Here is a 265,321-nt window from a genome sequence, read left to right as displayed (position 1 = left end):
GTTGCAGCCACTTGCTGCCCTGCTGTAAAACTCCATTCCTCCCACAAGAGGCAGTCAGTGAGCGATGTGAATGGGGTACTGACAGCAATCAGCCATTTACCAATGGTTTATTCGACATATTGTTTTAAGCCAGCTCCAATATCATGACTGCCACTGTCATCAACCGAACCTGACTCTCCAGCTGACTAAAAGTTTTAAAAAAAACACTTTTGGAAAAAACTATTTTTCTGTTTTGAGACAGTTTTCTGAACCTGCTTTACCTCGCATGACAAAGGTGAAGGAGACAAATAACAATCGCGTTAACGGATAACGGGTACCAGCTTGTAACTTTGCAAAGGGATTTCAAACGATGCTTTAAACCATGAGAGTGAAGCTTCAACAAGTTGGGTGTTCGAATCCCCCCAAGTCACGTTGCTGCCTAGCAATCCTTCCATTTCTCTGTAAGTAATCTATTTATACCATATCTAAAGTTTGATCCCTGACGTCTGCTGTTAACTGAGCTCAGTGAGAGCAGCGGGAGGGATATTTCAAAGTGGAAAGTTCCAGCCAGGGTTTCTGGAAGGTTCACTCTTAATATTTTTTTTCCCTCCCACCTTTTCTGAGGGTAGGGCATTTTTAGTCATGAGGGATCTCTGTTTCTGACCTCCTCGACGAACAGTTATAATTGTTGCGGGATCACTGATAAAAGTTCAGCCAGCTGAAAAGACACTGGATGGTAACACACTAGTCAGCATCTGTAATCAGCTCCAGTGCAAGCAGTTTTGAAATCCAGCCAAAAGTGGGTTGAAGTTGAGGGGAAATCCCGTCTCTGTTAAGATTATTGATGTTTGAAGTGTACGGCAAATCGTAATAAAATATAAAACCAGAGCAGGTGTCTGTCTGGCTGATTACTGTTCCCTTTGGTAATGAACACTGAAATGAAAAGGAGATTCTGAGGAGAGAGAGAAAAAAAATCTATGAAAGCATTTTTTTTGTTGTAAAAGTAAACGTATATTCTAGGAGAAATGTTATTGTTTATATACCCGAATTGTACAGACGTGAACACGTTAGTAGGGCTGTACAAACCTGACTGTTGTAATAAAATATTCTATCAATTTCAAAGGATTATTGAATATTTAATCTCTCAATTTGAATATTGCAAGTTGATAATGATCCAAGATCTCACTAGAGTTTGGTTAAAATTATGTTGCATTGAAAGGAGAGCATAGATAGGAGTTGGAGAGTTGAGTGTTTTATTTAAGCTTCATTGACATCTGACACTGTGCAATTTATGTAAATTCTCTTGAGACTCCTGTGATGCCGGTTTGAGTAAATCTGTGGTTAGAAAATGGGGAGAGTGCCTTAGATTTTGATTCTTACTGTTTTTTTGTTTCTTTTTAAAACTCCCTAAGAACCCTGATCATCTGAATCTCAGGTCAAGCAGAAAGATTTCTTCACTTCAAAAGTTGCGAACCTTTGGAACAGTCTACCCCGGCAAGTTTGGGATGTTCCCTGTTATATACTCAAAGGAAATAAGTAGATTAGATTACTTACAGTCTGGAAACAGGCCCTTGGGCCAACAAGTCCACACCGACCCACCGAAGTGCAACCTACCCAGACCCGTTCCCCAACATTTACCCCTGCCCCTAACACTACAGGCAATTTAGCATGGCCAATTCACCTAACCTGCACATTTTTGGACTGTGGGAGGAAACCGGAACACCTGGAGGAAACTCACACAGACACGGGGAGAATGTACAAACTCCACACAGTCAGTCGCCTGAGGCAGGAATTGAGCCCAGGTCTCTGGCGCTGTGAGGGCAGCAGTGCTAACCACTGTGCCGCCCACTGAATAGCAAGCAGGGAAAATGGGAGTTGAGGCGGTCAATCACCAATGATCCTATTTAATCGTGGAGTAGGCTTGAGAGGCAAAATAGGCCACCCCCTGCTCCTCTTTATGTTAAGATGATGATGCAATAAAAGGCCTACGATGTGTTTGTATTTCTCACCATGGAGCATCCTAAAACATTGAGCATTCACTGCTGTTTAGGCAGCTGCAATAGGCAAGTTGTGCACAGTAAAGTTCCATAGGCAGTAACAGGATGGATGACTTTCCCCGTTCTGTGGTGTTAGTCAAGGGATAAATGTTAGCCGGGGTACACGGTGGTTGGAGAAACTCTTGCTGCTCTTCGAGTATTTCTTCCATCCACAGCTGGCAGCAGCTGAGCCTTGGTTTTGTCTCTCCTCAGAATTGACCCAATGCCTTTCATTTTCATCTTCAGCAAAGAAGTTGCTAAGTTCCTGGTCTGGCTGAGCAATAGCTGCCAGTGGTTCTGCCATGGTTCTTGTAGAGGGCATTTTCCACAAACAAGCTATAATTAGATCCAGAGTTACTGGTGGCTGTCATTCTAATCCGCATGGCTGATCAAATTGATTTTTTTTAACCTAACCTACCTACTAGAGCCAAGAGTTGAATTTCACCTTGCCTTGAGGGTCCAGGTCTCTTCAGTGGTCCTAGCTATCTAAGCAACAACAAGGCTAAGAAATGATAATGGGCTAGATGAAGGAAAATTTAACAAACCTCCCATCCTTAGTAGCATCTGAGAAAAGAAGACAAGGCTTGCATTCATCTAACGCTTTTCACAGCATGTCACTAAGTAGCGTACTTGGTGTCAAAAAGTAGTCCATTTGTGATGCAGTCACTGGCAGAGGAAACGGGACAACCAATTTGCACACAAACAATCAAATCACAGACTTTGAATTTTATGTTTTGAAACGACTTTGTGCTAATGACTCAGTAATTTGTTTCTCATGATGCCAATTGAGGATTAAATGTTGACCAGGACACTGGAGAACTCCCCTGCCCTTTCCAAAACAGTACATATCAATCTCGGAATTAGAAACAGGAATTTCCACTCCTCCCCTTGGGTCTGCTTATTCAGTGTACTCATGGCCCATCTGATTATTCCACATTCCTACCTACCTCTGAAAATCTTTCACCCTCTTGTTTGTCAAAAATCTTATCTGTCTCTGTCTTAAGATTCAAACACACTCAACCCAGAAGAAAAATATATGTTCTCCTTCCCTAGTCTGAGATGAGCGAAGCCCTCCCCAATACAGAACCTCCCACAAGAGGAAACATCCTTTCGACATCCACCCTGCATAATCCGCAAGATCTGAAACAATTCAATCAAATTGCTTCTTATAAATTTAGCAATCGTATCTTCCATCCCTTCATCCACGCTATTTAGATAAATTATAAAAAGTTTTCTCTAGCAGTGATCTTGCAAACCGAAACGTTACCAATTTATACATGCCCTGTTTCCTGTTAGCAAGCCAATCCTCTCTCCGTGTCCATATGTTGTTTCCCACAGCATAAACTCTTATTTTCCACAATAACCATAGTGATAGCCAAGCAAAGGGTCAGGTGAATTGGCCATGCTAAATTGCCCATAGTGTTAGGTAAGGGATGTATGTAGGGGTATGGGTGGGTTGCGCTTCGGCGGGTCGGTGTGGACTTGTTGGGTCGAAGGGCCTGTTTCCACACTGTAAGTAATCTAATCTAATCAAATGCCCTTATGGAAGTCTAGGTACAATACCTCTACCATTCCCTCTTTCGCCCAGATGTAACATGTGCTGTAGCTAAAGTGCCACAGAATCTTTTACAACTACCCAACTAGATGGGGCCTCCATTTATCTGCTCGTCTGGGAGCTGCTACCTTTGACGGTGCATCACTCCGTCCTCCTACCCTGTGGTGTCAGCTTTGATTTATGAGCTCAAGCCCCAGAGTTGAACTCGAACCAGATACTTTGCATCTCAGCAACAGTGTTACACACACACACAGCTATGGCTAACGGTGTCAGTGGCATTACATTTGTTCAATCTTCTTTAATCATAGCAGTTTACCTCTCCCTCCAGCCAAAGTTGTAAGTTAAATAAAACAAAGAGCTGTGGGTGCTGGAGGTCTGAATCAAAAGTAGAAATTGTTGGAGAAACTCAGCAGGTCTGGCAGCATCAATGGAGAGAAAACAGAATTAACATTTGAGTCCAGTGAATTTAGAACCTGAATACAACAATCAGGTTATACTTTAGCTATTCAGGCATTAGTGTGACTGTGTCTCAAAGACTGTCTATGGTTCTGGTCACCTTATTTAAAGAAGAAGGGTCACTGGACCCTCAATGTTCACTCTGCTTTCTCTTCAGAGATGCTGCCGGACCTGCTGAGTTTCTCCAGCACTTTCTGTTCAAAACCACGAGGTAGTTCTTAGTTGGAGACAAGGAACTCCAATTGCAATCTGATGCAATGGTTAAACATTCAGTATTTGAAGGTTTATCAGTAATCTGTCATAGGTTACCCTGTTCATTCTGCAACTTCTCATTGAAACCTTTTTTTCCCCCATAAATCTGCTTTTTAACCTCTTGGATAGGTGTGAGTGAGCGACTTGGGTCTATAGGGCAGCGATAATGGAGCTTTTTTGTTCATGTGTTCCATGGGCTTTTTAATGGAATATAGCTAAAACTGAAAAGACTGGATGGGATTCTGATGTTGGCAACAGTGGAAGGTGAATGATCAGGGAAGGCCAGGCCAGGCCAGCTTGGAGAAGAATCGAGTGGGTGCACCTCAGAACCTGGACGAAGGGTGGAGCGAGAGTGGTGCCCAGAATTGCAGTGAACAGAAAGCGAAGCCTATTGTCCCCTTGTGATGGAAGGCTAATTCTAAAATAGTGACTGATGATCATAAGTAAGTAAGGAGCTTGACTGTTTGCCTTTCCAACCCCCTGCTGTTTTCTAGCTCTGTCTCAAAACACCACTCTCTGAAGTATTGACTGAAGTTAGCTGCATATGCAGGTTTTAAATCTGGGACTTCAATGCTAGGTACGGTTCAGTATCTAATCCACTAAGCCATCTCTTCCTCACACTTTTCTCTTCCTTCTTGTCCTTAAGTTACACAGTGAGTTATGTACAAATGAAGGACGACTGTTTAAGACAGCCAGCATGGACTAAAGATTAAGTTCCCTGAGCATTCATTTGAAACTCAAACTGTATAAGCTTGAATACAGTTATGGGCGGCACGGTGGCACAGTGGTTAGCACTGCTGCCTCACAGCGCCTGAAACCCGGGTTCGATTCCCGACTCAGGCGACTGACTGTATGGAGTTTGCACGTTCTCCCAGTGTCCTCCGGGTGCTCTGGTTTCTTCCCACAGTCCAAAGATGTGCGAGTCAGGTGAATTGGCCATGCTAAATTGCCCGTAGTGTTAGGTAAGGGGTAATGTAGGGGTATGGGTGGGTTGCGCTTCAGCGGGTCGGTGTGGACTTGTTGGGCCGAAGGGCCTGTTTCCACACTGTAAGTAATCTAAAAAAAACTTGGCCACTGATCTGGGCAGGTTCTGAGTTGTCTGAAGATCAATTTACAAATCAGGAGTACAATTACTGGGAACAATCCCTTCTGCTTCTCGGGTAACTGATTGATCAGGTGGATTAACCTTTTGTGCAGTGCATTGTTTGTGTTTGCCCAGCTTTAAAGGAAAGGCTGTTCAGCCCATCGAGCCTGCCCTAACCTTCAATGGAATCATGGCTGATTGAACACTTCAGTGCCTTTACTCTTCACCCCATATCTCTGTTTTCTGTTAATAATCAGAAATCTATCAATCTCTACCTGGAATATACTCCAGGACTGAGCTACCACTGCCCTCGGTGGTATAGGAAATCCAATGTTCCACACCCCCGCGTTTAAAACGAATCTTAAATCAAAACGACATCACCCTTATATTTATAAACTTGTCCCCCAACCAGAGGAAGTGTCTCATCTGTATCTACCCTGTTTATCTCTTTTGTAAGTCTCTAAGCTCACCTCTCACTCTTCAGGACTTGGGAGAAAGCAGGCAGAATCTCTTTGCCTGCCAACTGAGGAAGATGGCTGATGACCCTTTGTTGCACCCCCTTCCATGGTATAATAGCTCAGCAAAGATAGAGAGACCAAAACTGCACAAAGTGCTCCACATGCAATCAACCCTGTTTTAATCGACCTGGTTGGATATGTTATGACAGAGTCCTGGTACAGGTGGGTTTTGAACCCAGGTCTTCTGGTTGGATATGTTATGACAGAGTCCTGGTACAGGTGGGTTTTGAACCCAGGTCTTCTAGATCAAAGGTATGACGCTACTACTGCATCGCAAGAGCTCCTGCTGCATTATTTTTGCAGCTAATTGGGCTTAAGCCAAGTCTCCTAGCTCAGAGGTAAGTAAACTACCACTGCACCATACAATCCTTTCTAATTTAGCTCCTATATATAACTGACACAAACCAATGGCTTGTTACTAAGGCAGGTGAAACTTGAAGCTAGTGCTTCTGATGCAGACACTACCACTGCACCTCAGGACTGTTACAAACACTAATATGATATTGCATGAGGCCATTTGACTTATTGTGTCTGTGCCTCTATTAAGTAACTAACCAAATACTCCATTACCACGCTCTTTCCTCATAACCGTAATTCCACCCCCTTTTGAAAGTTATTATTGAAGTTGCTACCAAAAGTTGATTTGCTGAGGAGGACTGAAGGAGCACAGATGCTTCTTCTACAGCGCGATGGTTGCAATCTTGTGCCACTCTGTTCCAGCCAGCACACGTTTTAAAAGTACTTTAGAAGCAGGATCCCCAATTTGTCAATTGTGTTACAGCGGATTCGTGTTAATGAAACGTGCATTACAGTGGAACGACCGGAACTGTCATGTTGGAGATGCCATCTTTTAGGCAAGATGTTAATCTGAGGCCCTGTCTACTCTCATGATAGTCCTTGGTAGGCTTGAAATTTGGTAAAGTGTTCAGACTTGATGATTTCCCAATCTTTCAGACGTCCTAAAGCGTCCATAGGTGATGAATTCAAGTGGGAAGATGATAACCAATTTCGTGCAGTGAGATCCCTAATGGGTTAATTAGTGCATTTCTTTGAGAGTTAAGTGAATTGAATGATTTCCCTGCTGTCCCTTAGATATTACTACATCCACTTATAATTCAAAGTTTACATGTGACAGTCTGCCACTGCCTATATCGTACACTGAAATATTGGAGAGGTGTTGTGCAAAATCAATGGATTCATGACCTTGTGACTTAAAATTTGAAGATTTCCCAACTCCCAATTGCAGGAAAGGACTTCAGCAAGTGGTAAAGAATGAAGCAGGGTTCGGGGTATCAGAACTTTGTGGTGTTGAAAATGGGTTTGTTTGATATTACAGCATTAAGCCAAGTACTGAGATGTGTATAATTATCTAACTCAACCTGTTGTGATGTTACAACACACTTCTGGAGCAGGTTGAACTCGAACCTGGACACTGTCACTGCACCAGTATAAGAGCCTTAGGGCTTAGATCAATAAACTTTCTAATCAATCTGTTCAGAAATGTTGTGACTTGTCTTTGGAGCTGGTGGCTCTTGAACCTGGGCCTCCTGGCTCTGAGGTAGGGGCATTACCACCACACCATAACAGCCCCGGTGGGTGGGTGTGTGTGTGTATAATATATATATTATTTCTATAAAGAGGTAGTTGATGAAAGTAGGATGATAGGTAATTAGTCATTGTTCACAAATGGCCACAGGCAACTCTATCCAGCTGAAGGAGACAGTTGGTTGTATAGTTTGAGGGACTCTGTTCTCCTGCGTACGAAATCTGTAATCCATGAGTTATCACAATGTGGAAATTGAAATAAATTTGTAATCCATGAGATGAAAATTACAAGAACTTTATTTTACTTCTCTCTTTGCCCATTTCCCAACATTTTATTCATCCGTCCCCCTGTTATCCTTTTTACTTTTCCCTCTGTTTTCCCTCCTTTCTTCATCCCCCACTGCTGACTTCTCTGTCATAACGTTTTCCTTGGCCTGACTCACTTGTATTTGTATTGTGATGCATTGGATCGGAACGCCACAAACTGTCCGGGTTAAAGGATGGGTAACTTCTTTCATTTAACAGTTAGTAACAAAAACGTAAAATAAACTTGCAGGCAGCAGCACTTGGTACTTGATGCGAAATGATTGACGGTTAACAATTTATTTACCAACTCCCTTGTATTGGGGACTGAGTATGGATCAAGAATGTGGACAGTGCTAATGTATAAAGACATCATCTGTATTAAGAATCGTGACTGGGAGATGCTAGTGTTGGGCTGGGGTGGACAAAGTTAGAAATCCCACCACACCAGGTTATAGTCCAACAGGTTTATTTGGAAGCACTAGCTTCCGGAGCGCTGCTCCTTCATCAGGTGGCTGTATCAGATTCGAAACTGGAACTCTTTGCCACAGATACTGCCTGACCTCCTGAATTTCCTCAATGAAAACCAAAAGAATTGCGGACGCAAGAAATCAGCAACAAAAACAGAAAGTGCTCGAAAAACTCAACAGGTCAGGCAGCATCCGTGGAGAGAAACCACAGTTAAAGTTTCGGGTCCAGTGACCCTTCAGACTCCTTCTGAGGAAGAATCACTGGACCTGAACCATTAATTCTGATATCTCTCCACAGATCCTGTCAGCCCAGTTGAGCTTTTCCAGCAATTTCTGTTGCTGAATTTCTCCTTCCTGCATGCATTCCCAGGTCATTGGTGCTGTTCCTTGTACGGGACACCCAAAAGTACCCACGCTCTCATCCGCCTGTGTTTCCTGACAGACTAGTCCCTTGTGGTGTACTTTGAGCTTTTGCTTAGGGGTTGCCTTTATTCAGTAACACCAGTAGGATGTTAATTAATTGTGTTGTTCAGAGTCAAAGCATGAGAGAAATGAAATGCAGAATGAAGCCAGCTCTGCGAAGGATTTTAACTTGCAGTGGGGAGCGTCTGCTTCCTCTTCTACATCCCGTGTTTAAATAGTTTGGGGTTACTTTAACCGAGCTGCTGAAGGGTCAGCACCAAGGAGAGACCGGTGAATGTTCGAGAACTAGATTATATACATAGAATATAGAACAATTCAGCGCAGAACAGGCCCTTCGGCCCTCAATGTGGGGCCGACCTGTGAACTAATCTAAGCCTATTCCCCACACTATCCCATCGTCGAAGGGGACGGGGGAGGCCTTTTTCCTTTTACATTCTGTGGAACTCGTTTCTAGAGTGGGTGCTTTGAAGCGAGAGCTGTCCCGGTGTTAGAGGTGAGAATGAATGGGTGCATGAACAAAGGGATGCGGCAATTAAAATGGGCAAATGTGATCACGCTGCTGGCTAACACGGAGTAATATGGACTGATCGGGCCATGGTGCCTCCTTTTGGAAATGTACAATCACAAAAGCAAGACTGAATAAAGTAGAAAGCTGAGCAAAGGATTTACTAAGGAGCCATTTATAATCCCCGGGTGGGTAGAGTTCCCAAATGCATCGAGCTAATGGCCTGAATCTAGGTCAGAGCCGCTGCCAGGAGTGAGAGCCTTTAACTCTCAGGGAAAACTGAACAGGCTACTGCACTTTTATCCAACCGAGAGAAGGCCGAGGGGTGACTGAGTAAGGAGCTGTAAGTGATGACAGGCTTTAATGGTACTGATGGTGTCTCAGCATGTGGGGGGAACCAGGGGAATAAATAAGATAGGAAGGCATGTTTTTCTTTTGTTCAGGGTGAGGACCAGTTCAGTCAGTCAAAGGAGGGTGTCAGTGGAAGGGTACTGCTTGGTACGGCGGGAAAGGAAGAAGCGGAGGGCTTTTCCTGAAGAAGGGCTTATGCCCGAAACGTCGAATCTCCTGTTCCTTGGATGCTGCCTGACCTGCTGCGCTTTTCCAGCAACACATTTTCAGAATAAATAAGATAGTCATTAATAAACGTAATAAGGACTTTGGGGAAACTTAGTTACCTAGCAAGTAATCAGAATATGGAAAGGGGCTACCACATTGATGGGAAAGCCACCTCCTTAATGTTCTTGGCCTCGATGGGCTGATTGGCCTACTGCTCCAACATCTTATGGTCTTCAGTTTTCCTTCAGGACCCATGCCATCTGATTTTGGAAATATGTTACTGTTCGGTTGCTGTCCTGGGTTAAAATCCTGGAACTCCCTAACAGCACTGAGTTCCCCCACATGCTCCAAACTGCAACTGGCTGAGAGAGTTGGTTATGAACAAATGTCCATGGGTAATTCAGGAGAGGCAAAGGATAACACCCATATGCAGCTAAAAAGGGAGCTGCACTGAATAGCAATTAAGAGCAAGCTAGATGGTGGATGATAGGAGTAAAATCTATAATAATGTAGTTGGTTAGCTCAGTTGGCTCGATAACTGGTTTGCAATAAACAGTGACACCAACAGCATGGATTCAATTCCTGTACTGACAGTGAGGACTCTCCTCAACCTGTTCGTTCACTTGAGGCATAGTGACCCTCAAATTAAATCACCACCAGTCAAATCTCTCTCTCTCTCTCTCTCTCTCTCTAAGGTGTCTTTACCTTTGGTAATGGCATTGGATAAAGTAGATGGAAGTAGGAGGCTCACATGAAACATAGGCCTCGGGGGCGCTGGAATAGTGGTATTATCGCCAAAGTATTAATCCCGAGATTTAACTAATGTTCTGGGGACCCAGGTGCAAATCCCACCATGATAGGGGAATTTGAATTCCGTAAAGAATCTGGAATTAAGGATCTCACCAAAACATTGCTGGCCAGGAAAGCCCACCTGGATTCAGTAATGTCCCTAGAGTCATAGAGCTGTACAGCACAGAAACAACTCCTTCGGTCCAACTCGTCCAAAAGGAAATCTGCTTTCCTTGCCTGATCCTTACATGTGACTCCAGACCCATAGCAATGGGGCTAATTCTTAGCTGCCCTCTGGGCAATAAATGCTGGCCAGCCAGTGACACCCTCATCCCGTGAATGACTAAAAAAAGTATAGACAAGTTGGAACGATTAGCCTGCGTTGGTGATATAAAGTATGTACATTGAAGGTCTTTAAACAACATTAGTAACCATATTCAAATTAACTAAGAAGATTGAGTTTATGTATCATTCTAGTTAAACCACGTTTTTAGTACTACATGCAGTTGTGGACACTATTAAAGACAGGATATAAAGGCACACGGGGATGGGGCGGTTAGATGAGGGAGAGCGCCATGAAAATTTAGAAAGATGATACAAGATATCCCAAGATTTACATCAGGAAGGATTGAGAAGTTGGATTTGTTTTTATCTTTATCTTTCCTTCTTTTCTCTTGAAAAAAAGTGGCTGAGGGTGACCGAATAGAGATCTTTTAAAATTCTGAAAAGTTTTGAGTGAGTGTTTCAGTGGGTTAAGGATAGAGCTGGAAACCGTCGACAAGAAATCCACTGGGGAATTCAGAAAATACCGCCTTCTACCAGAGCACGGTTCGAGCGAGCGGGGGAATAACCAGTAGTTAGAGTGAACAGCCTGGACGTGTTTGTGGGGAAACTACAGAAATTGAGAACTATGATGATAGATTAGAGAAAGCTAGGGTGGACCATAAACTCTGGCATGGACTAGCCGTGCCAAATGGACTGTGTGTCAAATATACAAATGAAAATTACAGCCCATGTTTCCATCTTTCACCCACACACACTCTCATCCTAATTCTATCTGATGGCAGGGGCCAGCTGCTGGAGCTGGATCATTGGGGCAGTATTTTACAGGAAGCTGTCCTGTGCTGAGCCTGCCCATCTCTGCAGAAGAGAAGCAACAATGGTGGTCAATGTCAGCACAAGGAAATCAAAGTTCGACCACCAAACTTAATGAAAACCAGGGTACCCCAGCAATATCTCGCAGACCAGTCAATAGCTGTGGATAGAGAAGGGAAATTAGCATTCAGGATCAATGGGCAGCACTGTGGCTCAGTGGTTAGCACTGCTATCTCACAGTGCCAGGAACCCGGGTTCAATTCTATTCCTTGGGCGGCAGTCTGTATGAAACTTGCTTGTTCTCCCCATTTCTGTGTGTGTTTGCCCCTATAGCCCAAAGATGTGCAGGTTAGGTGGATTGGCCATGCTAAATTGCCTGTAGTGTCTAGGGATGTGCAGGAGAGGTGGATGGCCGTGGGAACTGACGAGTTATGGGGATGGGTCTGGGTGGGATGCTGGCCAGAGGGTGTGTGCAGACATGATGGACCGAATGGCCTGTTTTTCCACCGTAGGGATTCTGTGATGGCCTATCATCATAACCAAAGGAATAATGGTCTGAGGGTGTGACAAGTGAAGGGATTAAAGGGGGATCTTGAGCACTTTGACAAACATAAGGAAAGGAAGCTTGAAAAAATCCGATATGGAACATCAATCAGGTCTGCGTGGAGTTCTTACCCTGAGTGATAAAACTCATGCAAACCTGTCTGTGAGATACTTGCATAGAACATTTTTCTCTCTTTGTCAGGAAGGTGGTGAAGAGCTGCCAATCTGAACTGTTGACATTCCTGTGGGATAGATGTGTATACACACACACATGCACACACACCCCTGCTAGGGAGGGGGATTGACCCAATGATAGTGAAGAACAGCTGATCTAGTCCCACATTAAGCTGGTGTGTAACTTGGAGGAGGTGGTGTTCCTATGTATCTGCGAGTGTTGATTTTGATGGTAGAGGTTGCAGGTTTGGCAGATGTTGGTTGAGGAGCCTTGGTGTGTTGCTGCAATGCATCTTAAAAAGGACATGTTGCCATCTGTGATCTTCAGAGGTGAAGGGAGTGAGGGTTGAAGAACGGTGTTAGGATACCAATCCGGCAGACTGCTTTGTCCTGGATGGAGCCAAGTTTCTTAAGTCTTGATGGAATTGCATTTATCCAAGCAAGTCTTGTACCTTGTGGGCAAACTTCAGGGAGTGAGGAGGTGAGTTAATTGTCACGGGATTCCCAACCTCTTCCCTGCCCTGCAGCTACAGATTTCATAAGGCGGGTCCTCTTCAGTTTCTGGTTCATGGTATCCCAGGATGTTTTTAATGGGGGGATTCAGTGATGGTGATGCTATTGAATATCAAAGGGGGATGGTTGAGTTGTCTCTCAATGGGAGAAAGTGAGAGAAGTGAGATCAGAGTCAAAAAGTGTAGCACTGGAAAAGCACAGCAGGTCAGGCAGCATCCAAGGAGCAGGAGAGTCAATGTTTCGAGCATAAACTTATGCCTGATGAAGAGCTTATGCTTGAAACTTTGACTTTTTGACCCTCCCTTAGTGGTGATGATTATTGCCTAGCATTTTTACGGTTCTGGGTATGGAGAGAATTTCCTCTGAGGAGAGGTTGAGTATTTTGAGCCTATACTCATTGGAGTGTAGAAGAATGAGATCATCACTCTATGGATGATTGAGAATATACTGATGGGGCGGTAATCAGATTGGTGTTGTCCTGTTTTTTTGTATGCAGGACATACCTGGGCAATTTTCCACATTGTTAGGGAGAAGTCAGTGTTGTAACTGTACTGGAAGAGCTTGCTATGGGAGCAGCAAGTCCTGGAGCACATGTCTTCAAGATATCAATGTTCCTCATAGAGAAGGAGTAAAACTTGACCTCCTTTTGGGTAATAAGACAGGGCAAGTAACTGAAAGTGATAGTAGGGGAATACTATGGGTCTAATGATCATAATTCTATTTGTTTAAAATAGTTATGAAAAAGAATAAGCCTTACATAAAAATTAAAGTTTGTAATTGGAGTAAAGCAAATTTTAATGGCATGAGACAAGAACTTTCAAAAGTTGATTGGAGGAGATGGTTCACTGGTAAAGGGACAACTGATAAATGGGAGACTTTCAAAAGTGTGATAATGGGAGTTCAGCGACATTATGTTCCTGTTAGAGTGAAGGGGAAGGCTGGTAAGAGTAGGGATCGGTCACTGAACAAAGGTATTGAGGTTCCAGTCAAGAATAAAAAAAATTGATATTAGACAGCTGGGGTCAAATGAATCTCTTGAATTGTATAAAGAGTGTAGAGGCATTTTGAAGAGGGAGATTAGATTACTTACAGTGTGGAAACAGGCCCTTCGGCCCAACAAGTCCACACCGACCCGCAACCCACCCATACCCCTAACCTAACACTACGGGCAATTTAGCATGGCCAATTCACCTGACCCGCACATCTTTAGACTGTGGGAGGAAACCAGAGCACCCGGAGGAAACCCACGCAGACACGGGGAGAATGTGCAAACTCCACACAGACAGTTGCCTGAGGCAGGAATTGAACCTGGGTCTCTGGTGCTGTGAAGCAGCAGTGCTAACCACTGTGCCACCGGAAGGCAAAGAGAGAATATGAAATAACAATTGAGATGTATGGCAGAAAAGGCGAAGGATAATCCAAAGGGATTCTAGAAGCACATTAAGGGCAAGAGAGTGACTACAGAGAGTATGGGCCCCCTTAAAGATTAACAGGGCCATCTATGTGCTGAACCTCAGGAAATGGGAAAGACGTTAAATGAATATTTTGCATGAGTTCTTACTGTGGAGAAAGAAATAGAGGGTAGAGAACTCAGGAAAATATCGATGTTTTGAGAACAATTCACATTACTGAAGAGGAAGTGCTGCATGCCTTCGAAAATATAAATGTGGACAAATCTCTGGGACCCTGTTCTGGTGTAACCCAGGATGCTGTGGGAGGTGAGGGAGAAAATTGTGGGGCCTCTCGCAGAAATATTTGTTCACCTATCACCTGGGTGAAGTGCTGGAGGACTGGAGAATGGCTAATGCTATGCCTTTGTTTAAGAAGGGATGTAAGTAGAAGCCTGGAAACTGTTGACCGGTGAGTCTGACTTTGGTGGTGGGTACGTTATTGATGGTGATCCTGAAAGGTAGGATCTATATGCATTTGGAGAGGCAAGGAATGATTAGGCATAGTCAGCAATGGTTTCATGCGAGAGAAATCATGTCTCTCAAACTTGAGATTTTTGAGGAAGTAACCAAGGAGATTGATGTGGGCAGAGCAGGGGATGTTGTTGACTTAGACTTTTTAAAACCTTGGACGAGATTCTGCATGATAGACTAATTAGTAAAGTTAGATCACGTGGGAGGCGGGGTGAGCTGGCCAATAGGAGACAAAATTAGCTTAACGATAGAATGAGTGATGGTGGAGGGGTGTTTTTCAGACTGGAGAGAATTGAATTGGCTGGAGACTGGGGTATCTGTAATGTTGGGGACCACTGGAGGAGGCCAAGATGGATCATGCACTTGGCATTTCTTGCTGGAGATTGCTGTAAATGTCCGAGTTTAGCCTTTTGCACTGAAATGCAGGGCTCCCCCATCATTGAGGATGGGGATATTTGTGGAGCCTCCTCCTCCAGGGAGGAGTTTAATTTTTCACCACCATTCATGACTGGATGTGGCAGGACTGCAGGGATTAAATCTGATCTGTCGGTTTTGAAATCACTTAGCTCTGTCTATTACTTGCTGCTGTTTGGTAGCTTCACCAGACGGACCCATTATTTGCAGATATACCTGGTACTGCTCCTGGCATACCGTCCTGCACTGTCTGTTGAATTTCCAAGATCAAATGTAGACTCATAGAGATGTACAGCATGGAAACAGACCCTTGGGTCCAACCCGTCCATGCCAACCAGATATTCCAAACCAATCTAGTCCCACCTGCCAGCACCCGGCCCATATCCCTCTGCACCCTTCCTATTCATATTCCCATCCAAATGCCTTTTAAATTTTGCAATTGTACCAGCCTCTACCACATCCTCTGTCAGCTCATTCCATACACAGCTGAAAATGTGTTGCTGGAAAAGCACAGCAGGTCAAGCAGCATCCAAGGAACAGGAGATTCGACGTTTCAGGCATAAGCCCTTCTTCAGAAATCTTCAGGAATTCGAGGCTTCTCCTCTAAGATTTTAACCTACTGCGAATCCTCTTGCAAGGATGCCTTCCTTGAAGAAGCTCTTTCTCCCCATTCCATTCACATACCACCCTCTGCATGAAAAAGTTGCCCCTTAGGTCTCTTTTATATCTTTCCCCTCTCACCCTAAACCAAAGCCCTCTAGTTCTGGACTCCCCCACCCCAGGGAAAATACCTTGTCTATTTATCCTATCCATGCCCCTCATGATTTTATAAACCTCCATAAGGTCACCCCTCAGCCTCCGACGCTCCAGGGAAAACAGCCCCAGCCTGTTCAGCCTTTCCCAATAGCTCAAATCCTCCAACCCTGGCAACATCCTTGTAGATCTTTTCTGAACCCTTTCAAGTTTCACAACATCTCGGATGGAATGTGTGAAGAATTGTCCTCAGTCCTTCATCACTGCTACTGTCAAAAGTGATCATTTCTTGATGGCTGCGGTGATTAGCTCTCTATTTGACAGGTGATTTGTGACTGATCTGCTCGGGGCAGAGATGAGATTGGAGAACTAGTGGGTCTTATATTATTTTTATTGATCAAGCTAACAGCGCTGTTGAGAAAGATTGGATGTAATTGTCCACTTGATAATGCACTGGGACTTGTAACCAGCTCAGGGGCCATTTGTCTACAACTGCATTGACTGTTCTGTGCTTGAGTGTTATGGTATTGGACTCGGAGATGATCCTCGTGTTCTGCGTTTGTTATTATTTTAAAGAACCTTTCCAGCAAAGGAAGGTGAGGGCAGTGTTTTCTCGACAGGACGAGACTCGAGCCTTTTTCTCTCAGCTCTATTTGGAAGAAACATGAACTTTTTCGTCATTTGGAGTGGCTGTTGTCCCTGGCATAGTTTGGGATGGGGGGACCATGACACACGTGAAATTAGAGCAGGCCATTCAGTCCCTCAGACCTGCCCTGACATTCAGTAACCAGATGAGACAAGCTTCACTTGTCTCTTTGCCCTCCCATAGAAACAGAGAAAATCCAATTGGGGTAGGCCATTCTGCCCTTCAATATGACCATGGCTGATCATCTAACTCAGTACCCCATTCAATCGAAATAGGAGCAGGGGTAGGCCATTCGGCCCCTTGATATCAGCTGATATGATATTCCTCATGTCCATTTTCCTGCCTTTTCCCGGTAAATCTTGATTCCCAGGCAGATCAAGAATCTATCTCAGCCTTAAATATATACAAGGACTCTGCCCCTACACCTCTCCATGGCAAGGAGTTCCAAACACTCACTATCTTCTGAGAGAAAAGAAATACTCCTCCTCTCAGACTTAAACTGGTTCCCCTTTATTCTAAGACTTATACCCTCTGGTCCCAGAGTATCTCAGTGTTTGCCCTGTCAAGCCCCCGGAGAATTCTCTGTGTTTCAATGAGGTCACCTCTCATGTTGCTGAACTCCCTGTGAGTCGAGTCCCACTCTGTTTCTCTTTGCTTCCTCTATATTGGGGATCATCCTCCTGAACCTTCTCTGAACTGCCTCCAAATAAATAATATATTTTCTTCAATAAAGGGACCAAAACTGCCCACAGTCCTCTAGATATGAGCTCACCAGCACCCTGCACAGTTGCAGTAAGAGTCCCTTACGCTTTCAACTCCCTTGATATAACGACCAACATTCCATGACCCTTCCTGATTATCTGCTACCCCTCTGGGCTAGCTTTCTGTGTTTTGTGTACAAGTCACCCCCCCCTCCAAATCACATTGTGTTGCAACTTTCTGCAGCTTTTCTCCATTTAAATAATGTTCTGCTCTTTTGTTCTCTCTTTCAAAATGAACAACTGCACATTTTTCTCCCCATACTCTTTGATCCCTTTCTCCCTAGGAACTATATCTGTCCTGTTTAGATTGTGCTGGAGCCCACAAGGTAATTGGTGTAATTTGTGCAGGCAGGCTCCGAGCTACCAACCGGTTCATTCTAGAATCTGTTCACAAGTCAGTTTGTACCCAAGTCATAGAGACGTACAGCGCGGAAACAGACCCTTCGGTCCAACCCGTCCATGCCAACCAGATATCCCAATCCAATCTAGTCCCACCTGCCAGCACCCAGCCCATATCCTTCCAAACCCTTCCTATTCACATACCCATCCAGGTGCCTTTAAAATGTTACAATTGTACCAGCCTCCACCACTTCCTCTGACAACCCATTCCTTACACGCACCACCCTCTGCGTGAAAATGTTGCCCCTTAGGTCTCTTTTATATCTTTCCCCTCTCACCCTGAACCTAAGCCCTCTAGTTCTGGACTCCCCCATCCCAGGAAAAGACTTTGTCTATTTATCCTATCCATGCCTCTCATGATTTTGTAAACCTCTATAAGGTCATCCCTCAGTGTCCGATGGTCAAGGGAAAATAGCCCCAGCCTGTTCAGCCTCTCCCTGTAGCTCAAATCCTCCAACCCTGGCAACATTCCTGTAAATCTTTTCTGAACCCTTTCAAGTTTCACAACACCTTTCCAATAGGAAGGAGACAAGAATTGCACGCAATATTCCAACAGCGGCCTAATCAATGTCCTGTACAGCTGCAACATGACCTCCCAACTCCTGTACTCAATACTCTGACCAATAAAGGAAAGCATACCAAACGCTGCCTTCACTATCCTATCTATCTGCGACTCCACTTTCAAAATTCTATGAACCTGCAATCCCAAGATCTCATGGTTCAGCAACACTCCCTTAGACCTTACCATTAAGTGTATAATTCCTGCTAAGCTTTGCTTTCCCAAAATGCAGCACCTCACATTTATCTAAATTGAACTCCATCTGCCACTTCTCAGCCCATTGGCCCATTTGATCAAGATCCCATTATAATCTGAGGTAACCTTCATTGCTGTCCACTACATCTCCTGTATTCCAGGAGATCTAACCTTGCTAACCAGTCTCCCATGTGGAACCTTGATGAATGCCTTACTGAAGTCTACATAGATCACATCTACCACTCTGCCCTCCTCAATCCTCTTTGTTACTTCTTCAAAAAACTTAATCAAGTTTGAGAGTCGGAACTCAATGTAAGTACAGGAAACATTCATGTGTTTAAACTGGGTTAAAAAGGCATTTAGCAAGCTTGCCTTCATTGCTCAGTCCTTTGAGGATAGGAATTGGGATGTCATGTTGAGGTTGTCAAGGCTTCTTCTGGAGCACTGTGTCCAGTTCTGGTCGCCCTGTTATAAGAAGGATATTATTAAGCTGGAGAGGGTGCAGAAGAGCTTTACCAGGATGTTGCTGGGTATAGAAGGTTTGAGAGGCTGGATGGACTGGGACTTTTTTTTCACTGGATCGTAGGATGTTGAGGGGTGACCTTATAGAGGTTTATACAATCATGAGGGGTATAGATAGAGTTAATGATCATTGTTTTTTCCCTAGGGGAGAAAACCCCTAGGTTTTAAGGTAAGGGGAGAGAGATTTTTAAAAAAAAGGCATGAGGGGCAAATTTCTGGACACTGTGATTCACGTGTGGAATGAACCTCCTGAGACTGTGGTGGATATGGGTACAATTACAACGTTTATAAAACATTCAGATAAATACCTGAATAGGAAAGGTTTGCATGGATATGGGCTCGGAGCAGGCAGGCGGGGCTAGCCTAGTTATGTTTGGCATAAACTAGTTGGACCGAAGGTCCGTTTCCTTGCTGTATGACTCTATGACAGCACTGTATGGGATTGCCTTCATAAATACGAACATTTGTAAGTCAGACATCTGTAAATCAGGGAGCCCCTGTACTTACCCAATTCTGAAATGTGTTGGCCCCCTGTTTGTAAAGTTCCAATGCCTTTGATTCTCAAAGAGTGGTGGGTTGAATGTCTCTTGTTGGTGATGGTCTCCAGTGTAGCCTGTTTAACCTCTAGCAGCCTGGGCTTCACATCTCAAACTGCTGAGTCCTGGTTGTTTTCTTTACATTCTTAGGCACTGCGCCCTCCTGCTCATGCTGGAGATTCGGTTTGTAAAAACCGGGTCCCCCCCCCTACAAGTGCCAGACAGCTTATGAGCCAAGATGTCAGCACGTGTGTAAATGGTTATGGTGCCATGGCAACTCAGAATCCCCAGAAAGAGAAGCCAGTCAACGTTACAAATCAGACACTGGGGTGACGTGTCAATCCTGCTTCAACATGGAGCTCCAGCACGTCCATTTCCAAATGTTGTTATTTTACTGGTTGTCTCCCCGGGTCCTTGGTGACGATGGGGTCTTTTAATTCACTCGTGGGATGTTGACGCCATTGGCTGGGCCCAGCATTTATTCCTATCCCCCATTGCCCTTGAGAAGGTGAGGGTGAGCTGCCTTCTTCAGCCTCTGCACTCCCTGTGCTGTAGGTAGACCCACAATGCACTTAGGGAGGGGATGCCAGGATGTTTGACCCAGCAACAGTGAAGGAAACAGTGATATATTTCCAGGTCAGGATGGTGAGTGACTTGCAGGCGGTGGTGTTCCCTCGTATCTGCTGCCCTGTCCTTCTAGATGGGAGTGCTTGTGGGTTTGGGGAGTATTCCATCACACACCTGACTTGTACCTTGCAGATGATGGAGAGGCTCTGGGGTGTTAGGAGGTGAGTTACGTGCTGCAGTATTCCGAGTCTCTCACCTGCTTGTAACCATTATGTTTATCTGCTGAGTGCAATTCTGATCAATGATAACCACCATGATGTCAGTGATGGTAACACCATTGAATGTCAAGGGATGGTGGTTAGATTGTCTTTTAATTGATGATAACCATTGCCTGATATTTGATTATGGTTAGATTGGATTCCCTACAGTGTAGAAACAGGCCCTTCGGCCCAACGAGTCCACACTGACCCTCTGAAGAGCAACCCACCCAGACCCGTTCCCCTACATTTACCTCTGACTAATCCACCTAACACTATGGGCAATTTAGAATGGCCAATTCACCTAACCTGCACATCTTTGGACTGTGGGAGGAAACTGGAGCACCTAGAGGAAACCCACGCAGACACGGGGAGAATGTGTAAACTCCACACAGACAGTTGCCCAAGGCAGGAATTGAAGCTGGGTCCCTGGCGCTGTGAGGCAGCAGTGCTAACCACTGAGCACCGTGCCGCCTGTGTGTCATTTATGCTGTTTGCGATCTGTCAGCCCAAGCCTGGATATTGTCCAGACCTTGCTGCATTTGGTCATGGAGTTGTGAATGTTGCTGAACATTGTGCAAATATCCTCAATCGTGATGGAGGGAAGGTGGGTACAGGCCTGTGTGGATGAGGTTGGTACCAACAGCTGAGAATTGAACCCCTTCGGGCTGGGGGTGGATTCTGAACTTGCCCCTTTGCTCAGTCTGCGGAGGAGATTGTAGCGTTGAGGGTCAGACGTGCCTGTGGGCTGGAGAACTCACAAAAAACCAAAATCACGAGGGCAACTGGAGCTGCAGCCAAAACCTCCAGATTGTTTGCAGAGAGGCGTTAGCTGCTGTAGTCAACCTTTATTATAAATCACACAACACCAAATATAGTCCAAGTGGTTTATTTGCTCCTTTGTCAGGTGGGACAGTTCATAGGACACAGAATTTATTGTAGAAATTCAAAGTGTCATAGAACGGATGTGATGTATTGAACAAACCTAGATTGCCATTAAGTGTTTAATCACTGAGAATGGGGATGCAGGTTTCGATTGATCAGTATGTAAATCCCACAACTCCTTTCACGACTCGATCCCAAGACAACTTCAGGTTTTATCAGTATATTAAAAAAAGTGACACCTCAGTTTAAACAGGCTTGAGGTTAGAGCCTGTCTGTAAATGACATCCTCAATCAAGCTCCCCCTCCCAGTTAGGGGCAAACACGTGTGTACCCTCAGACACACAGGGTCGTACGGCATGGAAACAGACCCTTCGGCCCAACCAGTCCACGCCGACCACAATCCCGAACTAAACTAGTCCCACCGGCCTACTCCTGGCCCATGTCCCTCCAAACCTTTCCCATTCATATACTTACCCGAATGTGTTTTCAACATTGTAACTGTACTCTCGCCCACCACTCCCTCTGGATGTGCATTCCACACGCAGACCACACTCTGTATATATAAAAAAAATCCCCCTCATGTCTTTTTTAAATCTTTCTCCTCTCATCTTAAAAATATGCCCCCTACTTTGAACTCCCCCCACCCTGGGGAAAATACCCCTACCATTCACCTTAGCTATGCCCCTCATGATTTTATAAACCTCAATAAGGTGACCCCTCAACCTCTTACACTCCAGTGAAAAAAAGTCCCAGCCTATCCTTATAACGTAAACCCCCCAGACCCAGGAACATCTCAGTAAATTGTTTCTGATCCCTCTCCAATTTAAATACATCCTTTCTATAACAGGTGGGCCAGAATTGGACACAGTACTCTAGAAATAGCTTCAGCAGTGTCCTGTACAACCTTAACATAATGACCCAACTCCTATAGTCAAAGGTCTGAGTGATGAAGGCAAATGTGCTAAACGCTACCTTAACAGTCATTGGAGAGAGTGTGCGATATCAGCCTATGTAACACAAGACTGGAGGACTCCAGTTGCACGGTGGTAGCATCCCTACCTTTGAGCTACGAGTCTAAGGTTCAAAACCCACTTGCTCCTGATGTGTGTCATAACATCTCCAAACAGATTGCTTAGAAAAATATCTAACTTTCTAGAAAATATCGAGTTTGACATCCAGCACCCCACACTAAAGTAACTTTCATGTTTTTAAAAAAAGAATGTTTTCATAACTTCGCTTGTGATTTATCATTTAAGAAATAACTTAAATAGCACCTTTCATGATATTAAGATGTCCCAATGCACTTTACAATTTCTGAAGAGTAGTCCCCGTTGTAAGGTAACAGTAATCACATTCCATTGGATGGAAAGTGCTTTGGGGTATGTTGAAGTTGTGAAAGATGGGTTTTGGAATGTCCCTTTCAGCTTGTGAAAAGCAGATGGCATGCCCAACGTCACCAACATTAAACATGAGTAGCAGCAACAACTGACTAAGTCAATAAAAGTTTGTGCGAGAAAGATCTTGCATTTTTATAGCCCCTTTTACAACCTTGAACCATTTCCAATTGATGAAGTGCTTATTTAGAAGTACCATTGCCATGGCGACGTGGGAAACGTGACAGCCATTTTATGCGGAGCAAGCTCCCGCCGACAGCAACATGGCCGCCTGTTTTCAGGGTTGGCCAGGACACTGGAGGCACTTTTCCAAAATGCACTTTGCCCAAAAGAACATTCATTCACTCATGGGACATGAGCACCAGGGCAAGAATCTGTTACCCATCCCTTGAGAACAAGGACATAAGAAATAGGAGCAGGATTAGGCCACCTGGCCTCTCAAACGTGTTCCGACATTCAACAAGTGGCTGAGACAATGAGCTGTATCCCTTATAAGGAAAGACTGGATGGGCCAGGCCTCTAGAGTTTCAAAGGGTCAGAGGTGAGTTAATTGAAACATGTTAGATCCTGAGGGGACTTGACCTGGTGGTTGTTGAAGACAAACATGTTGAACTGGGAGGTCATTGTGTCAAACAAGGGTCACTCATTTAAACCATAGATGAGAAAGTGTTCTTTTCTCATTTGGTAAGCTTGCCTTTATTGGTCAGAGCATTGAATATAGGAATTGGGAGGTCATGTTGCAGTTGTACAGGACATTGGTGAGGTTACTTTTGGAATACTGCGTTCACTTCTGGTCTCCCTCCTATTGGAAAGATGTTGAAAGGGTTCAGAAAAGATTTACAAAGAGGTTGCCAGAGCTGGAGGGTTTGAGCTACAGGGAGAGGCTGAAATAGGCCGGGGCTGTTTTCCCTGGAGTGTCGGAGGCTGAGGGGTGACCTTATAGAGGTTTATAAAAACATGAGGGGCAAGGATAGGGTGAAAAGTTGAGGTCTTTTTCCCAGGGTTGGGGAATACAGAACTAGAGAGCATAGGTTTAAGGTGAGAGGGGAAAGATATAAAAGAGGCAACTTTTTCACACAGAGGATGGTGCATGTGTGGAATGAGCTGCCAGAGGAAGTGGTGGAGGCTGGTACAATTGCAACATTTAAAAAGCATCTAGATGGGTACGTGAATAAGAAGGGTTTAGAGGGATACGGGTGAACTGCTGGCAAATGGGACTGGATTGATTTAGAATATCTGGTTGACATGGATAAGTTGGACCGAATTTCTGTACTCTATATCTGTATGACTCTGAGGGTGAGTGTCTTTGGAATTCTCTTCCTCAAAAGGCTGTAGATGCAGAATCTTTAAATATTTTTCAGTTAGAGGTAGATAGATTCTTGATTACCGAGGGGATGAAAGATTATCGGGGATATGCAGGATTGTAAAATTGAGGTTAAAATTAACTCAGCTGTGATTAGATTCCCTACGTTATGGAAACAGGCCATTTAGCCCAACAAGTCCACACTGACCCTCCAAAGACCCACCCAGATCCATTCCCCCACCCCATATTTACCCCTGACTAATGTGCCTAACATTATGGGCAATTTAACAAGGCCAATTCACCTAACCTGCACATTGTTTGGATTGTAGGAGGAAACAAGAGCACCCGGAGGTAGCCCACACAGACACGGGGAGAATGTGCAAACTCCACACAGTCACCCGAAGTGGGAATCAAACCCGGGCCTCTGGTGCTGTGAGGCAGCAGTGCTAACCACTGACCCACCGTGCTACCCAATGATGTTACTGAATGGTGGAACAGGCTCAAAGGGCCAAGTGGCCTATTCTTGTTCCTTGTTCATAATAAGATGATAGCTGATTTTTCCCAGTGTTTAACTCCTCTTTCCTGACAGTTCCCCATAGCCCTTAACTTCTCAATATTTCAAAAACCTATCCACTTCCTCTTCAAATACTTTCAATGATTTAGCCTCCACAACTCTCTGGGACGGAGAATTCTGAGACATTCACTCCCCTCTGGAAGAAGAAATTCCTTCGTCCCAGTTTCAAATCAGTGTCCCCTTTATTCTGTAACTGTGTCCCCTCATTAGAGACTCTCCCACACCTTGTTCATCCCTCTCAGAATCTTGTACATTTCAATAAAATCACAGCTCCTTCTTCTCAATTCTACTGAACAAAGGCTTAACCTACTTAGCTGTTTGTGAATAGTCAATCCCTTCATCCCAGGAATAAGCCTAACGAATCGCTTTCAAACCGCCTTCAATGCCAACATATCCTTTCTTAAATCCAGGGTCCAAAACTGTACACAGTATTCCAGGTGGAGCCTCATCAACACACTGTATATTTTCCCTATTTTTATCCTGAGCAATAAAGATTAAAATTCCATTTGCCTTTTTAATTACCTGCTGCACCTCCATACCAACTCCAAGCAAAGTGCATGGTGTCACACTTCGCTACATTCATCCCCATCTGCAAAATTTTTGCCTGTTCATTCAATCTATCCATATCCCATTGCAAATTCCTAATGTTTGATTTGATTTGATTTGATTTATTGTTGTCACCTGTCCCTATGTACAGTGTAAAGTTTTATTTTGCAAGAAGTACAGGCAGACCATAACATACAACGACATAGAGATCATAGAGGGGTCAGACAGAGCAAGACCCACAGATTACACTGCACAGGAGGCACACAAAAGCAAACCCAGTCAGCAGTCTAATAACAGCGGGGAAGAAGCTGTTCTTGAACCTGGCAAAAGTGAACATCAGCTAGCCACAAAACGACACGACCAGCTATCCCTAGTAGCCATACACTCAGACAACCAGGAACATGAATTTGACTGGGAAAACACTACCATTATAGGACAAGCCAGACAGAGAACAGCCAGGGAATTCCTAGAGGCATGGCATTCATCCACAAACTCCATTAACAGACACATAGACCTGGACCCAATATACAAACCACTACAGCTGAAACTGACACCCGGAAACGGCAAAAAGATCCATCAACAGACACATCAACCTGGACCCCACATACAAACTACTACAGCTGAAACTGACACCCGGAAGCGGCAAGAACAAACCACTATAAATACCGTAAGAAACATCAAAGCAGCGCTTCTCAGGAGGCTCCAATAGCACTGATGATGTTCCCTAGCCAGGGAACGAAACGTTTGCAGCAAAAATTTCCAGCTCGGCGAACAGAACCACAACAACGGACACCTGAGCTACAAATCTTCAACCAGACTTTTGGCAAAAGTGAGGACTGCAGATGCTGGAGATTAGAGCCCAGATTAGAGTGGTCTGGAAAAGCACAGCAGGTCAGGCAGCATCCGAGGAGCAGGAAAATCGACATTTCGGGCAAAAGCCCTTCCTGTTGTGTTTCAGCCTCTGTTTCTTTTGCCTTGCTGAAGAGTTTGGCGGCGAGTATCACCAAGCTGGGAAGGGTCTTTGATGATAGTGTCTGCCTTTTCTCAGCAGTGAGAGGTGTAGGTGGAGTCCATGGATGGGAGGTTGGCTTGTGTAATCCCAACATTTCCACCCATCTATTTTTTTTGGATTAGATTCCCTACAGTGTGGAAACAGGCCGTTCATTAGATTAGATTACTTACAGTGTGGAAACAGGCCCTTCGGCCCAACAAGTCCACACCGACCCACCGAAGCGCAACCCACCCATACCCCTACATTTTCCCCTTACCTAACACAACAGGCAATTGAGCATGGCCAATTCACCTGACCTGCACATCTTTGGACTGTGGGAGGAAACCGGAGCACCCGGAGGAAACCCACGCAGACACGGGGAGAATGTGCAAACTCCACACAGTCAGTCGCCTGAGGCGGGAATCGAACCCGTGTCTCTGTGCCACCGTGCCACCGTTCAGCCCAATAAGTCCACACCGACCCTCTGAACAGTAACCCACCCAGACCCATTTCCCTCTAACTAATGCACCCAGTGCAATGGACAATTTAGTATGGCCAATTCCCCTAACCCGCACATCTTTGGGTTAGACACAGGGAGGATGTGCAAACTCCACACAGACAGTCCCCCGAGGCTGGAATTGAACCTGGGACCCTGGTGCTATGAGGCCACCCCAGAAGGTCATAGAATCCCTACAGTGCAGCTTGAGGTCATTCAGCCCATCAAGCCTGCACCAACACTCTGAAAAGCATCCCGCCCAGACTTCTCCCCTTGCATTTCCCACGGCTAACTGCACACTGTGGGATAATTTCCCGTGCTGAAAATGTGTTGCTGGTTAAAGCGCAGCAGGTCAGGCAGCATCCAAGGAACAGGTGAATCGACGTTTCGGGCAAAAGCCCTTCATCAGGAATGAGGAAAGTGTGTCCAGCAGGGTAAGATAAAAGATAGGGAGGAGGGACTTGGGGGAGGGGCGATGGAGATACGATAGGTGGAAGGAGGTCAAGGTGAGGGTGATAGGTTGGAGTGGGGTGGGGGCGGAGAGGTCAGGAAGAAGATTGCAGGTTAGGAGGGCGGTGCTGAGTTCGAGGGAATCGACTGAGACAAGGTGGGGGGAGGGGAAATGAGGAAACTGGAGAAATCTGAGTTCATCCCTGGGAACCCTCCAACCACAAGGGATGAACTCAGATTTCTCCAGTTTCCTCCCCCCACCTTGTCTCAGTCGATTCCCTCGAACTCAGCACCGCCCTCCTAACCTGCAATCTTCTTCCTGACCTCTCCGCCCCCACCCCACTCCGGCCTATCACCCTCACCTTGACCTCCTTCCACCTATCACATCTCCATCGCCCCTCCCCCAAGTCCCTCCTCCCTCCCTTTTATCTTACCCTGCTGGACACACTTTCCTCATTCCTGATGAAGGGCTTTTGCCCAAAATGTCGAATTTCCTGTTCCTTGGATGCTGCCTGACCTGCTGTGCTTTAACCAGCAACACATTTTCAGCTCTGATCTCCAGCATCTGCAGACCTCACTTTTTACTCGGATAATTTCCCGTGGCCAATCCACCCTGATCGGCACATCTTTGGATTGTGGGAGGAAACCAGAGCACCCGGAGAGACCTCACACAGACAGCCTAAGGCTGGAATCAAACCCAGCTCCTTGGTGCTCTGAGGCAGCAGTGCTAACCACTGAGCCACCATGCCACCCACATTCCTATTTTTGTATCATCAGCACCTTTAGACACATTACAGTTTTCCCCTTGCTCCAAGTTATGAATATTGAAAGAAAATAATTAAGGCTCGAGGGCTGACCCTTGTGGCACCCCTCCCAGTATCTGTTTCCAGCCGGAAAATGATCCATTCGTCTGCTGTGTGTTCACAAATCCTCAGTCCAGGTGAGTGCACGACCTGTCCATGTTGTGGGCTATCTCGGGTAATAATCTTTTCTATGGCACCTTATTGAATGGCCTCCAGAAATCGGACATCTGCTGACCCCCAGCAAGATGCCGATTCCTGATGTGCTCCATCTCCACATGCTATTCCAATGGTGCTGCACACAAAGGACTGCTCAGGCAGACTCAAACCACTGACTGGAGTCCAGAAGGGGGAGTGAAGTGGGGAGAGTGAAGGCGGGGGAGTGAAGGTGGGGGGAGTAAAGGTGGAGGGAGTGAAGGTGGAGGGTGTGAAGGCGGGGGAGTGAAGGTGGGGGAGTGAAGGTGGAGGGAGTGAAGATGGGGGTGAGAAGGTGGGGGAGTGAAGGCGGGAATGAGGTGGGGGAGTGAAGGTGGAGGAAGTGAAGGTGGGGGAGTGAAGGTGGGGGGGTGAGGTGGGGGAGTGAAGGTGGAGGGAGTGAAGGCGGGAGTGAGGTGGGGGGAGCGAAGGTGGGGGAGTGAAGGTGGAGGGAGTGAAGGCGGGAGTGAGGTGGGGGGAGCGAAGGTGGGGGAGTGAAGGTGGAGGGAGTGAAGGCGGGAGTGAGGTGGGGGAGTGAAGGTGGAGGGAGTGAAGGCGGGAGTGAGGTGGGGGAGTGAAGGTGGGGGAGTGAAGGTGGAGGGAGTGAAGGCGGGAGTGAGGTGGGGGGAGCGAAGGTGGGGGAGTGAAGGTGGGGGAGTGAAGGTGGAGGGAGTGAAGGCGGGAGTGAGGTGGGGGAGTGAAGGTGGAGGGAGTGAAGGCGGGAGTGAGGTGGGGGAGTGAAGGTGGAGGGAGTGAAGGCGGGAGTGAGGTGGGGGAGTGAAGGTGGGGGAGTGAAGGTGGGGGAGTGAAGGTGGAGGGAGTGAAGGTGGGGGAGTGAAGGTGAATGAAGTGAAGGCGGGAGTGAGGTGGGGGTAGTGGAGGTGATGGGAGAGAGGTGGGGGGTGAGGTGAAGTGATGGAGAGGCAGTGAATATAGAGAGAGAGAGCACAAAGGTGAATGGGGATGGGAGTGTGGGGATGAGTGAGGATGGGGGTTACGTGGGGACAGGAGGAGTAACGGGAGGGGTTGGGGAGGGTGAATTGGGGGGGTGGAGAGAGAATGGGGGAGTGAGGTCAGGGAGCATGAGAGTGGTGAATGAGAGCAGGGTAAGTGAGGACACGGGGTGGTGAGGGGTGGAGTATGATGACGCTCAGGTTGGAGGAGTGAGGGTGGGAAAGTGAGGATGGGAATCAACACTTCCCACCCCCTCCCCCAACCTGACCCTCACACCCCTTCTTGCCCCTTTCCCTCTGACTCGCTCCTTCCCCTTTGTACCTTGCTGATGTGACAGATTTGGGATGTTTGTACTGTCCTCACTGTGAAGGCCAATGAAAACATTAGTTTAAATTTCTTACTTAGTCCTTGCTATTAATTCTCCAATTGAATTCTTCAAGGGTCCCACATTTACTTTAGTTACAATCTCTCCCTCTCCACGTCTCTCTCTCCACGTCTCTCTCTCTCTCTCTCTCCACGTCTCTCTCTCTCTCTCTCTCTCTCACTCACACTCTCTCTATACCCATAGAAGCACTTGCTATTTGTTTGTGAATGTAATTTAGCAAAAAATCTCTCATCAAATCAGGATGTGGGGAGCTGCCTTCTCCCTGTGGTAGTACACATGTAGTGCTGTCAGGGGAGGGAGGTTAAAGATTTTGAACTCCTGAAACTGCAGCACTCCCTCAGATCTGCACTGCCTCATTAGCCTGGATTATCTGCTCAGATTATTGGAATGACTTCAGCCTAAGACCTTCTGACAAAGCTGCAGCAAGTTTGGTACAGTATCAAATCCATATCCCAGCACTTTATAGAATCCCTCAGTTTGGAAGCGGACCATTCAGCCCATCGAGTCCACACTGGCCCTCCAGAGAGCATCCCACACTGACCCACTCCATCTCTGTAACCATGCATTCCCCAAGGCTAACCCACCTAGCCTGCACACCGTGGGACAATTTAACACAGTCCATCCACCCAACCTGGGGGTGGCAACTGGAGGAAACCCACACAGACACACAAGGAGAATATACAAACTCCACCCAGGCAATCACCCGAGGGTGGGATTGAATCTGGGTCCCTGGTGCTGTAAGGCAGCAGTGCTAGTCCCTGTGCTACCTGGATGCATATAGACAGTTACCAATACCATATGAACTCATGTCACAGAGGACATGTGAAGCCTTAAACACAAACACAGTCTGAATTTGAGGAAAAATAATGGCGAGATACATTGAGTCAGGTTAATGGGTCATGGCTAGTACTCAGATCACACTGTATTCATTTAAAAGGATGTGCAGGAAATGGCACAAGACAGGACAGATATGATGGGCCAAATGGCCACCACCTGCGCTGTAAAAATTCGGTGATGTTTTCAAAATTGATCCGGGTGCCAGACACATGCAAAAATAACCAGAGGGTGACATATTCCAAGTGAGAACAATTCTTTGTCCTATTTCCAACACCAGTTCTCCCCTCACAGATAAATTTTCACTCGTGTTCTTGCAGGCTCCAGGGAAGCAGGGGGTTAAATCAGGACTGGTTGTCATTGAGAGTTCCCGGATGGAAGCTTAATAAGAAAAAAAAGAAGCAGGTTGCAGGATTAGTTTAGTGCTGAGGTTGGATTGGCAGAGAGGGGGAGCAGTGGATAGAGAGAGAGGAGAATAATGCTGGTACCAGGATCTTAAGACAACCTCCATCTCTTGCCTTGCCAACCCAAGGGTCTTGGGGGAGAGTAGGGGTGGGGGAGGTGGAGGCAGAGTGGGGTTTGGGGGTGGGGGGGTTGGGGGGGGTGGTGGGGGAAAGGAAGCAAGACATTGAACAAAAAAGGGAGGACAGTGGTCCCTCTTCAAATCTCACAAAAAAAATAAAACAAGACTGAGAGGAGGAAGGGGATAAAACGGACACGATGACAACATCCACAAAAGAAGGCGGCTGTGCACAGTATGTGGGACCATACCGTCTAGAGAAGACACTGGGAAAAGGGCAGACAGGTTTGGACCGATTTTTATTGAGTCTGTTTGATGCTCGGTGCCCACGATGATGCTGTTTCAATGCAGGATTGCACATAGTCCTGTCTAGGATGCATGGAGCCACAGGAGGGGGGAGTGGTGGGGGAGGATGGTAGAGGGAAAAATCGATGAATGCAATTTTATTTTTGAACAGAAAGCTCTTATTTTGTTGCTGCGTCGTAAGGTATTTTCCCGCACGCAGGGGCGGGTGGAGGGACTGCTAACTCGCGCGGTTGTGATGTATTCACTGTCTTTAATCCCTGGGAGTGATCACAAAAATGGAACAAAAAAAAAGAAGCCAGAGATTTTCGTTGTCACTCCCAGGGCTCGAACCTGCCTGTTTCTTTCCAAATGTGAGGTACCAGATGCTATGACAGTCTGTCCCCCCTCACACCTCAGCCCTTTGGGATAACATAAAGGGAAGATTTTACAGCATTCAGTTTTATTTTGGAGAAGTTTGAAAGGCTGTGATTAATTTTACGCTTGACGTGTTTTATTTTGGCGGGGGGGGGGGGTTGGGGGGAAGCAACATCTTCAAAGTATGAATTTGTGTGTAAAATATTGTGTCCAGCTTTTTTTAAAAAATGGTTTATAATTTCTTAACAGCAAAATAAATTCGATTCAGCCTTTCCTCTGGTTAGGGGGAGATTCAGATGTAAATGAAATACTGGAAATTAGACTGTAGTTTGTTGGGGTGGGAGAAGACGGGATATTCCTTTTAACCAAGTTAGTGCTGGGTGCTGGATGCCTGATTTTTCCTCTTTTTATTGAAAGCAGTTGTGCTTTTTTCTGTATGTGTGAGCCAGTTGGAATAGTATAGACTGCAACACTATTCAACACCCTCCTACTGGAGTGGGATAGCCTTGTGCTGTTGTGGCCTTGATTGGAGTGGCGAGAGAGCAGAGGGGGAAGCGGTGCTTCGATGTGCTGCATTGAACTGCAAAGAAATGGACACGGGGCAGGGCTGAGCCACTGGGGATAGTGGGGTGCAGCCCAAAGAAACCAGGGGGAGCTGCAGATCCCCTCAGGGGCAGGGGGTGAAATACCAGCCACTTCGAGACAATGTGTGGACTGCAGGGTCTGCCAACACGCCTATAAAACATACCACCCTTTATCAGTCAGTGGGGCACAGGGAATTATATACATTATACAATGTAACCTGCTGCCTTTGTCGGGGGAATATAGATTATAAACATACCCTGCTGTATCTCTTTGTAGAATATAAGGTATTGTGTAGACTATAAACATACCATGATGTCTCTGTCACTGGCATACAGAAGAATATAAATTTGTCTCTCTGATTGAGATATTTTTGTGTAATATACCATAATCACATACTGTTGTGTGTTTGTCAGTGGGATGTATGGTATTATACTTTATACCACACACTGTGGTGTAGCTATCCATGGGATACAGCTGCAAAATGTTGCCCCTTTGTCAAAAGCAAAAGATTTTAAAGCAAGCATGTATTTTTTTCCATCAAGGATATTTCTGTGTGGGCCCAATGATTTACAAAGAGATAAAAGCACCCTGACATTGAGGCGAACTTTATAATCCTCTTCATCTGAACTGACCAGCTTCCTCCCCCAGTAAGGATGATGTAAGCGGTGGTCAGTTTTCACACAGGTCTGTTGTGAGAGCAGGATAATCACTTGTCCCTAAGCAATGTTTACATGCATTATGACATGTGTTCATACAGAGAGAGCAAAATCTTCTACTTAGATGACAATGAGGTGAATATAAAATGTAGAGTGCACCTCCTTCATTGTAATATCCGATATTATATAGTTATACAAAACCAGAAATTGCTGGAAAAGCTCAGCAGGTCTGGCAGCATCGTGGAGAGAAATCAGAGTTAACGTTTCGAGTCCAATTATCCTTCCTCAGAACTGGATGCGAAACACTAACTCTGCTTTCTCTCCACGGATGCTGCCAGACCTGCTGAGCTTTTCCAGCAAATTTTGTTTTTGCTTCTGATTTCCAGCACCTGGAGTTCTTTTGGTTTTTATAGTGTTAGATGCAGACTGTGGGATATCAAGCAACAAGCAGTTATATTTTATAGAGTTAGTACTCGTCTCTCCCGTGTTTGGGGGGGGGTGGGGTGGGGGGGATCATGTGATAATTTCCAAGTTGCCCTTGGGTGTGGGTGAAATGGGGAAAAAAGAAATAAAGGTTGTTTAGAATGTGCAGCCAGATACTTACTCGGAAATGACTGGAGCCATAATGTCTGCCATCTCTTCAATGACCTGAAGAGAAAGAAGGGAGTGATGCTATTTCCATACTACCTTCCCCGACCTCCCAAAGCACTTTGCAGAGCCCATGATCTCCTTCTGAAGTGTCATCGTCCATTGTGATGAAGGCAACGTGCACAGCAAAATCCCAAGCAGCGATGTGATAATGGCCAGACAACCTGTTCGAGGGATGACCATTGGGCAGGGAGGACTCCTCAGGCCATCTATGAAATCGGTGACCGTGGGATGTCTCTCATTTGCCTGAGAGAGGCCTCCGTTTAATATCTCCCCTGAAAGGCGCACCCCTGACTTGAATTCACCCAGGTTTTGCCTAACTTCGGATAGATTAAACGTGGTTCGATTAGTCCAGATGCATAGTGCTACGTATTTCTGCTTTTACCAAGCAAAGCATCCCCTGATTTATCGTGAGCTGTGACACCAGACTTTGGCAGATATTTATGGAAACACTGGGAGAGCATTTATTCCAGTCTGAATGTTAAAAACACACAATTATACAGACAGGTGAGAAAGAGCAAACGGAGCATGAGAAAAGGAGATCTTGCTTTTAATACAGAGAAACCTTTTTCTTTGAACGATGTGGAATTTTCCTCAGTAGTGGAGGCTGGGACTTTATTCAAGGCTGAGTTAGTTTTTTTGAGAGAGTTAAAGTGAGAGGGAAGTGGAACTAAGACCACAGCCAGATCCAGCAGCAGGATTGAAGGGCCAAATGGCCCGTTCCTACTAGCTGCTGTGTTCCTAGATGTTCACTAGTGGGACGAGCTGGTGTGGATTTCAGGTCAGTTTTCAAATAGGTAATAGGTATCTGCAAACACGTTGGATCAGCCTCAGTGCATGAGCAGCCATAAGGCTCTAACTGAGCCCAGGGTTGCAGTCAGCTATAGGGGTTGTTGTGAGTCAGTGGGTACTGCTCTGGTCTCTAAATCACAAGGTTGCAGGTTCAAATCTCCCTGAGCAGGCCAATATTCTCGATGTAGTACTGAGGGGGTGCTGCACTGCCAGGATTTATTTTCTTTCATTCACAGGATGAGGACTAGGCCCAGCATTTATTGCCCATCCCTAACTGATAAGAGTCAGCCACGTTGGTGTTGGTCTGGAGTCACATGTAGGCCAGACCAAGGTAAGGAAGGCAGATTCCCTCCCTAAAGGACATTCAACATCCTGGTGAATCTCACCCTGCACTCTCTCAAGTACAATCACATCCTTCCTGTAGTGTGGTGACCAGAACTGCACACAATACTCCCTCCAGCTGTTGACTAACTAACATCAGATGCAACTTCCTCAGAAACTGCCTGCCCTTGGGTTCAGTGCTTTCACTAATAAAGGCAAGTAACCCATATGCCTTCTGAACCAGCATATCTATCCGTTCTGCTGTTTTCAAGGGTCTGTGGACATGTACAGCAAGATCCCTCTATACTGCCCAGGGTCCCACAATTCATCATGTATTCTCTCGCCTTGTTTGTCCTTCCAGAATGCCTCACCTCACATTAGTGAACCAGATGGTTTTTTTCCCCCAACAGTTGGTAATTCATGCTCATTATTAGACTCTTCACTTCAAATTTTTAAGTTCAAATTGCACCGTCTGCTGTGGGGGGATTCGAACCCAGGTCCCAGGGATGTTATCTGGGTCCCTTGGTTAACAGTCCAGCGATAATACCATTAGGCTATTGCCTCCCCTTGCAAGGAGTGTGATGCTGACCAGAATTTGGTGGCTGTGAACATAATTTCTAAACAAACACATGTCTGCCTTGTTGAAATACAATATTTTAGCAACCCCCGGATATATTTAAAGCATTCTGTGGAGCCAACTCTTCCTGTGACTATTGAACTGACCCCCTTCTCTGTCACACCTTATTCACAACCTGCCTGTTGTTATAAATAATCACTGTTACCAATCTAGAAAAAAAATTACATTTGTATAGCACCGTTCAGGGCATCTCAAAGCGCTGTACACCCAACTGAATTTTGTAACATCAGGAAATGTTGCACCTAGCTCCCACAGACAGTGATATGATCATCATCCTGCTATTCTGGTGATGTTGAGCAGAACTTGTTTGCTTTTCCTCTGTTTTATTGTGGAATCTCTTAACGTGCACTTGAAAAGGCAGTTGGGATATCAGACAGACAGAGCTGAGATAGAGACCATTCAGCCCATCATCAAGTGTCATCAAGCATTTATCTGTCCTCATCCCATTCCCAGAACCTGGCTCATTGCTGTGGCATGTCAAATGTTCATCTAAATACTTAGAGTTCAATATCTTGAGGATTCCTGCCTCTAGCACCCTTTCTGAGTGAATTCCATACACTCCCCACTCTCTGGGTGAGAAATATTTTCCTCAAATCTCTAAATTTCCTAATCAACCTTAAATCTGCGGCCCCTTGTTTTTGACCCCACTACTAAAGGGAAACGTTTCTCCCTATCTACCCTGTCTATGTTCCTCAGAACTTTGTAAACCTCAATCAGATCCATCCTCAGCTTGAAGGAACTCAGCCCAAACCTCTCCAGTCTCTCTGCATGAATGCCACCAGCCCAGGCAACATGCTGGTGAATCTCTCCCTGCACTCTCTCAAGTACAATCACATCCTTCCTGTAGTGTGGTGACCAGAACTGCACACAATACTCCCTCCAGCTGTTGACTAACTAACATCAGATACAACTTCCTCAGAAACTGCCTGCCCTTGGGTTCAGTGCTTTCACTAATAAAGGCAAGTAACCCATATGCCTTCTGAACCAGCTTATCTATCCGTTCTGCTGTTTTCAAGGGTCTGTGGACATGTACAGCAAGATCCCTCTATACTGCCCAGGGTCCCACAATTCATCATGTATTCTCTCGCCTTGTTTGTCCTTCCAGAATGCCTCACCTCACTCTTTTCAGGATGGAAGGTTGCCATTGTTCTGTCTGTCTGACCAGCCTGCCTATATCCTCCTGTAGTCTGGGGGAGGGAGGTTTCCTCCTCGGATCAGCTTTAAGTATGAGTTGAGAGAAAGCAATTCCAACATTGCAGCATTCCCTCAGTGCTCAGAGAAATCTGAAAACCCGGATTTTCTGCTCGTGCCTTGAAATGAGACTTGAACCTCTCTGAGGCATTTGAGTTCAACTGATTGAGCCCTGTCAGATGAGGATGGGTTTGGTACATTATTTGCAGAGTCCAGGTTCTACGTGTGATATTGGAATACACGCTCAGTGATAAAGTTACATCTTTTTGTCTTGCTGGCTCTCATTCTCTTTCTCACTCTTTCCACATCTCCTTTTCTCAGTGTCTGTATCTCTCTTCCCCCTTCTCATTCTTTCCCTTTATTTATCTCTTTTCCATTTCTTTCTTCCCTCTCTCTTACTCTCTTCACTCTCTCCTTCTTACTCCCGTCACTTATTGCACCTCTCACTCTCTTCTCTCTTTCCCTCTCTCTCCCTCTCCATTTCTTTTTCTTTCTCCCTTCTCTCTACCTTCCTTTCTCCTGTTACCCCTTTACCATGCTTTCTCCCTCTCTTTTCTTTCTCGCTCCATCTCTTTGCCACACGCAAGTAGATTGATCAATTTGTGTCTGTGTCGTTTGTCAAACCTAACACTTTGTAAATTATAACTAATGTTCTTTTGAATAAAAAAGGGAGAGCCAGTCATTGCCTGTTGTCTTCTCCTGACCTTCACAAACTTGGCCTGTCCTCAAGTGAAGGAGTCAAGTGGTTTATGTGATAGAGAACATTACTCTGCAATTACCCTCAGAATGTGGCTGTTTAGAACATTGTACACAATGAGCAATTAGACAGTGACTCGCTCATGAAATGTTGCAACCAAATGACAGTTTTAGTGGTTAGTGTCACAGCTGAGTGGCCAAATGAATACTTGGTTCGAGTTCCACACAAACCTGAGTTGAGTGAAAAGGGCGAGGGATCGGGAGGCTCCCACTGGTCACACATACAGAGTGGGGATCCAGCAATCTCGGCGTTGGCCGTAAGATAGTCGTAGGGACGTACAGCATGGAAACAGACCCTTCAGTCCAACCTGTCCATGCCGACCAGATATGCCAACCCAATCTAGTCCCACCTGCCAGCACCCGGCCCATATCCCTCCAAACCCTTCCTATTCATATACCCATCCAGATGCCTCTTAAATGTTGCAATTGTACCAGCCTCCACCATTTCCTCTGGCAGCTCATTCCATGCACGTACCACCCTCTGCGTGAAAAAGTTGCCCCTTAGGTCTCTTTTATATCTTCCCTCTCTCACCCTAAACCTATGCCCTCTAGTTCTGGACTCCTCAACCCCAGGGCTGAAAATGTGTTGCTGGTTAAAGCACAGCAGGTCAGGAAGCATCCAAGGAACAGGAAATTCAACGTTTCGGGCCAGATGAAGGGCTCTGGCCCGAAACGTCGAATTTCCTGTTCCTTGGATGCTGCCTGACCTGCTGCGCTTTAACCAGCAACACATTTTCAGCTCTGATCTCCAGCATCTGCAGACCTCACTTTTTACTCCTCAACCCCAGGGAAAAGACTTTGTTTATTTACCCTATCCATTCCCCTCATAATTTTGTAAACCTCTGTAAGGTCACCCCTCAGCCTCCAATGCTCCAGAGAAAACATCCCCAGCCTGTTCAGCCTCTCCCTATAGCTTAAAATCCTCCAACCCTGGCAACATCCTTGTAAATTTTTTTCTGAACCCTTTCAAGTTTCACAACATCTTTCCGATAGGAAGGAGACCAGAATTGCACGCAATATTCCAACAGTGGCCGAACCAACATCCTGTACAGCCGCAACATGACCTCCCAACTCCTGTACTCAATACTCTGACCAATAAAGGAAAGCATACCAAACGTCGTCTTCACTATCCTATCTACCTGTGACTCCACTTTCAAGGAGCTATGAACCTGCACTCCAAGGTCTCTTTTTGATATTCGCAAAAACATTCCAAACTGTTGGGAAGGCTTTAGGAATGACCTGGCTCAGGTTTGACTTGAGTCGGATTTCCTTTGCAAAAGATTGGAGTCTGGGATTCATAAAGGGATTGGGGAGGGTGAAGCATTTACAGGTTTGTTTCAGAGACAAGAACATGGTTAGAAAATATCACTGAGACTAGTTAAAGGAGTGCTTAAGAAATGAATTGAACGCCACATCAGAATATAAATGTTCGTTGGTAGTCACTGAAATATCGGAGGATCATCTAGTACAGAAACAGGCCATTCTGCCTGTCCTAGCTCTTTGAAAGATCTATCCAATTAGTCTCACCCCCTGTGCACTGTCCCTGTAACACTGCAAATTTCTGCTCTTCAAGGATTCCTTCAATTCCCTTCTGAACATGACCTTGCTTCCACTGACTTTGCAGGAAGTGTGTCCCAGATCTTTACAAACTGCTGCACGTTTTCAAAGAAACTTTATTTCAGCCCCCTGCAGACATTTTTCTGACAATTATGACTCCATGTCCTCTGGTTATCGATGACTCCTCGCATTTAGAAACGGTTTCTATTCTCTTGATGAGCTTCACTATTAAACTTCCCATTAACACTGTGTACCCAATGGAAAACAACCCCAGCTTCTGCAATCACTCCAAGTAACAGAAGCCCCTTGTTCCTTTTGTAAACATCCTTTGCATTCTCTCCAAGACTTTACTTTTTTCCCTGAAGTGTGGCACTTAGAGCTGGATCCTATATTCAAGTGCGTGGTAACCAGTGATTTATAAAAGTGTAGGATAATTTTTTTGCCTTTTTTGTATTGACGTGGGGGACCTGAGCGTTGCCGGCTGGCCAGCAGTCATTGCCCGTCCCTAGTTGTCCTTGAGAAAGTGGAGCTGAGCTGCCTTCTTGAACTGCTGCAGTCCCCGTACTCTATTACTGTATATTCATAGAGTCATAGAGATGTACAGCACAGAAATGGAACCTTTGGTTCAACTCATCCATGTTGACCAGATATCCCAACCTAGTCTAACCCTATTTGCCAGCACTTGGCCCATATCCCTCTGAATCCTTCCTATTCATATACCTATCTAGGTGCCTTTTTAATGTTATAATTGTACCAGCCTCCACCACTTCCTCTGGCAGCTCATTCCATTCACGTACCACCCTCTGCGTGAAAAAGTTGCCCCTTAGGTCCCTCTCACCTTAAACCTATGCCGTCTAGTTCTGAACTCACCCATTCCAGGGAAAAGACCTTGTCTGTTAACCCTATTCATGCGCTTCATGATTTTATAAACCCTATAAGATCATCCCTCAGCCTCCATCTCCAGGTTGCAAATTGAGAGGAATCCGTTGGGTGTTCAATTCCATGTGTTTTTAAGAAGCCAATTGAGGAAATGATTTGCGAAAGTGAAGACAATGCTGACAACTAGCTGGCATGGATAAGTAACTTGTAAGGAACTAGGAGGTAGAATTTGGATTTTTGGTTTAGAAAAGGATCTGTTAGGTTGATTGGCTGTCATGTGATAATTCCTAACTTGCTCTTTATGCACAAATGATTCTTGATTTGCTCTTCGATGTGATGAGGTGACATTTGCTGAACAATCCAAGTGTGTCGATAGCTACACCAACGATCAATTTCAGATAACCATTTGAGTTCATTTACTCTGTTAAAAGCGACATACGGTGGGTCCCACTGTCTGCAAATGAATGTTTAAGCCTTGCGCCATTCCTGCAGTCGGTGGGAGCTTTTAGAGTCAGTAACTCCTGTGGCTTTCCCCATGGCGATGTCTTGGCCAATCAGAGTCGACTTGCTGACCCATCGTCACCTGTGGTATAATTGTTGCGATTGTTTGAAAATGAGGCATTCTTGCAAGTGTCCTGATGGGTGCAAGACAGAAATCTTTAGAATTGTGTCTCTCTTTCCAGCAATATTCAGATATGGAGAGGGACATGTTCTAGGTTTGCAGCTGTGAGTGAGGCAGAGAACGGAAAGCGTGCACTGAGTATTAGCAGACACAATTTAACATAACAAGATTGAGAGATGGTGCAGGATGTCTGAATGGCAGCTGGCAATGCAGCTGAAGTGAAGAATTCACTTGGCGGATGGAATTTGGAAATCTCTAGGCCCAGGTTAGTGATGGCCATTGTGCAGGTGTAAAAGTGACTCAACAGAGGTGTCACGCTCCACTACAAGAAGCATACAATCTAAAGACAAAGATCTATCAATGCAGAGTTCTGGGTGGACTTTAACTGTTTTACATTTTTAGGTGCCTCAAGGAGGTGACACTGATCATGGAGTGGAGTCCATCAACAACTCCACTGAGGTTTCTCTTTCACCTTTCTTCATTCATGCATCTCTGGCCATTTATTGCCCCTCCCTGATTGTGCAGGGGGCAAGTTAAGACACAACCGCAGTGCTGTGACCCTGGAGGCTGGACCAGGTTCCTTTCCTAAAGGGCATTAATGAACCAGATGGGTTTTCCTCCAACAATTGCAATGGTTTCATGGTCATCTCTTAATTCCAGACTATTGTTTTAAATCGAATTCAAATTCCACCATCTGCTGAGGCGGGATTCGAACCCAGGTTCCAGAACGTTATCTGGGTCTCTGGATTACCAGTGCAGTAAAAATGCAACTCGTCTATCACCTCCCCCTTGTGAGATGTTACACATGAGAGAGGCCCAGTGAATTAGATTCTACAAAGATGAGGCGGTTAATAGCTAATTGTATTCGAATAATGCAGGCCAGGCGAGGGAGGGTGTGCCTCTTCCTTCAGTAGGGGACTCCAGGATCTGGGGGACGTTGTCTCATAATTAGAATCAAGACAATTCAAAGATATAATAAGGTCAGTCAGCTGGACCTCATAGAATATGAGTTCCCTGATTGGGACTGTTAATCTTGTCCAATCAGGGAGCCCGGGCTGACATATAATAAGGGGTGTGTCAGAGACACTGACATTTTGGTAGCTGGCTCTGACTGGGGCAGTACTAGAGTCAAGGATTGTTCATGTGCCTTGATCATGGGATACCAGCCTCTGTGGAGTTATTTCAAAAGGGAGTAGTCTACAAGGAATGTGGAATGTTTTGCTTTATAAGAAACATGAGCAGCAGAGGTGCTACTGGAAGGGTCAGTGTGAGAGAAAGAAATAAGGCTATGGGAAAGTGATCTTATCGGAGAGGATAGTCGGGAGGCCTCTGACCAGGTTCCTATTCACACAACACTCTGCCTTCCGGTCTGAAACCTATGGATGTACACACAGTTTGAGCATTAGCTGTAGGATGTCGAAGTACGTGCAAGCTCAGACTCTTTTGTTGCCTGTCTAGAAATGTGCACAAATCAACTGTTTCAGTGGCCCTCCGTTCTGATGAGTGATGTAGGCACGGACAGTTTATTGTTGCTCTGTACTTGTGGGTCTTTGAGGTAAAACAGAAAGTGAAAATACTCACATAGCAAAACATCCATGACACAACACCATATATCACACGGGTGCATTCCATTTATTGCCCCTCGGGCAGTTAAGATCTGCTTGTGGACCTGCAGTCACGTAGAGACCAGATCAGGTAAGGATAGCAGTTTCCTGGGTTTTTAAGAAACTGACAATGGTTACATGGTCATGGTTAGACCAGTTCTCCATTCCTGATCTTTCTGAATGTCCATTTTTGCCCTCTGCTATAATGGGTTTTGAACTCATGTCTCCAGAACTTTGACCTGGGACTTTGGATTAATAGTCCAGTGATAATACCGCTAGGCTGCTTCTTCATGATCCATGCGGATCACATCAATATATTTACGGCCTTAAGTATATCACGTATTCCTATTCTGATGTGAAAAGTTTAAAAATACAGAGTGCTGATTTTGTAAAGGCAAACTTTGCTCTTGACATCCATTTTGTAGCAAGTCTGTGTGACGTAGAGAAGTGAGGATATCTTATTGCTGTTGTACTGAACCTTGGTAAGCTCTACCTTGACCATGGTGCCCAACTTTGCTGTCCTTGTCCAAGGAAGGATAGACTGCTATCAAAATGTACAGCAAACATTCAACAGGCTGACCGCTGGGCTGGTGGAACTGGCCAGGGTGGAGAGATGAGGTGATTGGGTCTGTATTCTGTAGAGTTTAGAAGAATCATTGAAATGTGGAATGTTTTTACAAGAGCTTGACAGGGTGGGTGGATGATGGATGTATCCCCTATAGCTGGGAGTCTAGATCCTGAGAACGTTGTCTGAGAATAAGAGGTAGACTATTTGGAACTGAACTGAGGAAGAGTCCAGATTAGAGTGGTGCTGGAAAAGCACAGCAGTTCAGGCAGCTTCTGAGGAGCAGGAAAATTGATGTTTCTGGCAGAAGCACAAAACGTCGATTTTCCTGCTCCTCGGATGCTGCCTGACCTGCTGTGCTTTTCCAGCACCACTCTAATCTTGACTCTGATCACCAGCATCTGCAGTCCTCACTTTCACCTGCCTGAGCTGAGGAGGAACCTCTTCACTCACAGTGGGTTCTGTATTCCATGGAGTTAGGGAAGCTCAGTCATTGAGTAAGTTCAAGACAGAAAACCAATTAGATATTTTAAGTTACAGGGATAGTCCAGAAAATGGCCTGCGGTAGAACAGCCACGATCGATTTGAACTGTGAAGCAGATTTGAAGGGCTGAATGGTCTTCTTCCTATATACCCATGTTGCTAAGTTTTACTTTAAAATCAGCGGAAGATAACTGGGTTAAATTCACCATACCTTCACCAAGCCCTGTCCCGTGTGCATTCTCATTCCTTCTTTGATGTATCAGAGAGTTCTGCATTTCCAGTCTTGGGCCATGGGATTGAGGAACTGGATAGTTCAATGTGTTAGTTGTTGACCTTCAGCTGTCTACATTCCAATGATAAAGACTTCCTTTGGCTGGGTTACGAGCCCTCTGTGAAATGAGTTTGTTATAGCTTTCATGTAGATTTTAGGGGTGGGGGGGGCATCTTGGCCATCACTAAAACAAAGTTCTGCCCATTCCACAGCAACAAGGCAAGACTTCTGCAATTCCCTGGGTATTGTATTTGGACAGAGAGACCAAGGTGGTTCAGGTACCTATTTCTTTGAAGGCAGGGTGGTTAAGAAGATGCTGCTTCTTCATGATACATGCGGATCACATCAATATACTTATGGCCTTAAGTATATCACGTATTCCTGTTCTGATGTGAAAAGTTTAGAAATACCGAATGCCAGAAACATCGATCTTCCTGCTCCTCAGAAGCTGCCTGAACTGCTGTGCTTTTCCAGCACCACTCTAATCTTGACTCTTCCTCAGGTCAGTTCCAAATAGTCTACCTCTTATTCTCAGACAACGTTCTCTGGATCTAGACTCCCAGCTATAGGGGATACATAATCAAGTAGGCAGGGTGGTTAAGAAGATGCATAGTACACCTGCCTTCATTGCCCAGACCTTTGAGTATAGGAGTTGGGACATTATGTTGAGGTTGAACAGGACATTGGGGAGGCCCCTTCTGGAGTACTGTGTCCAGTTCTGGTCGCCCTGTTTATAAGAAGAATATTATTAAGCTGGAGAGGGTTCAGAAAAGATTTACCAGGATATTGCTGGGAATCGAGTGTTTGAACTGTAAGAATAGGCTGGGACTTTCTTCACTGGAGTGTAGGAGGTTGAGGGGTGACCTTATAGAGGTTTATCAAATCATGAGGGGCATAGATAAGGTGAATAGCAGATGTCTTTTCACTGTGATGGGAGATTTCAAGAGTAGGGGGTATGTTTTTAAGGTTGGAGGAAAAAGATTTTTAAAAAAATGAGTGGCAATTTTTTTTAGACAGATTGTGTGTAGAATGAACTCAGAGAACGTGGTGAATGCGAATACAGTTACAATATTTAAAAGACATTTAGATAAATAAGGAAGATTTGGAGGGATATGAGTCAAGGTACAGGCAGGTAGGACTTGTTCAGTTTGGAATTATGGTTGGCATGGACTGGTTGAACTGAAGGGTCTGTATTTATACTGTATGACTCTCTATGACAACTTGCATGATCACTGGCTGGCCCAGCATTTATTGCCCATTCCGAATTGCCCAGAGGGCAGTTAAGAGTCAGTCACATGACTGTGGATCTGTAGGCCAGACCAGGTAAGGATGACAGATTTCCTTCCTTAAAGGACATTAATGAAGCAGATGGGTTATACAAAGTTTATTGAATTGAAATTACACTACGTGCTATGGTGGGGGATTTGAACCCTGTGTCCCCAGAACATGGGATTACTAATCCACTATATCACCAGCACTATCCCTCAGTTGCTTTCATATGATAAAATGTCCCAAGGTTTTTGTAGTGTAGTATTTTATAATGAGTCACACATTGGGAGACTTCTAGTTCAGTGAGGTCAGTTTTTAGGATCATCTTCAAGGAGGAGGAGAGAGGGGATTAGGGGGTTTGGATGAATGAAGTAATAAACTGTGGGAGAGGGAATTTCAGAGCTAAAACTCTTGATAGTTGAAGGCATGGCTGCCGATGATGGAGCAGTTGGTTTGTTGAAGGTGGGCAAATTGAAGTAGGGGTATTTTGAGGGTTTTAGGGTTGGACTTGTTTGCTAGAAAAGGGGCGATGAGATGACAAAGGGATTTTTAAACAGATAGGAGCATTTTATAATTGAGGATTTCTGGTTGGAAACCAGTTTATTCCAGGGAGCACAGGTCAATGGATTTGATAGATTAGGCACAGGCGGTGGATGGGAGGTGGCTGTTACAGAATGTGAGTAAAACTTCCAAAAAAGGAAACATATTGAGGCTGTCCACCTGAAACTCATCAGGACAGAGCCACAAGAATGCCAAATCTCAAAGGGAACACCAATTTATACTGAACGAGAAACGTGTGATGATTGGTTGTTAAGTGGACTCTGATTGGTGGAGATGTTACCATGGAGAATGTACCAGGGAACACGAACTGGCAAGCACTAGTTTAAATTCAATCCAGGGAAGTTGACTCTGATTGCCATGGGGAATGCAGTCAGGAACGGCTGTCATGAAAGCTTCTCTTTTAGTCAAAAAGGGACAATGAATGCATTTGTTCCCTCTGTCTCCAAAGGAATATGACCTGCTTATGAATATGTGTAACTTCTAGCGTGCATAAGTGAGTCCACTTACTCAACAATTAGCACCTTCTTCTCATGCAGTATAAATTGTTGTTCCCTTTGAGATTTGGCATTCTTGCAATGCTGTACTGATCGCTGCAGGATGACAACCTTCAACAGCATGTCTTTATTTTTGTGGCAACACAGAGGTGAGGTTTGAAGGAGTCATGTTGGTACTGATGAGATACTGGCCACAAAAACATTGGAAATTAGGCCAGATCTAAAGTATCAACAATTCTCACAGTCCCCTAAATGCAACATTAAATGCCAGAATCTCACCTCGAGTTTCCCAGAGGGTCTGAGGGATGGAACATGTCATGACAACAAAGTGAAGAGTTACTCACCTGAGGGTGGAGGCTGAGAGACCCACTGTCTGAGGAGAGGAGTCTTTGTTCTGCATTGAGCTGTGCTGTACCTAACCTGAGAGTGGGCTTTGATACTTGACTGTCTGAAATAAATGAGCTCCACTCCTAGACAAGAATTTTCAAGCAAAATACTGGAAAGGAGCCAAATAAATAAAACAGCAAGGTCGCGACTGAGGTAGGAGTAGAAATTATGCAGAAATATCTAATGGGGAGACAGACAGAGGTAGGCCCGTAAGGAAGGCCCTTTTGTTTAATATTTCCCTATTCCCAATTTGGAGACGAGATGGCAGCAAATGCTGGCATTTATAATGCATTGTTCACAAACCAATAGTACCTTCTAGTCTCCATTAGCTAGAGTAGTTCTGAAATACATCTGCTTAAGACTTCACATTGAGACCCCATTCCCTGTCATCCACACTGTTCACCGTACTCTTCCCCCTTCCTCCCTTTCTCTCTCTTTGTCAACCTCCTACTTTCTCCTCTTCCTTTCTCTCTCTCTCTTGCTGCCCCATACCTCTCTCTATCTTTCCCTTCCTCCCTTTTGTCTTTTGCTCTTTCTCTCTCTCTTCCCTCCTCCCCTTCCCTCCTTTTCTTTCTTCCACTCCCTCTCTCTCTCTGTCTCTCCCTCTCTCTCCCCTTTCTCCTACTCCCTTTTTCTTTTTTCTCTCCCTCTCCTTGCTCTTGCTTTCCCCCCTCTCTCCTTCCCTTTCTCTCCCTCACTTCCTCTCTCCCTTCCTCTGTCTCCATTTCTGATTATTTTAAGAGACTTCTCAAACCCTACCTTCATCAGTTTTAGTATCTCCCTATTTGACTGGAATCAGGTTCTGTACCCTCTCAAAATCTGTCACTAACTTGCTCACAGTTCACCAGAACATAGAACGCAGTACAGGCCCTTCGGCCCTCAATGTTGTGCCGACCTGTGAAATTAATCTGGTGCCCATCTAACCTACACCGTTCCATTATGATCCATGTATATGTCCAATGCCCATTTAAATGCCCTTAACGTCGATGAGTTGCAGGCAGGCCGTTCCACGCCCCTACTACTCTCTGAATGAAGAAACTGCCCTTGATATCTGTCCTAAATCTATCACCCCTCAATTTAAAGCTATATCTCTTCATGTTAGCCTTCACCACCTGAGGGAAAAGGCTCTCACTGTCCACCCTATCTAACCCTCTGATTATATTATATGTCTCGATTAAGTCACCTCTTAACCTTCTTCTGCCCAATTAAAACAGCCTCCAGTTCTTCAGCCTTTCTTCGTAAGACCTTCCCTTCCATAACCAGGCAACATCCTAGTAAATCTCCTCTGAACCCTTTCCAAAGCTTCCACATTCTTCCTGTTATGCGGTGACCAGAACTATATGCAATTCTCCAGGTGCGGCCTTACCAGTGTCTTGTACAGCTGTGGCTCCGAAACTCAATCCCCCTACCAATAAACGCCAACACACCATGTAGCTTCTTGACAACCCTATCAACCTGGGTGGCAACTCTCAGAGATTGATGCATCTGGACACTGAGATCTCTCTGTTCATCCACACTGCCAAGAATTTTACCATTAGCCCAGTACTCTGCATTCTTGTTACTTCTTCCGAAGTGAACTACCTCACACTTTTCCGCATTAAACCCCATTTGCCACTTCTCTGCCCAGGTCTGTATCTTATCTATGCCCCTCTGTAACCCACAACATCCTTCGGCACTATCTACAACTCTGCCTACCTTAGTGTCATCCCCAAATTTACTAATCCATCCTTCTACACCCACATCCAGATCATTTATACAAATGACAAACAGCAGTGGTCCCAAAACAGATCCTTGCAGGGCACCACTGGTAACTGAGCTCCAGGATGAACATTTCCCATCAGCCACCACCCTCTGCCTTCTTTCAGCTAGCCAATTTCTGATCCAAACCACTAAACCACCTCCACCCCGAAACTCTACTTTGTGCAATAGCTTACCGTGTGGAACCTTATTAAATGCCTTACTGAAGTCCAGATACACCACATCAACTGCTTTACCTTCATCCACCTGTTCTGTCACCTTCTCGAAGAACTCAATAAGGTTTGTGAGGCACAACCTACCCTTCACAAAACCATGTTGACTATCCCTAATCAACTTTTTCCTTTCCAGATGACTATAAATCCTATCTCCTATAACCTTTTCCAACACCTTACCCACAACCGAAGTAAGGCTCGCTGGCCTATAATTACCAGGGTTGTCCTGAGTCCCCTTCTTAAACAAGGGAACAATATTTACTATCCTCCAGTCTTCTGGCACTGCTCCTGTCGACACTGACGACGTAAAGATCAAAGCCAAAGGCTCTGCAATCTCCTTCCTGGCTTCCCAGAGAATCTGAGGATAAATCCCATCCAGCCCAGGGATCTTATCTAATTTCAGATCTTCCAAAATTTCTAAAACCTCTTCTTTATCAACCATAATCCCATCTAATCGTGGAGCCTGTATCTCTGTATTCTCACTAACATTGCCCTTTTCCAATGTGAATACTGACAAAAAGTATTCATTAAGTGCTTCCCCGATGTCCTCAATTTCCCAATACTGTCTTTGATTGGCCCTAATCTTACTCTAGTCATTCTTTTGTTCTGGATAGACCTTCAGAAGGCCTTAGGGTTTTCCTTGGTCCTATCTGCCAACAACTTTTCAGTCCCTTCCTGGCTCTTCTTAGCTCTCTCCTTAGATCTTTGCTGGCTCACTTATTTCTCTCAAGCTCCCTAACTGAGCCTTCATGCCTCATCCTCCCATAAGCCTTCCTCTTCCTCTTGATAAGAGCTTCAACTTTAGTAAACCATGGCTCCCTCTCGACAACTACCTCCCTGCCCGATAGGTATATACTTATCAAGGACCTGCAATAGCTGTTCCTTGAATAATCTTCACATTTCAACTGTGTCCATTCCCTGCAGTTTCTTTCCCCATCCCCTAAACCTTGCCTAATCGTATCATAATTGCCTTTCCCCCAGTTATACCTCTTTCCCTAAAGTACATACCTATCACTGCCCATTGCTGTTGTAAACATAACTGAATTGTGGTCACTGTCACCAAAGTGCTCACCTACCTCCAAATCTAACACCTGGCCTGGTTCATTCCCCAGTACCAAATCCAATATGGCGTCACCCCTTGTTGGCCTGTCTACATACTGTGTCAGCAAACCCTCCTGCACACATTGAACAAAAACTGGCCCATCTAAACTACTTGAACTGTAGTATTTCCAATCAATGTTAGAGAAGTTAAAGTCCCCCATAACAACTACCCTGTTACTCTCGAGAATTCCTATTGAGAATCATCTTTGCCAACCTTTCTACTACATCCGTGGAATAATTTGGAAACCTATAGAAATAGGTGACCTCTCCTTTCCTGTTTCTAACCTCAGCCCAAACTACCTCACTGGATGAATCCTCAAATGTTCTATTAACTTCTGTAACACTACCCTTGATTAACAATACCGTACCCCTCTCCTCTTTTACCATCTTCTCTGATCTTGCTGAAACATCTAAATCCTGGAATCTGCAACAACCATTCCTGTCCCTCCTCTAGCCATGTCTCTGAAATGGCCACAACATCGAAGTCCCAGGTACCAACCCATGCTGCAAGGTCACCCACCTTATTCCGGATGCTCCTGGCATTGAAGTATACACATTTCAAACCAACATCCTGGTTGCCAGTGCCCTCTCGCAACCTTTTAAACCTATCCCTGACCTCACTACCCTCAACCTCCTGTACACTGGAACTACAGTTCAGATTCCCATCCCCCGCTACATTAGTTTAACCCACCCCGCCGAAGAGCATTAGCAAATTCCATCCCCCACCCCCCAGCTACTTTGCAGGATAACTGGTTCAGGTGAAGACCATCCTGTTGGTAGAGGTCCCACCTTCCCCAGAAAGAGCCCCAATTATCAAGAATCCAAATCCCTCCCTCCTGCACCATCCCTGCAGCCACATGATCAGCTCCACTCTCTCCCTGTTCCTCGCCTCGCTAGCACGTGGCATGGGCAATAAACCACAGATAACAACTCTGTTGGTTATCGCTCTAAGCTTCCACCCTAGCTCCCTGAATTTCTGCCTTAGATCCCCACCTTTCTTCCTACCTATGTCATCGGTGGATCACAACTTGGGGCTGCTCCCCCTCCAGGATCCCAAGATCACGAATCTTGGCATCTGGGAGGCAACACACCAACCATGAGTCTCTCTCATTCCCACAAAACCTCCTATCTATCCCTCTAACTATTGAGTCCCCAATGACTAAAGCTCTGCTCCTCTTCCCCCTTCCCCTCTGAGCAACAGGGACAGACCCTGTGCCAGAGACCTGTGCCCCATTGCTTACCCCTGGTAAGTCATTCCACCCCATTAGTTACCAAAATGGTTTACTCGTTGTATATCAGATTTCCACGGTTTCATATTAATTCTGTCACACTTATCTTCGTTAACAAAAACCATAAGGATTCTCAAACTAAGGGTGAGACTCGGTCAGTCAGGCCACTGGGGCTATCATACCCACAATGCCGAGTGGGAGTTGCTTCAGTTTCATCAACATCAACAGTTTTGTTGTCGTTCTTTATCTTATGGTGAACAGCCAGGCTCCTGAGTGTCCACCATTTGGCTGTGCAAGAGAGTTGGGCAGATACATACAGAGGGTGGCTCAGTGGTTAGCACTGCAACCTCACATTGCCAGGAACTTGCATTTGATTCCAGCCTCGGGTGACTGTCTGTGTGGAGTTTGTACATTCTCCCCACGTCTATGTGGGTTTCCTCCGGGTGCTCTGGTTTCATCCCACAGTCCAAGGATATGCAGGTTAGGGTGGATTGGCCGTGCTAAATTGCCCGTTGTGTCCAGAGATCTGCAGGCTGGGTGGATTAGCCGTGGTGAAAACCCCTTGTGGAGTTGGGATGAGTCTGGGTGGAATTCCCTTTGGAGGGTTGTTGTAGACTTGATGGGCCAAATGGTTCTACATCATAAGGGTTCTATGATTCTAAATCAACAACTGGTGTTTGGGCATTCTTACGTTCATGAAGCACCTTTTAACACCTCAGCTCATGACTAATTTGTTACAGTAACATTCATGGCATCAGAGCACCCGTACCGACTAGAATCTTCAATCTTCAGACATCCTCACAATCTTCAATATTGTCCTCTCACCCAGCAATCCCATCTCACCCCAGGCACCACCATTACCGTGTAGGACAGGAAGTGAAGTAGGTCATTCAGTCTGCTCTGCTGTTCTGTTTGCTTTACTCCATTCATAGGATATAGGCATTCCTGATAAGCCAGCGTTCACTTCCCATCCCTAATTGGAATAATTGGCTCACTGCTCAGCTGGTAGTTCAGAGTCAAACACATTGCTGTGGGTGTGTAGTCACATTTAAGGCCAGACCAGATAAGGATGGCAGTTTCCTTCTCTAAAGGATATTAGTGAACCAGATATGTTTTTTTTAATGATGAAAAGTAATGGTCCTTACTGGACGCAAAAGAGTCTAAAACCAGGAAACATAATCTCAGAATACGAGACAGGCCATTTAGGACTGAGATGAGGAGGAACTTGCATGGTCACCAAGGAATGAACCCTCTTTTTTGGATTTCAGATTTTATTGAAATCAAATTTCACCGTCCACCATGGGGATGTGATTCAAATTCACACCCCAGTGCATCAGCAGGGTCTCTAGATTACAAGGGTAAAAAATGAGGTCTGCAGATGCTGGAGATCACAGTTGAAAATGTGTTGCTGGTTAAAGCACAGCAGGTTAGGCAGCATCCAAGGAACAGGAAATTCGACGTTTCGGGCATAAGCCCTTCATTCCTGATGAAGGGCTTATGCCCGAAACGTCGAATTTCCTATTCCTTGGATGCTGCCTAACCTGCTGTGCTTTAACCAGCAACACATCTCTAGATTACAAACCCAGCATTAATATCAACATGATGGCACCTTCCCATAATTCGATCATGGCTGATGCCAATTTCCCACCACCATCTCACCATCTCCTTATCCCTTTACGTCAGGAAATCTCTCTGCTCCTGTTCACTGACTGACTCTTCACAGCCTTAAGAGGCAGCGAATTCTGAAGATTCATCACTCTCTGGAGAAGAAATTCCTCCTCATCTCAGTCCTCTCTTATTCTGAGATTATGTTTCCTGGATTTGGTCTCAGCAGTCAGGGGGAACATGTAACTTGTTTCCATCTTGTCACAGCGCAGTGAGGAGTTTGTAGGTTTCATTGAGCTCACCCCTCGATCTTTGGGACTACAGACCTAACCTCCTCAATCTGTCTTTGTGAGGAAATCGTCCCCTGCCAGGGTTAACCACCATGGCACTCCTTTTACGGTAAGTTAAATGGACCATCACTATAATCTTACCTGACCTCTTATTAGAGAGAGATGATTGGTACCCCTTTAACCTGTGGGTCACTATGCCTCAGGCAAAGGGAAGGAGAGTCCATCATAGTAACCTCAACTGGTGTGGGGATCGAACCATTCCTGTTAGCATCATTCTGTTTCGCAAAGATTTACAGGATGTTACTGAGACTGGAGGGTTTGAGTTTTCAGGAGAAGCTGGATAGGCTGGGTCATTTTTCTCTGGAATGTTGGAGGCTGATGAGAGATCTTATAGAGATTTATAAAATCATGAGGGGCATAGACGAGGTGAATAGCAAAGGTCTTCTTCCGAGGATACAGGAGTCCAAAACTACTTTTTCCAAGGATACAGAAGTCCCAAACATGTTACTTTGCAGCCTGTGAAATACTTCTGAAATGCATTTATGGCTGGTAGGTCATATTGTCAGATACATTTGGGACATTCAAGCAATTCTTGGATAGGCACATAGAAGATAGTATAATGAAGGGTATGTAGGTTTGTCTGATCTTAGAGTAGGATAAAGGGTCAGGACAACATCGAGGGCTGAAGGGCCTGTGCTGTCCTGTTCAATGTTCTATGTAAAGGGCATAGGTTAAAGGTGAGAGGGGAAAGATTTAAAAGGGACCTGAGGGGGCAACTTTATATTATTCATGCAAGCAATGAGGACGTCACTGGCTAGGCCAGTATTTATTGTCCATTCCCAATTATTAAGAGTGAACCGTGATGCTGTGGGTCTAGAATCCTATGTAACTTGCCTGAGAAAGCGGGAGCAGCAGGTAAAATTACGACATTTATAAGGTGTGTGGACATGTACATGAGTAGGAAAGGTTTCGAGAGATATGGGCCAAATGCAGATAAATGGGACTGGTTCAGTTTAGGAAACCGGGTTGGCATGGACAAGTTGGGCCAAAAAGTCTGCTTCTGTATGACGAACCAGCTGTTCAGCCAACTGAGCTATATGCAAGTACTGGATATCTCTTTTTAGATAAGGAGACCAACACTCTACACAATAACCGAGGTGCGGTTGTAATAAAATCTTGATAGAATACTGATGTCATCAGTCTGAAGTGACTGTAACAGAAGTGGCTGAAGGTTGAAGTATTTTTCCCTCTGGGTTTACATTGTAAAGAGTCTTAAGTCCCTGTGGGTTGTGCGATTACACTAAGGCTTGTTTACATTTGATTTCTACCATTACCACAAAATGCCACCAGTTAACTGCCACCTTTGATTCTGGTACATGCCAATAGGCACAGTGGTTAGCACTGCTGCCTCACAGCGCCAGGGACCTGGGTTCAATTCCCGCCTCAGGCGACTGACTGTGTGGAGTTTGCACATTCTCCCCGTGTCTGCGTGGGTTTCCTCCGGGTGCTCCGGTTTCCTCCCACAGTCCAAAGATGTGCAGGTTAGGTGAATTGGCCATGCTAAATTGTCCGTAGTGTTAGGTAAGGGGTATGGGTGGGTTGCGCTTCGGCGGGTCGGTGTGGACTTGTTGGGCCGAAGGGCCTGTTTCCACACCGTAAGTAATCTAATCTAATCTAAACACCAATTTTAATCAAAATTGATATGACAGCACTGCAACAGACCATTCAGTCCCCGTGTCCTTGTCTGTGTTCATATTCCAGACCCATCTGTACTGACCCTACACCACCTCTTCCTCTCAGCACCTTCACCTTCGACCTTTTGCTGTCGTATCCTTATCTAGCTTGCCCTTAAGTGCCTCAATGTGTTACTGTAAAATACTTCTGAAATACAATCATGGCAGGTCGGCCATATTGTCTGATAAAGAAGAGGAAGACTTGCATTTACATTGTAACTTTCACATCCTTGGGACATTCCAAAGTGATTTCCAGTGAATCCATCCACTTTCACCTACTCATGGTCTCCAATATCAGCTTGAAAGGCTTTTGCCCGAAACATCGATTTTCCTGCACCTCGGATGCTGCCTGACCTGCTGTGCTTTTCCAGCATGTTTTGTATTTCAAAAATATATTTTATTCATTAAATATTTTGATGATCTGTACAATTGGTCATGCCATACATACGTAAACATTCCATTTCTTTACATACAGAGATCAAGTAATCATTCGTCTACACAGGTCTGTACATTTACTATCCATACACTTAGCTGAGGCGTCAGCGGAGCCCCCTTACTGCGTGGGACTCCTGTGATAAGGCAGGCAGATGTTACACAGTGTCTTTCCCCAACGTGCCTTGGCGGCAGCTGCCCCAGGCTTCAGCGTGTTCCTTAACACGTAGTCCTGGACCTTGGAATGTGCCAGTCTGCAACACTCAGTCGGGGTCAACTCCTTCAGCGGAAGATCAACAGGTTTCGGACCGCCCAGAGAGCGTCTTTCACCGGGTTGATGGTCCTCCAGGCACAGTTGATGTTCGTCTCGATGTGCGTCCCGGGGAACAGACCGTAGAGCACGGAGTCCCACGTCACAGCGCTGCTCGGGACGAACCTCGACAAACACCACTGCATTCCTCTCCAGACTTCCTCTGCATAGGCACATTCCAGAAGGAGGTGTGTGACAGTCTCTTCCCCCCCGCAGCCGCTTCGAGGGCAGCGTGCGGTGCGGCTGAGAGTCCGGGCGTGCATAAAGGATCTCACAGGCAGAGCCCTTCTCACCACCAGCCAAGCCATGTCTTGGTGCTTGTTGGAAAGTTCTGGCGATGAGGCATTCTGCCAAATTACTTTGACAGTCTGCTCAGGGAACCACTCGCTAGGATCCACCCTCTCCTTTTCCCGAAGGGTCTCAAGGACACTACGTGCTGACAACTTCCTGATGGACTTGTGGTCAAAGGTGTTTTTCTTCATAAGCTTCTCCACGAAGGACAGGTGATACGGAACGGTCCAACTACTCGGAGCATTCCGCGGCAGTGAGGCCAGGCCCATCCTTCGCAACACCGGGGGCAGGTAGAACCTCAGTACGTAGTGATACTTGGTGTTTGCGTACCGGGGATCCACGCACAGCTTGATGCAGCCACACACAAAGGTAGCCATCAGGGTGAGGGTGGCATTGGGTGTGTTTTTTTCCCCCGTTGCCCAGATCTTTATACAGCGGGTCCCTTCGGACCCGGTCCATCTTTGAACTCCATATAAACTGGAAGATGGCCCAGGGTGACTGCAGCGGCACAGATTCTGGGAATAGGCCAGACCTGTGCCACGTATAACAGCAATGACAGTGCCTCACACCTGATGACCAGGTTTTTTCCCACGATGGAGAGTGACCGTAGCTTCCATCTGCCCAGTTTCTGCCTCACTTTGCTGATACGCTCCTCCCAAGACTTGGCACAAGCCCCAACCCCCCCGAACCAAATACCCAGCACCTTCAGGTGGACGGTCCTGACGGTGAAGGGGATCGAGGATTGGTCAGCCCAGTTCCCGAAGAGCATAGCCTCGCTCTTGCCTCGGTTTACCTTGGCCCCCGAGGCCCGTTCGAACTGGTCACATATCACATGAGTCTGTGCACGGACAGCGGATCCGAGCAGAAAACAGCGACGTCATCCATGTACAGGGAGGCCTTACCCTGCCGGCCCCCGTCTCCAGCATCTGCCTTTTCTCCTTCCCTGGCTAACTATTAACCACTCCTTTGTCCGCCTAACCTTCTCTCGCTCTCTCTGTCTCCACCAACTACTCACTCCCACCCCCTGTCATTGGTGTATATATCATCATTTTTACATACAGTTCTGAAGAAGTTCTAAAACATTAGCTCTCCTTTCTCTCCACAGATGGGGCCAGACCTGCTGTGTTTCTCCAGTAATTTCTGTTTTTGTTTAAGATTTGCAGCATCCACAATTCTTTTGTTTTATTACAGTCAATGAAGTACTTATTGAAGAGTATACATCATTCTAATATAGCAGGCAATTTGCTTCTAAGTATGATGGCCATCTCATTCATCAATGCTGATTGAGGGGTAAATAGAGCCCTGGATACTGAGTTAGTTGCTGGTGATATGCAGGAATGTACAGTTGAGGTTAAAATCAGATCAGCCATGATTTTATTGGATTGGCAGAGCACCCAGAGGTGAGGCCTAGTGATTGTCGCGAGATTATTAATCCAGAAACTCAGTGAATGTTCTCGGGACTTGAGTTCAAATCCTGTCATGGCAGGTGGTGGAATTTGAATTCAGTTTTTAAAAAAAAAATCTGGAATTAAAAATCTACTGATGATGATGAAACCATCTGTAATTGTCGGGGGGGGGAAACCCCAATCAAGATAACAACTAAGGTCCTTCAGGGAAGGAAACCGACCATCTTTACCCGGCCTAGCCTATATGTGACTCCAAACCGACAGTAAAATTAAGAATATAAGAACTAGGAGCAGGAGTAGGCCATCCGGCCCATCGAGCCTGCTCCCCCATTCAGTAAGATCATGGCTGATCTTTTTGAGGACTCAGCTCCACTTACCCGCCCTTTCACTGTAACCCTTAAATCCTTTACTGTTCAAAAATCTATCTTTGCCTTAAAAATATTCGAGCGTGCCCCTCAACTGGGCAGGGAATTCCATACATTCACAGCCCTTTGGGTGAAGAAGTTCCTCCTCAACTCGGACTTAACCTGTTCCCCCTTATTTTGAGGTTATGCCCCCTCGTTCTAGTTTCACCCACCAGTGGAAACAACCCCCCCCCCACCCCCCGCTTCTATCTTATCTATTCCCTTCATAATTTGATATATTTCTGTAAGATGCCCCCCTCATTCATCTGAATCCCAGTCTATTCAATCTCTCCTCATAAGCCAACCCTCTCAACTCCAGAATCAACCTAGTGAACCTCCTCTGTACCCCCTCCAGTGCCAGTACATCCTTTCTCAAGTAAGGAGACCAAAGCCCTATGCAGTTGACTTTCAACCACCCTCAGAAATGGCCTTGCAAACCACTCCATCCAAAGGCAACAAAGGATGGGCAAGAAATGCCGGCGACACCCATATCCCACAAGGGAATACAATCAAAGCTGGATGGTGTTATGGGTTAGGCCAGACCCCCTCAAAACATTTCAAGAAAGTAACCCAGACCCAAACTTTGGTTTAAACAGGTGTAACATGGATATTCCAGGAGGGATGCAGTTGGTCAAACCACGTAGTTACAAACAAAACGGAATTTATTTATAAGATTACCGAATGAAACACAAACAAAAGAGAACAGAATACAGAATAACGTAACCTATCTGAAAACCCAACAGACTACACTAACTTAGTGATGCTGTTCCAAATACCTGCGACAATCCCCACAAACACCCCTTGGCACAAAAGCTAAAATCAAAGCCAGGGTCTTACAGAGAGAGACTACCCCTGGACCTGCTTCTCTGGGTCCAGCAGCTTCTTCAACACTACTGCTAAAGCCCAAACCAAACCAGAGCAAAGCTGAGCTGGGAGAAATGGCCACTCCCCTTTATATTCTACAAGTGTTTTCACTTCAAAAACTTGAAAGCCTATTGCCTGAGTCAGTGTCTGTTAGCTGTAATCAGACTGGCTCTAAAACCCATCCAAGCCCAGACTTGTCAAAGGAGCAGCATCGTCACATAGGGCTGAGTGGCCTGCTCTTGTTCCTTACTCATATGTTCCTGTGCTCTTTCACGAAATGTCGATTTTTTTTATATCTAGCTGAAGGGAGGGGCAGGTTTATTGATTCACCTGAAAAGACGACACCCCTGACAGTGCAGCACTCCCACACCACTGCAGTGGAGTTAGCCTGGATTTCATATGTTCAAGCCCCCCGCTATGGGACTTGAACCCACAATTCTCTGACCTTAGAGGCATTGGTGATCTAAATCTCGGCTTGAAAAGCCAGCAGGAGGAAGTGGGGTTGGAAAGGGAAGTAGTGTCCTGGTGTGAGTGAAGAAAGAAGGAGAGGCTGTAAGGGTCCTGATGCTGGGTTGATGCACAGGGCTGTCTGAGGGACAAGGACGAGGCATTTGCAGCTTAAAGAGAGGATGGGAGGCAATCGTGAACCACAAACCAAGTAAGTAATAACAACAACTAGTATTTTGATGACGTCTATAAGTTTAAAGTGTCCCCTGGTGTTGCAGAGGAGTGTTATCGAACAGGACTCGACACCGATTTTGAAACAAGGTGATTAAAAGCTTTGTCAGAGAGGTGAGGTTAACTGGAGTGATAAAAGTGGGAGCTTTAGGGAGAGACTTCCAGAACTGGTGCCCCAGGGCAGCCGATGGCAAATGATGAGGCAGTGAAACCTGTGGAGGTACCCACTGCCAGACTTGGAGAAGCACTGAGATATCGAAGGGTTTGCTGGGTGCAGCAGGGAAGAGAGATAGGGAAGGAAGTGTGGCGATGGAAGGATTTGAAAGCTGAGCTGACCATTTGGTAGTGGCATTGTGGTCATGTCACTAAACTCATTATCCCGAATCCCAGGCTAATGCTCTGAGGACATGGGCTTGAACCCTGCCTTGCCTGGTGTTTAAAATCGATTTAAAAATCTGGAATAAAAAGCGAGCTAACCGCTATCGATTGTCATAAACACCCATCTGGCTCACTAATGTCCTTGAGGGAAGGAAATCTGCTGTCCTTATTTGGTCTGGCCTACACGTGACTCCACACCTGCAGCAATGTGGCTGATTTGGAACTGTCCACTGGGGCAATTAGGGACAGGCAATAAATCATGACCTGGGCAGTGACGCCCACATTCTGTGAACAAAGAGTAACAAAACCAACGCAGAATCACCAACGCAGGTCAGTGAGCACCAGTGGAATAATAAGTGTATCCAAGGCCGTGATGGAGAGTCAGAGATGAGAGGTCAGGGAAGGGGCAGCTATCACATGCTGTGCAGTTTCTTGATCTCTGTAGAGCAGCAGCAGGAGAGTGTTGTGTGCATTATTTTGATGGTGGAGTGAAGTTTCTGGTGATAGAGTTAATTCACCCTGATGGTCCAAGCTCAGACTTCAAGCTGTTTCTGGGCATCTGGTTTCGAACTGAAAGAGCTTCTTCTATTATAGTTACAGAATTTTACAGCACAGACCTTTCAGTCCAACTTATCTATACTGACCAACCATCCCATTCTGACCTAGTTCCATTTGCCAGCATTTTGCCCATAACCCTCTAAACCCTTCCTCTGCATGTACCCATCCATCCTTTCATTCCACATACACACACACCACCCTCTGTGTGAAAAAGTTGCCCCTCAGATTCCTTTTAAAAGTTTTCCCTCTCGCTTTAGATCTGTGACATCTAGTTTTGGACTCCCCCACCCCAGGGAAAAGACCTTGCCAATTCACTCTATCCATGCCCCTCATGATTTTATAAACCTCTATAAGGTTATCCCTCAGTCTCCAACGCTCCAGGGAAAATAGCCCCAGCCTATTCAGCCGCTCCCTATAGCTCAAATCTTCCAACCCTGGCAACATCCTTGTGAATCTTTTCTAAACCCTTTCAAGTTTTAACATCCTTCCTATAGCAGGGAGACCAGAATTGTACGCAGTGTTCCAAAGGTGGCTTAACCAATGTTCTGTATCGCAACAACATGACCTCCCAGCTCCTATACTCCGTGCACTGACCAGTGAGGACAAGTATGCCAAATGCCTTCTGAATTTAATACTGTCACAATTATTCAGTGTATTTCCCACTGGTGATGGAAATTAACAGCGCTGGAAAAGGAGGAAAAATTAGATTGTCTTCTGCCTCCTGAGCTGATCCTTACTCAGTGCCTGGCCTAACCTCCCAGCCTGGAGAATGTTATTTTTAAGAAAGGCCAGTTTCATCACTAGAGGGGGTTCACCAAATTGATCACCAGGGATGAGGAGCTTGAACTGCGCTGAGTGACTTCTGCTCTGCGGGGTTTAGTAGAATAAGTGGTGATCTCATTGAAACGTCAAGGTTACCAGAAGGGGCTCAGTAGGGTAAAAGCGGAGATTGTTTCCGCTCACTGGAAAATCCAAGGCATTGGGGGGGATGGGCACAGTCTGTGGATAAGGGGTTAGTCATTCAGGACTTGGATGAGGAGTGGAATTCTTGTCTGCCTGACACTCGATCTATTGAAAGCTGAGATAACCATAGAAATCATACAGAAGGGGACCCTTTGGCCCATTTCGTACAGAGAGATATCTAATTTCTTGGGGAATCGAGGGATACGGGGTTTGGGGGGGTGGGGGAGCAGATGGAGTTGAGGCAGAATGGGCGGCATGGTGGCACAGTGGTTAGCACTGCTGCCTCACAGCGCCAGAGACCCGGGTTCAATTCCCACCTCAGGCGACTGACTGTGTGGAGTTCGCACATTCTCCCCGTGTCTGCGTGGGTTTTCTCCAGGTGCTCCGGTTTCCTCCCACAGTCCAAAAATGTACAGGTTAGGTGAATTGGCCATGCTAAATTGCCCGTAGCGTTAGGTGCAGGGATAAATGTAGGGGAATGGGTCTGGGTGGGTTGCGCTTCGACGGGTCGGTGAGGACTTGTTGGGCCGAAGGGCCTGTTTTCACACTGTAAGTAATCTAATCTAATCTAAAAGTCCAGCTGGGATTGTATTGAATGACAGAGCAGGCTCGAGGGGCTGAATGGCCTACTTCCTGTTTCCAGTAATCTTATTGGTACAGACATTTAGGTGCCAGTGCTACTTAGGACTGTGATGATGTGGACACATCAGTGTCATAGGTTCCAGTACCCATCAATGCTCTAATCTCAGTAGATTTTGTGGATAATACTGACTACTGAGGCTTTGCAGATTCTGTAGGCCCTGTAAGTAGGCCTTATTTTTAAAGGCCGTGTGGATCCTGTAGATTCTCTGGGCTTCTAGATGAATAGACCTAATAATTCTGCAAGTAGATCAATTTACCTTCACCTCAGGATGACCCAAGCAGGATAATTTTTTTTCCGAGAATATATCTGAACTCACTGAGTGCAGTGACGTTGTCTGCACAATATGTTCACCGCATTTTCTTAATGGAGAAATTGGCAGGAGCTCTGTATCCATCCTGCACCAATCTTTCAAAGCAACTCATCTCCCAATTGTAGTCTGATTTTTGTCTCTTCAGAGTAAATAAAAGCTCGCTGTTTTTTCTGTGTGTGTATGTGAGGAGAACGATTTGACAAGAGAGAACAGGTGAATAGCAGAGGAGCACTCAAAGCTTATGAAAGACGGTTTACTGTTTTTTTTTCAGTTGGATGTCTGTTTATTTCTAATCAAAATTGTGAAGTTTTTTCTTTAACCATAATTGGTTTTGGCATCTAACCTGGGAGAAAATAAACACTAAAATCTGGAGGTGACAGGTACTAGTCTGAACTGGTCTTATATAATTTTAAACAGTACTCCAGTTTGGGCCTGTACCTTTTATTGGATTAGTTAGAACTAAATTTGCTGGAGTTTATAAGAATGAGGGGGAGGGTTTCATAGAAATTTGTACCATTCTGGGAGTGGCCCAGTGGTTAGCACTGCTGTCTCACAGCTCCAGGGTCTGGGGTTCGACTCCCTCCTCAGGTAACTGTCAGTGTGGAGTTTGCACATTTTCCCCGTGTCTCCATGAGCTTCTTCCGAGTGCTCCGGTTTCCTCCCACAGTCTAAAGATGGTGTTGGTTAGGTGGATTAGCTATAATTAATTTCCCATAGCGTCCAGGGATGCGCAGATTGGGTGGTTAGATATGGGGAATACAGGGATAGGATGGGTCTGGGTGGGTTGCTGTTTGGAGGGTTAAAGTGGGCCAAATGGCCTGTTTCAACACTGTATGGATTCAACAGGGTAAACACAGGAAGGATATTCCTGATGACTGGGAAGTCCAGAAGCAGGGCTGACAGTCTATGATACAGGGTGGGCCATTGGGACTGAGATGAGGAGAAATGTCTTCACCCAGAGAGTTGGGAGCCTCTGGAATTCTTTATCACAGAAAAGGATTGAGGCCAAAACATTGAATGTTTTTAAATGGAATTAAATATAGTTCATAGGGCTAAAGGGATCAAAGAGTATGGGGAAAGGGTGGGAACAGGGTATTGATCATTCATGATCCTATCGAATGGTGGAGGAGGCTGGTTGGGCCAAATGCCCTATTTCTGCTCCTACCTTCTACATCCATACTTCTATATCCATTTGTTTCTAGTTTTCCCTTACATAGAACATAGAACATCACAGCGCAGTACAGGCCCTTTGGCCCTCCATGTTGCGCCGTCCTGCGAAATTAATGTTTACTTAAAGCCCCTATCCCTGTGAGTAAACACCAATGGTGATTGCCTTTTTCATGAGTAGTGTTGTAGAGAGTAATGGTCCTTAATGTTCATCCAATCTGATGATGTCATACAGTCTTTGGATGGAGAATCAGGCATTCTAACATGTGGACCTGATGAGATGGATTGGTCATCTTTAGCTTTTGGTAATTTTAATATTTATAATCAATGTAACCTGTACCCAGATGCCATCATGTCATAAATTGCCTCTTGTTATGTAAGACAAGAGTCTTCTTGTTAAGATTCACCATTGCTGTATCCTCTAGCACTGATATTTAGACAGGCCCTCAGACTCAGAATAGCAAGGAGCAAGCGAATTAAGGGGCTCTTGTGACTCAGTAGTAAGATAATAAGATCATCAGAAATAGGAACAGGAGCAGGCCATTCTGCCCCTCAAGCTTGCTACGCCATTCAATAGGATCATGGCTGATCTGACATTCATCATATCCACTTTCTTGCCTTTTCCCTTTGACCCTTGATTCCCCCACTGATCAAGCATCTATCTCAGCCTTATATGGACTCAAGGCCTACGCTCCTGCAGCTCTATTTTGTGAGGAGTTCCAGAGACATTCAACCCTCTGAGAGAAGAAATGCCTCCTCATCTCCTTGAATTGCCAACCCATTATTCTGAGACCAAAGCCTCTGGTCCTAGACTCTCCCATGAGGTGAAGCATCCTTTCAGCTCTTACCCTGTCAAGCCCCTTGAAATGTGTCAGATTTTCAATAAGATCGTCTTGCATTCTTCTAAACTCCAGTGAGTAGAGTCCCAGCTTAGAGAGTCATGGAGATGGACAACATGGACACAGACCCTTCGGCCCAACTCGTCCATGCCGACGGTGGCACAGTGGTTAGCACTGCTGCCTCACAGTGCCTGAGACCCGGGTTCAATTCCCAACTCAGGCAACTGACTGTGTGGAGTTTGCACGTTCTCCGCGTGTCTGCATGGGTTTCCTCCGGGTGCTCCGGTTTCCTCCCACAGTCCAAAGATGTGTGGGTCAGGTGAATTGGCCATGCTAAATTGCCTGTAGTGTTAGGTAGGGGTAAATGTAGGGGTATGGGTGGGTTGCGCTTCGGCGGGTCGGTGTGGACTTGTTGGGCCGAAGGGCCTGTTTCCACACTGTAAGTCTAATCTAATCTAATCTAACCTAACCTAATCCCATTTGCCAGCTCTTGGCTCATATCCCTCTTATCCCTTCCTATTCATATACCCATCCAGATGCCTTTTAAATGTTGTAATTGTACCACCCTCCACCACTTCCTCTGGCAGCTCATTCCATACACACAGCACCCTCTGTGTGAAAAAGTTGCCCCTTAGGTCCCTTTTATATCTTTCCCCTCTCACCCTAAACCTATGCCCTCTAGTTCTGAACACCCCCACCCGAGGGAAAAGATCTTTTCTATCTATCCTATCCATGCACCCCATGGTCTTATAAACCTCTATAAGGTCACCCCTCAGCCTCTGATGCTCCAGGGAAAACAGCCCCAGCCTATTCAACCTCTCCCTATAGCTCAAACTGTCCAACCCTGGCAACACCCTTGTAAATCTTTTCTGAAACCTTTCAAGTTTCACCATATCCTTTCTATAGGAGGTAGAGCAGAATTGCATGCAATATTCCAAAAGTGGCCAAACCAATGTCCTGTAGAGCACAACATGACCTCCCAACTCCTACACTCAATGCTCTGACCAGTAAAGGAAATCATACTGAATGCCTTCTTCACTATCCGATCTACCTATGACTCTACTTTCAAGGAACTAAGAACCTGCACTCCCAGGTCTCTCTCTGTTCAGCAACACTCTCCAGGACCTTACCATTACGTGTATAAGTTCTGTCCTGATTTGCCTTTCCAAAACGCAGCGCTTCAGATTTATCTAAATTAAACTCCATCAGCCACTCCTCAGCCCATTGCCCCATCTGATCAAGATCCCGTTGTACACCTCCAATATTGGTGTCATCTGCAGACTTATTAACTGTACCTCTTATGTTCACATCCCCAATCATTTATATAATTGACGAAAAGCAGTGGACCCAGCACTGATCTTTCTGGCACACAACTGGTCACAGGCCTTCAGTATGAAAAGCAACCATCTCCCCTCTGTCTTCTACCTTACAGCCACTTCTGTATCCAAATGGCTAGTTCTCCCAGTATTCCATGAGATCTAACCTTGCTAACCAGTCTCCCATGGGGAACCTTGTTGAATGCCTTACTGAAGTCCATACAGATCATGTCCACCGCTCTGCCCTCATTAATCCTCTTTGTTACTACTTAAAAATACTCAATCAAGTTAGTCAGATATGATTTCCCATGCATGAAGGCACGCTGACTATCCCTAATCAGGCCTTGTCTTTCCAAAATGTGTAAATCCTGACCCTCAGGATTCCCTCCAACAACTTGCCCATCACCGATGTCAGGTCTGTAGTTCCCTAGCTTTTCCTTACCACCTTTCCTAAACAGTTGCACCATGTTGGCCAACCTACAATCTTCTGGCATTTCGCCTGTGACTATCAATGATACAAATATCTTAGCAAGGGGCCCAGCAATCACTTCCCTAGCTTCCCATAGAGATCAAGGATACACCTGATCAGATGCTGGGATTTATCCACCTTTATGTGTTTAAGCCATCCAGCACTTCCTCCTCTGTATTACGGACATTTTTCAAGATGTCACCATCTATTTCCCTACATACTGTATCTTCCATGTCCTTTTCCACAGTAAACACTGATGTAAAATACTCGTTTTGTTTCCCCCCCATCTCCTGCAGCTTCACACAAAAGCTGCCTTGCTGATCTTTGAGGGGTCAAATTCTCTACCGAGCTACCCCTTTTGTCCTTAACGTATTTATAAAATCCATTGGATTCTCCTTAACCCAATTTGCCAGAGCTATCTCCTATCCCCTTTTTGCCCTGCTGACTTCCCCTGCCTTTAGAGTCATAGAGACGTACAGCACGGAAACAGACCCTTCGGTCCAACCCGTCCATGCCAACCAGATATCCCAACCCAATCTAGTCCCACCTGCCAGCACCCGGCCCCTATCCCTCCAAACCCTTCCGATTTGCTCATAAGACAGTCCCTCCATACCAGGGATCATGCTCATGAACCTTCTTTGAACTGCCTCCAATGAAACAATATCTTTTCATAAGTAAGGGGACCAGAACAACTCTCAGTACTCCGGATGTGATCTCCTCAACACCTTGTACAGTTGCAGTAAGACTTCCCTACTCTTCTACTCCAGCTCCCTTGAAATAAACACCAATGTTCCATCACCTTTCCTGATTACTTGCTTCCCCTGTGTGCTAGTTTTCTGTGTTTCGTGTACAAGTGCCCCCAAGTCACCGTGTGTTGCAGCTGTTCTCCATTTAAATGATATTTTGTTCTTTGTTCTCCCTTCCAAAATGAATCACTTCGTGTTTTCCCACATTGTGCTCCATTTGTTAACTTGGCCCTACCTATGAGGCCTAGGTTCAAGTCCTAACCACCATGGTATGTCGTATCATCTCTGAACAAGTTGAATAAAAGGTCTCTAGAAAGCTGGATTGAGGCTGTTGTGGCACAGTGGTAGTGTCCATACCTCCAGGTCAGAAGATTTGCATTCAAGTCCCAGTTGCCATGGAGATGTGATTCAAAATTCAGAGTTGCTGCCTGGTGCTGGTGGAAGTAGAGGGCGCTTTGCATGGGAGTCCTCCCCCTTTCTGTTGTGGATCTGGGGTGTAGGCTGTTGAACTTAGCAGTCTCGTGTGATCATTGATTAAATAGGTTCATGAACTGTCCAGCCTCGTGAGCCGTATTTAAATAGACTGCATCGACTGCAGCCCGGTTTTCTTATAAGCTAAATGTTTGGCCATACTTTCGGGCACAGGCTCCTGGTCTTTGGTCCAAGCTTGGAGGCCTTTGTTGTGCCCTGTTCTATTTCATGGTTAGGCCTGTGCCCAGGTATCCTGGGAGAGGGAACATGCAGTGCTTGTTGCTACTCTTCAAGCCTTTAGTGATCAGTGGGCACTACAGGGGCTGTGGTGTACTGTTAGTCCCCCAAATTATCTTTAAATATTTATTTAGTAAGCTCCCTTTGGAATTTAGATTTTTGCTACAGGAACTATAGCGGAATTATGATTCAGCTCTTTAAAAATGGCAGAAAGGAGAACTAGGGTATGGTGCAATAGTGGCAGTGTCATGGAAACATGGAAAATAGGAGCAGGAGGAGGCCATTCGGTCCTTCGAACCTACTCCGCCATTCCATATGATCATGGCTGATCACCCAACTCAGTCTCCTCTTCCCGCGTTCTCCCCCTATCCTTTGATCCTTTTAGCCCTGAGATCTAACTTATTTGTAAATCAGGGGTGCCCTGTCTAAGTTTCAAAAGGTTTGATTACCCCTCATTCTTCTGAACGTTAATGAATAAAGACTGAACCCTATTGGCCATTCTTGATAAGCCAACCCCTTTATCCCAACCTTGTTCAGCCCAGGGGGAGTCTCTGCTCCAGGTCAATGCTGATGTTTTCTGATTAATTCCAACCCTTCTGCTTTTCTGACTCCCCGGTGATCAGGAACAGCCTTCCTGACTTTAGCCAGATCTAGTCCTGTTAGAACGTTACCAGTTTCTATGGGCTTTGCCCTCATTCTCCTAGGTAAAAACAATGACTGCAGATGCTGGAAACCAGATTCTGGATCAGTGGTGCTGGAAGAGCACAGCAGTTCAGGCAGCATCCGAGGAGCAGTAAAATCGACGTTTCGGCAAAAGCCCTTCATCAGGAATAAAGGCAGAGAGCCTGAAGGGTGGAGAGATAAGCTAGAGGAGGGTGGGGGTGGGGGTGGGGAGAAAGTAGCATAGAGTACAATAGGTGAGTGGGGAAGGGGATGAAGGTGATAGGTCAGGGAGGAGGGTGGAGTGGATAGGTGGAAAAGAAGGCAGGTAGGACAAGTCACGGGGACAGTGCTGAGCTGGAAGTTTGGAACTGGGGTGAGGTGGGGGAAGGGGGAAATGAGGAATCTGTTGAAGTCCACATTGATGCCCTGGGGTTGAAGTGTTCTGAGGCGGAAGATGAGGCATTCTTCCTCCAGGCGTCTTGTGGTGAGGGAGCGGCGGTGAAGGAGGCCCAGGACCTCCATGTCCTCGGCAGAGTGGGAGGGGGAGTTGAAATGTTGGGCCACAGGGCGATGTGGTTGGTTGGTGCGGGTGACCCGGAGATGTTCCCCAAAGCACTCTGCTAGGAGGAGCCCAGTCTCCCCAATGTAGAGGAGACCGCATCGGGAGCAACGGATACAATAAATGATATTAGTGGATGTGCAGGTGAAACTTTGATGGATGTGGAAGGCTCCTTTGGGGCCATGGATGGAGGTGAGGGAGGAGGTGTGGGCACAGGTTTTACAGTTCTTGCGGTGGCAGGGGAAGGTGCCAGGATGGGAGGGTGGGTTGTAGGGGGCTTGGACCTGACCAGGTAGTCACGGAGGGAATGATCTTTGCGGAAGGTGGAAAGGGGTGGGGAGGGAAATAATCCCTGGTGGTGGGGTCTTTTTGGAGGTGGCGGAAATGTCAGAGGATGACTTTGTTTATGCGAAGGTTGGCAGGGTGGAAGGTGAGCACCAGGGGCGTTCTGTCCTTGTTACGTTTGGAGGGGTGGGGTCTGAGGGCGGAGATGCGGGATGTGGACGAGATGCGTTGGAGGGCATCTTTAACCATGTGGGGAGGGAAATTGCGGTCTCTAAAGAAGGAGGCCATCTGGTGTGTTCTGTGGTGGAACTGGTCCTCCTGGGAGCAGATATGGCGGAGGCGGAGGAATTGGGAATACGGGATGGCATTTTTTGCAAGAGGTAGGGTGGGAAGAGGTGTAATCCAGGTAGCTGTGGGAGTCGGTGGGTTTGTAAAAAATGTCACTGTCAAGTCGGTCGTCATTAGTGGAGATGGAGAGGTCCAGGAAGGGGAGGGAAGTGTCAGAGATGGTCCAGGTGAATTTAAGGTCCGGGTGAAATGTGTTGGCGAAGTTGATGAATTGCTCAACCTCCTCATGGGAGCACCTAAGCTCCAGTGAATAGTTATAACTGGTCCAGCCTCTCTTCATATGTCAGTCCTGCCATCCCGGGAATCATTCTGGTAAACCTTATTGCACACTGTCCAAAACCAGAGTATCCTTCCTCAGGAAAGCAAACAAAATAGGGCTTCAGGTCTCACCTGTACAATTGCAGCAAGACATTCCTTGCTCTTGTACTCACAATCCTCTCGCTATGAAGGCTAACATACCCTGTGCCTTTTCACTGCCTGCTGCATCTGCGTTTCAACGACTGATATTGATTTGATTTATTATTGTCATATGTACTGAGATACAGTGAAAAGTATTGTATTGAGCACTAACCAAACAGATGCTACCTTACTTAAGTACATCAGGGTAATAGAACAGAATGCAGAATATAGTGTCACAGCTATTGTACATTGTAAGTCTAATCTAATCTATAGAGAAGGTGCAGAGAAAGATCAGCTGTTATTTATGAGAGGTTCATAGGTCTGATAACAGTGAGGAAGAAGCTGTTCTTGAATCTGTTGTTACATGTTTTCAAACTTCTGTATCTTCTGCACAGTGGAAGAATCCCTACAGTGTAGAGGCAGGCCATTCAGCCCATCAAGTTTGCACTGACTCTCCAAAGAGCATCACAACCAGACTCCCCTCCCGACCCAACACTGTAACCCTGCATTTCCCATGGCTAATCCACCTAGCTTGCACATCCCTGGACACTGCAGAGAATTTGGCATGGCCAGTCTACCTAACCTGCACATCCAGAGTGCGAGAGGAAACCGGTGCACCCAGAGGAAATCCCAGGGAGAATGTGCAGACTGGACACAGAGAGTCACCTGAGGGTGGAATCAAACCCAAGCCAACCCCTGGCATTGTGAGGCAGCAGTGCTAACCACTGAGCCACTGTGGCACCCCAGATGGTCGAAGAGGGTATAACTGGGGTGGGAGAGGTCTTTGATGATGTTGGCTGATTTCCTGAGGCAGTGGAAAGTATAGAGGGAGTCATTGGAAGGACGGCTGGTTTGCATGATGGACTGGGCTGCGTTCACAGCTCTCTCATTTCTTCCGGTCTTGGGCAGACGAGTTACCATACCGAGCTGCGATGCATCCAGACAGGATGCTTTCTATGGTGCATCTGTAAAACTTGGTAAGAGTTCTTGTGATATGCCAAGTTTTCTTAGTCTTCTGAGGACTGGTATGCACAGACACCCAGATCTCTTTGCATCTCCCCCTTTCCCAATCTGTCACCGTTTACAGTGGGTCCTAACCCCCCACCTCTCTCTGGGGAGGGGAGCTGAGATCTGAGGAACACTTGTCCCATATGTTTTCATTGTCACAGCACTGCAGGATCCTGATAAACACTGAGCCGGTTTCTCCAGGAGATTCCCTTTGCGTTCAGGAAAGGGATCGAGTCTTTGTCCTGGGCCTTTGCTTAATCAGATGCTGAACCACTCGCTCCGAAAACAACAAGGAGCAGCAGATTTTAAACGCAAGTGATTTGATCGCTCACTGTAATATTTGGCAGTGGTTCGTTGCATTTAGCTGATGAGCAGTAGGTAGCAGATACCAGAACCTTATTAATCAGGGCTCAGTGGGAAGCACCCTCCTCTCCAAATCCAATGTTTAAGCGTTCAATCTGTAGGATAAGGAGATGTAATTAATAAACTGAATTGTATAGAGTCCGACACTCTGGTGTGGGGACATGAAGTGTAAAGGGTTAATGTCAATATGCAAATAGTTTACTTTGTCATTGGAAATGATGTGTGATCACGTGACATGATATTGAATTTTTTTTTAAGAAGGAATTAGATACAATCCTTACGGCTAAAGGGACTTAAGGGTTTGGGGAGAAAGCAGGAACAGGGCACTGAGTTGGAATGATTAGCTATGATTGTGTCGAAAGGCTGAACAGGTTCAAAGGGCTGAATGGCCTACTTCTCCTCTTTTCTCTGACTAGAAGGGGCTGGTTATCTCTTGCAGCCTCACAGAGAAGGGGAAGTCTTCATCCTGTTAGTGTTTAAACTGTTTCAATTAAAGGTCATGTTTGCCGATAGCAAAACAAAACCCTCCTGTAAACGTTTACCAGCCTCTGACCCAGAACGGAACACAACGATTCAGAAACTTGAGAATAAAAGGTAAGACAGGCAAACACTCCTAGAGCTGTACTGAAGTGGTGCAGCATTGTTGGTGGTGCCATCTTTGTGATGGGATGTTAAACCGAAGCCTATGTGACTACCTCCTATGTGCTACTGAGACTTTATAAAGCTCTGGTTAGGCCCCATTTGGAGTACTGTGTCCAGTTTTGGCCTCAGGAAGGACATACTGGCACTGGAACGTGTCCAACGGAGATTCACACGGATGATTCCTGGAATGGTAGGTCTAACATATGAGGAACGGCTGAGGATCCTGGAATTGTATTCATTGGAGTTTAGAAGATTAAGGGGAGACTTAATAGAGACATACAAGATAATACGTGGCTTGGAAAGGGTGGACGCTAGGAAATTGTTTCCATTAGGCGAGGAGACTAGGACCCGTGAACACAGCCTTAGAATTAGAGGGAGTCAATTCAGAACAGAAATGCGGAGACATTTCTTCATCCAGAGAGTGGTGGGCCTGTGGAATTCATTGCCACAGGGTGCAGTGGAGGCCGGGACGCTAAATGTCTTCAAGGCCGAGATTGATAGCTTCTTGTTGTCTCGAGGAATTAAGGGCTACGGGGAGAATGCTGGTAAGTGGAGTTGAAATGCCCATCAGCCATGATTGAATGGCGGAGTGGACTCGTTGGGCCGAATGGCCTTACTTCCACTCCTATGTCTTATGGTCTTATGTGGATGTAGAAGGTTCCACAGCCAAAGAGGGGCAGGAGAAATCTCTGTGATGCCCTGGTCAGTGTTGACCCCTCAAACTAAACAAACTACCTGTTCATATCCCCTTGCTGTCTGTGGGAGTTTGCTGTGTGCAAGTTGGTTGCTGCATTGCTACAGTGTACTTTTACAGCCAATGAAATACTTTTACCCAGGGTCCTCCTGAGGTTGTGAGAGGCAGGTTGTAGCTGAATGATGTTAGTTCACTGTGAAACGTGCAGTAGGATAGATGACAAATTCAGATTTCAGACCTAGTAAGACAGAGATGACCTATAAGTGGTCAAACTGTAGCCCCCTCCACAACTCTTTCCCCCTACCCCGTCTCCCCATGACCAATGGGCAGAGAGACCCTCAGTACCAGTCACCCAGAAGCCAGGCAGTGACTCTGTTAGGTTCTAGGCAGGAGTTCAGGTCTATACTTGGTAGCAGCTACAATCCCAAAACTCTCACACAAGGAGGGTGTTATCACTCGTGAGAAATATTCTTTAAATGGAATTTTATTCTGGTGTTGGAAGGTGAAAACATGTAGTGGTTAAAGAATTAACTTCCCTGCTTATTGTCTCTTCACCAATCACACAGCATTCCTTCACCTCCCGACCCCTCCTGCTTAACCATCCCTCTCCAATTCCCCCCAAACCCCTCCCTCATCCCCTCTGCCAAAATCCCTGCTCCACCTCCCTCAACCCTCTTTCCCCAAAACTGCCCTACCCGTTTCCTTCACCCTGCTTCCCAAAGCCCCCCAAACCGCCATTTTCAGCCCCCCCCAAACATCTTCCTCTCCAGCACCACAATCCTACCCTCCTTCACCCCCAATACTCCCAACGCCAAACCCCACATCTGCAAGTCCTCCCTGGAAAGGCCCCATCCACCCTCCAGATTCCAGTGAAAAAAGTATCAACCTACCCAATCTCTCCTTATTAGTCAAACCCACCAGTCCCTGCCACATCTTGTAAATCTTTTCTGCACCCTCATCAATTTAATAATAACCTTCCTATGACTGGTGCCAAGCAGGGGAGGATGTCCACACAAAGGCTTTAGCAGGAGCAAGGCTCTTCCATGGGAAACAATCAGTTCATTAAATACAGGGGGACCCTGATTTGCAAACACAATCTCATAGAGAGCTGTCATTTTAAAGATCTGACATATAAGCAATCGATCGTAATTACAAATGGTTATCTTGTATTGTTCTGCATTTTGTTACGACTTGTGTAGAAATCGACTCCCAAACAGACTTTGCAATCCAGGCACTGCCTGTGGTATGCAATAGCTGGTTACATTGCAGCTGAGTTACATGACAGACTTTGATGAGACATAACACTCAATCTAAGAGTAAGTACACTTCACTGTTAACTACATGGAGTTAGTATTAGAATGACAACTTAGAGAGCACACAAACACTGGATAGCTCCCGAAGGGTCAATCCCTTATAGCCATTTCTTAATCAGCGTGCTCAGAGATGTTAATGCTCACCTCTGTAGTGGTGAGACTTGAACCCAGGCCTCCTCACTTAGATGTAAGGACACTATCACTGCACTACAAGAGACCATAAACTCTACCCATCATAAAGGACTTTATCTTGTGACACAAGATGGCCCTTCCAGGTCCTGACTACCTTATCCAACTTGGAGCAGAGGCCTTGAGGCCTACTGAAGATGTTACCTAGTAGGGTGATGAAACATCTGGAAATGAACCTTCCAGCTCAGTGAGCAAACCTACATCCTGAGATGACTCCGACAAGGTGGCTCATATCATTTACAAAAATAAAATACTGTGGGTGCTGGATATCTGAAGTCAGAGAATGCTGGAAAGATTCAGCAGATCTGACAGGATTTGTGGAGACAGAAGCAGAGTTAATGCTTCACGTCTTCATTATCTTGCTTCTCTGAGTATCAGTACACTGTCTGTACAAGATCTAGCCCACTCAACTTCAATCTGAGTCTGCCCAACCCCACCCCGATTACCTGCCGCCGATAATTATTTATTTTACTTCCAGAACCGTGTCCAAATTCGGCTCCAGAAAGTGTTTATTTCTCTCTGTGTGAAGAAGCATTTTGCGATATGTTAATAGCTGGGCAGCAGGAGAGGCCATCATGAAGATTTGCATTTATGTAGAACCTTTCCCAATTCAGGAGGCCTTCAGGTTGAAGTGTAACTACTGCTGTAATACAGACAAATGTAGAAATTAATTAGAGTGCAGGAAACTTCCATAACGCTACACAACCATGTGTCCATGACCAGCTAATCTGCACAAAAACAGAAATCAATAGAGAAACTCAGCAGGTCTGGCAGCATGTGTGGAGAGAAAGCAGAGTTAAGTGACCCTTTCTCAGAAATGTCTTTACAAATGTTGTTTGAGGGATAAATATCTTTTTATATATCCAGATGAGAACCACAGGTTTCACATAGCATTCAAATGACAGCATCTCTGACAGTGTGACAGTCCCTCAATACTGCGCTGGGTCTTAATGCTCACGTCTCTGATGTTTAGTTAATTCTTTCAGGGAAAATGGGCATTGCTGGCATTTGTTCCTGATCCATCATTGCCACTGGGCCATTTCAGATTGAGGACATTATAAAATCAAGAACCGTTTCTTTACGGCTGTTATTTGAACAGACCCCTCATATATTAAGGTTGATCTTTCTCTGTAACACTACATTCTGCATTGTTCTATTACCCCGATGTACTTCTGTAAGGTATGATTGGCCTGGATAGCACACAGAGCAATACTTTCCCCTGTATCTCTGTACACGTGACAATAATAATAAGTCAAATCAGTCACATTGTTGGGGGTCTGGAGTCACATGGAACATGGACCAGATAAGGACGGTAGGTTTTCTTCCTGAAAAGGCATGAGTGAACCAGGCAGGTTTTTAAAAATAATTGATGACATGGTAAACATCAGTAAGTCTACCTCTATACTTAAGAATTCATAATCAAATTGAAATGTTATCTGCAGCTTGCGTTAGGATTCGACCCTCCGATCCTAGACTACGAGGGCTGGTTAGTTGCCTGATAACTTTAACATAATAGCATTGTATCCCCATAATCTGCTCTTTGAAAGGTGAGAGTTTGTGTTTTTTCCAACATGGTAAATGTAGGGTTACAGGGATTGGGGGGGCGTGGGGTCAGTCTGTGTGGGATGCTGTTTGGAGGGTTAGTGTGGACTCAGTGGGCCGAATTGTCTCCTATAGGGATTCCATTTCCTTTTTAAGCACCTGATCTACCTCTCCTGCTGCCTGTGAACGTGCACACCAAGGCGCCCCTGTACCCAGTGTCCGACCATTCATCATGTCCCTTCTTGTCTTGTTAGTCCTCACCAGCATAAAACCACAACATCAAATCCCTCAGTGATCAGTTCAACATTACAGCTTTGAGCATTACATCTGATCAAGGAGACGGAGAAAGGAGAGATTGTCGTTATTGTCCCCACTTTTCAGAACATGTCAAAGCACTTCACTCACAGTCAGTTCCTCTGAGGGCCAGTGATTTCTGCTACACGGAAATCTGGCAAGGCAGAGCAATGACAAACAGGGCATTTGGCCGGCTTCGGCAATTGCCCCTTGGGAGGGTTCCTTGCAGAAAGACTTTCTGGTGCCATAACTACTACACCTAGGTCCAAACTAATGATGGATGAGACAGTGCAGTTAGTTCAGCCAGAACCACCTCAGCTCCTTTCTGTTGTTAAATATAGAGAAACAGATTGGTTCTGGCACAGAAGGAGGCCGCTCATCCCATCAAGTCAGCACCAGCTCTTCAAAGGAGCAATGCGTTGGGTGCTAATCCCTTGCCTACCTCTCCTTAACCCTGCACATTCTTTTTTGATAGCAGTCTAATTTCCTCTTTCAGTTAAACCTGCCTCTACCACCCTCTCAGGAGAGAACGTCTCATCTTCCGCCTCGGAACACTTTAACCCCAGGGTATCAATGTGGACTTCACCAGTTTCCTCATTTTTCCCCTCCCCCCTCTTACCTCAGTTCCAACCTTCCAGCTCAGCACTGTCCCCATGACCTGTCCTACCTGCCAATCTCCCTTCCCACCTATCCACTCCACCCTCCCCTCCGACCTATCCCCTCCATCTCCACCCCCATTCACCCATTGTACTCTTTGCTACCTTCCCCCACCCTCCCCTCCGACCTATCCCCTCCATCTCCACCCCCATTCACCCATTGTACTCTTTGCTACCTTCCCCCACCCTCCCCTCCGACCTATCCCCTCCATCTCCACCCCCATTCACCCATTGTACTCTTTGCTACCTTCCCCCACCCTCCCCTCTGACCTATCCCCTCCATTTCCACCCCCATTCACCTATTGTACTCTTTGATACCTTCTCCCCAGCCCCACCCCCCACATTTATCTCTCCACCCTGGAGGCTTCCTACCTCTATTCCTGATGAAGGGCTTTTGCCCGAAACATTGATTTTCTTGCTCCTCGGATGCTGCCTGACCTGCTGTGCTTTTCCAGCACCACTCTGATCTAAACAGCATATTCCACACCCTACCCACTGGCTCCATGCTTCTTTTGCCAATGACCTTCAGTCTGCCCTGTGATGTTAGTTGTACAGGAAAGCTGGTCTGAAAGGGTTAACTCAGAAGCTTTAAATAGCTCTGTTCTCTGTTCCTGGTAGGGAGCTAGTTTGTTTGTTGTTCAATATTACAGCCTCCATTCAGTGTGATGTAGACCTGAAAACGTGCTGTTAGGAGGTAACAGTGTCTCTTAGCTGGTGTTAACGTACTTAAACAGTCTCAAATTCATGTAACTCGTGGTAGCATCAGCAACTCTATTCATAGATATAGGTGGGCACAAAAAAATTACTGGAAATCACAGTGGGTCAGGCAGCATTCGTGAAGAGAAAGAAAGCGCAGATGACTCTCTGTGTGGAGTTTGCACATTCTCCCCGTGTCTGCGTGGGTTTCCTCCGGGTGCTTCGGTTTCGTCCAACAGTCCAAAAATGTGCAGATTAGGTGAATTGGTCATGCTAAATTGCCCATAGTGTTAGGTGAAGGGGTAAATGTAGGGGAATGGGTCTGGGTGGGTTGCGCTTTGGCAGGTCGGTGTGGACTTGTTGGGCCGAAGTGCCTGTTTCCACACTGTAAGTAATCTAATCTAATCTAACATTTTCTCTCTCAACATTAGCTTGCTGTCTCTCCACGGATGCTGCCTGACCCACTGTGATTTCCAGTAATTTTTGTTTTCAGTACTGAGTCCAGCATCTGCAGTGACTTGCTCCTGAGATGCTTTGGCAGCTTGGATTCAAGTCCTACCATAGCTGATGCTGAAATTTGAACTCAACAGAAAAATCCAGGCTAGAATGTTGGTCTAACAGTGACTGTAATTGTTGTGAAATCCCATCTGGCTCACTAATGTCCTTTCGAGAAGGAAATCACCTGGCCTGGACAGGTGTGACTCCAGACCCACAGCAATGCCATTTATTTTTAAGGTCAGTCAAGGGATGGGCTATAAATACTGGCTTTCCCTATGAAGCTACAAATCATGAAGACATAAAAATGAAAAGCTTCCATATTCATTGTTTGACTAAAATAGGCCTTGCTGGATAAGTGCTGGCCCACTTATGGTACTGATAGCATCATAGAAGCTAGGAATAGACCATTCAGCCCTTCGCGCCCGCTCATAGAGATGTACAGCACAGAACCAGACCCTCCGGTCCAACTTGTCCATGCTGACCAAATGTCCCAACCCAATCTAATCCCACCTGCCAGCACCCGGTCCATATCCCTCCAAACCCTTCCTATTGATATACCCATCCAGCTCTGCCATTAAACATGATCATGGCTGATCCTCTACCTCAATGCCATATCCCTGCTTTCCCCATATTCTTTAAATGCCATTAAAATCTAAAAATTATCTCTTGCTTTTTTGAAGATATTCAAGAGGGAGAGGTTTAAGAAATCCAGAAATGAAGGATCCAATGAGGGAAAATGTTTGTTTTTATCTTTAGTGAGTGATTAGGATCTGGAACACATCACGTGTGGATTTTTACAAAAATATCTTCCTGGGATGAAGGCATCACTGGCTATGCCAGCATTTATCGCCCATTCCAGAGCACAGTTAAGAGCCAAAATATTGCTGTGGGTCTGGAGTCACATATAGGCCAGACTAGACTCAGGATGGCGATTTCCTTCCCTAAATGACAGTAGTGAACCAGATGGGTTTTTCCAATGATCGACAATAGATTCATGGTCATCATTAAACTCTCGATTCCAGAGATGTACTAAATTAAAATTCTACTGCCTGCCAGGACATTACCAGGGTCTCTGGATTAAGAGTCCAGCGATAATACAGCTATCACATCCCCTTAAAGTTGGGTGGGGACGGGAGGGTAAACTCAGTCATGGCTTTTCAATGGGGAATTGAAAAGTCTGAGGATGTGAAGATTTGTGTGGCTACAAGAAAATGGAATGGAGGAATAGCTCTGAGCTAACTTGCTGTCGTGGACATGTATAGATACAAGAGGCTGAATGGCCTCCTTCTGTGCTGTAATGGTTGTATGGCCCACCCTCGAAAGGCTCTGTGAATCATACAGGGGCCTGACAAAAAAGAAAAGACCATTTTAGGATCAAATATAATAAAGGAGGAGGCCATCTCGCCCACTGATACCTCTGAAGGGGATCCATTAAGTATGATCTTATTTTAATGCCCAGATGTTTTTATTGTGTGTTGCTGGGAAGCCAGGTTTGTGGCCATCGAGGTCTGGGTTCTGGATTTGAGAGATGGCCTAGACCACAGGAGGCTTTGCCAAGCTCCAGAATCAGATTTTTATCCTTTGTTTCTAATTCACTAAGCAATTTCGGAATGCCCTTCTTTTCCTCTTGTTGTACAGAGCACTGAGGGTTCAAATTGTAGTGTCAGCAAGATGTACCTTCCATCACTAAAACCAGGGTGGAAGGAGTGAGAAGCAGGGAGACTGCTGCTTTGGTTAGAGAGAATGTTAGGTAGAGAGAGAGAGAGAGAGAGAGACTGACATTCTCATCCTGCAGTAAATCGAGCAAATTGACTGACTGCTCACTCAGCTCTTCTTGCTCTTAACAGTTTAGCACGAGCTTGGTGCCAATGCCCTCTCTCTCGCTCACTAAAGGAAACATTGCTATTCCCCTCTGCTGGTAAAAAATAATTACAGCAAAAATGCCTCCTCTTGCCAGGTTTCTGTGAAAGGCCCTAAGTAATGAATGCAGAGTTTTCTCTGCTCACCGGGGCCTCAGTGAGAAGTCCTGAATTGTTACTTGTCCTTGAGCAATGCCACCAGTCGGGGCTTTGGGGAAGGGGTGGGCAGTCTCATGAACTTGGAGCAATGCCACTGCTAGGGGTTTGGGGAAGGGATGCGTGGTCTCGCAAACTAGGAGCAATGCCACTGATGGGGGTTTGGGGAAGGAGTGGGCAGTCTCACGAACTAGGAGCAATGCCACAGGAGGTCTTTCCAATTACGAGCAATCCCACGAGATCTAGGTGATATGTTTGGAATAGATTTCAGGTTCTCCTGCGAATCATTAAGTGATTATAGCACAGGAGGCCACTCGGCCCACTGTGTCTACACTAGCCCTCTGAAGGAGCAGTTCACCTCATGCCTTCTTAGCCTCATCGTTCCATCCATTCTACCTTTACAGGGCCCAACACCCATTTCAGACCCTTCATTCAAAGACTGGTTTACTCTGAGACAGTCAGCTACCCTCAATGCACACGGAAACTGGGTTTTCCAATCGGGCAGACATAAGGACACCTATGAGCTGCTGTCAGTAAAGTTAAAAGTTTAAGTGTATTTAGCTGAATGGGAAGCTAGAGAGGCAATTGACTCCCTTATGTCCCCATCCATAGGGACCTCCCCAGCCATACATGCTTCTCCTCACACAGGGCCATTGGGCAGGAGGTACAGCAGACCCCAATAGTTAGGGCCTAGCACTGTAGGGGTCCCACTTGTGCTTGGGTCAGGGGTCAGGTCTGTGTGCTCAGGTCAGGGGACTCTGACTAGGGACAGGTCTGGGAACCCTGATTTCTGTTCTTGCCCAGGACCTCCAGAGTTGCTATTGTCAAATGATCCTGTTGCTCACTTCTCACCCCATTATATGACTACTGCACAGCCAAGTATGTCTGTGTGTATGTATGTATATATGTTTGTATGCGTATATGAATGTATGTATATCTTAATGAAGGTGTGTGAGTTTGTTCATACAAATTAGAATATGTGTATGTTTGTGTGTGTCTGTATTGTGTGCGTGTGTGCATGTCTATGGGTTGTGTCTGTTGTGTGTGCGTTTGCATCGGTGAGCATATGAGTGAGTATGTTTGAGTGTGAGCGTATGAGTGTGTGCTTGTGTTTTTAGTTTGAGCACGTGTCTGTGTGAGCATGTGTGTGTGTCTGTGTGAGCATGTATCTGTGTCTGTGTGTGTCTGTGTGAGTTTGCATATATGTGTGAGCATGTGTCTGTGTGAGTGAATATCAGTTTCTCCGTGTCTGTTTGAGTGTGTGTCTGCGTGTTTCAGTGTCAGTGTGAGTGTGTGCAAGCATGTGTCTGTGCGAGCGTATGTCTGTATGAGCACGTGTCTGTGTTTCTGTGCCAGCGCGTATCTGTGCGAGCGCGTGTCTGTGTGTGGTGAGGTCTAAAGCCAAGACCTCCAATATTAGCTCACCATCTTCTATTGCCTTTTGGCTCCTGACGGCAGTGTGGATCAAAGGCTTGGGAACCAGCTCACTACAGTGTGCATGGCCAGGCTTTGAGGCCTAGCCCCAAATCAATCCCTAAACCTTTAGACCATGGTGTTAAAAGGTAGATTAAACCTAATAATAAACTTGGAGCAGCTTTCATTCATGTAAAGAAGATTAAGGCATGATTAGTTAGAGATCTGAAGGGATTGGACAGATCAAGCAGAGAGAATGAGATTGTTTCCAGTGACTGAGGGGTCATTGATGCAAGATTAAATGTGAAGAGATTTAAGGCAAAGAGCTAAAGTTTTATTTCATAAGAGAGGGCTTTGAGTAAATGCAGCAAATAATAAAATAGTTGAGGAAAGATATAGGAGCAAGGTGGGAACATGGGATTGAGATAATTACATTGTGAGGGATAAAGAATAGCAGAGACTGGTTGGGCGAAATGGCCTATTAACTTGTATAAACGTGAGGTTATCAACTATGGAAGCAAAACAGGAAGAAAGATTATTACTTGAATGCCTATAAATCGAGAGAGAGGAACGTGCAATGAGACCTGGGCATTGTTGTACACCAGTTGCTGAAGGTAAGTGTGTAGGTGGTGAAGTAAGCACATGTGACGTTGACCTTCATAGCGAAAGGATTTGACAGGAGCAGGAATGTCTTATATAGGGCATTGGTGAGACCGTATCTGGAGCATTGTGTTCAGCTTGGTCGCCTTCTTTGAGGAAGGATATGAGGAGTTGGTTAGCTCAGTTGGTTGGATAGCTGGTTTGCAATGCAAAGTAATTCCAACAGTGCAAGTTCAATTCCCACACTCATTGAGGTTACAGTGAGGATACCATGACTCCTTCTCAACCTCTCCCCTTACCTGGGGTGTGATGTCTCTAAGGTTAAGCTACCACCAGTTGTCTCTCTCCCTCTGAGATTGGAAGTATGGTGTTGTTTCTTTTTTTAAAGAGAAGGTGTACCCGACTGATTCCTGGGATGGCAGGACTAATATATGAGGAGAGGTTGAATTCCTTAGGATTATACTCATTGCTGTTCAGAAGAACAAGAGAGATCTCCTACGAACCTGTAAAATGCTGACAGGAATAGATACAGTAGATGCAGGGAGAAGCAAGTTAGTCAAGAGGCAGGACTCACAGTCTAAAGACACGGGATAGGCCATTTAGGACTGAGATAAGGAGAAATTTCTTCACCTAGAGAGTAGTGAATCTGTGGAATTTATTATCACAGAAAGGAGTTTAGGCTAATACATTGTATGAATTCAGAAAGTAGTTAAGTATAGTTTTGGGGGGTAAAGGGATCAAGAGATATGAGAGGACAGGCTATTGAATTGGATGATCAGCCAAGATCACTGTTGAATGGTAGGGTAGACTTGAAGGGCTGAATGGCCTACTCCTGCTCGTATGTTTTATGTCTGTATGTAACTGCGATCTTTGTTGATCTCTGCAGCTTGTTGTTGGGAGGAGATGCTGCAATGTGAACAAAACAAAACTGGAGTGCACCATAGTCTCAGTGAGGGGCACAGAGTGAGTCATTCCTCACCGCTTTGGCTGGTCGATGGGCGGGATCAAGGCAAGACTGGGGTTCCTTGAACAGAAAGATAAAAATCACAAAGGGCCTGGTGTTGTGTAGGTGACACATTGTCCTTTACTGTTCACCTGTTTTTTTTCCTCCCCACTGCACCATCCTATTCAGTTTTTCTCTGTAGTTCCCATGCTGTTGTCCTTGTTTAGTTTCTTTTCCTTGGCTCAGGCGTCTCTCTTCACTCGCTAGCCACAATACAAAATGCTGCATCATTTTCCTCCCTCCCTCTTTCTCTCTCTTTCGAAATAACCCCACCCTCCGTCTGTCGACCCCACCCTGGTGTGGACCATCCCTCTGACAGCTGCTGGGTCCCACTGCCACTCCCCCTCACTGCCCTTCCCCCACAGCTCCCCCACCCTCGTTCCTACTTCTGTAGCTAACACCCACCATCTGGAGGTCCCGGGTGATTTCAAATTAACTCTGACACAAACACAAGCCTGAACATGAGCTCAATCATTGCAGGGGATTTGATTTCGAAATGGAGAATCCTTGTTTCTGTCCCTTCCCTCACTTTTATTGGCTACATTTGTCCTACACATTGTTTCTTTCTCCTTTTTAAGACACACCTACCCCAGAACTGAAATTCCTGTGTATTCCCAAATTTTCTTCACTCCACTCTTGGGGCCTGGGCTCAACACTCTGGAATTCTTAAAAGTTGTCTACTGCTCTTTCCTCTTTCTTGAAACATATGGCACGGTGGCTCAGCGGTTAGCACTGCTGCCTCATAGCACCAGGGACCCAGGTTCGATTCCAGCCTCGGGCGAATGTCTGTGTGGAGTTTGCATATTCTCCCCGTGTCTGCGTGGGTTTCCTCCGGGTTCTCCGGTTTTCTCCCACAGTCACAAAGATGTGCAGGTCAGGTGAATTGGCCATGGGGGTGAAGGATTGTTCGGGGACATGTAGAGTTAGAATCGTAGCAAAATAGGAACAGGAATAGGCCATTTGGCCCTTCGAGCCTGCTCTCCCATTTAATATGATCATGGTTGATCATCCAACTCAGTCCCCTATTCTCATTTTCTCCTCATACCCTTTGATTCCTTTAGCCCTAAGAACTGTATCTAAGTCTCTCATGAAAACATGCAATGTTTTGACCCCAAACGCTTCCCGTGGCAGAGAATTCCTTGGGTTCAGCACTGTCTGGGTGAAAACATGTCTCCTCATCTTGGTCCTACAATGGCCTACCTTGTATCCTCAGATTGTGATCCCTGGCTCTGCACTCTCCAGTCTTAGGGAGCATCTTCCTACATGTACTGTGTCTAGTCCTGTCAGAAAGTCATAGGTGTCTATGAGAGCTCCCCCTTCATTCTTTGAAATTCCAGTGAATATCGTCCTAGCTGGGCAAAATGAGTTGGATGGACAGGAATTCATTGGGATGGATGGGAATGAGTTGATGGAGACAGGAATGGATTGGGGTGGTTAGGAATGGGTTGGGATAGATTGAAATAGATAGGAATGGACGGAAATATGCTTAGACAGACAGGAATGGGTTGGGGTGGACGCGAATGTTTTGGGATGGATAGAAAAGGATTGGTAGGACAGGAATGGGTTGGGATAGAGACAGGAAGGGGTTAGGATGGATAGGAATGGGCTGGCAATACAGGAATAGGTTGAGATAGATAGGAATGGGTTGGGATAGATGAGAATGGGTTGGTAGAGGCAGGAATGTGTTGAGATGGGCAAGAACAGGGTTGGATTGCCTGGGAACGAGATGGAAGTGGTTAGAATGGACTGGATTAATGGGACATGGGATGGGAAGAAGTCTGCTTAATGTTTAAATGTGGTTCCATCAATGATTCCATGAAAATGTAGTTCTTCACACCATGACAAACCAGGTGACAATACTTTGTTGTTGTCCATTCCTTCTGTAGAATAGACTGCTTTTTTCGACATCTGACAGCAACCTGGAAATTCCAGTTTCTCACTTGACAAATCATCGCCGTCTCATCATCTCTTCATTGTACCTCACCTACTTCCTGGAGGCCAGGTTGACCAGGGCAATGGCCCTCCATTTTGAAACTTACTGAACTAGGACAGTGTCCATTTTGGCTATATTTTTTCAATAAACCAAATACAAATTGGAAATTTTAACTGGTTTAAAATGCTAATGCTTGCTTGACTATGTCAAATTAAATGTAGGGAAAAATAAGGACTGCAGATGCTGGAAACCAAATTCTAGATTAGAGTGGTGCTGGAAAAGCACAGCAGGTCAGGCAACATCCGAGGAGCAAGAAAATCGACGTTGCGGGCAAAAGCCTTTCATCAGGAATAGACACAGAGTGCCTGAAGGGTGGAGAGATAAGCTAGAGGAGGGTAGGGGTGGGGAGAAAGTAGCATAGAGTACAATAGGTGAGGGGGGGTGGGGATGGAGGTGATAGGTCAGAGAGGAGGGTGGAGGAAGGTAACAAAGAGTACACTGGGTGAATGGGGGTGGGGTGAAGGTGATAGGTCAGAGAGGAGGGTAGAGTGGATAGGTGGAAAGGAAGATAGGCCGGTAGGTCAAGTCATGGGGACAATGCTGAGCTGGAAGTTTGGAACTGGGGTGAGGTGGGGGAAGGAGAAAAGAGGAAACTGTTGAAGCCCACATTGATGCCCTGGGGTTGAAGTGTTCCGAGGCGGAAGATGAGGCCTTCTTCCTCCAGGCGTCTGCTAGTGGTGAGGGAGCGGCGGTGAAGGAGGCCCAGGACCTCCATGTCCTCGGCAGTGTGGGAGGGGAAGTTGAAATGTTGGACCACAGGGCGGTGTAGTTGATTGTTGCGGGTGTCCCAGAGATGTTCCCTAAAGCGCTCTGCTAGGAGGCGTCCAGTCTCCCCAATGTAGAGGAGACCGCATCGGGAGCAACGGATACAATAAATGATATTGGTGGATGTGCAGGTGAAACTTTGATGGATGTGGAAGGCTCCTTTGGGGCCATGGATGGAGGTGAGGGAGGAGGTGTGGGCACAGGTTTTGCAATTCCTGCGGTGGCAGGGGAAGGTGCCAGGATGGGTGGGTGGGTTGTAGGGGTGTGGACCTGACCAGGTAGTCACGGAGGGAATGGTCTTTGCGGAAGGCAGAAAGGGGTGGGGAGGGAAATATATCCCTGGTGATGGGGTCCGTTTGGAGGTGGTGGAAATGTCAGCGGATGATTTGGTTTATGCGAAGGTTGGTAGGGTGGAAGGTGAGTGCTGGGGGGGGGGTCTGTTCTTGTTACGGTTGGATGGGTGGGGGTCTGAGGGCGGAGGTGCGGGATGTGGACGAGATGCGTTGGAGGGCACCTTTAACCACGTGGGAAGGGAAATTGCGGTTTCTAAAGAAGGAGGCCATCTGCTGTGTTCTGTGGTGGAACTGGTCCTCCTGGGAGCAGATATGGCAGAGGCGGAGGAATTGGGAATACGGGATGGCATTTTTGCAGGAGGTAGCTCTATCAAATTAAATGGTTGTGTAATAGAGAGGTTTTATAATGCGTGACATATGATTTACAGGATAGAGAGAGGCCATTTGGCCAAACAGGTTAATGTCAGCCCTTTGTACTAATTCTTTCCTGAAGAAGGGCTCATACCCGAAACGTCGGTTCTCCTGCTCCTTGGATGCTGCCTGACCTGCTGCGCTTTTCCAGCAACACATTTTCAGCTCTAATTCTTTCAATCCACAGTGTAAGGATTATCATTCGGCTTCCTCATGTTAACACATTAATTCCAGCATTCAGTCTGCGGTTTCTACCTCCGTATCCTTACCCCTATCTCGGTTCATCTTCTGCTGAAACCTCACTCAAGTCTTTGTTAGCTGTAGATGTCACTGATGATGTATTCCTGGTGGGTCTCCCATATTCTGTAAACAGATAAGACCATAAGACATCAGAGCAGAACTAAACAACTCAGTCCACCAAGCCTGTTTTACCATTCAATGAGATCATGGCTAATCTGATAATCCTCAATCCCCTTTTTCCCATAAACCTTGATTCCTTCACTAATTAAAAATCTGTCTGTCTCAGCTTGGATTATATTTAATGACCCAGCCTCAGCCGACTTCTGAGGTAAATAATTCCACAAATTCACTCCCATTTGAGAGATGACATTCCTCATCATCACTGTCTTAAATGTATGACTCCTTGATCTATGTCCTTTGCTCCTGAATTCTCCTACAAGGGGAAATGACCACTCTGCATCTACCCTGTCAAGCCCCCTGAAAATCTTTGTATGCTTCAATAAGGTCGCCTCTCGTTTCTCAAGTTCTGTGAATTCAGGCCCAATCTGCTGAACCTCTCTTCATCACACAATCCATCCATCCCCAGAATCAACCTTCTGAATCACCTCTAGTCTGCCTCCGAGGCCTGTATATCTTTCCTTAGAGGCAGGGACCAAAACTATTCATAATATTCTACATGGTATTAAAAGATCCAACAGATATTATTCTAGTTCACTGAAACAGTTTGAGAGTTCGGGCCAGACTGTTCAGGAGAGACTTTAGGAAGCACTTCCACATAAAGATTGTTAGTGGATGCTGGATCTGAGATGGGTAAGTATTTGGTAAGCAAAAGACATTAAGGGAAATGGGCCAGAGGCAGGTGTTTGGATTTACACCACGGATCAGCCAACATCTCATTGAATGATAGAACAAAGGGCTGAATGCCCACTCCCTTCCTATATTCCTACCATATATGAAAATATTACATTGTTATAGGAAGGATATTATTAAAATGTTAGAGAGGATGCAGAAGGGATTTACCAGGATGTTTTGGCAATGGAGAGTTTGAGTTATAAGGAGAGGCTGGATAGGCTGTGACATTTTCCCCTGGAGCCTAGGCTGAGGGGTGACCTTATAGAGGTTTCCAAAATCAAGAGGGGCATGGCTAAGGTGAATGTCAGGTGTCTTTTCCTAGGTCGGAGGATTTCAAAACTCGGGGGCATATTTTTAAGGTGAGAGGAGAAAGATTTAAGAAAAACCTTTTTACACAGAGGGTGGTTCATGTGTGATATGAACTTCCTGAGGAAGTGGAGGATGCAGGTCCAGTGACAACGTTTAAAAGACTTTAGATAAGTACATGAATAGGAAAGGTTTGGAAGGATATGGGTCTGGTGGGACTGGTTTAGTTTGGGATTATGGTCGGCATGGACTGGTTGGGCCAAAGGGTCTGTGCCTGTGTTGTGTGCCTCTATGGCTGTATGATTCACAGGCACCTCAGTGTCTGGGCTAATATTAAACTGTTTAGGGCCAAAGTGCAGTGTGCTTCCAATAGCCTGTCATGCTTTGAGTGATCTGAGTTAGGAGGGAGTATGAGAAATTTATACCCTCAGATCAGATGCTATGAGGCAGTGACAATATTGTGAACATGTTTCTTAAAGGCATACTGACATAGTGACTTGTGAACCACACACAGCAGAAAATGTTCTGTTGGTTGTCCACCAATCAGGGATTTACTGATGAAAGGCCCTAGAAGGAGCAACATATAAAATGTAACCAAAAGCGAGGTCCTGCAGATGCTGGAAATCTGAAATAAAAGCAGAAGGTGCTGGGCAACATCTTGTGTAGGCAGGAACATTCTTAATGATTTGAGTCCAATATGACTCTTGTTTTAGTTAGGATCCAAATGGAAAGATGCATCACTGGATTTGAAACAACAGCTTTATTTCTGTTTCTCTCTCACCAGATGCTGCCAGACCTGCTAAGTTTCTCTAGCAGTCTCTGTTTCTTAAATTGTGGAGGTAGTCTCCTGTACATGAGTACATTGTGCTGTTACTTGGTATTACAGAAGTTGAATATTGCTGCAAATAGAGACACTTCAGGACAAACGGAAGAATATCACATTTCAAAAAAACACAGGAATTTATACCGAAATGGCAGCGCGGTGGCTTAGTGGTTAGCCCTGCTGTCTCATAGCTCTAGGGACCCGGGTTCGATTCTAGCCTCGGGCGACTGTGTGGAGTTCGCATATTCTCCCCATGTCTGCGTGGGTTTCCTCCGGGTGCTCCAGTTCCCTTCCACAGTCAAAGATGTGCAGGTCAGGTGGATTGGCGATGGGAAATTGCCCATTGTGTTCAGGGATGTGTAGGTTAGATGCATTAGTCAGAGGTAAATGTAGGGGAATGGGTCTGGATAGGTTACTCTTCAGAGAGTTGGTATGGACATTTTGGGCCAAATGGCCTCTTTCCACACTGTAGGGATTCCATAAAATAACTACTATCTATTCCCTAACTGAATGAAGCTCTATTCTATGAAATACTGAAGGATAGAGGGTGCTGATTGATTAGAAAGTCCATTGATGGAGAATAGCATGTTCTTTTAGTTGTGAGTCGTGAATTCCGATAGCAGTAGCTGCTCACGTCCCCCCTTTGCGCTTGTGTTGTACCATGCAATGGAGTGGCACGCTATTTAAACTGTGTGGAGTTTGCACGTCCTCCCCATGTCTGTGTGGGTTTCTTCCGGGTGCTCTGGTTTCCTCCCACAGTCCAAAGATGTGCAGGTCAGGTGAATTGGCCATGCTAAATTGCCCATATGCTAGGTGCATTAGTCAGAGGGAAATGTGTCTGGATGGGTTACTCTTCAGAGGGTCGTGTGGACTGGTTGGGCCGAAGGGCCTGTTTCCACACTGTAAAGAATCTAATTAATTAAATTTAAAAAGTAGAGCACAGACTGAGCTTGCAAAACCTGAAACCTGCCCCTCCTGTTAGATGTGTTTCTGTGATAGAGGAGCACTTGCTGAATAATTCGGAATGGAACTGACCACAACACTAATAACCAATTTATGTCAATCAGTTAAACTCATAATGTGTTCCTTTATGTTTGCTACATTCTCTGCAAACAAGAGGAATATGCTCAGGCCTTCAGCCTCTTTTTGAATTGTCTTGGATCATAGGAGTCTAGAGTTCCCCATTGTCTATCCTGTGGCTACTTTGATAGTTGAGTTTCAGTTGACTTTATACGAACACCATTGCCTTCCTGCTTCCTTGGCACTCTAGGTCATGATTTGTATCTATGGTGCTGGGTGTCTGTGAACACTCTCTTGACCCTGCTTCCTGTTTATTAGATTTCACTCGGCCCTTGGTCTCCGGCATCCCTAGTTCATCCTGAACCTAGAGTGAGGTGTATTCACTCTCTTCCAGATTGTCATAGAGTCATAGAGATGTACAGCACAAAAACAGACCCTTCAGTCCAACTTGTCCATGCCGACCAGATATCCCAACCCAGTCTGGTCCCACTTGCCATCCCTTCAAACCTTTCCTATTCATATATCCATCTAGATACCTTTTTAAATGTTACAATTGTACCGGCCTCCACCACTTCCTCTGGCAGCTCATTCCATACACGTACCACCGTCTGCGTGAAAAAGTTGCCCCTTAGATCTCTTTCATATCTTTCCCCTCTCACCCTAAACCTATGCCCTCTAGTTCTGGACTCCCCAACCCCAGGGAAAAGACTTTGCCTATTTACCCTATCCATGCCCCTCATAATTTTGTAAACCTCTATGAGCAGCACAGGACACCTGTGTACGTGGCGTTTCTCGTTGGGACATTGTGTAGGCCATGCCTGAAGGAAAAAGCAGCACACTGTGCCTCAAAAAAGGCAGCATCAGGACCGGGCGAATGGATTTCACCAATGTGTTGATGGCATATCTGGGTGGGAGGGTGGAGGTATTAATAATTGACTAGGACGTCAGGAAGAACTCTCCTGCTCTCAGACGGTTGTGAACTCCTTGCTACCGAGAGGTATGGGGGCAGAGTCCTTGTGTCTATTTAAGGCTAAGAGGGATTCTTGATCAGTTGAGGAATTGATGGTTATGAGGAAAGGGCAGGAAAGTGGACGTGAGGAATGTCAGATTAGGCCTCCTGTTGAATAGCAGAGCAGGCTTAAGGGTTGAAATGGCCTACTCCTTTTCCTATTTCTTATGGTCTTAATAGCTGTGGAATTGTAGGGCATATACTTTTAACTAAAACCTGAAATGGAAGGCAGCATCTGTGACAGAACAGTATTCCATTGGTACTACACCGGGAGCATCAGAATCATGGAATCCCTACAATGTGGAAGCAGGCTTTTTGGCACATTGCAACCACGCCCACCCTCTGAAGAGTATCCCACCCACACCCACCTCCTTAACCAATCCCTGCATTTCCCACGGCTAATCCACCCAACCTGCGCATCCCTGGACACTTATGTGGCAATTTAACATGGCAATCCACCTAAGAATGTGCAAACTCCACATTGACAGTCACCTGAGAGTAGAATTGAACCCAGGTCTCTGGCACTGTGAGGCAACAGTGCTACCCACTGAGACGCCAGGTTACCTCAACTCAAATTTAGTGCCCAAGAGCATGACTCTCATATTCCCTGCAGTGCTGCCCATTGAGCCATGGCTGGCATTGGGATCAGCCAAACCACCCTAACCTCCCTCTGCTCCTTTTACCAATTCCTTTCAATCTCTGTCCCTGCCCCCAGTCACTGAGCTCCTGAGGGAAACAGCTTATACTCATTCTCTCTGTCCAGGCCCCTCACAACCTTTGACCCTCAGCGCTAACCCAGCAAAGCGTCCTCTCGGCCCAGCATGGTGGTCTCTCGGTGGCCTGTGGGGGTCAGTTAGCCAGGCATGGCCTCAGAGTGGACTTCGGCCTGGAGGCAAGGTGCTGGTGTGGACTAGGTTGGAAAGGACTGTTATTTCTCTATTTTACTAATATTTTTTAAGAACCTAGGTACCTTTGATGGCACAGTAAGTGGTGACTTGTAAACTTTTCATTTGAGTATATGTGAGAATAAAGCTAATTCATTTCAATTCAATTCAGTAATATAGTGGAGCTTCCTATGAACATTAGGGGTCTGCTGGACTGTGTAGGCCTGACTAGTTATACAAAGACCGATAACCTGCCAGCCAGCTTCTTCCATGGTTATTTTCTTCCACAAACTACAAGAATTGTTTATTGTTTGAATTCTTTCACAGGATTTGGATGTTGCTGGCTAGGTCAAGATTTATTGCTATAGGATGGCAATTAATTTTTAATCCTTTTTGATTTTGGTATGCAAAATGTTTTACCAAGCGAGGTTCGCATCCCCTGGGCACGAGATCTTTAGATTAGATTAGATTCCCGACAGTGTGGAAACAGGCCCTTTGGCTCAACCAGTCCACACTGACCCTCCGAACAATAACCCACCCAGACCCATTCTCCCTGACTAATGCACCTAACACTATGGGCAATTTAGTATAGCCAATTGACCGACCTGCACATCTTTGGACTGTGGGCGGAAACCGGAGCACCCGGAGGAAACCCACGAAGACACGGGGAGAATGTGCAAACTCCACACAGACAGTTGCCCGAGGCTGGAACCGAACCCGGGTCCCTGGTGCTGTGAGGTGGCAGTACTAACCACTGAGCCACCGTGGGCGGTATCTTGGGCAATGCCAGTTTGTGGGACCTACACTGACTAATAAAGTGCTCATGTTTAAATGGAAATGTCAGCCAGATTGGGTCTGGAGTCACCATGTGGGCCAGACCAAAAAAAGACATTAGGTTCTTCTTCCCTGACAATTGGCTTCAGTTTCATGGTCATCATTAGACTGTAAATTCCAGATTCTCTATTGAATTTAAATTCCACCATCTATCATGGCGGATTTGAGCCCAGATCCCCAGAACATTCCCTGGGTCAATAATCTAACGATAGTACCACCTCCAAAATTGGTTAAATCTCCCACAACGCGGTTGCGATATTACAGAAGGACATTCAGATGGTGATCTCAGTAATTGTAACACCAAACTCTAACAGAATTCCTCAATTCATCAGGACCTGGATATTCACATTGCGTGGGAGTATTGTGTTCCAGCTCATTCCCATTTACTGTATAAAAGTTCTCCTTTGATTCACCCCATTCTCCGAATAGATCTCTCCCAAATCTTCAGTATGTGTCCTGTAATCCTTTTATGATGAGCTGATTAAGTGTAAGGTTTATTATTCTCAAGTATATCTTTTGTAAACACCTCTGTCACAGCTCACCTCAATATCCTTTGCTACAAGGAGAACAATCTCTGTTTCCCCAAACCCCTGATTCCCCAATGTCTGTTGCTGTCTAAACGTTACACGTGAGGATTGTGTTGAACCATTCTCCACTCGCCTGCATCAGTGCAGCCCTCAGCAATATTAAAGAACGTGAACATCCTCCAGGACAAAGCACTGTACCTGAGTGGTGTCTCATCCACCACCTTCAGCATTCTCCCTCTACACCCCCGAGGCACAGTGATATCACTGTGTGAAAAGTCAAGTTAGCACTGTCCTACCAGACCATCGAGCTGCTCGCTCATTAGGGAGAGATGACTGGCGGTGGTTTAACCTGAAGGTTACCACAGCCCAGCCCAGGAGAGAGGTTGAGAAGGAGAGTCCTGCTGCAAATGTGTTGCTGGTCAAAGCACAGCAGGTTAGGCAGCATCTCAGGAATAGAGAATTCGACGTTTCGAGCATAAGCCCTTCATCATTCCTGATGAAGGGCTTATGCTCGAAACGTCGAATTCTCTATTCCTGAGATGCTGCCTAACCTGCTGTGCTTTGACCAGCAACACATTTGCAGCTGTGATCTCCAGCATCTGCAGACCTCATTTTTTACTGAGAAGGAGAGTCCACCAACTGTAGGTGGATATTCTTGATGTGTATTCGCAACGCCCATGAATGACTAAAGTCAAAACAAAAACCCTAATCAAGCAGCTAAAATCCCCCGTTCCTTGAACCATCCTGGTAAATCTCCTGTGCCCTTGCTATCCTTCTCAATGTGTGGGCAATCTCTGGTTTGCAGAGACCCAGCTGCTCTGTGTTCCTGTGGATGATGTCATCATAGTCCCACTAAACCTCACTGTCTGGAAGGGTGGGAGAGATGGAAATCCTGATAACTTTTAAGATGTATTTAGGTGCACACTTGTGATGCCAAGACAGATAACACTATGGACCAAGTACTGGAAAATGGATTAGGATAATTAGGTGGTAGTTTTCTCTACTGGTACAGACTCAATGGACCATAGAGCCCTTTTCTGTCCTGAGACACTTAATATCGGAATATTACAAGCCACATTTGAAACCAGGTCAGAGAAGGTGATACTAGAATAGGTGACACATGATTGGTCAATATTTTTGGGAGGAAAGTAAGACAGAGAGGTTTAGGGAGGAAATTCTGGAGGTCAGGTGCTGGAATCTGAAAGGGCCATCATCAAGTGAGGACAAAACTGGGGTATCCACAGGTTGGAATTAAAGAAAGGCACATATAGCAGAGCTGTGAGAGACTGGAGGAGATTAAAGATAGGGAGGGTCATGAGGCTGGAGGAGATTACAGAGTTAGGGAGGATTGTGAGGTTGGAGGATGTTACAGATTGTGATAGAAGAGGTAATGAGGGTTCTGAGGCTGGACAGGAATTATAGAGATAACGGAGAGTTGTGAGGCTGGAGGGGGATTACAGAGATAAGGGAGGGTTGTGAGGCTGGATGGGGAGTTTACAGAGATAAAGGAGGGTTGTGAGGCTGGATGGGGGGAATTAGAGATAGGGAGGGTTGTGAGGCTGGATGGGGGGAATTAGAGATAGGGAGGGTTGTGAGGCTGGAGGGGAATTACAGAGATAGGGAGGGTTGTGAGGCTGGATGGGGATTACAGAGATAGGGAGGGTTGTGAGGCCGGACTGGGGAGATTACAGAGATAGGGAGGGTTGTGAGGCTGGATGGGGATTACAGAGATAGGGAGGGTTGTGAGGCCGGACTGGGGAGATTACAGAGATAGGGAGGGTTGTGAGGCTGTATTGGGGGGGATTACAGAGATAGGGAGGGTTGTGAGGCTGTATTGGGGGGGATTACAGAGATAGGGAGGGTTGTGAGGCTGTATTGGGGGGGATTACAGAGATAGGGAGGGTTGTGAGGCTGTATTGGGGGGGATTACAGAGATAGGGAGGGTTGTGAGGCTGTATTGGGATTACAGAGATAGGGAGGGTTATGAGGCCGGATGGGGGGTTTACAGAGATAGGGAGGGTTGTGAGGCTGTATTGGGGGGGATTACAGAGATAGGGAGGGTTGTGAGGCTGGATGGGGATTACAGAGATAGGGAGGGTTATGAGGCCGGATGGGGGGTTTACAGAGATAGGGAGGGTTGTGAGGCTGGATGGGGGGATTACAGAGATATGGAGGGTTATGAGGCCGGATGGGGGGTTTACAGAGATAGGGAGGTTTGTGAGGCTGGATGGGAGATTACAGAGACAGGGAGGGTTGTGAGGCTGGATGCGGGATTACAGAGATAGGGAGGTTTGTGAGGCTGGATGGGGGGATTACAAAGAAAGGGAGGGTTGTGAGGCCTGAGGGGGATTATTGTCCAAACAGCACTGTGGTGAACAAAGACTGCAGTATTTCAGGAAGGCAGTTCTCCACCATTTTCTCCAAGTCAAAGATGGCCAATAAAGGCAGCAAAGGCAACCAACCCCCAGGGAATAAGCCCGAGCAGTGACCTCTCCCAGCTGACTGGCTGTGAAGTTATAAACCTCTCTGGAAATGGAGTTCGGAGAAAAGAGAAACAAACAGTGACATTTCACAGTTATCCTCGGAGAGACCTCACTCTGGGAACTACTCAGAGCCAGGAATCAGCTGAGTGGGTTTCACTGCCTTAAAAAATAAATCTTAGTCAGTTTTATTTTAGTAAATATACAATAGTGAGTAAGGTGAGGGTTTATTACTTTAAGTACATGTCTTATGGTCTCTTGATTAAAGGTTTTAAATATAAAATATAGGTGATAAGTTATTCTAGGGCAGTAAGACTCTGCCTTTTTCTGGGTCTGTAGGTTGTTAAGATTAGATTAGATTAGATTCCCTACAGTGTGGAAACAGGCCCTTCAGCCCAACCAGTCCACACACCGACTCTCTGAAGAGTAACCCACCCAGACCCATTTCCCTCTGACTAATACACCTCACACTATGGACAATTTAGAATGGCCAATTCACCTGGCCTGTACATCTTTGGACTGTGGGAGGAAACCAGAGCACCCAGAGGAAACCCACACAGACACGGAGAGAATGTGCAAACTCCACACAGACAGTTGCCCGAGGCCAGAATCAAACCTGGGACCCTGGTGCTGTGAGGCAGCAGTGCTAACCACTGAGCCACCGTGCTGCCCCAGCTGGTGTGATGGCCATTCATGGAGTGATATACTCTCCCTGTCTATTGGGAGATTAGGGGGAGTTTCAGTGATACTGATAATAATGTCTGCAGGAGGTGTGGTTGCAAATCCTATTGGATCGCATGGATCAGATGGAGCGACAGTTAAAGGCAGGGAGGAATTAACAGGAGCCAGCGACTGTGATCGGTGGCAGTCTTAGGATGGTAGGATACTGTAGATACAGTCAGGTGGATGGGTTACCTCCAGGAAAGGAAGGAGGGGTAGGCAGGTAGTGCAGGAGTTTCCTGTGGCTATCCCCATTTCAAACAAGTATACTGTTTCGGAAAATGTAAGGGGTCACAGACTCTCAAGGGAATGTAGCACTGACAGTCAGGTTACTGGTACTGAGACTGGCTCTAACATTGAGAGGTATGTCAGGAACCAAGCGATTGTGTTAGGGCACTCTCTAGTCAGGGGCACAGTCCACTGTTTCTGCAGCTGACTGGGGGACATCAGAATGAGGTGGTGCCTCCCTGGTGTCGGGGTCAGGGATGTCTCAGAGAGGGAGCAGAATATTCTCAAAGGGGACAGCAGAATATTCTCAAAATGAGCAAAATTAGGGTGCATGGTATTGGGGGCAAAGTACTGACTTGGATTGAAAATTGGTTGGCTGACAGGAAACAAAGAGTAGTGATAAACGGCTCCCTTTCGGAATGGCAGGCAGTGACCAGCGGGGTACCGCAGGAATCAATGCCGGGACTGCACTTTTTACAATATATATTAATGATATAGAAGATGGTATTAATAGTAACATTAGCAAATTTGCTGATGATACAAAGCTGGGTGGCAGGGTGAAATGTGAGGAGGATGTTAGGAGATTACAGGGTGACCTGGACAGGTTAGGTGAGTGGGCAGATGCATGGCAGATGCAGTTTGATGTGGATAAATGTATGGTTATCCACTTTGGTGGCAAGAACAGGAAGGCAAACTACTACCTCAATGGAATCAATTTAGGTAAAGGGGCAGTACAGAAAGATCTGGGTGTTCTTGTACACCGGTCAATGAAGGCAAGCATGCAGGTACAGCAGGTAGTGAAGAAGGCTAATAGCATGCTGGCCTTCATAACAAGAGGGATTGAGTATAAAAGCAAAGAGGTGCTTCTGCAGCTGTAGAGGGCCCTGGTGAGACCGCACCTGGAATATTGTGTGCAGTTCTGGTCTCCAAATTTGAGGAAAGACATTCTGGCTTTTGAAGGAGTGCAGCGTAGGTTCACAAGGTCAGTTCCTGAAATGGTGGGACTATCTTATGTTGAAAGATTGGGGCGACTGGGCTTGTATACCCTTGAGTTTAGAAGACTGAGAGAGGATCTGATTGAGACGTATAAGGTTATTAAAGGACTGGACACTCTGGAGGCAGGAAACATGTTTCCGCTGATGGGTGAGTGCCGCACTAAAGGACACAGCTTAAAAATAAGGGGTAGGCCATTTAGGACAGAGATGAGGAGAAACTTCTTCACCCAGAGAGTGGTGGCTGTGAGGAATGCTCTGCCCCAGAGGGCAGTGGAGGCCCAGTCTCTGGATTCGTTTAAGAAAGAGTTGGATAGAGCTCTCAAGGATGGTGGAATCAAGGGTTATGGAGAAAGGGCAGGAACAGGATACTGATTAAGGATGATCAGCCATGACCATGATGAATGGTGGTGCAGGCTCGAAGGGCAGAATGGCCTACTCCTGCACCTATTGTCTATTGAGAATGATCAGGGTGGGTCACTGTCCATTGGTACCAATGACATAGGAAGAGAAAAGGATGAGGTTCTGATGAGAGAGTACAGGAAATTAGGCAGGAGGTTAAAAAAAGGTCCTCGTGGGTAATAATATCTGGATTACTCTCGGTGCTACGTGCTCGTGATTGTGGGAATATCAGGATAGAGCAGATGAATGCGTGGTTAAGGAGCTCATGCAGGCGTGGAGAATTCACATTTTTGGATCATTGGAATCTGTTCTGGGGTAGAATTGACCTGCATAAGAAGGACGGATTGACCTGAAGTGGAAAGGGATGAATATCTAGGCAGGGAGATCTGTTTGTGCTAATTGGGAGGCTTTAAACCAGTGAGGGAATCAGGGTAAACCCAAAGAGATAGTGAGAAAAGAGATAAGTCTGAGGCTGGTATATTTGAGAAGTCAAACAGTCAAAGCAGGCAAGAGCAAGGTGCAGAATGGGGTAGGACTGACCAGTTACACTGCAGGTAAGGCAGATGAGTTCAGGGCACAGTTGGGAACATGGGACTATGATATCATACTGGGATTACAGAGATGTGACTCGGGTATGGTTAGGACTGGCAGCTTAACATTCCAGAGTATAGATGCTATAGGAAGGATGCAGAAAATGTGTTGCTGGAAAAGTGCTGCAGGTCAGGCAGCATCCAAGGAGCAGGAGATTCGACGTTTCGGGCAGGGGGAGAATGTGCAAACTCCACACAGACAGTCGCCTGAGCTTAGAATCGAACCTGGGTCCCTGGCGCTGTGAGGCAGCAATGCTAACCAATGAGCCACTCTGCCATCCCAGTGATTTGTTGTGTTAGTATTTACAGCATTTTGCCCTGTGCTTCATGTAGCCCTCTTTATGCAGTATTGTTATGGACCAGACCAAACCCCTCAGGATATTCAGAAGGTAGCCTAGGCCCTAATGTTTTCATATTTTAAAGATAAATGTAAGGTGTTGCATTCTAGATGCAATTTGATTGGTCAAACTACCAGATTTAAAGCAAAACACACTTCATTCATCCACTATCGTTAAAATATAACAAAAGAAAGAAGGAATTGGAATAACTTAATTCTTAACAGAACAGAAGATGTAGTAACTATTACTGGTTGACTGTTCCAATACAGTAACATCCCATAAACACACCCTTGGCAAAAAGAAAACAATTCAGAAAACAGATTGTCTCACCTGCAACTCCCGTAGCAGACAGAGAAACCCCAGCTTTTGGCTATAACCAAGACAGGGGAAAAAGTAGCTTTTACTTCTTCAAGACGCCGTCAGCAACTGCTGAAACCTAAACAGAAGATCCTGGTTCTGTGGGGTTTTGACCACACCCGTTCAGGCTGCTTCTATTGTTCCAACTTTGAATAACAACCTAAGGCCTCACAAGTTGTTTACTCTAGTGGTTATGGTCAACTGTTCAGCGCCTCTGCCTTAAAACCTCTCTTCAAAAACAAAACAGGACAAAATAACCTCTTAAAGCCACAGCATCATCATAGAATGTAAATGCCTGTGTTACATGCAGTCCTATCTCTGTAATTATATTAGTCATTGTTAATAGGGGACTAGAATTTGAAGTTTTACATCTTGCACAGTTCATAGGCTTCAGCTTTGAGTATCCTTTCAGCAGCATTTCAGCTTTGTTCTACCAAGCAATTATTTCATTACGTTAATATGCAGATGTCTCTGCAAAGTGTGTGTCTTGTCAGTGTGTTAATGGATTCGAATTGGTTACCCATATATTGTGTGGCCTGCAGTCTAAGGGCTAATTAACTTCTTTTAACAACTCCTTTCACAGTTGCAACTGCTACCACCTGGGAGAACAGGACCAGCTCACCTCTCCCAGCTCCCCTCTGAACCACTCACCACTCCATTTGGAAATCTTCCAGCTGTTCCTTCAGGGTCGCCAGGTCAAATTCCTGGACTTCCCTTCCTCATGGCACTGTGGGTGTACCTACAGCAGGTGCTCAAGGTGATGGCTCACCACCCAAGGGGCAATTACAGCTGTTCAGTTTCACCTCCTATAAAAGAATGAAGAATATCAAGTCGCCATCTCTCACATCTTCACAATTCCCTGAACCACCCCCCAGCCCCCAACCCAAAGAACTGGATCCCTGTTATGTCTGGAAGCCGTCACAAATTCAGTTCATTTTTAGGAGCATTGGGGGTTATGCAGACTGAGCTATCGCAGAATTCGAAGCAACTATTAGAATTACAGTGAACTAGTGTCAGACAGAGCCTTTAGCAGAGGAGGAGTGAAGTGGGAAGAAATGTTTAGCAAACCTGCACTAATAGTGTCCCACATACAGAGACAGTGACTAATTCCAGGCATCCTGATTCTGTTAAGCATGGGTAAACAAACCAAAACAGTATTAGGTAGAACGTAAGACCCCAACTGGTTTATGTCAGTGTTTATGTTTCACAGTTTAACTTTACCAGCGTAAATATCTCTTTCTTTCTCCCTTATGGATTTATAGAATTTCTCTCTAAATGCATGTACACTGTTCACCTCCTTGTGGCTGGGACTTCCACATTTGAAAGATGGTTTTTTATTGCAGTCACAATGGTTGACCCTTTAACCACTGCTGCCTGGCATCTCCTTGGTGCTTAGTGAGTATCCATGAAAGACCACATCAGAGTTCATTGTGATGTCTGTCTCGGTGAAACAGCCTTTCGACACTCCCAAGGCCCTTGCACCGTGGAAGAGCCAGTCAGTGCTCCTCAGACCATTCAATAAGGTCATGTTGGTCTGATTGTAACCTCAAATCAACATTGCTACCCACCACCTGATGACCTTTCACCTCATGCTCATCAAGAATCTTGAGCATTGCTCCAGAACAAAGGGCCAGCCAGACTTGCTTAGCCAAGGAGCTACCTGCAACGCTGGAAAATGTTCCGATGGTCTGGATGTGTTTGGACAGAGAGGGAGAAAAAATAAACCCATGTTCATGTTTTGGGGGGTTAACTCATCGCAAGCTGGCTTTAATTCAGATACTTAGTAAGAAATCTCACATACAATCAAGTACTGAACCAAAGGTTTAAACTTTATTGTATGTGGTAACCAAAGTAAGACCCCTAAATAAGCAAGTTAAGCCTCACAACTCAACTTGTTTTTTATTGCATTAATGGTGGAACATGTCTATAGAAGAGTCCAGGGTTTGATTTGTGTGCAGTGTTGGTCTTCAAAGTTCTGCAGCTGAATTGTTCTGGTATGAGATTCTTATACAGGTTGTCATTCCCAGGTCTATGATGTAATATTATCGATGATTTTTAAATTCCGTGATCCAGATTATTGACTACTCCTCCTCTGAAATCATCAAAGTCTGCAGCTTGGCTTCTTATCAGAAGCAGTTTCTCTGTTCCTTTTTTACATTCGATATTGACTGTGCAGCAATACTGCTTTCCTGTGATTAACTCCTTCAATTCTAATGCAGAGCAATCTGTTGTCCTTGTGGTAATGAAACAGCCTGCTACCAAGCAGGTGTCAAAAATGTTTTATTCATGTCACTTAAACTCCTTTTCCCAAACATAGCTAATTGGTTTCAGTTCCTGTATAAATTTGACCTTGTCCCTTAATAGTTCATGCTTCTTTCTGTGTGTAACAGTTTATCTTTGCCGATTCCTTCAGTCCACGGTCAGTTATTAAAGTTCTGAAATCCATATCTTCTGAAAGAAGTAGAAATGTTTCTAATGAAAAGCAGGACAAAGGGCTGTGGGGAGCAGGCAGTAGAGTGGAGTTGAGATCAGCATAAGATCGGCCATGATCATGTTAAATGGCAGGTCAGACTTGAAAGGCTAAATTGCCCACATCCACTCCTCGTTCCTATATTCCTGTAGTATCACAATGTTTCAGCTTGAAACACCTTTCATCAGTTCTGATGAAAATCAAATTTGTTTGATGTCATTTTTTTGTCTATTTTACAAATCTTGAAGCTATGCAGAAATCACAGTATTTTCTAAATGTACAACCAGTTTGTTTCCAAGAGTTTGAATGTGTATCCGCAGTTGCAAAATGCCCACACCCTTCTACGTACTCAGCTTTTGTAGTGTGTTTCCTTAGCTCTGAGTCCACACCCAAGCTTAACTAATCAAATACTGTGAGAATCCATGAGTTATCAGACCTTAATATTCAAATTGAATGATTGAACATGCAGACAAATAATTGAAAAAGAAATTTGATGATGATTGTGACCGTCCGGGAGCTGATTGAGCTGTAGGGTCGCAGCAGATTGGGCAAGGCAAGTTTTTCTCACAAAGGGTGGTGAGTGCCTGGAAAGTGCTGCCAGAGGTGGTGGTGGAAGCAGACACAATCGCAGCATTCAAGAAGCATCTGGACGAATACATGAAGAGGAGGGAATAGAGGGAAATGGATCCTGTATGTGAAAACATTTTGAGTATGGAAGGGCAAAATGTGTCAGTGTAGGCTAGGAGGGCCGAAGGGCTTGTTCCTGTGCTGTGTTGGTCTTTGTTCTCCCTTACTCGGGGAAAGGAGAGCAAACCTTGCACTGATATAGAAACTTTCACATCCTCAGGATGTTCAAAGTTCTTTACAATCAATTAAGTACCTTTGAATTACAGCCACGTTAGGAAACATGGCAACTAATTGGGGCACAGCAAACTGCCACATGCAGCAACATGATATAACAACATAATCTGCTTTTAACACAGAATGTACAACAGTACAAACTAGAACAGGCCCATTATGCCTGTACTGACCATGATCCATTTTTCATAGAATCCCTACAGTGTGGAAACAGGCCATTTGGCCCAACGAGTCCATACCGACCCTCTGAAGAGTAACCCATCCAGACCCATTACCCTACATTTATCACTGACTAGTGCACATAACCCACACATTCCTGAACACTCCGGGCAATTTAGCATGGCCAATCCACCTGACCTGCACATCTTTGGACTGTGGGAGGGAACCGGAGCACCCAGAGGAAACCCAGGCAGACACGAAGAGAAACTCCACATAGGCAGTCGCCAGAGGCTAGAATTGAACCCGGGTCCCTGGAACTGTGAGGCAGCAGTGCTAACCACTGAGCCACTGTGCCACCCTTTCAGTATAAATACTTATGCTTTTTTCAAATGTGATATTCTTCGGTTTGTCCTGAAGTGTCTCTGTTTGCAGCAATATTTAATTTCTGTAATACCAAGTAACAGCACAATGTACTCCTGTACAGGAAACTACCTGCACAATTTAAGAAATTGTCAACTAATGCCATCTGCCTGCACGTGTCTATGTCCCTGCGTTCCCTGCCTATTCATATGTCTGTCTAAATGCCTCTTAGGTTAGCAAAGTTTATCAGGTTTTACCATCTTCCCAGGCAACATGTTCCAGGCACCTATCACCTTCTGTGCAAAAAAAATTCCCTCGTACATCTCCTGTAAACTTTCCTTCTCCCACCCCAGTATTTGACATCTACATCCTGGGAAAAAGACTCTATCCACCCTATCCACGCTTCTCATAATTTTATGAACTTGTATCAGGTTACCCCTCAGCTTCCGAACGCTCTAACACACACAATCCAAGTTTATCTAACCTCTCCTTATAGCTAATTCACTCCAATCCAGGGAACATCCTGGTAAACCTCTTTAATACCCTCTCCAAAGTCCCCACATCCTTCCTGTAGTGTTGTGACCAGAACTGGATGCAGTACTCTAAAGGTTTCCTAACTGAAGTCTTATACAGCTGCAACATAACTTGCCAACTTTTATACTCAGTGCCCCAACTGATGAAGTTGAAAATGTGTTGCTGGAAAAGCTCATGTCCGAAACATCGACTCTCCTGCTCCTTGGATGTTGCCTGACGTGTTGCTGGAAAAGCGCAGCAGATTTTCTGCTCTGATCTCCAGCATCTGCAGTCCTCACTTGCCCCAACTGATGAAGTCAAGCATCTCACATGCCTTCTTTATTACCTTACCCACTTGTGTTGGCACTTTCAGGGAGCTATGGACTTGCACTTCAAGATCTGACTGTATATCAATGCTCCTAAGGGTCCTGCCATTTATTATATACTTTCCTCTTGCATTTGACCTCCCAAAATGCATTACCTCATGTCTATCTGGATTAAATTCTATCTGCCATTTCCCTGCCTAACTTCCCAATTGATCTATATCCTTTGACAATCTTCCTCGCTATCCACAACTCTACCAATTTTCGTGTTATCTGCAAACTTACTAATCAAACCACCAACGCTTTCATCCTATATATAGAGAGAGCCAAGGGCTGTTCTAGCCCTTCTAATTTACTGTTTAAATTCTTTTATGCTTCCTTAGTATTCCTCAAGTGTCTTGTTTGATTTCAGTTTCCTAAATCTTGCATATTTCTTTTTGACTAAACTGTCAATTTCTTCTGTCAACCAAGGTTCTGGAATCTTGCCCATCTTTCATCCTCACATGTTGGTCCTGAACTCTAATCAACTGGCCTTTAAAAGATCCCCACATGTCAGATCAGGATTTACCCTCAAACAGCTGCCCCCCCCCCGTCTAATTTCTCCAGTTCCTGCTTCATACTGTTGTAACTATGAATTAGGAGCAGGATTTAGCACTTTTTTCTCAGGACCAGTCTTACTCTTATCCATAGCTATCTTTTAGTGATGTTGTTTGAGGAATAGGTTTATCTAGAACACTGGAAAGAATTTACTCAATTTTCTTTGGAAGAGCAGCCACAGAATGTTTTCAGCCCCTTGAGAGGGCAGGTGGGCACATTTTATCTGAAAGATGGCACCATAGATAGTGCAGCACTCCCACAGTGAGCTTGGGAGTCTTTGCTTTTATACAGAGTGGGACTTGAACCTTCAGACTCAAAGGCATGTCATGTTAACTAGTTGGCAATGAGGGATGGCAGTGCTGACTGCGTTTTTAATGCCACCCTCTGTACACTGCCTTGATCATCACCATGCCAGCCGGTGTACCCATGGACCAATTCTGCCCATGAGGATGGTGGCTTAATAGTCCATTAACATTTAATGAACTTTAAGATTGAAACCCTGATTTCTTTTTTCAGCACAGGTCAACCAGCCTTTGGTCTGACATTAAAATCTGCACAGTAGCAAGGCAGCATCGTAAAACTCTACTTATCAGACTCCCAATGGATCTCTTGCCTTTTTCCATCAGCTACAGTCCATGCTGTGGTTGTGCCCAAGTCCTGTTCTCATGTGTGTCCACCTCCTGAAAGGACTGTGAACTCTGTGGTTTGCACAGGGTCACCTCCCACCCTGTCACTCGGACACAGGTCAGTGAATTAGATTCCCTACAGTGTGGAAACAGGCCCTACAGCCCAACAAGTCCATACCGACTCTCCGAAGGGTAACCCACCCAGACCCCAGTCCCCTCTGACTAATGCACCTAACGCTATGGGTAATTAACAAGGCCAATTCAGTCAGTTTTGTGCTGCCTGCTGTCCTTTGATTTTCTGAGCATTGACTTTTTTGCACAAAAAATGTTTTGCAGGATGTTGACATAGCTGGTGAGGGTATCATTTATTGCCCATCCCCCAATGACCATGAGAAGGTGGGGGTGAGCTGCCTTCTTGACCCACTGGGGTGGCACAGTGGTTAGCAGTGTTGTCTCACAGCACCAGGGACCCGAGTTCAATTCCCACCTCAGGCGACTGTGTAGAGTTTGCACATTCTCCCCGTGTCTGTGTGGGTTTCCTCCGGGTGCTCCGGTTTCCTCTCACAATCCAAAGATGTGCAGGTCAGGTGAATTGACTACGCTAAATTGCCCATAGTGTTAGGTACATTAGTCAGGGGTAAATTTAGGGTAGGGGAATAGGTCTGGGTGGGTTACTCTTCAGAGGGTCGGTGTGAACTTGTTGGGCTGAAGGGCCTGTTTCCATACTGTGTAGGGAATCTAATTTCACTGGAGTTTTCGAGCTATAGCTAGACCCACAATGCCCTTAGGGAGGGAATTCCAGGAGTTTGATCCAGTGACAGTGAAGCAACAGTGATATATTTCCAAGTTCCCATATATCTGCTGCCCTTGTCCTTCAAGGTGGTGAAGCTTGCAGCTTTGCAAGGTGCTGCGTAAGGTGCCTTGGTGTCTTACTGTGATGTATCTTCTAGATGGTACACACTGTACTTCACTGCTGGAGGGAATGAATATTGAAAGCAGTGGATGTGGTGCCAATCAAAGCTGGCTGCATTGTCCTGGATGGTGTCAAACTTCTTGAGTGACGTTGGAGCTGCATCCATCCAGGGCAAGTGGGCAGTATTCCATCACATTGCTGACTAGTGCCTTGTAAATGGTGGCTACCTCAATCTTTCATGTACAGTGATCAGCATGCTGGTGTGGATTGCAGCATGGCCCTCTGGGTCTGGAAATTGTTGCTGTGCACAGAGCTCAGAGGCTCTGGTGGAAGGACAGTAACCAAGAAGGAATGCGGCTTATATGATGTTGAGAGTGTGCATTCAGTGACGGTGATGCTACTGAATGTCAAAAGGAGATGGTTGGATCCTGTATAGCTGGAGACAGTCATTGACTGGGACTTGTGTGTTGTGAATGTTACCTGCCAATTATTAGCACATGTCCAATTGTGAGAAGTTATTAGAGAAAGGATGCAAATTTAGAATCAACTTTAAGAACCAAAAACATGGGATTAGTATCAGGTTTTGGGGTTGCAGAACTTAGATGGTGGTCATTCCTGGATGGACAATCTTGCCTTGAAAAGATTACGGTTCCAGAATCTTCTCTGACTCTGCCTCATCTCATGAGCTCCTGAACACTTCCTTCCTGCCTTTGTCACCTGTATGTTTGATGATTCTGATGCTGTCTTTAGTAATCACATCCTATTAATAACTCATCTGAAACTCTGCTGGCCTCTCTGTTCTATCCCACACCACATCCTACTGACTGATCACTATCTGTGCTCGCTTGCTTTGGTTCCTGTTCTGACAATGTCTCTGTTTTAAAACTCGTGTTCCTGTTTCCAAATCCTTCCAGGATCTCACCCCGCCTTATTCCTGTCATGTCCTTTAGCCTACAACCCTCTGGGATCTCTGTACTCGTCTAGTTCTGTCCTTTTGAGTGTCCTCAGTTTGAATCACTTCATCATCGGTGGCTGTGCCTTCAGCTGTCCAGGCCCCAAACTCTCGAATTCTTTCGTTAACCCTCTCCACTTTAAGATCTCCTTTAAAATTTGCCTTGACCAAACGTTTGGCCACCAGATTTATAACTCATTCCATGGCTTCGTACCAAATTGATAACAATCCATGACAATTATAGAATCCCTACTGTGTGGAAGTAGGCCATTTGGGCCAACAGATTCACACTGATCCTCCGAAGAGTAACCCATCCAGACCCATTCCCCTATTACTCTACATTTACCCCTGACTAATGCACCTAACCTACACATCCCTGAACACCATGGGTGATTTAGCATGGCCAATTCACCCTGACCTGCACATCTTTGGACTGTGGGAGGAAACTGGAGCACCCGGAGGAAACCCACACAAACACTGGGAGGATGTGCAAACTCCACACAGTCACCCGAGGCGGGAATCGAACCTGATTCTCAGGTGCCGTGAGGCACTACTGAAGATTCTCATTGCTCAAACCTACATCTAAGCTGTCTCCATTTCCAACTGACTGCATATGATGCAAGTTAAAATTATCTCTAGCAGCTTATTATTTCACTACCAGGTTAAACACAGTGGTCTCAATACTATACTGACTTAGGTTTACTATCCAGAACCTTTGACCTCTGACAGTTGACAATGTTCATCATTAAACTCTTAATTCTGGAGATATTTTGGAATTGAATTTAAATTCCATCACTTACCACGATGGGATTCGAAGCCATGTCCCAGAACAGTATATGAACAACCCAGTGACAGTACCACTAAACCATCGCATCCCTTGACACATGTTGTGCTCTGTTTTGTTCGAGATCTGAAGGTCCTGCTGGATGGGGTGATGCACAGGCAGGGCTTGCCCATCCCCCGGGACCAGCTGAGGAGACCATGACACCAGCCTGTGCCCAGCCTGCTCTGAGTTTGCCACCCGGGCTAAAGCAATCCCAGGTGTCCAGAGGAATGTACAGCACAGTGTAAAGGTCAAACACCTTCAGTGGCAATTTACCGCTGCCTCACCATGGAACATGGAACAAGATGCCCCTAGCACTGAGATCAGTCTCACCATAGGCAAATTTCACCATAACCCATTTCACCCAGCTCCTGAAACATTTCTGCCCACAGTCATTTTCTTCTGCTGCACTCTGCCAGATCTCCATCATCACAGTGTTGTCCATATTAACCAGTAACCTGACAAATAGATTAGGTTCCCTACAGTGTGGAAACAGTCCCTTCGGCCCAACAAGTCAACACCGACCCTCTGAAGAGCAACCCACCCAGGCCCATTCCCCTACTTTCACCCCTAACTAATGCACCTAACACTGTGGGCAATTAGCATGGCCAATTCACCTAACCTGCACATCTTTGGACTGTGGGAGGAAACTGGAGCACCCGGAGGAAATCCACACAGACAATTGCCCGTGGCGGGAATAGAAGCTGGGTCCCTGGCGCTGTGAGGCAGCAGTACTAACCACTGAGCCACCGTGCCACCCATGGTAAGATTCCTTAGACTGCATGCTAACAAGCTTGAGCCTGACACTATGATAGAAAAACCATTGAAACTAGCAAATGAGACATACTGGTACAACTTCAAGGTGGAGGAGAAGAATAACCAATATGTTCATTTCCAAGTGTGACTTCTTGACGTAAAAATCTTTCATGGGATGTGGACATTGCTGACAAGTCCAACCGGTGCAATGCAAGGCTGCTCACTCAATCCTCCTTTACACCTGACACACACACTCACAACGGTGTGGCCAAATTCAGCTCTAACTCTATTTACAAATCTGCTGATGACACCGCCATATTGGGTCAGATCTCAAACAACGATGGGACAGAGTATAGGAAGGAGACGGACAGTTTACTGGCAAGATGTAAAGGCAACAATCTCTCCCTCAATGTCAGCAAAATGAAGGAGCTGACTGTCGATGTCAGGACGCGGAGTGGAGGACACGCCCTTGTCTATGTCAGTGGGGCTGAGGTGGAGGTGGCCAAGAGCTTCCGAGTTCCGAGGAGTAAGCATCACCAATGATCTGTCCTGGTCCATTCACGTCAATGCTTCAGTCAAGAAAGCACACCAATGACTCTACTTTCTCAGAAGACTTAAGGAAATTTGGCATGTCCACAATGACTCTTCCCAGTTTTTACGGAGGCCCCATAGAAAGCATGCTTTCTGGATACATCACAGCTCAGTATGGGAACTGCTGTGCCCAAGACTGAAAGAAATTACAGAGAGCTGTGAGCGCTGCCCAGTCCATCTCAAAAACCAGACTTCCATCTTGTGATTCCATCTACGATGCCTCAGGAAAGCATCTAACATAATCAAAGACTCGTCCTGCCCAGTTATACTCTCTTCCATCCTCTTCTTTCAGGCAGAATATACAAAAGTTTGAAAATGTACCAACAGACTTAAGAACAGTTTCATTCCTGCTGTTATCAGACTTTTGACCAGACCTTTCATTTACTAGAGTTGATCTTTCTCTGCAGCTGTAACATATATTCTGCATTCTGTTCTGTTACCCTGATATATTTATGTCAGGTATGATTTGTCTGGATTGCATGCAAAACAATACTTTGCACTGCATCTTGGTGAATGTGACAATAATCAATCAAATCAAATCTATGTTAGAGACACAAGACCGTTTCAAGTAGGGCTAGTCTTGGTAGCTTCCCTACCTCTGGGGCAAAAGCTCTGGGTTCAAGACCCACCTCAGGACTTGACAGCCAAGGGAGTTGGGGTTAGTGATCAGTCTGTACATTGTTCTGATGCACTGACAGCAGGCTATGAGAGCAGGAGTCTCCTGGTCAGTCAGAACCATGTGGTAGCTGCAAGACCATGGTGTCCCCTTGTTAAAAGTCTCTGTGGATAAGTGTTGGACATGGGCAAGCATCATAATGGTTTAAAGAGATTACCTGAGGGAGAGTTGAAAAATGTGTTGCTGGAAAAGCGCAGCAGGTCAGGCAGCATCCAAGGAACAGGAAATTCGACGTTTCGGGCATAAGCCCTTCATCAGGAATCTTACCTGAGGGAGAGATCATTTTGAGGGAGGGGAAGTGATGGCATCGTGATAGTATCACTGGATTATTAATCCAGAGACCCAGGTAGTGTTTGGACACCGGGACTCAAATGCTGCCATGACAGTTCATGAAATTTGGATTGAATTAAAGTCTTGTATTAAGAGTCTGGCGATGGCCTTAAACCACTGTTGGAAAACCCCATTGCATCTTCCTTTCAGGAAAGAAACTGCCGTCCTTACCTGGTCTGGCTTACCTGTAACTCCAGACCCACAGCAATGTGGTTGACTCTTAGCTGCCCTCTGAGTAATAAATGCTGGCCTAGCCAGTGACACCTATATCGTGTGAATGAATAACAAAAACTTCTTGTTGTGAGGGAAGCCCTCATTCACGCCTTCCTGTGCTAATCACAAATCTGTCACATTGCTTTGAAGAGATGTTGACCAGACTGGCAATCTGCACATTACAGGAACATATAGATTAGCCCTGTCATTGACCTTTGTGCTTTGAAAGAATCCAGACGGGCCTGCAGTCTTTGAGTAACTGTGTGTAGAAACAAACTGATGTGACCTGACCACAGTCACCTTTCAACCTTGACCTCATTTGCCAGTTAGATTTACTGCAAATGTGAGAATAATGAAAAGGCAGTAACTCACGAGGTACGACTGATATTAGAAGGATGAGCTAGATCATTGTAAAAGTAACATGTTATTGAAGATAATAGAGTCATAGAGATGTACAGCATGGAAACAGACTCTTCAGTCCAACTTGTTCATGCCCACCAGACATCCCAACCCAATCTAGTCTTAATTGTCAGCAACCGGTCCATATCCCTCCAAACCCTTCCTATTCATATACCCATCCAGATGCCTTTTAAATGTTGCAATTGTACCAGACTCCATCACTTCCTCTGGCAGCTCATTCCACGCACATACCACCCTCTGTGTGAAAAAGTTACCTCTTAGGTCTCTTTTATATCTTTCCCCTCTCACCTTAAACCTATGCCCTCTAGTTCTGGACTCCCCCACCTACTTATCCCCCACCTGTCTATTTAAGGTATTCATGCCCCTCATGATTTTATAAACCTCTATCAGGTCACCCCTCAGCCTCTGACGCTCCAGGGAAAACAGCCCCAGACTATTCAACCTCTCCCTATAGCTGAAACCCTTTAACCTTGGCAACATCTTTGTAAATCTTACCCCTGGATTGGCCGCATTTTTGACTCTTGAACATTCGCTTCCCTTCATCTTCATTCTACCGCTGTACCTTTACCCTCCTAGACTTGGCGATCCAACCTTTTCTCCCTAAATTTAGTTTCTCTTCCCCCCCCCCCATTAATATCCTTTTTAATTTATTTTTCTTCCCATCCTTTCTACTTCCCATTCCACAAATTTGGTCACCCCTCCCAAAAAATTATCATCTTTTATTGTTATCCAGCTGGTTTCATTCCCCTGATTCTTCTCTATGCTCCATCCAGAAGCTGAAATACAGTACATTTGTGTGTTCCCACATCTGGCTTTGTTGCCTATTTGAAACAGAATAATCTAAAGGTGAGTCTTTCATACCAGCACGAAAAACAGGTGTGTATAAATGAGACAGATTTGAGTGACTGATTTTGGTAACACTTACATTTCAGTTCAGACTGGGTCTTGTTTATCGATGGTTAATTGGAGATTAATTCAGCCTAGTCAAGTGATCGTGACAGGCCAACGCTTTTCCTTTCATCAAACAGTTCTGGTCCATGAAGGGTCCTATGTATCAAAATTGGATAATGCTAGTCAAAATTTGATAGTCCATCTACACTACTATCATAACTGTGTATAAAATATTAGAACATGATGTTTTATAAGTACAGGAATCTTGTACATGAAATGCAACCTACCCTCCTGATGTACCCAAAGTTTGAATTGCCATTAAATGAACACTGCAAGAGTTGGTATGCAAACTACTTAAAATGCTGCAGATGTTGTGTCTTCAGTGTAGGTATTGCTATCGCTCATTCTTTCTGAACACCACACTTATTTCTTGAGATTATTATTATCGCAAGTAACCAAGATTAGAACCATGAGTGATTTTGGTAAGAAATGCTTGCAAGTGTAGTTCTTTAAAATTATCTGTTCAAACCTTTTGGAGAATCAGCATTTTTCTGAAAACTCAGGCATGTTATCAGCCAAAGTATGATGGGGGGAATGAGAAACAGGAAGTGAATGCAACTCTTAATCATACCATACTATGGCATGGACTTTTAAATGTTCACCTTTACCTTGAGTTTTGTTAATGCACAGGATGTTGCTGACTGGGCCCACGTTTAACTGCCCTCAGGAAGGTGGTGGTGATCTGTCGTCTTGAGCCACTGCAGTTGGTTTAGTTTTGGCGCACCCAAAATGCTGTTCGGATGGAAGTTCCAAGATTTTTGACCCAGTGGCATTGAAGGAATGGTGTTATATTTCCGAGTCGGGACAGTGGTGGCTTGTCGGTAAACTTGCAGGCAGTGGTGTTCCCATGTAGTAGGAGTTGGAGGTCACGTCACGGCTGGATAGGACATTGGTTAGGCCACTTTTGGAATATTGTGTTCAATTCTGCTCTAAAATTAATTCCAGATCCACAGCAAGGTGGTTGGCTCTTAACTGCCCTATTGGCAATAAATGCTGTCCTAGCCAGAGATGTCCACATCCTGTGAGTGGGTTTATAACATAAAACGCTGTTGCTTATTCTTTTTTGACTTTTCTGTGATTATTTGGCAGAGAGTCATAAAGTCATAGAGCCACACAGCATGGAAACAAATTAGATTAGATTCCTTACAGTGTGGAAACAGGCCCTTCGGCCCAACAAGTCCACACCGACCCGCCAAAGCGCAACCCACCCATACCCCTACATTTACCCCTTACTTAACTCTATGGGCAATTTAGCATGGCCAATTCACCTGACCCACACATCTTTGGATTGTGGGAGGAAACCCACGCAGACACGGGGAGAATGTGCAAACTCCACAAGTGTCAGTTGCCTGAGTCGGGAATTGAACCCGGGTCTCAGGCGCTGTGAGACAGCAGTGCTAACCACTGTGCCACCGTGCCGCCCATAAATCCTTCAATGCAACTCATCCATGCTAACCAGGTTTCTTAAACTGACCTAGTCCCACTTGCCTGTGTTTGACCCACATCCCTTTAAACCTTTCCAATGTCTAAATGCCTTTTCAATGTTGTAATCCCGTCTGACCGTTCATTCCACACACACTGCACCCTCTGTGTGAGAAAGCTGCCCTTCGGGTACCTTTTCAAATCTTACTCCTCCCTCCTTAAAAATACACCCGGTAGTTTTGAACTTCCCCACCCTCAGGAAAAAACTTTTGCTATTCACCTTATCTGAGCCCCTCATGATTTTATAAACCTCTATAAGGTCACCCTTCAACCTGTTAGGCTTCAATGGAAAAAAGTCAGTCTCTCCAAACTATCCTTATAACTCAAATCTTCCAGTCCTGGCAACATCCTGTCTTTGTGACGACCATTACTCTGAAGAGCAGTCAAAAATCAGTCACAAATTGCACTCAAATGGTGATTCCCAGGGTGGACACGGTGAGGGATCTGGTATTGGTTGATTGAATTGGTTGTTGGCTGATTTTTGGCACGGTGGCACAGTGGTTAGCACTGCTGCCTCACAGCGCCAGAGACCCGGGTTCAATTCCCGCCTCAGGTGACTGACTGTGTGGAGTTTGCACATTCTCCCCGTGTCTGCGTGGGTTTCCTCGCACAATCCAAAGATGTGCGGGTCAGGTGAATTGGCCATGCTAAATTGCCCATAGAGTTAGGTAAGGGGTAAATGTAGGGGTATGGGTGGGTTGCGCTTCAGTGGGTCGGTGTGGACTTGTTGGGCTGAAGGGCCTGTTTCCACACTGTAAGTAATCTAATCTAATGTCAAGGGATGATGGTTTATTGGGGACGATTGTTGCCTGGCACACATGTGGTGTAACTGGGATCACTTAGATATTTTTACTTAACCTGTCCAAATGTGTTAGACATCCCTCTAGAGCAGGTGGGACTTGAACCTGCATGAGAGGTAGGGACTTTACCACTGCACCATGAAAGAGAGAATACATTCAGGCGTGCACAAGCCAACACACACTGTAATGTACGTGCCTCCACAGCCTTAGGGAAGGCTATTTGTCCTTAATGAGTGAAGCATCAGTAATCTGCTTCATCCATTTCGACTCTGCTGATTGACTGCTGTGATGGTTAGCCCCTGTGACAGAATATTCCAGAACAAGACACAGATCGAGGAAGGAGACCGAAACCCTTCAAGAGATTAGAAAATGAAACTATAAGGAAGTTGGCTTCATTTGCTTGAGAAAAGAGATTTCGAGGCATCAAAACCGAACGCTGTGTGATTATAATGGGGGATTGATCCAGGCAAACTGTTCACTGCAGTGCTGAGTCCAAATCCCAGGGGAAATATTCCCACCCAAATAAAGAATAGAACACATACTGACGAAGACCTCAGGATGCAATAGATCTATTTCTGCACAGGAGAGGGATTCAGAAACATACCAATAAAGCCGGACTAATCTATTTCAAAAAAGGGGGAGGCTTTGTCGGGGCTTTCATTAAACAACAGAAAGACCATGGTGTTGTAGCACATGATTCGGGTATATATTTCACCAGCACGCTGGGTCTTAATGATTGGAATAATCAGTTAATTAACCAAGTAAATGATAAGATAATTGATCAATTTCCCCACCTGACACCACACTGCTGGTGATGGTTTCCTCATGGACAGTACTGTCCTGATTAACAGTGGCTGATGAGATTAGAAACCTTTTAGATGAACAAACAAATGCTTGCTTGTTGCCAGCAATTTGCCATGTTCATCAGCCTGGCTTCCCCCATGAATTTAATTAAAATATTGGTAAAGGTCTGACTAATTTCCCCGACTCAGAATCACCATTTTGAACGGTTGACTCTGCTGAATATGTTTTAATGTCTTTTTGCTGCTCCTGCCTGGGAGAAAACAAATCATGTTGGGCATTGGGGGAGGGGCGGGGGGGCAGCCATTTTAGCCAAGTTATTTTGTTCTGGGCCTGTGGGGGATAAATCAGGTGTTTGGTAGTGTCCCTGCCTCTGAACTAGAAATTACAGGACTTGACAGTCCAAAGATGTGCGGGTCAGGTGAATTGGCCATGCTAAATTGCCCGTAGTGTTAGGTGAAGGGGTAAATGTAGGGGTATGGGTGGGTTGCGCTTCGGCGGGTCGGTGTGGACTTGTTGGGCTGAAGGGCCTGTTTCCACACTGTAAGTAATCTAATCTAATGTCAAGGGATGATGGTTTATTGGGGACAATTGTTGCCTGGCAAGGTGCATTCCTAACAGATTGAGAATCACCGTGTAAATCCTTCCAAGGCCAATGGCAGTGAAGGGTAGAGGGATTTCCTGGACAGTTTTGGGATTGAGGGAATATTACAGAGTCCAATATCAATGGCACATCGACATTGCCAAAGCAACCCAGGACGATGCAGTTGGCTCAGTGGTCTGGATGGGTTGTCAGGATCAGAATGATGGCAGTGGCAGAGGGTTCAGTCCCTGTTTCCACTGGCAATGGATTTGGCACAGTCCTGTGGTTGAGATTGTCTCCTGTGGGTCAATTTGGACAGAGCTCTGAGAAATATATGGGTGACATTGGCATGATCACATTCATTGCCCCATAGTTATTTACTCCTGACCTGGTGTTGGAATGTTAAAGCACTCACATTAGTGCTGGAGCTTTATAAAGTTGCATCCAGTAAGTCGCACCATCCTGCTATAGGGTCGTAGTGTTATAGAAACTTACAGCATGGATGCAGACCCTTCAGTTCAACTTGTCCATGCCGTTGAGGTACGCAACACAGAAACAGACCCTTTGGTCCAACTCATCCATGATGACCAAATATCTTAAACTGATCTAGTCCCATTAGCCACCATTCTGACCCATATCCCTCTAAACCCTTTCTATTCATGTCCCCATCCAGATGCCTTTTGAATGCTGTAATTGCACCAGCCGTCACCACCTCCTCCAGCAGCTCGTTCCACACACGCATCATCCTCTGCAGCAAAAGGTTGCCAGCTACCTGGTCAGATTGGGCTGTCTGGCTGGTGCAGATGAGTTAGACCGAAGGGTCTGTTTCTGTGCTGTATGACTCTAAGACTCTAACAATTCAGGTCGATATCACTTCCTGTGACAAAGTCACTATTTGGTCTAGCCAATTGCAAATCCTGAAATTGCTGCTGGAGGGAGGGATGGATGGAGAAATGGCTTTGCCCTGAAGGCACCTGCCTCTGTTCTCATTAAATGGTGAAATCAGTTGATGCGGGAGAGCTTTCCAGTTGGATCTGTGCATAGATCTATTTTCAATTGTTTTGGGATCCTGCTTGAAGTCCCCGAGCACGGCTTTCGGACGGTCCTTCCATTTGTTTGGGATGTCCTGTGGTCTGTGGTTCCCTGTGCTTGGCTGGCTGCGGGGACAGGACTCCCCTTCGTTAATGCTGATAACAGAACAGCTTCCCCCTGCACTCACTTGCTGCGAGATCGATGTTCACCTGTCTGCAAATGTCTTCAGGCTGTCTTCTAATTTGGTCTGATCACACTGTGCAGAATGGGGATTAAAGCGATCACCTTCCTGGTTTGTTAGAGTCATTATCGCTGAACCTGGTGATGCAGGACTTCATCACGTTGTCGATGTTGGGTGCTGCGTTTTGCTGAGCCTCTGTGAAACTGGTATCAGACTCACTTACTTTCTCTCCCTCACCCCCCCCCCCCCTCCCCAGTATCAGACCCACACACCCCCTCAGTCTCATTCTTTCCACAACCCATCTCAGTTCCTCCCCCACTCTTAGACCCTCCCACCCTGTCTAAGACCCATCCCCCACTCTCAGATCCAATCACCCCTCCATTCTCACACTCACTCTCCCCCATCGCACAACCACTTTTTCCCCATCTCAGACTGACTGTCCCCCCATCTCAGACTCACTCTCCCCCCATCTCAGACTGACTCGCCCCCCATCTCAGACTCATTCTCCCACCCCCTAGTCTCAGAACTGTGCTCCGCCACCAATCTCAGATCCAATCTCTCCCAACAATCTCGGGACACTGTCCCCCCCACTAGTCTCACTTCCCACCCCCAGATCAGATCCACTCCCCCACCCCCCCACTCCAGTCTCAGACCCATTTGCTCCCTTGTCTCAGACCCTCACTCACCCCACCCCATTCCAGTCTCAGACCCACACTCCCCTCAGCGTCCTACACGTTTTCTCCCTGCAGTATCAGATGCAGATGATATCCCTGGTTATTGCTGGTTGGGACACAGCACAAGGAGTGCTGAACCAGGTATTAAGCTCCAACTGAGCTGCTGGGCTGCATTCAGTGAAGGCACTTGTTAAAGATGACAGGGGAGGTTGGGTTCAATTCCAATGTGGAGGGGGGAGAATGTCTGTTTGGATCGTCTCTGTTTTGTGTGTGTGGATGTGTCTGCCTGTCTGTGTGTGTGTGTGAGTGTCTCTGTCTGCCTGTGCCTGTCTGTTTGTGCCTCTCTGTGTCTGTGCCTGTCTCTGTCTGTGTGTCTCTGTGTGTGCGTGCTTGTGTGTGTGTCTGTCTCTGTGCCTGTGTTTATGTGCTGCCTGTGCATGTGTGTCTGTGTGTGCCTGTGTCTATGTATGTGCCTATGCATGTGTGTGTCTGTCTGTCTGTGTGTGCGTACCTGTGTTTATGTGTGTGCCTATGCATGTGTGTGTGTGTGTGTGTGTGTGTGCGCCTGTCTCTGTGTGTGCGCGCACGCCTGTGTCTATGTGCGTGCCTGTGCATGTCTGTCTGTGTGTGTGTGCGCCTGTCTCTCTGTGTGTGTGTGTGTGTGCATGTGCCTGTCTCTAGCTGTGTGTGTGCCTGTCACTGTCTGTGTGTGTGTGTATGCCTGTCTGTGTGTGTGTGTGCGCCAGTCTGTGTGAGTGCCTGTCTCTGTCTGTGTGTGTGTGTGCGCGCCTGTGCCTGTCTCTGTCTGTCTATCTGTCTGGGTGGAGGCGCAGCAGTAAGTCCCGCAGGGGGATGCCAGGTTGCATTGTGCCTGTTGTGTGCTGCAGGACGCCCAGTTCAGGGTTCAGGTGGGGAGTGGGGCTGCAAGCAGAACCCCTGGATATTGCTGATTGATCCTGATAGACTCTTGAACCTGAGCAGGGTCAGTCTGTGCTGACTGCTGTCATCTCCTTCTCTCTCTTCCCCTCTTCAGAGGGAGGTCAGTTCTTTGCATTCAGCAGCAGTCTGCAGCCTGCTCCTGACGACAAGATCAATTGAGCGGTTCTGCCTGACAGCAGCTGTTATTAAGGGAGGGCGAGGAGACAGCAATTTGATGATTATTTGTTTAAGGGGCCTTCCCAATGCTGCCATTTAACTTCCCATTAGTGGAAGTAAGTGCAGCCTTTCAACATTTCCTTGCATCAGTTAGATTAAGGCGTGCATTTCGAATAAAATTCTAATCCCCCCCCCCCCCCCCTCCGCCTCTCCCTCGTAGTAGTGATCAGGTGGGTTCTGACATAAACTGAGGATCAGTGACACACTGCTGGTTGGACTCCGGAGAGGATCAGCTTGGGGATTCCCAGCCAATACCGTCTCCCAGGGATTCCTGTGTGTGTTTGGACAAGCCATGGTTCTTTCCTGTTTTATCTGCCGTGGGATATGGGCAGGGCTGACAGTCACTGCCCCATCCCTAATTGCCCATCCAGAGGGCAGTTGAGGAGTGAGCCACGTTGCTGTGGGTCTGAGGGATACCTGTCTCTGCTTGAGGACTTTACTGCTGACACGGCAGCGCTCCCTTGGCATTGTGTGAAAGATCAGTCCTGATTTTTTTGTTGTTGTGTTCTCATTTCCCTGGAGCGGGTCTCGAACTCAGAGGCAGCTGGTGCTTCTCATTGCAGTGCCTCAGGGTGAGGGTTACATGGCAGGGGAGGTGGGTGGGCGTTGGGTGCAGGGTGGAACTGGTGGAGCAAGTAAAGATCCGACCTTTAGCTCCTGATTGGCAACAGCATCCTGTCAGGAACACACGGGCGTGGGTCAGTGTCTTGACAGCGATACCTCTCGTTGCCGAATAGCTAGGAAATCTCGTTGGCCCAGAGTCCAGGCTGAGAGCAGCCCCCGCCCCAGTGAACAGCAGCTGGGCTGGGAGGTATGGTGGGCAGCTCAGCTAAACCCAGCACTCGTCACCAGTCTTCGGAGAGTGAATATTCTGGTCGGACGTCCCATAGCTGTGTGCTTTCTACATTGTGGAAGCAGCCAAATCCACATGGACCCTCCAAAGAGTATACCAGCCATCCCTGTAAACCTGCATTTCCCATGGCCAATCCACCTAACCTGCATATAGAAGTCATAGAGATGTACAGCACGGAAACAGACCCTTCAGTCCAACTTGTCCATGCCGACCAGATATCCCAACCTAACCTAGTCTCAGCTGCCAGCATTTGGCTCATATTCCTCCAAACCCTTCCTATTTATAAACCCATCCAGATGCCTTTTAAATGTTGCAATCGTGCTTGCCTCCACCATTTCCTCTGGCAGCTCATTCCGTACACGTACCACCCTTTGCGTGAAAAAGTTGCCCCTTAGGTCCCTTTTATATCTTTCCCCTCTCACCCAAAACGTATGCCCTCTAGTTCTGGACTCCCCACCCCACCCCACCCCAGGGAAAAGACCTTGTCTGATTATTCCTATCCATGCTCCTCATGGTTTTATAAACCTCTGTAAGGTCACTCCTCAGCCTCCGTCACTCCAGGGAAAACAGCCCCGGCCTAATCAGCCTCTCCCTAAAGCTCAAATCTTCCAACCCTGGCAATATCCTTGTCTTTTGGATTGTGTGAGGAAACCGGAGCACCCAGAGGAAACCCACGCAGACACGGGGAGAATGTGCAAACTCCACACAGACAGTCACTCGAGGGTGGAATTGAACCTGGGTTCCTGGTGCTGTGAGGCAGCAGTGCTGTGCCATGGTGCCATCCATCAGTGCAGTGTTATTCCTGCGCAGGTTACACTGGGTGGTACAATAGTAATATCGTGGGTTCAAATGCCACTCAAGCAGTTGTTGGGATTTCTGTTCAATTAATTAATCTGGGACAGAAGTAAGTAATTGATTGTTGTAAAAGCCCCCCTGGATTGTTGATGCGCCATTTTGGGATAGGGCATGTTCTGAGAATGATGGGCAGGTCATTTGACACTGACATTTGCTCATTCAAAGGAGGAGAATTTTGGAATTCGCTACCTCCTACTCAGTCACTGAGAATGTTCAATATGGGGATCAATGGATGCCTGGGATATTATAGGATGGTGTGGGAATATGGGGTTCAGTTACAAGATCGGCCATGATCTGGTTAAACAGCCTGTTCCTGCTCTTGGTTCTGAATGATGTGTGGCTCCCTGCCCACCATAATGTTGTCGATTCTTCATCGTCCCCGAGAGAGAGCCACTCAGTCCAAGGGCAATTAGGGACAGATAGATAGGATAGTGAAGAAGGCATTTGGTATGCTTTCCTTTATTGGTCAGAGCATTGCGTATAGGGGTTGAGAGGTCATGTTGCGGCTGTACAGGACATTGGTTAGGCCACTGTTGGAATATTGCATGCAATTCTGATCTCCTTCCTATCTGAAGGATGTTGTGAAACTTGAAAGGGTTCAGAAAAGATTTACAAAGATGTTGCCAGGGTTGGAGGATTTGAGCTATAGGGAGAGGCTGAACAGGCTGGGGCTGTTTTCCCTGGAGCATCGGAGGCTGAGGGGTGACCTGATAGAGGTTTATAAAATCATGAGGGGGATGGATAGGAATAAACAGACAAAGTCTTTTCCCTGGGGTGGGGTGGGGGAGTCCAGAGCTAGAGGGCATAAATTCAGGGGAAAGATATAAAAGGGACCTAAGGGGCAAAGTTTTCATGTAGAGACTGGTGTGTGAGTGGAATGAGCTGTCAGAGGAAGTGGTGGAGGCTGGTACAATTGCAACATTTAAAGGCATCTGGATGGTAATGTGAATAGGAAGGGTTTAGAGGGATATGGGCTGTGTGCTGGCAGGTGGGATTAGGTTAGGTGACGATATCTGGTCGGCATGAACGGATTGGACCAAAGGATCTGTTTCCGTGCTGTGCATCTCTATGACTTTATGACAGGTGACAAACTCTTGGGAGACACTCAGTCCGAGGGCAATTCGGGACAGGGAACAAACTCTTGAAGAAACTCAGTCCAAGGGCAATTAGAGCCAGGCAAGAAACATGAAAGAGAGAGAGAGTGAGAGAGACACACACACTCAATCCAAGGCCAGTTAGGGACAGGAATAAACTCTTGAAAAAGCTCAGTCCAAGGGCAATTAGAGATAGGCAAAAAACACGAGAGAGAGACACACACACACACACACACACACACACTCTGAATCCAAGGGCAATTAGGGACAGGAACAAACTCTTGAAGAAACACAGTCCAAGGGCACTTAGGGACGAGTGGAAATATTGGCTCCGTCAGTAACACTCACAACCCCGAGAAAGAACAAAGAGAGAAACAATGATATGGTAAGCAGTCTTGTGAAGGCTGCCTCTGATGAATTTAATTGAAGATCAGGGCTAGCAGAGGGGTTTGTTCGGAAGAGTGCTGACAGCGCTGTGCTTGGTGTGCACCCCTGACTCTGTCAGACAAGCTGCGAAGTGGCTGAACCACAGCTCCATCGAAGAGGCGTCTCTCTTTCCCAGGCTGCTGCCTCTTACATGGGGCAGGCTGTTCTGCAGCGATTAATATTCCACTCACATTGCCCTCCCTCCCCCCGCCTCCACCCTCCCGTGCCCGTTGTGTAAAGTCCCATGAGATCACACAGGCCTGGCGTTGCTGACAATAATGGATTATCATTGGACCAGCTGAGGCTAACACAGCCGACCGTGTACATCTGTGCAGACCGTATGAGAGACTTGGCAGCAGTCGCACCCGCCTAGTACAGGCGATATCTCCACGGTGACCGTGCGAGAGTGTCGATGGGAAGCAGATGGGACGCACACCGTCTTATTGTGGCTGGTTCTTTCTTTTCCTGTCTCAAAGGGGATGGTGTGAATAATTGTGTTCCCACCACCTCCCCCACGGACCCCACTTCTCCGTTTTACCCCATGCAGAGTGTCTCTATTGCTTTAAAATGTTCTCCCCTAATTCTGGCCTCTTGTCCATCTCTGATTTTCACTGCTCCTCTGTTAGCAGCTGTTCCCTCATTGGCTCCACACTGGGGGATTGAAGACCATCCGGCCTGGGAGCAGAAGTAGGCCATTCAGTCCGCTGACTCGACTTTGCTAGCTCATCCACTAATGCTTAACTCCACTTTCCATGCCTTTTCCCCATAATCCTAGGTCTCCTTTCTGATTAAAAGTCTAATTCAGTCTTAAACGACTGGTGTGATAAAGAATTCCGTAGATTCAGCACCCTCTGAGATCAGAGATTTTCCCTCATCTCCATCACAAATGTGTGACCCCTTTATTACGAGAGTTTGCCCTCTGGTCCTACTCTAAGGGGAAGCAATATTTCTGTGTAAACCCTGTCAAGTCCCCTAAGATTCTTCTATGGTTCATTAAGGTCACCTCCCATCCTTCTATGTTGCAATGAGTACAGGCCTGAACTACTTAACCTGTCTTCATAAGACAGCTCGTCCATACCCTGTATCAGGCTGGTGAACCTTAGATAGCAGTATACCTTGCCTTATATAAAGGGCACTAAACTGTTCACAGTATTCCAGCTGAAGAATCATTAGAATGTCTACTGTGTGGAAACAGGCCCTTCGGCCCAACAAGTCTAGACTGACCCTCCGAAGAGTATCACACCCAAACCCATTCCCCATTACTCTACATTTACCCCTGACTAGGAGAAAGTGAGGACTGCAGAAGCTGGAGATCAGAGTCGAGAGTGTGGCCTTGTAAAAACACAGCAGGTCAGGCAGCATCCGAGGAGCAGGAGAACCAACGTTTCGGGCAAAAGTCCTTCATCAGGAGTCCCGACTAACCCACACATCCCTGAACACTACGGGTAACTTAGCATGGCCAAGTCTCCTAACCTGCACAGCTTTGGACTGTGGGAGGAAACCGGAGCACCCGGAGGAAGCCCACGCAGACACGGGGAGAATGTGCGAACGCCACACAGTCACCCGAGGTTGGAATTGAACTGGGTTCCTGGCGCTGTGAGGCAGCAGTGCTAACCACTGTGGTCAGACGAGTATATCGTACAGTTTTACCGAACTCCTTCCCTATTTTTCAAGTCCATTCCCTTTTAAATAAAACTCCAATTTGCCTTCCCTGTTACCTAATGAACTTTTTGTGATTGCCTTCCTAAACCCTGTCCTCCCCACTCCCTTCCCCCCTCTCTCCCTTTCAGGTGCTCCTTAAAACCAGCGCCTCAGACCGAAGGGCCATGACCCACAAGCTCCATTAAACAAGGGCAAATAATGAGTTCATTAAAGAGAGAAAACAAAATCAACCAAAGTGCAGTTACATTGTGTTAGATTCACCAAGGGCTCTTTTTTAAAAAAAAATTTCCACGGTCTTTCTCCTAACCTTGCTTTCAGTTTTCACCCCTGTGCCCCATTGCCTTCTGTTCCCTTTCTCTTGTCCAACTACCTCTACCTTTGACTCCGTGTAAGTTTTGGTTTGATCTGAGCTGTGAAGCCCCCTTTGTGAGGGTTACCTGATGTTAACTCACTAAACACCAGCAGTTGTTTGAGTGATGCCACTCCTTTCCCAGGCTCTTCAACCACAGGAGGCATCGCTGGATGCAGCAGCTCGATGGGCCGACTGGTCCCCATGATGTCTGAGTGGCACCACTGGTTGATGCTGGTGGTGTACTGGGGCCAGTCTCGGGAAGATGGCACAGTGCGATTATGGACCGACATGTTCCCAGGGGAAAATCCCTGCACCCCAATACCCCTCCTCTCCCTCCGTGCCCTGAGCTGCGTAACAGGGACAGCTGAGACTGCAGTAATGGATATTAATGGTGACTGCTATGTATATGTCTCTCTCTCTGAGCGGGTGTCTGGGTTTCTCTGAATATATGTGGCTATGCAGGTCTATGTTTCTATCTGTGTGCATGTGTTCAGCGTCTCTTTATGTGGGTGTATGTCTTTGTGTAACTCAGTCTGTGTGCAGGGGGGGGCGGTGGGGGCAATGTCTGTGTGTAGGTGTGAGTATGCCTCTGTGAGTGTGTGTGGGTGTGTGTCTATGTTTGTGTGAGGGTGTCTGCGTGTGTGGGTATCTGCCTTTCTGACTGCAGTCATGAGAGAGTGGATGTGGATGGTGGGGGAAAGGAGGGAGTCCCTTTGACATACTCCTCAGGCAGCGGGTTGTATCTGCAAGGAGCTATTTTCTCTGAGGGCTTGCTGTCCCTGATTCCTTGCCCATGCCCTCCCCTGTGACCACTCCACAAACTGGGTAACTGTCGACTGGTTGGTACTGATCCCCTGGCATCTCTTTGGCAGTGAAGTCACAACCCCCAAGTTTAATGAAAAGAAAATTAAAACGCGATTCGTTATTAAGGTGAAGTCGTCCTCCTTTTTTAATTTTCCAGATCTCTTAATCTCTCTTTTCCAGTACTTGCTGTCCATAAACTTTCCTCTTTTTCCTATTTCTGGTTGTCTCTTTAGTCTACATCCTCCCTTCTCTCTCACCCACCTCTCTTTCCATGTTCTCTGTTCTGCGTCCCCCTTTACTTTCTCCTGACTCTGCTTTCTCCTTCTTCCTGTCCATTTCTTTCATACTCTGCCTCTCCCTGATTCTTCCCAAACAGTCTGCATTCCCAGATTCCCAGATCTACTTTGGGTTTGACCCGTGTTGTCACCAGGATGTACGAAACAGTGGCACCTCCTCAACCTGTTTTGTTGCTTCCCTCCCCTTCAAAAAGACTTCCCCCTTTTGTTTTAGAGTAAAACACAAGGGAGGCTGGAGGGCAGGTAAGTTAGAAAAGACAGTCAAAGATTGGGATGCATGTGGTCAAAGAGTTAGAACCGTATAGAGTCATAGAGATGTACAGCACAGAAACAGACCCTTTGGTCCAACCCTTCCACGCCGACCAGATATCCCAACCCAATCTAGGCCCACCTGCCATCACCCGGCCCATATCCCTCCAAACCCTTCCTATTCATATACCCATCCAAATGCCTCTTAAATGTTGCAATTGCACCAGCCTCCACCACCTCCTCTGGCAGCTCATTCCATACACGTACCACCGTCTGTGTGAAAATGTTGCCCCTTAGGTCTCTTTTATATCTTTCCTCTCTCACCCAAAACCTATGCCCTCTAGTTCTGGACTCCCCGACCCCAGGGAAAAGACTTTGTCTATTTACCCTATCCATGGCCCTCATAATTTTGTAAACCTTTGTAAGGTCAACCCCTCAGCCTCCGACACTCCAGGGAAAACAGCCCCAGCCTGTTCAGCCTCTCCCTGCAGCTCAAATCCTCCAATCCTGGCAACATCCTTGTAATTTGTACAGCACGGAAACAGACCCTTTGGTCCCACTTATGCATGCCGACCAGATATCCTAAATAAATCTAGTTCCATTTGCCAGCATTTGGCCCATATCCCTCCAAACCCTTCCTATTCATATACCCATCCAAATGACTTTTAAATGTTGCAATTGTACCAGCCTCCACCACTTCCTCTGGCAGCTCATTCCATACACATACCACCCTCTGCTTGAAAAGATGTCCCTTAGATCCTTTTTATACCTTTCCCCTCTCACCTCACACTTATGCCCTCTAGTTTTAGACTCCCCTTCCTAGGGAAAAGGACTTTGTCTATCTACCCATCCATACCCCATATAAGGTCACCCCTCAGCCTCTGATGCTCCAAGGAAAACAGCCGCAGCCTATTCAGTCTCTCCCTATAGTTCAAACCTTCCAACCATGGTAACACCCTTGTAAGTTTTTTCTGCAGACTTACAAGTTTAACAACATTGTTCCTATAGCAGAGAGACCAGAACTGACCACAGTATTCCAGAAGTGGGCAAAAGCGAGGACTGCAGATGTTGGAGTTATCAGGGTCAAGAGTGTGGCACTGGAAAAGCACAGCAGGTCAGGCAGCATCCGAGCAGCAGGATAATCGCGTTTCAGGCAAAAGCCCTTCCTCAGGAAGGAGGCTGGAAGTCTCGGGGATGGAGAGATAAATGGGAGGGGGATGGGGCTGGGAGGAAGGTAGTTGGGAGTGCTGGAGCCTCAGGCAGAGATGTTGGGCAGGGAACATGGTGGTGTGTTAATGTGGCAGCCAACTGAAACCTCATGGTCAACATCTCTGTCGCAGGCTTGCTGCAGTGCTCCAGCAAGGCTCAGAGCAGGCTGGAAGAACAACATCTCATTTTCCCCTTGGGGACCCCGCAACCCTCCAGATTCAATATCGAGTTCAATAATTTTAGGGCCTGAACTGTCCATGTCCTAGCCCCCTACCCCACACACCAGGCTTTGTCATCACAAAGGCAAAAGTGAGGACTGCAGATGTTGGAGATTAGAGTGGTGCTGGAAAAGTCCAGCAGGTCAGGCAACATCCAAGGAACAGGATTCCTGATGAAGGGCTCCTGCCCAAAACGTTGATTCTCCTGCTCCTCGGATGCTGCCTGACCTGCTGTGCTTTTCCAGCACCACTCTAATCCTTGTTATCACAGTCTGCCAGTACACACTACCTATCATTAGCCACAAACAGTCTCCAATCTCAGTTATTCACTCTGCATGCCAGGTCATTATCCATTCCTTTGTCTGTCCAACTGCTCTTCTCTCTGTTTGGGCTCTATCCCCACCCAGTGTTTACTCCCTAGCCCCTCCCCACTCCCTATCTTCTTCATGTCAACCAACATTTTCCAGCTACCATCAGTTCTGAGGAAGAGTCACTGGACCTGAAACATTAACTCTGATTTCTCTCCAATAGATGCTGCCAGACCTGCTGAGCTTTTCCAGCAACTTCTGTTTTTGTTTCTGATTTATAGCATCCGTAGTTCTTTCGCTTTTTGTTAAAGCAGGACTTTGACCTTGTTAATAGATTTCTTCTGGCATTGCCCAGAGTGAGGACAAAGGGAGTTAATTGCCCGGCAGAGGTTCATCAATGTGGAGATTTGTTCCAAAACTCCATCTAGTGGTCAAGGTGGCAACTGCAGGCCATAGAGATTGAGGGAGGCCATTCAGCCAGCCACCAAATACCTATCTACTTTAGTCATAGAATCCTTACAGTGTGGGCACGGGCCCTTCAGCCCAACAAGTCCACACTGACCCTCCGAAGAGTGACCCACCCAGACCCATGCACTTAACCTACACATCCCTGAACACTATTTAGCATGGTCAATCCACCTGACCTACACATCTTTGGACTGTGGGAAGAAACCGGAGCACCCGGAGGAAAACCACGCAGACAGGGGGAGAATGTGCAAAGTCCACACAGTCAGTCACCCTGTGACTGGAATCGAACCGGGTCCCTGGTGCAGTGAGGCAGCAGTGCTAACCACTGAGCCCTGTCCCACTTCCCTAACGTGGCCTTGTATGCTGGGGCATTTCAACTATTTATCTAAAGGTTTCTTCAATGCTGTAAAACTTCTGATTTTCAGACAGTGAGTTCCAGATATCCACCACACTCTAGGTGAAAAAAATCTTCCTTAAATCGTTCTAAAACTCCAGCGCCGCTGATTAAGACATCGTCCAGGTTATTGATCCCTTCATTGAATTCTGACAGTGTGGAAACTGACCATTCAGCCCATCGAGTCTGTACCGACCCTCTGAAGAGTGGAGTGGGGGAACCTAGGGTCACAGGGAGAATGCAGGAAAGTGGACGTGAGGCATATTGGCAGAAGTGGGTCCTGCAGATGCTGGAGATTGGAGTCAAGATTTGAGTGGTGCTGGAAAAGCACAGCAGGTCAGGCAGCATCCGAGGAGCAGGAAAATCGACGTTTCGGGCAAAAGCCCTTCATCAGGGATGATGAAGGGTTTTGCCTGAAATGTTAATTCTCCTGCTCCTCAGATGCTGCCTGACCTGCTGTGCTTTTCCAGCACCACTCTAATCTGGAGGAATGTTGGGTCAGCTGTAATCTTACTGAGTGGCAGAACAGGCTCAAGGGCTCAAATGGCCTACTCCTGCTCCTATTTCTCTGGATGTATTGCCAGAAAAAAGGCAGACAAACACTTTAAAATAACGGGTTATAGCCGGAGGGAGGTGAAAGCAGAGAGAAATGGTGTATAAGTTATGAAAGTTAGCAGGACAGGGAGAAAGCATGGTGAATAAAAGCAGACTGTAATAGAGGTGTTATAACTAGAGGTGTAGAGTCCAAGCCCAACTGGTATTGTACAAGATGTTAGTTTGAGCTCAGCTGGAATACTGTATACAGTTCTGGGTGCCATGCTTTAGGAAGGAGGTGAATGTACTAGACAAGTTGCAGAGGAGCTTTACTCGAATAATTCCAGGGGTGAGAAGCTTCAGTTATTAGGATAAATTTGGAGAAGTGGGAACTGTTATTCTTGGAGAAGAGAAGGCTATGAGGAGATAAAGAGGAAAACTCTGAGGTGACTGTGATAGTAATAAGTATGAGGTGAGAAAAGAAACTCTTCCGAGAGCAAGTAGTTATGGAGTCAAATAGCACGGAAACAGACCCTTCGGCCCAACTCATCCATGCCAACCAGACATCCCAATCTGGCCTAGCCCATTTGCCAGCATTTGCCCCATATCCCTCTTAAACCCTTCCTATTCATATACCCATCCAGGTGCCTCAGTAATGGAATGAAGCATTCACACAGTGGCTCAGTGGTTAACATTGCTGCCTCTCAGCGCCAGGGATCTGGGTTCGATTCCAGCGTTGGATGATTGTGTGGAGTTTGCACATTCTCCCTGTGTCTGTGTGGGTTTCCTCTGGGTGCTCCGGTTTCCTCCCACAGTCCAAAGATGTGCAGGTCAGGTGGATTGGCTGTGCCAAATTGTCCATAGTGTCCAGGGTTGTGTAGATAAAGTGGATTAGCCATGGGAAATGCAGAGTTATCGGGTAGGGGTCTGGGTGGGATGCTGTTCAGAAAGTTGATGTGGACTTGATGGGCCAAATGGCCTGCTTCCACATTGTAGAGATTCTGTGGTAGGCTGAATGGCCTGCTCCTAATCCTTATTCATTTTCTTATAGAAGAATGAGAGGTGATCTTATTGAAACATATCATATTTCAGGGACTTAAAGTCATAGAGATGTACAGCACGGAACAGACCCTTTGGTCCAACCCATCCACGCCGACCAGATATCCCAACCCAATCTAGTCCCACCTGCCAGCACCCGGTCCATATCCCTCCAAACCCTTCCTATTCATATACCCATCCAGATGTCTTTTAAATGCTGTAATTGTACCAGCCTCCACCACTTCCTCTGGCAGCTCGTTCCATACACACACCACCCTCTGTGTGAAAAAGTTGCCTCTTAGGTCTCTTCTATATCTTTCCCCTCTCACCCTAAACCTATACCTTCTAGTTCTGGACTCCCCGACCCCAGGGAAAAGACTTTGTCTATTTACCCTATCCATGCCCCTCATGATTTTGTAAACCTCTATAAGGTCATCCCTCAGCCTCTGATGCTCCAGGGAAAACAGCCCCAGCCTGTTCAGCCTCTCCCTATAGCTCAAACCCTCCAACCCTGGCAACATCCTTGTAAATCTCTTCTGAACCCTTTCAAGTTTCACTTGATGGGCACATGCAGAGAGTTCGTCTCCCTTTGCCTGAGAGTCGAGAGCCGGATGGCTTAATCTCGGTCTAAGGGTCACCTAATTTGAAACAGAGATGAGGAGGAACTTCTTCTGTCAGATCGGATTGAATCTTTGGAATTCTTTCCTACAGAGGCCCGTTGAGGCCGAGCCAATAACAGAATCAAGGAAAACGGCAGCAAAATGGAGTTGGGGATTATCAGAACATGATCTCATTGAACGGCAGGGCAGACTCGATGGACTGAATGGTCTGTCTCATTTGTCTGATGGTCTGATTCGAAGAGTCATCATAAGCAAGTGAATGGAACGGCCTGCCTCTGGCTCAGTAAGATGCTGTGATTTTAACACAGCGGGTTCTCCACTTTTGCAAGTCACTGCCATAAAGTCGATAATGCGACGGCTCTCCAAGCTGCTGAGTGAATTCTGGATTAGATTACCTTTTGTTTTAAATAAAGTCAGAGAGTCACACAGCACAGGAGCAGACCCTTCGGACCATGCTGACTATAATCCCAAACGAAACCAGTCCCACTTGCCTGCACTTGGCTGATTTTCCTCTCATTCATGTTCATATCCAAATCTATTTTAAACGTTGAAACCGTACTTGCTTTCAATACTTCCTCTGGAAGTGCATTCCACACACAAACATCTGTGTAAAATAACTATCCCTCATGCCTTTTTAAAATCTTTCTCCTGTCACTTTTAAAAATATGCCCCTTTGCCTTGAAATCCCCCACTCTCGGGAAAAGACACCTACCATTCACTGTAGCGAGACCCCTCATGATTTTATAAATCTCTGTAAGGTCACCCCTCAACCTTCGACATTCCAGTGAAAAACGTCCCAGCCTCTCTCTGATAATTTAAGCCCTTCTATTCCTGGCAACATCCTGGTGGATCTTTTCTGAACCCTCTCCAGCTTAATAATATTCTTCCGATAACAGGGCGACTAGATTAGATTAGATTAGATTAGATTACTTACAGTGTGGAAACAGGCCCTTCAGCCCAACAAGTCCACACCGACCCGCCGAAGCGCAACCCACCCATTCCCCTACATTTACCCCTTCACCTAACACTATGGGCAATTTAGCTTGGCCAATTCACCTAACCCCTGCACATCTTTGGACTGTGGGAGGAAACCGGAGCACCCGGAGGAAACCCACGCAGACACGGGGAGAATGTGCAAACTCCACACAGTCAGTCGCCTCAGTCAGGAATTGAACCCGGGTCTCTGGCGCTGTGAGGCAGCAGTGCTAACCACTGTGCCACCGTGCCGCCCAAATCTGGAGACAGCACACCAGAAGGGGTCTCCCCAACGTCCTGTACAACGTCATCGTGATGTCCCAACTCCCATACTTAAAGGTCTGAGCAATGAAGGCATGGGGTGCTATGTGCCTTCTTAACCACCCTGTCTACCTGTGACATAAGTATCAAAGAATTATGTCCCTGAACCCCTCTGTTCTACAATACAACCCATTGCCCCACTTTTAATTGTATATGTTCTGCCCCTGTTTTTTTTAACCAAAATGAAAATCTTTTAGTTACATCCTTTCAACCCTATGGCGACAAATAGGGAATGATGGTACTCTTTCCTAGTTACTCGGCAACATAAAATGTGCGTCAATCAAAATGTTCCCCCCACCCATCCAGGAGGGCATCCATTTTCATAAAGGATCCCCCCTCCATCATGACAAGGGAAAAGGGTGAAGCACGTCTCCCTCTCCCCACCCCAGGGTCCCAGGCAATGTTTAGATTACTTACAGTGTGGAAACGGCCCAACAAGTCCACACCGACCCGCCGAAGCGCAACCCACCCATACCCCTACATTTACCCCTTGCCTAACACTACGGGCAATTTAGCATGGCCAATTCACCTGACCCGCACATCTTTGGAATGTGGGAGGAAACCGGAGCACCCGGAGGAAACCCACGCAGACACGGGGAGAACGTGCAAACTCCACACAGTCAGTCGCCTGAGTCGGGAATTGAACCTGGGTCTCAGGCGCTGTGAGGCAGCAGTGCTAACCACTGTGCCACCATGCCAACATTAACCAACATTAAACAGATAAACTCAACGATGCTCATCGAAGAGAAGAATACTGTCACAACTGGAAATCTGAAAGCAGACGGAGGAAACGCTGGAGAAAGGAAGCAGCATTTGTGAAGATGATGACATTCTCTGGTTTCTGTAGATGTGACGTTAAATAAGATGTCCACAGGGCAGTTATGTTCGAATCAAATATTGGGGGTTCAGAGAACACTCCACTCGGCTGCCCTGTGAGGGGGGAGCTGATGGACTGATACACCGTCCCTTGGGAAGCAGCAAATGGGGCAGCATCCCACCTGTGCTTTCCCATGACATTTTGTTCCTATTTCTTTCTAAATATGCTGTGTTTATTGTCATGGCAACTGCTGCCAGCAGACCCCCCCCTTCCCATATCGTCATAGTACCCACAACATCACTGCTTGGAGTGGGGACAGCAAAATCACTGTGGGGAGAGGGAGCGGGCGACGGGGGAGATGGAACCAGAGGGCAAGGGGGGAGACGGAACCGGGGGGGGGAGACAGGGCAGGGACGGGGAGAGGGAGACAGGACGGGGATGGGGAGAGGGAGAGAGCGACAGGGGAGAAGGGGCGGGGACGGGGAGAGGGAGACGGAGCGGGGACAGGGAGAGGTCGATGGGGGAGAGGGAGCGGGGACGAGGAGAGGTCGATGGAAGAGAGGGAGCGGGGGCGGGGAGACGGAACGGGGAGAGGGAGACGGGGGAGAGGGAACGGGAACGAGGAGAGGTCGACGGGGGAGAGTGAGCGGGGGCAGGGAGAGGGCGATGGGGGAGAGGGAGCGGGGACTGGGAGAGGGCGACGGGGGAGATGGAGCTGGGAGAATGGGGAGCAGCAGACTGGAACACGGAATGGTGGGGGGTAACCATTTTGGCACCGGGGACGGGAGAATGGAACAGGGAATGGCGTGGGATGGGGGAGAGCTGGGATCTGAGAAGGCTGGAACTGTGTGGGGAGTGAGTGTGCTGAGGGGTCCTTATGTTACTGTGACATCATCTGCATTTGCAGCAGCACATTGTCTGTTGTGGCGTTCGGACATTGTCTGAGCACACGCCTGAATTGTGTGCCACCTTTGCTGTGTTTTGTATTGGCCACACGCACGTTTTGTTATGAACAGTAGAAGAATGTTACATCTCCACAGGAGAATGTAGATTTGTACCGGCCCATCAGCCATGACCTTGCCAAACAGTACAGCAGGATAAATGGGATGAATGGCCCACAGCTATTCCTACTTCAGGCTGAGCAGGGGAATGTTAAAATGACAGCGTGATGAGCTTTGGGTTCGCATTTGGGTCCTTTGTCAGGGTTCTCTTTTCCACCTGTGTGTGTCTTTGTAGAAACCTATGTTCCCCTGGATATTGTGTTAATGCACTGTTCAGTAAATCCCTTAATTTCTCTGGTAGCGAATTGGGACCCATTCTCACAACTTATTCTCAGCGAGCAGAGCTTGGAACACTGCGAGGTGTTGTTGCAGCTCTCAAATGTTATTCCTGATGAAGGGCTTATGCTCGAAACGTCGAATTCTCTATTCCTGAGATGCTGCCTAACCTGCTGTGCTTTGACCAGCAACACATTTGCAGCTCTCAAATCTCCCACATTTCTCAGCTGTGCCTACTGTCTGTGATGGTGAGACACCACTTTTGATTGTGTGTAAATATACCAGCTCCTGGAGTGCACCTTGGTCTGGCTGGTACTTTAGTAACTATCATCCCCTCTTCCTGATGTGAGCTTTTTGTAATTCATTCATGGCACATGGGCATCGCTGGCCAGGCCGATATTGAATGCCAGTCCCTAGCTTCTGTTGAAAAGATGGCAATGAACTGCCCTCTTGAACTGCTGCAGTCCATTTGGTGTAGGGACACTCCCAGTGCCATTAGGAAGGGACGTTCAGGATTTTGACCCAGCGACTCTGAAGAAATGGTGATACTTTTCCAAATCAGGATCAAATGTGGCTTTGAGGGGAACTGGCAGAGTGTGGTGTTCCATGTATCTGCTACCCTTGGTGTCTAGATGGTAGTGGTCGTGGGTTTGAAATGTGCTGGCTGAGGAGCCTTGTTGAATTTCTGCAGTGCAGCTTAAGGGTGGCATACACTGAGCATTGATGGTGAGGGCAGAGAGAATGTGGATGTGGTCCCAATCATGTGGATTGCTTTCTCCTGGATGGTGTCAAGCTTCCTGAGCTGCACCCATCCAGACGTGTGGGGAGAATTCCATCGCACTCCTGACTTGTGCCTTCTGGAATGTGGGCAGGCTTTGGGGAGTCCGGAGAAGAGATAATCCCTGAAGGATTCCAAGCCTCTGCCTTTCACCTGTACCATAGGACTAGTCCAGTTCAGTTTCTGGTCATTGGCTCCCCTCCTGTGCCTCTAGCCTACATTGCACGTAGAAATCATTCTTTTGACATCTTTGTAGATGTCTATCCAGCACACAGCTGATGTGATTTTGCACCTTTCTATTCCCATTGTGTAAGTTTTGGAGAGGTTCATCCTGCATAGTCTTGGCTGGCTCTTTCCCAGATCAGTGAGATGGTATCCTGCAGCAGTGCTTTGCCTGTGTTTGCTGCTTCCTCCCAGGACTATTTCTGGTCCCACCTCAAAATGGGCTCCATTTCGGAGAGGTTCCATCCACGAGGCGATGGAGCATTACACGTGGACCTTTAACTTCGTGGTTTACTCAAGAAAACCGCATGTCTTTACCACTGCTCCACCCCAGGATGGTGAGACCATCCGTTTCAGTGATGTGGAGCCTTCATTTAACACATTTCCCTTGGTGTGTCCTTTTGATTTGGGCTGTTCTCAGATATCGAATCTCACTAATGACGTTAGCACGATATTATTCAATATTGGGGTGTCTTTCTTTGGTTAACCATTCTCTTTCATCTTTCTGTGAAAGGTCTTCTGGTGTAGTCTTCGTGGGATGGTTTTACGATCTACTCTTAAATATGTCGTAAACTTCAGATTTAAATCTCAACCTGGTCCTGATCTAAATGTTCAAGAACAGGAGTAGGCCATTCTGCCCATCAAGCCTGCCTTGTCATTCAGTATGATCATGGCTGATCAAGCACTTCAATGCCAATACCCACTTCCATCTCCACGACTCTGTACGCACTGGAAAGCAGAAATCCATCAATAAAAGAAATCAGAAGAACTGCGGATGCCGCAGATCAGAAACAAAAACAGAAGTTGCTGGAGAAACTCAGCAGGTCTGGCAGCACTTGTGGAGAGGAAGCAGAGTTAACGTTTTGGGTTCAGTGCACCTTCGTCAGAACAGAACAGGATTCTGAAGAAGGGTCATTGGATGAAACGTTAACTCTGCTTTCTCTCCACACATGCTGCCAGACCTGCTGAGTTTTTCCAGCAATTTCTGTTTTGGGAGAAATCTATCAATCTCTACCTTAAACATACCCAAAGACAACTTCCACATAAAGAATTCCAAAGGTTCACAACTCTCGAAGTAAAAGAATTTCTCTCCATCTCAGACCTGAATGGTTTCCTCCCCATTTATGAACAGTGTCCCCTGGTTTTAGACTCCCCATGCTGAGGGAACAGCTGCATCTATTCCTTTTCGATATTTGATAGGTTTCAATGAGATCATCTCCCAATCTTTGAAAATTTGGGAAATACAGGCCTAATTTTAATAGTTTGCTCCATCTCACTTCATCAGACAGTCCTGCCATCTCAAGAACAAGTCTGATGAAACTTTCTTACATTCCCTCTGCGATAAAGATATCGTTCCTGAGATAAGGAGACCAAAATTACCCAAGGTACTCCAGGTGGGCTCTCTCCAAGCTCCTACACATTTGAAGCAAAACTTCAGTATTCCTGTTCTTAAATCCTCTTGTGATAAAGCCTAACATTTCATTCATCTTCCTAACAGTTTGGTGCACCTGGGTCTATTTCTACTGTCTGGGACATTTCTTGCAATTCCTATATCCATGTCAACCTTTTCCTCACCTTCCTGGCTGTTTTAGTGTCTTTTTCCTTTTCATTTTCCCCGACTGATAATTTGTTTACTATCTTCGTCCTCTTAAAAATGTGTTGCTAGAAAAGCACAGCAGGTCAGGCAGCATCATAGGAGCAGGAGAATCGACGTTTCGGGCATAAGCCCTTCTTCAGGAATGAGGAGAGTGTGCCAAGCAGGCTAAGATAAAAGGTAGGGAGGAGGGACTTGGGGAAGGGGCGTTGGGAATGCGATAGGTGGAAGGAGGTTAAGGTGAGGGTGATAGGCCAAAGAGGGGGTGGGGGCGGAGAGGTCAGGAAGAAGATTGCAGGTCACGCAGGTGGAGCTGAGTCTGACGGTTGGGACTGAGATAAGGTGGGGGGAGGGGAAATGAGAAAGCTGGAGAAATCTGCATTCATCCCGTGTGGTTGGAGGGTTCCTAGGTGGAAGATGAGTTGCTCTTCCTCCAGGCGTCGTGTTGCCATGGTCTAGTGATGGAGGAGGCCAAGGATCTGCATGTCCTTGGCAGAGTAGGAGGGGGAATTAAAGTGTTCAGCCACGGGGCGGTTGGGTTGGTTGGTGCGGGTATCCCAGAGGTGTTCTCTGAAACGTTCCGCAAGTAGGCGGCCTGTCTCCCCAATGTATAGGAGGCCACATCGGGTGCAGTGGATGCAGTAAATGATGTGTGTGGAGGTGCAGGTGAATTTGTGACGGATATGGAAGGATCCCTTGGGGCCTTAGAGGGAAGTGAGGGGGGAGGTGTGGGCGCAAGTTTTGCATTTTTTGCGGTTGCAGGGGAAGGTGCCGGGAGTGGAAGTTGGGTTGGTGGGTGGTGTGGATCTGACGAGGGAGTTGCGGAGGGAGTGGTCTTTCCGGAACGCTGATAGGGGTGGGGAGGGAAATATATCCTTGGTGGTGGGGTCTGTTTGGAGGTGGCGGAAATGACGAAGGATGATACGATGTATCTGGAGGTTGGTGGGGTGGTAGGTGAGGACCAGTGGGGTTCTGTCCTGGTGGCGATTGGAGGGGTGGGGTTCAAAGGCGGAGGAGAGGGAAATAGAGGAGATGCGGTGGAGAGCATCGTCAACCGCGTCTGAGGGGAAATTACGGTCTTTGAAGAAGGAGCCATCTGGGTTGTTCGGTATTGGAATTGGTCCTCCTGGGAGCAGCTGCGGCGAAGACGAAGGAATTGGGAATATGGAATGGCGTTTTTACAGGGGGCAGGGTGGGAGGAGGTGTAATCTGGGTAGCTGTGGGAGTCAGTCGGTTTATAGTAAATGTCGTGCAGGTCCTTGGCCTCCTCCATCGCCAGACCATAGCAACACGACGGTTGGAGGAAGAGTGCCTCATCTTCCGCCTAGGAACCCTCCAACCACAAGGGATGAATGCAGATTTCTCCAGCTTTCTCATTTCCCCTCCTCCCACCTTTTCTCAGTCCCAACCCTCAGACTCAGCACCTGCAATCTTCTTCCCGACCTCTCCGCCCCCACTCCCTCCAGGCCTATCACCCTCACCTTAATCTCCTTCCACCTATCGCATTCCCAACGCCCCTCCCCCAAGTCCCTCCTCCCTACCTTTTATCTTAGCCTGCTTGGCATACCCTCCTTATTCCTGAAGAAGGGCTTATGCCCGAAACGTCGATTCTCCTGCTCCTTTGATGCTGCCTGACCTGCTGCGCTTTTCCAGCAACACATTTTTAAGCTCTGATCCCTAGCATCTGCAGTCCTCACTTTCTCCTATCTTTGTCCTCTGTCCTGCCTATCTTTTTCTGGTGATTGGGGCTTCTCGCATGCTCTGCACCTGTACATGCCGCGTTTCCTTATGTCAGTGAGCTCCTGCCCATCTCCGGCCCATCTTTCTGTGAGTGGCCTGCGTGTTCTTCTGCTGCAGTCTCAGTGCATCAACCCTGCGGCCTTTCTGTCTTGACTTTAACTGAACACCAGTCGTGTGGGTAGTCAGCGCCTGTGATCTGCCTGGTCTTGGCTCTGTGTTCTCTGGGGCAGTGTCTGCAGCCTGCAGTTATGCGAGCCTGTCCTTTCCCATTAATTCCCTTCGTACCTCAGAGTGGGCAGCTGAACTAACAGCGTCCTTGAACATTTCCTTTGCAGGACGTTTTAGTTTCCCTGAACTCCTGCTGCTCACACTTTTCTGAAATTGTCCACAGGCTTACCCATTCACGATGGGGTTTTCTGTACCCAGATTGGGGATGGGGCTGCAACACTGGTAGTGCAGCACCTTCTCAGTGCCAACAGCCCTGCATTACGTACAAGTCCCTGGAGAGAACAGTGAGGACAAAATCCACAGGAAATATTTCTCTGAACCAGGCTGCAATCAGCCACGATCTCGTTGGATGGTGGAACAGGCTTGATGGCCTACTCTGATTTCAATGTTCCAGAACTGCCCACAACCTTGTGGGATCTTCTTGTTCCTCTTCAGATGAACCAAAAGTATTAATTCCATGTAAACCAGATTTTCAACTGCTTTCTTGGCCTGTTTACCTGGTTCTGCAGTTGGTTGAAACATTGAGTCGGAAGGTCATACAGCACGCTAACAGACCTTTCAGTCCAACTTGTCTACGCCGACCTGATATCCTCATTTGACCCAATTTGCCAGCATTTGGCCCATCTCCCTTCCTATTGCTGTACCCATCCAGATGCCTTTTAAATGTGATTGTGCCAGCGTCCACCACTTCCTCTGGCAGCTCGTTCATACATGCACCACCCTCTGTGTGAAAAAGTTGCCCCTTAGGTCCTTCTTAAACATTGATGCATTCTTTGTTTTAAAACCGTTTGGACTCTGATAAGGAGATCTGTGGTCTCTCAGTTCGCGCTGGGGGATTGAGTATTGATTCTTCTGCTATTGTTTTGCATTTTGTAAGCACTTTAGACACAGCAGTGCTTGTACAATGATGGTGATGCTGCACCTGCAATGTATTTGCGGTTTTATTTGCTTTTTGCTTTTTAGTTTTGTTTTGTCCTGCTCTGTGTGTGCCTTCAGCATTGTATGTAGAATGACTTTTCTATTTTCCATTTAAGAGACGTTCTGTTGACTCCACTGTTGCTAATTTCAGCCCACTCCCGTTATCCTTTGATTGAAATAGCATACTTTTTTTCAGAATGTTGCATAAAGGTGTCGCCTGACAGGTTATCAAACTTCACAAAGTATGAAGCAAAATCCGAAATTGCTGGAGAAACTCAGCAGGTCAGGCAGCATCTGTGGAGAGAAAGCAGAGTTAATGTTTCGGGTCTAGTTAGCTGTTCTGAAGAAGGGTTACTGGACCCAAAACATTAACTCTGCTTTCTCTCCACAGATGCTGCCTGACCTGCTGAGTTTTTCCAGCAATCTCGGATTTCCAGCATCCGCAGTTATTTGGTTTCACTTTTAAAACATGCGATCCTGACCTAAGTAGCTGCCTGCACAGCAGCTGAAAAGCATACCCAACATGTGGAGAAACTGCATCATCTTGCATTTGTTTTTTTTCTCTGTGGGTAAACATGAATCGCTGAATTGTATTACATCTGCCTCTTCTCCCCTTGGTCTTCAAGAATGTATCACTGCTTCCTTTGTTCTACTTATTTTTTAAAAGCGATGCATAGTGGTTGCTTGTACTAGCAATATGTAAAACAAATGGATTCCTTTTACTGTACGGCTCTGGTGGGTTTGTTTACAGCTGAAGCCCATACGTAGAGTACAGGAGATCTCTAGACATGAGGCTGCTGCAGAGTGACCTTGGCCTGTGGTCCATGTGATGCCGTCCTGAGCCTTGGTCTGCATATTGAGGTTTTGAAGTGATATTACACCTTTTCCTTTCTCTCTTCACATCTTACACTGACCGTTGCTCTATTTCTCTTTATCCCATGCTCTCCGACTTACGTTGACATCTGATCATTCTCTCTCTCTCTCTCTGCCTCTCTCTTCTTCTCCCTATTACTCTCATTCTCTCTCCCACACTCACTCAGCCCTGGTTTTTCTCTCTTTCGTTTTCCCCTTTTTATCCCCAGTCCAGCACAAGTCTGTCCTTACAGGATAAATGTACAAACATACGAGTCAGGAACATGACGGCACGGTGGCACAGTGGTTAGCACTGCTGCCTCACAGCGCCAGGGACCTGGGTTCGATTCCCTCCTCAGGTGACTGACTGTGTGGAGTTTGCACGTTCTCCCCGTGTCTGCATGGGTTTCCTCCGGGTGCTCCGGTTTCCTCCCACAGTCCAAAGATGTGTGGGTCAGGTGAATTGGCCGTGCTAAATTGCCCGTAGTGTTAGGTAAGGGGTATATGTATGGGTGGGTTGCGCTTCGGCGGGTCGGTGTGGACTTGTTGGGCCGAAGGGCCTGTTTCCACACTGTAAGTAATCTATCTAATCTGAATAGGCCACTCGGCCCTTCAAGCCTGTTCCGCCCTTCAATAAGCTAATGGCTGATCTGATCCCCTTAGTCATCAAAAATCTATCTACCTCTGTCTTAAAAAAAAAATTTGAAGATTCTACATCCACTGCCTTTTGAAGAAGGGAATTCCGAAGATTCACAAACCCTCTGAGATGAAACAAATGTTTCTTCATTTCTGTTTTAAGTAGACTACCTTTTATTTTTAAGAAATGACCCCTAGTTCTAGATTCTCCCACAAGAGGAAACATCCTTTTGACATCCACCTCGTCAAGTCCCCTCAGGGTTTAATATGTTTTGATTACTGATTTTGATTTTTATCATCACGTGTACTCAAGTACAAAAATATAGTAATACAATGAAAAGTGTTGGGTACAAGTACCTAGTTACAGAATCTTAAGAGCAAGATAGAAAGAAAGAACAAAGTTAAATATTGCAGTATTTATAGTATCATGTAAAACATAACGAGATACAGTTAAAAGATACACATTGCAGACCTTCTTAGTTTTAAGTAGAAAATAAAGAAATAAAGCTGCAAGTCACCTCTGGCTGTAGAGAAAACAGGCCCGGCCTCTCTAGCCTTTCCTCTTGAGGCAGTCCACTCGTTCCGGGGATTAGTGTAGTCAACGTTCTCTGTACAGCTACCAATGTGTTAACAACTTTCACGAGATATGGTGACCAATTTTGTACTCAGTATTTCAGATACTGTCATCGACAAGCTGCATAACTGAAGTATAACCTCGCTACGGGAGAAAAACTGGGGGTGGAAAATAAACAAATCATTGTTGAGTGGACGGAGTTTGTTCTGTTTCTCTTCGAATATCTGTGCAGCACAGGTGCTGAAAAGTTGTCACCCAGAATGGCGGAGGACCACAGAGGACCATCAAGGAAGGCCCAAAGCCTCTTGGGTACTGGGAGGACCAAAGGCCATTCATTGTCTATCCCAGAATCCTTGAGGAGCTACAAAAACCAAGATGTTGTTTGTAATGTATGCTTACCTTGTCTTTTGTTACAGGGCTGGTAAAGCTGGGGATTCACTGTATTACAGGACAGAAGGTTGCAATAAAGATTGTGAACCGGGAGAAGTTGACTGAATCGGTCCTCATGAAGGTGAGAATTTTGCACGCTGCTCCTTCTGAAGTTGTTCATCTGGTTTTACTGGTCAGGAGAAGCTTTTTGTTTTGAGTGGTGACAGTCTACAATGCAACAGAGTGTGAGGATGGAGACTGATGCAGTCGTGGCTCTATATTGATTATCTAAAGACAAACGTATCATAGAATCCCTACAGTGTGGAAACAGGTCATTTAGACCAACAAGTCCACACTGACTCTCCAAAAAGTATCCCAGCCAGACCCATTTTCCTACCCTACACATTCCTGAACATTACAGGCAATGTAGCCTGGCCAGTTCACCTAATTTGCATATCTTTGGATTATGGGAAGAAACTGGAGCGCACTCACACAGATACAGGGCGAACGTGCAAACTTCACGCAGACAGTCATTCAAGGCTGGAATCAAACCCGAGTCCCTGGCGATGTGAGGCAGCAGTGCTAACCACTGAGCCACTGTGCCACATTGTGGAAAAGGGCAGGGAAGAGATGGGTTCACAAAGGGCTATCACGGTCAGGGTGGGCTAAAGGGCCTCTGTCTGAGCTGTAACTGGTGCATGATTAATTCCTAAACAAAACAGAAGTTGCTGAAAAAGCTCAGCAGGTCTGGCAGCAGCTGTGCAGAGAAATCAGTTAACGTTTCAAGTCTGGTGACCCTTCCTCAGTTGTGAAGGTTCACCTGACCCAAAACGTTAACCCTGATTTCTCTGCACAGTTGCAGCCAGACCTGCTGAGTTTTTTCAGCAACTGCTTTTTTTTAGATTAGATTACTTGCAGTGTAGAAACAGACCCTTCGGCCCAACAAGTGCACACTGACCCTCCAAAGAGCCATCCATTTCCCTACACCTAACGCTATGGGCAATTGAGCATGGCCAATTCACCTAACCTGCACATTTTTGGATTGTGGGAGGAAACCGGAGCACCAGGAGGAAACCCACGCAGAGAATGTGCAAACTCCACACAGAAAGTTGCTTGAGGCGGGAATTGAACCGGGTCTCTGGCGCTGTGAGGCAGCAGTGCTAACCACTGGGCTACCATGCGGTGTTTCTGATTTACAGCATCTGCAGTTCTTTTCGTTTTCACGATTTATTCCTTCCAGATTTCTTTCTTTCCCAGCTTTATCCGGAGCAGAGTAAACTTGAGAGAAGGTTTATAAGCTCCACTGAGTGGATAAGCTAGTTCGTCTGGGAAGGGATTATTGATTTAGGATTATCACTGAGGGAGGCAGGAGAGTTCAAGCAACATGTCTTGGCTCGGAGGGTTGGTGGAATGTGGAATGCTTTGCCACAGGGATTACTTAAAGTAGAGGCATCTTCTAAGTGAAATTGGATAAATGCTTGGAGCAGGGACAGGGCCGTGGGGGAGAGGCAGAAACATTGGCGGAGCAAAGAACAAGAACTGACGCAAACAGCCAAATGGACTCCTCTGGGTAGCAAAAGAAATCCAGGTTTTCTGGGCATATGTGCCCTCATAGATAGCCATGTACAGTCCAGTAAAGGACATTCTTCCTCCCTGAGCCCAAATTTGGCTGGTTATTCGACCAAGTGTCCCAGTCAAAGCCACATTGAATCCAAAGATGTGCAGGTTAGTTGAATTGGCCGTGCTATATTGCCCATAGTGTTAGGTGCATTAGTCAGGGGTTAATATAGGGTAGGGGAATGGGTCTGGGTGGGTTACTCTTCAGAAAGGTGGTGTGGACTTGTTGGGCTGAAGGGCCTGTTTCCATACTGTAGAGAACCTAATCTAAGGTCAAACAGCCTGTGTTTTATTTTACTTACTTTTCCAATCAACCTATTCAGAGATGTTATTACACACCTCTGGAGCAGGTGGGACTTCAACCCAGGCCTCCAGGGTTAAGAACACTGTCACTGTTCCTCAAGCGCCCCCAGGCAGCCTGTGTTTGTTGATCATGTCTGGTTGAGTTTTGTTAATATCTTTATTTAGAATTAAGAAGAAGCACGTGATGGCTAATAATTGTCTGAGTGCATAGGGGACACCTGTAACATTGACAGGGGTGGAGGGAACTGTAAGACTGAGTAGTCAATAAACTCTACCCATTTCGCTTTTGTGGCACAGTGATAGCGTCCCAATCTCTGGGCTGGGAGGATCAGGTTCAAGTCCCACCGGTTACAGCGATGTGTTGAAACATGTCAAAACAGCATGGTTAATAAAAATGTCCAATGGGTAATGGGAGGAGATCAGACTTACTGTCCTGCCTTGGATCCAGATTGAGTTCATGTTAGGATGGTTTAACTAACTCACATGATAATCTAGAGGCACTTGTAGTGCAGTGGTAGTGCTCCTACTTCTGGGTTAGGAGGCCCATGTTCAAGTCCCACTTGCCCCAGAGATGTTTCATATCACACCTGAACACGATGATTAAAGTATAAATATCGAGGAAGATATAAGGCAACCTTAGCATTGCTGTTTGGGTTAGATTTGCATTGTATGTTTGGCTGCAGATTAGTGATGGCATTCCTGGAAGGCATCTGGATAAGGCAATAAGATATAGGAGGAGAATTAGGCCATTCAGCCCAGCAGGTCTGCTGTGCTATTCCATCATGGCTGATAATGTTTCTCAATCCCAATCACCTACCTTTTCCCCCATGACCATTGGTTCCCTCACCAATCAAGAACCTCTCTATCTCTGTCTTAAATACACTCAATGACCTGGCCTCCACAGCCCTCTGCAGCAATGAGTTCCATAGATTTACCACCTTCTGACTGAAGAAATTCCTCCTCATCTCAGTTCTAACGGGTTGTCCCTTCACTCTGAGGCTGTGCCCTCAGGTCCTGGTCTCACCTAGTTGTGCAAACATGTTCTCCATGTCTACACGATCCAGGCCTCTCGATATTCCGTAAGTTTCAATTAGATCCCTCCCTCCAATCCTTCTAAATTCCATCAAGCAGCCAGTGGAAGTGGTGGAGGCTGGTACAATTACAACATTTAAAAGGCATTTGGATGGGTATATGAATGGGATGGGTTTGGAGGGGTATGGGCCGGGTGCTGGCAGGTGGGACTAGATTGGGTTGGGATATCTGGTCAGCATGGACGGGTTGGACCGAAGGGTCTGTTTCCATTCTGTACATCTCTATGACTCTATAAGTATAGACCCAATTGCTTCTCACACGACAAGCCCATCATTCCTGGGATCATGCTTGTAAACCTCCTCTGAACCCCCTCCAAGGTCAGTGCATCCTTGAGCCTAGAACTGCTCACAATATTCCGAATGTTTCTGGAAGGCACAGTACTTATTATAGAGAGTGCAGGAGGGGTGGGGTGGATTTGGGGAGTCAAACCCCCTGTGCCCCTCCAAAAAAACAGCCTGTTAAGGCCCTCAGGGATCTTGTTCATGAATAAGCTGGGTAAGGCATGAAGGGAATTTTCAAAATGGGAAGTGGGCTCAGTCAGTATTTAGCTGTTGAGAGCGATGAAGTCGAGTGTCATTCAGTATGGATAAGGATCCACAGGGAAGGAGAAGCTGGAGAGATGAAATGCTTGAGGGAGGTCTGGAAGAGTCAGCGGAGAAAACTTCTTCCTATTAGTGCAGAGACAGAATGGAAGATTGAAAGCGAGTGGCAAAAGAAGCAGTGGAGGCACCAGCAGAAACATTTATTGTGTTGGGAGTCACTGGGATGCATTGCCTCAGATTACAGCGGAAGGGGGAATGGGATTTTCCATCCAAAAAGGGAGGAGGCGGCGAAAAGGCATTGAGTGCCTTGCTCCTTCAGAGAACCAGCCAGACACGATGGGCTGATTGGCCCCATGAATGTGGAATGAAGCTACACCTACCTTCCTATTGACTATCTGCCTGCTTATCTGCACAGCAATGAATATCTGTCGCCCAGCAAAGCAATGGAGAGGCGTGTCATGGCTGCTGCCTGTCTTTCAGCCGGAGTTCCTTCCAACTGGATCCGCCATTGCTGATTGGGCGCCATGATTGCTTCCAGCATAATTAGCTGAGGTTGGGGGTAATACACTGATATGGATTGAGAATTGGTTATTGGAAGGAAAACAGACGATACAATTGGATAAGTATGTCAATAAGAAACATTTGGAAGGATATGGGCCAAACGCAGGCAGGTGAGACTAGTTTAATTTGGGAACATGGCATGTACTGGTTGGATTGGTTTACGTACGAGGAACGTTTGAGGACTCTGGGTCTATACTGGAAGGATTTTAGAAGGATGAGGATGGGATCTAATTGAAACTTAAAGAATGCTGAATGGCCTGGACAGAGTGGATGTTGGAAAGGTGTTTCCATTGGTAGGAGAGACGAGGACCCAAGGGCACAGCCTCAGAATAAAGGGAAGACCTTTTAGAATGGTGGTAAGGAGAAACCTCTTCAGCCAGAGAGTGGGAAATCCATGGGATTCACTGCTACAGAAGGCTGTGGAGATAAAGTCATTGAATATATTTAAATCCGAGATAGATAGGTTCTTGATTGTCAATGGGATCAAGGGTTACGGAGATAATGGGTTTGAGAAACTTATCAGGTCAGGCAGCATCCAAGGAACAGGAGATTCGACGTTTTGGGCATAAGCCCTTCTTCAGGAAAGTCCTTCCTAAAGAAGGGCTTATACCCGAAACGTCGAATCTCCTGTTCCTTGGATGCTGCCTGACCTGCTGTGCTTTTCCAGCAACACATTTTCAGCTCTGATCTCCAGCATCTGCAGACCTCACTTTCTCCTTGAGAAACTTATCAGCCATGATTGAGTGGCGGAGCAGACCCAATGGGCTGAATGTCTGAATATCTGCTCCTATGTCTAATGGTCTTATGGACCGAAAGGTCTGTTTCTCTGCTGTATGACTTTATGACTCTAACTGGGTCAGAGGATGCAAAGAGGCTTCCAAGGGGATGTTGACTGAGTGAGTGAGTGTACAAGAACTTAGGTGATGGCACATAATTGAAAACGCTAACGGGAGATGTTTCCCTGGTTGGGGAGTTTAGAACAGGGATCAGAATCCCAGGGTAGATGACTCAGAACTGAGAAGAGGAAAGATTTCTTCACTCAGAGCAACGAAACTGTGAAATTCTCGACCACAGGAAGCTGTGGAGGCCAAGTCACTGAATAGATTCAAAAAAAAGAGATGGATAAATGTTCAGATTTTAAGGGCTTCAAAGGGTATGGGGAGGCAGTGGGAATATGACATTGCGTTGGAGGATCAGCCATGATCATATTGAATGGTGGAATTGGGCCAAATAGCTCCATTCTGCTCCTAATTTCTGTAATATGGATAAGTGGGAAACTTTGCTGTTTAATAGGAGGAATGGGGGCACAGAGAATTTTTTTGAATGGAATAGAATATTTTTTATAGTCAAGTATTGGGCGGCACGGTGGCACAGTGGTTAGCACTGCTGCCTCACAGCGCCTGGAGACCCGGGTTCAATTCCCGACTCAGGCGACTGACTGTGTGGAGTTTGCACGTTCTCCCCGTGTCTGCGTGGGTTTCCTCCGGGTGCTCCGGTTTCCTCCCACAGTCCAAAGATGTGCGGGCCAGGTGAATTGGCCATGCTAAATTGCCCGTAGTGTTAGGTAAGGGGTAAATGTAGGGGTATGGGTGGGTTGCGCTTCGGTGGGTCGGTGTGGACTTGTTGGGCCGAAGGGCCTGTTTCCACACTGTAAGTAATCTAATCTAAAAGTACAGGAGTACAATGGAAAGTTTACAGTGTTGCCCCACATGGGACATCTTAAGCAGTGTGTACCTCTGTACAGATCTTAGACACAAAATAGAGAAATGAAAGGAAAGAGTTACATTACTTACTGTTATTCATAGTATAAATTAGGAAAACAAAAAATAAAGTTAAAAAGATAAGAATTTCCAGAAACGACCTTCCACACTGGGTTTGCAAGCTGCTGACCCTTCCACACCGTTCTCTGATCCAACAAGCATTCCCGTTCCACTTAAGTTTCCAGCTCATTAGCCATCTAACTGGGCAGAGATTGGGAAATGGTGATATCCAAAGGGATCTGGGTGTCTTTGTCCCTAAATCACTGAAAGATAATCTGTAAATGCAGCGAGGAAGCAGGAAGATAAATCAGGAACTTAATCGCAAGAGGATATGAACACAGGAGTAATAATATCTTGTTTCAATTGTATAGTGCGATTTAGTGAGACAGCACCTGAAGCATTTTGTACAGTCCAAAGCCCCTTACCTCAGGAAGGATACACTTGCTGTACAGAGGGAACAGCAGAGGTTTCCCGATCTAATTCCTGGGATGACCGAACTGTCCAAGAGGAGATTTTAAGGAGACCAGGCCTGTATTTTCTACAGTTTAGAAGAATGAAAAGTGATCAAATTGGGCTAATGGTAGGCTACTTGGTAGTGTGGATGAGCAGAGGGATCTTGGTGTCCATGTACACAGATCTCTGAAAGTTGCCACCCAGGTAAATAGTGCTGTGAGGAAGGCACATGGTGTACTGGGCTTTATTGGTAGAGGAATTGAGTTCCGGAGTCCTGAGGTCATGTTGCAACTGTATAAGACTCGGGTGCGGCCACATCTGGAGTATTGTGTGCAGTTTTGGTCACCATACTATAGGAAGGATGTGGAGGCATTGGAACGAGTGCAGAGGAGGTTTACCAGGATGTTGCCTGGAATGGTAGGAAAATCTTATGAGGAAAGGCTGAGGCACTTGGGGCTGTTCTCATTGGAGAAAAGAAGGTTTAGGGGAGATTTGATAGAGGTGTATAAGATGATTAGGGGTTTAGATAGGGTCGACACTGAGAACCTTTTACCGCTAATGGAGTCAGGTGTTACTAGGGGACACAGCTTTAAATTAAGGGGTGGTAGGTATAGGACAGATGTTAGGGGTAGATTCTTTACACAGCGGGTTGTGAGTTCATGGAATGCCCTGCCAGTAGCAGTGGTGAACTCTCCTTCTTTATGGTCATTTAAGCGGGCATTGGATAGGCATTTGGAAGTTATTGGGCTAGTGTAGGTTAGGTAGGATTCGGTCGGCGCAACATCGAGGGCCGAAGGGCCTGTACTGCGCTGTATCTTTCTATGTTCTATGTTCTATGAAACCAAATTCTTTCAGGTCTCACTAGAGCAGATGTACAAAGGATGTTTTTGCATTCTGCGGGTGAAGGAGGAGCATCTGCAATCAGAGTACATGGTCCCAGAATAAAAACCGTTTAGGATTGAGATAAAGGTGAACGTCTTGACTCAGAGGATGGGGGACTCTTTGGAATTCTAGCCCAGGAGGCCTGTGGAGGCTCGGACATTAAATGGATTCAAGAAATTCATCATCATCATCATGGAATCCCTACAATGCAGAAGCAGACTGTTCGGCCCATTAAGTCTGCTCCGACCCTCCGATGAGCATCATCAAACCTTCCCTCCAACCTTATTCCCTACACTTCCCATGGCCAACCCACTTAGCCTGCACATGCCTGGACATAATGGGCAATTTAGCATGGCCAATGCAGCTAACCTGTACATCTTTGGACTGTGGGGGGAAAATGGAGCACCTGGAGGAAACCCACGCAGACACAGGGAGAATGTGCAAACTCCACACAGGCAGAATTGAGAAATTTCTGGTGATCAGTGACATTGATGGATTTGCGAAAATGGCCTGAAGAGAAGGTGATCTAGAATGGCGGAGCAGGCTCAAGGGGCTAAATGGCCTGCTCCCACTCCTATATTTCTCATTACATTTGCCTTTAAATGGGCGGCACAGTGGCACAGTGGTTAGCACTGCTGCCTCACAGCGCCTGAGACCCGGGTTCAATTCCCGACTCAGGCGACTGACTGTGTGGAGTTTGCACATTCTCCCCGTGTCTGCGTGGGTTTCCTCCGGGTGCTCCGGTTTCCTCCCACAGTCCAAAGATGTGCGGGTCAGGTGAATTGGCCAAGCTAAATTACCCGTAGTGTTAGGTAAGGGGTAAATGTCGGGGTATGGGTGGGTTGCGCTTCGGCGGGTCGGTGTGGACTTGTTGGGCCGAAGGGCCTGTTTCCACACTGTAAGTAATCTAATAATCTAAAGATAGCGTCATCGGGACTTGGAAATTATCCAGGCATTGGACTCCTGACTCCATAGTGAAAATTTGGCCAAGGCTGGTGACTGGAACCCTACAGATCAGTGTCGAACAGGGCAGGAGGTTTACCTCTATGTCCCCTTAGGTCTCTCGCCATCCATGAATGGCTTGGGCAGGGAACTGGGCACCTAACTAACGATGCCATGTTCAAATGGTTTGGTTGGGGGCGGGGTGTTGATAGGACATGATTCTGGCTGCCCTTTTCCCTTTTCCCTTTGGTCCTCCATCTTTTTGCAGCAGCCGAATTCAGGAATTTAGCACAGAGTCAGTGCCTGGAGCTGTTGTGTACAGCCTTCCCGAATACTGTGTCGCTCAGTTCTGACTAATTGTGCTGCTGACTGATGGCATTTGTTACTCAGGGACAGATGTAGGCCCCTGCTCCATCCTTCAGTTAGATCATGGCTCCTCAACACCATTCACCATCTGGTGTCCCACGTCAGCCCTTCCACACAGTCTGGAGTGCAGAGCATTAACACTTCATGTGTGACACATTAACAAGATGACTGTCCCTCAGGCGTAGCTCATAAGAGGGGTATGTTTGCGAATGAGTCCACAATGTCCTTTACTACTTGCCTCTCCTCATACACTAAAGCATATGTGCAGCTAGGACTGGACAACAATCAGGGTTTAGGTTTTGCAGAGAGAGAGAGAGAGACTAACCATCTCCAACAAGATCTGAAACATTGCCTCTGATCTTTAACAGCATTGTCATCACTGAATCCTCCCATTATCAACATTCTGGACGTTACCATTGACCAGAAACTGAACTGGACCAGCCACATAAATACAGTGGCTACAAGGACAGGTCAGATGTGAGTAATTCAATGGGAAATAACTCACATGCTGATTAGCCAAAGTCTGTCCACCATCAACAAGGCACAAGTCAGGAGTGCAATCCCCATTTGTCTGGTTGAGTGCCAATCCAACAACACTCAAGAAGCTCAACACGATCCAGGACAAAGTAGATCAATGTCAAACACGGCAGGAGTTTTACTTCTGAGTCCACTCAAGCCTTTCACCATCCATGGATGAGTTGGCAAAGAACTGGGCACCTAATGAATGATGCCGCGTTCAAATGGGTGGTGATTTGGCACAAACGTCAACCACCTTCAGCTCTCACTTTCTCCCCCATTGATGGCAATGTGCCGCATTTAAAAATGCCGGGCAGGAACCCACCAAGACCCTTTGGGTGGCACCTTTCAGATTCACGGCCTCCACCATCCAGAAGGACAAGGGCAGCCATTGTGCGGGAACACCAAAGTCTCCCCATTCCCCTCCAAGCCAGACACTGTCCTCACTTGGAATGATAATGGCCATTCTCTCACAGGCGCGGAGTCAAAATATGAAAGCTCCCTTCCTCACTGCACTTGGGTGCCACAGAGCACTTCAAGATGGCAATTCCCTACCAGCACCCTCTCATGGGCAATTAGAACATCAGACTGCAGTCTTGTCAGTGATGCTGAAAACCCACCAATGAATTGGTGATGTGCCCATTCCTGTGCCACCCCAGCACGGGGTAAGGAAAGGATAGCACTGTCATGGGATTAGATTAGATTAGATTACTTACAGTGTGGAAACAGGCCCATCGGCCCTAACACCGACCCGCCGAAGCGCAACCCACCCATACCCCTACATTTATCCCTTACCAATTCACCTGACTCGCACATCTTTTGACTGTGGGAGGAAACCGGAGCACCCGGAGGAAACCCACACAGACATGGGGAGAACATGCAAACTCCACACAGTCGCCTGAGGCGGGAATTGAACCCGGGTCTCTGGCGCTGTGAGGCAGCAATGCTAACCACTGTGCCACCATGCCGACCACAATCTGTCTGTGGTTGTTCCAAAATGCTAAAACCTCCCCTTACTACAGAAACAAATACTTTGCATTTACGTAGCAACTTTGTAGTGGTAGAAACAGCGTCTCACAGGAATCAAGAGGAACTTTGACACCGGGCCATTCGAGAAGGTTTTAGCAGCAGAGGTGACCAAAATCATGGTCAAAGAGTTTGGTTTTAAATGTCACCTTAAAGGAGGTGGACAGCTTCAGGGAAGAACTTGGGGCTTGGGTCACTGAAGGTGCAGCCGCCTCTGCCTTCATTTTGTTTCCTCCCCTGTGACGGTTTTGTCTTCTCTCTCGTTGTCCCATCTTCCTGATGAAGACAGTAATACTTGGGAAAGAATGTATTGGTCTGAGTTTGAAATCATTGATGGCAGCATTGGTTTTGGAGGATGTAAAGTGGAAAAACAAGGTGATGTTGTTCAAGCTAGATGCTTGAGCTTCATTGGAACTCCACACCAGACCAATCTCAGTGGGAGGGTAAGATGGAGAATTAAAATTACAGGCAACCAGAAACACGGAGCCTTCGAGAGAAAAAGGAGAAAAGGTCTTACGTCTTTGGGATTCAGTGGTGCGACCACCATGGCAATGCCTCAACCAATAGGGATTGATTTGCCAACCAATCAGTACCCTTTCTCAATTGTTCAGGAGGTGAGATTCTCGCTGCAGGATTCCCAGCTGAAATAACCCCACCGAGGCAGGTACCAATCACTCAGTTCAGACCAGCTAGCTCAGAGACATCCCTGGAGTAAGGAGAGTCCCTGAGACTCCTATTTCTTCTGTCAGCCAGGGCTCCCTGATCGGACCAGGTTAACAGCCCCAATCAGGGAACTGGTACTCGATGAGATCTAACCGACCTACCTCATTCCAATCACTACACTAGCCTTCTGATGTGTTCTTGCAGCCGCAATGTTTCTATGGCCATTCCAACTCAGTTTCTGGTCAATGGTAACCCCCAGGGTGTTGATAGTGGGACATTCGGATAAGGTACTGCCATTGGATGTCAGGGGAAGATGCTTAAATGTTCTCTTGTTGGAAATGACTGTTACTTGTGAAGAAATCCAGAAGGGGGCATCACTCGACAATTTGTGTGGTTCCAATGAAAAACAAAATACCTCTGGAATCTGACACTTTATTTACAAAAAGACTATTGTGGATCTATTGATTTTTTGTAGGATAATGTAATCAATGTTAAAATACTAAGAGCAGGAGTCGACCATTTGGTTTCTCAAGCGTGCTTCACCATTCTATATGGCTGACTTTCAATTCCACTTTCCCACTCTGTGATCTTCGATTCTAGATTTCAGACTTATATCCTCAGTGACTAAGTATATACTGCCCTCTGGGATAGAGCGTTCCAAAGATTCACAGTGGTCCGAGCGAATCTGTGTTTTTTTTTGTTATGTCAGCCCGAAATAAACAGCTCTTTGTCCAAAGGCTTTTACTCATAGGATGAGGCATCGTAAGGAAGGCCATCTCTAATGTTGACCATCTCTAATGACCCTTGAGACCATTTTAGATAAATGCGAGGTGTTGCATTTTGGGAAAGTGAATTGGAGCAGGACATACACTTAATGGTAAGGCCCTAGGGAGTGTTGCTGAACCTTGGAGTGCAGGTTCATAGCTCCTTGAGAGTAGAGTCGCAGGTAGATAGGAAAATGAAGAAGGCGTTTGGTACGCTTTCTTTTATTGGTCAAAGCATTGAGTACAGGAGTTGGGAGGTCATGTTGCGGGTGTACAGGACATTGGTTAGGCCACTTTTGGAATACTACATGCATTTCTGGTCTCCTTCCTAACGGAAAGATGTTTTAAAACTTGAAAGGGTTCAAAAAAGATTTACAAGGATGTTGCCAGGGTTGGAGGGTTTGAGCTATAGGGAGATGCTGAACAGGCTGGGGCTGTTTTCCCTGGAGTGTCAGAGGATGAGGGGTGACTTTGTAGAGGTTTATAAAATCATGAGGGAGCATGGATAGGGTAAATAGACAAGGTCTTTCCCCTGGGGTGGGGGAGTCCAGCACTAGAGGGCATACGTTTAGGGTGAGAGGAGAAAGATATAAAAGGGATGTAAGGGGCAACTTTTTCACACAGAGGGTGTATGGAATGAGCTGCCAGAGGAAGTGTTGGAGGCTGGTACGATTACAACATTTAAACACATCTGGATGGGTAAATGAATAAGAAGGGTTTGGAGGGATATGGGCCAAGTGCTGGCAAATGGGACTAGATTAGGTTGGGATATCTGGTCAGCATGGACAAGTTGGACTGAAGGGTGTGTTTCTGTGCTGTACATCTCTATGACTCTGGAGGCAATTCTGGGTCAACCAAAACTTTCTTTAGATATATAAAGGGCAAAAATGGACATTGGGCTGTTGGAAAATGATGCTGCCGGGATAGTAGTGGGGAACAAGGAAATGGCTGAGGAACAGAATAATTACTTCGCGTCAGTCTTCTTGATGGAAGACATGTGTGATATCCCCAAAATGCAAGAGAGTGAGGGGGCAGAGGTGAGTATGGTGGCCATCACCAAGGAGAAGGTGCTAGAAAAACTGAATGGCCTGAAGGTGGATAAATCACCTGGACCAGATGGAGTACACTCCAGAGTTCTAAAGGAGGGAGCTGAAGAGATATTGGAGATTTCAGTGGTGATCTTTCAGGAATCATTGCAGTCAGAGAGGGCTCCAGGGGACTGGAGGATCACTAAAGGAACCCTTCCCCCGTTTAAGCAGGCAGTGAGGCGAAAGACAGAAAATTACAGGCCGATTAGCCTAACCTTGGCCATGGGTAAGACTTTGGAATCCATTAAGAAGAATGAGATTTCTAAATACTTGGAAGTGCAAGGTGAAGTAGGGCAAAGTCTGCTGTCTGACAAATCTGCTCGAATTCTTTGAGGAAGTAATGAGCAGGTTAGACCAAGGAGAGCCGATGGATGTCCTGGACATCAAGAAGGCCTTTGACAAGGTGCCGCTGAGTAAGATAAGAGCCCACGGTGTTAGAGGCAAGGTGTTAGCATGAATAGAAGCCTGGCTGTCTGGCAGAAAGCAGAGAATGGGGATAAAAGGGTCCTTACCAGATGGTAGCTGGTGACAAGTGGTGTTCTGCAAGGGTCAGTGTTGGGACCACAACTTTTCACTTTATACATTAATGATCTAGATGAAGAAACTGAGGGCATTCTGGCCAAATTTGCAGATGATACAAGGATAAGTAGGGGGGGACAGATAGCATTGAGGAAGTGGGGAGGCTGCCGAAGAATTTGGACAGGTTAGGAGAGTGGGCACAGAAGTGGCAGATGGAGTACAATATGGGAAAGTGTGAGGTCATGCACTTTGGTAAAAAGATTAGAAGTATGGACTATTTTCTAAATGGGGAGAAAATTCGCAAGTCTGAAGTTCAACCTGGGAATTCTAGTCCAGGATTCTGCCAAAGTAAACTTGCAGGTTGAGTCAGTCGTTAAGGGAAGCAAATGCAATGTTGGCGTTTATTTTGAGAGGACTTCAATATAAGAGCAGGGGTGTACTCCTGAGGCTCAATAAGGCTCTGGTCAGACCATGTTTGGAGTATTGTAAGGAGTTTTGGGCCCCATATCTCAGGAAGGATGTACTGACCCTGGAATGTGTTCAGAGGAGGTTCACGGGAATGAAAAGCTTAACGTATGAGAAATGTTTGACAACTCTGGGTCTGTACTCGATGGATCTAATTGAAACTTTCAGAATACTGAATGGCCTGGACAGACTGGATGTTGGGAAGATGTTTCCATTAGTAGGAGAGACTGGGATCCGAGTGCACAGCCTATAGTGTAGGGAAGACCTTTTAGAACAGAGATAAGGAGAAACCTCTTCAGCCAGAGAGTGGGGAATCTATAGAATTCACTGCCACAGAAGGCTGTGGAGGCCAGGTCATTGAGTATATTTAAGATGATGATAGATAGGTTCTTGATTGACATGGGGATCCGGGGTTACTGAGAGAATGCAGGATAATGGAGTTGAGAAATGTATCAGTCTTGATTGAATGGTGGAGCAGACTCGATGGGCTGAATGGCCTAATTTTTGCTCCTGTGTCATATGGTCTAACCATATTGCTATGGTTCTGGAGTCACATGTACACCAGACCAGGTAAGGGCAGCAGATGTTCTTCCCTTAAGGACATGAGTGAACCAAATGTTTTTTTTGTGATAATCCATAGTAGTTTCATGGTCACTATTACAGGGATTAGAGTCATAGAGACAGACAGCACGGAAACAGACCCTTTGGTCCAACTTGTCCATGCTGATCAGATATCCCAACCCAATCTAGTTCCATTTGCCAGCACCTGGCCCATATCCCTCTAAACCCTTCATGTACCCATTTTCAATGTTGCAATTGTAGCAGCCTCCACCACTTCCTCTGGCAGCTCATTCCATACACGTACCACCCTCTGCATGAAAATGTTGACCCTCAGGGCCCTTTTATATCTTTCCCCTCTCACCCTAAACCTATGCCCTGTAGTTTTGGACTCCCCTATCCCACGGAAAAGACCTTGCCTATTTACCCTATCCATGCCCCTCATGATTTTATTGAATTGAATTGAATTTATTGTCACACGTACCGAGGCACAGTGAAAAGCTTTGTCTGGCGAGCAATACAGGCAGACCGCAGAGTTAAGTGGCATAGATAAGTAAATAATAGGTAAACAGTGGCAAAAAAAAAACACAGGTACAGGCGAATGTTAAGAGTTTGTGAGTCCATTCAGTTTGTAAACCTGTATAAGGTCATTCCTCAGCCTCCAATGCTCCAGGGTAAAAGAAAACCCAGCCTATTCACCCCGTCCCTATGTCTCAAACCCTCCAATCCTGCAACATGCTTGTAAATCTTTTCTGAACCCTTTCAAGCTCCACAACATCTTTAGCTTTAAGTTCCGTCATTTTATCAATTGGCTTGAAATGCTACCAGCTGTCCTGATGGATTTCAAACCCACATTCCCAAGAATATTCACCTGGGCGTCTGGATAACTAATTGGGATGCCACCACTTCCCCTCATTGGGGTATTGTGCTCCGTCTGTAGATTCCCAAACTGGGGAAAACAATCTCTGAGTCTGCGCTCAGACCAAGGCAAAATCCTGCAGGTGCTGGAAATTCTGAAACAAAACCAGAAATTGCTGGAGAAATGTAAAATGGGGAACATTACAGCACATCACATGCCCTCCGCAGCAGCTTTGGAGAGAGAAAAACATTTCGAGTTCGGTTATGACTTCTTCGGATGACTTACTAAGTTTCTGCTGCATTTCAGGGCACAAGGAGTGGAGGGGATATGAGGAAAAACGTTTTTAACGCAGAGAGTGGTGGTTGTTGGAATTCGCTGCCTGAGTCAGTGGTAAATCCAGAAACCTTAAACTCTTTTAAAAGGTAGCTGGATCTGCACTGTCAATACTGTTACAGGCTATGGGCTATGAGCAGGAAGGTGGGACTAGAAAGGGTGTCTTGGTGTATTTGGGTTGGCGTTGTGCACAATGGGCTGTATGAACCTCTTCTCTGTCATTTCTATGGGTCTACGGTTCCCTGTGTTTGTTTTAGTGTCTGCTCTGTTTCAATGAGGTCATCTCTCGTATTCCAGAGAATATAAAGCCAATTTGTTCAACTCTTTTGTCATCAGACCACTCTGTCACCCCAGGGGAGCCTCCTGGTGAATCTTCACATTCTCCCAAGACAAGTATGTTCCTCCCTAGATGTAGAGATGAAAACCGCACTTGATTCTCCAGGGTAGTCTCAAGATCAAATGGATCTGAGCTATAAATTGTCCCAGATACAATTCAAAGGGGGTGCAGGCCTGAGGATTTGGGTGGCTTCTCTTGTGGCTTTTTTTGTGCTGACACTCAATGCTGATGCTGCCTCCTGCTGCCAGGATTTGGTATAACAGGATTCTTCCTCTCTACAGGTGGAGCGGGAGATTGCCATTCTGAAGCTGATCGAGCACCCGCACGTGCTGAAGCTCCATGATGTATACGAAAATAAGAAATATTTGTAGGTATTATATTTTTGGCTTGTTTTACAGGGTGTGCACCTGCTGGGTGGCCCTCTGAGAATATCAGAGGGTACCCTCGAATGATTTAGAATGGTTTTGCTCTGTGTTAATCCAGGGGGTGATTTACAAGATGCTCAGTGGCTTGGAATCAGAAGATCGTTGGGTTCCAGTCCCGCTCTGGAGACGTTTGTGATACTGAGGGCATGCAACACTGTCAGAGGTGTGATGTTAAACTGAAGCACTTAGGTTCCTGAAATACCTTCATTTTCATGCACTCTTTGGGTGCTGCATTTCCTTCCCTGAAGGGCACTCATGAACCAAACAGAACATTCTGGAAGTTTTAATTATTATTAGTAAGTGTAGTTTATTTCTGTGGGACAAGCTCAATGATGCTTCAAAATAAAGAAGGCTCCTTTTTTTAGGTACACGAGGCACGACAGACCAGTATGTCTCAGTTGCTAGTTTTTAACTTATTTCTCTGGGTCAGTTTAAATGCTTAGCCACCCTGGTGGGATTCAAACTCAACTCTCCGGAATGTTAGCCGAAGCATTTTTTTAATTATCCAGTCATGGGATGTGGGCATCGCTGGCAGGGGTTAGCGATGTTCTCAGGGCTCCCCTGGGCACACCTCTGTCAGAAAATGTGCAGAGTCTCAAGAACATTCAATGTTACTGTCAATAAAGATCAAATATAAGGACTAGCACAGATGCAATGAGTATTAGGTTGAAATTGCCCCCAAACCCAATTCGCTCTGAGTCAGGGGAGCTGAAATTCCTTCCAAATAGCCCAGACTGCATTTAAACACTAGGCCCGTGAGAGATCCTACAAAATTGCTTCAACCTCTTCTCTTCCAGTTTAATTAAAACATTTAATCTTTATTGACAGTAACGTTGGATGTTCTTGAGACTCTGCACATTTTCCTGCCTTGCCTTTTGTTTGCTGCTTTCAGGATTTTGCATCTGGCGTTGTTTCAGAGTACCAACTCTAACTTTTAAGAGGGAATTTCCTGCATGTTATCGAGTCATAGAGACGTACAGCATGGAAACAGACTCTTCGGTCCAACCCGTCCTTTATCTTCGTCTTCTTTTTACACTATCCTTTCTTTCTCCTCTCTGTCCTTCTCTGCTTCCCTGTCCCACCATTCTGCTCCATACCTCCTTCCTTCCCTTTATCCATCCCTCCCTCTGTTATCTTCTCTTCTTCTGTCCCTCGAGCAATCCTCCCTCCCTCCCTCTTGTATCCTTTTATCCCTCACACCCTCCTCGCTCTGTCCACCCCCCATTCCTTCCTATACCTTTCCTTAACGTTCTCTCTGTCTTCCTTTCTTACCCTTTCTCACTCCTTCCTTGCCATCCTTGCAGAAACAAAGGATTGGATTGTGGGCTGCTGGACTTGGTATCAAGCTTAATGGTTCATTGTGTTCAATTTCCAATTTCTGGTGAAATTTTCACAGTGAGTTAATGTTCGCAGCAGAAATATAAGCCATCTGGAACAGGAATGTCATGGCTTCAGATCCCTGACTGTAGTAGACCTCAGTCCAAACCCAATGGTCAGACTCCCAAAAGTAATGGCATCTCAGGCCTTCTGTTAAGGGTCACTGACTATTCACTGCCATGCACCACATTGGCCTCTCCAGATGTCCTCATGTCTCTCAGCACATCCTTGGTGTGCCTGGATTCAACTCTGAGGATCGTCAAGAAGCTGCAGTCACATCTCTGTGGTTAAAAGTGAAAATTCAATGGAGATTCAAGCTCAGGGCTTCAGCTATGATCCCCTCCATGGTCACATAGAGTTGCACAGCATGGAAACAGACCCTTCAGTCCAACTCGTCCATGCTGACCAGATATCCTATATTAATCTAGTTCCATTTGCCAGCACTTGCCATATCCCTCTAAACCCTTCCTATTCATGTACCCATCCAGATGCCTTTTAAATGCTGTAATTGTACAGCCTGCACCATTTCCTCTGGCAGCTCATTCCATACACGCACCACCCTCTGCGTGAAAAAGTTGCCCCTTAGATCTCTTTTATTATCTTTCCCTTCTTACCCTAAACCTATGTCCTCTAGGTCTGAACTAACCCACTCTAGGGAAGATGCTTTGTCGATTTACCCAATCCATTCTCCTCATGATATAATAAACCTCTATAAGGTCAACCCTCAGCCTCCGATACTCCAGGGAAAACAGCCCCGACCTGTTCAGCCTCTCCCTACAGCTCAAATCCTCCAACCCTGACAACATCCTTGTAAACCTTTTCTGAACCCTTTCAAGTTTCACAACATCCTTCCGATAGGAAGGAGACCAGAATTGCACGCAATATTCCAAAAGTGGCCTAGCCAATGTCCTGTACAGCCGCAACATGACCTCCCAACTCCTCTACTCAATATTCTGACCAATAAAGGAAAGCATACCAAATACCTTCTCATACATGGGGAATGTCCAAAGGGAGGCAGGTTGACACCACAGCTATAGCCTCTCAGTAAAAGCCGGCACCTTTAAGAAAAGAGGGCAGTAAAAGGAAAGGAATTGGCATAATTGTCCAGGAGAATCCAGTAAAAGAATTCAGACCTGTGCCATTATTTCCAACTTTTACTTGTTTTTTGGCGTTTTTTTTCTTTTTGGTGTAGGGGCCTGGTGACAGACTTGTCACTGCATGCGTTGCTAAGGGCCTTCATTACCAGGGCATAGAGACATAGGCCTCACAGTGTGTTGCTAACAGCTACAGGGGCCATGGAGGCAGAACCCTGGTGTGTCAATTGCTAAGACCCACCGATACAGACTCCTGGAGAGAGGCCTTTGAGTATATTGCTAAGGGCCACTGAGGCAGCGGTCTACATGGGTCCTAAATGAAGAGCCTCTGATTTAAGGTCCATTGATGCAAGGTACCTGTCTGGAGTTCAGTCTTCAGTCAGCAATAAAGCATTTGAGCGTTTGTGGTAACTAACTTTGCAAGTGTTAAGTACTGTTTTCAGTTTCATTGAATTTTCCTTTCTACTTTCAGGTACTTAGTGTTAGAACATGTATCCGGAGGGGAATTGTTTGATTACCTTGTCAAGAAGGGGAGATTGACACCAAAAGAGGCTCGCAAATTCTTCCGACAAATTCTATCCGCACTGGATTTCTGTCACAGTCACTCTATATGGTAAGGAGCCATTTTTATCATTGGAAAGCTATCCCCTTGCAATTTTTCTCCCTATGTAGGACTGACACTGATTGAGGGTAAGGGTCCTTCTGTCTGTCTCTTCTGAAGGCACAGATTAGATTAGATTATTTACAGTGTGGAAACAGGCCCTTCGGCCCAACAAGTCCACACTGACCCGCCGAGCACAACCCACCCATACCCCTACATTTACCCCTTACCTAACACTATGGGCAATTTAGCATGGCCAATTCACCTGACCCGCACATCTTTGGACTGTGGGAGGAAACCGGAGCTCCCGGAGGAAACCCACGCAGACACGGGGAGAACGTGCAAACTCCACACAGTCAGTCACCTGAGGCGGGAATTGAACCCGGGTCTCAGGCGCTGTGAGGCAGCAGTGCTAACCACTGTGCCACCGTGCCGCCCATTACTCAGCCCTTGACTACAAAGTTAAAAATTACATGACACCAGGTTATAGTTCAACAGGTTTATTTGGAAGCACTAGCTTTCGGAGCGCCGCTCCTTCGTCTGGAGATTGTGGAGTACACAATTGTAAGACACAGAATTTATAGCAAAAGTTTACAGTGTGATGTAACTGAAATTATACATTGAAAAATACCTTGATTGTTTGTTAAGTCTCTCTTCTGTTAGAATGACCATGATAGTTTCACTTCAAAGCTTGGGAGAAGATTTGTAGCTCAGGTCCTCGTTGTTGTGGTTCTGTTCGCCGAGCTGGGAATTTGTGTTGCAGACGTTTCGTCCCCTGTCTAGGTGACATCCTCAGTGCTTGGGAGCCTCCTGTGAAGCGCTTCTGTGATCTTTCCTCCGGCATTTGTAGTGGAGGAAAGATCACAGAAGCGCTTCACAGGAGGCTCCCAAGCACTGAGGATGTCACCTAGACAGGGGACGAAACGTCTGCAACACAAATTCCCAGCTCGGCGAACAGAACCACAACATAGTTTCACTTCTTTACTATGTAAATCACAAAACTTTTTTTAAAAGTTACATTCCCAGGTTAACTGTAACAATTGGTGTCAGCCCAGATAAGACGTCGAAGGTGTTAGCCCCCATGTTCTGTTGTTTGTGCCTATAAATTTTGCTATAAATTCTGTGACTTACAATTCTGTACTCCTCAACCACCCGATGAAGGAGCGGCGCTCCGAAAGCTAGTGCTTCCTATTAAATCTGTTGGACTACAACCTGGTGTTGTGTGATTTTTAACTTTGTATAGCCCACTCTAACACTGGCAGCTGCAAATCCTGACTACATACATTGAGTGTTAACATCAGTTATACATCTGTGGTCAAGGTAGCATTTATTACCCGTCACAATTTTTCCTAAGAGCATTCCTGCTACTGTACTTTTTGGGTTTATGGGTTGGGATGTCATGTTGAGGTTGTGCAGGACGTTGGTGAGGCCTCTTCTGGAGTACTGTGTCCAGTTCTGGTCGCCCTGTTATAGGAAGGATATTATTAAGCTAGAGAGGGTTCAGAAGGGATTTAGCAGGGTGTTGCCAGGAATGGGAGGTTTGAGTTATAAGGAGAGGATGGGACTTTTCTCACTGGAAGTTGAGGGGTAATCTTATTGAGGTTTAATAATCATGAGGTGTATAGGCATAGTGAATGGCAGGTGTCTTTTTCTTACGGTGGGGATTTCAAGGCCAGGGGACATATTTTTAAGGTGAGAGAAGAAATATTTTAAAAAGTATGAGGGGCACATTTTTTATACAGAGAGTGTTTTGTGTGTGCAATGTATGTCCAGAGGAAGTGGTGGATGCAGATCCAGTAACATTTTCAAGAAAGAGTTGGAAAACATGAATAAGAAAGGTTTGGAGGGATATGGACCAAGTGCAGGCAGGTGGGACGAGTTTGGTGTGGGATTATGGTCAGTATGGACTGTTTGGACCGAAGGGTCTGTTTCCTATGACTCTATGACTTTTTTTTAAATTCATGTCATTGGCCAGGCCAGCATTTACTGCCAAAGGTCAGTTGAGAGTCACCCATACTGTTGGTGTCTGGAGTCACATGGAGACCAGACCAGGCAAGGATGGCAGATCCCCTTCGCTATAGGTCATTAGTGAACTAGACAGGCTTTTAACAAGTATGGATGCCAATGACTAGTTTTTTTAAGAAAAACATTCCTGATTTTATATTGATTCCAAATTTCAGCATCTGCCCACGGTGGGATTTGAACCCATACCTCCAGCACATTAGCCTGGGGTTTTGGATTATTTATCCTGCAATATTACCACTACACTAGCGCCTCTTCTGAATTGCTGCAGAGTTTGGTGCCCAGTTCTGGGTGCCTGACTTGTAGGAAGGACATAGGTTGATTCCAGGGATGAGGAACTTCCATTACCAGGACATGAGGGGAAACTGGGAGTGCTCCCCCATAAACCCTTCAGAGGGCTCAGTGGTTAGCACTGCTGCCTCACAGTGCCAGGGACCCAGATTCGATTCCAGCCTTGGGTGAATGTCTGTGTAGAGTTTGTACATTTCCCCTTCCTCCACTGTGTCTGCATGGGTTCACCCCAGATGCTCTGGTTCCCTCCCACAAAGTCCAAAGATGTGGATTGGCCATGGGAAATTGTCGGTAGTGTCCAGGGATGTGCAGGTGAGGTCATGGGAAATGCAGGGTTACTAGGATAGAGTAGGGAGGGTGGGTCTGGGTGGGGGTATTCTTCAGAGGGTCAGTGTGGACTTGATGGGCCAAATGGCCTGCTTCCACCCTGTGGTGATTCTATGAACGAAGAGACGTTTGAGAGGAGGTGCGATGGACAAGATTGAAATCGAGAAGGGGCTTTGCTGGAGAGAGAGGAGCAGATGTTCAAGGTTTGTGGAAAGATTTGTAGCTTGGGGTGCTGGTTGTCGTGGTTGGGGTATGTTCACTGAGCTGGGGAGTTGATTTGTAGATGTTCTGGTGCCTCCTGTGAAGCGCTGCAGTCCTGGGCTTTCTGGAGTTTATTTGGTTTTATTTCTGCTGAATCCAGTTGCTGGTTCCAGTTGTTCGTCGTAATGGCCGATATATTGGGTTTCGGACAGTGTGCTTATCGATGGAGTCCGTGGATGAATGCCATGCCTTTGGAAATTCTCTGGCTGTCCTCTGTTTAGCTGTTCCTATTATAGTTGTATTGTCCCAGTCAGACTTGTGGAGTCCGGATGAGAACAGAGATTAAGGTGATGCCCAAAACAGTCAAATAACCTCAATTTTTAACTCGACCAAGTGGTTTGGCTCTGGAATGATTAGATTAGATTACTTACAGTGTGGAAACAGGCCCTTCGGCCCAACAAGTCCACACCGACCCGAAGCGCAGCCCACCCATACCCCTATATTTACCCCTTACCTAACACTACGGGCAATTTAGCATGGCCAATTCACCTGGCCCACACATCTTTGGACTGTGGGAGGAAACCGGAGCACCCGGAGGAAACCCACGCAGACACGGGGAGAACGTACAAACTCCACACAGTCAGTCGCCTGAGTCGGGAATTGAACCCGGGTCTCAGGCGCTGTGAGGCAGCAGTGCTAACCACTGTGCCGCCCATGGCATGAAGGCAGATTCAGTGGTGACTTTAGTAAAAGAACTGGATAATTATCTTAAGAGTGAAGAAATGCAGGGCTATGGGGAAAGGGCAGAGGGGTGAGACTGGCCGAGGTGAACTTGCAGAGACCTGGCATGGAAACAGCGGGCTGAATGGCCTCCTGCTCTACTGTGATGATTGCACAATCCGTGAGTCTCACTGCATGCCGGCTTCAGAGGCTGGGAATAGCAGGAATCTCCCAAGATGCTGGGGCTCCTCAGAGGCAGGGAACAGCCGTAATGGGCCCAGTTTTAACCAGCAGCCTTGGAATAATCTTATATTCAAATCACGGCCGCACAGCGCAGGGATAATTACATCGCACGGAGAGTGTAATCACATTTCTGGTGGAACGCAAGTGTCAGCACGGGGCTGGCTGATGAATGGAGCTGTATTTCAATCAAGGACCTGCGCAGGTTGGAGCCCCACGAGCTGTTTTAATTCCGTACTCGTCCCACGCAACCAAACCAACACAGGAACTGCAGCAGCCCACGGCTAACCCTGGCAGTGCTTGCTGCAGTTTGAATAGAGGCTTTCAGATTTATGATCGGGGATAGAGAGACAGGAGGTTGGGTAACCGTGGAAAACAGGTTTGAAATAATTGGCGAAAGGGCCAGAGGAGAGGGGAGCTTGAGTTATTCTTAACACACTGCATTGTTGTGATCTGAAATGTGTTGCGTGAGGGCAGACTCAGTGATGACTTTCCCAGAGTCTGTCTGCTCCTGAAATCCTCTCTCAGTCCATGGTTACCTCTCCACTCAACCATTTGATTTGATTTATTACTGTCACGTGTACTGAGGTACAGTGAAAAGTGCTGTCTTGCGTACTTTACAGGCAGATTGTACTATGCAAGTGTATCAGGGTAACACAACAAATTGCAGGGTACAGTGTTACAGCCACAGAAAAGTAAGTACATAAGTACATTAGGGTCATAGAACAGAATGCAGAATATTGTGTTACAGCTACAGAGAGGGTACAAAGAGAGATCAACATTAACATTAAAAAGGTCCTGTCAAAGTCTAATAACAGCTGGGAAGAAGCTGTTCTTCAATCTGTTCATACGTGTATACAAATTCTGTATGTTCTGCCAGAAGGAAGAACAGTATACCTGAGCTGGTCTTTGATTATGTTGGTTGTTTTCCTGATGCAGTTGGAACTATGGATGAAGTTGGTTGGATGGAAGGTTGGTTTGTGTGATGGACTTTCCTGATGAAGGGCTTTTGCCCAAAACGTTGATTTTCCTGCTCCTCGGCTGTTGCCTGACCTGCTGTGCCTGTCCAGCATCACTCTAATTTAGACTCTGATTTCCAGTATCTGCAGCCCTCCCACTTGCCCGGGTTGTATTCACAACTCTCTGTAGTTTCTCTTGATCTTGGGTAGAGGAATGGCCTGACAGAGCAGTGATGCATCTGGATAGGATGCTTTCTATAGTGCATCTATAACAATTGGGAAGAGTCACTGTGGACATGCTGAATTTCCTTAGCCTCCTGGGGAAGTAGAGGCATTGCTGTGGGCAAAATATCGTGGGGACCGGAATTCTGAAACAAAGAGTGCTGGAGAAACTCAGCAGGTCTGGCAGCATCTGTGGAGAGAGAAACAAATTAACGTTTTGAGTCTGGTATAATTCTCCTTCAGAACCTCTCTTTCTCTCTCCACAGATGGTGCCTACTGAGCTTCTCCAATTTATTCAAACACATTCCTTGCTTACCAGCAACTTTCCCGTCTTCATAAACATGTAGTTATCCAGCCTGCACTCCTTTCCCACACACTCACTCACTCTCACACTCAATCACTGACTCACTCACACTTAGACACACACACACGCACACACTCATTCACACGCGTACACTCAATCATAGACACACAGAAGAACACACACAAATACTCTTTCTCACACACACACACACACTAGCTCACACACACTTACAGACACATAAGTACACATACACACACATGCGCACGCTCTCACACACACACGTATGCTCACACATAAATACACACACTCACATACACACATACACTCACACTGGATTACACACACTCAGACACATACGTACACATATACACACAGGTTCACACGCACAGACACGTACTCGCGCACGCACACATACACGCACGCTCACACAGACACACACTGGCTCACACACACACTCATACACACACACACACACACACACACACTGCACGCACGTGCATATACACACACTGGCTCACAAACACACACACACACACACACACACACACACATATATACACACGTGCGCAAACACACACACACACACACACACTTATTCGCAATCTCACACTCACACACTGCATCTCCCACTTCCTCTAGCAGTTCATTCCACACAGGAACCACCCTCAGTGTGAGAAAGTTGTCCTTGAAGCCTTTCTCTTCTCAACTTAAAATATACCCTCGTTTGAAACTCCCCCACCCGTGGGTAAAGACCTTTGCTATTCATTCTATCCATGCCTCTCATGATTGTATAAACCTCTATAAGGTCACCTCTCAGCCTCCTGTGCTCCAGTGAAAAATGTCCCAGCCTATCCAGCCTCTCCTTATAACCCAAACCCTCCAGTCCCACCAACATCGAGGTAAATCCTTTCTAAACCCTCTCCAATTTAGTAATTTCCTTCCTATCACCGGGTGGCCAGAACTCCACACAGTACTCTAGAAGAGGCCATTCCAATCATCAGTCTGGTCTTGATGAGGCCTGACCTCTAGTTGATCCCGGGGCCCTGGTGATTGATTTAACCTCCCACTCTCCATTACTCCGCAGCCACAGAGACCTGAAGCCAGAGAACCTACTCCTGGACGAGAAGAACAACATTCGCATTGCGGACTTTGGAATGGCTTCACTGCAGGTTGGCGACAGTCTCCTGGAGACCAGCTGCGGGTAAGGGGCTTGTCCCTCAACACGATTCCCGGCCTTCCATCACCTTGCCCTCGGGTTGACGTGTATCTCTCAACCCACATCGCTCGGCACAGCTCGCGGGATCTTGCTGTGTGCTGGTTGGCTGCCATGGCGACGGATGGGGCGTTGGGGAGGTGGGAAAACGCCTTCAGTGGCTATGATATTGTTAGGGATGTCCTGAAAAGCACTATATAAATGTTGTGATTAGATTAGATTCCCTACAGATTGGCCCAACAAGTCCACACCAACCCTCCAAAGAGTCACCCACCCAGACCCATTCCCCCGCCTTATATATACCCCAGACTAATGCGCCTACCACTACGGGCAATTTAGCTCAGCCAATCCATCTAACCTGAACATTTTTGGACTGTGGGAGGAAACCGGAGCACCCGGAGGAAACCCACGCAGACACAGAGAGAATGTGCAAATCCACACAGACAGTTGCCCAAGGCGGTAATCGAACCCGGGACCCTGGTGCTGTGAGGCAGCAGTGCTAACCACTGAGCCACCGTGTGCCTCTCATTCCTTTCGCCTGTAGGTGTCTGCTCAATCTGCTGTGCGGTGGTGGTTGATACTTTTTATTCCCTGTCTTTGGTGTGGGCTGTATCTGGGATATAATTCCCTGTGACCTCCAGTATCTAATCCAGGTGACCCTCCATTATCTGTAAGCTCAGACTGGAGTTCCTTCAACCATCCCCACCAGAGGACTTGGGGCAGCGATAATCTCCAGGGACGACTCCCTCGTCCAGTACCCTAAAAGTGAACAAAAAGGACTTGCATTTGCATAGCACCTTTTGCACCCCCAAAAATGTGCCAAAGTTCTTTTAAGACATTGCCCCCTGAAGTGTTGTCATTGCCTTCATGTAGGAAACACGGCGGCCTTTTGTTGACACAGCAATGGAGGATCATCACCCTGGTCTAATTGATATTTCTCCAGGTCGCAGGGGAGAACTCCTCTGCTCATCTCTGAAATAGTGCCACAGAGTCTTGAAAGGACAGGCAGCAGAGCAGTTTATTCTGTTGTCTGGATGACAGCACTGTCCTCCCATCTCTGGAGTGCGTATTTGAAATAATTGCACAGAGGCCTGAATCCTGTCACCAAGTCCCCCTTTATTCACGTGGGGCTCTGCCCAGCCAGCTCAGAGCCAGGCCCTGGAATCAAGAGACTCGGAATCTCCTGTTTAACATTTTTTTCTTTTTTGTGAGACACAGTGAGAGACACAAAGTGCACGAATCTTTATTCAATTTCCACCACCAGGAAGATAGGAAACACCCAAGTGGCCAGTGACAAGCAGTGCCCTTTACATCAAAGGGCAATGCTGTGTGATCAAAACAGTGAAGGGGAGGGCAGGGATTAAATCAAAATAGAGTTGGAGGGGGAATCTCCTCTTTAATTTTTTTTCTGTGATCAAAATCTCCTGGTTATATTTTTTCTTTTTTTTCCCCTTTTTTTTCTTTTTTTCTCATTACCCCGCACTACCGCCTAACTGCGTTAGTGCTTATTTTTTTCCCCAGCCCCCATGGTGTGTGTGTGCAGGTGTGAGACACAGTGAGAGACACAAGGTAGATAAATCTTTATTCAGTTTCCACCACCAGGAAGATAGGGAAACACCCGAGTGGCCAGTGACAAGCAGTGCCCTTCACATCAAAGGGCAATGCTGTGTGATCAAAACAGTGAAGGGGAGGGCAGGGATTAAATCAAAATAGAGTTGGAGGGGGAATCTCCTGTTTAAAAATGTCAACCAGGGCTCCCTGATTGGACCAGGTTAATGGCCCCAATATACTGTGAGGTCCATCTGACTGACCTCGTTACAATCCTTACAGTATTGAACTCCCAAAATGCAGTCACCAAGCTATGAGTGTCACTCTGTGTTGTGAAGCACCTTGGGTGGTTGAAAGGTGCTGGATGTTGAAAAGAATGCAAGAAATAGGATGAGGAGTAGGCCATTCGGCCCCTCAAGTCTGACCTACCATTCGCTAAGATCATGGCTGAACTGATTGCGGCCTCAACTCCACTTTAATGGCCCCTCCAACTCCAAATCCAAGATTCCCTGAGCAATCCACATCAACCCAGCCACAAACAATCACTGTTCCGCTGCTTTTAAGGGACAGAATTCCAAACCTTCAAAACCCTGCAAGAGGAGAAATTTTTTCTTGATGTCGGTTTGCTCGCTGAGCTGGAAGGTTCATTTCCAGACGTTTCGTCACCCTACTAGGTAACATCTTCAGTGGGCCTCCGGGCAAAGCACTGCTGATAATTCCTGCTTTCTATTTATATGTTTGGTTTTTTTGGAGTGGTGATGTCATTTCCTGTGGGGTTGTAATTTCCTGTTCTTTTTCTCAGGGAGTGGTAGATGGGATCTAATTCAATCTACCACCATCTACCACTCCCTGAGAAAAAGAACAGGAAATGACATCGCCACTAGAAATGACATCACCACTCCAAAGAAACCCAAACATATAAATAGAAAGCAGGAATTATCAGCAGTGCTTCGCCCGGAGGCCCGCTGAAGATTTTACCTAGTAGGGTGACGAAACGTCTGGAAATGAACCTTCCAGCTCAGCGAGCAAACCTACATCCAGAACCTCAACCTGAGCTACATATCCTCTCAAAACTCGCTAAAAAATTCCTTCTTGCTTTGAAACTGTGCCTCCTGAACTAGGGTCCCCCCCTCAGCAACTACCCTGTCTAACCACCCTCCACCACCCCCAGAATCTTATTTATTTGAATATGATCACCTCACATTCGTCCAAACTCCAGTGACTTTGGGTCCTGTTGACTTGACCTCTCCTCACCAGTTGCTGTTTGTGGGGGCAGACAATGCCCACATTCCCATTCATCCCGGGAATTAGCCTGCCGGAGTTTCTCTGCGCTGCCTTTGATGCAAACCCCTTGGATAAGGAGAGTCGAACTGGACGCAGCACTCCCACGTGTTGTCTTGCCGGAACGCTGGACAGTTGAGGCTGAAGGGAATCCTGGGAACGAAAGGGTTGGGGGCGCGTGGAGGCCAACTCAATGTCGAAGGCTCCTCAGACATGATTTCCAAGATTGTAAACCTTGACAGTGCAGGCTGGGTGGGAATACAGAGAACGCAGGCCTCTGTTACTACACAGCTAACCATTCTGTACGTATTTTATTTTTATGGATGCAGTTCTCCACATTATGCCTGTCCGGAAGTCATCAGGGTAAGTCTATTTCTTGGATTAAATCTTATTTTTCTCGACGTTGTTTATTTGCATGTTAAAAATTTGCACAAATCAATCCCCTTGAGTGTCATTCCCAACGGCTGCTTTTTGATTGGTGTTAGCTCTTTTGGTTGGGGGGGGGGGGGGTTGTGTCACTGGTATTTATTGCCTGTCCCTAGTTGCCCTTGAGGGGAGTCACTCATTGTGAAAATATCCCCTCAGCATTTGCCCTGTCAAGCTCATTCACAACCCCCTCCACTCGGAAACATTTGCTTCAATACACTCACTCCTCATTCTTGTAAACTCTGAGAAGCATTGGGGAAGCTGTTCAACCGGGTTGGCCGCACATTATTGGAGACGGGGTCAGGATTTGAACCCTCCTCCGCCGTGTGGCTCGAGCATGAAGGAGCAGAGTTGGGGGAGTGGGGGGGAGAATGGGTTGGGGTGGGATGGCTTGGTGAGAGTTCATGGCCTGGTGGCTTATGGTAAACCTGGAGGTGATGACTCGGTTAAGGCAGCATTCTGGCGTGCGGTCGCGATCCTAGAACACAAGGTTGACCTCTCATGGTATTTCCTGTCCTCAGGGGGAGAAGTACGATGGCCGTCGGGCGGACGTGTGGAGCTGCGGTGTGATACTCTTTGCACTCTTGGTGGTAAGGAATCATGGGCCTACTCTCCAGCTCCCAACCAGTCAACGCCTTGGGTTTAGACTACCTCATGTTGACCAACTAATTTTTTTATCCATTCAAAGGATGAAGGCATTGCCAGCTAGGCCAGCCGTTACTGCCCATCCCTAATTGCCCAGAGGGTAGTTAAAAGTCAACCACATTGCTATGGTCTGGAGTCACATGTAGGCCAGACCCAGGCTAAGGACAGCAGTTTCCTGGATGTTAGTGAACCAGACGATATTTTCCCCCAACACTGGATTTGTAGTCATCATTAGACTCTTAATTTCAGATTTTTAATTGAATTCAAAATCTATCATCTGCCGTGGTGGAATTCGAACCCAAGTCCCCAGAACATTACCTAGGTGTCTGGGTTAACAGTCCAGCGATGTTACCACCAGGCCACTGCCTCCTCTGATGGGGTGGAACCATTGGCCATTGTTCTGCGTGCCTCTGGGTCCGGTGCCCAGAATGCCTTCTGCTTCAATCCTTTTCGTGACCCTCACAGGTCACCTGACTACGGCAAGGCGCAGTGTACGAAGGTAACTCCCGTCCAAACAGGTGAGCCAGGTACGGAGCCGCCCGGGGTAATGTTGAGGGTTTATGAGGGAACAACGGCCTCTAGAGGGTGAACTGCACCTGGTCAACCCGTCAGCTAACTCTTTCACTGCTTGAGGTCTTGCGCTCTCCTGTTTGTTCCTCGGATGAACCTCCCTCAAGACTGCCCTCTCCCCCACCACCGATTTCATTCAGCGAACAGCAGGAGAAGATAACGTGGGACGGTTTCCTGTCGCCTTTCTCCAGTTCCTAAAGAAAACGCAACTCCCCGTCACGAAGGAGACGGCTTCAGAGGTTCAGGCTCCTGTGCCATCCCTCCGAGAATGTTGCTGGTTCTACCGCAAGTTGTAGCTGGTGAAGCCACACTTGGGGCCTAAAGCTAGGCTTGGGCTAAAGGAGCTGGATCATAGAGCAGCCTTTACTGGGGAATGTTACTGAAACCAATCTTTAGACATTTACTCATGACTTGATCCTGAGGTGACAAATGGATGGCCAATAGCAATAAATTACATTCAGCAGAGACGGAAAATAAAAGTCAAATTTTAAACTCTTTGGGTTCAAGTTTCTTAATTTTGTTTCTTCCCTTAAAAAATGTAAACGTGACAAGGTGGGGATAATTTTTCTCACCTTTGGCTGCGTGTCAAAGGTTTTGTTCCTGAGTTTACAGAAATCCTATGAAGACTGAAAGCCATCCCCCTCAAAGTTTTTACACTCGGCCCTCACTTGGAGCTCCCCGTTAGGCCCTGAGCTGACCACCTGACCTCTCCGCTGCTCCCTGTCTGGGGCGGCCTGTGGGGTGGAAACCTTCTTGCCCGTCTCCATTTGTTGTTTGAACTCCTGGCCACGTCCCCCAACACCTCAAGGCTGGACCATTCCTCTCCTGGCCACTTGCCCAGCTTCCAACCCTTCCATCAATCAGCCATAGTTCTGCTGCTCCCAACACCCCCTCCCCCCCAACTCACACCAAATCCTGGTCACACAACATCATCTCTCCCTGGCTCATCCATCCCATTCCCATCTCATCCCATTCTGGTTTCAGACTCTCCCACTATCCTTCTGATTTCCTGGGAGTTACCAAACGTGTGTCAATCTCAGCCTTTAATGTTTCCGCCCTGAAGCATGCACAGCCCTCTGGGTCAGAGATCACCACAGATTCACATCAGACAGGTGGGCAGGGGCGTGTGGGATATGACGATGGTTACCGTGAACGTTGTTTTCTTTCCCCCAGGGAGCTTTGCCGTTTGATGATGACAACCTCCGACAGTTGTTAGAGAAGGTGAAACGAGGGGTCTTCCACATGCCGCACTTTATTCCGCCCGACTGCCAGAATTTACTGCGGGGCATGATCGAAGTGGACGCAGAGAAACGCCTCTCAGTCAGTACCCTGGTCTAGCTCACTCTCTGCCATGTCCTGTTTCCACAGCAACGGATTCACCATCAACACCACGGGGGAATGGGGGGGCTATCATTGTTAACCCAGTGAGGGGGAAGGGCTATTAGTGTTACCCCATTGAGGGGGAATGTTTATTAGTGTTACACCATTGAGGGGAAAGCATTATCAATGTTACTCACTGAGGGGGATGGTTTATCAGTGTTATCCCATTGAGAGAGAAGGTTTATCAGTGTTACCCCACTAAGGGGGCAGGTGTATCAGTGTAACGCCATTGAGAGGATGGTTTATCAGTCTTACCCCACTGAGGGGGAAGGTTTATCAGTGTTACTCACTGAGGGGGAAGGTTTATCAGTTTCACCTCACTGAGGGGGATGGTTTAGCAATGTTACTCACTGAAGGGGATGGTTTACCAGTGTTACTGCATTGAGGGGGAAGGTTTATCAGTTTTACCTCACTGAGGGGGATGGTTTATCAATGTTACTCACTGAAGGGGATGGTTTATCAGTGTTACTGCATTGAGGGGGAAGGTTTATCAGTTTTACCTCACTGAGGGGGATGGTTTATCAATGTTACTCACTGAAGGGGATGGTTTATCAGTGTTACTGCATTGAGGGGGAAGGTTTATCAGTTTTACCTCACTGAGGGGGATGGTTTATCAGTGTTTCCCATTGAGGGGGAAGGTTTATCAGTGTTACCCCCTGAGTGAGATGGTTTATCAATGTTACCCACTGAGGGGGAAGGTTTATCAGTGTTACCCCCTGAGTGAGATGGTTTATCAGTGTTACCCACTGAGGGGGAAGGTTTATCAGTGTTACCCACTGAGGGGGAAGGTTGATCAGTGTTACCCCCTGAGTGAGATGGTTTATCAGTGTTACCCACTGAGGGGGAAGGTTGATCAGTGTTACCCCACTAAGGGGCAGGTGTATCAGTGTAATGCCATTGAGGATATGGTTTTTCAGTCTTACCCCACTGAGGGGGATGGTTTATCAGTGTTACTGCATTGAGGGGAAGGTTTATCAGTGTTACCCATTGAGGGGGAAGGTGTGTCAGTGTAATGCCATTGAGGGGGAAGGTTTATCAGTCTTACCCCACTGAGGGGGAAGGTTTATCAGTCTTACCCCACTGAGGGGGATGGTTTATCAGTGTTACACTATTGAAGGGGAACTTTATAAATGTTACTCCATGTGGATGAAATGGTATCTGCACTTCCCTGTGAGGATTCTCAGTGTTCTGCACAGTTGGGGGTAGGTTATCAGTGCTACCCCATCAAGGAGGGGGAGGCATATTGCTATTACCTCTTTGGTGGGTGAAAGGGGTTATCTCTGTTTTCAGGCTTCCCCTCTCTTGTGTTTGGTGCATTCACCATCTCGGGTTTTCTCTATAACTGCAAGTGTCTATTCTGCATTCTCTCATTAAACAGCTTTCCTTTCTCTCTCTCCTCCGCAACCTACCTGCTGGCCATAGCTGGAACAGATTCAGAAGCACACCTGGTATCAGTAAGTACACACTGCACGACAGCTTGTAGAGCCAGCAGCAATGTGTCAGAGCTCCCAGCCATGTCAGGGTGACCCACACTTTCTCACATCTCTCTCTCTCTCTCTCTCTCTCTCTCTAACCGAGTCAATGATTACTGTCGAACCAGGAACAGCCCAGAGGAGTCGTCCAAAAGTGTCCACGCAGCAGGATTTCAAACCCTCTGGGAATGTCAGTGACTAATCCACTTCACTTGGCTCTTCCACATGTCTGTTTTCTTCCTTTTCCTCCCTCTGCATTTCCCTCGAAGGGTATTTGTTAGGTGCAGAAGGAGTGAGTCCTACCTTTCTAAGGAAACAGTAGAGAGAGGGCCATTTATTAATCATTGCTTCCCCTTTCCTTGGTGTGAGCAGGCCTCTGGACCTCAATGCCTCCTGCATTGGGTGGAGGGGCTAAAGTGGTGGCAGCACACATCCAGAGGGGCAACGAGAAATGATTTCCTTTGGTTTGACATATCTAGGACTAGGCAACACTGTTAACCTACAAGGAGTGAAATTAGGAAATTCTTCTCCACAAAAACAATGTTTAGAACTCCCTTCCACAAATGGCAGTGAATCCTTGTTCAATTGTTAATTTTAAAGCCAATAGATGTTTTGTGATTCAAAGCCTTATTGGATGGGGGAAACAAAGGTGTGGGCTTGTTGTGTGGCAGAATAGGTTCAAGGGTGAAATGGTGTCCTCCTGGTCCAGCTCCGTGAGTCAGGGACTGAAACCCAGGTCAATTCAATGTTCCCTTTCTCTTGATTCCCTCATGCAGTCACTTCTTCCTGAAGTGGCAAGTCCCCTCATGTTACTGTGAACCTTGGAGTAAGTGTGTGTGTGTGTGTATATATACACATGTACGTGTGTGCTTGTATACACGTGTACGTGTGTGTATACACGTGTACATGTGTGTTTGTATACGCGTGTACATGTGTGTTTGTATACGTGTGTATGTGTGTGTATACGTGTGTGTGTGTGTATATGTGTGTGTGTATACACGTGTGTGTGTGTGTATACACGTGTGTATGTGTGTGTACATGTGTGTATACACGTGTATGTGTGTGTATACATGTGTGCATACACGTGTATGTGTGTGTATACATGTGTGCATATACACTTGTGTGCATGTGTGTGTATACACTTGTGTGCACAAACACAGACGTATATACGTGTATGTGTGTATACATTTGTACGTGTGTGTACACTTGTATATGCGTGTGTGTGTACATGTGTATACATCTATGCATGAATGTTTGTAGATGTGTGTGTACATGTTTATGCATGAGTATGTGTAGATGTGTGTATTTGTGTATACACTTGTGCACGCACACGCGTGCGTGTGTATATTGGTCTCTCTTCCTCACCATCTCTCTGACTCACTGGGATTCCAACCCTTGCCCCTGTCCAGTTTGGAGTTCTAACTCTATAATGGTAGCCCAACCAGTCTGAGAGCCTGACTGACCGGCTCTAGCAGGTTCTGACCGGGTCTGACTGAGTCCTCCTGACGGTCTGGGTGTGTCGTTTCAGAGGCGGGAAAAATGAGCCAGAACCAGAGCAGCCGATCGCGCGGAAGGTGATGATCCGGAGGCTGCAGTCTGTGAGCGACATTGATCCGGACGTCCTCGACAGTATGAACTCGCTTGGCTGTTTTAGAGACAAGAACAAGTTGAAACAGGATCTCCTGTTTGAGGAGTAAGTAACCTCCTTCTTCATCTGGAGTGAAGGTTTTCTGAGGAAGTGAAGGATCTGGACCCGAGGTGGCAGTCAGTGACGGAACGCTGAGATTGAGATGGCTACCCACTGTGCGGGAGAGCCGCATTCTCAGCGATGCCTCATTCAGAGTGATCTGTCTGTGTTCTCGGGTGAGAGAAAATGATTCAACCCCCAGCACGACTGCTCTTGTCACAAAGAACAGAGCACCTTCTTCCCAGTGACCTGACCAACAGTCAAACCTCAACACTGCCCAAGGAGGTGATAGATGCAGGGACAGTAAGATTAGATTAGATTACTTACAGTGTGGAAACAGGCCCTTCGGCCCAACAAGTCCACACCGACCCGCAACCCACCCATACCCCCACATTTTCCCCTTACCAAACACTACGGGCAATTTAGCATGGCCAATTCACCTGACCCACACATTTTTGGACTGTGGGGGGAAACCAGAGCACCCGGAGGAAACCCACGCAGACACGGGAAGAACGTGCAAACTCCACACAGTCGCCTGAGGCAGGAATTGAACCCGGGTCTCTAGTGCTGGGAGGCAGCAGTGCTAATCACTGTGCCACCGTGCTGCCCCCCTAACATTTAAAAGACAGATGCATGAATAGGAAGGGTTTAGAGGGATGTGGGTCAAATGCAGGCAAGTGGGAATGGTTTAGTTTGGGAACTCTGGTGGGGAAGGAGAAGTTGGGCCGCAGGATAGGTTTCCATGCTGTATGACTCAACCTGGGTCATTATCACATCGCTGCTCCTTGGAGCTTACTGTCTGTAAATTGATTCTCACATTTCCAATATCACAACAACAGCTCACACTGTAGAAACCGTATCGCTTGGCTTGAAGGACCCTTCGGTCCAACCCGTCCATGCCGACCAGATATTCCAACCCAATCTAGTCTCACCTGCCAGCACCTGGCCCATATCCCTCCAAACCCTTCCTATTCATATACCCATCCAGATGCCTTTTAAATGCTGCAATTGTACCAGCCTCCAGCACATCCTCTGGCAGCTCATTCCATACACGTACCACCCTCTGTGTGAAAAGACCACCCCTCATGTCCTTTTTAACTCCTTCCCCTCTCACCTTAAACCCCTGCCCTCTAGTTCTGGACTCCCCTACCTTGGAGAGAAAATCTTGTCTATTTACCGTATTCATGCCCCTCATGATTTTATAAACCTCTATAAGGTCACCCTTCAGCCTCCGACGCTCCAAGGAAAACAGCTCCAGCCTTTTTAACCTCTCCCTACAACTCAAATCCTTTTAAATGTTGCAGTTGTACCAGCCTCCACCACTTTCTCTGGCTGCTCATTCCATACACGTACCATCCTCCGTGTGAAAAGACCACCCCTCACATCCTTTTTAACTCCTTCCCCTCTCATCTTAAACCCCTGACCTCTAGTTTTGGACTCCCCTAACCTGGGAAAAAAAACCCTTGCCTATTTATCCTATCCATGCCCCTCATGATTTTATGAACCTCTATAAGGTCACCCCTCAGCCTCCAGGGAAAACAGCCCCAGACTGTTCAGCCTCTCCCTAAAGCTCAAACCCTCCAAACCCGGCAACATCCTTATAAATCGTTTCTGCGGACTTTCAAGTTTCACAGAGAGTTCAATGACCCTTCATCAGAATGTCTGGACATTGAGTCTGCATTCTCTTCACAGCTGCTGCCAGACTGAGTTTTTCCAGCAATTTCTGTTTTTGTGTCAGATTTCCAGCATCTGCAGTTCTTGGTTTTACCTGAAAGGCAGTTAGAAACGGGCAACAGAATTACACAACACTTGTTGGAGCTGAAATACTGTGTACAGATATGAGCAATCACATTATAGGAAAGATGTGATTAGAGCTTTGGCTAAGGTTTTAAATTGCGGTCTACTCTGCCCACCGGTGGGTGCAGAACAAGCCCACAGCAATATTTTGAAGGGCTGGTAGAGGGGGTGGGTGGGGGTTACTCAGTCACCATCACCAAGATCGGTTTATCTGGTGATTCTCACACTGCTGTAGCTGGGATGTTGCTGTGCACATATCGCTGCCGAGCTCCCTCCACCGTGTGATGGTACTGCGGCTTCGATTAGATTCCCTACAATGTAGAAACAGGTCCTTCAGCCCAACAAGTCCACACCGACCCTCCGAAGAGTAACCCACCCAGACCCATTTCCCTCTGACTAAAGCACCTAACACTATAGGCAATTTAGCATGGCCAATCCACCCGAACCTGCACATCTTTGGACTGTGGGAGGAAACCAGAGCACCCGGAGGAAGCCCACGCAGACACGGGGAGAATGTGCAAACTCCACACGGACCGTCACCCGAGCCTGGAAATGAACCTGGGTCCCTGGTGCTGTGAGGCAGCAGTGCTAACCACCAAGTCACTCTGCCACCCATAAGATGTGTGTTTTGTCCTGGTTTCTTTTAGACAGAGAGATATTGGGGGACAGGTACTGAGGAGTCTACAAGATGATAAACAACTTGTGAGGCCAGGGGCTTTTCTTTTAAGTTGGAACAACAGAAGCAGCCTGAACGGGTGTGGTCAAGCACTCACATTCAGGATTTTCAGATTAACTTTCAGCAGTTGTTGCTGGGGGTCCATCAGGGTTGGAAGGCCATGAATCTCTCCCTGCTGTTATACTCTCTCTCTGAATTGTCTTCTTATAGTCTTTCCTCTTGGATTGGAGAACTGCATGTGAGACAATCTGTTTCTGAATTGGCCTTTTTACCAAGGGTGTGCTTATGGAATGTTACTATATTGGAACAGTCACTGTTTAGTGGTAAAATAATCTATGATTCTGTAAAGTTTTCCAATAGAGTTAAGTTATTCTAAGTTCCTCTTCCTTTTGTTTTATTTTAACCATAGCGTATGAATAAAGTTTGTTTCGCTTAACATTGAATAATTTGACCAATCGAATTGCATCTGGAACACAACACCTCGCATTTACCTTTGAAGTAAGAGAAAGTAAGGGTCTAGGCTACCTTTGTGATATATTTTGAGGGGGAGGTCTGCTCTGGGCAATAACAACTGCAACAGTGAACACACATCCAATGTGGATGTGGACGTTGCTATATAAATGAAAAATGTAGCTTTCCCTTTCTCTCCATGCTTTCATTCATCGATGTCTCTCACCATTTCCTCTCAGAGAAAACCAGGAGAAAATGATCTACTTCCTGTTACTAGACAGGAAGGAGCGGTATCCGAGCTGTGAGGATGAGGATTTGCCACCCCGGAACGACATTGGTAAGCCCCGGAATCTGGGCTCTGAGTTCTTGGCTTTCCGCTCCTGGGAATGCTGACCTTACTGAGACAGGATCCCAATAGGCACACACTCCCCCCCCCACCCCCACCCCCACCCCCACCCCCACCAACTCTCCTGCAAGATGGAGGCTGGAGGGTGTATCCACAACCCCCCACCTCACAGTGAGCAGACGTTGCCTGTCAACCTCAGGTATTCGGCCACAGTGGACTTCACACCTCTATCCTGAACCCATCAAGGCCCAACATCTCCCCCACCCAGCCTCACGATTGCTGACAGTGACTGGGTATGTAGACCCTACAGCGCTGTCCCCACTTACTCCCTTCCTCCTCAAACCCCCTTTTCCTAACTTCCTCCTATTCTGGACTCATACTCGTGACCCCTTTCCTTCAATCTGCCCCAAAACATCTCTGCAGTTCCATTCCTGTGGCTCTCTAAGACCCTGCCTATTCCTTTTCTAACGTGACAGGGGGTCGATTTTGTCCAATTTATCGCTCTCCATGAAGTGCCTGGGGTTGTTAGGGTGCTGGATGAATGCAGGATATTGTTGGTGGCGCTCTGACGTTCGGGGCGCACTCTCCCTGCTAGTCACTGGAGGGCAGTGCTGGTGGAGGCTGTGGGGAAGGGGTGGTCAGTGGCGAAAGCCTGTGGCCCTCTTGTGTCGGGTTTCCCTGGGGCTGGACGGCAGGAAGAGAGGGGCCTCAGGCAGGGAGGTTAGTGACGGACGGTGTTATCTCCGGCTGGTTTGTTGTGTTTCCTCTCTCTCTCTCTCTCTGCTGTGCCCTCAGACCCTCCCCGGAAGCGGGTTGACTCGCCCATGCTGAACCGTCACGGTAAACGGCGGCCCGAGAGGAAGTCGATGGAGGTGCTGAGCGTGACGGACGGTGGTTCCCCGGTGCCCGCTCGCCGCGCCATTGACGTGGCCCAACACAGTCAGCGGTAAGTGACCAGGAGGCATTGGAGCCTTTCCAACTAGGCCCCACACCATGAACCCACCTCCATCCGCTGATCCACCCTCCATCCCCCTGACCCTCCATAAACCCCCTCCAGCCCCCTGACCCTTCATAATCCCCCTCCATCCCTCTGACCCTCAACAATCCCCCTGACCCTCCATAAACCCCCTCCAGACCCCTGAGCCTTCATAATCCCTCTCCAACCCCTTTACCCTCCACAATCCCCTCCATTCTCCTGACCCTCCATAATCCCCCTCCATCCCCCATCCCTCCACAATCCCCTCCAACCCCCTAATCCTCCACAATCCCCTCCCATACCGTCCCCTCACAAACCTTCCTTGTACCCTCACCAGCCCATCCCCACAACCCAGTCTATGGGTCAGTCAGCAGAGGGGATGGTGGGGAGGGGAGTGTGACCAGGGGACCCAGGACCATTTTGCCAACCCAGGGGAACATTAGTGCCATGTCTACCCCCTGACGGTGCTGTAATGATAGAGCCAGAGTCCAATTGAAGGGCTGGAGGGGGCCCGTCCTGTTCCAGTGCCTTGTTGGAACATTTTACTCTCAGCTTGCCTCAGACAGCACGAACCCAGAAACCTAGCTCACAGTTCAGAGGTCAATATCAAACCCTAAGATAAAGGAGCAGGAGTAGGCCATTCAGTGAGATCATGGCCGGTCTGATCATCCTCAACGTCGCTCGATAAGTACAAGGCTCTTCCCCACCCCATGTCTCTCTCTCTGTCTCTCTCCCTTTCTCTCTCTCTCACTGTCTCTGTCTCTCTCTCTCTTTCTGTCTCTCTCTCTCTCTCACACACACACACACACATTCTTTCTCTCTCTCTCTCTCTCTGTCTTTCTGTCTCTCTCTCTCTCACACACACACACACACACACACACACACATTCTTTCTATCTGTCTCTCTCTCTCTCTCACTCACAGACACACATTCTCTCTCTCTGTGTCTCTCTCTGTCTTTCTGTCTCTCTATCTCTCTCTCTGTCTCCCCCACCACCCCAACACTCTGTCTCTGTTTTTCTCTCTCTCTCTGCTGCCTGACCTGGGTCTACAGTGGGTCCATGTGATGGTTTGTTTTCTCTTGGTGCAGGTCAAGGTCAGTCAGTGGAGCATCCTGCGGCCTCTCCTCCAGCCCCCTCAGCAGCCCCAGGGTAAGTGGCTATTGGCCGTGCTCCTGCCTGGTGTTGTCTGTGCGTGGTTCTGCTCGGTGATGGCTCTGCTCATCAGCGCATAAACTTCCCAGCTTGGGTCTGCGTACACTCTGACACACACACACACACACACACACACACACACACACTCTCTCACACACATACACGCATATACACACACTCACACATACATTCTCTCACACACACACACGTACACTGTCTCACACACACACGTACACTCATACACACACGTATACTCACACACACGTACACTTACACACACGCATATCCACTCACACACATACACCCGTACACTCTCACACACACGTACACTCTCTCACACACGTACACTCTCTCACACACATACACGCACATCCACTCTCTCTCACACACACATATCCACTCTCTCACACACACATGTACATTCTCTCGCACACACACACATACACTCACATACACATATCCACTCTCACACACATACACACGTACACTCTCACACACACACGTACATTCTCTCGCACACACGCACACATACACTCTCACACACACACATATCCACTCTCACACACACACGTACAATTTCTCTCACACACACACGTACACTCACACACACATATCCACTCTCACACACATACACACGTACACTCACACACACACGTACACTCTCTCTCTCACACACACACACACACACACACACACACACACACGCATATCCACTCACACACACATCCACTCTCACACACAAACACGTACACTCTCTCTCTCACACACACACATCCACTCCCACACACACACATATCCACTCACACACACATACACTCTCACACACACATACATCCACTCACACACACTCACACACACACACACACACATATCCACTCTCACACACACACTCTCTCACACACACGCATATCCACACTCTCACACACACATATCCACTCTCACACACACGTACACTCTCTCACACACATGCTTATCCACTCTCATACACACATGTACACTCTCTCACATACACACACATGCATATCCACTCTCACAGACACGTACACTCTCTCACACACATACATGCATATCCACTCACACACACACATACAGTCTCACACACATACATGCATATACACACACCCGTACACTCTCTCACACATGTACAGCCTCACACACACACGTACACTCTCACACACATACACGCATATACATACACGTAAACTCTCTCACACACATACAAGCTTATACACACACACACGTACACTCTCTCTCACACACACCCACGTAAACTCTCTCACACACACGTATACTCTCACACACACACACACGCACACTCTCTCACATACGTACACTCTCTCACACACATACACACATACACGTACACATACACACACACGTACACTCTCACACACACACGCACGTACACACACACATGTACACTCTCTCACACACATACATATCCACTCTCTCACACACACGTACAGTCTCTCACACGCATACACGCATATACACTCACACAGACACAGACACACACACTCACACGTACACTCTCACATGCACACGTACAGTCTCTCACACACACGTACACTCACACACATGCATATACACACGCGTACACTCTCTCACACAGAGTTGTGCACAAACAGACAGGCACACAAGCACAAGCACAGATGCACACACATTTGCATGCAATCGCAGACACTCTTACACACACACACTCACCCTCACAGGTCCACACACGGATACAGCTGCTGGGTGGAGGGTTAGACCATGCAGCCCTTTGAACCTGACCTGCCATTCAAACGGGTCACAGCTGATGGGCAGGCTTCAGCTTGCTGCCTGGGCATCCACAGACCATTCCCGGATACACGGTTATGGTTCAACACAGAGAGACAGCAAATACACCGACGCAAGCTGCAGCACCATACACACTTGTATGTCGACATCCCTGTGAGATCTAAAGAGCTGGACATCCCCGGCTCAATCACAAGAGCCATTGCCTTTTCCCACTGCTCCCAGAGGTGTTAATATCAGCCAGGAACTCCATTTCCGATCAGAATCCAGTATCATGGATCGATTGAACCTGTCTGAGCTCATCGAGAGTGTCAAAGGTTTCAGGACCCCTGTGCTGAACTAACTGACCAACCAATACCCCAGCCTGCTCTATAGCCACTGCCAGTCTTAAGCTTTCACAGTGTTCAGGGTGAGGTCAGTGCCAGAGTAACACAAAGTGCGCTCCCCACTCCTCTCTGTGTGTGACTTAGAGCTGCCCCACTCTACAGAAATCCCAGCTATAAAACGCTGCCTGATGTCCCATCCTGGTATCAGCATGATGTGGAGATTATGTAGAGGGTAAGCTAGGTGTTAAATCACAGGCGCTCCCTGTTTCCCCTGTGCATAGCCCTGAATCTCAATTGTATGCAGAGAGCGTCACTTTATTGTTCAAGTCATTGTGATACATTTTGTTCCACAAGATGGCGCCAACCTGCCTCAGTAAGATTCCAATGTAAAAGTTAAACCAATTTCATTCAAACCTGTCTTAGGAAGTCTTCAGTTAGACTTTATCTAAGGAAAACACAGTTGAATTTTTTTTTAGGGCAGCACAGTGTCTCAGTGGTTAGCACTGCTGCCTCATAGCGCCAGGAACCCAGGTTCATTTCCACCCTTGGGTGCCAGTCTGTCTGGAGTTTGCACATTCTCCCCTATGTCTGCATGGGTTTCCTTCATGTGCTCCGGTTTCCTCCCACAGTCCAAACATGGGTTGACCGTGCTAAAGTGCCCCATAGTGTTCAGGGATGTGCAGGCGAGGTGTATTCGCCATAAGGAAATGCAGGGGTTACAGGGTGGAATACTCTCTGGACGGTTAGCGTAGACTCCTTTGGCCAAATGGCCTGCTTCCACACCGTAGGAATACTAAGATTCCCAGGACTGACTAAATCCTGTCCTCACTCACTTGCCTTAAGGTCTCGAAATGTTGCTGTCTGGTCCCTCCACCTTAGAACCAGTTTAACAATCATTCCTGTTGCACAATCTCTGAACCCGGACGAAAAGCTGAAACTCTGGATTAAACTGCCACGTATCTCTGGGAAGAGAATGTTTGCATTAATATATCAGACGGTTCCCCTTTCTCTGAAAGTTTGGTCCCATCTGGGAGGAAATTGACCAACAGCTAGGTGTAGTAACCGTCATTTCCCATTGGGGTGCACTGCAGAGGCATGTGGCACTAGAGTAGCCAACAGCGACACCAAGAGGTGTTTGGTGTCACTGCAGCCTGTAGTATTTATACCTGGGGATTTCCCTGTTCATTCCTAATTTTTTTTCCCCCAACTGTTTTTGTTTGACTATGATCAAGCAGCACTTCAACATTTTTAAAAATCCTTTTTTAAATGGTCCCCTGCGAATATTCGGCATATTATTACACTCTCAGCCCTGATCATTTTCTCTGAGAAAGTGAACGTATTCAGAGTTCACCTCGATGGGCGCGAGCTCCCTAGGTTCCAACATTTTTGGGGCTCGGGCCTTTAACAGAGTTGACTCTCATGGATGGCACGGTGGCTCAGTGGTTAGCACTGCAACCTCACAGCACCAGGGTCCCAGGTTCGATTCCAGCCTCGGGTAAATGTCTGTGTGGAGTTTGCACGTTCTCCCCGTGTCTGTGTGGGTTTCCTCCGGGTGCTCCGGTTCCCTCCCACAGTCCAAAGATGTGCAGGTCAGGGTGAATTGGCCATGCTAAATTGCCCGTAGTGTTAGGTGCATTAGTCAGAGGGAAATGTGTCTGGGTGTGTTATTCTTTGGAGGGTCGGTGTGGACTGGTTGGGCCGAAGGGCCTGTTTCCACACTGTCGGGAATCTGATCTAATCTACTGTCAGAGCAGGCAGGAGCCTGTCACAGGCCTTGGGTGAATCTTTGATTGTACATCACTTTGTCATTGATGAGGGAAGCATCCAGTAACACTGGCACTCCGTCCAAGATGGGTCAGACCACGAGAGTGTTACTCGCAGCTTTTGACTGATTTTCCTTTTTGAGATTTTCATTCGTTACCTGGGAGCTCTCGGATTCCCTCCCTAAATCTCTTCCCCCTTCCCTGTCCCTTCCTTGAGAAAATGCTCCTGAAAACATGCCCTTTGGGCAGACATTGAGTCCCCCCCCCCCCCCCCCAAGTGGTTCAGCAGCAGGTTCTCTTTACAGAACGCCCCCCTTTGAGGTACCTTGCATTCTGCTCCGGGCGCTATACGAATGCAGGTTGCTGTGGGCCCTGCTTGTACTCCCGAGGGCTGGTTTTTGTTTCAAAACAGATGTGCTTCTGTGCGAGACTGAGCACGTGCCGCAGTGAACGCCTCTCAGCTTTAACCAGAATAAAATGGGAAACAGAACAGGCCCTCTCACCAGACTAGACCTGCCTGCCTTCGCCCAGAGACTTTGCCAATGTTTCATGAACTGTGGGGGAGTCTGAGCAGGGCCTGGGGTGAGGCTTTGGAAAGGGTCAACAATACACATCTGTTACAGTATGCGGCTCCGCCCACACAGCGCACACGGCCAGTACCTGTTTGTGGTTGTGCTTCTTTTGTTGGGCGCACTCTTGACACCGGGATGTCTCAGCGTTTTATCAAAGCTTCACCATCACTTTGTAACCTACGGGAGGATGGGGTGGCACAGTGGCTCAGCAGTCAGCACCGCTGTCTCACAGCACCAGGGACCCAGGTTCGATTCCTTCCTCAGGTGGCTGTGTGGAATTTGTACGTTCTCCCCGTGTCTGTGCGGGTTTCCTCCGGGTGCTCTGGTTTCTTCCCACAGTCGAGAGACGTGCGGGTTAGGATGGATTGACCATGGCAAATTGCCCATCGTGTCCAGGGATGTGCAGGCTGGGTGGGTTAGTCAAGGGAAAAGTTGAGGTTACAGGAAGTGGAGGCAGTGTCTGGGTGGGATGTTCTTTGGAGAGTCAGTGCAGACTCTTTGGGCCGAATGGTCTCTTTCAGCTCCATAAGGATTCTATGATCCTGACGTACCAAACCCAGGAGACCATCCCCCACCTCAGTTTGATGGTCAGCTACAAGAGGGCTGTGGCAGTGATGATTCATTCGACAGAATGAGGGACCAATCCGAATTCTTGGAAAGTAGTGAGGACTACAGATCTGTTGGGATTGTTGCCACATTGCAGACTGTTTGATATCGCATGAAGAGTGTGTTTGTTTATCATGTTTCTGTGTATGTGTGGCTTTGCACTTGAGTTGTTGTATGTCTGTATTGTGTGATGTTTGTGCGTGTGTTTTTCTGTGTGCATTCATATACGATTTTGGGTGTGGGTTTTGTCTATGTGTGTTTTTTGTAAATTCTGTGCATGCTTCTGTACATGTGTGCATTTGGTGTGTCCTTCTGTATATTTCTGTATATTATGTGTTTTTCTCTACATTTCTGTGTGTTTGCGTGTGTGTGCATATATATATGCGTGTGCTGTGGGTTTTCTGTATGTGTGCTGTTTGAGTGTGTTTTTTTCTGTGTTGTGTGTTTTTGTGCTTGTGGTGTTTGGGTGTGCCTTTTGGGTTGTGTTTTTTTTTAATTGTGTATTTTCTGGAGAGTGATATTTTTCATTTGTATTTGTATTTCTGTGTGTGTTTGTCCGGTTATGGTGTTTCATTGTATCCATGTATTTCTCACTATGTTTTGTTTGTTTTTGGCTGTGTGTAATTTCTGTTTCTGGGTGTGTTTTACCTGTGTTTCTGTTTGTTAATAATTTCTATTTGGATGTATTTTGCCTGTATTTCTGGGTAATTTGTGTTTCTGTACCTGGGTGTATTTGTCTGTATTTCTGGGTAATTTGCGTTTCTGTTCCTGGGTGTGTTTTGTCTGTATTTCTGGGTAATTTGCGTTTCTGTTCCTGGGTGTGTTTTTTATTTGTTGGTGACACTGTAAATGTGCTGTCACAGAAATAGAGGATGGCAGGTGCCAGAAACAAAGATGGCACCGCCCATATAATCACAAAGCAAACCGTGTCACACTAAAACCCATCCCTCCACTTATCAGAACATCATTGTAGTGTAGCAACTCAAAAGACAAGAAAATTAATTCAGGTATCTTCTCAGTGCAGAACCTGCCGGTGCAGTGGTGCTGTCTCTACCTCTGAGCCAGGAGGCCCAGGTTCCAGTGCACCTGCTCCAGAGGAGGATCATAACCTTTGTGACCAGATTGCTCCAACATATCCAAGAACATGGATGGGATGGGCAGAGTTGGGATGGGCAAGATCTTTAATCTCAAGGTTGTGGGTTCAATCCCCACATTGGGCACCATTGTTTAGGAGGACCCTTGTGGCACAGTGGTAATGTCCCAATCTCTGAGCCAGGAGGCCCAGGTTCAATTCCAACCTGCTTCAGAGTGTCATAATGCATCTTATATCTTACCATGTTGATTATAATAACTATATTTTACTTGCGTTTGATGTGATTTTTTTTGCATGTAGTTTTTGTGTCGGTGCATTTCGTGTGTGTTTAGAGTATCTTTGTGCATTTTGTATGTGTGCGCATTTGTATTTTGTGTGTGTGATGTCTGTGTGTTTTGTATATCTGTGTTTGTGTTTGTGTTTTGTACACCTGTGTGTGTTTTGTATATCTGTGTTTGTGTGTATGTTTTGTACATCTCTGTGTTTCATTTGTATATCTTTGTGTGTGTGTGTGTGTGTTTTGTATATCTCTGTGTGTGTGTTTTGTATATCTTTGTGTGTGTGTGTGTGTGTGTGTGTGGACAGGGCTGGCCAGGAGGCCCACTCCTGATTGCCCTCTTCCTGTCAGAGCCATTGTCCAGGACAGGTTATGGTCTTGGCTGCATTGGAAAAGCCTCTCATTGTGAGCACTGAGCCTCGAGTCAGTTAGGAAGCAAGTAAGCAAGTGCAGGGCAGCACTCTGGCTCCGTGCTTTAGCATGGCTTCAGTTCCACCTTCTGGGAACTGTCTGTATGGACCTTGTACATTCCCCCTGTCTCTGCGTGGGTTTCCTCCCACAGTCCAAAGTTGTGCAGATTAGGGTGGGTTGGCCAGGCTAAACTGTCCCATAGTGTCCAGGGATGTGCAGGCTCGATGGGTCAGCCATGAGAAACACAGGGTTAGGGTCACAGGATGGGCCTGGGTGGGATGCTCTTCAGCGGGTTGGGTGGAACCAAGTGGTTTGCTTCCTCACTGTCGGGATTGTATGATTCACTAGAGATGCCAATCGCATAAAAGGCTGGAAAAATAGAACAGATGCTTGATGACCAGCACAGGCACAGTGGGCCGAAGGGCCTGTGAAACCTCTAAATTGACCAGTGGGTTGTGATGAAGAAAGCAGTGGGAACGTTATCCCCTGGGTTAAGGAGGCTATGGCAGTGCCCTGCCCTGGGTTTGACGGGCAAGCCCGTGAAACGGTGAGACATCCCGAGTGTAGGTGTCGGCGTTACTTTGCGAGCGTTTTCTCTTTGATTTGCGATCCTCTCTCCACGTGCCGGGTGTTGGACGCTGCTGAATCGCTGCTGTTCTTGTTGTTCTTGTTCTTGTCCGCTTCACGTGACTGTTCCTCTCATGACATTCAGCCCATTCGTAAGTTCTCTGTCCCTCCTCAGAGCCCTGTCTTTAGCTTCTCGCCCGCCTCACCTGAGCACGACACTTGTCAGGACTTCTCGCCGCAGCCCGGCACCGTGTGGCAGTCGAAACTCGCGCACCAACACCACCAGCACCGTCCGCCTGACCCCAAGACGCAAACTCTGCCAGCCAAGGCTAGTCTGAGCGAGAAGCCATTGCAACCCATCCGCTCCAACCCTCTGCCCATCAACCTGGCTGCCACCTCTCCTTCCCAGAGCCCACCATGCCACCACCCCTCTGTGCCATCTCCACTGCACCACTCCATCCCCCCACCCTCCTTCATTCCCTCTCCCCCCGCTCGATTTTTCCCAGGTACTAAAACGAGCGCCAAATCTATCCCTGCCACACAGGTGACCCCTCACCCCTCCCCTAGAGGCAGCCCCCTCCCCACCCCGCTGGGAACCCCCGTCCACACGCCAAAGGAGAGTCCCACCAGCACGCCCACCGTGACCCCGCCGTCCAGCCCTGGGGTTGGAGGAGTGCCCTGGAGGACCCGCCTTAACTCCATCAAGAACAGCTTCCTCGGCTCGCCCCGCTTCCACCGGAGGAAGCTGCAAGGTAAGAGACCCCCACCCTCACCTCACCCAGCAGGAGGTCACCCACACCATGGGGGGGGGGTGGGTAGGGGTCGGGGGTCGGGGTTAAAGGGTATGCCATGGCGTGGGAAACATGTATAGGGGAGGGACAGGGGGTCTGGAGTAAGAAGGTGGTTATGGGGTGCGGGAGTGGCAAGGAGGGTGGATGGAGGGAAAAGGGTGAGGGTGAGGGAGCGGAGGGTGGCAATGGGGGGGGTGTGAGTGTGGGGGAGGGTGTGAGTGTGGAGGGTGGGGAATGGGTTGTGGAGTGCGGGGGAAGGGTGTGAGTGTGGGAGTGAAGGATAGGAATGGGGATGGAGTGTGGGGGTGGAGAGTGGGGATGGAGGGGTGGAGTGTGTGGGTGGAGGGTGAATGGAGGGTGGAGATGGAGAGATGGAGTGTGGGAATGGTGGGTGGGTGGTGTTGGAGTGGGGGGTGGAGTGTGGGGGTGGAGTGTGGGGGTGGAGGGTGGGGATGGAGGGGTGGAGTGTGGGGGCGGAGGGGGTTATGGGAGCGTGTGGGTGGAGGGTGGGGGTGTAGGAGTGGAGGGTGGGGAATGGGTTGTGGATAGTAATGGACTGGGTAGGGATGGAGGGTGGGGGCAGGGATTGGGGTGTGGAGAGGTGGGGTTGGTGCGGGGAGGCGAGACGGTGCTACGGATGTGTGTGTGTGTGTGTGTGTGTGTGTGTGTGTGGAGGGGCTGGGGGCTGGGGAAGGGTGAGATTTACTGATCACCTCATTCAAAGATGCTCCTGTTGAGGGGCAGCTGGTCCTGAGACACCCCAAAGACCAGACGAACAGTCTGAGCAATGGGTTCAAATCCCACACACAACATATCAGCTCTGGTCTTGGGAATGGTCTTGTAAATACTCATCTGAATCATGAGTGCCCTTATTCCATGAGACCAATGATTGACAGCAGCTTTTCTCAGGCTCAGAACGAAGCTGTGATCCTAATTCCCAGTCCTTGACCAGCAGGATAGCATGGGCTGCAGGCCTATGCTGGAGAATGGCCATTGGAACTTTTGGGACACCGCTGTCTGAGAGAGTTGGCTGCTCCCAGGTGCTGTCGGTCCGAGTGGCTGTGGGTAGTGAGGAATCGAGGTTCTGAGTTTGAGTTGCTGAGGAAGCTCTGCTTGCAGCCTGCACTGATACAGTCTCCTCTCCTTCCTTCCTCCCCATCCCACACAGTACCAACTGAGGAAATGTCCAGCCTGACGCCTGAATCATCACCAGAGTAAGTTCAGCTTTTCATGTACTTTCAGGACCACCAGCACACGGCAGCTCCTCTAGGGGTCTCTGTCTCCCGCTGCGCTCTGATTTCCCATCTCTTTCACTCCTTTCCTTTCTCACTCCCCCCTTTCGCTTGTTCTTTTCCTTTGTTGTCTTAATTATTTTTCCTTCTCTTTATCTTGCTCTGATTTTCACTCTTTACTTTCACTCCCGATGTCTCACTCCCCTTTTCCTCTCTACCTCCTTTTTCTCTATCTCATTTTCTCTCTTCTTTCCTGTTCATCCTCCGCCTTCTCTCTCTCTCTCCCTTTCCTCTCTCTCTGATGTCTCCTTTTTTCCTCTCCCTTGTATTCATTTCCTATTTCATTCTCCCTGTCATTTCTTTCTCCCTGTCTTGCCTCTCTCTCTCTTTTCTCTCTGTCTCATTCCTCCTCTTTCTCGTTCCCTCTTTCTAACCTCCCGATTTCATTTTCTCCCTGTCCGCTTTCACATGCTTTCTCCCCTGCGCTGTCACAGGTGCTGGCTGACAGACGAGACTGAGATCTGTGAAGATTTGGAGGTGCCAGTGTTGGATTTACGTGTACAAAGTTAAAAAAATCACATAACACCCCGGGTTAAAGTCCAACAGGTTTATTTGGAATCACTAGCTTTCGGAACGCTGCTCCTTCATCTGGTGGTTGTGGAGTACACGATTGTAAGACACGGAATTTACAGTAAAGGTTTACAGTGTGATGTAACTGAAATTATACATTGAAAAATACCTTGATTGTTTGTTAAGTTTCTCATCTGTCAGAAGGACCATGATAGTTTCACTTCTTTCATATGTAACTGTGAAAGATTCCGTGGCTCTACTTCAGAGAAGGGATTCTCCTTGGTTTCCCAACCAGTGTTTATCCCTCAGTCAGTATTGCTAACACATTCCCTGGTCATTGTGCTGTTTCAGGGAGTTTGCTGTGTACAAATTGGCTGCAACATTCCCCACAGAGATGACACTTCAAAAACAGCTCCCTCTCTGTTGGAGAAGTCTGACAGTCATGAAAGGTGTTATATCAATGTACCTCTTTCTTTCTTATTCGGAGAGTCAGTGTGGGCTCGATGGGCCAAATGGCCAGGGATTCTATGAAGCTACTGACTGACTGCCTTTCCCATATTGTAGAGCAGGAGAGTTTGACAGAACATTCTGAACAGACTTAAAGCATAAGAACTAGGAGCAGGAGTAGGCCATCTGACCCTTTGAGCCCATTCAATAAGATCATGGCTGACCTTTTTTGTGGACCCAGCTCCACTTACCCACCCACTCATTGTAACCCCTACTCCCTTTATTGTCCCGTGGGGTGGGGTGGGGAAGGCTGGAGAATTAGGGGTGTAGTGGGTGAAGGAGGCATGAGGAGGAAGTAGGAGGTGGCTTTAGGAGGAAAGGTTTGGTGAAGTGTCAGGGTAGATAATGGGGGGGAGTCTCCCTGGTCCCACTGGCTGCGGGGTTGGGGCGTGAGACAGGTTGCCAGAGGAGACCAGAAGGAGTTTTGGAAAGAAAAGCCGCCTCACTTCCGGGCTGTCTTCCCAGTGGGCACAGAGGCACTCCCCCTCCCCCACAACAGGGGCAACTCACCAATCTGTAAAACCTCTTTCGATCCGAGTTAACACAAAACACAGACCAGGCTGTTGTCCTGAACAAGGTATTGCGTGCAGTTCTGGTCTCCTTCCTATCGGAAGGATGTTGGGAAATTTGAAAGGGCTCAGAAACGATTTACAAGGATGCTGCCAGGATTGGAGGGTATGAGCTATTAAGGAGAGGTTGAATAGTCAGGGGCTGTTTTTCCTGGAGCATCGGAGGCTGAGGGGTGACCTTATATGGGGTTTATGGGGGCATGGATAGGATAAATAGATGAGGTCTTTTCCCTGGGGTGGGGGAGTCCAGAACTAGAGGACATAGGTTTAGGGTGAGAGGGGAAAGATATAAAAGAGTTCTACTTTCTCACCAGAGAGTGGTGTGTGTGTGGAATGAGCTGCTGGAGGAAGTGGTGGAGGCTGGTACAATTGCAACATTTAAAAGGCATCTGGATGGGTATATGAATAGGAAGGGTTTGGAGAGATATGGGCCAGGTGCTGGCAGGTGGGACTAGATTGGGTTGGGATATCTGGTCAGCATGGAAGAGTTGGACTATAAGGTCTGTTTCCGTGCTGTACATCTCTATGATTCTAAATTACTATTCAATACAGACAGACTGATTGTAACTACAAGTAAACAATGACAAACTGCCAACATATCACTCGACAAATGACAACTCCTACACAGACAGACATAGACAGGAAAACATTGATATAATAGGTGGAGGAGAAAACAATGAGACACTAGTTCAGTGGCTCTAATCCACAGGGTTTGCTGAGATGATCTTTTTGCTGGACAGCATTTTCTGTTCTTCATTCTCTCTTTCCCAGTTTCTTTTGACTTCTTCAAGGGAACTACAGATGACTAGTACATTGACTCTCAACTCTTCAGTTACTGAGTAAAAACCACCTCTTGGAGCAACTGATGAGGAGAAATAAGCTGCCTTCTCAGGCTTTAGGTCTTTTACCAGAGAGAAGATCACACCATCTGCCCTTATGGCAGTCCCAAGGCTTCTGCTAATATTGTTCACATCCACAAGCTGTTCCACTCTCTCACGGATTTATTTGAGTATTTTGAAGGAGTGACCAAGAAAGTAAATGAGGACAGTGCAGTAGACATTGTCCACATGGACTTTGACAAGATACCACATGGTAGATGTTGAGTAAGGTTAAAGCTCGTGGGACCCAGGGAGAGCCAGCCAACTGGATACAAAATTGGCTTGATAGTAGAAGACAGAGGCTGATGGTAGAGGGTTGTTTAACAGACTGGAAGCCTGTGACCAACAGTGTGCCACAGGGCCTGGTGCTGGGTCATTTATATATAAATGATTCAGATAAGAATTTAGGAGGGGTGGTGAGTAAGCTTACAGATAACACCAAGATTTGTGGTATAATGGACAGCAAAGAAGATTATCTAGGAATGTAGTAAGATCTTGATCAACTGGGATCTGTTACAACACGAGGTAAACCCTCCTGCTTAAACCAGCAACACTGAAAAGATTTATCCCGTGCAGTATCAATAAAAATTCGAGAGGCCAAGGACTAAAGTAAAAATTAGTAACTTAATTTCTTAAGAATAATTAACTAACAACTATTTACAATCCCTTCCTCTAACCTATCTTTTATCTTACCTTCTATAATACTCATCCGATGAAACCCCCTGATTAAGGTGTACCAAAAATTTAAGTTTTGAAAAACCAAATCTTCTCTTCCTTTGTCTTCTTTTCTTATTCTTCGGGACTTCTGCTTCACAGGTCACTGGTCGATAAAGGTACCTTTAAGGGAGATATTCTGCAGATGCAATTCTCTCCCAGCTGTTCAATTTTCCCCCAGTCTTATACCCCCAAAGTATCGGATTGTGTCATTCGCTTTTAATATTGTCAACATACTAAATTTAAACTGGATTGGAGTTTGTTTTTTTGGGGGGTTTAATTTAAACTGGTTGGCCTAATTCAAATTTGTTTTGGTCTCCAGGCAACCAGCTACCCTAGCTGCTGGACCACATGTTACATTGTTTCATATTCAGAACACTTGGTGCTGTCAGGTAGTTCTGCTAGCTTTTAACTCTCTTAAAGGTACAAATTCATTATACGTCCCCCCTTAAGAAAAAATGAACCATCATAATGAAAAGATGGTTTCTTCTTTTTCTCTCTATTCTTCAAACACATTATCCTAACATATCGATAACTTTAATCTAATTTTGCATTAACTTCTTCCCATATAACTGTGTTTTTTATATATATATATAAATTAAATAAATACAAATCTCATCTAAACTTGAGCAGTTAAATCCATGATAATGCATCTGCGATTACTTTCTTTCGACCCGCAACATGTATGATTTTTAAATTAAAATTCTGTAACATAAGACTCCAACAAAATAGTCTCGTATTCTTGTCCTTAAAGCGTTCTAAGAGTGTAAGTGGATTGTGATCCATGTACACAACCATCTCTGACACGTTGTTCGTGACATACACATTAAAATGTTGTAGGGCCAGTACCAAACTCAATAGTTCCTTTTCAATTGTGGAGTATTTTCTCTGTTGGATGTTGATTTTCTTCGAAAAGTAACCAACTGGCAGTTCAATCCCATCCTCATCTTCCTGGAGGAGTACAGCTCCAACTCCAGTGTCACTAACATCGATGGCAACTTTAAAAGGTTTTGAAAAGTTTGGTTTAGCTAAAACTGGTTTGGTGGTTAATATCGATTTCAAATGGTCGAACGCCTCCTGGTTCTGTCCTCCGACACTTTGATCTTCTTCAGCAAATTGGTTAACGGTGCCACTACACCGCTGACAGAATCCGCTGAGCCCTAAGAATCGAAGCACCTCTTTCTTTGAGGTTGGCCATGGAAATTCCTCAATGGCCTTTGTCTTTGCGTTCAGTGGGGTCAACCTTCCATGACCGATGCTATATCCCAAGAACGTCACCTCTACTTGCACGAATTCAGTTTTGTTTAAGTTTATCATCGGTTTCGCTTTTCATAATCGTTCAGAGAACTCTGCCAACTGTACCAGGTGATCATTCCAGGACTTACTAAAGATCACTATATCGTCCAAATAGACTGTACAGATTGTTAACCCAGCCACAACTCTGTTCAAGAATGTGGAGGGAGCGTTCTTCATTCCAAAGGGCCATCACTTTAAACTGATATCACCCATTTGGGGTTATAAACACAGAAATTTCTTTTGCCAACTCTGATAAAGGTACTTGCTAGTAACCGCGCAGTAAGTCCAACTTGGTGATGTAACTGGCTTATCCAACTTTCTCAATATAGTCCTCCAATCTAGGAATTGGATATGAGTCCAATTTTGTAACGGTGGTGACCTTTGGATAATCCACGCAGAATCATTGAGTCCTGTCCGGTTTGGGAACTAAGACAATCGGCGAACTCCACTTGCTCTGGCTTGGTTCAATGATGTCATTATCGAGTAATGCCTCCACCCCCATCTGGTCCTGTCTGGCTTTGAGAGGATTAAGCTGATAGGGGCGTTGTTTTATCGGAGCAGTATTCCCTACATCTACTTCATGTACAATAGCATTAGTCCACCCCATCTAGTTCTTACATACATCCTTATATTGCAATAACAAATCTTTCCACTGTGTTCTATGCTCCTGAGACAGATAGCTTCAAGGACTTCTTCATTTTTTAATCTAGTTCAGGCACATCAATATCCACATCATCAGGATTTGATTCCTCACTCTTTGGGGCAGTAACTAACACGTGTTTCTCCAGTTCTTTCTCTCTAGTATAATATGGTTTCAGCATGTTCACATGACATACCTGGTACCTTTTGTTACCACCTGGCATCTTTACCAGTAGTTTACCTGACTCAATTTTTTCTCAATTTGATAGGGAGTACTAAACCTGGCTTTGAAGGAATCTCTTATCACTGGTAACAGTACTAACACATCATCCCCTCGGGAAAATGTCCACATCTCAGAGCTTTTATCTGCCACCTGTTTCATTCTACACTGTGCCCTCTTTAGTTGCTGTTTAGCTAACTCACCTACTTGATTTAGTCTCTCCCTCACCTCCAATACGTAATCTAAGTGTGAGATATCTGACTTTGGTCCTGTCAATTTTTGTATAATTAATTACAAAGGGCCTCTCATTTCATGCCCAAATATTAACTCGAAGGGAGTGAACTGAATAGATTTGTTTGGGGCATCTCTAATGGCAAACAACATGAATGAGATACCTTTATCCCAATCATTTGGGTAATCCAAAGCTATTCTCTGGGCAGTCTGCAGATGCTGGTGGCTTGGCAGTTCTCCCCTCAACTGTTCAATTTTCCCCAGTTTTTCTCCCCCCAAAGCATCAGATTTGTCATTGGCTTTTAATATTGTCAACATACTAAGTTCAAACTTGATTGGAGTTTGGTTTTTTTTTGAGGGGGGTATAATTTAAATGGACTGGCCTCATTAAAATTTCTTTTTGTCTCCAGGCAACCAGCTACACTAGCTGCTGGACCACATGTTATATTATATCTTGTTCAGAACACTTCGTGCTGTCAGGTAGTTCTGCTAGCTTTTAACTCTTTTAAAGGTACAGTACACCCACATCATCATAACACAGTAAAAGACAGAGGGTGATGGTAGAGGGTTGTTTTACACACTGGAAGCCTGTGACTAATAGTGTGCCCCAGGACTTGGTGCTGGGTCATTTATATATGAATGATTCAGATAAGAGTTTAGGAGGTGTGGTTAATAAGGTTATAGATGACATCAAGATTTGTGGTATAGTGGACAGTGAAGAAGGTTATCTAGGAATGCAGTGAGATCTTGATTAGATGGGCCAGTGGGCTGAGGAATAGCAGATGGGGTTTAATTTAAATAAATGCGAGGTGTTGCATTTTTTAAAGGTAAACCAGGGCACGACTTACACAGTCAATGATAGGGCCCTGGGGAGTGCTATCGTGCTTACAGATCTATGGATACAGGTTAATAGCTCCTTGAAAATGGGGTCACAGGTGGTCAGGGCAGTAAGGCTTTTGACGTGCTGGCCTTCATTGGTCAGAGCATTGAGAGTTGGGATGTTGTGTTGAGCTGGACATGATGTGGGTGAGGCCACATTTGGAGTATTGCGTGCAGTTCTGGTCACCCTACATTAGAAAGGATATCATTAAACCAGAAAGAGTGCAGGAAAGATATACTAGGATGAGACCTGGTCTGGAAGGTTTGAGTTATAAGGAAAGATTGGATAGGCTGGGACTTTTTCACTGGAGCGTAGGAGACTGCGAGGTGATCTTATGGAGCGAAAAATCAGAATGGAGTGTTGCCTCCCCTGTGCCAGGATCAAAGATGTCTCAGAGATGGTACAAAATGTTCTCAAAGGGGAGAGGGACCAGTAGGAGGTCATTGTACACAATGGAACCAACAACAAGGAAGGGAAAGGATGAGATTCCGAAGGGAGAATATAGAAAGTTAGGCAGGAATTTAAAAAGGAGGTCCTCGAGGGTAGTAATATCTGGATTACTCCTAGTGCTACGAGCTCATGAGGGCAGGAATAGGAGGATAGAGCAGGTGAATGCATGGCTGAGGAGCTGGTGTAAGGGAGAAGGGTTCACATTTTTGGATCATTGGAATCTCTTCTGGGGTAAAAGTGACCTGTACAAGAAGGATGTTTGCACCTAAATTGGAAGGGGACTAATATACTGGCAGGGAGATTTGCTAGAGCTGCTCGGGAGGATTTAAACTAGTAAGGTGGGTGGGGGGGGGAGGCGGTGGGACCCAAGGAGATAGTGAGGAAAGAAATCAATCTGAGACTGGTACAGTTGAGAAAAAAAAGTGAGCCAAACAGTCAGGGCAAGCCCGGACAAAGCAGAGAACAAGGTGGGACTGATAAGCTGCATTTACTTCAATGCAAGGGGCCTAACAGGGAAGGCAGATGAACTCAGGGCATGGTTAGGAACATGGGACTAGCATATCACAACAGTTACAGAAATGTGGCTCAGGGATGGGCAGGACTGGCAGCTTAACGTTCCAGGATACAAATGCTACAGGAAGGATAGAAAGGGAGGCAAGCGATGAGGGGGAGTGGCATTTTTGATAAGGGATAGCATTACAGCTGTGCTGAGGGAGGATATTCCTGCAAATACATCCAGGGAAGTTATTTGGGTGGAACTGAGAAATAAGAAAGGGATGATCACCTTATTGGGATTGTATTATAGACCCCCTAATAGTCAGAGGGAAATTGAGAAACAAATTTGTAAGGAGATTTCAGTTATGTATAAGAATAATAGCGTGGTTATGGTAGGGGATTTTAACTTTCCAAACATAGACTGAGACTGCCATAGTGTTAAGGGTTTAACTGGAAAGGAATTTGTTAAGTGTGTACAAGGAAATTTTCTGATTCAGTATGTGGATGTATCTACTAGAGAAGATGCAAAACCTGACCTACTCTTGGGAAGTAAGATAGGCCAGGTGACTGAGGTGTCAGTGAGGGAGCACTTTGGAGCCAGCGACCATAAAATAGTGATGGATAAGGATAGACCAGATCTAAAAGTTGAGGTTCTAAATTGGAGAAAGGCCAATTTTGACGGTATTAGACATGAACTTTCAAAAACTGATTGGGGGCAGATGTTCGCAGGTAAAGGGACGGCTGGAAAATGGGAAGCCTTCAGAAATGAGAGAACGAGAGTCCAGAGACAGTATGTTCCTGTCAGGGTGAAAGGAAAGACTGGTAGGTATAGGGAATGTTGGATGACTAGAGAAGTTGAAAGTTTGGTTAAGAAAAAGAAGGAAGCATATGTCAGGTATAGACAGAAGAGATTGAGTAAATCCTTAGAAGGGTATAAAGGCAGTAGGAGGGAAATCAGGAAGGTGAAAAGGTAACATGAGATAGGTTTGACAAATATGGTTAAGGAGAATCCAAAGGGTTTTTACAAATACATTAAGGATAAAAGGGTAACCACGGAGAGAATAGGGCTCCTCAAAGATCAGCAAGGCGGCCTTTGTGTGGAGCTGCAGGAGATGGGGGAGATACTAAATTAGTATTTTGCCTCAATGTTTACTGTGGAGAAGGACATGGAAGATATAGAATGTAAGGAAATAGATGGTGACATCTTGAAAGATGTCCATATTACAGAGGAGGAAGTGCTGGATGTCTTGAAATGCATAAAAGTGGATAAATCCCCAGGACCTGATCAGGTGTACTCTAGAACTCTGTGGGAAGCTAGAGAAGTGATTGCTGGGTTCTTGCTGAGATATTTGTATTATCGATAGTCACAGATGAGGTGCTGGAAGACTGGAGATTGGCAAACGTGGTGCCACTGTTTAAAAAAGGCGGTAAAGACAAGCCAGGGTACTATAGACTGGTGAGCCTGATGTCAGTGGTGGGCAAGTTGTTGGAGGGAATCCTGAGGGACAGGATGTACATGTATTTGGAAAGGCGAGGACTGATTAGTGATAGTCAGCATGGCTTTGTGCGTGGGAAATAATGTCTCACAAAATTGATTGAGTTTTTTGAACAAGTAACAAAGAGGATTAATGAGGCAGAGTGGTAGATATGATCTATATGGACTTCAGTAAGACATTCGACAAAGTTCCCCATGGGAGACTGATTAGCAAGGTTAGATCTCATGGAATACAGGGAGAACTAGCCATTTGGATACAGAACTGGCTCAAAGGTAGAAGACAGAGGGTGGTAGTGGGGGGTTGTTTTTCAGACTGGAGGCCTGTGACTAGAGTGCCACAAGGATCGGTGTGGGACCACTGCATTTCGTCATTTATATCAATGATTTGGAAGTGAACATATAGGTACAGTTAGTAAGTTTACAGATGGCAACAAAATTGGAGGTGCAGTGGACAGCAAAGAAGGTTACCTCAGATTACAACAGGATCTTGATCAGATGGGCCAATGGGCTGAGGAGTGGCAGATGCAGTTTAATTCAGATAAATGTAAAGTGCTGCATTTTGGGAAAGCAAATCTTAGCAGGACTTATACACTTAATGGTAAGGTAAAACAAAGACTGCAGATGCTGAAAACCAGAGTCTAAGGGCTTTTGCATGAAACATCGATTTTCCTGCTCCTCGGATGCTGCCTGGCCTGCTGTGCTTTTCCAGCACCACTCTAATCTAAGGTTAATGGTAAGGTCCAAGGAAGTGTTGCTGAACAAAGAGATCTTGGAGTGCTGGTTCATAGTTCCTTGAAAGTGGAGTTGCAGGTAGATAGGATAATGAAGAAGGCGTTTGGTATGCTTTCCTTTATTGGTCAGGGTAATAAGTACAGGAGTCGGGAGGTCATGTTGCGGCTGTACAGGACATTGGTTAGGCCACTGTTGGAACATTGCGTGCAATTCTGGTCTCCTTCCTGTCGGAAGGATGTTGTGAAACTTGAAAGGTTTCAGACGTTGCCAGGTTGGAGGATTTGAGCTATAGGGAGAGGCTGAACAGGCTGGGACTGTTTTGCCTGGCGCGTCGGAGGCTAAAGGGTGACCTTATAGAGGTTTATAAGACCAAGAGGGGCATGGATAGGGTAAATAGACAAGATCTTTTTCCTTCCGGGGGAGTCCAGAACTAGAGGGCATAGGTTTTGGATAGTGAGGATAGATGTAAAAGGGACCTAAGGGGCAACTTTTTCAAACAGAGGGTGGTACGTGTATGGAATCAGCTGCCAGATGAAGTGGTGGAGGTTGGTACAATTACAGCATTTAAAAGGCATCTGGATGGGTATATGAATAGGAAGGGTTTAGAAGGATATGGGCCAAGTGCTGGCAACTGGGATGAGATTTGGGGTGGCACAGTGGCTCAGTGGTTAGCACTGCTGCCTCACAGTGCCAGGGGTCTGAGTTCGATTCCCAAGTTGGGTGACTCTCAGTGGAGTTTGCACATTCTCCCCATGTCTGCGTGGGTTTCCTCCGGATGCTCCGGTTTCCTCCCACAGTCCAAAGATGTGCAGGTCAGGTGAATTGGCCATGCTAAATTGCCTGTAGTGTTAGATGCATTAGTCAGAGGGAAATGGGTGTGGGTGGGTTACTCTTCGGAGGGTCGGTGTGGACTGGTTGGGCTGAAGGGCCGGTTTCCACATTGTAGGGAATCTAATCATTTAATCATTAGGTTGGGATATCTGGTCGGCACAGACGAGTTGGACTGAAGGGTCTGTTTCTGTGCTGTAAAATCTCTATGACTCTGAGGTCTATAAAATCAGATGCATAGATAAGGTAGATAGCTGACAGCTTCCCCCCATGGCAGGGTAGTCAAAAACTAGAGGGCATGGGTTTAAGGAGAGAGAACTGAGATTCCAGAGAGGCATTTGGTGGTGAGTGACTGGAACAGGCTGCCAGGGGTACTGGTGGAAGCAAGTACAATGTTGTCATTGAAGAAACATTTGGACAGGTACATGGCTGGGAGGGGTACAGAGGGATATGGAACAAACACAGGCAAATGGGACTAGATTAAATTGTAAGAACTGGATGGGCAAAGGCAAATTGGGCCAAAGGACCTGTCTCCATACAGTAGACCTTTTTGACTATTACTCTATCCAGGAGTCATTGTGGTGCTGGAAAAGCACAACAGATCAGGCAGCACATTCCTGATGAAGGCCTTATGCCCGAAACGTCGACTCTCTTGCGCCATGGATGCTGCCTGACCTGCTGCGTTTTTCCAGCACCACACTCTCGACTCTGATCTCCGGCATCTGCAGTCCTCACTTTCTCTCAGTTTGAGAATTAACAAACAGCGAAATTCACAAATACATTTGGAGGAACCTGTTTGGGTGAAGTTCACAGCACAGAATCTGATAAGAAAATCGTTGTTTTAAGTGTGTAAGAGGCGTTTGGATGGGTATAGGAATAGGAAGGGTTTGGAGGGATATGGGCTGTGTGCTGGCAGAAGGGACTAGATTGGGTTGGGATTTCTGGTCGGTATGGACAGGTTGGACCGAAGGGTCTGTTTCCATGCTGTACATCTCTATGACTCTAGGAGCCAATTGGTGTCAGGCCAATGGTCTTTTTATTTTAATCCACGGCTGATTGCAACTCCACTAACCAACCAGCAATCTGTTGCCGACTGAATCCCATTTGTACTCATCCCCCAGTGCCAGTCTATTGACAGAGAGCTTGATCTGTGCAGCAGTGTAAACACAACTTATAGTGAGTCACAGTAACTCCCTTTTGTTTGACATACAACAATTTCTTCCACAGTCCTTGCTTTTTAAAAAAGCCCTTTTCCCATTTCAGCCCACATATCAAAAATACACAAAAAAATAAAAAGGTGCAGCCTTTATATGAACATAAGGTTAGGTGTAGGCATGTTCACTGATGATTGCACAATGTTCACTGTTTGCGACCATTGGATGCCAAATGGAACAATGATGTGGAGGACCTGATGTTGGACTGGGTTGGACAATGTTAAAAATCACACAACACCGGGTTATAGTCCAACAGGTTTATTTGGAAGCACTAGCTTCCAATGGAACAAGACCTGGTCAGTATCCAGGCTTGAGCTGACAAGTGGCAATCCTTGCTTCACAAGGACTAGACAGTGACTACCTCCAACAAGAGAAAATCCAGCCATCACCCCTTGACAATGCCATTATCATTGTTGGATCCCCTTGTTATCAACATCCTAGGGGTTAATGTTGACCAGAAACTGAACTGCACCAGCCATCTAAATACAGGTCAGAGGTGAAGAGACTCTATAGTGAGTAACTAACTTCCTAAATCCCCAATATCTGTCCATCATCTGCAAGTCAGGAGTGTGATGGAATACTCCCCACTCCCCCTGGGTGGGCGCAGCTCCAACAACACTCTAGAAACTCACCACCATCCAGGACAAAGCAGCCATTTGATTGGCACCACATCCACTCATTAACAGCTACCATTTACAAGATGCACTGCTGTCACTCACCAGGGCTCCTTTGATAGTCTCTATCACATTGAAGGAACATAGGCACAGGTACATGGGAAATCGTTACTTGGAAGTTCCCCTCTAAGCCAGTCCCCATCCTGACTTGGAAATGTAATGCTATTCCTTCAGTGTCACTGGCTCAGAATCCTATGTGACAAAGCCATCACTTTAAAAAGGTCATTTTGTCCTTGGGTTTTTCTCAAGAGTTCGTAAAGGCAGAGATGCCGAAATGGCTGAGTAGGAGCCTAGTCTAACAATGGCAGGGGAGTGGACAGTTCTCCCATTTCAAGTTTTTCTTCTAGTTTGATTTAATTGTAGCAGAGAAGCTGCTGCAGTGGAAAAAGGTTCCAAGCTTCAGCAGATGATTCCTGACTGGCTTTCTCTCCAAAATCTCTCCTGCTCATAAGGCCCTGAGTTTGAATTTGCCTTTTGCCAAGGCATGTGTTTGTGGGATGTTACAACAATTGTAACGGCTCCTTAGTTAAGTTGCGGTATCGAGGCAGTTGGGTTTTCAAATAGTTATTATAAATTCTCTTTTCTTTTGTTGGTATTTCAAGTGTAGTGTGTAAATTAATTCTGTTTTGCTTAAAGCTGAGTGGTTTGACCAGCTGTATTGCCCCTGGAATATCCACTCAAATCTACCTTTAAAATAAGAAAAGGTTAGGGTCAAGGCTGCCTTCTGAAAATATTTTGAGGGGGTCTGACCTGGTCCATAACACCTGGAACTCCCTCCCCAATGGTACTCAACCTCAAGAACTGGTCCAAGAAGGCAGCTCATCACCATCATCTCTCTGACAATAAATGGCAGTGATTCCCACATCCTGTGAATGCAGTAAACTCCCACACGGAGGTGTATGAGACCCCTGCTCCATCTGACATAGGGCCATGGGAGGCTGGCTGATGGGATAATGTTGAGGAAAGTTGTCTGACACTGCACGGTACAAGGGAAAGTTTACACTTTAAGCCTTACCATATCTTGACCATTTAGGGATCGGATCAGCACAGAAGGAAGTTTAGATTAGATAAGATTCCCTACAGTGTGGAAACAGGCCCTTCGGCCCAATAAATCCACTCCGACCATCCGAAGAGCAACCTACCCAGACTCATTTCCCTCTGACTAATGCATGGGGCAATTTAGCATGGCCATTTCACCTGACCTGCACATCTTTGGACTGTGGGAGGAAACCAGAGCACCCGGAGGAAACCCACGCAGACACGGGGAGAATGTGCAAACTCCACACAGACAGTCGCCCGAGACTGGAATTGAACCTGGGTCCCTGGCGCTGTGAGGCAGCAGTGCTAACCACTGAGCCACCGTGCCGCCCTCTAACGTGGCATCTAATCCAGGGTCTCCCACCCATTGGGTCATCAGTGAGGTGAGGGGCTGTGATTTTAGGATCACAAGATCTGAACCACAATCAGTCTTGATTGCACTGATTTCTAACAATCTCTATATTTGTGGGGATGGACGAGTTTTCATTCATTCTCCCAACACCCAATTCCTAGTCCCCCTGGCCAAGAGGAAAAGCTCCCCTGAACATGAACCACATCCCCTCACCTCAATGACCAAGCCACCCACCCCACCCCCATCCCGTTGCCCACCCATTCCCCCTCCCATCCCCCTCCCCTCCCTCCCATTGTTCCAAATAAACGTCCATTTAGGAAGAGCTGTTCTAATGCGTGTTAATCCTGAAGGGAATGTACTTGCTGTCCTACCTAGACTCCCTGTCTTACCTCCTCTTCACCCCTGAAGCAGCCCTCAATCACAATGTCTTGCTGAGTAAAGAACGTTCTCTCTCTCTCTCTCTCCACAGACTCGCTAAGAAGTCGTGGTTTGGAAACTTCATTAACCTGGACAAAGAGGAACAAATATTCGTCGTCATTAGAGACAAGCCTTTGAGCTCAATCAAAGCAGACATTGTGCACGCCTTCCTCTCAGTGAGACCCCAACTGTTTATTCTTCTGAAACCAGTTTGTCAATGTCTTGCATGTCTTGTTAGCTATGAAGAATTCAGCCTCTTACTGTAGCTGTGCTCAGCAACGTCGAACAGGGAGGTGGGAGTATTGACATCAGGTCAAGGGGAGCTAGGGCTGGGGAGGGGGTGTGGGTCAGAGTTCACTAACTGGCGCTCACTGTGGTACTCTGGGAAGACCCCGAGTCAGCGGCAGGCACAGAAGGCCTCCTCGTTTCTGACCCTGCCCCCTGGTGGATGTGACGGTCCTCCCGGGTGGGACTGTTCTCCTGGGAGATGGGGAAGCAGAGAGGAGATGTGATCGAGGTGTTTGAAGCTCTGGGGGGGTCTGGACAGAGCATTTCGGGAGAAAGTGTTCCCTTTGATGGAATGGCTGAGAATAAGAAAGCGTCGATTTAAGGTACTTGGCAGAAGAACCGATGGAGACATGAGGAGAAATAGCAGAGAGTGGGTGGGACCTGGAACGCAGTGCCTGAGACAGAGTCAGTCGAGGCCTTTAAAGATGGATTGGACTGTTACCTGAAAAGGAAGAATGTACAGGGTTAAAAGGAAAAAGCAGGAGAGTGACACGAGGGGAAATGCACCCCCAAAGGACCAGCACAACATCATGGCTGAATGGCCTCCTATGCTGTAACAATACTGTGAGAATTTGTCTCAGTACCCTTGCTGTCAAAGAGAGAGATTGGGGCAAATGCTTATTGCAAGGCCGCTGTTCCTCATCATCACCTTCGTCCTTGTTTGGGTAAGTGCACATGCAGGAAGTCAAATCCAGTTAGGATCAAAGGTCATATGTTCCACTGAGATCCCAGCCTGGTCTTTCTACCCCACCTGTACTCTTTGTTCACGGATCCATAGTGGGAGGAACATGGAATGCTCTTCTAGACTGGCCAACGGTCGTGAAGGAGGGCACTTTGATCCTGACCCGAAGGGTTGTGGTGTTGGTGACTATAACGATGAGGGTTTAAGTGGCAGTGCTAGTGTGGATTGAGGGATACTAGCATCTATGAGGTGGGGAACGCCAAGGTTTCAAGCATTGCTTTTCTGAAGATAGCAGAACATGACACGTCTCGTAAATGTGGGTTATTTTGTATCATTATCTTGATTTAATTCAGGCCATCTGTTCTCCCCACTGATAGAAGGCCTCCTGAAATCCCTTTCATTTAGCTTACCAGCCCAAGATGGCTACACAATGCCCTCTATAGAGATGGCTGCTGTGCTTATCCCTGTGACGACAATCTAACACCATCTTGTGGCTGATACTGGGAGTGCGGCGCACAAGTAACTTTAAAAGGACGGGACAAATTTAGTCCTGTCAAGAAATGTGGCACTGTGAGGCAAATGTTTAAACTGTGTGGGTGTGTGAGTATGGTTGTATGGGGATGTGTGGATTTGGTTGTGTGTGGATCTGGGTGGGTGTGGATATGTGTGTATGGGTAAGTGTGTGGCGGGGGGGTCTTAGATGTGTGTATATGTGGGTCTGGGTGGGTGTGAGTATGGGGGTTTGTCTGTGTGAGTCTGCGTTTGTGAAGATATGTGGATATGGATGTATGTGGATAGGTGTGTGTATGCGGGTCTTGGTGGGTGTGTGGGGATATGTGAGTAGGTGTGTGGATGTGTGAGTCTGGGTGTGTGTGGGGGTCTGGGTGTGTGGGTAGGAGTGTGTATGTGTGTGTGGGTAGGTGTGTGTATGTGTGAGTCTGGGTGTGTGTAGGGGTCTGGGTGTGTGGGTAGGAGTGTGTATATGTGTGTCTAGGTGTGTGTATGTGTGAGTCTTGAGTGTGTGTGGGAAGGTGTGTATATGTGTGAGTCTAGGTGGGTGTATGAGTCCGGGTAAGTGAGTCTGGGTGTGTGTATGTGTGGGTTGTGTGTGTATGGGAGATGGTGAGAGTATTGTGGTTTTGGGACCCTCTTGTGGGTCACATGACCCTCTTCAACAGCAAACTGCTGTTTGGCTGCTCTACCATCCACAAAATTCACTTCATCAAAGGAAGTGCCTCTGTGACAAGTTGCCACTTATCTCCAGACCATTATTGGGAGGAAAGCCAGGAGAAAAGACAAGGAGGCATTAAAATAAAATTGCTTTATACAATGTCTTTTATCCCTCTTGTTTATGAATTCTGAAAGTATTGGAGATTGGATAAGAGATTCTTGATTGACTGTCAAGGATCATCTAATTGGATAAAGAAAATGTAATTTTGCTTTCTGATTGGCTGTTGAGAGGATTGACATGCTGAGCAACCAATTGTGTGAGTGTAGGTGTAAGGTGATTGGAGGCAGGCAGTCATGTGATAGAAACTACCAGTAATACCAGGAGATGGCATCCCTTTGATGGAGCTGGGGTTCTCTGACCATGTTGCAAATGGTCAGACAGGACAAGCCCAGGCCTATTCAAAAGGATGCCATCTCCTGGTATGGTCAAGGTTGGGAGTTGCTGGGCGGAAGGTAAGTTTCTCAGGGTGGACAGTGCCAGCCCAATTCAGAGCACGAAAAACCACGGCCTTCTGTTTGGGCTTGCATGTAAAGAGTGGCCACCTTTCTGTCTCAGGCCGGGCAGTGTTTTTGGTGCCAATCAGACCTTGCCCCCAGTAAGACATGGACTGGGTCCTTTGGGGAAGAAGGGAACTTAGGGAATAAGCTTCCAATGACTTTTACATTCTTCCAGATTCCCAGCTTGAGTCACAGCGTCATCTCTCAGACGAGTTTCCGTGCGGAGTACAAATCGGTTGGCGGTCCAACCGTCTTCCAGAAACCTGTGAAGTTCCAAGTGGATATCACGTACGCGGAAGGGAGTGAAGCACAGAAGGAAAATGGGATTTATTCTGTCACGTTCACGTTAATGTCAGGTGAGAGACTTTGCAGCGTCTCCCAGCTAATGTCATCACTGTCATTTGCTGAGAAATTCTGCTTAGGACTTTATTTTTGTTCTGAGGAAGGGTATCTCGATCTGAAATGTTAACTCGGATTTCTCTCGGTAACCTTGATCTGGAGGTGGTGGTGTTGGGACTGGGCTGGATAGGGTCAGGTACCGACGAAAGCGCAGCACTCCAAAAGCTTCTGATTTCAAATGAACCTGTTGGACTATACCTGGTGTCGTGTGACTGTTGACCTGATTTCTCTCCACTGACGCTGCCAGACCTGCTGAGGTTTTCCAGCGATTTCTGTCGTTGTTTTTGTTTTTTGTCATGTGTGAAGGGCAGAACGGTCCTGTGAAAGAGTCTCGAGAAGGGTTGTGGGGAGAGTTTGGAGCAAATTTCCCCTGGTTGATCCAGAGAGGGTTAAATGTTTCACTGGCCAAGGCCAGCATTTGTTGCCTACCCCCAAATTGTTCTCGAAATGAGCGACTTGCTAAAGGGCAGTTAGGAGTCAACCATGTTTACCAGGCTCTGGAATCACGTGTAGGCCAGGCCGGGTCAGGACAGCAGAGTTTTTCACATTAGCGCCAGATGGCATTTATTTCTACAACAGTTACGTTGTCACAGTCACTGTTACTGAGATTAGCTTTATATTCCATTTTCATTCATTGACTTTAAATTCCGTCAACTGTTATAGAGTCACAGAGATGTACAGCATGGAAACAGACCCTTCAAATATAGCATGCAGTTCTGGTCTCCTTCCTATTGGAAAGATATTGTGAAATTTGAAAGGGTTCAGAAAAGATTTACAAGGATGTTGCCAGGGTTGGAGGATCTGAGCTACAGGGAGAGGCTGAACAGCCTGGGGCTGTTTTTCCTGGAGCAGCAGAGGCTGAGGGGTGACCTTGTAGAGGGTTACAAAATTGAGGGCCATGGATGGGGTAAATAGACAAAGTCTTTTCCTTGGGGTTGGGGAGTCCAGAACTAGAGGGCATAGGTTTAGAGTGAGAGGGGAAAGATATAGATTAGATTAGATTACTTAGATTACTTACAGTGTGGAAACAGGCCCTTCAGCCCAACAAGTCCACACCGACCCGCCGAAGTGCAACCCACCCAGACCCCTACATTTACCCCTTACCTAACACTACGGGCAATTTAGCATGGCCAATTCACCTGACCCGCACATCTTTGGACTGTGGGAGGAAACCGGAGCACCCTAACGGGCAACTTTTTCACACAGAGGGTGGTACGTATATGGAATGAGCTGCCAGAGGAAGTGGTGGAGGGTGGTACAATTACAACATCTAAAAGACATCTGGATGGGTATATGAATAGGAAGGGTTTGGAGGGATATGGGCCGGGTGCTGGCAGGTGGGACTAGATTGGGTTGGGATATCTGGTCAGCATGGACAGGTTGTTGTGGCAGGATTTGAACTCATGACCCAGAGAATTAGCCTGGGCCTCTGGATTTGTGGTCTAGTGACCTCTTCCCCACCCCCAATGCAGGTGCCAGCTTGTAATCTCCTGAGGGCAGATGAATGAGTGGGTGATCTGATTTAGGGGTTTACGATATTAAACAAAGGTAGATTCAGCGAAACTGTGTCAGAGGACCAACAAGAAGGTGACAATTGCAGCTGGAATATCTGGGCAGGCCGTGAAGAAAGCAAAGAGAAGGGGAAATACACTTCTGGAAAAGGTGCTGGGCGGGAGTTGGAACTTGCAGAGAAAAATGCCAATTGCATATTATGGGAGTGCATGGGCAAGTCGGGCTGAAGGGCCTGTTTCAAATTAGAATTAGGTTTTATTATCACATACTCAAGTACAGGAGTACAGTGAAAAGTGTACAATGTCACCACATGCTGTACCCTCTTAGATACAAATCTTGTAAGGTAGTTGAGGTACAAAAATAGAGAAATAAAGAAAAAGGTCCGAGGTTCTACATCTTCGTAGTATAAATAAGGAAAATAAAGAAATAAAGTCAAAAGCTAAACATTACAGTTCTTGTTTCCATACTGTATGACTCTGACTGGAATCACCTACAGATTGGGTCAGGGAGAAAATGCAACTCTAATTGCTCTGATGAAGAGTCACCCAGACTCAAAATGTTAACTTGTTCTCTCCTTCTCCACGGATGCTAACCTGCTGTGATCGCCAGCATTTTCAGTTTTCACTCCAGATTCCAGCATCTGCAGTAATTTACTCCAAGAAAATGCAGCCTCTCATCCCAACGGCTGCAAGTCACCGAGTCATAGAGATGTACAACATGGAAACAGATCCTTCAGTCCAACTCATCCATGCCAACCAAATATCTTAAACAAATCTAGTCCCATTTGCTAGCATTTGGCCCTTATCCCTGTAAACCCTTCCTATTCATATACCCATCCAGATGTCTTTTAAGTGTTGTAATTGTATCAGCCTCCACCACTTCCTCTGGCAGCTCATTCCATACACACAGCACCCACTGGGTGAAAAAGTTGCCCCTTCGATCTCTTTTATATCTTTTCCCTCTCACCATAAACCTATGCCCTCTAGTTTTGGACTCACCAATCCCAGGGAAAAGGACTATTCACCCTATCCACACCCCTTATGATTTTATAAACCTCTATAAGGTCACCCCTCTGCACCTGACAGAGCAGGGAAAACAGCTCCAGCCTATTCAGCCCCTCCCTGCAGCTCAAATCCTCCAACCCGGGCAACATCCTTGTAAACTTTTCTGACTCCATTCAAGTTTCACATCATCTTGCCTATAGCAGGGAGACCAGAATTGCACACAATATTCCAAAAGTGGCTGAACCAATGGCCTATACAGCCACAAGATGACTTCCCAACTCCTACACTCAATGCTCTGACCAACAAAGGAAAACATACCAAATTCCTTCTTCACTATCCTATCTAACTGCAACTCCACTTTCAAGAAACTATGAACCTGCACTCCAAGGTCTCTTTGTTCAACAACATTCCCTCAAGCCTTACCATTAAGTGTATAAGTCCTGCCCTGATTTGCCTTTCCAAAATGCAGCACCTCACATTTATCTAAACTTCATCTGTGACTCCTCAGCCCATTGGCCAATCTCATCAAGATCCTGTTGTAATGTGAGGAAACCTTCTTCGCTGTCCACTATGCCTCCAATTTTGGTATCATCTGCAAACTTACTAACTGTACCTCCTATGTTCACATCCAAATCATTTATATAAATGACAAAAAGCAGTGGACCCAGCACCGATCCTGTAGCACACTATTAGTCACTGATCTCCAGTCTGAAAAGCAACTCTCCCACCACCACCTTCTGTCTTCTATCTTTGAGCCAGTTCTGTATCCAAATGGCTAGTTCTCCCTGTTACCGTGTGATCTAACCTTGCTAACCAGTTTCCCATGGGGAACCTTGTCAAATACCTTACTGAAGGCCCTCATCAATCCTCTTCGTTACTCAGCTTGAGTGAATTAAATGCAGCAATCCAGCGAATCCCATCATCCAGTTGTCTTTGTCTCACAAATGACCAGATTCATTCAAATCACAAATGGCTACAGTGGGATTCATACAACATAGAACAGTACAGCGCAGAACAGTCCCTTTGGCCCTCGATGTCGTGCCAACCAACTTGTATCTGGTATCTAGGGCAGGGCCTTAATCGCTGTACATACGATATTCACAGCTAACAGGCTGTTTGTCTCCACCAGGGCCCAGTCGCAGGTTTAAGAGAGTTGTGGAAACAATCCAAGCGCAATTATTAAGTGCCCACGATCAACCCTTGGTTCAGGCACTTGCAGGTAGGTAATCCATACTTTCATAATTGTGTTTCTTTGTATAGAACTGCTGTGTGCAAACTAGCTGTTTTGGGAATATGATCTGCAGAGGAACAGTGGGATATCAGTTGAAGACTGTTAGCAAGGCTGGGATAATATAAAGGAGTCTACTAGTGACAGTGAATTACACGGAGTGTGTTACGCGTGTGTGCTGAACTGCTGCAGATTTACTCTCTCAGAGGAACGTCCCAGCTGGGGAAAGACTAGACGGAACAGAAACTGAGAACTGAATGGAAACATTGACAACAGGGAGAGCCTGATGATTCATTTTTAATCTAGTTGTGCCTGCCACATTAATGATCTTAATGGAGTTTTGGAGTTTACAGGCATTGTTCAGTGTACCAGTTGGGACTGTATCAGAACAGTGCACTCAAAAGAGTTCAAACGCTCCCCCAACTGAACCAGCAAAATGTCCCAGATGAGTTACCCCTGTCCTGTTTCATTGTCATCCAGACAACCATGTCTACTTATATTTACATAGCACCTGTGTGGTAATAAACCTCCCCAAAGCTCTTCAGGACCATTAGAATGCCAAATCTGACACCAAGCTGGTAAGCTTTAATCAAAGGAGCAGTTTTAGGCAGCAGTGTATTTCCTGCCAATGCCCCTGAACAGGAACTGGGTGCTGGAGAGGAGATTATAGTGCCCTCCCATTGACCTGAGCTGGGGGGTAATGTGCACTGTTTTTGCCTCTGCCTCACCACTCTGATAACCTCAACCCAGACTGTCCGTCTGGCCACACCCATCAGCACTGCCTCGATGCCCGACTTTGTAGTTTGTTTAGAGAGTGGGGCGGTGAGTGAGGAGGTGGATGAGACACCGAGGGCTATTTCTGAGTGCTCTCTTTATGAAAGGCTTTGCGACTCAAATCAGGAGCACTGGGCTGCCTTGATGTAATAAAACTGAAGGATGATGTGACTATCCCAAATTTTACGGTGCTGGTGGGTGTGACATGGTGTATATAGGTGCTGTGACTACATAGACCCTGAGAGAACTCTGCCCCCATCCTCCTCCCTACAGCTGAGTAGGAAACCAGCGTACCTTTTAAAGGAGCATTCTTGTGGAGGTAGGGGAGAGAGTTAGAGAGATGCTGTACCAACCTCCAGTGTGGTACAGCATCAAAAACTGGGTTATAAATCACAAAAAGTTGTTTTGCAGGTACAGCAGGTAATTAAAAAGGTAAATGGAATATTGTCCTTCATTGCTAGATGGATGGAGTTTAAAAACTGGGAGGTTTTGCTGCAGCTGTATAGAGTGCTGGTGAGGCTACGCCTGTGTACAGGTTGATTCCCTTACTTGAGAAAGGATGTACTGGCACTGGAGGGGGTACAGAGGAGGTTCAGTAGGTTGATTCTGGAGTTGAGGGGATTGGCTCATGAGGAGGGATTGAGTAGACTGGGACTATACTCATTGGAATTGAGAAGAATGGGGGGGGGGTGATGGGGTGATCATATAGAAACATTTCAAATTATGAAGGGAATAAATAAGATAGAAGCAGGGAGGTTGTTTCCACTGGCAGGTGGATCTAGAACGAGGGGACATAGCCTCAAAATGAGGGAGCAGGTTTCGGACTGAGTTCAGGAGGAACTTCTTCACCCAAAGGGTGTGAATCTGTGGAATTCCTTGCCCAGTGAAGCAGTTGAGGCTACCTCGTTGAGTGCTTTTAAGGCAAAGAGAGAGATTTTTGATCAGTAAAGGAATTAAGAGTTATGGTGAGAGGGCGGGTAAGTGGAGCTGAGTCCAAGAAAAGTTATTGAATGGTGGAACAGGCTCGATGGGCCTGCTCCTAGTTCTTATGTTCTCAGGAGGCCGGAGCTAGAAGGAATGGGGCCTAGAGGAGAATAGAGAAATGAAGAAGGTTGGGGTTGGGGAGTGGTGTTCCTGGCGGCGAGGATATGGAGGCATTTGAGGACAAGGGTGTTAATTTCAAAATCATGATGTTTCTTAAACTGGGAGCCTGTGTAACTCTGGGGTCATCTATGAATGCAACTTGGTGTGAAGTAGGTGACAGGCAAGAACGGGTGTAAGGGTCACAAACACAAACTGCTGGAAAAGCTCAGCAGGTCTGGCAGCATCTGCCGAGAGAAATCCAAGTTAATGTTTCGGGTTGAGTGACCTTTTCCTCAGACCTGGCCACCCTCAACCCGAAAGGTTATCTCTGCTTTCTCTCTTCACAGACATTGCCAGACCTGCTGAGCTTCTCCAGCAATTCCTGTTTTGGTTTCAGATTTGCAACAGCCGCAGTTCTTTGTTTTATTAGTGAAAGGAAAGGACCTTGTAGGGTGGAGAGCGAGAGAGCTTAAATGACAGAGAACGTTGCATGGGACAAAATCTAAAAGGAGTGATAGTGACAGGGTGTCTAGATGAGGTGTAAACGATAAGACAGGAGCAGTCTGAATGCAAAGTCAGAAAGTAAAGAAATAAAAGCAAAAATAAAGTGGAGAAAAAAAGGATAGAATTTAATTTTTTTTTGAAGTGTGATGTTGTAGAATGCTCTAAAATGTCTGATTGGAAAATGAGGTGCATTTCCTCAACTTGCATTGACGTTCAGTGGGTGGCATGGTGGCTCAGTGGTTAGCACTGCTGCTTTATAGCGCCAGGGACCTGGGTTTGATTCCAGCCTCGGGTGACTGTCTGTGTGGGGTTTGCACATTCTGTATGCGTCTGGGTGGGTTTCCTCCCACTGTCCAAAGATGTGCAGGTCAAGTAGATTGGCCAGGCTAAATTGTGCTGCGGTGTCCAGGGATGTGCAGGCTAGGTGGGTTAATGATGGGTGGGTTCTAGATGGTATGCTCTACAGAGGGTTGGTGTGAACCTGATGGGCCGAATGGCCTGCTTCCACACTGTAGGGATTGTGATTCATTGGAACACCCCAGCAGGTCAAGGACAGAAGGGTCAGAGTGGGAAGAAGGTAGAGAATCGAAATGACAGCCAATCTTATCTTTCGCTTTCTCTGCCTGTTTTGTTTTAATAGATGAAAAGAACGGCCAATTTAGTCATCCTTCAGGAACTCCAATCCGAGGCGCCCAAAGCATGCCCAGAGCGTGGAACGATTCAGAGTCCGTGGAGCATTTCAAACGAGGTGACTCCAAACATTCATCCTCCTTGAAAGAGAAACCCAAGCTTTTATCTTCCAATGGCACACAAAGTCAGCCGTAATAAAAATCGAGCAAAAAGAAAATAACAATTGGAAAATGAGGCATCTCACACAGTGTTTGTGAGGATGTAAATATCTTTAAACATGAAGGAAAAATGGAACGGAATATGACCTCTATAGTCCCATTTCATTTTATTATTTAAAGATTTAAGGGCCACTACCTGAGGTGTGGGCCTCTGCCTTCTGAGTTGACTTACCCATGATGCTCATATTTGCTTCAGGAAATCATGGGACCTGTTTCCACAGTAACCGTATTCAACCCAGTATATCGGCGGACTGATGGTTTCGAGGCTTTTATGTCTCTACAAACCTTCCCCATGCAAACTCCACGCACCCTCCCAGTGGAACAAGGGAATGTGGGTCGCGAGTGAAAACCGCTTCCCGCTCAGATCCAAAGTGGATCCAGCCAGGAAATTTAGCGGAATCCTCGTCCGGTTTGCATCCAGCACTTTGTAGCCTTGTGGATCGGATCGGTTCACATGACAGTCAAAGGAAAAGCGAGTACTTTTATACAGTTATTTCCCACTTTATTGTCGACACAACGGGCTGCTCGAACTAGTCCTGTTTTATGCAAATATCGCCCACACAAGAGGCTTCAACAGCGACTTATAGGATACAGCGCAACCGAAGCACAAACCATCATTCAATACTCCTATTAATTCAACAGCTTTGAAAGTTCAAGTAAAAATTCTCTTTTGAAAACTCATGAAATATTTCAACAGTTAACCGCCGTCTCCATCTCTGACTTTGGGTCACTGTTTGTGGAGAAACTCACTCCCAGAACGTTGTGTTTATGTCATTGTACAGGCGGCAACTTTACTTTCTGCTCTGCTTCTGCCACGATTGTGGACAAGCTTCCCATTACAAGTGAACCCGGGGTGCCTCTGTTATCTTTGATACAGCGATGGCTACGTCCTGCAGCTCAGCATTCCGAATGTCTTTAGAGTACAGACTGTGTTTATATTAGAACATTGGGCCTCATCTCTGGCCTCTTTTGTGTTCTGGACCAGAATGTAAGAATATGGTGACAAAGCACAGGAATTGGGGCTAGAAATGAGTTTGGTCTCATGTGATGATTAGGATCAGGAGGTGGCCATTCATTTAGATCACCTCTTTCAACTTGGGAGCTCCAGGAGGTTTTTTTTTAAACATCCTGTTCCAACATACAGGGGTTAGAACTGGACTGAGAGAAATGTGCAGGGATATGGCGAGCTAGCGAGCTAGAGACCAAAACAGGTGAAGATATGGGCACTGATTTTAACTCTTCCCATCTGGCAGGTTACAGGTAGCATTACATCAGATTTATTCATTGATTCATCTTCCTTCAAGATGGGAATTATAAAAATCCAGCCAAAATTGTCAAAAGTATCACCCAAGGGATGCAGAGACCACCTTCCATTGAGTCAGAAGCAAGAAGTTTAATATATAGTCACTTGATTATAAAGCACTTGCTGAAAAGGGAGACATTTTGCTAAAGCCTTTCATGTTGCATAACCGCAACAATTTCTCATACAGACGAAAAGGGTACTGATTGGTTGGCAAATTGGCTGCGGTATTGCCATGGAGAAAGCAGCTGAAAGCAAACTTCAGGGGAATTCAGAAACAGTGCAAGACTTGAACAAATTCCTTTCGTTTGCAGAGAACAGGGCCGTGTGCATCAACGTACATCACTTGGGCTTGCATCTTTTCTAAATTAGACAGGGGCTGATAACCCCTTGTTGCTTTCATCCTGGCAATGCATTGGCCAATCTGTTTGTTTTCTGGTCATTTTAATTGTTATCGTTTGAAATTTGGCATTCATGTGTTTGCCCTGCTGAGTGCAAGATGAAAAGCATTGGCAACATATCCCTTTCCAGCTTTAACACAAGTACGTACAAAATTTCTACCTGTCTCTATGGTTGAGCACCTATATATTGCTGCTTCAGTCGATGAGAATTATGAGAGACCAGCACAAGTTAAGAGTCTTTCATAATTAAGAGACTTTGTCATCTTCATTGCAACCAAAATTACAAACAGGCTGGCATCCTGCCAGATGGAATTTTAAGAAAAAAGCTCTCCCAAATAGTGTACTTAAATGTAGAAATGTATAATCTAGCACCTCTTTACACCATCATACTCCATCCCCACCTCATCACAAGTAGGATTTGCTGAGTGAGCACAAAATCCATAGAAAAGTTAAATTACTTGAAAATTGTTCACTATGACAATGTGATGTTGAGTTTGGTGTTTACTGGGGAGGGGTTGGTGTCTGGTTACCCAGTAACATTCCCAAGTGGACCTGACTTACCAGAGCCTCAGTAATGAAGTCAGCTATTCTTGTCCACACTCTTCGACTCTCCAGCATCTGCAGTCCTCACTTTCTCCTGTTCTCGTCCTCCAATCCAATTGCTTTGTCCAGCAAGATTACAGGCTAGCTACCAAAAACATTTCGATCCCCTGACTAGCATTCCTGAGCTAATGACTATACAGAGATTACTGAAATTGACCAGTGATTTGTAATTGATAGGACAGAGAGAATGTTGAGAAGGGGTGAAGAGAGTCAGTCTCAGCACTGCTCAGTACTACGATCACAAGATTAGTGTGTGCTGTTGACCTGGCAGATTTTCAGCTGAAAACTGAAGGTGGCCTACAAAAAAAAACTTTCATGAGGGTGACCATTTGGCCATCAAGCTAATTATTCCACAGCACCCCTCTCCCCATAACAATCACTTTTTAAATGACTCTGGCCTCCATAATAGACCATCTCTTAGATTTTGCAAAGGGTGGCTAACACCTTGTGCCTCAACCAATTTTTCCCAATAGCAAAAAAGAAAGCATCCTCTCCTCCTTTTGTCTTTTGCCTCCTATTGGTAGAACCTGTAGAAAATGGCTGACAGAAATTAAAGAAAAGTAGATGTGCACAGTTGTGTTTAACAATCTCTCATTTGTGAAAGCAAAATAAGAGTATCAAAATATAATTGCTCAGTAATACAGAACTGGTGTGTTGCTGAACGGAACATTGTTATTGAAGCTCTCTCTCGATATGGAGGTTCTGGTGTTGGACTGGGGTGGACAAGGTCTGAAGTCAGTCCTGACAAAGGGGCAACGCTTCCAAAGCTTGTGATTTCAAATAAATCTGTTGGACTATAACCTGGTGTCATCTGACTTCTGACCCTGTCTATCTTACACGCATCAGATCAGATACAAGAATACCAAATTTCAAAGGGAGCAATCATTTCTACTGAATGAAAGAAAAGACCGAAATGGGTCAAGGCATTGTCACGGAAAAGCTTTTGCAGCTTGTCTCCTCTTTAAGCAACCATCAACATAGTTAGGTTATAGCAAGTAAACAGTGAGCCCCTCTCACATTATACCTCTTAATTGAGGTGAACAGGGACAAGGGCTGCACTGCAAGTACTCTAGGCTGGATAGACAAAGCCTTCATGCGGTCTGCCACCAATATTTCTTTCCTAGCCCCTTTCCTGATCATAGTTCCTGTATGTTGAACTCCTGTATGTACACAATGTCCAAGTGTTTGTGTGTATTTTTTTATGTTGATAATATGCAGTAAAGCTGAATGTACTGTACATCCAGTCCACAGATTATTTCTCCGTACAGAACTCAAAGAATTCAAGTTTGCTATGGACGATTCCAGAATCAGCGGGATGCTTACATGCAAGGTGGGGGTTTTCTCCCCATTCGCCACACGTTTTATTTGATGCCAATGTAATACTTCCTCATCAACTGAACAAACTTGTAAATTTGTATATGAATTTAGTGGGCTAGTTTAAATTAACAAATAAAAGTCATATACGAGAAATAAGTCAGTCTTTCAATTTTTTTTTCCCCCACACAAACTATAAATTTACACAAAAGATGCAAAATCTGACATTAGTAAGGCAAAATCTCAGACTACATGCATAATTGTCCTTGCACCAAGATACTAGATACAGCCAACTGAGACTGGAAAATCCCAGATTTGTTCCTTAGCCTGTGCACAAATTGGGTTGTTTCAATGTGCTGTTAGCATTGCCCTCAGCACCACTGGGTCTTTCAGGGAAATCTGGAGTCAAAGATGTTGTGCGCTTGAGAGAGGTGAGCATTGCTGAACCCAACTCTGTCATCAACAGGCCAAATCCACTGTCTGGACATACACTTTTTAAAAAAACTCATTGACCAAAGTGCAGGGGGACTGGTGCCTGCAAAATAATGACATATTCAGGTGGAAGAGGAAAGATGGAGTAAGATTTGTTTTGCTTCTTGCCAAAGAAAAACATAGTGTGACTATTAAGTAAATGTGTATCCTTCATACAGGAGGACAGTTGCTTTCAGAAAGAGAAAAAGCTGAATGGATCTCCTGTGATTTTATAACCATGAAAGCAATGTTAGATCATATTCTACTGCATCTCTTTATGGACAATGACCAATCATTAAGATTAACACAGGATGAAGTCAATAACTGACATGCTCATTTTGGATACCTAACAAAATGCAACATTGAAATGTTATAAATGCAGGCATATATACAAATAAGTTTTAAAATATAAAAGCTGAAAAAAATGGAAGAAGCCATACACACAATGTTAAAATTATTTTTTATTTTTCAGTTTTCTTATGAGACGCAATGTATGATCTTAAGAGTTATATTACATCCAGTATTAATAGACTACCTTGGGCTTTCTGTAAATTAAATCATAGCAACAAGCTAGCACCATCAGTGCAGTTATGGGTTGAAGCCAAAGCATGCCTTTTGATCTGGCACTATCTCTATGTAAGTTTCCTGTCAGCAAGTCTCTGACTGCACTCACAGTGGAGGACCCCACACTATCTGTTCACACTGATCCCAAGCCTAAGGCCTCCTAACAATGGTGAAATAAATCTAAAAGTCTATAAGCAATCAAATTATACGAAAGACAACTGGTGTGCAATTTGTCTTGGTGTCTCATTTCAATTCATCACACCTGGCAATATCTCAAGCATCCTCATTACAAGCTCAGAAGTAGCACAGATATGCAAGTTCAGAGATGAGATGATGTAAAAAGAAATCATTGCCAATACTTTTCCAACACTCCAGCCATGGAGATCGAGGAGTCTTCCCCACAGTAAACCCAAAACTCTTTGCTTTCTTTGGAATGAGGTAAGTTCTGTCTTGTAATCACACCAAATGGCTAAGCTTATACCCTAAAAGTCAAGCAGTTGCGTTCCAGTCCACTAGCCTAGGTGTGAACCTTCTAGAGAACACACACATCTGCTCAATAATTTGATATTTATAAAAAAAAATAAAATCCTACCTATGCCACCTCAAAAAAAGGATGTCATAGCTTCAGAATGAGAGAGATAGAGGGAGAGAGAGAGAGAGATAGACTGGCTTCATTATCACTCAAACACATCAGCGCAGTCCAATATTACCTTCAACCCTGATATGTTACATGTAATTAATGCACGTGACCACTCCTGCTACTTGGTCAACACTCTGAGTTCTGTCACCAATCATTACTACACATTTTTCTCAAGATCTTTGCATACAAAAAAAAATCAAAAACAGTAATATGGACGTCCTGCACTTAATAACACAATGTACAGTGGATACATTAGGGAGTGATAAATCTGGATGTTAAAATAAATTCAGTGGCATCAGGCAATACAACTCATTCATACTTGCAACTCTCATGAATTCAGCCCAGAGATGCCTCCTTGGTTTGCAAATCCCTCACTCCCAATCATACAGGCACAGTTTCTATAAATGACAAGGGACATGTCATATTTCTAATTATCGAGTCCCCGAACCATATTCACAAAAATAGTTTGGCATTGTAACTACCCAAACCGCAAATCCTTTCTTTATTCAGATGTAGGCAGTTCCTTTCCTCTCCAAACCGTCTCTTTGAGCTTACTGCTGTCTCACGTATCAGGACAGGGACCACGTGTGATGCTCAATTACATTTGTCCTGAGCCAGTCTTTGTAGGTTTGCAAGATCCAGAGATCCTGAATAGGGTTGGTCTCTTGGGCATCAGAGAATTAAAACCAGCATTGTTATCCCCAATTCTAGACCCACAAACATCCTGAACCTGCCATGCCCACCTACTCCTGGTTTGCTCAGAAGAGTGCTCAGCAGAGAGAGACAGAGAAATTCCTGTAGAGTAAACATGCCAAATTTGACCCCACCAATTGAATACTCGTTTAAATGGAGAAGAACACTGGTGCTATCTGGTGCTCCAAGCCACCAGCTAGTCACTCTAAGCAGTGTTGATACAACCTATGTTCTGCTCCAGTTGACAAAAGGAACACAAACTGCCAAAAATAAATAGTATTTGCACTAATAGAAGAAACAAACAAAAATCAAATCCTCTAACTGTTGGTGAAACTTTTAAATATTTTATAACATTTGCACAGGCCACCTTACTGTGAAGTAAATCAGCAAGTTAATAAAAATCAATTACTTAATAAATGTCTTTAAGTATATTGCCTTGTTACAATCATTAAAAATTAGACCCAGAAACTCTGGCACCTCATAAACCCAGTCGACTTCACGAGTCACTGACAGATTGTGCCAACGGCGCCACTGAATCAGACTAGTTTTACAAGCAGGTATTCCCCCACTAACCCCGTACCTCCTTTCAAACGCTGTGGCCTTCACTGTAAAATTACACATTTCAAGATGTTACCAGCTGTGCTCTAAAATCCAAAGCAGAGATAGTTGAAATCATAACTGATTTGATAGTGGTCAACAGTGTACATATCCTACCATTCCTTCCTTCCCTGGCGGAATTAATCCTGACTGGGGTATACTCCTACCCCTACTGTCGTAGAGAACAATAAAACACTCGAATTATAGCTATTGAAAACTTTGAAAGTGCAAACATCTGAAAACAAACAATAACCCATGGGCACTCGAGTTATAGCTAGTAAGCAAAATCTGTGTTTTACTTACTCTGCTCTCCATAATTTATTGTCAGTCACAAACTAACAAAAGCAATGGAACAACTCTCAAAAGGTGTTATAATGATCTGGTGTCACAGTGGTCTCTGTGAAATAGCTAGCATTCGTTTCCAGTTCTTAAGAAGCTTCCATTAAAGAGAACCGAGAAAAAAAATTTTTACAAACTGCAGTGTAGTAAAACTTCTGCTTGATGATGGGAAAAGGAGAAAATAAACAGAACCTCCTTAGAGGTCACACTAACCAGTCCACTACAAATAAGATTCTTAAATTGGTTTCAGAATTAAAGATCTCTGAAAAATACAGGACAAATACCAAAATCTTGAGGAAACCTCTCATGACCCAACTTTTCTTTGGCCTTAGCAATTTCATGCTAGCACAACAGGAAAACACTGGCAGGCCAGTAGGTGCGTTTTATTTAGTAGTCTTGTGGTCATACCCCCATATAGAAGAAGATTAAAAATATTAATGCGAGCAATGGAAAAGGGAGAAGAGCCACAGTCTTAAAGAGTTTCACAACTTAAACCACTGTTTTCCATTAATCACATTTCCTACCACCTTCCAAACGATATAATCTCATTGCTACCAGAAGAGAGTAAGCAAGAACCTCCACCTGTGATGCTGTTTTCATTCGATCATGTTAAAGCTTATATTGGCTCCAAAGGGCAAAACAGAGTAAAACTCTCATAAATAACAAGATGACTTTAAACCCATAGGCACAAGCAGGAGGTGATTCATACCCACAATTCTAATATCATCTGTGGAAATATTTTCACCTATCCCACCAAGCCAAGTCAGTAGTGTAATATGTTATGCTAAAATTAAAGACTTAGAATTGATAGTAGTCTTAATCCTGCCCCATCAACATGGACTACAGTGCAAACCAGCCCTAATTCAATCCTGTCTAGTAATTTGCACTCTGTGGAAAATGGAAAACTGCCATATTGCTGTAGTTTTTCCCAAGACTGGGGCTGAAGTATGTTGTCGAGACAGGGGAGAGGGGATATTACTCTGCAACAAGTACATGCTATTATCGTGTACCTGAGCCAACAATGGAAAGTGTTCTGTTCCCAGGATGGGTTCCTTTCATCTGATGAGCAGGAAAACCCAATGCTTGCATGAGCCAAATATATACCAGTTTTAGGGAACATTCAAATCACCATGGGTACTTTTTTTTGAGACTGAGCGAGTGCAGGGCCACTTCTAAATTCACCAATAATTCAAAGAATGCATGCAGGATGTATAACAAGTTGCACGTCATGAAGGTATCTCAAACCCACTAAGATCATTAAATCTTCAATAAAGCTCATTTAATGGCACTAGAAAAAGGGGGAGCAGTAGGGAAAGGAGAAAGGAGTAAAGCAAAAACCGTCTCCAACTCACTTACAAATATACTCCAGGAATTGTCAATAATGAAGGAAATAAAACAAACCTACATGCACACTACAGAAGCCTTTATCTGTTCTATCCCATTAGGCATTTTTCCAAAAGAACTTTCTGATCTCATTTCTGCTGCCTGCACAATTATGGCATTCAGGGCACTAACCGTGCCAGACTAGAGTGGTAAGTGAGCACCTAAACGGATACTTCGGATGTGACAGTGCATAGTGTTTGTTATTTCCTGAACACTGACAGATCCATAACTGGCAGCGAGCAAGTTATGAGAATCTTCCGCAGAAGTGAAAAAAAAACTCATGACTTGCTGTCACTGGCGGTCTGAAGTCGGTTGGGGGGGGGGTTGGGGGTGGCGGGGGAGAAAAAATTGACACCTTTTCATTAGATAAAAGTTAATAGTCAGTGAGGCTGTCAGAAAGGATAACTGCTGTATGGGTAGGGGTTTCAACACAGTCACCACTTTGGGCCACTTGGTATCACTGATCTGTTGGTCACATATTTCTTCAACGTTGCCATGGGCAACATGATTCCTTAAGTTATTATTCTTTCCACTAAAGAAAATATTTCTAATATCCACGAGATGCACTGGCCGCCTGGTTCATCTGTGGTTCACATGGTTCTGGGGCTGCGGTGTACCACAGAGGAGAACATCTGTTAAGTCCCTCATCACAGCCATTTCCTTGGGGTCAATGAGATTAAACTCTCTGACAAAGATCAGAAAGTGCATGTACACGGTATTGAGATGTGGGTACAGTTCAAGGGCCACAACTTCCTTGAAGTGAGCACAGTAGATATGAGCAAGAACATGGAAGAGGTAGCGGCTGATCTTCTGGACGAGTGATTCAAAAGAGCTCGGGAAGTCTTTACCTGTTGGTAAAATGGGAGATCAATCAACTTCACTAGCGCAAGAGCAATGATCCTATATATACCTGGACAATCAATGCAGACACAAAATAGATTAATGATGCAGCTGAGAATTTTCAAAATTTTGTCCAGCATTCAACTGTTGTATGAGGAAGAGAACAAAGTCGAATTTATCCCCTTTCCATTCGATGTGAACTAAGAAAGCAGGTTGAGCTGTTTAAAAACAGTAAATGTTGGACTTCTCATCCAAGTTGCTGATCCAACATCAGCAATTGATAAGGTTAATTATTACAAGGGTCACTACTACACTAAACATGTCTGCGTTCATTCCAGTTGTTATAATATTCATTTGCCAAGTAATCATTTTGGGAATGAAAATCAGAGAATTAGTCAAGTTTGCACCAATTCATTAATAAAGATTGTAGGTATATGTAAGCAGACCTGTTTGCAAACAAGTGTGCTGTTGGAGTCTAGAAACGGTAATGGGCAGAAATCTTGTCACACATGCTGAACACCTCTTAAACATATATGAAAAACTCACCATACTTAGTAGGGAAGATTTCCTCATCAGTCAATAGTTTTTGGATGTGCGTCATCACCAGGTCAATGTACTGTGGTGCAGTACACTTTATTTTCTTCCCTCGTTCATCTATCCAGAAGTATTGACTGCAAACAGATTATAGGTGACAAGATAAGCAACATGGACTCCTACAATGTGTCTACGTGGCCAGGATCTGAGAGCATCTGCAATCTATTCAACATTAAAGGACATTGCAACAAACTCTCGCCTATCCGAGCATATTTAGGAACACAGGAGTAGTAGCCCTTTCAGTCTTTTGAGCCTACTCCAATACATGGAATGGCCAGATTGACTTAAAAGGCTAGACAGGCTGGCCCGATATCATCTAGCCTTCAGAAGAGTCAAAGGTAACGTAATTGAAATATATAAGAAACCTGAGGGGAGTTGACTGGGTGGATGTCAAAAGGATTCAGCCGCTTGCAGGAGAATCTAGAATGAAGGATCTAAACTGGGGTCAAAAATGAAGGCCTGCCCATTTAAGACAGTGAAGAAACATTTTTCTTGCAGAGGGTTGAGAGTCTTTCAATTCTCTTCTTCAAAAGGCAGTGGATGCCACATCTTTAAGTATTCTTCAGGTTGAGGTAGATCAATTCTTAATTAGGATAGGGATGAAGGTTATCAGCGATATGCAAGAATGCAGAATTGAGGTCGAAATCATATCACCCATGATTTTAGTGAATGGTAGAGCAGGCTCAAAGGGACAAGTGACCTACTCTTGTTCCTTGATTGTACAATCAGCCAATTGATTGAATTACAGCTCATCTGTGCCTCGACTGCATTTAGTCTGAATCCTTTGATACCCTTAGCTAGTAAAGAACTGCCAATTGTAGTCCTGAAAACTTTCTAATAACCCAGTAAGTACAACCATTTGGGGGAAGTACGAATTTCCATTACTTTCTGCACAGAATTTAAGCATACATCATTGTATAGATGAAAATATGCTGCAATGCCATATTTCCAGTCAGATTAACAAAACAAAATTACTGTCATACTTGCAGGGATATTCAATTCTTGAGGTCAGACAAAGCCATTTTAACTGCATGGACAGCTGGTTTGCGACGCAGAGTGCTGCCAACAACATGTGTTCAATTCCAATCTTGGCTGAGATTCTTTCACTGTATATTCTGACCCAACTCTGTGATGCCATCACCAAACTCAACAATAAAACCAGATAAACTGAGCATTGTTCACCAAGCATATTCTTCTCACTTCTGCCCCACCCTCCTCCTCTCTGTGAAATGGGCATGAAACGATTTGGGCAGATGGAACTAGGTGCATCTGAGATACATGTATGAAGTGGAATGCATTGTCGAAAACCTGCAACTTCCCTGTTATCAGATTATCATCCTTCACCCGAGGCAAAGTGACCTTTGGATTAAACTCATGCTCAGGCATCTCTCTGCAATGCGACTGTGACAACTTTCACTGTATATTCCGATCGAACTCTGTGATGCTACCACCAAACTCAACAATAAAATCTGACAGATCGAACACAGTTCTCCAAGCGGATCCCTTCCACCTCTGGGACCTCCCTCCTCTCGGCGAGCTTTATGTAAAATGGGTTGGGCATATTCAACTTAGTTGATTTTTCCTTTCAATTCTCTCACTCTATGTGGGAATGGATCTGACTGCCATATTTCTTCTTTGTGTTGTCTGTGGAGCTTGTTGTTGAATATCTATGTAATGGACTCATCTGTGATTTTAACTGTTGTATGGTCCTTAAAGATGACACATTAACAAATCATGTTGCTGTGGGAAGTTGTTCTGGATAAAATAAAAAGATCAAAATATATAGCATAAAAGACAAACAAATACTTACACATTACATGCATTCATTACAGGACAGCTTTCTGCTGTGCAGAATTCAGAGATAGCACTGTACTGCAGATTTATGTGATTGAAGAATGTCATTGCTATCAAAACAAAAATAATAGTAAACAACAGAGAGACAATGTTATATTTTAAACAATGTTTTGTAGAAACAAAGTTCTTGCTTTACTTTCTTCCTCTCTAGGGCAGTGCACCCTGCACCACCACCTCCCTGCTCCCTCCTCCCCCCCCCCCCCAAAACCCCCATGAAATTCCACTCTCTTTTCTTTTAGGAATATGGCTCATGGGCATCTACATCCCCAAGTTCCTCTTTTTATACATGGTTCTAGAGTGTCAGTGAACTTTTCAAATGAAAAGGAAATCACAACCAGCCTAGATAGTCCTGGACTTCTTTTGAAGTCCAGCAGAATTCTTCTTCCTAATAAATTCAACCCTTACCACCAGCCAGGACGACACCAACCAACTTTGCAAAGCCTGAGAATCAGACCTGGCACCTGGTCTGATTGGCTCCGTGCCACACTGCGTACAGTATTTATAATCCAGTAAAACATCCAAAGAGCACAAGGTCAATTGTTGGAGCATTAATAATTTTCTGGGCTATGTAAAGGTGCTCCAGGTCCGGAGGAAGATTTACAATGATACTGACAACTCCGTGGATTCAGTCTACACAATCTATTGGAGATTAATTTGAATGATTAGGTTGCAGTCAAGAATGAAGCACAAATCTTTAATGGAAGTGTTCATGATTGTACAAAACAACAGAATGGAAAATCAATACTCGACTTTAATGGCTTCTCTGCCTGAAGGAGGGAGCAGAGAGTTCCCTGTTCAGTTCTTGCTTAGCATACCATCATGGAGGAAAGAATGCATTACTTGAACAGATTTCACAACAGAAAAACAGAGAGTTATTCTTTTACTAAGCCCTCTAGTGACTCAGTCAAGGCTGTGGTTCATTCAAGATACAGGTATGACAGAGGAATGCATTGTCTAAAAACGTCCTTTTATCAGATTAACAAAAACAAGAATTGCTTCATTCAGTCACAATAAGTCAGTGCCCTGCACACCACAAGTGTGTGTGAGCTACAAATGTGAATGGAAAGAGATTGCTTGTGAAAGAGAAAACAAAGAGAAAGTGAAAGGAGGATAACAAACACCTGTGAATTCACAGCAAGTCAGTCACAGTGAGAAACAAAACAAATTTAGATTTCGTTTCACCGAGATCCCCATCAGAAATGGTTGCAAGCTGTATTTCTGAAACATTAACCTACGACACGTAGCAGTTATTTCTTGATTTTTTTTGAAACTTTCATTTATTGTGTTTTATTTTATCATTGTGATAAAGAGGCAAGTGAGCTACACGATAATGTATAGAACAACAACTTCCCAGCAAGTTATTTTCTTAATGTTTAACACCTGTAATAATTTTGTACATAGCACGAACAGCATAGAGTACTACTTTTGTGGAGTATGACCTGGGTTAAAAGTCCTCTAAGTGTCACAGTTTGACAACAGCTGGTTACACCTTTGTCAGAGTCAAAATTAGAACACTAACCCTGAGGAAATCCTGCAATAACGTCCTGGGATCATGACCCGAAAACCACAAACATTTCCACTGCACCAGATATTATTTCAAACAGCAGAGCGTTATTCCTGATTCCCATTGTGTTTGGGTTCCTAGATATCATACTTTGTCAAATACTGCTTTGATATCAAGGACAGTCACCCTCATTTCACTTCTGGAACTAAGCTCTTCTGTCCATGCTCGGACCAGGGTCAGGAGCCAAGTGACCCTGGTGGAATGCAGACCGAGTGCCAGTCTGGACGTTATTGCTGAGAAAGTGATGCTTGATATAGCATTACAGCTTGTTCACACCATTAAAATCAAGGCACAACATTTCTGCGTTTACCAAAATAAAAAGTAACTAACTGGAAAATGTTTTGACCACTATGGAGATTTGTGAGAAAGTTCATACTTTTACTTTAAAAAGTATGGATAGGTAATTTCAGTTCCGTTGTCTCCCTATATGAATCTTCTCCATTTTACCAAATACAGTTATTATTTCACACTGTTATGCTACAAATAAATCTCAAAGTAAGAGTTTTAGCTTATACTGACAGCAACATTTGATCTATACATATTTATCTTTGTTCTTTTAGAGTCCTTCTTACTAAGCACCATTTTCTTTAAAAAAACAAGACAAACCAAGTGAATTTTTTTCAGGAATTTGCAATGATTTTCTTTAAAAGGCTGCTGTGACATATCTAAGAGTGCTACAAGACGACTGTCCCACACAATTTCATCTCCATCTCTGTCCCCCCAGGAAATTTCCACCCTTTACCTAAACAAGCCTAGAAAGTCACCAAGGAAAACTGTAGGAGAGAAAACTCCACACCCATTAAAGTGCTTCTGAAGCTCCAATGCATAGGGCCACCATACTATTCTCTTGTCGTGACTCTCTGCATTATTGTGAAATTTACTCACTGTTATTAGCCAACCATTCATTCTGGTCAATTTCTCTGGGCAAGCTCACAAGCATGGGTAAATCTGCATCAGACACTCGAGCAGAGGCGTATTCTGCCTCGAGATACAACTTCTTCTCTTCAGTCGATGGCAGCTTTTCATCTGGCTTTGATTTTGCAGTCTTTCTGAGGGAGATAAAGGTAAATTATAAATAAAATCAGAAAAGGTGACATGCATTGAAACATAAAACTTTTTTTTTTAAATTGCAGGTACAAGTTGGTAATGCTCAGTTTTCTAGTCTACCACTATTCCCATTTCACTCAGTTTAATAGTGTCAGCAATACAAACAATGCACATATACAACCATCAAGAGTTGTTTGAGAGCTTGCTGGTTAGGCAAATATTACATCCAACAATGCTCCAATCCATTTCCTAATTATACCTAGTACTGTCATGTTAGACTTTGGAAGCACTACCATGGCAGGCCTTGAAAGCACTGTTCACATAACCATTTAAACATCTGCTCAAACAGGATACGAGAAAAATACAAGGAGTCTCTCTTTCCTAAACAATATCCCTTTCTCCACCTCCCCAATATTTCCTCCCCAAAACAATTTCTGTCTATCCTCCAGCTATATTCCCACCTTTCTCCCCAAGCTGTGTAATAGAGCAATTTTTTTTATGATGCTTCGCCTCCCCTTCTGCATTGTTAGTGTGGTGAAATCGAGAGCTGTCTTTCTATCTTGGTTTATTTCAGTTTATTAAAGTTGAACTGTCTCTCCATGTCTTTTCAATTACTTACAATTTATGATTTTGCATAAACCTTCATTGAATGCTTCATTCTATCTTTTAAAACATTCAAATTTTGCTGGTGTCCAAATCCCTATTGTAGCTGTTTGCCTTTATGAGTATCGCAATTCCCTCTATTGTGATCAGAGCCTCCTCACTCAATTCTCTTTTACAATAGTGTAGTCCTGACGTGAAAAGATTACCCAATAGAAGCAAACTTCCACGCAGCCTAAATGAGCCATATCTGACTGGTCATGCATTTCAACTTCAAATCAAAACAGAGGTAAAAATACCAAATTCTGACAATTGTGCTGTTTTCTTTATTTTTTACACATAAAATATAACAAATAAAAGGATCGCCTGAAAACAATGCCCTTTCAATTAAGAGCTCAGCATTTGAAACCAAATCTTAGTTTTCCATGGGGCTATGCATTTGGATTCCCACAAAGTAGCACAAAAAATGTATTTAAAGAAAAACAGACTGGCTGATCTGCTCACATGACTGCATAAGCTCATTACAGCAGCATAAGCAGGAGACTTTTTCACACTGCCATTTCGGAAATTGCTTCTCATTCATGAGATTGTGGTGGTGTCAGGAAGAAGAAAATCAAAGCAAATGTTAAATACTTAAGAGATATTATTACACACCAACTGGAGCAGGTGAGACTTGAACCCAGGCTTCCTAGCTCAGAGGTAGGGACACTGTCCCTGTGCCACAACAGCTCCTCAAAAGCAACAGCTGATTTCTCTAATCAACATGATCAGAGAGGCTCTTACACATCTCTGGCAGGTGGGACTTGAACCTGAGTCAGAGGTCCAGGGCAGGGACATTGACCACTGTGTCACAAGAGCCACATGGTGGCTCAGTGGTTAGCACTACTGCTTCACAGTTCCCAGGTTCGATTCCAGCCTTGGATGACTGTGTGGAGTTTGCACATTCTCCCCATGTTTGCGTGGGTTTCCTCCGGGTGCTCCGGTTTCCTCCAACAGTCCAAAGATGTGCAGGTTAGGTGAATTGGCCATGCTAAATTGCCCATAGTGTTAGTTGCAATAATCAGAGGGAAATGGGTCTGGATGGGTTACTCTTCAGTGGGTCAGTGTGGACTGGTTGGGCAAAAGGGCCTGTTTCCGCACTGTAGGGAATCTAATCTCATCTAATCTAATCATTTCCTGTCCTAAAAGCTAAACATTTCCAGCTAAACAGGCCAAATGCAATCTTCATAAAACAACAACAGAGCACGCTCAAAAACAGGCAGGAAGATAATCAAAAAAAAATACAAAGGAAGTTACAAAAATTAATTAAATATTTAGAAAGGATAACAGCAAAACAACGAAATCTCTGCAAAAAGTTTTCCTCTTTAAAAAGGTACCAAATTGATTTGTCAGTGCCCCGAGAATATATCATACTAAAATTACACAAAAAGTTATATTATTAGTATTATTCTTTCACGGCACCAGCTCTCAACTGCCCTGGATGAAGAGGTTGCTCCAGTGACGTCAACTTTCAGAGTGCAGCCACAACTGCCCTTAACATCCATCAATACATTGTGGAGGGGAGAGGAAAGATAGATGTGCACAGGTGGTGGGGCTGTCAGGTGGTAAATACACTAGAATACAAATTTTAAAATCTCGCAGAATTGCACATATACATAATATACATGACTTGCAGTTTGTAAGACCTGCTTTCATACCAATGTGATCCTGTGATAGGGAAAAATCTGACAGATTGAAATTAAAGTAATAATATAAAGAAAATCACCATTCAGAACCAAGTATGCAAGAACATTCACTTGTGAGATGTGGGCCTCACTAATTGGTCCATCATTTATTGTCCAACCTTAGTTACCCTTGAGAAGGTGGTAGTGAGCTGCCTTCTCGATCCACTGCAGTCCACATGCTGCAGGATGTCCACAGTATTCTTAGGGAGGGGACTCCAGGACTTGACCCAGAGACTGTGAAGGAACAATGATATATCTCGAAGTCTGAATGGTGAATGGCTTGAAAGGGAAACTTTTAAGTAACGCATGTCCCACATATCTGCTGTCCTTGCCCTTCTAGATGGTGGCGGCCATGGGTTTCGAAGGTACTGTCGGAGGATCATTGGTGAACTTCTTGCAGTGCATCTTTTAGTCAGTACACACTGCTGCTATTGAGTGTCAGTGGTGAAAGGAGTGGATGCAGCGCCGTTCACTTGGCTGAAACATAAAATATCTCAAGGAGTCTTGACTGAGTGGATATGGAAAAGATGTTTCCTTTTATGGGGAAATTTAAAACTGGGAAGGGAATACCATTTAAAAATAAGGGAACACCTACTGACAACAGATGATGCACTATTTTTCCCCAGAGATAAGTAGGCCATTCTGGCTCAAGCTTGTCGCGCTGTCTACTTTTACTCACTATTTTGAAAGAACCCAAGTTCACCATCGCTAGTTTGTGTACTTTGAGACAAGTCTTGATTGAGTACAATCTAGACCTTCACTCTCTGGAGGGAGATGAGGTGCAAGCGCATCCATGACCTAAATCATTCATGCAAAGTAACATGCTATCCCTCATGTATTCTATTTTCTTTCCTTGTTTCTGATGCAGAACCCTGGATCTTGCTACCTAACATCACCACACATGTTGAAGTGGGTGTAAAAGGCAACTAAGATCTTATTAAAAAACTGGTGACCTGCTATACAGAACTAATCACTGCATTTTTGGCTTTTTGCTATAATATCACCATTTGCCTTAGCCTTAGGAATTTGCTGCTCCCAGTTCCAATGTTGTATAGATTACAGGGAAAAAGCCAGAAAATGGGGTTGAAAAACCTATCAGCTATGACTGAATCACAGAGCAGATTTGATGGGCCAAATGGCTTGATTTCTACTCCAATATCTTATGGACTTACAGAAACAGGAAACTCATCAATTTCAACTCCAGTCTCATGCACTGCTTCATTCACACTTCAATTCTGACTCCTGTGGTTCCTGATTCGGTGTGACATTTCTCACTTGGCTGCTCAGTTCCGTTCACTCCAACAGCCAGTCAACTGCAGTGCTAATGAGACTGAAGTCCCAACTCTCTGTGAACAACACCACACAGGGTTGTTTTTTCAGCAACTGGAGTAAGGGAACTGAGCAGCCAGGTGAGAAATGTAACACCAATCAGGAACTGCAGGAGTCAGAACTGAAGTGTGGATGGAGCAATGCATGAGACTGGAGTTGAAATTAATGAAATAGGTTTCCTGTTTCCTTGGAACTGGGAGCAGCAAATTCCTAAGACTGACGCAAATGGGAGATATTACAGCAACAGGCTGGAAGCACAGTGATTAGTCCTGGATAGCATGTCATCAATTTTTTAAAAGATATTCATTTTAGTGGCTTTCTTGACTCATTGCAGCAATTGAAATTTGATGACTAAGTTTGACAATGTTTCTATATTTCCATATATTTTTCTACTCCCGAGTGACGAATATTTTTAATTGTCAGTTACTACCATTTCCTATACTGTCATCTTTAGGAACACACTGATGTAATTGCAACCAAAAAAAATCATTCTTTTTGAAAACAGAATGCTAAATTGATTTAGAGGTTAAAAGAAAGAAAAAGAAAAAAAAGGAAAAAAATGCATGTAAGCACAAGCAGAAGTAGTGAATAAATATGAAAATGACAGGTCGCATGAGCAGACTGTTTTCAGCTCGCTAACATTAGTGTGCTGATTTCCCCAGGGCTTTTACAGCCGTACCAGTTCAGGCTTGCTGCATTCCACAATTAATCATTACTGTTTGACTCTCAGCTTCTCTTTTGTCTACTCCTCTGTTTGCTTACTGTCAGTTGCCAGACAGCACCTGGGCCGAATCCAACTCACGGGCCAAGAACTTGGCCCTCTTGGCCAAAAGGGATATATTGACTACCTGGAGGGTTAGGGAATTTTGAAGGAATCATGTGAAGTGCTAGAGAACATGTCTTTTGCACCTTACAAAAGTCTGGACCTTGAGGGAATTTTGCTGTTTTGTTAGGAAGGAATTAATCCTTTTATGTTTTTACAAGTTCATATTTAAAACCATTTGTCCTAATTTTACAACTGTAAGGCAGTGTTCCACAGGTGGGACAGTAAACCCTTCAATTGGCAAAATGTGGAGATGTAGAGAGTTTTAAAAAATAATTGTCTTTCTTCTCCTCTCCATGCAATAGAATAACGTTCCATGGTCTCTGCTCACTATTTTGTTTCTAAGTGGCCACTCTATGTGAGCAGGTCACAGAATGAACAACTGGGATCACAAGGCAAAAGTGAGGACTGCAGATGCCGGAGATCAGAGTCAAGATTAGAGTGGTGCTGGAAAAGCACAGCAGGTCAGGCAGCATCCGAGGAGCAGGAAAAATCTACGTTTCAGGCAGGAGCCCTTCTTCAGGACCCTTCATGGGGTCACAAGCACAGTGATAGCAAAGGTGGCTGTGGAATGGAGATTCAGATTCAACAGTACTGGCAGCAGCTTCAAAGATCCTTTAAAGGTAATGACACTGTTATTTTGTAAGGTGAATGACAGCTGAAGAGATGTTCTAAAAGGGACACCGGCAAGATAGCAGCTGAGGCTGCGAGTGATCTCATGAATCAGGAACAAAGGAAACAGGTGAAGGAAGACGTCTTTGTGGCCCCTCAAGACTGCTCTTCTGTTCAGCACGATCATGACTGATTTTCTAAGTAACTTCACATTCCTGCCGTATGCCCATGTTTTCCTAAAAAGCCTAAAATTTGACAATCTCATTCTTAGGTATGGTCAACCGTTGGGCCTCTACAGCCGTCTGCAGTGAAAAGTATTCAGAAAGGAATCACAAGGATATTGTGAACCTTTGGTTGGTAGCTGCAGACAGATCTAAAAACAGACCCACAGGTTCAGCAGTGAAATCAAGCCTGCCCAGATTGGGTACAGACTGTCCCATTACAAAAGAGATACTAAACACAAAACATGTAGAAAGCTAAATAAATAGAAGCAAATCTGTGTTGCACCCATTTCCAAGTGTCTGTACCTTCTAAATTTCCAATTATTTAGAGAAAAATGATGTAAAGGTTTGGATAAAGCGTAATGAGACAATACTTTGGAGGACGGAAACTGACAAACTAGCTTGAGCACTTTCTCAAAATATCTGGAAAGAAGAGGTAGATATTTCTTTGTAAGTTAAATAGAAGTAAATTATGGCCTGTCGTCACTAGGATTTGATTAAAGCAAAACAGTTGATGGGTATGTGCAACCTTCACAAGTGCCCACAAACTGTAGAAAGGGAACCAATTATAAATTGTGTCAGTCTAAATGTGGGCAGTGGGTGGGGTCAGTACTTTGAGCTATATACCAACTCGTGAGACATCCTGGTGATTAAGGATGTCGGGGGCAATTTAAGATGAGAATATCACAGGCACAGCACATTATACAACATGTATTGCATTTTTTTAGCAACACTGGGGCCCAATTTGGGAATAGGTGGTTTTACCTGCTAATTCAGGAGTGTATTCTTTGCCTCTGACAGGTTTGCTCAAACTTGAAATAAAGTATTTTCCAAAAGATTTAAAATGGAAAATAAATATTCTGATTTATATAATCCACGTCCTTTAGGCTAACAGCCTACGTGAAATAATTATACAAAATAAAATACTTGAGGGGATTTGTCTATGTTGCAAAGTTGGTGAATTTATCACAACCTCAATTATAATGCCAAACTTTCACAAAGTACTGAACTGAGCAAGTATTCAAACTGGCATTATCAATTTCTCTTTACCACTATCATTGCTATCTTAGGGTGAACAAAGTCTGGGTTTTCTGAGCTGCTTTACACTAACAGGCGATTCAGAAATTGATCCCAGCAGGTGATTGTGAAGGACGCAAACACCACGCAACACAAGGGAATAATAAGAAAGGAAATCACGTGAACCTTTCAACCCAAGAGATAACAACATTATTGAATAAGTTATCAGAGAAGGCTGTCAGAGTAGAGTAATTGAGACAGTTGGACCAGCTCTGAAGAGCAAAGAGATTCACAAATAATATGAGGTGGTAGATGGGAATGATCCACAAAATACAAAGCTCCTTATTTCCCCATTGCTTATGTTTAAACCTATTTGGTCAGTTAATGGAGTTATCCAATAGGAGAAGAAAGTATTGTAGAATAATAATAATAATCCAATTTTCAATTGATATGTTGCATTAAAGAATCAAATTATTTTCAGTTATATGACATGGTCTGCCTTTACACTGAGCTGCATTTTTAAAGTTCTTTCAACATTGTTGAAGTAAATTTTATCTGTTAGCAAGTCGCTAATTGATACGCTAAAGTTGCTCATCATCATCTTCCTCCATCCTTTATAAACCTGTAATTTTACTAAAGATTCAGGACGTTGAAGAGAGCAACAAAACAAAGAATAGCATTCTGTGGGAACACAAACTCTGTTCAACTTCCTGCAGCTTCCAAACTACTATTGAATATCCCACAGCACACAATAGAAAGGAAGTATTCTGTACAACATGAAACAGTATACATGTATCCCAGAAAAAAAAATTTCACGTGTTTCAGATAGGCCAGATGCCCTGATAACTTAGCAAAAACTGGACACGTGAGCCACACAAATGAAGAAAGAACCATGTTCTATCACTGGTTAATCTCAGACAGGTTAGCAGTGTGGATTCAACAACTGGCCTCAGTATTTCTGGATTAGGAATTGGTAATCTGACAAGGGCTTCTATACTGGTCCTTAAAAGTCTTATAATTCTGTACTAAGACTGGTCAAGGCTCAGTTGCAATGCCCTAACTGGTTAAAAAGTGCAACTACACCAGCTATCTAGGCTTCTAAATGAAGAGAACCTCAGTGCTCATAGAATCTCTAATCTTACAGTAACTTGTTTCAGAAGACAGGCAACAACCAGACTTAGTTGAAGTGAAAACAAGATTAACTCAGTGACAAAAAGCTACAAAGCCAGTCACTAAATGATTCATAACTGGTTATTTTAAAGTTTACAACCTATTTTGAAGTTAAAAATCACACAACACCAGGGTATAGTCCAACAGGTTTATTTGGAAGCACTAGCCTTCGGAGTGCTGCTCCTTCATCAGGCTGAAGGAGCAGTACTCTGAAAGCTAGTGCCTCCAAATAATCCTGTTGGACTATAACCTGGTTTGTAATTTTTAATTTTATCCACCCCACTCTAACACTGGCTCCTCTACATCACAGCTTTTTATTTTAAACAGTCTTGTCTTCTTTACTACTGATTAGTCACCTTTCAGTCTTTACCAACGTACCCACTACTTGCGTAATTCTTCAAAGTGAGTGCAAGAGGACTATTCAGTTTTCATCCGACATAATTGCCCATACGTATTTGTTTTTTTTTAAAAGGGAACCTCAGCAAATTTCCCCCGGCCGACATTTGATTTTAAAAAAAACAAACTACTTAGATAGCTAAAGAATACTCTGAATTTCTCCATGAGATCGTACACTCCCCTGGTGTCAGCATGACTGCACCAGGGAATGCACACAGCATTCTCAAAAGGATACGGTCTAGTTGTTTGGGCTGTTCTGATAGGCAAATATCTACCAGCAAACAACCAAATCCCCCGTTCCATGAATACACAATTTAGCAAGCAGTATTTTCATCAAATTTAATTCAGCACTTTTTGTTTCGATGAGTAGAAACTGACTTTGTCTAATCCCTTAACTCTGTCTCTCTTTTGTTGCAATAGTTAAAAATCTGAAACAAAGGAAACATGATGATCTATAATTCATTTGAAGACTATAATACTTACATATTAAGGCGTGGTCGGGAGGGGTCTGTCGAGGGGACATAGGTGTAGAAATTTGGATCCCTAAGGATCTGCGGACTGACAAAGTTCGCAGCACTACTCTTATGCCATTCTCTTTCCACGTCAGCTGCACAGTCCCCAGAACAATTCTTTCATTTCCTTACCTTTTCCTGTAGCCCAGTGCCTTCCCTACAGCCTGAAGGACCATCCTGCACTGCTCCAGGGCCCCCCCGGTTTTTTCACTCAACCGCCAGATTGGAGGAAATTGACACAAACAAAAAAAAACACCCGCACAATAAACAGCATGTACAAAGTGCCCCCCTCTGTTACACAACAAGCTCAAACCACTCTGCAAACTAGTTTGACTGCATTGATGTGCTTATAGGACTGACTCCAGAGCGAGCCAATCGGAAGGCAGGCTGTTGCTGCTGCCACGACAACACAAAGCAAAGGCCTTAGGGATCGTCTGTAAATTGAACCCAACACAAAGGAGTCATCCTCGTCTCCTTAGGGATTCTGTGTAAAGAGTGCGAATCAATATAATACTATTAATTGTGGATCAGAAACACTTCTGTCGCGGACTACAAAAATATAGCGCTGTCACTCAGCATAACTGATATATTCGTTCCAATACATGATTAGAACAAAAACTGTACTTAAATCAATACACTTTAATTTTGCAGTATACGCTGTTATTAATGCGTCAGTGCTATATAAAAAGCAAAGTATCCCATTGGCCTTTCATTCTATACAACCGAAAATAATTTTGGAGGGGCAGAGTTTATGACTGCACTATTGGGTGTTCAAATATATAAACCACGGCTGTGCAAAAAATAAAGTGCTAACAAACTCTGATTAAAAAAAGTGATAAGCCATGAAACAGATTTCAATACTGATTAACGTAGCTCAAACAATACTCTAACGTGAATCATCAGGAAGTCTTCACCATACTTCTAAGATTTTACCTCCGCTTTGAAGAAACCAATCCGTCCGGTTACGAGTTATAAAATGTTCCCTCCAAAAAGTGGAATTTGTTAAGTAAATACCCTGGGTCACTACCGTCAGGGAAAAGCTTCTAACATCTTCAGCCGTTGTTTGCTTAAGGGGTTGGGGAATTTCTCAGTTTTTATTCCCGCCCTATCCCTCCCAACTGGCTTGGGCTTTTTATATGTTCTTCACATAAGTCTCCAAGATGATTGTGTTGCTCGAGAAGGGGTAGAGGGCATCACTGTCAAATGAGCTAGACTGGGTGGAATGATAAGAATGATATCCTTCTCAAATAATTTTTTTAGATATCTGCAGGGGATGCATGTGTAAGTGACACTGGTCATTCATTACTTACACTCCTTCAGTGAGGCAAGAAAATATCTATATTAGTTTAAGAGCAAGATTTTCAAACATCCACAAACAAATGAAAAATATATTCTCATTATGGCATTATCGAATTTAAAACAGCATTATTCAAAGTAACCACAAAGAGGTCACTGCTCTTTGTGTCAAGTGTGTAACTCCAGCCCAAATTGATAAAACACTCATCTATTATTTTAGCTAGTTGCTCCATTCTTAGTTGCAGCCATCATGGCTAAATAAGAACAGGGAAAGAAAAGGTGTTCTGTTCACCATAACGCTCATTCTTTACAGGATCAGAGGAAGCAGAAGTGATATTGTTTAGATGGGAAAGGGCTATAGAAACAGGCATCTGGATTTCAATGCCTGTAAATGGGAGATGAGATTTAGTTAAAAGAGCAATAAATCTGTTTGGTGGTGTGGAAGAGCAGAGGGATATTAAGGATTCAGGTTTACAGGACAGTAAAAGCAGAAAAGGCCATTAAGAGCTAATGGAATTCTAGACTCCATCACGAGGGACAAAACAAAGGCCAAAAGGTAATAATCAGCCCACACAAAACTTAAAGCCCTAGCTAAAGCATGTGTGCAGTATTGGACTCCACACTTAGTAAAGATACAGATTTGGAAGAGTCAGTGTTGGACTGGGGTGTACAAAGTTAAAAATTACACAATGCCAGGTTACAGTCCAACAGATTTATTTGGAAGCACTAGCTTTCAGAGTGCTGCTCCTTCATCAGGTAGTTGCTAGTGCTTCCAAATAAATCTGTTGGACTGTAACCTAGTGTTGTGATTTTTTAACTAAAGAGGCTTTAGACAGGACAATGTACTTGCATTTCTACCAATTATGTAATACAAATAATAAGATAGATTTGAAAAATTAGAACTTAGAATCATGGAGCAGTTTGATAGTCTTTAAAATTAAAATGCAGTTAGAGGCAGACTGTAAAAAATTTAAAGAGCACAAATATTTTAAATATAATTTAGGGATTAGCAAATGAGGCAGAAACTGTCAAGATTGACAGTTAGACTGAATACTGAATGAAGGGAATGGAAACTGGAGGCATCTGGAAACTGTGCAATCAAAACTACAATGTGGAGGTGCCAGAGTTGGACTGCAGTAGACAAAGTCAGAAATCACATAACACCAGGTTGTAGTCCAACAGGTTTATTTGAAATCACAAACCTTCTGAGTAGCCTTTTGGTCAGGTGAAGCGACGGGGAAGTACACAGAACACAGAATTTATGGGCAGAGAGATCAAAAGATCATACAAATGGTGTCAGTGGAGGGCCAAATAATAAGTCTCTTCAAGGGTATTACCGTGAGTAAAGTAGGCGAAAGTGAGGAGTGCAGATGCTGGAGATTCGAGTTGAGAGAGTGGTGCTGGAAAAGCACAGCAGGTCAGGCAATATCTGAGAAGCAGGAAAATCGACATTTCAGGCAAAATCAGTTAAGTGTCAATAGCTGAATAACAACCAAAGGGATGACCTATAATCTGATTAAATGAGGCAGAGAAAGAGTCATAGAGACGTATAGGATGGAAACAAACCCTTCTGCCCAACTCGTCCATGCCAACCAGATATCCCAACCCAATCTCGTCACACCTGTTAGCACCCGACACGTATCCCTCCAAATCCTTCCTATGCATATACCCATCTAGATGTCTTTTAAATGCTGTCATTGTATCAGCCTCCACCACTTCTGCTGGCAGCTCATTCCATACACATACCACCCTCTGCGTGAAAAAGTTGACCCTTAGGTCTCTTTTATACCTTTCCCCTCTCACCCTAAATCTATGCCTTCTAGTTCTGGACTCCCCACCCCAGGGAAAAGACCTTGTCTATTTATTCTATACATGCTCTTCATGATTTTATAAACCTCTGTAAGGTCACCCCTCAGCCGCTGACAGTCCAGGGAAACCGCCCCAGCCTATTCAATCTCTCCCTATCGCTCAAACCCTCCAACCCTGACAACATCCTTGTAAATCTTTTCTGAACCCTTTCAAGTTTCACACATCCTTCTGATGATTAAATTAGATTAGATTACTTACAGTGTGGAAACAGGCCCTTCAGCTCAACAAGTCCATACTGACCCACCGAACAGCAGCCCACCCAGACCCATTTCCCTGCATTTACCCCTGCACCTAACACTATGGGCAATTTAGCATGGCGAATTCACCTAACCTGCACATCTTCGTGATTGTGGGAGGAAACCAGGGCACCCTGAGGAAACCCACGCAGACACTGGGAGAATGTGGAAACTCCACACAAACAATTGCCTAAGGCAGGAATTGAACCCGGGCCTCTGATGTTGGGAGGCAGCAGTGCTAACCACTGTGGCACCAGTAGCAAACCTGAGATCTCTACTCTACTTGTCCTGCTCTTCAGCTTCCAACCGAACTCTCTGTAGTCACTTTTCAGATCCTCAATCCCCTTCCTGGCTATATCAGTGGTGCCAATATGTACCACGATTTCTGGCTGCTCACCCTCTCCCTTCAGAATCTTGGAAACCCAATCGGCTACATCCAGGACCCTGGCACTGGGGAGGCAACATACCTTCCGGGAGTGCCATTCCTGACCACAAAATCTCCTGTCAATCCATCTAAGTATTGAGTCCCCTACACTAGCGCTTTTCTATTTTCCCCCCTTCCCTTCTGAGTCACGGTGTCAGAGACCTGACAACTATGGCTTTCCTCTGGTAGGCTATCCCCACCAGCAGTATCCAAAACAGTATACTTATTGCTGAGGGGAACAGCCAGAGGGGACCCCTGCTCTGACCTTCGGTTCCCTTCCCTCCCGTTGACAGTAACCCGGCTGTCCCTATCCTGTGTCTGGGGAGTGACCACCTCCCTGTACATCCTCCCAATTTCTCCTTCAGCCTCCCGGATGATCCGTAGTTCATCAGCTCCAGTTCCTTAACTCGGTTTTCGAGGAGCTGGAGTTGGGTGCACTTCCCACTTCAAACCTTCCCAGAAGTCCTTTGTTCCTCCCTCGCACCTCTCGGCAAAATCATAGAGAGACAGGGAGAAACAGAGAGAAATAGATATACCGAGGGGCATAGTCATAAAGAAACATGGTCATAAAGAAACACAATATCACAGAGTCATTGAGATTGATCGACATAGTCAAAAAGTTAAAGCAAGCCACAGACAGTCAAACACACAGAGAGATAGATATATAGACAGGGAGACGGAGAAAGATAATCACAAAAATTTAAAAATAAGGTGGTGCTGGAGACAAACCAAATGACTGGAATAACATGTAACAAAAACAGAAGCTGCTGGAAAAGCCAAGCAGGTCCAGCAGCATCTGGGAAGAAAAACCAGAGGAAGGGTCACTGGACCCAAAACATTAACTCTTATTTTTCTTCACAGATGCAAATTTCCAGAAACCATCCTACATCTCATCTGCTTCATCCTCGATCACAATGTCTTCACCTTCCTCCAAACACCATGAACTGCCATGGGACCGAATCAGCACCCCAATATGCCAACATATTTATACATAAGTTTCAACAAGGCTTCTTTGCGCCACAGGACCTCCAGCCAAATCAACGACATTATCTTCTTTTGGACCCATGGAAAAGAATCAATAAAACTACTATATAGTGATATCAAAAAGTTTCATCCCACTAGAATTACCATGGATACTAAAGAATCAGTCTCATTCTTGGAACCACACGTCTCTATCAAGAATGGACAGCTCATTACCTCAGTCCAGTGCAAGCCCACTGATAACCTCATGATGCTGCTCTAGCTTCCACCCTAAACATATTAAAAAATCCATCCCCTACAGACAAGCCCTCCACAGGATACACTCAAATGAGGAAGAATGCAACAGACACCAAAAGATTTTGAAGGACACCCTCAATAAGAACAGAATATGGTATTCAACTCATTGATCACCAGTTCCAATGTGCCACAACGAAAAACCACAACAACCTCCTAAGACAGGCACAGGATACGTACAATAGAGCACCGTTTGTCATCCAGCACATCCCCAGAGCAGAGAGACTATGTCATGTTCTTTGCAGTCTTTAACATGTCATTAATGATGATGAGCATCTCGCAAAGATCATCCCTCCACTTCTCACCTTCAAACAACCAGTAAACCTTAAACAGACCATCGTTCACAGCAAACTACTCAGCCTTCAGGACAACATCGACCATAGCACCACACAATCTTGCCAGACATGTCTGATCATCGACAGGAATACTACCATGACATGTGGGAACACCACCCACCATATACACGGCAGATACTCAAGTGACTCAGGCAATGTTATAGTACAACAGGTTTATTTGGAAGTACAAGCTTTCAGAGCACTGCTCCTTCGAGAGCGACACCAGCATCTCCACATCAAGCAAGATCCGAAAGTAAGGATTCTGGCAGGCAAGTAATTGCAGAATCTTGCAGAGAGGTCCACAGCTTGGTGAGGTCCCATGACCTAACTAGTAATGAAAAGTATTTGATCAGCCGATCCAATATACTAGATTAAAGTTCTTTCGCACTCATTTGAGAGTGAATTTTAGTTTCTGTCCAGCTATACATATACAGAGCAGTTTGCATCAATACTTTTTAGTTTTTAAGGGACTGTTAACATACTGTGCATTTCTTTGATTCCTATGGCTATATAATGATACTTTTCTGTAGTCTTTAACAGCCACGAATACTGTTACTAAATAACACCTTGCACTTTATTGGCTAGTTAATGCTTGAAATCCAGCCAAAGAATTCTGCATGAGACTAGATCCTCAATTACAGACTGCAAACTTCAAAGCTAACAATGATTGCAAAAGCTTTAGGCATGTCAGGTTTTACAAAAACAACAAGAAAAATTGGAGTTCCCCTAAGTGCCTGAACATATTTTTCTGAAACTTTTGAAGGAAGGTCATTACTTGCAAGACAGCATTAGTTTTCTTTAAAAGAAACAAAATAAAGAGATGCAGCAAAATCTGTCTCAAAAACCAATTCAAAATGCAATAAAAGTCATTTTTTTTAAAAAAGGAAAACTTGAATGAATTCTCATCTCTGATTACCTCTGATCCAAGCATAGTGTTCTTCTCTCCCCTTGAATTATTACAATATTTCAGGATGTGAAGGAGCTGGTGTTGGACTGGAGTGGACAAAGTTAAAAATCACATAACACCAGGTAATAGTCCAACAGGTTTATTTGAAAGCACTAGCTTTCGGAGCGCTGCTACCTGATGAAGGAGCAACGCTCCCACAGCTAGAGCACCCAAATAAACCTGTTGGACTATAACCTGGTGTTGTGTGATTTTTAACAATATGTACACTGTCCAGAAATATCGAATGTTGTGGGAGTCTAGCTTATTGAGGAACTTCAGCAAACAGCAATCTCATTGCACCTTGTATGGGGAGATCAAAATTGGAAAGGTGAAACCAAACACCTGAGTGTACTCCAAGTTAAATTCCTTCCAATTACTAGAAACAACATGCAAATGGTTGTAAAACGGATCATTTTATATCTGTTTTTTTTATGAGAGCTTACCATTCCATTTTCATTTTCTACTTGAACCATATTTCAAAAAGCAGATACAAAAACTGAAAATTTATCAGTGATCTAATACTCTAGCCAAAATAATCCATCAAACAATAACAGAACTTTAACAGCAATATTTTCAATGCTATAATCAGTAATGTTTTAACTTTATATATAAAAGGCTTCTAAAATTAACCATTATTCTTTCAAGACAAAATTCAGTTGAAGTTATGCCATTAGAATTCAACTTTGTTGTGAATGTAGATTCAAGAAATTAGCTCAACTACCTTAGGGAATATCTGTAGTTACAACAGCTGACATTAGTAGTATTTTATTCCTCAATGTCATCTTTTTTCCTGCTGTCAGTACTACCCTTGCCAGTTTCCAGTATTGGCAAAATTCCGCTGTCTCTTTCCAAAGGCCGTTTTAGATGGAAAGATTAACATGAATTTTAACAGCTAAGTTGAAGGCACTGTAGCCAAGCTCAAATGTGTTGTCAGCCAGTCTCCATATACATCCTTTTTTTTAAGCAAGAGTTATTGGGTAGGATTGATCAATATGTGTGGAATGTTTTGTTCCTTCCTAGCCCAGAGGTGTTGTATTTGATGGTAGCACCATAACTGCTGTCTTGCCTATGGACTGTGAATTAATGAACACTTGAAGTATCCTTATATATCCAAAATCACGTTAAGCACAGAATTACTAAAAGTGAAATAATGGGCATAAAGGAAAATGTTTTATTCAGTTTGTCAACTAGGGTGATATTATCAGGATTAAGAAATAGTATTGGTTGCAAAGCTTCTTCACATTTGAAACACTGGTGTGCAAAATAATGAATTCTAGTAATCATGCGCTAAAAATCATAACAAATGAACATTAGCTCTTCAGATTTTATTCCTGTCTATAAACCTAATGTAACCTGCAGAAAAGGTATTTTCCTCTGGGTATTGTGTTAGACCTTCAACACAGTGCACTACAGACTGATAAGACATTAGTAAATACACTTATCCAACCTCAAATTTCCCAGGTGAATTCTGTCTGGGCTGAGACACTGGGAGAATTAACAGATGTTGATTCCAGTCAGGAACACAATGGCACTGGGGTGCATAAAGTGGTTATCACACAGGGAAAGCAAGCAAATGTCTGAGCAGATTAATAATTGCGTAATATCTTGTAACATATATGAGTGACAGAGGCTACCTGCCAGCTAGATTCTGACATGTGGCACTATAGCGACCTAAAGGAAAGAGATATTACTCAAAAAGAAATTCCAGCCTAAACTATAATGCTTAATCCTACGTAAGCTGCATACAGAGATGTATTGTTAGGTGCATATCTGTGATAATTTCCCAGATGACCAATCTGTTATCTTCTGGTATTTGCCACTGTACCAGTAAGTGTAGAAGGGCTCATGCCCGAAACGTCGATTCCCCTGCTCCTTGGATGCTGTCTGACCTGCTGCGCTTTTCCAGCAACACATTTTCAGCTCTGATCTCCAGCATCTGCAGTCCTCACTTTCTCCCTGAGTAAGGATAGTTTGAGGTACAGGTACACAATTCTTCATCCAAAATTCCGAAATCCAAAGTATTTTTCATGGAGTGTGGAGCATCATTTTGGTATGCGAACAGGTGACCCAACTCCACACCCACTCAAACGATGCCACTCAGATGTGACATAGCGGTGTGGCCCAGCACTGGAAGGTGTCAATGGTGTCTCAGCGCTTGTACTATTCACACATGCATCTGCTGTTAGGTCGTTTTTTTAAATTTCACTGTGAAAATGTCATTTATTCCAAAATCCGAAAAATTCCGAATTCCGAGAAACAACTGCCCCCAAGGATTTTGAATAATGTATTGTGTACCTGTAGTTCACTGCCAACAACCCTCATTTGTCTTGCGTCTGCTTAGCGATTAGTGGCAAAAAAAAGACCACTCTGGAATATTTACAGCAGAAGCACTGCTCTTAGGTATGAAGAAAATTTACTCTATGATAGCAATATATACCCGCCTTAAGAAACCCAAGACTTATAAAAAGAGAGAGAGAGAGAGAGAAAACCATTACCTCATATAACATCAAATATACCCTAACATTTTTCTAAAATTACTGGCTAGGTTTTGCAGAAAATAATCTCTTTACGGGTCATTCAGCAACTGTAACCTGCAGTATAACCTACAAGCAGAACATCATGCTGTAATCGGCAAATCTGACCTAGTCCCTTAGGATAATAAATTACAGTGTTGACCAGGCTCGAGTCACTCAATGCTCACCTAACTCTAATCTTTGATGTGGTTTAACCAGGTTAGTTACAGTGCTACAAAAGACATTCAATCCTAAGTTGTCATTCATTCTGTAGAAAGTCAGTATTAAAAGCATCATCGTAAAAAAGGTTAGTTAGGTGCAGTGAAAACAGCCCAAAGGCCTTAAAAGAAATACTAGAATACGCTGAAAATCTGAAGTAGATGAAAGAATTGCTGGATGTTTACAACAGGTGAAAGGTTAACATTTCAGACATAGATCTTTTCCCAGCATACACAACATTCTGAAAAGGGAGGCCAGCTGGAACATAAACATGCCTTTTCTCTTCTCAGCAACTGACAGACATGCTATATAGTTCCAACACAGTTTCTTTATGAGGTTTTTGAAGGAGTTATTTTGATGTTAACTGGGCATAGATGGTAAAGAGGCAGTTATCAGCAAGAAATTATTGTGCTGGACCAAAATTTCATTTTCTTGGCAGATTCTGATTTTTAAAACTTTTTCACTAATTCCTTTGCTGCCGGGTCACATCTACATTGTTGTTTGGTCATTGTATACCCAGATGCAGTTTACACAGTACATATTTAAACCATATTCGACCTCGGACCTTCGGGTGATCGTTCTCCAAGGCGGACTTCGGGACAGGCAGCAGCAAAACGTGGCCGAGCAGAGGCTGATAGCTAAGTTCCATACCCATAGGGAGGGCCTCAAGCGGGATCTTGGGTTCATGTCACACTACAGGTGACCACCATTGCACTACACACACACACACACAGAGACACTCAGGCATTCCTATACACACGGACACACATATACACAGACCCGCACACAGACACTCACATACCCTTACAGACACACACACTCACATATGCATCCTCTCAGAGACTTAGACCACTTTACACTCATGCACACACATTTACACTCTCTCACAGACACTCACAACCCCAGATACACACACGCACCCCCTCAGACTTAAGACACTTTACACTCACTACACACACACATGTATACACTCTCTCTCACACTCACCACCCCCAACCCAGACAGACACATGCACACACAGAGACAGACACAAAGACCCACATGCATACATTTTGTGAGATGAATTTGTACTTGCAGAGTTAGTGTGCTTTGCTCAAAAACTGCATGAATTTATGTAAAACTCTTATCTCACTTTTTAGATTAGAATCCATCTAAACATCATGACACAGACAGCGAACACGGAGGGCCAACACCTTCAACATATTGTCTAGCTAACACCAATTGTTACAGTTAACCTGAGAATCCAACTTTTTAAAAAAAGGTTTTGTGATTTACACATGAAAGAAGTGAAACTATCATGATATTCCAACAAATGAAAGACTAAACAATCAAGGTATTTTTCAATGTATAATTTTGTTACATCAAACTGTAAAGTTTTGCTATAAATTCTGTGCCTAACAGAATGGAGTCCTCCACAATCACCAAATGAAGGAGCGGCGCTCCGAAAGCTAGTGTGCTTCCAATTAAACCTGTTGGATTATAACCTGGCGTTGCGTGATTTTTTAACTTTGTACACACCAGTCCAATGCCAGCATCTCCAAATCATATTTAAACCAGATGTTTAACTTAAGTCAGAAATTACCTATCCAGTAACAAATACAGCTCCAGGGACCAGACTTCAATTCCACCCTTGTGTGATTGTGTCGAGTTTGCACGTTCTCCCCATTTCTGCATGGATTTCTGCCGGGGACTCTAATTTCTTCCCACAGTCGAGATGTGCAGGTTAGGTGGATTGGCCATGCTAAAAATTGGCCCATCGTGTTAAGGGATGGGCAGGATTGGTGGTTTAGCCATGGTAGGAAAAAACAAGGACTGTAGATGCTGGAAACCAGATTCTAGATTATAGTGGTGCTGGAAAAGCACAGTAGTACAGGCAGCATCCAAGGAGCAGGAAAATTGACGTTTCAGGCAAAAGCCCTTCATCATAATAACAGATATTAAAAGAAATTGCTTGCTCATCCCATGGTCTAAAGACGTTGCCCTGTCCAGAATGGGGATGGGGTTGCGCAGGATAACAGGTACTAGTTTTTATTCAGTTCAGTGCTATGCTAAAGCTCCTGCTCTTCGGATGCTGCCTGAACTGCTGCGGTTTAGCCATGGTAAAAAAAAACCCATGCGGGATTACAGAGAATGTAGGGGAGGGGATGCTGGTTGAATAAGATGCTCTTTGGCGGGTCATGCAGAAAGAGGCCATTTGGTCTGTGGGAATTCTGATTCTATGAACTCTATTGGACTGCATTTAGACAAAAAGCTACCATTAAAAAATGGACAGACGGAACGATAGATATGATCTTATTCTGATGCATCACATCTTTGACAAAAAAACTCTAATGCACCAAAACAAACATTTACATGGTAAGACGATTGCTGTGCAAATAACAGATATTAAAAGAAATTGTTTGCTCATCCCATGGCCTAAAGACATTGCCCTGTCCAGAATGGGAATGCGCAGGATAGCAGGTACGTTTTATTCAGTTCTGTGCTATGTTAAAGCTCCTTGAATATTTGCTAAAAGTGGTGTAGTACTCAGACGTCATTGTTTTGTACTGTTTCGTTACCAAATGCTGTCACTGTGTAGGGCAAAGAGAATTAGCAGTTTGAGAAAGACAACAGAAATGGAGTCATAAGCTTTAAGTCACACAACACAGAAACAGACCCTTCAGTCCAGCTCATCCATGCCAAACAAAATTCCCAAACTAAACTAGCCCAACTTGCCTTTATTTGGCCCATACCCCTCTAAACTGTTCCTTTTCATGAACCTTCCCAAATGTCTTTTAAATATTGTAACTATACCTGCATCTACCACTTCCGATGGCAGTTCATTCCACATACAACTTCTGTCTGAAAATGTTGCCCCTCAGATCCCTTTTAAATCTTTCTCCTCTCACCTTAAAAATATGCCACCGAGTTTCGAAATCCCTTACCCTAGGGAAAAGACCTTTGGTATTCACCTTATTTATGCCCCTCATGGGTTTTATAAATTTCTATAAGGTTACTTCTCAACCTTCCACAATCCAGTTGGTATCACTAGCTATGGCTACTGGATCAGTTGCTGTTTATTGGGTGTGAAATGAACCAGGTCAGCCAGCAATGCATTTGACAAATTAAGTTTGATAGTGAGAGGGGTCTCATGAAAATTAGCCGCTCCCAATTCTTAACATTAAAGACAGCAACGCAGCTTCACACTTTCACTTTTAACCAGCAGTCACTAAAAGTTCGCAAAATGCAGAAAACCAGGTCGTTGCTACTATCGGAACAATAAAGGCAGATTTATTTCCATTGCAGCCAATGGTAAGAGAGCAGTGCACATTTCCATCAGCAATACTCTTTCAGCCTTCTTCAATTGGCCTGAACTACAGTTCAGATGTTAAAATTGTAATTGTTGATAGACAGGAAGCTGTGTAAAGAGAAAGATGGAAATTATATTTTGTTAAGTTGATGGCAAGGAGGGGTATAAAGGTGGAGACTGATAAAAGCTGTAGATAAAACTGCTGTAAATGAAAAAGAAAATGATGTCATTAGAACAAACTGCATGCAACAAGCCTGAGCAGGCTCTACAATGGTGAAAAACATCAAAGTAGTTAACCCTGTGAATGCTGGATCAACAAAAAAAAGTTTAAGTAAAACATTTATTCAAAATACAATACAAAGACATTTTCTGTGCATTCTTTTAAATTCTCTGTTTGCAGATAATTGATTATAAATTTGTGGCAGGTGACACCAGCTACACAAATTAAACATCTGGACAGATTGCTAGTGGCTAAACTTTAATTAAACATCAAGCTAGAATATTTACAAGGAAAATTTTAATCTTAATTCAACTGTTCATTCTTTGTTGCAATCACAAGGTTCATGATATTGTGATGCTTTAGGACTGCAAATTTTGATTTATAAAGATTGTAGCATTTTGGAACTGTAGCTTTAAATTTAAACTGCTCTGCAGTCTGTCTGGCAGTAAGCCACAGTGGTTTTATTGTTAGAGATCAAAGGAGGCACAGATAGCTTTACTGAGAGAAAGGTGCAAATTTGGAGACAATGACCACAGTCACTGATTATATCACAAATAGATATTCAGTCTTCAAGTCCCAGAAAGGTGTTATAGGTATTGAGTTCTAAATGTATTTTCTTATATGTGCTGATGCCGCTGAGATTGATTAGATTAGATTACTTACAGTGTGGAAACAGGCCCTTCGGCCCAACAAGTCCACACCGACCCGCCGAAGCGCAACCCACCCATACCCTTACATATACCCCTTACCTAACACTACGGGCAATTTAGCATGGCCAATTCACCTGACCCACACATCTTTGGACTGTGGGAGGAAACCGGAGCACCCGGAGGAAACCCACGCAGACACGGGGAGAACGTGCAAACTCCACACAGTCAGTCGCCTGAGGAGGGAATCGAACCCAGGTCCCTGGCGCTGTGAGGCAGCAGTGCTAGCCACTGTGCCACCGTGCCGCCCAAACAGTGTGGAAACAGGCCCTTCGGCCCACACTGACCCTCTGAAGAGTAACCCACCCAGACTAATTTCCCTCTGTCTAATGCACCGAACACTATGGGGCAATTTAGCATGGCCAATTCACCCTGACCTGCACATCTTTTGACTGTGAGAGGAAACCCACACAGACACGGGGAGGATGTGCAAACTCCACACAGACAGTCTCCCGAGGCTGGAATCGAACCCGGGCCCCTGGTGCTGTGAGGCAGCAGTGCTAACCACTGAGCTATCCTGCACCCTGGTTCTCAACCACATATGATGTGAAGCTGCTGGTGATGAATTGAGGTAGACAAAGTTAAAAGTCACACAACACCAGGTTGTGTTACCTGTTGGGACTATAACCTGGAGTTCTGTGATTTTAACTTTCTTAAAAATCACACAACACCAGGTTATAGTCGTACAGGTTTATTTGGAAGGACTCGCTTTTGGAGCATTGCTCCTTCATCAGGTGGTTGTGGAGTGTAAGACCATCCCCCAAGGCAGACTTTGAAAGGGGCGACAACGCCAAGTTCAGAAACCATGGGATGGCCTCAACCAGGACCTTGGATTCATGTCACACTACAGGTCACCCCACTGCACTACACACACACACACTTCTATAGACCCAGACACTCACGCAGACCCTCCCTCATACGCTCACACATTGACACACCTCTCTTCCCCCACACTCTCATTCACCCTCTCACAGACTTATACTCCTTTACACACACTCTCATGGACACTCACACCTTCTCTCTGCTTCGGACCCCCCCCCCCCCACCACCCCACACACACACACAAGCATTCCCCCTATGAATTTGTACTTAATGAATTACCTTTTATTTTGCTCAAAACCTACAGGAATCTATGTAAGATTCTGTAAATCCCTTTTTAGAAAGAGAATCAATCTGAACATTGGGGCACAGATAGACATTAACCTCACACCTTCAATGCATTATCTGAGCTGACATAGCACCTATTGTTAAAGTTCACTTGAGAATGTACCTTTTAAAAAGTTCTGGGATTTACACATGAAAGAACTGAAATCAACATGGTCATTCTAAAAGATGAGAGATGTAACAAACAATCCAGGTCTTTTTCAATATATCATTTCAGTTGCATCACACTGTAAACTTCTGCTAGAAAGCTAGTGCTTCCAAATAAACCTGCTGGACTATAACCTGGTGTTGCGTGATTCTTAACTTCGTACACCCCAGTCCAACACCGGCATCTCCAAATCAATTTCAACTTTCTCAACCACCTAGCCAGAGGAAATAGCCTTTTGGCATGATTCTAGCATCTGCCCTGTCAAGCTATGCAAGAATTTGATAAACTTCAAGTGGATGGCCTCTTACTGAGTCTATATTCTTTAGAGCTTAGAGTCCTCGATCTCTGTTTGTAGGATAATTTTGCCAAACAAAGATGCTTACTTCACTCCACCTCCAGCAAGTACATCCTTCCATCACCGAGGTGCAATACAATTGAATTAAATGAACATTACTCCTGTAATTAAAACTATTAACAGGGACACCCAGGTTCTTGTCTTCGAAATGGGAGAAGATTTTAGAAATCTGAAGCATAAAGGGACTTAGGAGACCTAGTTTAAGATTATTTTAAAGATTAAGTTGGCAGGTAAGGCAGTAAATACAATGCTAGCATTCATTATCAGTGTGGCATAGTGGCTCAGTAGTTAGCACTGCTGCCTCATAGGGATAAGGACCCAGGATCAATTCCAGCCTCAGGTAACTGAGTGGAGTCTGCTCTTTCTCTCAGTGTCTGCATGGGTTTCCTCCAGGTGCAGCAGTTTCCTCCCATATAAGGTGAATTGGCAATGCTAAATTGCCCATAGTGTCCAGGGATGTGCAGATTAGGTGGATTAGCCATGGGAAATTGTAAGCAGTCCTCATTTTCTCCTCAAAGCTTACAGGGATAGGCTAGGGGGCCGGTGTGGACTCAGTGGACTGAATGGCCTGCTTCCCGCACTATGTGATGATTCTAGGATTATGATAAGGCTAGAATACAGAAGCAGAAATATACTGGTAAGGCTCTGATCAGACCGCATTTTGGAATATCATGAACAGCTTCAGGCTATATCTAAGTAAAGATGAGCTGACCTTGGAGGGAGTCTACAGGAGGTTTACAAGAATGATCCCAGTGATGAAGGGTTTGTCATGAGGGGTGGATGAGGACTGTGGGTCTGCACTCATTGAAGTTTAGAAGGATGAGGGGGGATCTCATTGAAACTTGTAGAATTTGGATAAGCCTGATAGTGTGATGTGGAGAAGATGCTCCTTCTTGTTGGAGAGACTAGGTCTTAAGGGCACAATCTCAGAGCGAAGACATGACCCTTTCGAACTGAGATGAGGAGGAATTTATTCAGCCAGGGTGGCTTATCCGTGGAACTCACTGCCAGAGAAGGTTGTGCATGCCAAGTGATTGAGTGCATTTAAGATAGGAAAAGAAGAAACAGTATAAAAAATCTCAATTCTCATTTTAAAACTGAGATTAGTTGCTCAAAAGCACAAACTTGTGGCATGATATACTGTAGTGTTACATTTAGTACTGAAACAGCCGTCCTTCATAAAGAACAATACACTGGAGAAGTTCAGCAGGTCTGGCAGCAGCTTTGTTGAGAGAAATAGTTAACATTTCAAGATCAATGATTCTTATTCATAGAACATAGAAAATAGGAACAGGGATAGGCCAGTCAGCCTTCAAACCAATACTGTGACAAATAATTCCATAGGCTGACCACTTTCTGGATGAAGTAACCTCAATCATCAATGGCCTATGCCATATCTTTAAACTATGACCCCTGATTCTGGACTCCATGGTCATCGAAAATATTTTTCCTAATTTTACCTTGCCTAGTCTTGTTAGAATTTTATAGGTTTCTTTGAGATCACCCCTCATTCATATAAACTCCAGTGAATACAGACCTAACTGATCAAGTCTCTCATCATATATCACTCCTGCCATACTGGGAATCAGTCTGGTAAATCTTTGTTGCAGTCCTTCCATAGCCAAAGCATCCTTCCTCAGGCAAGGAAGCCAAAACTGCACACAATGCTCTCGGTGTGATCTCACCAAGGCCATGTACAAGTGCAAAAAGACTTGTACACAATTCAAAAGACTTCTGCACAATTCAAATCCTTTTATTTTGAAGGCTAACATGCCATTTGTCTTCTTCACCACCTGCTGCACCTCCACATTAAATTTTAGCAACTGGTGTGCAAGGACAACCAGGTCTCATTGCACCAACTCCTTTCCCAAACTATTGCCATTCATACAATAACCTGCCTTTCTGATTTTTGGTAACCAAAGGTGGATGACCTCACATTTAGCCACATTATACTTTATCTGCTATGTATCTGCCCACTTATATCTTATTTAAATCATCTCTGCAGCCTCCTCACAGTTCAGCTTCCCACCCATTGTCACCTGCAGATATTGGAGATATTACATTTATTTCTTTCATCTAAATTAGTAACATATATTGTGAATTTTTGGGGAGTAAGCGCTGATCCCTGTGGTACTGACTAGTCATTGCCTGCCACTCAGAAAAAGACTTGTTTATCATTAGTCTTTGTTTGCCAAATAGTTCCATTTCAATACACTACCATCAATTCCACGTGCTTTAATTTTACACATAATGTCTTATATGGGACTTTATTGAAAGCCTTCTGAAGGAAAACCATATTCACTGGCTCCCCTTTATCAAATCTACCAGTCACATCCTTAAAAATTCCAGCAGATTTGACAAACCTGCCTCAATTGCACAGTAACTAACAAACCCCCTCTGCAAGGGCATATCATCATCAATTGAAGTTGGTATTTGCATAGATTTACATAGAAAGTACAACACAGAAACAGGGCATTTTTACATAGTGACTTCACACCCTCAGGACACTCCAAAGCACTAAGCATGAATTATTTTTGAACCATAATGTTGAATGTTTGGCAGTCAATTTGTGCACAACCATATTCCAAAAGTAACAAACAAGTAAACAACCAGTTAATCAGTTTTCAAAGGGGTAAATATTAGCCATGACACCAAACATTTTGTGGGCTCTTTTACTCCAGCTGAACAGGTAGAGAAGGACTCGGTTTAAAATACCATCAAAAGAGTGACAAGTTCCATCACCTAAATTATGTCCTCAAGTCTCTGCAGTGGGTTTGAAGCCACTTAGGCCCCAGAGTGCTGCCATTGGGCTAAGTTCATACTCAAATACGCTATTTGCTTACCACCATGTTTTGCATCTCGGTTTCAACACAGGGCCATTTCATGAGTCAGGAAAAAGTGGAAAGGCAAGTTTTTTTGAGGGGGAGGAATAGTTAATTTGATTAATCCTCATTTTGATTATGTTATGTTTTTTGACTAAACTTCTGCTGTTAAGCAACGTCCTTTCTTGGCTGTGTGATGGTGCAGAGTCGAAGAGGGTGGTGCTGGAATAGCACAGCTGGTCAGGCAGTATCCGAGGAGCAGGAGAGTCAATGTTTCGAGCATAAGCTCTTCATCAGGAATGAGAGGTGGCCCAAGGAGGCTGAGAGATAAATTGGGCTTGGGGGGGGGGGGGGGGTGAGGGGTTGCTGATAGATTGGAGGGGAGGGTGGAGTGGACAGGCAGGAAGGAAGATGGAGAGGCAGGGCACTTCAAAAGGGCAGTGCCGAGTTGAAAGTTGCATCTGGGATAAGGTGGGGGGAGGGGTAACGAGGAAACTGGTGAAATCCACATTGATCCCGTGTGGTTGGAGGATCCCAAGATGGAAGAGCAGGTGCTCTTCCTCCAGGCGTCAGGTGGCAAGAACTTGGTGGTGGAGGGGGCCCAGGACTTGCATGTCCTTGGTGGTGTGGGAGGGGGAATTAAAGTGTTCAGCCACGAGTTGGTGGGGCTGTTTAGTGCAGGTGTCCCAGAGATGTTCGGTGAAACATTCCGCTAGTTGGTGTCCTGTCTCTCCAATGTAGAGGAGACCACATAGAGGGCAATGAACACAATAGATGACATGTGTGGAAATACAGGCAAGTCCTGTCGGATATGGAAGGATCCTTTGGGGCCTTGGAGGAAGGGGAGGACAGAGATGTAGGCGCAGGTTTTACACTTCTTGTGATGGCAGGAGAAGGTGCCAGGAGTGGAGGGGGGTTAGAGGGGGGCATAGTCCTAACAAGGGAGTTGTGGACGGAATGGTCTCTGTGGAATGCAGCTAGGATAGGGAGGGAAACATATCCCTGGTAGTGCAGTCTGTTTGTAGGTGGCATAAATGACGGAGAGTGATGTGTTGTATCTGGAGATTGGTGGGGTGGCAGGTGAGGACCGGGATGGGGGGTGGTGGTTCTGTCCTTATTGCGATTGGAGGGGTGGGGTTCAAGGGCAGAGGTGTCGGAAGTGGAGGAGATGTGCTGTAGGGGACCATAGGGGTGGGGAATTTGCAGTCCTTGAAGGTGGTGACTATCTGGGATGCTCTGTGGTGGAATTGGTCCTCCTGGGAGCAGATGCGGTAGAGGCAGAGGAATTGGGAGTAACAGAGGAATTGGGAGTAGCATTTTTACAGGAGGCAGGGTGGGAGGAGGAGTAGTACCAGCAGCTATGGGAGTCAGTGGGTTTGAAGTAGACGTCTGTGTTGAATCGGTCACCAGAAACAGAGATGAAGAGGTCCAAGAAGGGGAAGCAGGCGTCCGAGATGGTCCAGATGAACTTGAGATCAGGGTGGAAGGTGTTAATGAAGTTGATGAATTGTTCAACCTCCACATGAGAGCGCAAAGTGATAGTCATCAATGTAGTGGAGCAAAAGGTACAAAACAGTGCTAGTGCAGCTGCGGAAGATGGGCTGTTCCACATACCTGACAGAGGCATTTCCAGCTACATTCCCCCCAGCCTATCCGACATATCAACCTTCCTTACCACTTATCTGCTCCACCCTCTTCTCCAAGCTCAGCATCACCCCCTCCTTTCATCTACTTATCACATTCCCAGCTACCTTCTCCACAGCCCCCCATTTATCTCTCAGCCCCCTTTGGCTACCCCCTCATTCCTGATGAAGAGCTCATGCTCAAATTGCCAACTCACCTATTCCTGTGTGAGCATTTGTGAGTGCGAGTGAGCGTGAGTGTGTGTGTTTGCACGTGCATGCTTGGTAAAGTGTGTGACAATGTATTGGAGTATAAGCCTGAGAGGGTGTATGCATGGATGAGAGTGTGGAGGGGTGAGAGTGTGGGGTGTGTGTGTGTCACACGCAAACACATTCACATGCGCACACAAATACACACACTCTCTCTCTCTCTCTCATGTACGCACACAAAAGTCAATGGGGTGAATTTGCATTTGCAGAATTATATTTGCAGATACATTCTATTTTGCTCAAAAAGTACTCAATCTGCAGGCAGTCAATGCAGGCATAAATCCATGTAATAATTTATAAATTCCTACTTTGGAAATAGAACCACTCTGATTCATGATGTGATACAGACAGACTCTAACCTTTAATGCATGGTCTGAGCTGAGATGTCACCTTTTTTAATATAAAATCTTAAGTTATCTTGAGAATGTGATTTAAAAGTAGTTCTGGGTATACATATTAATGAATTGAAACCTGCAACCTATTCTAAAAGATGAAAGACTTAACAGAAATCTAGGTTTGTTCAATATATCATTTCAGTTGCATGACACTGCAAGCTTTTGCTATAAATTCTGTATCTCATGATCCTGCTCCACAGCTACCAGAGGAAGGAGCAGCACTCCAAAAGCTAGTGCTTCCAAATAAACATGTTGGACTATAACCTGGTGTTGTGTGATTTTTAACTTTGTCCACCCCAGTCCAACACTGACTCCTCCACATCATGACTCCAGAAAGACATATCTTACATCAGCATAGCACCTTTCAGAATCCCTCCCGTCTACTTAAATGCTTTACAGTCAATTAAACATTTTTGACGTATAGTCATTGTTGTACCTAGATGAAGGCAATAATTAATTTGTACATAGAAAATCTTTTCCCTGGGGTGGGGAAGTCCAGAACTAGAAGACATAGGTTTAGGGTGAGAGGGGAAAAATATAAAACAAGAGACCTAACGGGCAACTTTTTCACTCACAGGGTGGTACGTGTATGGAATGAGCTGCCAGAGGAAGTGGTGGAAGATAGTACAATTGCTATATTTAAAAGGCATCTGGATGGGTACATGAATAGAAAGCGTTTAGAGAGATAAGGGCTGGGTACTGGCAGGTGAGACTAGATTGGGTTGGGATATCTGGTCGTCATGGACAAATTGGACCGAATGGTCTGTTTCTGTGCTGTACATCTTTATGACTCCGACTTTATGAGCAGATAATCTGGTTTAGTGTGTATTAAATATTTAAGGACATTGTTCAGAGAAAAGTCGTGCAATTCTCCCAGAGTGTGCTCCAAATACAAAGAAGGCCACTGCTACCTACATGCAGTTGACATCAGTTACTCTGTGTCAGATTTGCCTAGGCTGTTAACCAGCAATAAGATTTTGGCAATTTGCAGCAATTAAGAAGGGTGACCTTGGCCACAATAAAGAAAGCTTTGGATAACAGCAGGGTTGATTGTCGAAATTCTGGTCCCAAAAGAGGTTCAGTATCAAGGTCTGGAGAAAGATGCAGTGGTCGTTGTCAAAGTTTGTTCCGAGCAGCTCTGTGAAGCAGGGCTCTGCGCTTTGTAGGCTGTTCCCAGAAATGCACACACAGACAAATTTCATCTGCTCCTGGAGGATCATCAACTCAGTGAAACACGCTCCTTCATTTGCCTAAAACTTGTGGGTCTTCCAGTGTAAAGGGTTGACCTTGATCAAGTGTTGCCGACTGGAACATTCCAAAGTCCAGGACTACACGCTGAGTGATGAACTAAAACTTGGGGCAGCTGCCACTAAGGGCCAGTGGGGCAAAACCACCATTAAGAACTTTCTGCCAAAATAAAATGAGGGTCCATTCAGTTATCAGACCCTCTTGTCGCCTCAAAATAGCGTCATCCGTGAATAGGAAATGTAGTTGTTTGCAACTGCAGCGAAGCCCTGAGAAATGTCAAATTCTAACGCGTTTGGTTATATTTCCCCTGAAAAGACTGTACAGAACTGTTTTGTATCTTGTGAATGTACATAAAGATATTTTTTGTGAATAAAGAATACTTTTGCAATAAAAGAATCAGAAAGCTGAAGAAAGGCTCAAATTGTTAATAACTAAACGGAAGGGAAAATAGCAAAGAAGGTGAAGAAACCAACACACATGAAACAATTAATGAAGAAATCCACAGCCAAACAATAAAAGTTGCAAGCATAACATTCTGGAGCCATAGTAGAACCCACAGAAATCAACTGGTGTCCCGCAGTCAATATTATCCTCAATAAAGATCATTTCAAATTGCACAATTTGTTGAATTTTGTTTGAATTTAACATTTGTTAAATCTCCATGCTCTTTACTATAATAGAAAGGCATTGAGCACGTTATTTCACTTGATCCATTTGCGCATGCATGTCTTTGTACCATTTAGAGGTGGTGGTCATATAAATCAGACTTCTTTGAACACTCCCAGAGAATCTTTTATGAAAAACCACTGATGGCAAACAGGGCCTCATCTCAACAAAAAGGCAGTACTGACATATCAGCTAACAGATCTCAAATATGCAACATAAAAACACCAGTTGAAAAATAATCTTCAATTTCTTAATTTTGCCATGTGCTAGGATTCAGATTATTGTCTGTTGCAATCATTGCTGAGAAACAGTATCACTCTTATGCAATCAATACTCATATCAAGCACTCCTGAGCAAACATCCAAGCTCAGGCAGGCTCAATGTGAAGTCAAACGATTTCTATATGGAACTTGGATATCATCGCTATATAAAAAAACGTGACTTAGGGATGGGCAGGACTGGCAGCTCAGTACTCCAGGGTACAGATACTATAGAAAGAATGGCAAGACAGGAGGGGGTGGTGTGTTTAGTTAGGGATAACATTATACCTGTACTTAGGGACGATGTTCATGCAAGATCATCCATTACACGGATGGAACTAAAAAAAAAATAGGGATGATCACCTTGTTGAGACTATTACAGACGCCTCCAGTAGTCAGAGGAAAATTGAGAAGCAAATATGTAAGGAGATCTCAGATTTCTGTAAGAAAAATAGGGTTGTAATGTGAAGAGAATTTAAGTTTCCAGATAGAGACTGGGACTGTCATAACATTAAGGGCTTGGATGGGGAGGAATGCGTTAAGTGTGTACAAGAAAATTTTCTTATTCAATTTTTGGATGTACCGAATAGAGAAAGAGCAATTCTTGACCTCAAGTTGGGAAATAATATAGGGCAACTGGCTGAGGTGTCAGTGGGAAAGCATTTTGGGGCAAGTGATGATAATTCCATTAGTTTTAAAATAGTTATGGAAAAGGATAGAACTGCTCAAAAAGTTAAAATTTGAAATTGCAGCAAAGCTGATTTTGACAGTATTAGACAGGAATTTTCAAAAGTTGATTGGGGGAGATTGGTTGCTAATAGAAGACGGTTAGGAGGTGAGAGGCCTTTAAGAATGAGGTAACAAGTTCACATTCAGTATGCTTCTGTTAGAGTGAAGGGCAAGGTTGATAGGTGTAGGGAATGCTGGATGACTAGAGAAATTTATTCCTGAGATGCTGCCTGGCCTGCTGTGCTTTGACCAGCAACACATTTGCAGCTAGAGAAATTGAGGCTTTGGTCAAGAAAAAGGAAGAATTTATCAGGGTACAGAAAGCTGGTGCCTCATTCCTGATGAAGGGCTCTGGCCCGAAACGTCGAATTTCCTGTTCCTTGGATGCTGCCTGACCTGCTGTGCTTTAACCAGCAACACATTTTCAGCTCTGATCTCCAGCATCTGCAGACCTCACTTTTTACAGAAAGCTGGGATCAAGTGAATTCCTAGAGAAGACTTAAAGGGGTATATTTAAGAGGGTAATTAGGAGGGCAAAAAGGGGACATAAGATAGCTTTGGCAAATAAAGTTAAGGAGATTCCAAAGAGACTTTTTGTGTAAATACATTAACAGCAAAAGAATACTTGAGGATAAAATCTGGCCCCCTTAAAAATTAACAAGACCATTTGCGTGTGGAACCACAGGAGATGCGTGAGATACTAAATGAGTATTTTATACCAGTATTTACTGAAGAGAAGGTCATAGAAGGTGGACAGCTTGGGGAAATAAATAGTGAAACCTTGAAAAGTTTCCATCTTACAGAAAAGGAGGTGCTGAAGGTTTTAAACGCATAAAGACAGATAAATCCCCAGTTCCTAGTCAAGTGTTTCCAAGAACTTTGTTGGAAGTGTTAATGTACAGATTTGAGACGTTATTATATTGAGACATTACCTTTTCAATTAGGAAAAAGATTGCTAGGCCCCTTGCAGAGATACTTGCATCATCAAAAGCTACAGGAGAGGTGCCAGAAGACTGGAGGTTAGCTAATGTGGTGTCATTATCTAAGAAAGGTGGTCAGGAAAAGCCAGGGAACTATATAGACTGGTAAGCCTTAATGTCAATGGTGAGTAAGTTGCTGCAAGGGTTTCTATGGGACACGATTTACATGCATTTGGAAAGCAAGGACTGATTACAGATAATCAGCATGGCCATATGCATGTAAAAACGCCTCTCATTAACTTGATTGAGTTTTGTTGAAGAGGTGACAAAGATTAATGAAGGCAGAGAGGTGGACATTATCTATAGAGACTTCAGTAAAGTGTTTGACAAGATTCCACATGGTAGACTGGTTAGTAAGGATAGATCACATGGGATCCAGGAAAGCTAGCAAATTGGACATTAATCTGTCTTGAAGGTAGGAGACAGAGGATAGTGATGGAGGGAATGTTTTATGGCCTAGAAGCCTGTGACCAGTGGTGTACCACAAGAATCAGTGATAGGTCCACTGCTTTTCATCATTTTCAAATGATTTGGATGTGAATATCAGAGGCATGTTTAGTAAGTTTACAGATGACACCAAAATTGGTGCTATAGACGACAGTGAAGATTACCTCAAAACATGATGAAACTTTGATCAGATGGGCCAAGGAATGACACATGGAGATTAATTTCGTTAAAGTTGATGCACTGCATTTCAGTAAGGCTTGCCATGGCAGGACTCATACAGTAAACGGTAAGGCCCTAGGGAATATTGCTGAACAAAAAGACCTAGGATGCAGGTGCATAGTTCCTTGAAAGTCAAGTTTCAGGCAGGTGGTGGTGAAGGCGGCATTGGCATGCTTCCCTTTACTGGTCAGTGCACTGAGTTTAGAAGTTGGGATGTCATGTTGCAGTTGTACAGGATATTGGTGACTGTTCTTTTGGAATACTGCATACAATTCTGATCGCCCTTCTATCAGAAGGAATTTTGTTAAACTTGAGAGGGTGCAAAAAAAGTTTTCAAGGATGTTGCCAGGGTTGCAGCACTTGAAGTATACAGACAGGTTGAATAGGCTGTGTCCTGGAGCCTCAGAAACCAATGGCAACCTTTTTGAGGTTTATAAAATAATGAAGGGCATAGATAGGGTGAACAGCCAAGGAATATTTCCCAGTGTGGGGAACTCTAAAACTAGAGGATATTGGTTTAAGGTGAGGAGGAAAACATTTGAAAAAAGACCTAAAGGGTAACTTTTTCAGAAGGTGGTGCATGTATGGAATGAGCTGCCAGAGGAAGCGGTGGAGGCAGGTACAATAACAATATTTAAAAGGCGTCTTGATCGGTATATGAATAGGAAGGGTTTAGAGGGATTATGGGCCAAATGCTGGCAAATGGTATGAGATTATATTGGGATGTCTGGTCAATGCAGAAAAGTTGGACCAAAAGGTCTGTTTCCATGCTGTATAACTCTGAGTCTAACTAAACAAAGCAGGCATAATGTAAGTTGGATATGAGGAAATTCTGATTCCAAAATCTAACAATTGCCATTGCTTTGATACAAGTCACTCTTGAGTGATCCAGGAATATTCCATCATTCCTGCTGTACAGGTTCGGCAGTCAGATTTTGGTGACATATATGACAATGACTTCGCCATTGCAAATCTCTTCTGTTTTTGCTGCTGGTGACACAAAGTCTTCTTACACCTGTTCCGCTGTTGAGAACCTTTCAGGTCACACTTTATCTGATGAATCCCCCGACCTTGCTGCATGGAAGGCCTTACCAAAAACAAAGAGCTCTGACACTACCGGTTGAACGATCACTGGAGCATTTAAGCTTCAACTGTATGTCAAGATGGCAATCCATAGACTGCCCAACTATATAGAGAAAGTGACCAAGCCAAGGAAATTATTCAGAATTTCAAATCCTAATCAATAACCAGGGATCCCTGATTATCCCACCCCTGAATAACTAGTGAAGAAGCACAAAGTCAATGTGTAAGACACTGAATGACTGCATATGGGTAACATCGCGACAAGAATCTGAGCCACAGAGCCAGACCATAAAAGATGAACACTATGGGATAGAAGACATACTATATAACTAAAAATTTGCTTAAGGTGATGGTTATGCATAAAGACAATTGCACAAAGCACAACTGGTGAATTAAACTATGAAATAACTAATTTTGGGGATTATTTCACTTTCTGCCTCACGTATTAAAGTTTAAATACAGAAACAATTATTTTAGCCAACCTTTCACAACCATGCAAGTACAGGGGAGATTGAAACTGTAATTGTAGAAACAATCAACCATGCTTGGCTTCCAGCATTATTTATAACCTGCGTGACACAGCTGCTGAACTTTGACGTTCTGGACCAGATCCACTTCAGGGATTGGTTTCCTATCAGCAATGACACTAACATGTCCACACATCATATTCTCTGAATGTTGATTTAAACACAAAGATACGACTACTCTCAGACTTACCCATTAATATAACTTTACTGGGGTGAATGCAGGCAACAAAGGAAACAGTTCTAAATTAACTGCATAATTAAAACTGGGCCATCTCTGCTAATCCATGCACATATACTGAGCCCAGATAATGACACTGGGTTTTAACAGTCCGTAGTAGTAAAGACATTTTCTAACACCTTCCACCCCATCTTGCTGCTAAATGCAACATCTGCTTAGTACCTAAAAAAACGAACACACCATTCTCTCTCATATTGAATTTCATCACCGAACATTACCTTTTGTTCGGGCTACTCTCTAACAAACCTCAAGTCGCCAATAGAGTAGTTTTACCCAATTGTCTGTGTCCACATTTTCTTAGGCCCTCGGCCATTACATTACCACATGGACCTGACATTTACTTCTGAAAATGAAAACCAAAGAGGATCAGGGATAGAAATACACAACAAAGGATAATAACATCAGAGGTGGGGGTGGGTAATCCATAGAAAATAATGAGTTCAGAGAAGTTCTGTTAAACATGTCACGAGTGGGGGGTGGGAACAGGGTGGGGAGACGGGCTGGAGGAGATGGTGGGGGGGGGGAAGAGATGGTGGGGGGGGGGGAAGAGATGGTGGGGGGGGGGGGAAGAGATGGTGGGGGGGGGGAAGAGATGGTGGGGGGGGGGAGAGATGGGGGGGGGAGAGAGATGGGGGGGGGAGAGAGATGGTGGGGGGGCGGAGAGAGATGGTGGGGGGGCGGGGAGAGATGGTGGGGGGGCGGGGAGAGATGGTGGGGGGGAGAGATGGTGGCGGGGAGAGATGGTGGGGGGATGGGGGGATGGAGGGGGGGAGAGGGGAGAGGAGAGAGGGAGGGGGGGAGAGAGGGAGGGGGGGAGAGGAGAGAGGGAGGGGGGGAGAGGAGAGAGGGAGGGGGGGGAGAGGAGAGAGGGAGGGGGGGGGGGGAGAGGAGAGAGGGAGGGGGGGGAGAGGAGAGAGGGAGGGGGGGGAGAGGAGAGAGGGAGGGGGGTGAGGAGAGAGGGAGGGGGGGTGAGGAGAGAGGGAGGGGGGGGTGAGGAGAGAGGGAGGGGGGGTGAGGAGAGAGGGAGGGGGGGTGAGGAGAGGGGGAGGGGGTGGAGAGGAGGGGGAGGGGGTGGAGAGGAGGGAAGGGGAGGAGAAGGAGAGGAGGGGGAGAGGAGTGGGAGGGGGAGAGGAGTGGGTGGGGGAGAGGAGTGGGTGGGGGGAGAGGGGGCGAAGATTGGCGAGGGGTGGAGTTTGGACGAGTTGTTAAGGAAGAAGGAAGGGTGAATGGGGCGGGTTACTTGTGGTTGGGGCGTGCGGAGGGGAGGGGGAGAAGGCTGTGCGTGTTGGCGGGGTCCGCGATGGGGGTCGGGAGGATGCGCGAGGGGTGAGCGCGCGGAGGGGGCGGGGCACTGATCACACGAACGCCCAGGCCTCGCGCCCCGCCAGGAGCTAACGGTTCCCGCGGGGACCTGCGCGTTGCATCCTATGACTCGTAGTTCGTTCCTCGCGGCTCTCCACTTCGCAAGGCCGCCGGGAAACTACAAGTCCCAGAAGCCACCGCTTCCCGATGGCATGCGCACTGGCATCAAATGAAAAAAAATCCTCGCTCCAACGGGACTATGTCCCTCACCAGACATCTACTTCTGTCGAATTGTAATTGAGCGTAACATTTCCGTAAGATACTGTAAATTCATCAAGAATCCCAGCACTTACCCCATTAACCAATCCATATGCGCTGCACCTCCTCGTGGCCTCCAATTTTTTTTAAAAAGACCTCTTCTTCAAAGGTAGGCAGATCGTTCAGTTTTATTCAGCGATTACAGGAGTTACACGGCTGTGATTTGTTCTAAATGATTTAGATTAGGAGGCTTATCGTGGGCTCAAATCTGTCATTTCATCGGAGTTTTTTCCCAACTGACCGGAAGTAAACACAGCAGCGTGACGTCACTGGGTGGTGCTTTTATGGGTGTCGTCATCACGCATCGTACGCGTGGTCACGTGATCACGTCACACCCTCTCCCACGTGGAATACACAGAAGCAGCAATGGGTTTAGCTCAGTGGCTCATAGAGCCATGTGATGCTAACAGTTCAAGTCCCATCACTGGTTTGAGGTTACAATGAGGACTTTCTTTCTCAACCTCTTCCTTGTGCTTTGTTGGCCCTCGGTTTAAATCACCACCAGTCGCTTCTCCCTAATGAGAGAGCAGCCCCCATGGTCTGGCCAAACTATGGTGGTGAGACCAACGCAGCCACCAGGTGTCTAAGACCCAACCTGCTTCATTTCCTTCACCAAGGAGTTCCTCAGAAGTTTGGGTGCATTTCAGCCCCACACTCCTGAAATCTGCAGAGCCCATGCAAGGAAGGTGGGAGAGGTCAGTGGGCCTTTTTTCAGGTCTACTCCTGGACCTGTCCAAAATGGCCATTAATATGGTCAGACAGCAGGCCACAGAGGGGGCCGTTGTTACTGTCTGACTAACCGTCTGCCCCTCTTGCACCGTTACATCCATGCTTGAATGTCCTTAGTCATGATTTGGAGATGCTGGTGTTGGACTGGGGTGTACACAGTTAAAAATCACACAACACCAGATTATAGACCAACAGATGTGCTTCCAATTAAACCTGTTGGACTATAACCTGGTGTCATGTGATTTTTAACTGAATGTCCTTGGGGAAGGCCCATACTGCACTAACTGGCACGAGAGGGGCTTTTAGAGACTGGTGGGTACTGCAAGAGTTGGGTGTATTATCACACTGGAAAATGTTATTTTAGCCTACTATTTCATTTTATAAGATTCTGAGAAGCTTCCCTCCATCTTGACCTCAGAACTGGGTGTGATACCTGATGATTTCATGGTGTTCGCATTGTTTGCGACTCTTCGGATGTTGAAGCATCCCATGTCCAAGGGTGGCAAAATGCAGACAATGTTTGGATTTTGGGTCAGGTATCAACTGACAGTGGCCATCTCTGACTGAGAGACTTCAATAAGTGTCACGCTACATTCAGTGGCATTGCCATTACTGAATCCCCTCACTGCCAACAAGACAGATTATAACAGCATGAGAACGAGGAGCAGGAGTAGGCAAATTCAACCCATTGAGCCTCCTCTGCCATTTAATATAATCATAACTGATCTCATTTCAGCCTCAAATCCACTTTTCTGCACACTCCACATAACTCTTCGACCCATTAATAATTTTAAAATCTCATCCTTAAATTTACTCAATGTCTCAACATCTGCCACAGCCTGGGGTAATGGGCTTCACCAATTCATTCCACTTTGAGAGAAGTGGTTTCTCCTCCTCTATGGTTTAAGCCTGCTACCCTTTTGCCTAGAGCTATGACTGCTTGTTCTAGATTGCCCCATGTGATGAAATATCCTCTCCACAT

At 45.6% G+C, this 265,321-nt stretch overlaps 2 protein-coding genes across 3 annotated transcripts; one reads left to right on the top strand and one right to left on the bottom strand.

The window, feature by feature from the left end:
- Nucleotides 1-30,856: 30,856 nt before the first annotated feature.
- LOC132831228 (serine/threonine-protein kinase BRSK2-like) lies at nucleotides 30,857-212,862 on the top strand. Its single transcript, XM_060849238.1, has 19 exons — nucleotides 30,857-30,941; nucleotides 139,216-139,310; nucleotides 155,096-155,181; nucleotides 158,183-158,323; nucleotides 164,682-164,798; nucleotides 167,969-168,002; nucleotides 168,587-168,655; nucleotides 170,454-170,600; nucleotides 172,083-172,114; nucleotides 173,661-173,825; nucleotides 176,982-177,079; nucleotides 177,884-178,034; nucleotides 179,154-179,214; nucleotides 186,784-187,360; nucleotides 188,568-188,613; nucleotides 202,883-203,006; nucleotides 205,704-205,884; nucleotides 209,573-209,662; nucleotides 212,673-212,862. Exons 1-19 carry the CDS (start codon nucleotides 30,857-30,859, stop codon nucleotides 212,855-212,857), a joined length of 2,484 nt encoding a protein of 827 aa, XP_060705221.1. The 3' UTR covers nucleotides 212,858-212,862.
- Nucleotides 212,863-217,412: 4,550 nt separating this feature from the next.
- On the bottom strand, nucleotides 217,413-263,868 carry LOC132831531 (MOB kinase activator 2-like). Of its 2 annotated transcripts, none has more exons than XM_060849734.1 (5): nucleotides 263,646-263,868; nucleotides 226,923-227,086; nucleotides 224,430-224,523; nucleotides 222,572-222,696; nucleotides 217,413-222,033 (listed from the first exon to the last, which is right to left on the bottom strand). In XM_060849734.1, the coding sequence occupies exons 1-5, from the start codon at nucleotides 263,660-263,662 to the stop codon at nucleotides 221,765-221,767; spliced, it is 669 nt and encodes a 222-aa protein (XP_060705717.1). In that variant the 5' UTR covers nucleotides 263,663-263,868; the 3' UTR covers nucleotides 217,413-221,764. The 2 variants fall into 2 exon arrangements, with proteins under 2 accessions (XP_060705717.1, XP_060705718.1); XM_060849735.1 differs by lacking the exon at nucleotides 263,646-263,868 and adding an exon at nucleotides 235,621-235,800.
- Between the last annotated feature and the right edge of the window lie 1,453 nt (nucleotides 263,869-265,321).

Source organism: Hemiscyllium ocellatum, chromosome 33 (genome assembly GCF_020745735.1).
Source record: "Hemiscyllium ocellatum isolate sHemOce1 chromosome 33, sHemOce1.pat.X.cur, whole genome shotgun sequence".
Classification (NCBI taxonomy): Eukaryota; Metazoa; Chordata; class Chondrichthyes; order Orectolobiformes; family Hemiscylliidae; genus Hemiscyllium; species Hemiscyllium ocellatum.
This window is presented reverse-complemented; position numbering and strand designations above follow the sequence as displayed.

Excerpts from the sequence above, each read along its gene's own strand:
- LOC132831228 (XM_060849238.1), top strand. The coding sequence starts at position 30,857 with ATGACAACATCCACAAAAGAAGGCGGCTGTGCACAGTATGTGGGACCA. Across the intron at positions 172,115-173,660 it reads CAGAAGCACACCTGGTATCA|AGGCGGGAAAAATGAGCCAG; the intron begins GTAAGTACACAC and ends GTGTCGTTTCAG. Across the intron at positions 177,080-177,883 it reads GCCACCCCGGAACGACATTG|ACCCTCCCCGGAAGCGGGTT; the intron begins GTAAGCCCCGGA and ends CTGTGCCCTCAG.
- LOC132831531 (XM_060849735.1), bottom strand. The coding sequence starts at position 235,664 with ATGGTCCTTCAGGCTGTAGGGAAGGCACTGGGCTACAGGAAAAG. Across the intron at positions 227,087-235,620 it reads GCACTGGGCTACAGGAAAAG|AAAGACTGCAAAATCAAAGC; the intron begins GTAAGGAAATGA and ends TATCTCCCTCAG. Across the intron at positions 222,034-222,571 it reads AATCTTCCCTACTAAGTATG|GTAAAGACTTCCCGAGCTCT; the intron begins GTGAGTTTTTCA and ends TTTTACCAACAG.